At 45.9% G+C, this 254,391-nt stretch overlaps 2 protein-coding genes and 1 long non-coding RNA gene across 4 annotated transcripts; all 3 read right to left on the reverse strand.

Moving 5' to 3' along the window:
* Positions 1–28,312: 28,312 nt before the first annotated feature.
* On the reverse strand, positions 28,313–51,705 carry LOC125641109 (flavin-containing monooxygenase 5-like). The gene is made up of 8 exons (XM_048860557.2): positions 51,573–51,705; positions 47,349–47,537; positions 44,345–44,507; positions 42,954–43,096; positions 41,265–41,464; positions 38,739–39,094; positions 36,910–36,982; positions 28,313–31,184 (listed from the first exon to the last, which is right to left on the reverse strand). The coding sequence occupies exons 1-8, from the start codon at positions 51,702–51,704 to the stop codon at positions 30,830–30,832; spliced, it is 1,611 nt and encodes a 536-aa protein (XP_048716514.1). The 5' UTR covers position 51,705; the 3' UTR covers positions 28,313–30,829.
* A 44,887-nt stretch (positions 51,706–96,592) lies between these two features.
* LOC142072993 (uncharacterized) lies at positions 96,593–154,561 on the reverse strand. The gene is made up of 3 exons (XR_012669636.1): positions 154,185–154,561; positions 97,959–98,045; positions 96,593–97,174 (listed from the first exon to the last, which is right to left on the reverse strand). It is a non-coding gene; the product is annotated as an uncharacterized LOC142072993 (long non-coding RNA).
* An 86-nt stretch (positions 154,562–154,647) lies between these two features.
* On the reverse strand, positions 154,648–237,164 carry PRRX1 (paired related homeobox 1). Of its 2 annotated transcripts, XM_048860664.2 has the most exons (5): positions 236,447–237,164; positions 169,214–169,389; positions 164,385–164,566; positions 162,003–162,071; positions 155,512–155,638 (listed from the first exon to the last, which is right to left on the reverse strand). In XM_048860664.2, exons 1-4 carry the CDS (start codon positions 236,685–236,687, stop codon positions 162,017–162,019), a joined length of 654 nt encoding a protein of 217 aa, XP_048716621.1. In that variant the 5' UTR covers positions 236,688–237,164; the 3' UTR covers positions 155,512–155,638; positions 162,003–162,016. The 2 variants fall into 2 exon arrangements, with proteins under 2 accessions (XP_048716619.1, XP_048716621.1); XM_048860662.2 differs by lacking the exon at positions 162,003–162,071 and having other exon boundaries at positions 154,648–155,638.
* Positions 237,165–254,391: the final 17,227 nt, after the last annotated feature.

Here is a 254,391-nt window from a genome sequence, read left to right on the forward strand (position 1 = left end):
TTCATGGGGGCCAGTCAGGAAGATCTATGGGACCTCATCCAGAAAGAGAGCAGAGAACCAGGGTGCGGCTGGTGGGACAGAGTGTGCCATGGAGGGGAGAAAAATCGTTAGGTGTCATCAGGGACCACTGGTCCCAAACCCTGGTCCACAGGGCTCTGAGACAGCTGGTCAGAACTTATTGGCTCCTAGAGACCTGGTAACAGTTGCCACAATGAGAAGCTCAACCCTGACAGAGGACTCCAATCCGAGGTTCTCATTGGTGGAACTCCAGGAGTCCCGATTTGTTCCCTGCTCCTATTGAAACCAAGCAGAGGACCAGGAAATTGTCTGTGTAATTGGGTTTCTCCTGCTCAGGGCTGCATCCACTGTGCTACCTGTCTCCACTGCCTGACATTGATCTGGTATCCAACCCAGCCTGGCTTCTTGCTCGTGACTCACCTCTGACCACTGGGTCAGCCTGCCCACATCCCAGTCATGACAGCTATGGAAAAGAGGGCAGAGTAAAGCACATGGATGCATGTTGCCCAGATGGCCTATTACATATTTGTATTACAGCAGCACCTGGAGCCTCAGAAGAGTTTGGGGTTCAGTTGTGCTAGGCACTGTACATATACTGGGGGTACATCTACACTGTGTGCTTCTTTCAGTGGTGTGTAATGCACATACATGCATAGCCCCCAGCAGGAAAAGCCTCCGGCAGCAGGGATGGAGCCTTTTCCTGCTGCTTCCCTCTGCCAGAGCCTTTCATTGACACTTGTAGCTACATACTATAGCATGGATGAAACCTGTTTTTCACCGTGGTGCATAGCTACACATACCTTACACACCACCGCCAGTGGTGCGTAGTGAAGACATGGCCACAGTTAGGCAGTCCATATCCCAAATAGCTTACAGTCTTAGATAGGACAAAGGGTGTGGGGAGAAACTGAGTCACAGAGAAGCAAAGTGATTTGCCCCAGGTCAAATAGCCAAGCAGTGGCAGAGATGGGAATGTTGTTTAACCCCACAGTTTGAAGTGCTGCTACATAACCCTCACTCATCTCCACCTTGGAATATAAAGGTGCAGTTTCCAAAAGGGTGTGATCTTGGGTTGTGAAAGATGGGTGGTGCATCTAACTAAATGCGTCCATTGCTTTTGGATTCTGGTCACAAGCTGGCAGCGTAGAGCAAAAGAGTCACCACTAACTGCTTCCATGCGTGTGGGACACGGACTAGCTGACTTCTGGTTGGCCCTTCCAGCCCCACATTTCTGTGCCAGGGTCTGGCCCACATACAAGACAGGGTCAAACACCGCATACAAGAAAGAAGAATCAAACACAACCAGAAAAGGGGGACTAAGGAGCTGCAGTGGGAAATCATACCCAAGAGAAGGATGTGGCAGTCAGAATGAACAACACACTGATTAGGCCCCATTTTATAGATCATTTTAAATTCCATACACTAATGAAACAATTCAATTAGTTTAACTGGCATGTTGACAATAAACTGAAAGGTTTTTAATCCTTTTAACTGAGTTCATTAGCTTATTCAGGTTGAAGCAAATAAAGGCGATCTTTGCAATCGGTTGATTACAGGGATTCCTACGTTTGGTTTTGTCACGATTTTCAGCGTGAGTTGGTTGTCCAATTTCTTCTGCCCTACTAGGAAGGGCTCAATATTATTCCAAGTGGGCAGAAAGATAACTCCAAAAATAGTGGCATCACTGCTTGTCATCTGGCCTTTGGATCTAGCTTCACTGTTAATCTGGAACAACATGGGTTTCTTGACTATCTATTCACTAACTTCCCTATTAGTAGAGGACCCAGCCAAGATTGGGACCCCACTGTGTTAGATGCTGTACAAACCCACAGTGAGAGACAGCGTCTTCCCCAAAGAGCTTCCAGTCTCTGCAGATAAGAAAGACAAAGGGCAGGAGGAGAAACAGAAGCACAGGTAAGGGAAACGTTTTGCCCAAGGTCACATGGCACACTTAGGGGGATATTTGTTGGGATGGCTTTTTCTACTGCCTGGTTTTGCTGCAGAATGGGATTCTCAGGCATCGGATCATGACCACAGATCCCCTCTTCATTCCTATGTCTGTCTCCCTCTTCATTATAAGAACATAAGAAGAGCCATACTGGGTCAGACCAAAGCTCCATCTAGCCCAGTATCCTGTCTTCCGACAGTGGCCAATGCCAGGTGCCCCAGAGGGAATGTACAGACCAGGTAATCATCAAGGATCCATCCCCTGTCGCCCATTCCCAGCTTCCGGCAAGCAGAGGCTAGGGACACCATCTCTGCCCACCCTGGCTAATAGCCATTGATGGACCTAGCCTCCATGAATGTATCTAGTTCTTTTTTGAACCCCGTTATAGTCTTGGCCTTCACAAAATCCTCTGGCAAAGAGTTCCATGGGTTGTTTGTGTATTGTGTAAAGAAGTACTTCCTTATGCTTGTTTTAAACCATCCCCAAACTTCTACCTAATTCACCACAACTGTGCACATTTTCCTTACTGAAGATAGTGGATCATATGGTTTCCTCTTGCGAGCTTCCCTTCAAGTACCAGAACTAGCCAGTACTAGAGTACTGACAAGTACTAGAACAACCCTTCCATGGGCTGTAGGTTTCATGCCTGGACTTCCCTGGTCAATTCTGGCTGACTTCTCTCCATGTTCATCATAAAGAGTTTGAGTCCATAGATCCCTACAGTTAATGAATAAAAAAACCCTTTGGTTCAAATCTGAAGCAAGGACAGCCATCCAGATGTGCAGCCAAGACAAGTACTAACCCCACCCCATTCACGTCAAGCTACGTGATGAATTCAGTCTGTAACCTTGTGCCATAGACAGTTAGCAGCCGGATCCAGAACAAGTCTGAAGTCACTGGAGATGTCACTGGCAGGGAAATAGAATTACGTGCTCATGTTTCAAGGATGAAGATGGGAGGGAAGAACTGAAATCCCCCAAACCAAAAAAGCTGGGGAGAAATTTCAGCATTTTTAAAATTTTCCCACACAGGAAAAGAAAAAAACAAACATGTTTTTGACCAGCCGTACAAAATAGGAGGCCAGCTAGAAAGCATGGTGGCGCAGGGCCAGAAACCCAGGTCAATGGGAAGACCTCTCTACTACTCCATTCCACAATGCTACTCTGTAGCTAGGACAGTATGGTCAGTGACCTTGGCTAGTCAGCAAAGAGGCCACTGACACACAGGTTCACGGCCCCCTCAACTCCAGCACGAGGCATGCCTGTAGTGCTCATGATGTTAATATCTGACACGGAGCGGAGTTACAGAACGGTTGCAACAGGGCTATACGATGTTATGCAAGCATTGCTACAGCATGCCAATTGCACAAGTTGTAACTGCCTCTGGTTTCATTGTGATAAGGTGGTAGCCAGGCCCGAGTTTTAATTGAGCTAATACTAGAGCTGTGGAAAATGGGTCTTTGTGCAAGTGTGTTGTACACAGAGACGGGGAGGGTTTGTCCTTTGGGGTTTTTTTTGGTGGCAGTAATCTTGAAATCTGGTGCTAATATGGTGGCCTCCATATTGACCAACGCAGCAGGGACTGAAGTAGGGACCTACAGACCTAGACGCAGGTACTGCTACAGCTGACACTAAAGCTCCCTCACGAGGGCTGTAAGACTCATCCTCTGTGGATCAGCCGCAGAGGGGGACCTGAAGCACTCACTGGCGGGGTCCACTGACACCCCCTCAGGCATTTTTTCTGTTTACCCAACTCAGACACATCAAAGGCTTCCGATTAGCAGAGTCGAAAAGGAATTTCCTGCACCAAGAAATACTATAACTAGAACCACCACAAGAGGGCAGTCAAAACACTAGGGGGGGGTCACTTCAACAGGCACAGCAATATGCCCAGGGAGCATATTACTGAATGGATTCCCAAGAGTGTCCCTCCATCTCCCCCCAGGCTAGATGTAGCAGTGTCATAAGGCGAGCCCTACTTAGAGCGTCCTCCTTCAGCAGGTCAGGGCACAACTAGTGAACCTGCCTCAGTTTCCCTCTGTCAGGGGATTCAATAACTTTGCTTCTGGCTCTCTGGATACAATGGCCTCCTTGGGGCTGGCTTATTATAAAAACTTGTGCAAAACAGTCCATAACAAAAGTTCTAAACATACAGTCCATTTCTCACCCCAGTGCAAGCACTCATTAAAACTCAAGACACCTTGTCCCGAAAGGCCCCACACACCAGCCCCTTAACCATGCCCAGACTCTGTCAGGACTATTGTATTAATTTAGCTGGAATATCTGGGCCAAAGCTGTTAGCGTAATCAATTCACTGTCCAACATTAAACAGTGTTATACAAGGCCCAAGTTTTGGTGTACAGAGACCTTAGCCTGCTTAGCACCATGGCAAAGACACCATTAAAAATCCTTTAACTTTGTATTACAGATACAGAAAAGACAGAAAAATAGTTGTTAAAGCTTTTGAAATGTAGAGTATTAAGTAAGCCTTGCATTTTAACAACCAGCCTTGTTCCCTGTCCAGGGATGGCATGGTATCCTTTCTCTTCAGCTGGAGACAGTTTATAGAAGGAAAACCCCCCTTGTTTAACAGTCTCTCGGACAGTATTACAGATAATGACCATCCTTTTTAAGGAAAAGAGAAGAAATTAGTTGCGATGGGCTGGAGCTGTTGTCATTAAAGTCCAATCCTGTTTCCTAGAAGCCAAATGCACACAAAGGGGAGAGGAAAGAACAGCAAAGATAGAAAATGCAACTTCTGTCTCTGGTGTTGACTCTCACTTGCAACGTTACTGCATTAGGGCTTTTTGGGGTATTGCTTTTAGCTGCCTCTTTCTGGTCACAGGATCACTAGCAGTGTTGCAAAATGTATAGTCTTGGCCGACTAAGCCAGACTCTTATTAGAGAGAAGGAAAAAGGAGAGAGAGAGACAGAGAGAGGAAAGAGGCGAAATAAGATAGGGAAAGAAAAAGACACATGGGTGAGGAGTGGGGACAAAGTCTCACATGCCAATGATGGTAGGGATTTAGCTGAAGCTGGTATGGGTGGAGATGTCATCTGGGTCCCTCTCTCTGGCCTGGCCTGGTCAGGACACTTCTCAGAATGAGGATGAAGACCTGAGGTCCCCCAGGAGATGGTGAGGGTGGCAGCCATGATGATGAAACTCCCTCCCGTGGTCAATTTTTCTCCCAAAGTCTCTTTCTTTAAGGTCCCCAAAGGGAGTGATGGATGGAATTGCCCATCCTTTCATTATATTGTCCATCAATTAGGCCTAACTTCTGATATGCCAAATTTAGTCCATCAGTGTCCCGTTCTTGTTCACCAGGCATGATTTTAACACCGCCCTTGAGTTATATCAGTTGGCCTTTTAGATTGGACTAATTCCTTTTGTCTGCCTCCCTTTTGCACATTTTCCTATTGTCATGTGAGCAGGACACACCTAGCGGTTAGAACTGGAGTCAGGCCCAGTGGCTAGAGCTGGAGTCGCTTGCCAGAAAGAGGAGGCCAGGGCCAAAGTTTGAAGTCAGAGCCCAGAGTCAGGACCAGATTACCTAGAGTGAAGCAAGGTAGGAGCAGGGCTGGATCCAAGGCTGGGGACAAGCAGGCAGAGGAGCTACACCACAGCCATGGGCGAATGTTTTAAGGGACTGTCCCTTAAAAGAACATAAGAACGGCCGTGCTGGGTCAGACCAATGGTCCATCTAGCCCAGTATCCTGTCTTCAAACAGTGACCAATGCCAGATGCTTCCGAAAGAATGAAGAGAACAGGGCAATTATCGAGAGATCCACCTCCTGTTGTCCAGTCCCAGCATCTGGCAGTCAGAGACTTAGGTACACCCAGAGCATGGGGTTGCATATAAAGGTACATATAGATCATAATGACACAATTTGGGGTTCAAAATTTCAGCTACAGTTTTAGGGGCTGGGTTTTGTTAGTTAAAGATTTAATTCTATTGTTAATAAGAGGTCAGTTAACCAGGCTTAATCAACTCATTAATCAAACATTATTATTAAAGAGTAATCAGCATGATACAGAAAGGCAAATATATCACCAATCTAGGGAAGCAGTCCTGCTCAATTTCAACTATCTTTCAGAAATTCACTTCTTTCTATATCATGCTTATTTATGAAAAAAAAGAAAGAAAATTCCATTCTCATGGTCTGCCAACATGTAGAGTTCCTTTCATGACATCTCCATTTACATAACTGATAAGCTAACATCTGCCTACAAGTAATTAGCTCATCAATTATAGAAAACATCTGGAGTAAAAAGTATCCCCTTTCTTGGTTTCCTGGACACCCTTTCTAAAGGTCAAAGGATGAGAACAAGAGGTAACACACAGTCTATTATTTGACAACACACTGAGATTCCCTGGGTACAAAGGATTATAGATGCAAAGCATTATGGAACTTTGGTTCATCCACAGAGGATCATGGGAATCGGGTCCATTTGGTTTCCCCCCAACCAGTCTTTGTTGACTTGATTAAATGCATGGCAGTACTAAACTACTTGGTTAGGTGTTTATGTGAGGCTACAGTTAACACATTCATGTGGAATTTATACTGTTTTACCAAAATGCACAAGCAATAATACCAAATTAATACAAATAAACCTAACACTATTTGTAAAACAATTAAGGCTTTAATAGTAACTTTATCCAGGTATTGGCGATAGGGTGTTCAAAATCACTGTCACGTTTAAATCTTCTAAAGCACCTTCTATTTTATGCATGTCATTGCTGATTCAAATAAGATGGGTATATTCTTGACCTAGTAATGATTTGTCCTGGCAATCATTTCTCTACCTGCCATTATTTCGAAAGGGGTGGGGTTTGTTGCACTAGCAGGAGTAGCCCTGTTTGGCATGTGGCCTAACGGAATGAAGATGTCACAGTTTTTCCCATTCATAGAGACATATTTTCAGGATCAATTAAATGGTTCTGCCCATCCTTCCCACGTGCCCTGAGGACAGAGGCTGGCAAGGAATGTGGAACTTTTGTTTTACTCCTAGTGCCAGCAAATAGTTTTGTAAGATTTTTCCCTTGATCTGATTCCCCCATTCGGTTAGTATGGCCCAACAGGAGAATACCTGCTCTGCCAACACATAAGCCATTGCTAAACCCATGTTAGTTCACACTGGGAAAGCCTTTGTCCATTTCAGGAGTGGGTCTACTATCGCCAACGGATTGGCATTTCTATTTTTTACTTGTAGGTAATGGTCCCACAAAGTCAATCTGCACAGTGGACCATGGTCCTGCATTTCACGGAGGTTGAAAATGGGTGTTATTCTTATTACTTGTAGGATTATTTTGCACACAGGTTAAGCAATTGTCCCAATTCTGTTTCACATCATCCCTCATACCTAGCCACCAACCTAAAGTCTCCTGGCTTTGCATTATTTTATCACTTCCTTGATGCCATCCTGAGGACACATCATGTACCAAATAAATCAAAATCTTTCCCAAGTTCCCCTGGCACTACCTATGCTAGAGTTTCATTTCCTTTGTACATGAGCAAACAGCTCTCTGTTGCTAAGATAATTGTGGTTTGTAAGGTTTTAAAGGTGAGTCTTATGGCAATTTCTTCCCTACCTGCACCTGTCTTACTGTTTCTGGCAACACGGCATTTCTGTTGTGTCTGAAAAGCAGGTTCAGTTTTAGTGCTGACGGCTAGAACAGGAGTGCTCACAATTTTATGTGAGAAAGTCTATCTCTCCTCCCTTTGAGTGCCCTGTTCTGCAAGAGAATCAGCTACAGAATTTTCTTCGTGAAATGGAGCTGTACTATGGTGACTTTTAACTTTCAAAAGAAAGGGAGGGGAGAGGAGAGGCAAGAGAATCAATATAGGACACTAGGGAGGCATAAGCCAGTGGGAAGCCATCAGAAGAAGCAGAATTATGGGAATGCAAGAACAGAAAGAATTTCAAAAGGGCATTACAAACCCAGAGAGAGAGAGAGAGAGAGAGAGACAGCAAGGTTAGCACAGAAGAAGTGAAGTGTTTTAGTGCGCAAACCACACCAGCAAGTTGAGCATACTGAGCTGAGTGAGGCGTGCAAGGGAAAGAAAGGGAGAGGGGAGGGGTGGACAAAGAAAGAACAGAGGCCAAAAGCAGTAAATGGTCTGGCATCCTTGCAGAACCTGGAACGGTCCATAAAAATGCCCAGGAAGGGAGATAAGGCTGAAAAACCTGAGGTAAATGAGGAAGGAGGGGAGGCAAAAGACACTCATGAGGGCTGCCATCTTACAAAGGGAGAGACAAGGGGTAGGTGAAGGGCGGACGGTTATGTCTTTCTCCTTTAGTAGCAGTGACCAGTGGGTCAGTCAAATGCTGGAAACCCATCTGTCCTTGTTCCAGAGAGGAGGAACTGGGTGGGTGGGCGTGACATGTGTAGGCTGGTGGCAGAGAGGCCAGTGAAATGTTTGACGCCCGCTAAGTGCCTAGTGAGCTATGTTCACACACAGAGCACTCAAATTCAGTTGGTGAGAGCGATCTGAAGGCATAAACAATGGGCCTTTTAACGTCCTGGCTGCCTTCTGCAGCAACCACCAAATAAAAAGGTAGGGCAGGGCCTGGTGTGGCCAAGGTTGGAGCAGAAGCCACAGCCTGCTTCAAGGCAGAAACTGCGTGTGCTCCTCTGTCCCATCCCACAGCACCTCCTGCTTTAGAAGGTGGCATGGGGAGTGGTAATACAGCCAAATTCAGGTATAAGATATCTGTGATGACCCATAAGGCCTCAAAATAACCTCAGTGCAGAAACAATAGGTAACAGTTAAACAGTAATCCAATCTACTGTCAGGGCCGGACTGTGGGTGGCCAGTGGGTCCTGGGCAGCAGTCAGGAGACAAGTAGGGGGGCGTTAAGGTTCCCTCCCCACTCTGAACTTTAGGGTACAGATGTGGGGATGCGCTTGAAAGAACCCCTAAACTTATTTCTACCAGCTTAGGTTAAAACTTCCCCGAGGCACAATTTTTTTGCCCTTGGACGGTACGCTGCCACCACCAAGTGATTTAACAAAGAATCTGGGAAAGGACCACTTGGAGTTCCTATTTCCCCGAAATATCCCCCCAAGCCCTTATACCCCCTTTCCTGGGGAGGCTTGAGAATAATATCCTGACCATTTGGTTACAAAGTGATCACAGACCCAAACCCCTGGGTCTTAGGACAATAGAGAAATCAGTCAAGTTTTTAAAAGAAGGATTTTATTTAAAAAAAAGGTAAAAAATCACCTCTGTAAAATCAAGATGGAAAATAACTTTACAGGGTAACAAAAGATTAAAAAACACAGCAGAACTTCCTCTAGGCTTAGTTTCAAAGTTACAAAAAACAGGAATAAACCTCCCTCCAGCAAAGGAAAAATTCACAAGCAGAACAAAAGATAATCTGACACGCTTTGTCTGGCTTTTACTTACAATTTGTAATATGAGAGACTTTTAGGATGGTTTATAGGAGAAGGAGTTTTCTGACCTGATGCTCCTCTCCTTCCCAAAAGAACACACACACAAAAGAGCCTTCCCCCCGCCCAAGATTTGAAAGTATCTTCTTTCCCCATTGGTCCTTTTGGTTAGGTGCCAATCAGGTTATTTGAGCTTTTGAATTAGCCAGATTTGAAGCTGATGAGAGACAAAAAGAACATGATAGACGGATGAAGGCAAAAAAGGCTGCCCATGAGAGACCTATGGAGGCCCAGCGGGAGGCCTGGAAGCATGCTCAGGAGGAGAGGGAAAGAGAGAGGAAGCATGAACTGGAAAATAAAAAAAAGAGAAAGAAAGCATAAACTGGAGGATAAAGAAAGAAAAAGGAAGCATGAACTTGAGTTAGAGACAAAACACTTAGAGATGGCAAGGGCTAAGCAGAATATACCAGACAACCCTAACAATCCTTCTCCAGGTACCGCTTCCCATCCCAGAAAGTTCCCCACCGAGGCCTTCTTAGAAAATTTCGAAAGGGCCTGCCTTGGTACAGCATCTCTGCAGACCAGTACATGGTGGAGCTGAGGCCGCAGCTCAGTGAAACTTTAGCAGGGGTGGCGGCTAAAATGCCTAAGGAACACATGAACAGTTATGAACTTTTTTTTTTTAAAAAAAAAGCCTTCCTCCCCACCTCGCAAGATTTGAAAGTATCTTCTTTCCCCATTGGTCCTTTTGGTCAGGTGTCAATCAGGTTATTTGAGCTTCTTAACGCCTTACAGGTAAGGACGAATTCTAGGCTAACCTTAGCTGTATGGTTACGACAGGGGGTCGGGGTGAGCTGGGTCAGATGCCAGGGAAGTCAGGGTCAGGCACCAAGCTGTAGGCGAATAGCAGAATCAGGGTCCAGCTGGCCCAGGATACCAGGAAGTCGGGGGACAGGCACCCGGTTATAGAAAGCAAGAAAATAGCAAAATGGAGGACAAACCAGGGTGAGAAGCTGAAGTCTAGGGTCTATAGCAAGCTGAATATGGAGCAGAAGCAGGTAAACAGTCTGAATTGTTGCTTAGACTACTGCCCATCATGACTTCCTGGTTTAAATATTAGCAGCAGTCAATCAGTGGGCTGTAAGGGGCTGATACTCAGGCCTTGCTGGGTGGTACTTCCTGCTGAGCCTCACTTCACAGGGTGTCCAGCAGAACCCTAGCCGAAGCTCCCAGTGGTGATGCAGACACTTCAGTTACCCCAGATCCCTATGGTTCTAGGTTCTAGTCCTGTAACTTCTGTTGAGAGTGTGTCCCTCTGTCTTTGGACAGAGTAATCCCTAAAAAGTCAACTGTGTTAGCAAGCATGTCTCGGTTGGGGTTGCGCTTTAGACCAGCTTACTTAAGTAGCTCATCCAGGATCCTAAGGGTCTCTTCCTGGGTAGCAAGACAAGGGTCATCATCATACTTGAGAGAAAAAAAGAGAAGATGGTTTAGAACACAGAAACCATGTGTGCTTCATTTGCCCATGACAGATAGGAGAGTTATGAAAACCCTGTTGGAGGCAAATCCATGTATACTGTTGTCCCTCAAAGGGACAAGCAAACTTATACTGACATTCCGGATCTAACAGAACAAAGCAAAAGCCATTCAATATCCAGGGTAGAGAGCTATGGCCACTGTGGATGAACATGCAGAGCTCATGCTGTTCACTGTGAAAGCAGCAGGTCTGCGGCTCAGCACCAGATTGATTGTTGCATTTTCTGGCCTTTTGGTACACCTGCCACAGTTCCTTCCCCTTCCTATAGCACTGCTTCTGGTCCCTGTTGTACCCCATTTCCTGCATCCTCTGTGCAATCTTTTTGGGGAGGTCCATGTTTCTACTGCTGGTCTACAGCTGGGCTTCCCATAGGTCCAGGAGATTCAATACCTCCTGTCTGCTCCAGGCAGGAGAGTGTCCAGAGCGTGGAGCTGGCATGGTCAGTTGCACACAGTGAAGAGCTGCTAGGTGTGCTCGCCAAGCTGGGCAATCAGGAAAAGGCCTTGCAAAAATATGCTGGCTGTTTTTAAGGATGGGGATGGGTGGTGTCTGGTCTCTGACTTGACCTCTGGGCAGTGAGTAGAGTTCACAATTATGACCAGAGTGGACGCTGATGCAGGACATCGGGCATTGTGGGACAGCTGCTGGAGGACTGTTAAGGTCAACGTAGATCACAGAGTGTCTATACTCACACTGCATTGACCTAAGTAGATTGACCATGGCTCAACGCCATTCAGGGAGGTGGTTTTACTGCATTGCTGTAATGGGCACTTATGTCGGCTGGAGACAAATTTGAGTGTAGGCATGTGCATAAATAGATCGACACAAGGCAGTTTATGTCATCCTAACTTTCTAGTGTAGGCAGGCCTCGGAGTTAGCCTGGATACAAAGGATTATAGATTCAAAGCACTGTGCAAAACTTTGGTTCATCTGCAGAGGATCTTGGGAATCTGGTTCATCTGCTAACGGTTTCAACTTCTCTATGAAGCCTATATTTCAATGCCATCCCTTTGTAACTTTCCAGAATTCACTCTCCCTGTTCCTCCCCAGAACTTCTAGAATAATCTGCTGGCCTGTAACTAATCCCCTCCTTCCCTGCTTTGCTTCTTTCCAGTTTCAGACATCTGATTGTTCTCCAGCTCACACACAGTATTAACCTATCTACACTCATTTTGGGGGGCTCTAGTTAATCAAATGACCAACCACAAATTAGTATCAGGGCAGAAGTATTTACAGTCTCTATTCCTGAAGCAGGAGATATTCATGCACCTTGGCTGAATCTGTTCTTTAGCATATGTAGACTACGGCTGCAACCTGATTTGGAACCTTTGCTTGGTTTCCACTGTAATGGAAATTTACAGTATGTTAATGCTACCTAGGGGCCTCTGCTAACTTGACAAAATGTAGGGTCCTTAAAACAACTGAGAATCACAATGTTACTGGCTCATGGAGCCCATTTGTCACCCATCTTCATCCTTGAAACTTATTGGGTCCCCCCTCAGTCTTCATTTCTTAAAACTAAATATGCCCACGTTTTTTTTAGCCTTTCCTCATAGGTCAGGTTTTCTAAAACTTTTATCATTTTTGTTCCTCTCCTCTGGACTTTTTCCAACATGTCCATATCTTTCCTGAAGTGTGGCGCCCAGAACTGGACACAGTACTCCAGCTGAGACCTCATCAGTGCCGAGTAGAGTGAGACAATTACCTCTCATGTCTTACACACAACGCTCCCGTTAACCCTCCCCCCCCAATAATACTAGCCTGTTTTGCAGCTGCATCACATTGCTGACTCATACTGAATTTCTGATCCACTATAACCCTCTATTCTTTTTCAGCAATATGATCACCTAGCCAGTTATTTTCCATTTTGTAGTTGTGCATTTGATTTTTCCTAAGTGAAGAACTTTGCACTTGTCTTTATTGAATTTCATCAAGTTTAATTCAGACCGGTTCTCCCATTTGTCAAGACCATTCTGAATTCTAATTCAGGCTCCAAAGTGCTTGCAATCCCACCCCACTCAGTCTCAAATTGTATAAGAACACTCTCCATCCCACTATCCAAGTCATTAATGAAAATATTGACTAGTATCAGACCCAGGACTGAACCCTGCAGAGCCCCACTAGATATACCCTTCCAGTTTGTCAACTAGCAATTGATAACTACTCTTTGAGAGTGGTCTTTCAACTAAATTGTGCACCCACCTTATAATAATTTCTCTCACGTTTCTGTACTTTGCCTAGAAGGCTTGCTTGCTCTTTCTTCTGAGGAGTGCTGGGTGAAGCCAAGATAGGGAGGAGCTCCCAGGTCCTAACCAAGTACTGCAGGCCTGGGTCAGGGCCTAATGATCCAACTGCACTTTCAGTTGGAGGTATGTGATAAACTGGCTATTTTATTCTGGCGTTGAAAGGCTGAGGTGGCCAACTCTTGAGTTGAACTTTAAAGTGCAAGGAGCTCACTGCATGAAATCCCTTGCTCCGGGCAAGCTGTGCCACCATCACACAGGCCAAACTCATCAAGGAACTTGACCTTAGACATCCAAATTGGAAAGTTTTGACCATAGCCTTTTACCTTTTGGATACCAGTTTATGTCCACTCCAGAGGATTAGTGCCATCTGACAGCCATTCAGCAGCTAATGTGATGTCAGTTGGTGGGTCTCAGTTGAGTTCTTGGTGAACATAGTCTCAGCATTTAAAACAAACAAAACCACAAATGAAATAAAAATCCTATCAGCGCTGGCCTCCTTGTTGGCAGTATCAACAGAGAGGCCAAGAACTAAATGGACCCAGAGACCCCTTTTTCTTTCACCACTAGAATAGATTCTTACAGTGCACTGCTAATACATATTAGTGAGGTGCTGTTGGGAAGCTATGGATGGTCATGCTGTTTCTTTATGGGAGTGATTACCAGAGAAGAGTAAATAATTGATTTTTAAGTTCAGTGACCAAACTGAAAAATCCTACCCCACCATCCCAAAAAGTCATTTCAAGTTGAACTGAAATTGAAAATTCAAGTTTCATTTAGAGCTGAAACAATTTTTCTTCTGTGTTTTTTTTTTTGTTTTGATTCAGCTGTTTCCAGTTTTGTTGTTTTAAAAATCGGCCGCATTGGAAAATGAAAGGCAGTTTTGAAACCAAAACTTTAAATGAAATGTGTCACCATTTTCTTTTTAAAAAAGTCATTTTTTTCAGTCAAAACTATACGTTGAATTTGACTCCACTTCACAAATAGTTTCAGAGCCCCCCAAAATGCATTTTTGGTGAAAAAATCTACTCACCAACCCTCCCATAAAGCCCAACAAACCAAAATTCACCTTTAGTTTCAGGCCTGACCTGGGGTTGGTTCCATCTAGTTGTCTATTTAATCCTGGGGCTCTCTGATGAGACTGTCAATAAGGAAGCCAGTTGCTGCTAGGTGTGGGATGGTGAGGTGGACACCTGGTCACTAAGAACTGGACTGAGTTCCCCCATCTTATTTCACATCCGTCACAACTGTGGCCTGGGTCAGCTTTGTCCTGGCCATCTGGAGAGGAGAGGCTCAAGTTCACTGCCTGCCCCCTCACCCATCCATTCTGCCTTTTTTTAAGGGGGAAATGATGCTGGGCAGATAAGTCACTGATAAGGCAGACAACAGTGGAACAGAGACTGATTCATTACAGGCTGTGAGGAGTCCATGGAGTTAGCATAGACCCACGCGTGTTCCTTGCATGTGAGCATGTTGAGATGCTTTGGGAGAATGGCAAGGATGGGCTGGGGGAGGATGGAACTGATTCTATGCAGATACGTCAGCAAGCCCTTCTCCCCAGCAGCTACTGCAACCCAGAATGAAAGTCATAACTTCAGAGTAGTGTGTCTCCCCAGGCTGTTGGGGGAAGAGTCTTCCTCCCTTGACCCCCTTAGACCTCCCCAATGCACAGCCCAGTTACTCAGGCTGTGAGAAATGGGAGGAGATGTATGTAGACTTAGTGCTTATGGAAGATGCTGACTTGACAGCATTGGACACTTAAGTTCTCTTCCCACCTCATAGGTCACACATGCCATGGACAGCTTCTCCTGCACTGGCTCACAATCTTCCTCAACACTGCAGGGCCTCCTGTATGCATGAGAGGGGAGTCCTGTCCTTGGCAGATCTGCGAAGACAGCCAACAACTGGCCCAGTTGGCCTGGAGGTTGTTTTCCAAAAGCACATTACTCTTCTGTGTTTCAGGGCCAGAAACCCTCTGTGATCCTTGCAAAAACATGCCTTGCATTTCTTTAGAGGCCACAATAAATGCTGGTGGATGGCATGGTAACTACTGAAACGGGAGAGCTGTATTCACCCTTTCTAGTGGAAGAGTGCAATAATCTACTGCTAGGGTTACATGCATTGGGTTTCGCCAGGGACACCTCAGCCTTCAGGCAAACATACAGATTGCTGCTTGCTGAGTGGGTTTGATATGTAATTTTTCAGGGAGGGACAGTATGGTTAGTGGATCACAGCTGAGCATGGGTCTCCTTTTAGGTAACACATTAACTCTTACAAGACTGTCACGAAAACTTGCCAGCCCATACACAAATGCTACTTGCCCCCCTTTGCCATGACAATTATGGTGGGAAGTAATAGTAAAAATGTGTATGTTACTCATGGTAGAAAAGTGGCCTCAATGTTGGCATGCCCCCTAGTGGCAGGGGGTGATGTAGCAGGCTTGTCATCTGGAGCCCTCTGCAGTAGTTGGTCTCTTCTTGTCACTCAGCCCTCTGGCCAGCTCACTTAGGGCGTGTCTACACTGCATACTTCTTTTGGCGACCTGTAGTGTACATACCTTTGTAGCCCCCCTAGCATGGGTATAAACAGCAGTGTAGACAGTGCGGCATGGCTTAGGTGAGTAAAAGACTCACCTGAAGGGTATGGATATGTACCCAAATATATACCTGCACAGCTCTCTACTTGTCCAAGTTGTGCCTCCCCATCTACACTGCCATTTTTGACTTCCCTCTGCTGGAGCTTTTCACCCTAGAGCCTTTCCCCACTGCCTCGGCCTTTCACTGACACATGTAGCTACACAGCGCAGTGGGGACGTGGTGTGTTTTTCACTGTGGCATTATGTATGCTTACATGCCACCACCAGTGGTCTGTAGGGTAGATGTAGCTTTATAGTCCCCCCCCTTCTTGGGTAACAGGGAGTCCAACAAAGAAAAGTCCAGTGTCCTTACATCAGGTCTTTGGCCCCTGATTCTAGGCCAGTGGTCCCTATACACCCTTGTCTCAGGGCTTTCAAAAGTCCTTATCTCCTTATATCAAGGAGCCTCACACCACATTCCCAGGCGGCTGGTTGGAGAACCCAGGCCCTCCCTCTCCTCTGGATTCCAGCCCAGGGATCCTGCAGTGAGCAGATAAGTTCTGTTTATCAGACCCACTCCATGTTTCCTCCCTGGGCTTCTTCCTACCTCAGCCTGTAGCAGGCCTTTCCCATAGCCCACTGTGCAGTTGTATTCCCAGGTTCCATGACCAGTCTAGGTTCTCTCTTCTTTCAGGACAGAGCTCACAGGGCTCCCCCCGGAGTCCTCCAGGAAATTCTAACTGAAAAGAGAAACTCACACTAACTTCTGTCCTCCGGAGGCAGGACCTTTCACCCTCTTCAGTTACCCCTGCTCCATTCCTCGACTGAACACCTCCCATGGCGCTCTCCCTGGACATCCAGACCTGCCCTTATATCAGGGCTCACCACCAAAGCTTGCTCCACCCCAGTGGCTGCTCTGTGTCTCTCCTGACCCTTCACCAGAGATTCTTCTCAGGGCAGAATCCCAAGGCTCCCTTCTGCCCCCTCCTGCCCGGAAGTCCTTCCTTTGCAGGACCCACCCAGTTCCTCTCCAGCTGGGCTTCATCCTTCATTGGGCCTGGCCCACACTCCAAGTGCAACCAGGTCCCCTCATTGAGCTTCCCCTAACCCTTTTAGTGTCAGCGTCGGATTTACACCCCATCACATTCACCTGCCTGTCTAAAATATGGACACTTTGGGCAAGTGGATGATTCGAGTTTTTCACGCCTGCATTTACTCTATGCAGACCATGCATCTGCCCGGTGTCATTGTGTGATGTTACCATTAGCACATCCAGGCCAATTTCCCTTCACTATAGGATGGTAGAGCACTGGACTGGGACTCAGGAGACCTGGATTCTATTCCCACCTCTGCCACTGGCCTGCTGCATGACCATAGGCAACTACCTTTAACTTCCCTGGGCCTCAATCCCCCTCATCTGTAAAATGGGGATAAGGATACTGATCTCCTTTATGAAGTGCTTTGAGATCTACTAGTGAAAAGTGAACGCTATTATTATTGGTATAGAGCTCCCTTTGGAAAATCACCCTTTTCAAAGCTATGCATGTGTTGGTAGACCTGGATTGTCTTCTACTGGACCTACCTTGGAAAGAAATGTAGGAAATGGGGGGGTATCAGCTCAAAGCCACAAGACATCAATAAGTGGACAGACCCAGAAGAGCTGGACTTGCTCACCATGCATTTTTCTAACACACACCAGGGCAAACTCATCCCGAGGAGAATTCCACTGAAGTCAACCTACCTACGCACAGGATGAGTTTGCTCCATTTTACCTAAGTAACTTGGGTTTCTTGGAGGGCCCCTGTCCAAGTGCGTGTATGCTCCATAGGAGATTTACTCTGGAAACCTGAAACTTGTCCCAGGAGGCCAAGCATCTCCTGTTCTGACCGATCTCCTGCACCTGGTGCACCTGCATGCCTCCTGCTGCGAAGGTGATCCGGTTCTGCAAAGCACAAGATTATGTAAGTGTTTGCTAAGGTCTTAAAGAAAGAAAAACCACCAGTCAAAATAACACGCCCACAAAACAATAGAGAGGATCCACACACAAATGAAACACTGGTCCTGACTCGCCTAGCCACCAAGGAAAGGGGCAGCCATTCCAACAGAAGATGCTGCAGGACTGTGATTTGTCATACCAGACTGTGGATCCATCTAGTCTTATGTTCTTTCTCCAGCAGAGGCCAAAAGCTGGAGCTTCCTAGGAAACCAGGGCCCCACGCTCCATAACGAACAGAAGCTCTACGCTACATACTACGAATGGGGGCCATTTCCCTCCTGACCCCTACGGGGGCTGGGTTTGTGTCTGAAGCATGAGATTCGTCATTACTGCATTGCAGCTTGCATGGCTACAAATATTACTGGGGAAGAAACTATCTAGTCCCCTTTAAAGCGTAATCTGACCCCTCCCTGGGTGATGTGGCTCTGCATCAAGTCTGGAGCCTGTCTACAGGTCGCAGGCTCTGTGAGAGATGACAGTCCCCTGCCCCTCCACATGTATGTGGTTGAACCCGCTGCACATGGATCATGTCTGATATAAAGAGAATCTAAGGGCTTATCGTTCTATGAGTCGGACTATTCTGTGGGACCTGTGCTTCAATCCATCCCATGTGCTCCAGCTGGACAGGTGCCCCTCCAAGTCACCCTCAATGCAAGGCTGTCCCTTCATTACTCCCCCTGCTTACTGCAGGCCTGAATTTCAGCTCCATCCTGTGGCTATTTCTCATCCCTCCCATTCCCCATTTTCCATCAGACTAAACACAGCCCAACTAAGCACGCAGGAGACAGGCTATCCTGCAGTGACCCAAGCGCTGTGATCTGGTCTGCTCTGCGGGAGGGACAAAGCTGGAAACCTTCAACTACCAGATTGGTGTTTTTTTGGTTTTTGTTTTTTAAGAATCCCTTATCCCAGTTCCAAATCAGTCTAATTGCCAAATGAGGCCCTGAACGCAGCTGGGCAGCAAGACTGAATTATGGGTGTTTAAAGAATTCTGTTATGAAATCAAGTGGGATTCCCCCCCCAAAAGCAAACGAAGTGTAGTATTTACCCTGGCCTGCCCTCTGCCCAAGACAGAAATCAGCAAGGTCAGTGACAGGCAGCTCACCCTCAGGCCCAGATATGCATCTGTGTCAGAGGGCTCAGTTACAACACAGTTAAAGCAACGTTCTGGTTTGTAATAGGGGGGACATTAGCGGAGTCCTGAACTTCAGTAACTCCTCGATTAGTTCAGGCATTACAGAGGGCCAGATCTGCAGCTGATGCAGACTGGTGTAGCCCGATTGAAGTCAGCTGAAGATCTGGCCCAGAAAGTTTTAAAACAAATCCTAAGTGATACACATTGTGATCTAGTGGGTAGGGCGCTGGACTGGGATTCCTGCAGGCATGGATCCTACTCACAGCTCTTCCACTGACCTGCTGTATGACCTCAACTCTCTGTGCCTCTGTTTCCCTTCCTACACACTGTCTGTGTTGTCTATTTAGACTGTAAGCAGTTATGTGTATGTATTAGATCTGGTACAATGGGGCATCAATCTTGCCTGGAGTTCCTACATGCTACTTTAATACCATTTTGGGAGAACATAATTTAAGTTGATCAACTACAGTTCTTTTTCAGTTAGGTGTTTTAAAAAATGTGACGGAGCAAGAGGGTATTGCTCAGTGAGCAACTAAGAGCAGAATATTTTTGTTTAAATGGGACACACCGTCCGCTTGACTTCTAGTACATGAACAAGTTAAAGTAATGTCTGGTACCAAACTTGTCCTGGACTCCCGCCCTTCCTCCCTCCAGCAGGTTTTGTGGTTTAACAAATCACAATTTCCTGTTTTATAAACATGTTTCTCTCTCTCTGCCTTGGGAAAGATGTGCTCAAACCAGCAGAGGAAACAGACCAATTTAGATGACTCTACAGAGGAAAGAGTGAAACTGACTAAACATAAAGGCCCAGATCCTCAAGGTATTTACATGCCTAACTCCCACTGAAATCAGTGGGAGTTCGATGCCTGAACACCTTTCTGGATCTGGGCCAAAGTGCTATCAAATGCACAAAGCAAACCTACAAAAAAAGAGATGACACAGCCTTAGCATGGATATGTTGACCATGTCCTTTTAACCTGTGATTTGGAACATGATGTTGCATGTCAGATTAGGTGGGCAGATGCACATACAAAAATGCTCTTTTCCTAGCTGCTTTCACGGGGAAATTTTCAAAGGCACATCAAGGATTTAGCAGCACAAGTCTCATTGCTGTTTGGTGGGACTTGCCCTCTTAAAAACTCTTAAGCTGTTTGAAAATCGCCTCTTTATTTATTAAGAAAATAAACCCATTTTTTAATGGCCTGGCTCTTTGCTCAGTGCTTCACATGCATTATTTAGAAATGAGGCACGCTTCCTTTCTCAATGGACACATGTTAGCATTGGCATGAGCCTCTTCTGTCTGAGCGACAAGAACGAGCCCTAGTATCCCAAGGGCTGTAGCAGACTCATAAACCTGTACATAGTCTAGCCACCACAGGGAAACAGAGCCACACGTACGTGCTTATACCTGTACCGCCCATTAGCCTTCCATGTTTTTTTCAATGATGAAGATGTACCAGATTCTGTGTGGGTTTATTAGTTAGTTTTGGGCAGCCTTGTTGAAGTTACTTGGAATGTGAGTTGGGTTCTCTCCTTGGCATAAGCATGGGGTCAGGATGCCGGGCAGTCACGTCGCAGGGCATGGCGTTTTCAGCAAAAGGAAAGGTCACATCTTCCAAAATTTGTATTTACTGGTTATGTCATGACTCGGCATAAAAGTCTGTGGCCGGAGTCCAAGAGCCGTTTGCTTCCTTGGACAATGCAAACTTACCGTAGCTGATCCAAACAGCAGATGGGGCCCTGTCTATTTTGAAAGCTCTCCGGGGAACCATAAGGGGTCTGAAGTTGGGCACCCAATATCAGAGGCCGAAAATGTGGCTGCTTTCTTGGCTGTTTCCTCCTACCCTTCAGATGACCCATTTGGACCTACCTTCCAGAGCTGCTTTTTGCTCACTTCCACCTGTTTTAGGCATGTACAGGTCCCCCGCCATCATAGTAGGTGAGCACCTCTCAGGCATTAATGTATTTATTCCCACAACACCCCAGGAGGCAGGGAAATGCTCAGGTTTACACCTGGGAAAGTGAGATACGGCCTTGGCAGCTCAAAGGACTTGGAAGGCAAATTCTTTGGGGGAGGGCCCGTCTATTCGTTCTGTGTTTGGGGAGTGTCCAGTGCAATGGGGTCTTGATCCCTGATGGGGGTCCCTATGCATCAGCACTATAGAAATAATCACCACTAAGCATCAGGCACAGCTCTGTGCCTGAAGCCCAGGGTGGTTTGCAGAGTCAGGGTACAGACGGGCTTTTCTCCTTTGGAGACACTCATGCATGAGGCCACATTGCCTTTGTGTGGGGGTGTGGGGACAGAGGAGCCTTCCCCCAATTCCAATGCACTCCAGAAAGAGGCAAGGCCAATCAGTCTCTTTCTTAACTGAGAGGAGTTGAGGGGTGGTTCCCTCCAGGCATCCCCAAGGAGAAGCCGGGGCCACAGCCGTGCCCTACACCCTGCAGTGACTCAGACTGCTAGGGGAAGCAGACTCCATAGTGCAGTGTCTGCACTAGGAAGCTGGAGGAAGGATGTGCTGCCTGTGGGGGCTCCCTGGTGCGGGGAGTGCAATTTTGCATCATGCCCACACCCTGCTCCACCCCAGAGCAAGCCAGGCAGCAAAATATCCAATCTGGCCCGTAATATTTATCTGCCTTACAGCTCAGCTACCCATGAATTATCAAGCCCTTATAAACATGATCTCAAGTTCTCTCTTATTAGACGTGAATACTTTTTCTGTGCAGCAGAGAGTAAAGTTACCCCACTATGGGAGTTAATCACCCATTATTACAGATTTGGTTGAATCAGATACTGTCTTTACTCCAGGGGGGATTACCCGGTGCTGAGAACACACCCAGGGAATTGTTTCCAGGTGCTATCTGAATGGAGGCTGCAAAGAAAAGAGTTTGAAAACAGTGGCTGTTTCATAGAATGACAAACAAAGCTCTGGAACAGGGATTTTTAGCTATAGACCTATCCACCCTGCCTTCTGGTAGCTGAACAGCGTTGAGTCTGTTGTACACATGGCCCTGGAAAGAGCTGCTGTCTAATGCCAGAGATCTCGCTACGTAAATCAACCAAGTGTCATCCAAGTAGGTCTAATCTGCATTCCAGAGGTACAAGATTCCTAGCAGGAGATAATTGGATTGGAAAGAAGAAAACTTTAGCAGAGGGGCAGCGGAGCACGGAGAGAACTCGTGGAAGTAGAGATCTTTGGTTGGCAGATGTACATGAGCACATGATAGGATTGAGATTTGTACAGTTGGACTGTTGATTTTCCCCTTTCTGCAGGACTGGGTAGGCTCAGGGGACTGGTGAGAGAATAAGGCACTTTTACATCTAGGCAGCCAGTTTGAGAGTGAGATAACTGGCTCTGCGGTTATGGGGAAAGCGGTGGACGTGATATATCTTGACTTTAGCAAAGCTTTTGATACGGTCTCCCACAGTATCCTTTCCAGCAACTTAAAGAAGTATGGATTGGATGAATGAACTATAAGGTGGATATTTGAAAGATGGGTAGATCATAGGACTTAATGGGTAGTGATCAATGGCTCAATGTTTAGTTGGCAGTCAGTATCAAGCAGAGTGCTCCAGGGGTCAGTCCTGGGGCCTATTTTGTTCAACATCTTCATTAATGATCTGGATGATGGGATGGATTGCATCCTCAGCAAGTTCGCGGATGACACTAAGCTGGGGGGAGAGGTAGATATGCTGGAGGGTAGGGATAGGGTCCAGAGTGACCTAGACAAATTGGAGGATTGGGCCAAAAGAAATTTGATGAGGTTCAACAAGGACAAGTGCAGAGTCCTGCACTTAGGACAGAAAAGTCCCATGCACTGCTACAGGCTGGGGACTGACTGGCTAAGCGGTGGTTCTGCAGAAAATGACCTGGGGATTACAGTGGATGAGAAGCTGGATATAAGTCATCAGTGTGCCCTTGTTGCCAGGAAGGCTAATGGCATATTGGGCTGTATTAGTAGGAGCATTGCCAGCAGATCGAGGGAAGTGATTATTCCCCTCTATTTGGCACTGGTGAGGCCACATCTGGAGTATTGCATCCAGTTTTGGCCCCCCCCCCCCACTACAGAAAGGATGTGGACAAATTGGAGACAATCAAATGGAGGGCAACAAAAATGATTAGGGGGCTGGAGCACATGACTTACGAGGAGAGGCTGAGGGAACTGGGCTTATTTAGTCTGCAGAAGAGAAGAGTGAGGGGGGGATTTGATAGCAGCCTTCAACTACCTGAAGGGGGGTTGCAAAGAGGATGGAGCTAGGCTGTTCTCAGTGGTGGCAGATGACAGAACAAGGAGCAATGGCCTCAAGTTGCAGTGTGGGAGGTTTAGGTTGGATATTAGGAACAATTATTTCACTAGGAGGGTGGTGAAGCACTGGAATGGGTTAGTTAGGGAGGTGATGGAATCTCCATCCTTAGAGGTTTTTAAGATCACGCTTGACAAAGCCCTGGCTGGGATGATTTAGTTGGGGATTGGTCCTGCTTTGAGCAGGGGGTTGGACTAGATGGCCTCCTGAGGTCCCTTCCAACCCTGAGATTCTCTGATTCTAACTGGAGCAAGTGAACTATTCCAGCCTGCTCCCCACTGAACACTGCAGGGGTGAGGCGAAGGGATTATGCTACTCATTTGAAACAGAATTATCATTGGCTGAAGGCTGCAGTGCAGATGGATCCAAAGGAACAAATAAAACATCACAAGGGATTCACATTGTAAAAACAACAGGGCAGTTCCCCGGCCTGAGTAAATTTGGTGTCAAATGTGTTGCTTTAAGATCCAACACCTTCAGGAACAGCTGCAGGGGTTCCAGCTCACCGCACCACAGGGACACTCAGCATTTCTAGAGCACCTGGGGACGCCGCTGCTATATTTCGTGGCCTATTTTTGCACTGCGCTCCCATTCTGACTCTCTAAGGCATTCTATGACCCTGCAATTCATTCGCTCATTACAAAGAAATTGCTGGCTCTCTTACCAAGAAACAGAGCCATCTTCAGACATGTGCTGGAAACAATTAGTATTAAATGAAGCATCCTGAGTACAGACCCACTGTGAGTGACTTGCGGTTACTGGAATCTGGAAGAGAACAGACCATCTTTTCCTGCGGGGCATCATCGCCACCTAGTGGATGAAGTTGTTTAGTGGCATCTTCCTGTTGTGGAAAGGTGATGCAGACAGGGCTGATACTTTTACCGGCTGACAGGTGAGACTTGTAGGTTCTCCTTTAGTAGCCATCTCAATGTAGAGAGATACATAAAGCTAGGCAAATGTGCAGCCCTGATCCAGACCATAGCGCAGAAGTTTAACAGAATGCACTGGAGGGCCCAGCCCCCTCCTTGCTCCATTTCTGGAGGGTGGAATCTCTGGCCTCTTCTTTGGGAAGGGGGAGGGAAATAAATCCTGGCCTTCCAGCGCAATTTGTAGGAAACTAGAGCATTGGACTGGGACTCAGAAGACCTAAATTATATTCCTGGTGCTGCCACTGACCTGATCTGTGACCTTGGGCACGTCACTTCACCTCTGTTTCATTATCTCCACCTTCACCTGTCTTGTTTATGTAGCTTGTAAACTCTTCAGACCAGGGGCTTGCTCTTTAGTACGTGCCAGTCTCAGAAGGCCCAGGGACTCCCAAGATACACATAAAGAGTCAAATAATAGAGCTTCCTCTAAGTAGGGGTTAGACATGAGACAGAATGGGGCCCTCTGAGCATAATCGACTCCTAGAAATAAACCGTTTTCAGCAACGATTTCTTTTTGATTTTGGGGACTTCAAAAAGCCACTCACATTTAGTGACCTCTGCTTATTAGTCATCTTGCTCTTACACACATTTTTAAGACGTTGCTAAAAGTAATTACTTTTTTTTGGTATGCTTGACTGGCCCTAACATGCGCCCGTCTCCCTGCACTGGGAAACGCCTCCCAGCTGCAGCCTAGCCTGAGGCTCAGAAACGACAAGGCAGAGCTGCTGGACTGCAGCTTTCTGAAGTGCCAGAGCGTAGCGCCATCCTGGATTTCAGGTGACACTCCAGGCTGCTCTGACAGCACTACACACCAGTGTACAAGAGGCAGTGCTGTGTGTTATGAGCATGTGCGATAGCCACCTAGGGGTAAATAGTTAATAGATAAACGTGGCAGTAGATGGTGCTCAAGAAAAGGTAGCTTAGTTCCTGGGTTTTATAGGCATGATGAAATCTGGAGCTCTTGTAAATTGCTTCCTCTGTGCAGCTCTGTACAATGGCGCCCAGCACTGTATGCAGTATAGGGCTGCTTCCCCTTGTTGGCTAGGTTGTGAATCAGGAGTCTCCCATGAAGTCAATGGAGTGACACTGGAGTAAGTCAGATCAGAAGCAGGCTGTGTACGTCCGAAAATCAATAGCCAGGCCCCAGGGCTTTGGAAAGTTACCATAGGCCACAGCATATTCAGATTTCTTCCTAGGTGATCATAAATAGGTGTCTGCATAGCCTCCGCCTTCTCTTTCCTAGTATATTGATGGGCTGAGGGAAATCCTTATCCTGTTAGCACTTTGAAATCTAATGTCACTCATGGACAATAAAGGCCTAACTCTGATATTGTGCAAAGTTATAGGGTTCTACCTGGGTGATGACAAAGAATAGTATTATTGAGACACACAATATGGCTGGGCAGGTCCATCTGCCGGGATTGAACCTGGGAACGTGTGGATCTGAAAACAAAAGCCTCTACTCCTTGAGCTAAAGGACCACCTGCCTCAGCCCAGAGGCAGCAGCAAACTCAAACCTCTTTAGGTAGTCCAGCCCCTAGGGGGAGACAGATGCTTGGTCAGTGTATTACACAAAGCAGCAGAGGTTTGGTCTACGACCATTGTCCACACTGGTCAACCTTTTATAAGTCTGTATAATAGTCTCCATCTTCTTGCAATGTTGGTGATCATGACAGCTGCTGGAGGTAACTTAACCAGACCCGAGCAGTGAGAATATTTTGTATTCACATGGAATGATTCTTTGGGGCTCTCAAAGCATTTTGCAGTTGCTAATGAGTGACGCTTCAGAATACTCTGGTGGATATTTTTACATGTGCTTTACAGCTGAGAAAAACAAGCAGAGAGTAGTTAAGTGACCGTCTCATGGTCACACAGCAAAGCAGTGGCATAGCTGTCCCTAGACTGAGCTTTCTATAACCTGAACAAGAAGACGAACCACAGATTCCATGGAGTCGACTAGGAACCATGCTACCGCCCATCTATTTTAGGTGATGGGTGGCTGCACAAAAATATAAGGTAGACAGGCAGATTTGGGAAAAAAAGCCAGGGATCCTGACTTCCATTTTGCTGCTCTGCTCACAAGACCATACGTCCCTTCTAATAGGGCACCGCTGAACAAGAAAATTTTCCCCATGTCACAAGACTGGGAAGCTTTTTGTTTGTTTCCTTCTTTCCGCCACATAGCTCAGCTCAGGTGCATTATCTGCTTTATAACGTGATTCCTTCTTTACATTTTGAAACTGCTCCAGACCAATGCAGGGGCAGATGGCAAGTGGCTTATATCTGCCTCATTTGGGAGGTGCTGAGACCCTAGCAACTCTATATCAATGGCTTTAGCAGGGGTGGAGAAATCCCAGGGTATGAAAATGACCTGGACATGCCTCCTCCTGCCCCTGATGTGCTCAGAGCCTGCCAAGACAGTAGCTCAGCTACAGCCCCATCTTCCTACCCAATTCATATAGCAGAGAGGTATCCTGTATATGGTGTGCAGGGGATATTTTTGTGGCTGACGTGATATATTCAGGTTGCTTGAATCTCAACTTTAACTACAAAATAAAAAGTAAGTTTCTAATCCTTGTGGATGCACAGATACTTTCCAACCATAACCTGAGTATCTGCCTGAGTCTGCAGGCAGGTGGACCAATGGCTTAGAGGAGTGGATGCCCCTCTCCCCTAATGATCTCATTGTCACATCAGCTCTAAAGCCCAATGGTGACCCCACACTGCTGCTCATTTTAGGAACTAGCCTGAGCAAAAGGGGCTGGGTGAGAAGCCAAGCAGGGTGGGGCTTGGGATTTGCTTCAAGGAAGGACATGCAGAGGGAAGAACAGAGGAGAAATGGGGAAAGGAAAGAACCAGCTAAAGGAAGATGAGGAAGGAAGAGGAACAATAGGCAGGAGTAGCAGTGGCCTAGCGGGACTCAGATTGTTCCCTGAGTGATGAATGTGCTGCCGATAAGGGGCTGGAAGTTAACTGAATGTTTGTTACTTTGTAGCGGTCATATTCAGCCCTAGATCAGCTGGCCCCTGAGTGACATGCTGGGGCATTCTGCTGCAGATGGTGGGCAGTGTGCACTAATATGATAGTTCGAATACAGCACTTATCCGTCAATCTCAAAGCACTTTACACTGGTCACTCTCATTAACCCCTTTGACAGATGGGGCAAGTGCGGCAGAGGGGGGCAAAGTGATTTGCCCAGGGTCAGCCAGTGGTGAGTGGGAACAGAACACACTTCACTTCAGTCCCAGACTAGTGCCCTAGCCCCTAGGTCACACTGCCTTTCTTGTAGCTCCTCCTCCCCAACTGAAACCATGGCCTGTAGGTCACTATCACACATGGAACCTGTCCCTCTCCTCCCAATCAGCCAGACACCTGTTCTCTAGCACCTGCATTTGGTCTGTTCTATGCAGGTTCTCAGGCTGTGCTTGTCACTGTAGTATCCAAGGTGCTCAGAAATGTCCCGATTGCTGCTGGGAAATGTTAGCAGAACAGAAGTTTCTGATGTCCATTTCCCTTCCTCTTAGTACGTGTCTACACTGTGGTTGGGAGCAAGCCTCCCAGCCTGGGCAGACAGACTCGAACTAGCAGGTTAAAAATGTCAGTAAGGTTTCTCCTGACCTGATCAGTAGGGGCTCAGGTGGGCTCGAGACCCAGAGTGCCCATAGTACTATTCTAATGCACTACGTCAGCACCACTGTCTACCTGATCTGGGAGACTCACTCCCTGCTGCACTGTAGACAGACCCTTAAAGACCCTGGTTGGCCCAGCGAGCTTCAAGCTCTGAGATGGGCAGGATGGCTCCCAGTGGCTGGAGGAGGCCAGTCATAGCCAGTGCAGGCTAGCTAGATGTGGAGGAAAGATGAACCGATACAGGGGGACCTGGCTGTTGTTGCTTTGCACAGAGGGGGACCCAATCTCGAGGCCCCTAGACACTACTGTGATATAAAGAAAGAAGCTGAAATGCATACAGCTTCCTTTTCTCTAAGTTGGGACTAGCTGACATACAGAAGAGTGGGGCCCGCCAAGCAAAATAGAATCATATTAATAAATCATTTGCAGCAAAGACTTGTGTGTCGTTTTGAGGGCTTAAAAAAGGCACCCAGATTTAGTGACTTCTCTGCTTATTATTCATGTTGCACTTACTTAGGATTTTAAAATAATTGCTAAAAAAGTAAGTATTCCTTTCGGGAGATATTTATTTTCAGAAATACAATGTGAGCCTGCTGGCATGCTGCTGGCTTAATACAGATAGTCTTTGTAGGTTGGTACGGATGGCACAGGAAGTCAATAATGTTGGTCACACACGGTTTTGTAAGCTATTCACAATAGCCAGCTCAAAATGAAACTACTCAGTATTTGCTTTCATTATCTTTTAAATGCTGATTCCCTGCCTGGGACATCGTACATCAGATTTCAGACAGGAATACATGCAGCTGACTTATAAAGAACTGAGCTTTTTACTTATGATAACAAAAGTGCATAGAGACACTTAAACAGCTACAGAGGCCATATGGAAAACTTGGAAAAAATAATCAGTTTGGAAACAATGTGCTTGTTAGCTATGGCGTCCTATTTTACAAGAGTTAAATCAAGTTTGGATGTTTAAATTATGCTCTAGTTCAAGTTATGCTCTGAGAATTATATCAGGGAAGTTCTCTGGTCTGTGTTATGCAGGAGCTCATATTAGATGATCACAGTGGTCCATTCTGGCTTTTCAATCTCAATCTACAAGGCAGGAGAACAGATACTTGCATAAAAACAGGTGGCAAAGTTCTGCCCCCAGATGATCACCGCCTTGACATCAATAGGGTTACATGCTGGTAAATGGAAGCAGAATATTTGTAAGAATCCAGCCGGTACTGCTGCCTATTCTCCATCTAATGTTATGATCTTTTGTGACATCACAATAGTTTCCTAGGCAACAGCAAGGACCCAATCAGAGTTATAGAGTTGTAGGCCAGAAGGGACCACCAGATCATTCAGTCTGACCTCCTGTGTTTTACAGGCCATCGATATCACCCAACACCCTCACTTTAAGCCCAACAACTGAAATTAGACTCCCGTATTACAGCCCACATCTGGCACTTTTTACCCACACCAAACTGCCACCAAAGCCAATGGAAGTGCTGTCCAAGTAAAGAATGGCAGTCTGGGATCCAAGTGCAGCCATAGGTGCTGGAACTGGAGGTGCTGGGGGTGCTGTTGCACCCCCTGGCTTGAAGTGGTTTCCATCATATCCAGGGTTTACAGTTTGGTTCAATAGCTCCCAGCACCCCCACTATACTAATTGTTCCAGCCCCCCCGGGTGCAGCAGATTAACTGTCTTTGAAACCAAGGCGATAGTCTCACGCCAACATCCTCACCAATAGGCCGAAGAGAAAACATTTCAAACAAATATTTTGCAGGGTTGAGATCGAATTAGGCCACTAGGCAGAAAAATGGGCTCCTTCTTTCATAAGCTCCCTTTAGCTCATAAAAACCCAAAGCAGAGGGTCCTTAATTCTCCATTTGCAGACAGATTTAGTTGGTTGACTGAGGGGGTGGGGGTGGTTAGAGAATTCCACAGCCCTCCAAACTAAGGGAACAAGGGAGTAGAATTTAAAGCCCAGAGTCCTGTCACAGCTATTTGTCTGATGTGTTCTCTAAGGAACTTTTATTTTTCAAGGGACTTTTTGTTAGCCTGAGGGCAGATCCTGCCACTATTTTATGAAAGGCAGCACAACCCCTTGGCTTAAGGGGAAAAGATAGCTGCTTCTAGTGGAGTACATGATCTCCCTTGATTTTGCAACGAGACCATCATTATTAGAGAGGCAAGGTCAGCAAGCTCGTATCTTTTACTGGATTGCCTCACCTATCTTTGTTTTGGCGAGACTCTGGGACCAACATGGCTACAACACTGCAATCAGTCATTCTTGTTGCTCACACTGGCGTAGCACCTAGAGCAGTGGTGTCTAGCCAGAGGGCTGAACAGTTTATTTCAAGAAGGTGAAGGAGCCACAATCAATACTTTCGGGCAGATTCTTTGCCTGCTCTGCTCCCTTTGAACCACCCCAGCATGGAAAGTGAGTGGAAACCACCCACTCAAGTCTCTTGCTGAGGGGTTCTCCTGGCATTGGGGAATCTAGAGTGCATGGAGAACCTGCATAGCCAGCCCCTATATCCTCCTCTCCTCAGTGGGCATGCTAGGGATGGATGGAAAGCATAATGTTAAAGCTACCTGCATGCTCTGGGAGGATCCTACCAGACCTGACTTGCAGTGGGCACAGCTGGTGGATCAGTGTGGATCCAGTTGCTAAGTCCACCTGTGGAGGAGGGAAGGACCTGGGCTACTGTGACCCCCAAGGACTCCACTGAGCACAGCCCATTGCACTGAGATCAGGATTTGGGTCTTTGCCTCCTCTTCAGCAGCTACAGTGCAGAGGAGAGAAGGTAGCAACGACCATTTCCAAAGTCCAGGTGTACAGAGAACAAGAGCAGGTTAGTATGGCGCACAGTGGTGAGGTGGTTAGTCCAGCACTCTCTGGTTCCCAAAGATGGATCCAGTGACTCTTGCAAAGCTCCTATTTGTAGCGTACTCACATCTGACATTACCATGACACCTCCAGGCTAGGTAGCTTTGAGCAGGAAGCAAACAATAAGCCATGGAGAGCGAGCACGATAGCGATGCAAAGCAAATGCCAGTTTAACATTACAGCTCTTCTCACTCTGCAGCTGCACAGTGGTCTTGGAGACCAACACATGGATGCTTACAAATAAGCAAAAATGGCAGCAATAAGAACAAACAGGCCCATTATTTTAATGCACAGAGAGGAGACAAGGCAGGTGTCGTTATCAGAGCAGGTTTTCAGAGCCCGAGTTTTTGTGGCCTTTAAGATGCGCTGTCTCTGTGTCAGGATGCTCTTTCTAGCACCATCCCACTTCCCCGGTCCAGTCAGACGGAACTGGACTGGTGTGCACGGGCCAAACAGCACTTCCAGGGCCAGCTTCGGATCCGTCAGGAAGAGAAACAGCAGGTTGGGTTTCACGCCCAATAGGCAGGCGAGTTCGTCCACACAATCGATGTACTGCACCTGCAGGGTAATGTGCTGGCTCGGGATGTACCTTAGGACAAAGGAGAAAAGCCATATGGACCGGCATCGGTTTGAGGCTGAATGTTTACTCAGACACGTCTGAGACTACTAGGATGAGATCCAGCTCTGACCTTCCCCAAAGGTAAAGATGTTGAGATCTGTGGCATATTGAAAACTATGATCTACTATTTTAAATCAAAGTTAGTCTGCAAATAGCTGGATGAGAACAAGGTGGGTGAGTTGTACCTCTCTGCCTTTGGGAGCAGCCTGCTTTGTGTCGCTCTGCTTTTGGGTTTGTGTGTTATGGTCCTAGATTCTTTAAAATAAAAGTTTTGTTACATTGCTGCCTTCCAACAAGAATATTTGATGTTTTTATCTAACTTCTCTGTGTGCTGTGAAACTTAACAAGATCCAGAACTGGTTTACTTCTTCTGTAGTTCCAATCAAAATTGGACACTGAAATTAATGGAAATATATACATACACTGACTTTAATGGGATTTGGATCAGAACCTATAGTACAGGAAATCTCAGTCAACGAGCCTTTACAGAGACACATGTAGCTCATCAGTCCTAAAAGAGACCACCAGCCACTTGTTTCAGTTGGTGAGCTCATGTACACTTGCTATGTTTCTTCACTCTGTGTAGCTTCTCTGAGCAGGCATGGTATTCAATGTGAATCCTTTGCAGGATCAGGTCCTAACTGCCTATGCAATGGAAGCAGTAAAACTGACAGACATATCATGATGTGAAATGCAAAAACCGAAAAACAAACTAGTTTTCTCTCCTCTCTTTCACCACTGCTCTGAGGTGTTACATGTAAGAATGGGTATAAATACGTGGCTAGATGTGTCATTTTCGAGTTAATTGTGTTCCTTTAATTGAAGACAATCAAATCCTTAGCAAAAACAGTACTAAACAGTTGAGTTACTTTGAACAACCAACTTCTAAACAATTAGCCAACCCATAGAGCAGGTATCTTCCAGCGTACATCACATAAGCAAGGCCTAATCTGTTATCCTTTCTAAAATAAGCACATTGGTCCATACTTACACCTCCTGGAAAGGGTGAGACTGCATTGACCTTTAGTTGCTTCTCAATTAACATTTAAGGAGGCAAAATAGGACTGCCCCAGTTCATGTCTGTACAGGACCCCCAAGTTGATACCCCTATTGTTGTGAAAAACGCCATGTTATTTTAACAACTACAGATGGGCAGGACCTCAGTTTTACATCTCAGCCCAAATGTGGATGTCACAGACATACTAACAAGTAAGCTGTTAACTAAGTAACTAGCGAGAAAGACCAAACTGCCTACTGCTGAGCATTTTCTTTTTAATGAGCTTGGTTATCTAATGTAGTTATGAGGAGGAGGGAAAAGCTACTTTATTAAACCTTGGGATGCTTGCTTTTCCAGACCACTGAATGGACAGGAGGAAGTGTTGCTTGATTGAGAGTTGTGTGATAGCCGTATACACGTGAATAGTAGGGCTGGCCAGAAAACAAAATTTTCTTCTTATGCAAAAAAAATCAGAGTTTTTGTTCTGCAATAGAATGAAAAACTAGTCCTTTCTACGAAAAAACGAGAACTCTCATTCCCCACTCCAGAATAGCCAGTAGCCCAGGGGTGAGAACATTTGCTTGGAATGTGGGAGATTCTGGTTCAGATCTCTGGATGGAGAATAATACTGATAGGGAAACAAGGCCTCAGTGAAATGAATGAAAATGGTGAAGTGTTTGCTGATTTTGTGGAATGAATGACCTGCTTGTCAGAGGAACTATTTTCCTTACTAATCATAGAATAACTTGTTAAACAGATCGCAATACAGTTCAGTACAAATGAGGAAGAGCTTTAGAGGATGTTATAGCAGGCATGGGAATGGACCATGTATCAGTGGTACCTAACTGGAGAATAAAAGTAACAAAAAAAGAGAACCAAACAGAGATTCCCACGTTGTAACATCACTAATTTGAAATAGACGGCAGCACAAAAGTTTAGATTTGTGCTAGCAAACAGATACCAGGCACTTGAAAACGAAGATGATGGAACAGTAGAAGGCACATGGGAACATGTAAAGGAAACCTTCACCAAACCCACGATTCAGGAAGAAACTCTACAATGAATAGCGGTTTGAGGAGACATGGCAAAAAATAGAAGAAAGATGTCAAATTAAACAAACTAAATCAAGCAAGAACACTGAAAAAGCCACTCTGGGAGGAACATGCCATGAAGAACAAAGAAATCAAAAAGAGTGCCAAGAACGACAAACAAGATTTTAGAGACAAGATGACAACAGTAGCACAAAGTAACACGCAGACACTGTACGATATCACTAGACCAGTTGTTCTCAAACTTTTTTTTTGCAGACCACTTGAAAATTGCTGAGGGTCTTGGTGGACCACTTAGTGATCTTTCCAAATATCTGTACCATTAGCTAACTATTGTAAAGCACTTTGGATAAAAGCGCTATTTAAAAAAACCTTAATAATCATCATCAACATTTGTTTGTTCTACAAACAAAAACACACAACTCACATTTTAATATCAGTAGTCTCACCTTTCTAATGCGATGGATGTGCCCTCTCTCTTCCGCTGTGGCATCCCCTCTTCTCACCCCACTGCCCCCTCCCACCTACTCCCTATTCCCCCCAAGGCCACCACCTCACCTTACATGTGCATTTTCTCCAGGGTCCAGGCACCTAATTAGTGGAGCCACGCCTGAATGGCTCCACTAATTAGGTGGGTGGCCCTTCATTGTCTCATTTGCGGCCGCCCAGGCACGCACTTTAGAGGGAACTATCTGCGGACCACCTGAATGGAGTTTGCAGACCACTGGTGGTCCATGGACCACAGTTTGAGAATCTCTGCACTAGACATTGTCAGGCAGAAAAAACAGATACCAACTGACTAGTCCAAGACAATGAGGGTAACTTAACTACAAACAGCAGAACAATTCAATATATGGAGGTGGTACTTAGGTGAATTACTGAATGGCGAGCCAATGGTTAACCCCACAGATGTAGACGAACATCTGAATGAGGACCTATTACTAGAATAGAATCATAAAATCGTAGGACTGGAAGGGACCTCGAGCGGACATCTAGTCCACTCCCCTGCACTCATGGCAGGACTAAGTATTATCTAGACCAGCCCTGACAGGTGTTTATCGAATCCCCTCTTAAAAATCTCCAATGATGGAGATTCCACAACCTCCCTGGGCAATTTATTCCAGTGCTTAACCTCCCTAACAGTTAGGGTTAGAAGTATAGACAGCAGACAATTGGTTAAAAAGTGGAAAGGCACCAGGTCCAGAAAAAAATCCCAGCAGGGATCTTTAAGGCAGACTTAAAGAACACACTAGACAATTTGATAGGCCTCTTATAAAAGATATGGGAAGAAGAAAAATTACCAAATGAGTGTAAAAGTGATCATATAGTCAAGTTGCCAAAGAAAGGAGACCTCAGTCAGTCCAAAAACTGGAGAGACATTCAGCTGCTGTCCAACCCAAGTAAATCCTTACACACATTATCCTAGACAGGCTAAAGAAAGCAATAGAGTCAGGTAGGGTTCGGACAGGAGAAATCATGCATAGATCGAATAGTAATCCTATGGCTCATCATACAACTGCTGATTGAATGGCAGTCACCACTTTATGTGAGTTTAATAGATTTCCAAAAAAAGTCTTTGACACAGTGGACAGAACAGTCTTCGAGAAGTTGCTATGCCCCTATGGAGTCCCCCAGCAAACTGAATATCAATGCTTCGATGAGAATATGACATGTCCGGTAATATACAACAGCAAATTGGCCATTCAAAGTAACTGCCAGCATTAGACAAGGATGTCTTATGTCACCCATGACCTTTCTGCTGATAACGGATTGGGTAGTAAGAAAGAAAACAGAACCACCAATGAATACACTATGGACTTTCACCTAGAAGACCTCGATTTTTGCAGGCAATATCAACCTGTGGTCCCACGTCCACAGAGATATGCAAGCTTAAACACATGTTCTTCAGCCTATGTGTAGTCAGTAGGACTGAAAATCAACACAGAGAAAATGAAAACCACAAGAATCAATACACAACAGCAATAACACTTTCTGGGATTGAGAGTGGAGGTCCAACACTTCACATATCTTGGCAGTATTGTAAGCAAAACAGGTGGAATAGATAAGGACATTAAACCATTAAAGCTGAAACAGCAAAAGCTAGTCATGCCTTCACAACCCTAAAGCTGATCTTTAGAAACAGAAACCTCCCAACTAAACTCTGAATATTTAACACCACTGTAAAGCCTGTCTTAGTGTATTGTGCTGAAACTTGGAGACTTATCAAGACCCTGCTAGCTAAATTCCAAATGTTTATAAACAGCTGCCTTAAACAAAACCTTAATATCAGATGGCCAGAAAAAAAAATTAACAAATGAAGAGCTTTGGAGGAGGATGAAACAGAGACTGATAGGACAGGAAATTATGGTACAAAATGGAGCTAGCTAGGACACACATGGAGGAAAGGACTGAATAAAATAACAAGATAGGCACTGGACTGAGATCTCCAGGCAAGAAGCAAAGAGGTATCCAAGGCCAACTTGGAAACACAACAGGAGCAGAACTGAAAATCATCAAAATGGCATAGGAAGAGACTAAGAAGGCAGTGGTGAAGGCCCTATGTTCCGCATGGAATAAAGAGGTTATAGTAAGCCATGTTCAACTCCCTGCTCCAAATCAGACAGGGCAGGTGTTTGAATCTGAGTCTCCTGCATCTCAGGTTAGGAGATCACTGGGCTAGTGGCTATCCTGGGCTCTCTTCACTGTAAGTGCCACCTTGGAGCCGAGAAAACTTCCAGATGAACTTTTCATTGAAACTTACATTTTGGCAAAGTTTCAGTTTTGATGAATCTGAATTTTCAGATGAAAATCTGTTTTGTCAAAATATTTCCGGCCAACTCTAATAAATAGTCAGTTAATAGATGAGGTGCCACTCAAGAATATCTAGCATAGCTCCTGTGTTTTGTAGGCTCAATAAAAGATACTGAGCACTGGAAATGGCTTCCTTTGTGCATCTCTGTAGATCAGCACTTAATGCTTAACAGATTGGGCCTGATTTGCTTCTCGTTTTCTCTGGTGTGAATTGGGAGTAACCCCACTGAGGTCAATGGAGTAACACTGGAGTAAAAGCAGCGTAAGCAAGATGAGAATCAGGCTCTAAACCTCTATCAACCAGTCTCTAGGCCCTGAGTCCTCAGAAGGTTAACATACGCCACCACAGCATATCCAAATTTCCTGCCTGGGACACACAGAAATAGAGATCTGGGTATCTTCCTCCTCCTCCTTTTTTTCCCTAGTGTATGACCAAGCTGAAGCAAATTTTGTATTTGTTTGGCACTTGATAGCTAGTAATAGCACCAGTCAGTCAGTCATGGGCAATACAAAACCCAAATTCTGACACTGTGCGGAAGTTGTAGGGATTCTGCGCGGGTGCTGGAAAAGAGCAGCACTAGTGAGAGACACACAACACGTGTGGGCAGGTCCATCTGTAGGGATTGAACTAGGGAACCTAAAACAAAAGGCTCTACTACTTGAGCCAAAGGACACATGCCTTAGCTTGGAGGCGGGAAGAAACTCAAACCTCTTTAGACAGTCCAGCCACTAGGGGGAGGCAGACACACAGCTGCATTACACAAAGAAGCAATGGTTGCCTTGGTCACCATTGCTCACCATGATCAACCTTTTATCATTCTATATAATAGTCTCCTACCGTTTCTCATTCTCTTTTATCTTCTTGGCAATGTCGGCCATCATGTCATCTAGTGAAGGTAACTTAAGCAGACCTGAGAAAGCAGAATATTTTGTGTTTAGACAGGGTGACCCTTTCTGGATCTCCAAGCATTTTACAACCTCCGACAAGGGATGCTTCCCAACACCATTGTGTTTATTTTTACTTGCCCTTTACAGATGGGTAAAATGAAGTGGAGAGCAGTTAAGTGACTTTCTCAAGGTCACACATTGAAGCAGTGGCACAGTTATCCTTACACTGAGCTTCCTATAACCTGAACAGGGAGATGAATCAGAGATTCCATGGTGTTGACTAGGAACCATGCTATCGCACACCTAGTTTATATAGAAGGTGCTCAGTTACTAGGGTGATGGGTGGCAGCACAAAAAAAATATAAGCAAGACAGACAGGTGAAGCTGGGGAAAAAAGCCAGGGATCCTGACTTCCATTGTACTGCTCTGCTCACAAGACCACACTTCCCTTCTAATAGGGCACCACTGAACAGGACACCTTCCCCCACTTCACAAGACTGGGAAACTTTTTGTTTTCTCCCTTCCTTTCGCCACATAGTTCAGCTCAGGTGCATCATCTGCTTTATAACACGGTTCCTTTGTTAAATTTTGAAACTGCCAGTGCAGAGAGATGGCAAGTGGCTTATATCTGCCCCGTTTGGGAACTGCTGAGACCCTTGCTACTCTGCTTTAGTGGCTTTAGCAGAGTGCACAAATCCCCAGGGTATAAAAATGGCCTGGCCGTGCCTCCTCCTGCCCCCGTTGTACTCAGAGCCTGCCAAGATAGTAGCTTAGCTACAGACCCATCTTCTTATCCAGTTCAGATGGTACCCCTAGGCTAGAGAGTGGCCTGCTAAGTATACGGCCTGTGGCTGGTATTTATGAGGCTGACATGATATATCCAGATTGTTTGAATCTCAACTTCAAACAAAATAAGTTTCTAACCCTGTGACTGCAGAGGTACTTTCCAATCGTAACCTGAATGTAACCAGAGCAGCGATATCTGCAGCTAGCCTGAAAGAATGACTCAGAGGGGTAAACTCCCCTGTTAATCACCTTGTCATGCCAGGTAAAACCCAACAATGACCCTTCAGAGTCAACGTTAACTATTGTGTGGCTGCCCATTTGAGGAAATGGAAGGGGCAAAAGGCGGCGAGAAACCAAGCAGGGTGGGAATTGCGATTTGCTCCAGGGAAGGACATGCATAGGGAAGAACAGAAGAGAGACAGGAAAGGGGAGAGGAATAGCTAACGAAGGATGAGGAAGGAAGAGAAACAAGGAGCACGGGTAGCAGTGGCTTACCAGGAAGTAGATTGACCAAGTGATGAACATGGCAATAAGGCACTGAGAATATAACTGAACGTTAAGTTAGTAAGTAAAGGCTGTATTCACCCCTCAGTGACCCCTCACTGATATCTGTAACAACAATAGCTCTTACACAGCACTTTTCATTGTTACATTTTGCAAAGGGGGAAACTCCGCCCCAGAGAGATGAAATGACATGCCCCAGGTCACTGACAGGGCTGGAATGGAATCCAGCATTCCTGAGTCCCTGACCACCACTCTAGCCAGGCCACATTGCCTCTCTTGATCTGATACCCTGCCCACTGGGCACTATCAAGCATGGATTTCAGCCTTCTCCTTCAAATCAGCTTCACATTGTGTCTATGCTGGTCTATATAGGTTCTCAGACTGGGCTTGTCACTGTAAGTATGGGAGATGCTGAGAAATGTATGGAATGCTGCTGGGAAGTGTCAGCAGAGTGACAAGTGGAGAACCTCTGGTGCCCATTTTCCTTACCCTTAAAGACCCTGGTGGCCCAGCGAGTTTGAAGCTCTGCAATGGGCATGATGGCCCCCAGTGGCTGGAGGAGGCCGATGATAGCCAGCGTGGGCTTCTCCAGGCGTGGAGGGAAGACAAACTTATACAGGGGGACACGGTTGTTGTTGACTTTGAGAATGTTCTCCTCCAAGAAGGGAAAGGAGAAGTTGTATCCTGTGGCAAAGAGCACGATGTCGATGTTCTCCTCCCGGCTCCCGTCCTCAAAAATCACAGCCGTGTCAGTGAACTCCTTCACGTTGGGCTTCATCAGCACCCGGCCAGAAACGATGGCATTGGGCAGGTCGTCCCCCACAATCGGGTACTTGCTGAGAAACCTGTAAGGTCAGGAAGGAGGAGAGAACTGAGTGTGAATAGGCTGTGCTGGGTTAGAACGGTGGAGACTCAAGAGAAGGTCTGATTGCAGTGTGAGTAGCTATACCTGTTCTACCTGTTTGGTAGATCTAAGCTGCAGTTGAGATGTGGGATTGCAGGACTCGTAGAGATACCTGAGCTAGCTTTGCTCTAGCAAACTCAAAGCTCACTAATGTAATAATACTGGGGTAGCTTCAGCAATGCGGGGTAGCAGTACCGGCAACCCACTCAAATATGTACCTGGGGTGGGGGTTGTACTCAGAAGGCTAGTCCCTTCACTGCCCCCACTGCCATGGCAACATTGCTATTGCTACCCGTCCTCTTCCCACATTCTTCCCTTCCATTGCTTGCAATGATCTAACTAGAGCAAAGCTATCTCAGATCTGCCTGCCTGAGCTGCAATCACACCTCCCGATGGCAGTGTAGACACAGCACAAGTAACAACAGCAATGAAAGCAGGGTGACACAGGATTGCACTCTTACTTATTTTGGGTGCTTACTCAGGTTGCTAGCTAGCCTGTCCTGAAGACTTTTCTGCCATATCTTCACTACCGTCGTTACATCTGCGTGCTAGATTAAAGCTAGCGTGGGTATGCCTACCTGGGCTACAGCCACACCTGTGCTTGCAGTGTAGGCATATGCTAAGGCTAGAATGGTCAGAGGTACTAGATTTATTAGGCACCCTGTCGCAAGGTGCAGCTGTCCCTGAGCACCATCTGCTGGTTGAGGGTCCCGACACTTACTACTCCGACACCATTTTAGCACAGAAAGCACCTATGTGTAGGTTTATTTACTAGTCTTTCAAATAACGGCCCACAATCTTCAAGCAAACCTTAATGTCCCACTTCTCTGCACTGAGTTCTTCAGGGACTCAACTCCCTCTTCCAGGGCAAAGACCCTCATTGTTCCTTTGCAAGTGAAAGTCAACTAAAATGATAGCCTCCTATCCCAGGATAATCACAGTCTTTCCCAGTCCGTATCTGCCACTCCGTGGTGCTACCTTCTTTCCAACGGGTTCCAAGCAGCTTCCTCCTGTTACTTCTGGTTCTTTACTTCTGGAGACACAAGCCATGGGCCACCTCCCAGGAGCCTGGCCTTGCCCCAGGGCCTATCCTAGCTCCTTTCTGGAGCTGCCCATTTGCCACATTCTTCCCTCCCTGCAGCTTTCTTCTTGCTCTTAACTCCAGCGTCATCCTGCCCCTCATTTGGGCCCAGGCTCAGTCTTCAAGGGAGTGGACCCACTTCACTTACAGTGGCTGGCCACCCTGTGCCATACCCTGTGCCCAAGAGGTAGAGTGCCTAACCCCCTTGGGGGGCTTTGAACTTCTCTGCCCAAGTTCTTGTAGACATGCTAGTTGTCTAGTGCTTAGTGCAGGGAATTTAGAGAGAGGACTCCGGATTTCTGCTCCTGGCTCAGCCAGTGTCTTGCTTTCTGACCTTGGGCAAGAAACTTAAAAGTCTGTGAGGGATGGACTTGAGCTGCAAAGTTCAGCCCTTGATCCAGAGTCTGTGAGCATTCCTGTCCCGGGCTATGGATCTTCACCCTGTGGGCATCATTTTACCAGCCTGTGAAATGGGAACAGCACCACTCACCTCCCTCACAGGAAGTTTGTGAGGCCTCATTCAACCATGCCGAGTACAAGAACAAGACACTATGCACATGCTCACGTGACCAGCCCCTCCCACTGCTGAGGTGACACTATTTTTAGTGTGGTAATTTGACCAGAGCTAGCGCGGGTACCTCTACTTGAGCTGGGAATTAGCTCCCCAGCTTGAAGTGCAAAGTCACATGTTACAGTGTGGCCAGGTCTTGTGATTTTATTGTGAGTCTCATGATATTAGAGGTTTTTCTACAAGCTCAAGCTGCAGGAGTTAAGTGATCAGGCGGGCACCTCAGCTTTTCTTAAGAAAAAGTAAGTCTCTAGCCCTCATGGTTGTGAGGAAAAGCTGGAAAACGTGATCCAAATGCACCCTAAAACCTAAAATCCCATTGACTTTCAGTGAGACTTTGGCTCTAAAGTTCCTAAGTCACTTTTGAAAATGGGACTTAAGAAACTAAGTCACTTAGTAGTTTTGGAAAATTTTACCCATAAAATGCCCATGGCTGGGAGAGTCCTGAAACAGAGGCATTACCTGAATTGAGGTTTCAGTCCATAGTTTTCATGGTTAAACCTCGCATTCAGTTTGTTCTCCCCCCACCGGTTCATCAGGTACAAAGGGATGATGTGGCGCAACAGATTTTTAAAGCGTGTGAAGTGTACCACGTCGAGGGGGAAGCCGTTGTCAGAGACGCGATTCACCACCCAGGCGCCTGTCCTGGTGCTGAGAAATACCTGCCGGAAGAGATGCAGAAATGCAACAGGTCAGGGCTTTTGGTCTTTGTTCTGTGCTTGCACCTTTCTGCTTGTGAGGTACATGCTACTTGGGGTTAGTTTCATTGCTAAGCAAGTAGTATCATTTGGGGATATCATGGTGCAATGGCCTGGCCTCTCTTTGTATGTGAATAAAAATAAGTATGTTTTACACACACACACACAAAAAGACAAAATGGATCCAATCTTACAGTCCTTCTTCAGGCAAAAATCCCACTGAATTAATTTATTATCATCATTTGTATTCCAGTGCTGCCTTGGGGCCCAACTCAAGGATCTGGGCTCTCTTGTGCTAGGTACTGTACAAACAAAGGTGATGAGGACAGTTTTCACTCCAGAGAGCTTGCAGTTTAGCATGAGGACAACACATGACCAGTGAATGAAAGAGACACATGGAAAGGGAGGGAGATGCGATACGGTAACAGTAAGATGAACAGGTTTTGCATATCAGACAGTAATTTCTGCTTGCCACTTGCTTAGGGAAAACTCTCATTGAGATGGCTAAGTAAAGATTAGGACACTGCAGGATTGGGCCCATTTTAAAAGACTAAGGACAAAATTCTTCTCTCAGATTCACCCAGTAATTCTGACTGTAGATCTCCTACAGAATTAGGGTGAGCACAGCAGCAGAGAGGAGATCCACTGAGTGGACCCAACAGTAGAATTTTGCTCCAATTTGTTACTCCCTCTTTTAAATCAGTTTTCCCAAATAAATGCCCAGGAATTCCTTAGGAGCTATGCTTCTCTTTCCCAGTATGGGGGAACCCTAGCGAATGTCTGTGGTAGTTCTGGGAATCAAACAAGGGGACAATAAGCCATACTGAATATCTGAAATCACTTTGGTTTAGAACACTGCACCTTTTCTTTTACTTACAGCTTCCTGGACGTAAATTGCAATCTGAAGACCTTAAGAGGTCATTTGGTATCCTACAGCAATGGTTCAAAACACTGCCTCTTACAGTAGACCCTGATCCGAAGTTCACTGAAGTCAGTGGGAGCCTTTCCACTGACTTCAGTGGGACTCAGGTTGGGTCCAAGCTGTGTTACGCACTAAAGTGACTTTAAGGCTAAGATGTATTTGTAAAGTTAGACCAGTTACAATTTCTGCCTTCTTACCATTTGCATGGCAGTGGGTACATAATGAGTTGCACGCATTGTTAGCATGGGGCTGGGCTGGGCACACGGTGTACATCGGGAATAAATTTAGCTCTACAGTTTGCAATTATATTATTGGGCCACTACTGTATAATACTGTCCTTACATGATGCAAGATGAAGATTCACTGCGAATGGAACTTGTGCAGTCATATCAGAGGCAGAATAGGAAGAAAAGTCTTGAGCAGAGACTCGGATAAGAACAAGTCTTATTCATACCCAGTAGCTAAATAAAACACCTCAGCACCATCCAACCTGTGAGGCTAAAACTGTTGGCTATCACCTTCCAGCAATACCTGTTTGGTTGTGTGACTGAGATCCAAACTAATGTCTACTCCAGAATTTCCCAAGCCAACCACAACTATTCTCTTGTCCCGAAATTCTTCTGGATACTTGTATTCCCGGCTGTGCATTATTTTTCCTTTAAACTTCTCTACACCTGCAAGGGGAGAAGAAACCAGAAGGTGAAACCTCAGCCAGGAAGTTGAAAAAAGAGCACTTCTACACCTGGCCAAGATGCATCTCCAGTGCCTGGAGAGGGTGTGAGAAAGTCCATGGAGAGGCTCTGGATAAGGGAATATCTCCATGCCGGACAACAGTATCTCTAGGGTCATTACGAGGGTATGTGTATGGTTTTTAGATCCACACACAGCAGGTCTACATGCCCGGAGGGAGGAGAGCAGCAGGCCATAACCAAAACTTCTCTCAGACCTAACTATAGCTGGATGTTGCCCAGAGACGTGGGCACCCAAAACTTTGTTTCTGGTTCAAAGGCTTGGAATCCATCTCTCCCACCCCAGCTCCCTCAGTTTCCAGGAACAGAGCCCTTCTAACTGGATGTTGATTTGGGTTAAGGATTCAAAGATTTTTGCCCTTGGCACAAAATGGGACAAGTCCTAGGGAAGGACAATATACATGAGCAGGGTGTGCTTCTACTGACCCTGCCTCCCTCTATAGTTTGACTTGGCTCAAAATGAGGTGAAGATTTCTAACCATCTGAAGAGTGAAGTTCTGGAACAGCCTCCCAAAGGGAGCAGTGGGGGCAAAAGACTTAACTGGCTTCAAGATTGAGCTTGATAAGTGTATGGAGGGATGATATGATATGAGCTTACAATGGCATCTGGCTCATTGGTAGCAAAAATCCCCAACTGCTGGAGATGGGACACTAGATGGGGAGGACTCTGAGTTACTACAAAGAATTCTTTCCCAGGTATCTTCCTGGTGGGTCTTGCCCACATGCTCAGGGTCTAACTGATCACCATATTTGGGGTCGGGATTCGCAGAGACCCTGGGGGGAGGGGGTTCGCCTTCCTCTGCAGCGTGGGGCATGGGTCACTTGCAGGTTTAAACTAGTGTAAATGGTGAATTCTCTGTAACTTGAAGTCTTTACTTCATGATTTGAGGACTTCAGTGACTCAGCCAGAGGTTAGGGGTCTATTACAAGAGTGGGTGGGTGAGGTTTTGTAGCCTGCAATGTGCAGGAGGTCAGACAGGAGGATCAAGATGGTCCCTTCTAGCCTTAAAGTCTGAGTCCATGAGCTGAATTCCTTTCAAAAGATTCACAAGCTCTAGGGCTGCGCAGCCACCTAAATAGCCCCCTTATCTCAACCACTGCAGCCCGTTCATTCCCAGTTAGAGCAGGTCACATCCCAATCACCACAAGACTTGATACTTAGTATCCACTGACCTGGGAAGCATTCCAGGGGTAAGTAAGGATCTATGTGGTGGCCAGTGCAAACCAAAATGGCATCGAAGATGGCCGAATTCTGCTTCCCGACTGTCTCTGTGATAACATCCCACTGGCCAGTGGTGGAAAAATCGGAGCATTTTCTTACACTGAGCACACTCGTCTAGAAGAAAAGCAGACAGCCCCTTACTTTGGTTTGGCTTTATTTTGTTCCTCTATTCATGCTGAAGCATGCGGTATGAGAAAGCCAAGATACCACATACTCAAAGGAGAAGCCACATACCCAAAGCCCGTCAGGCAAAGGAGAACTGTCTGAATGACAGCTTACGCAGGCGTAGCTGGAGGCATGGAGAAAAGTACAGGGAAACCAGTATACGTGTACTAATATACCGGGTACCAGCCATCACAGTTTTGGGGTAACTGAACCTCTGACACCCCCCTTCATGGGCTGCTCAAGGAATACCCCATGTCACCTCCATCTGGGAAGAGACCCGCGTCCTTCCTAAAAAACCATGAACAGCCCGTCTGCACTTCCCTGTGTCTCTCTCTCCGCAGGTCTGACTAAAGTCCAGCCCTTGTGCTTTGCTCCCTCTCCAGGGTCTATGACCAGCATATGCCAGCGGTTATCAGTAACTGGAGAGCGCTTTCAAAGCAGAGTACATTTATTTTAGGGTACACGCATTACAGAGTAAATATAAAATAACTAAAAGAGTCTAAATGCATATTTAAGCTTGCCAGTTTCCCCATCAGTCCTGGCAGATTCCAGTCCTTTCTATGGGGTTGGTCCCCCCTTGTACATAAGGTCACATCCGTTTGTTGGATTAAAATGAAGTCTTCTCTATCAAGTCAAGCTGGCCCTCTATATCCCAAGCTCTGATTCCTGGCTCTCTTGAGCCTGACTTGAACCAGTGTATGAAAACCACCCGAGCGGCTGGTTCTTTGCTGGAGCTATTTACAGCTCCTGGGACTTCATAATTACCCACCCACTCCTGGATTCTAGGTCCTGGACAGAGTTTGGTAGACCTGCCCAACCAGCCAGATGACAGTCCTTGGCTCACAGAAATCTAGATAACATGTACAGGTAACATTCAGGAAGTTAATACAACAGTCCCCCAAGATGCTGCATGTGGTTGTAAATATCTGTCATACAAGCCCTGAAAAATGGGGGCTTACGTGGAGAAGTAGTACATCTGGAGGGTGTGCAACCCCAAAGCTATGTCAAGGCTGAGGTTTCTTTGTAGAACATGGTCAGTTGCAATTTCTGCAGCCTCATCATTTGCATGGGCAGTGGGAGACTCACACTCAGCGTGCAAGGCTGGATAGGTCATTACTACTAATCATACCACTACTAAGTGCTTCACCAACATTAAAATTGCAGGATCCCCTTCACCCCCTGCCGAAGCACACCCTGTTGGGGGGTGAAATGCAGCAACTATCTAACATTGCACAAGCAAACAATGAGGCAACAGCACAAGAAGTGAAGGAAGTAAGTGCATCCAATTAAAACGGCAATTAAGGGAGGGTAAGGAGAATGTGAGTAATTCAGGACATCAGAGCTAACAACTTGCTCTTGGGGACTGTATCATGGAATTGTTGATGACCGCAGTTGATCTGGGGCTTGGTTTTCACTTCTCATCAGAAAAGTTATTTGTCATTGAAGTTTTTTTGGGGGGTGTGACGCTGGCAGACCAGGTGCCTGCTCAGGCCAAGGCCCCAAGGCCAACTGAACACTGACAGATGCATAGCTGGAAACCAGTCTGGCTCACCCGTGTGTTAGTATTGTGAAAATAGGTATTCGAGTTACAAGAATGTGTTTAGTGCTTGGATTTTATTGAAAGCTTGCAAGTTGCTGCCTGCATTCATCTCACTTATAACATCTGTATTCCATGTCATAAGGTAATATTTAGTGTTTGCTCTGTAACTGTAAATCACCAGACAGGAGGGAACTATTAATGAGACTGAAATACAAATTTCCAACAGGAGGTGTTATGCGCTGCCCATCAAACGAAGACCCATCAACACCAGAAAAACCATTGTGGAACATCAGAGGACAAAAGACTGTGTTAATTACTCTCCCTAGTGAAGAGCTGTGCAATTGAATTCCTTCCAACAGCTGAATCTGCAACTCAACACAGAAGAGGGAAGGAATAAAAAGCCCTAACAAGGAGGAACTGTCTTTTATGCTTCTTGGTCTCTGAAGGGCAAGGATTACTACGCATGAGCAAAAGATCCCCAGGCCTGGCTTAGCTCTAAAGGGTATATCAAGTTTGTTTATCATAAAAGCTTCTATTACTTTTTGAAACTTATTTGTGTGTCTATGTTTACCTGCTTCAACCTTGTAAATAACTATTTCCTTTTCCTAGTTAATAAATCTTTAGATAGTTTGTTATAGGATTGGCTACAAATGTTGGCTTTGGTATGAGATCGAAGGTGCAACTGACCTGGGGTAAGTGACTGATCCAGGGAGTTACGTGAATATTGTTCTGATTTTTGGTGGAAGGCAAAAGGCAAGCTTGCCTAGGTGGCAAGATAGATCGGAGTACCCAAGGGGACTGTCTGTGGCTCCATGTTAAGGCTGTTAAAATGCCTGAGGAGTTTACACTTGATACATGGTTGATGAAATCTAAGTATAGACCTCACAGCCAGTTTGGGGCTTGTGCCCTGCTACTTAACAGTTGTTCTGAGGTTGGTACTCATGCTCATGAACCACTGCAGGACAACTTGACAGAGGAGCAGGGCAGGAAAATCTTTTCGAGTAGCTCTAGACGTGCTATCTATTACTACTATCCAGCCTTCCAGGAGAGCTGATGTAATTAAGCTTTGCTGAAATATCACCACACAAGACCTTGTTTGGTGACCGTGTCACATAATGCCATGTGTGATAATATCGCAGCATCCCCTGCAAGGTCATCAAATGGGTGGTATTTTACTGGGATTAGGGGGAGCAGTTAGCCCCCAGAGCTGCACTTGACTTCCACACCCCCAAAGAGAGGTCATTTCTTACCTGAAAGCGTATGTATCGGAGAAGATCAAAATGCTCGGCGTACATTCTGAAGTAGTCCATGACTTTGCTGTTGTGCATGTAGTTGGGGTAGTCCTCTGGGATGGGGAAATCGCTGTAACCCATCATTTCCTTGGACGTGTTAATGGTCACAGATTTATAAATACTGGCTTTCCAATCCGTATCACACTCCTGCAGGAAACAACAAAACCAGGACAGGAGTTTCAAATAACTAGTCCGGAGGCAATACAAAAACGGTTCACCATTCAAGTTTGCTTGACATAAAAACATCCCAAAGTTGAGATGCTTAACTCAACCTGTTTCACGAATCTGAAAATCTAGGCTGCAAATTTTATGAGGACAGATATGCTTACAACATTTCACCACTTCCAATTCCAGGCCCAGCTGGGACCCAGAAGGGAAGAAGCAATGCAAAAAAGAATGAGCAAACATTTCTAAACCTGTCTGGCTTGGATGTGATGTGTGTGATGTTTTAGAGGGAATGGGAGTTTTGTTTCAATGGACGCTGTTCACCTTTCGCTGTGAATACTACCCTTGGAAATGGAGCGAAACCTGAAGATTTCAGTCAAGATTGTGGGCACCATATGTTTACAACAGAGGGAAAAACTGGAGTCATTGGGAGAATTTGTCAATAGCTGAACAGGAATTTATGTCGTCCCCCACCCCCTCCATTATATAAGAATTCTGAAAACTCCTTATATCATTCTTGACAAAAATAGTCATTCAACCCCCCTTCCCCCAATCCAATCTTACAGGGGTAGTACTCAACAGGACTTAAACCACTACAGGTGAAGGTCAGGAATTTTCAAGCTCACATGTATCCTGTGGGATTTGAAATTCCCCTCAAAACTATGCCTTCCTGAAAGTAAAGACCAATATTGTTCACTAGGGCTTCCAGCCGATAGATACTAAATATTCCAAACAATTTGGCTGTGCTGCATTACTGTCTCAGAAATCTTATTCAATCAGGTGGTAGCTACTGTATCTCACATAGAATATACTTAAAACGATCACCTTTAGAATGAAATCAAGACAGATGTTTTGTTTTAGCTAGAGTTTTCTAGATTGTAAAAGTCATTTGCAGCTCTCCAAAGCACAGGAAAACAGAGAAAGGGCCCATTACGTAGTGGAAACCAATATCTCTGGATATAAACAACATGCCTAGTTATTGTTCATGTTTTAAGAGGTGAACTGACCTCCATGTTTAGAAGGAATGTCCCCCGGGGCATACTGACAGGACATGGATATTTGCGACTTTTCACTTTCATTCAAGGATCTCAGTATTGCATGACCATTAAAAAATAAAACCTCATATCACTCCTGGAAGGTAGGGAAATATTATCCTCACTGTTAAAGAGGAGTACAAAAGAATAGCACAAGCATGAAGGGACAAAATCAGAAAAGGCACAAAATGAGTTACATATAGCAAGGGACATAAAAGGCAATAAAAGAGGTTCTTTAAATACACTAGGAGCAAGAGAAAGATGAAGGAAAATGTAGGTTCTCTACTTAGTGAGAAAAGATTGCTAATAACTGATGACATCGAAATGGTTGAGGTGTCCAATGCCTATTTTGCTTCAGTCTTTGCTAAAAAGGTTAATGGTGACCAGATATTCAGAACGATTATCATCATCAAGGGGGAAGGAATTCAAGCTGAAACAGGGAAAGAACGGGATAAAGCATATTTCAATAAAGTTACATGTTGTCTAGTCAGCAGGACCTAATGGAATTCATTCAAGGGTACTTAAGGAACTAGCTGAAGCAATCTCAGAACCATTAGCAATTATCTTTCAGAACTCATGGAGGACAGGTCAGGTCCCAGAGGACTGGAGAAGGGCAAATGTAGTACCTATCTTTAAAAAGGGAAACAAAGATGACCGTGGGAATTATAGACTGGTCAGCCTACCTTTGATATCAAGAAAGATAGTGGAACAAATGTTTAAACAATCAATTTGTAAGCATCTAGAGGATAATAGGGTTATAAGGAATAACCAGCATGGATTTGTCAAGAACAAATCATACCAAACCAACTTAAAATTTTCATCTTTAACATGATTATTGGCTTAGCAGATAGGGGGCAAGCATAGTCATGATATATCTTGATTTTAGTAAGGCTTTTGACTCAGTGCCACATGACATTCTCATAAGCAACCTAGGGAAATGTGATCGAAATTAAATTGCTATGAAGTGGGTGCTCAACTGGTTGAAGGACCACACTCAAAGAGAAGTTATCAATGGTGTGCTGTCAAACTGGGAGGGTCTATCTAGTGGGATCTTTCAAGGGTCGGTCCTGGCTCTGGTATTATTCAATATTTTCATTAATGACTAGAATAACAGAGTGGATAGTATGCTTATAAAATTTGCAGATGTCATCAAACTGGGAGGGGTGAAAGCACTTTGAAGGACATGAGTAGAATTCAACACGATCTTGACAAACTGGAGAATTGGTCTGAAATTAACAAGATGAAATTCAATAAAGACAAGTACAAGGTACTTCATTTAGGAAGGAAATACCAAATGGCAAACTATAAAGTGGAGAATAACTGGCTAGGTGGTAATACTGCTGAAAAGGATCTAGGGTTCACAAATTGAATATGAGTCAACAATGTGATGCAGCTGTGAAAAAAAATCTAATATTCTGGGATGTATTAACAGGAGTGCCATAAGTAAGTAAGTCTTACTGTACTTGGCATTGGTGAGGCCTCAGTTGGAGTAGTGTGTCCAATTCTGGGCACCACACATTAGGAAAAATATGCCCAAATTGGGGAGAATCCATTGGAGAGGAAACAAAAATGATCAATGGTTTAGAAAACCTGACCTGTGAGGAAAGATTTAAAAAACTGGTCATGTTTAGTCTTGAGAAAAGACGACTGAGCAGGGGACCTAATAACAGCCTTCAAATATGTTAACGGCTGTTATAAAGAAGACATGGAGCAATTGTTCTCCATGTCCACTGAAGGTAGGACAAGTTGTAATGGACTTAGATCTGCTGAAAGGGAAATTTAGGTTAGATAGTAGGAAAAACTTTCTAACTATAAGCATACTTAAGCGCTGGAATAGGCTTTCCATGGAGGTTGTGGAATCCCTATCGTTAGAGTTTTTAAGAATGTGTTGGACAAACACCTGTCGGGGACGGTCTAGGTTTACTTGATCCTGCCTCAGCAAAAGGGGCTGGACTTGATGATCTCTTAAGGTCCCTTCCAACCCGACATGTCTATGATTCTATTATTGTAACTGGTGGGGAAATGGAGACAAAGCATGATCACACAGGAAATGTGCGGGAGAGCAGGGATCAAAACTCCAACATCCTGACTCCCATGCCTATGCTCTAGCCACATGTCCCTCCTAGGTTCATGCCAATAAGGTATGCATTAGAGTTTGCTGGAAAGTGCTTTTTCTCCTCCCTGCTTCCCACGACAAATCATTTAATGAATGTGATGGGGTGAAGCGCCTAGAAAGCAAGGAGTGAGGGAAAGAGCTGATTGGCTGGATGGGCTGTCAATCACCCAGAGAGACCAGGTGGAGACATCCCCATTGCCTGAAAAGGATTCTGGGTGGTGAAGCCCTCTGTAAAACTCCTTGTCTTCCAGCTGGTAGTCAGAGTTGCAGGGGGAAGTGTCATCTGGAGGAAGCTGGGCCTGCTGGAGTTGTGTTATGGAAGGTATTCCTGGTGGTGCTCCCTCCCCCTGCCCTTTTTAATTTAAAATCAACCTTGGTATTTTTTTTAAATCCCTTTGAACGCCATCTCACTGCTTCATCCTTGCCGTTGATCACCACCACAGTCAACCCCCCAATTTTCCTTTGAAAAACCATATTGATAGAAAATGTTTGACCAGCCCTAGTAGGCATACCTTACTCAATTCACTTCCCATAATAGCATGGTTCTTGGGCATTGGTGGATCTCACTTATCCCCAGAGTCCTCTCTTCCCTTCTTCATTTATGACATTAAAAAGGTATACGCCGAGAAAAGTCATGCAGCAAGTAGTCTCCTTTGTATGGGAAGCCCACTCTGATTTGAGGAACAACACTGCTGTGTGTATTGCCCCATGGAGAATAGGCATTTTTCAGTGTAGTCAGCAATCTCGCTGCTCACTTCTATTTCAGAAGGGACATGTCTAGTTGTGCAGGAAGAACTGGAGTATTCCAAACCCCTTGGCTTACTATGCTGTCTATAATGCAAGACCCTGGAGACAAACTCAACTTACCTGGAACCGCCACAGTCCCCCGATGTCTTCACTTCTCTCAAAGCATGTTGGTTGGAGTCCTTCATCTAAACAACATTTAAGGGCTGTTAGGCCGCTGGCCCCTGCTCCAATAACTGCAACTCTTTTTGCCATAGACTTCTGTGTTGGGGAGGATAAAGCAGAGTCAATCCATCCCTGAGTAGTTCAGCTTCCATTCTCATCATCCAAGCCCAGTCTTCACACTGCCTTACCTGAGTTTGCCAAGGGAGGGCTGTAGCAACAACAGGCTTTTGAGGACTTCAGTCAAATATTTTAAATAATATTTAATTAAAGTCCCTTTGATTAAGGTTGTTTTTACCTCATCGCCACTTGAGCAGAGAAAACCAATTTGGGGTAGTTTAAAAACTTTTATTCAAGAGCATAAACAACTAGAAGGTTAACTCATTTCATAGGCTTCCCTGAAGTACTAAACAACATGAGAATTAGATTGAAATTACAATGTTCAATCTGGTATTTAGCTGCAACACTCTGAGCACCTTTTCCAGACCTGAAGAAGAGCTCAGTGTAGCTTGAAAGCTTCTCTCTCTCAGCCAACAGAAGTTGGTCCAATAAAGGATATTACCTCACCCACCTTGTCTCCCTAATATAAATCAAGCTAGCCAATTCAAGGAGTTAACAACAACACAAAGCACAAGTGGTTAACTAAAGGGAGACTAACAGGAGAACAGCAACTGGTCAAACATGAGTACAATCAGTGCATGAGTACAATCAGTAATCAAATGGCAAAGTTAACTTACACCAGTGATTGAAATGGCTTACCTGGTCTTTCTATCTATACTTTCCCTTGCTGGAAAAAATCAGTTAAGGTTTGGAGCTTTCCATATCATGAAAAGTCATCCCAGGGTCGGTGGCAGGAGTCTCAAACATGTGGCCTCCGGGGCTATTTTCTGCGGCCTGCCAGCTCCCCACGGCCCCCAGCATTTACCTAGAGCGGCTCGGCGAGCACCGGGGACAGGACAGGCTCCCTCCTTCCCTCCCCTGCGCCGCTCCAGGAAGCTGCCGGGGAGTGGGGGGGCACAGGGGTCTGTGTGTTGCCCTGGCCGCTCCTCTAGGTATCTCTCCCAAAGCTCCCATTGGCCGGGAATGGGGAACTGCGGCCAATGGAAGCTTCGGGGGAGTGGCGCGGGGGCAGGGCAGGCAGGCTGGGAGCCTGCCCTGCCCCCAGTGCGCACTGGGCCGGACCCGCCCCCCGAACGCCTCCTGCAGCCGCACCCCCTGCCCTGAGCCCCCTGCTGCACCCCACAACCCTCCTGCACCCCGACCCCCTGCCGCACCCCTCCTGTACCCCAACCCCCTGCCCTGAGCCGCCTGCCGCACCCTGACCCCTTGCCCCACCCCATACCCCGACCCCCTTCTCTAAGCCCCCTGCCACACTCCGCACACCTCCTGCACCCAACCCCCTGCCCTGAGCCCTCTGCTGCACCCCGCACCCCTCCTGCACCCCAACCTCCTGCCCTGAGCCGCCTGCCGCACCGTGCACCCTGACCTCCTGCTGCACCCTGCACCCCTCCTGCACCCCCTGGGGGCAGGGAGGGGACAGAGTTGGGGTGGGGATTTCAGGGAAAGGGTTGGAATGGGGGCAGGGAAGGGATGGGAAAAGGCAGGACAGGGGTGGGGCCTCATGGAAGGGGTGGAGTGGGGGCAGGGCCGGGGCAGCACGGGGGCTGGTTACTGGTGCGGCCCTCGGGCCAATGTACTAGTCCTCATGCGGCCCTCGTGGTCATTTGAGTTTGAGACCCCTGGTCTGTGGCAAGGTTTGCTTTGAACCTAGGGCAGGGGTTCTCAGGACAAATTTTTTGGTAGCCTCAGAGCGCAGCCACCAACTCTTGCTGGTGGCCGCTCTCACACTTTTTCCTAAAATACTTAATTAGCTTTAGGAAAAACAAATAAATATACATGTGCAATTCACTGTAATTTATTTATTGCTAGCTAGTAAATCTGTTGTAAAAAGTGATATTAACAAACATAAAAGTATCACTTTTCACCAAAGACTTACTGATCCCCGGCAAATCTGGGGGCAAATTAATTAAGCCCTGGATGGGGGAGTGAGGGTAGGCAGTAGGGGCCAGGGGCAATGGAATTGGGGGGGGGCACATAGTGGGGGACTAGAGTCTGAAGCCCTGTAGCCAGGGGACAGGGATGGAGCCTGAAGCCAGGCAGCCAGAGTCTGTCGCCCCATCACTCCGGGGTGAAGCCCAAAGCCTGAGCCCCACCACCCCTGGGAAGTTGGGGAACTTACCAGCTGCCTACTCCTCTAGCATTTTGCCCCAGCTGTCTCCAAAAGGGGGCAAGGCCCAACCCCTGCTTGCAGTCCCAGCAGCCAACATCAAGGCGGTGCATCCAGGAGCAACAGGGAGGGGGAGGGGCTGCTGCTTTGTCACCCACCCCCAGTGCTGCAAGAAAAGCCGCTGGTGGAGGCATGTGGCCAAGGTGGCGGCATTTGAGAAACGCTGACCTAGGGTAACTTATACTATGGGCTTATGTGCACATGCTCTTACTGTTAACAAAGAGTCTGTCTTATGCAGGTGGAATCGGTACAGAAAACAAGGTTGTTAAAATGACTTGCAACAAATTGTAGCAGAATCAGAACTCCAGCCATCTCTGCATGCTGACTGGTCTGTTGGTCCAACATGTAGTGCCCTGATTTGCCCAGAGTAGGCCTACTCCTGAAACTGGTTTACCACCAGGCTGGTATGAACAGCCATCTATATAAGCCAGGGGGTACTTCTCACACATTCCTTATCCTAATAGAAGTGTCTGGTCCATGTTGCAGGCAGTTCTGACATGAGGGTTACTTCCTCTCCTCTGAGGGTCTGCTCTGCAGCCATGAACTTCAGCTCACCCCTGTGCAATTAGCAGTTTCTTGCTTCTGGTGCAGTACCTCTCTCAGGGCATTCCCTACAGAGATAACGTCCAGGTTACAACTCAAGTTCTGGAAACCGTTCCACTCTATCTTACCACTAACCAGAAATCTAGTGGACTGGTGGAAAGTTGCTAACACAGCTCTTTCTCCACCAACGTGTTCCTGAAAATTTTGGACAGCGCAGACAGTAGCAAGCAAAGCTGCATCAGGATCTGATTACTTCCTCTTACTTCACTGAAGTTTTTCCTGGCTTAAACTGTCACTCTGTCATCAATATCATGCTTTTGGTGCAGTACAGCTCTGTCACGCTAGTCAGTGGGACTCACTTCAATGTTTCCCCTCTCTCAGGATAAGCTAGGCATGGAGCCTGGGATATCCTTTTCTTGAACTCCTTCAACTGCTTCTTCCTATTCTCGCCCCCAAGTCCACAGTGTATCTCACTGGTTCTCAAACTTTTTTTTTCGCGGACCACTTGAAAATTGCTGAGGGTCTAGGCGGACCACTTAGTGATCTTTCTAATGTTGTTTGTACTATTAGCTAACTATTGTAAAGCGCTTTGGATAAAAGCACTATATAAAAAAACTTACTAGTAATAATTAACGGGTTTTTTTGTTTTACAGATAAAAGACCACAACTCATATTTTAATATCAGTAGTCTTACCTTTCTAATGCAACCGTTCTAAGTCTTACCTTTCTAACCTGCCATGGCAGCCCCGGGGCTGGGAAGGAGGGGGGGTCTCTCCTTCTCTCTCCCACCGCAGCAGCCCCCGAGCTGGGGCTGGGAAGAAGGGAGGTCTCTCCCCTGCCACAGAGCCACAGAACTGGGGCTGGGAAGGAGGGGGGTCTCTCCCCTGCCACAGAGCCACAGAGCTGGGGCTGGGAAGGAGGGGGGTCTCTCCCCTGCCACAGAGCTGGGGCTGGGAAGGAGGGGGTCTCTCCCCTGCCATAGAGCCACAGAGCTGGGGCTGGGAAGGAGAGGGTCTCTCCCCTGCCACAGAGCTGGGGCTGGGAAGGAGGGCCGTCTCTCCCCAGAGCCGCAGCCCTGGAGCTGGGGAAAGTCGCCTCTTTCTCTGGCCACCGCAGCCCTGCCCATCCCAAATTCCCCCCACCTCCTCTTCTCACCCCACTGCACCCTCCTACCTGCCCCTTATTCCCCCCAAGGCCACCACCTCCCCTTATATGTGCGTCTTCTCCAGGGTCCACGCCTGCACGGCTCTGCTAATTAGGTGGGTGGCCCTTCATTGTCTCGTGTGCAGCCGCCCAGGCACGCACCTTAGAGGGCACTATCGGCGGACCGCCTGAATGGAGCTCGTGAACCACTGGTGGTCCATGGACCACAGTTTGAGAACCTTTGTATCTTTCTGCAACAGGATAAGAAGAGGCTGAACAATTTCCGAGTACTCACTAATCAACTGCCTAGAGTAATTAAGGACGCCCAGAAAACTTTAACTCTATGAAAGTTGCTGGGGATTTTATTTCCTGAATTGCCTGTACCCTGTTGACTTGTGGCCTAATATCTTCCAGACTTAACTCTATTCTTAGGTATCACACCCTTTTCCTGCATCAATGCCCTCTAGGCAACAAAATCTTAGCTCCACCCTATCCTGAAACAACATATATCTTCTTTCTTTGCAATGTTTTTTCCAGGAAAGGGTCTTGAGCAGCATGCCATCTACATATATCATATGGCATAGCTTTGTGCAGAAGCAAGTTATATTTTTCGTGGGCATTAGAGTACCCGAAGATGTATCTTTTCCAGGTGAACTCTTGGTGACAGAATGAAAAGACCTACTTATATTGATCACCTGGATCTGTTTTTAGCGTCCAAAACCCATTTGCTATATCCAGAGCAGAGAAGATTTTTGCCTCAGACACAAGAGCTTTCCTCTGAACTGTGTATCCCATTGGTCACTGGGATAATGGTACTCATTTATTAAGCTGTCTAGAGTCTACCATGAGCTGCCAGTCCCACTAGGTTTTACAATAGGCCAGACTGGGCTATTAAAGATGGAATTACACTCTTAGAAAGGAAAATAACATATGTGTGTATCTAATGTCTTTTGCATAGACTCATAAATGGCCAATGTATTCTATACTGCCTTATGAAAACAGGGGGCCCTCATGGTTCTGTGGCGATCTTAACTTCCTGTAGGCTAGTTTCTCCAGTCACAAGAGTCCTTTGCAGAGATTTCACAGAATTCTGTCGATAGCTGTGTCAACTCTTCCCTCTGCCAATCATTCTCTAGAGCATATGCCAATTGTACCTTTCCCTCTACTTATTGTTCAAAGGCCAAGGGTGGGTGACTGCGCTCTTTTTCCATTGCACTGATTTTCAGAAGCGTGTGTGTGTGTGTGTGTGTGTGGAGGGGGGGTTGATTAAGAAATATTTTCCTGAAAGCATCATGCCATCCCTCCCCACATCACGACTTGTTACTTTATGGTAGTATCTTCCTAAAGGGGTTTCAGAGGAATGGGATCATGGAGGGGTAAGTCTGCACTGTCTCTCTTAGGTTTCTCCCCTGTAACATCACTTCTGGCAGCACCCCAGTTATAGGAATGTTAAGCTCAAAAACAACAATTAGATGCCCAGTTTCACTGTGAGCAGAGAGATGTATCTCTGTAGGGTGAAACTCGTCACCAGGAGGTAACAGCCCCAGACTGAATTTCCAGGAAGGGATATCCTCAGGGTCTCAACCCAGTGAAAGCAATTGCCAAGAGGGATTAAAGCAAACCTGTTCACTCCCTGGCCTCTGTTCATTTCGGCAAATCAGAGGTCTTTTCTCTGCCTTTCTGGGCCATGCCTCTTGTCACCTACACCTTCTGTGCTAGCATGACAATTTGCCTCATGGTGGTTTTATCTGGCTCTATAATCTACTCTATTCTTTCTCTGATATAGGCTGGTAACTATTCCAGATATAAAATTGTCTCAGATGGGAGTGCTGGTCCAGATCCACAGCACCACTACATTTGAAACAAACCCATTTCATCACTGGATAAAAGGACTTGGGGGTGCCATCCTTATGCAACCTAGGCTTGTAAACCAAAGTGGTGGGGCGCATCACCTGTGCATAATAATTGGTGAGCTCAAGGCATGATTTTTCAAAATTTTGGTTGATGTCTGGGGATAATGTTTCCAATCAGACTCTGGGGTTTGTAGTTCAAGTCCTCTTTAGAAATCTCATTATATCATTTTCTGAAACGCCTTCAACATTTGCTAGGAAAGTGTTAACTATAGTGATACACTCATGAAGTCGAGCTCCCTTCATATGGGGGCAAGATTCTCAAAGTCTGTTTAGCATCTTCAAACAATTCCTATTTATCTGGACCTTAAGGTCCGGGAGGACCATCCCCAGAAAGAGTTCTCTCTACCTCAGGAACCTCTGGGGCACTGGGGAGTCTAGGTGCTGCCAAGAATCTTCCTAACCTCCACTTAAGAGTAACCCTTTCTGCAAATAACTCATGATTTTTATCACCCACTCCCTCTGAGAACCTTGACCACTTTATCTATTTCTACCTATAGGCTGTCTACATCTTTCGCTAGGCCTCGAGCTTTTTTCTTCTCAGAGTTTAGCATCTCTCTTTCCTTTGACAAATTCTCCAACTCTCTGTTCAGTAGGGTGGAACCACAAGCAATATACAAGGATCTATCTTCCTAGGATACAATGCCTGCCACTGCATCTTTCAGGATTTGGCTGAGGGTCTCTTGCAAACTGATTGAAATCTTGTCTTTCCCATTGTGACTTGCTAACCTCGCTCCCTAGCTAGATAGTCTAGAAGGTAGGAAGCTACCTCGGCTTCATGTTTCATATGAATTGGTGGACTCACCTTTAGGGACTGGAATTAATTCACTTTATCACAATGTGGTGTTGGATGTAGGACACTAGGTGGAAGAACAACTGAAAAACTTAGCTCACCATTTGATTCTTCCAGGTGTGGTGACCAGAGTCCTTCTTCTGGCGTGGCTTTGGGTGACAGGTCTTCCACTGAGAGGACGGGGAGAAAGTTCAGCTTCTCCAAAATCTGAAACAAAGCTTTCCTGCAGGCGAATGTAAAAAACACAAAGGGAAGTTTTTCATCTCACAACTTTATCAAAACTTGTAGGGAATCTTCTATTCCAGATTTCTGTGTCTGGTTTGATTGAACCGTGTGCCCCTGCCCCCCCTCCCACTTTCAGCACTCTTACCAGGGAGTTTCACTTCCTTACAGGGTGAGCTTTAGGAACACAGTGATCAGAAGGCAACTTCTTCTTTTCTCACTCACTGACCAACTTTCAGCTTGGAGCTTATTAACTCTTTACCAAACTGTTTATCTTAGAGAGAGGGGTCACAGGTACACTGATCAAAGACACCTTTACGCACCTTGAAAGGATGTCTCTCCTAATGACTGATACAGTATCCTGTCAATGATGCCAATTTGTAATAATAGGGTTTTCGCAACTTGAGTCAAATGTTTTATTCATATTTAATTAAAAGTTCCTTTAACTAAAGTGGTTTTTGCCTCATCACCATTTGAACAGAGAAATCTAATTTGGGGTGGTTTGATAACTTATTTGAGAACATAAACAACTAGAAGGTTAGCTAATTTCTTAGACTTCCCTGAAGTACTAAATAATATGAAAATTAGATTGAAATTACAATATAAATCAAGTTAGTCAAATCAAGGCATTCATTATACAAATTAGAACTGGTTAACTAAAAAGAAAACAGTTTGACACCAGCAACTGGTCAAATCATTGCATGAGTGGAGATCTGGAGCTCCACTGGGGAGTGGAAGAGGGGACATATGCCACCCCCCAATGATCTCATAAGGCCCCAAATTATTGTCAGAAAGGCCAAAAGGCGGACACTATGTGCATCCTTTACATAAATTATAAATCACAGCAAAATACTGACTTTTTAAAAACTCTTACAATCCAAGACTTTCCAGGGGTCTAACTAGTCCATGGACACTTGGAAGGTTGTTTATTTTTTAAATGGCGACATCCAGGGCCCCCAGAATACCCACTTGCTCTCCAAATAATGGGCCCCTAGAGTCAGCCCCTGAGCACACTCAATAATTAAATCACAAAGTTAACATGCACCAGTGATAGAATGATTAATTAGGCCTTGTGCAAACTTTCAGTGGCATGTAGGATACATGCAGCTACATGCTGCAGTGAAAGGCTCCAGCAGTGGGGAAAAGCTCCAGCAGCAGGGAAAGGCTCCGGCAGTGGGGAGGCAGCAGGACACTACACTGCTAAAAGTAGCCATGTAGATGTGGGTGGCACTGTTTGGGCATGTAGAAAGCCATGTAGGGTACATACCCTAGGATTTTGGCATATCTCTGCTCTACTCACCAAAGCAGTGACTCATTGTCTACACTGCTATGTATACCTATGCAGGGGAGGGTGGGCGTGCACTGTCTGTACTCTACATGCCACTGTCAGTGCGGACCTACACTCAGTCTTTCTACCTCTATGCAGGTTTCAGAGTGGTAGCCGTGTTAGTCTGTATCAGCAGAAAGAAGAGGAGTACTTGTGGCACCTTAGAGACTAACCAATTTATTGGCGCATAAGCTTTCGTGGACTAAGCTTTCGTGGACTAAAGCCCACTGATGAAGTGGGCTTTAGTCCACGAAAGCTTATGCTCCAATAAATTGGTTAGTCTCTAAGGTGCCACAAGTCCTCCTCGTTCTTTCTGCTGATACAGACTAACACGGCTACCACTCTGAAACCTGCATAGAGATAGAAAGACTGAGTGTAGGTCCGCACTTACAGTGGCATGTATCTGATAAAGTGGGCTTTAGCCCACAAAAGCTTATCTCTATGCAGTTTACTTATCTACTTCTACTTTTCCTTGTGGAAACAATAGGTTAAGGTTTGGATCTTTACGATCCCCCAGTGAAATTTAGTGATCTGTGGCAAGGTTTGCATTGAACCTAGGTTAATTAATGCACAGTGGCAACTTATACTATGGGCTTATGTGCATGTGCTATTTCTGCCCACCCGCCTACCCACCTTATGAAGGCTCAGACAAGTCTTTCCTCTCAGGTATCTCTACACAGGAATTTAAATAACCTGCTAAGAAAACCAAAAGAAGAAATTTACTTAGAAAGAGAAAATGGATCGGCTTTTCAGCTTGCTTGGTCTGTGGAGCCTCAGAGTCGGTCAGGAACTGCAGTGTAGGAACCGAGTGATGTCTTCTGCCTGAGGTACCGTCACACAAGTGGGTGTTGTCCTCTGGTCAACCGGCTAGTCTGCGATGTCTTTGTCTCTACTTTCCCTGAGAGAGAAGTAGGCGTATCAACAACCTGGCTGTTGTCGTGGTGACCTCGGGAGAAGCACACTTTCTTCCTCATTTGACTGGTCTTTTATTGATGAAACTCAGACTGGTATCATCCCACAATACCCCTCTGGTGATCTGCTCATCGAATCAGGGGCACACAGGTTTCACACTCGAACTGCGTCGTCCAATCCTGATCAAGTGATGTCAGTCTGACTTTTGGTCCACTCTTGGGACCCCCCTTCCTAGTGTACTAGTTCTTTGTCACATCCACAATCCATGTGTTTTTGTCAAGCAAGCAATATTAGGGGAATAAGAGGAGGTCATGACTCCACCAAAGTAACCTCTTCCGCATGGCTTCTTGACTGTTAGGGTCTGATGCTTTCCTGGTCATAAACTTATGACCCATTGTCCTTTTACTTAGAAAGGTTGTTCCCTATCCATTCACACATCTCACATTCACATTTCCTCAAGGCCTGTGAGACTTCATGGCCAGAGTAACAAATTACGGAACTGTCACCCTGTCTGGAAAACTGTGGGAACTGCATGAAAAGTTCTTTCACTCTATCACAGCTCAAAGTCAAGTAGCTTCAAAACTTCTTGTTAAATCTATTAACATAAACTTATTAAAATGTGGCAAAATTTATATTTAATGTCTATATTACCATAGGCCAGTAAAAAGAATAAAGAATCCAGTAAAGAATCAGGATGGCAGCATCAGCCCAAGTCTACAGGGCCAGTTGCCTGTGCAATTGGTCAGCTAGATTATTTCCTAGTGCCACAGGATCCTGCTCCTTAGAATGACCTTTCCCAGTAATTGTTAGGTTTGCTTCTTGCATTAAACCTCTATTAACAAAATGTGCATAATTTCCTTACCATGAGCCCTTTTCATGTCACACTTTTTCCATTCAGTTAATTATGCTAAAAATGTCTCATGGAGGTGGAACTGGAACAGACAACTAGCCTGTTAAGGAAGTGACTTGCAACAAACTGTAGTGGAATCAGAACGCCAGCCATCTCTGCATGCTGACTGGTCTGTCGGCCCAGCGTGTACTGAGTGTCAGGGACTGTGCCCTGCAGGGCCGGCTCCAGGCACCAGTGAACCAAGCAGGTGCTTGGGGGAGCAAATGTAAAGGAGTGGCAGGACGTCGGACTCTGAGGTGGTAATCTGCCCTTGGTGGTGGCGGGAATTCAGCGGCCGCACTTTCACTCCACCTCTGTGTTCGGCGGGCAGGGTTCCGCCTCCCTGTTCGGCGGCAAGTTGTTGGGGTTTTTTTTGCTGCTTGGGGCGGCAAAAATGCCGGAGCCGGCCCTGGTGCCCTGATTCGCCCATACCAAGCCTACTCCTACAACTGGCTTACCACCAGGCTGGTATGAACAACTGTCAATATAAGCTATAGGACATTTTTCATAGATTCCTTATCATAATAGAAGTGTCTGGTCAACGTTGCAGGCAGATCAGACATGAGGGTTACTTCCTCTCCTCCGAGGGTCTGCTCTGCAGCCATAAACTTCAGTTAACCCCGTGACGTTAGCAATCAAACTTCAGCTAACCCTATGCCACTAGTTGTTTCTTGCTTCTGGTGAAGTGGATCTCTAAGGGCTAACAGGTTCCAATACAACTTCTGGAAACCTTTCCCCTCTATTTTATCACTAACCAGAATACTCGTAGGCTAGTGACAGGTTTCTACTACAACTCTTTCTCCTCCAACATATTCAGAGGCATCATTTGCTATGGGATGGGGGTGGGGGTTAGTTGCCCTCCCCCCAGACCTTGGTTTGCCTCCCCCAGACTTTCATAGCTCCTTGCCAGCTGGTTCTGAATGGTCTCCCCAGGGCTGCAAAGCCAGGGCTCCTAACTGTTGCATTGTCAGTGCAGTGCCCCTATCCCTGCCAGCCAGCCGGGGATCAGCGGTCGCAGCTTGGGCTGGAGCTGAGTCTGGAGTAAGCCAGGCCCCAATCTCAGATCTCTACCAGCCATCAATGAGAGATGCACATGCGTGGCCCTCCATCCCCCACTTCCCAGAAAAGGACTGACCTGCCACTTCCCCAGCTCTCCTCTGGGATGGGCCTGGCCTGCTAACCTGCCATGAGCAGCTACAGCCTCACTGGAGATGCAGAAGTGGAGAAGCCGATGCATCTTTGCCCCTTCTCCCCTGAATTTTTCTGAATCACAGAATCAGAGAATCAGAGAATATCGGGGTTGGAAGGGACCTCAGGAGGTCATCTAGTCCAACCCCCTGCTCAAAGCAGGACCAATCCCCAACTAAATCATCCCTGACCTTAAAAACTTCTAAGGAAGGAGATTCCACCATATCCCTAGATAACGCATTCCAGTGTTTCACCACCCTCCTAGTGAAAAAGTTTTTCCTAATATCCAACCTAAATCTCCCCCACTGCAACTTGAGACCATTACTCCTCGTTCTGTCATCTGCTACCACTGAGAACAGTCTAGATCCATCCCCTTTGGAAGCCCCTTTCAGGTAGTTGAAAGCAGCTATCAAATCCCCCCTCATTCTTCTCTTCCGCAGACTAAACAATCCCAGTTCCCTCAGCCTCTCCTCATAAGTCATGTGTTCCAGTCCCCTAATCATTTCTGTTGCCCTCCGCTGGAAATTTTCCAATTTTTCCACATCCTTCTTGTAGTGTGGGGCCCAAAACTGGACACAGTACCCCAAATGAGGCCTCACCAATGTCGAATAGAGGGGAATGATCACGTCCCTCGATCTGCTGGCTATGCCCCTACTTATACATCCCAAAATGCCATTGGTCTTCTTGGCAACAAGGGCACACTGCTGACTCATATCCAGCTTCTCGTCCACTGTCACCCCTAGGTCCTTTTCTGCAGAACTGCTGCAGAGCCATTTGCTCCCTAGTCTGTAGCGGTGCATGGGATTCTTCCGTCCTAAGTGCAGGACTCTGCACTTGTCCTCGTTGAACCTCATCAGATTTCTTTTGGCCCAATCTTCTAATTTGTCTAGGGCCCTCTGTATCCTATCCCTACCCTCCAGAGTATCTACCTGTCCTCCAGTTTAGTGTCATCTGCAAACTTGCTGAGGGTGCAATCCACACCATTCTCCAGATCATTAATGAAGATATTTGAACAAAACCGGCCCGAGGACCAACTCTTGGGGCACTCCACTTGATACTGGCTGCCAACTAGACATGGAGCCATTGATCACTACCTGTTGAGCCCGACAATCTAGCCAGCTTTCTATCCACCTTATAGTGCGTTCATCCAGCCCATACTTCTTTAACTTGCTGGCAAGAATACTGTGGGAGACCGTGTCAAAAGCTTTGCTAAAGTCAAGGAATAACACATCCACTGCTTTCCCCTCATCCACAGAGCCAGTTATCTCATCATAGAAGGCAATTAGATTAGATTAGAAATGATGCCCTTGAAAATATCCCTGAAAAAGTTGGACAGCCCAGGCAGCAGCAAACATCTCATAATCCAAATACTTCCTCTCGACTACACGGATGTTCTTGCTGGCGTAAGCAATCACTTTCTCTTCAGTTTCATGCTTTAGGTACAATATAGCACTGACACAGCAGTTGGTGTGATCCACTTCAGTAAGAAAGGGTTTCCCTCTCTTGGGACATGGCAGGCAAATCTGGGATATGCTTTTCTTTTAAACTCCTTCCCTGCTTCTTCCTTTTCTTCCCCCAACTCCATGGCGTATTTTTCTGCAACGAGCTAGGAAGTAGCTGAACAATTTCTAAGAACTAACTAAGAGACTCCCAGAGAACTTCTCAGCGCTTTTAAAGTTTTGGGGCATTTTATTTCCTGTAGTTCATCCTCTGCAATCATCATCAGTGCCCACTCTTCATATCGCCTTACGCAAGATTACAAGGGTCTGTAATAGTAATAAGGTTTTCAGGACTTGAGTCAAATGTTTTATTATTATCTAATTAAAAAGTCCCTTTAATTAAGATTGTTTTTACCTTGTCGTCATTTGAATGGAGAAAACCAATTTGGGCTATTTTTATAACTTTTATTCAAGAGCATAAACAACTAGAAGGTTAACTAATTTCTTACATTTCCCTGAAGTGCTAAACAAGATGAAAATTCAATTGAAATTACAATGTAAATCAAGCTTCTCAATTCAAGGAGTTAACAATAATACAAATTAGAATTGGTTAGCTACAAGGAGAACCATTTGAGACCAACAATTTGTCAAACCATTGTATGAGCAGTATCAGTAATCAAATCACAAATGATTGAATGGCTTACTTAGTCTTTCTATCTCTATGCACCTTACTTAGCAGCTTATACTTTCCCTTGTGGAAATGAGGGGTTAAGAATTGGACCTTTAGTGAGCTGTGGCAAGGTTTGCTTAGAACCTAGGTTAATGACAACTAGCAACCTATATTTGGACTTATGTGCAGATGATATTATTGGTACCACACACACGCACGTACATCCCCTCCCCACAAAAGGCTAGGACAAGTCTTTCCTGATCAGCATCCCTACACAGGTATGCAAATATCCCGTCAAGGAAACAAAAAGAAGTTAATTAAAAGAGAAAAAGGATCTGTCTTCAGCTTGCTTGGTCTTTGGAACCTCAGAGTTGGTCAGGAACTGCATTCTAGGGAACCAGGTGATGTCTTCTGGCTGAGGTATCATCACGCTAGAGGGCATCATCCTCCAGTCAACTGGCCAGTCTACGATGTCTTTGACTTTACTTTCTGTGGGAGGGAAAGTAGGAGTATCAGCCATCTGGCTGTAGTCCAGGTGACCTCGGGCAGAGCACACTTTCTTCCTCGTTTACCTGGTCTTTTATGGATGAAACTCAGGCTGGTATCATTCCACAAGACCTCCCTGGTAATCTTCTCACCGAATCAGGAGATCGCAGGTTCCGCACCCCAACTGCATCATCCAATCCTGATCAAGTGAGGTCAGTCTGACTTTTGGTCCACTCATAGGGCCCTCCTTCCTAGGGTACTGGTTCTTTGTCACGTTCACGAGTCCATGATTTTTTCCCAAGCAAGCAATATTAGGGGAGTAACAGCTCATGACTCCACCAGAACAATCTTAACTCTCCTTATTTGGGTGAACAGTCAAGGCTCCTAAATGGCTTCTTGACTACTAGGACCTGGTACTTTTCCAGGTCATAATTTATGACCCATTGTCCTGTGACTTAGAAAGATTGTTCCCTACCCATTTACACTTTTCATGTTCACGCTTTCTCAAGGTCTACAAAACCTCATGACTACAGTTAGAAATTACAGAACCGTCACCCTGTCTGGAAAATTGGGGAAGTGCATGAAAGGTTCTTTCACTCTATCAAAACTCAGACCCAAGCTGTTTCCAAACTACTTGTTAAATCCATTAACAAACTTATTTAAATATGGCAAATTAAAGTTTGTATGTGATGTCTACATTACTATTGGCCCATATGGCCTACAGGTCTCCATTACAGCTACTTATACAATCCTCTTTCTTATGACAGGGACAATTCACCATTAGGAACTGGAGAGAGATTCATATCACCTAGACCTCCATACAGCACTCAACATTCAGCTTTGGGTATCAACCTGGGTCGGATTCAGACAGGTGTATAAGAGAGAACTGTTGTCTGGCTTTTACTACTTGCTTTCAGCCTTGATCACATACAGCATCTGTGTTGCTTTAACAAGTTTTACATCACACAACAAAAGCAAATCCTTTTAGTGGTTCAAACCTCTCAATTTAAAATATTTCTGACACTTGGCCCTTATTTTAAGCCTTTTTGGCAATGTATTTCCACTAAAGTACATAAATTGTAAGATATTCTTGCTATGTGTTATACAATCTAAATCAAAGAGCTGTATGCCGTTGCTTTCTGGGGCTGCACATACTACACAGAACCATAATGGGTCAGATCCGTAGCTGGTGTCAATTTGCATAGCTCCATTGATTTCATAGGAGCCAAGTCATTTAACTAGCTGAGGATATGGCCAAATGGAGTAAATAACTGAAGTTGCCCCATGTAACCAACAGCAGAATTTGGCCCCATATTTCCATTATTAAAGTTCTCTGGATTGTGATCGATGTCTGTATATAGATGTAAATAGTTAATGGACAAAGTATGAGCAGGATGGTGTGCAAGAATATGTAGTATTGTCCTGGTTTTGTAGGACCAATAAAACTTGGTCTGATGAATGGCTAATGGCTTCCTCTGCATCTCTGTACCTCAGCTCTTACCAGGGGAAGTGGTGGCAGTGGGAGGAGGTGTGGGATATTACTGTGCTCCTGATATTCCCAGCAGTCAGACAGCTGTTAGCAGGAAAGTATTTTAGGTTCTCCATTGCAGCTGTGGCTCCCTGATTCTTAGGCTGAGAGCTGCTCTGACTTAATGTCTTGATCATCTCACAATTGTAGGCCACCTCTCACACTTGTCCAGCCATCAAAAACCCAACAGTCCCTAGCTGCCAAGACCTCCTTGTCACAGCCGGCACTTGTAATTAATGTAGGTCCAGCTCCCCTGGGCCAGGCCCAGGCCCAGAACAATTGGCCTAGCTGGGATACCTATAGGGGTGGGGCTGTAACCAGGGCTTTAAAGGGTCAGAGAGCCCAGGGAGAGGGAACTGGCAGAGAGCTAGGAAGCTGCGGGAAGCCAGATTGCAAGAGTCTCCTGGGAGGGGAGACAGTGAAAATCTAGAATGTAAAGGGTGAGCAGAGGAACTGTTTGTGCTCATTTAAGTTTGGGCAGTAAACCTGCCTATAAGAGACTGTAGGCTTGGCCATGAGTCCTTAGCAAGCTGAGGAGAAGCCCTGCCTTGTGCCACGTGGTGGCAAATGTGGGCATAACGGCCAGCTGCTGATGCAAAGGGAGACTGAGGAGAATCATTGGTGCCAAGGAAAAAGAACATTAAAGCCCAAATATTGACTGACCTCACCAAGGTCAAGGGATTAAGAGAGATGGAGGAGGTGATCTGCCCATTGGCAAGGATGCAGCAGCAGCAGACGCTCACGTAGCAGGAGACTGCTTCTATTCCTGCCACCGCTGTAACAAAGCTACAGAGCCAGACTATGTTCCTGCAGTTGATGGAGAGCCATAATGGGCACAATTCTCTACTCAACGGTGGTGGCTAGAGGCCCCCTTCCAGCAGCTGGTGGGGTTGCAGAAGTGGTTGGGCCAATGGCCTCAGTGGAAAATAGCTGGTGATGGAGAGGGAAGCCCAAGCAGGCTAGTCCCTGGCCTGGTGTGGCCTTCCTTCATACCTTCAAGATAGTGGTATGAGCAGTAGCGTGGGAGGAATCTACTTGGGTGGCCCGCATACCGCTGTTTCTGATGGAGAGACACATGTCTACCCCACGGCAGAGGTTGAGCTGGGAGTCCGAGGTCAGAGAACTCAGCTGCACGCTGGGGTAGTCAAGAATCTGCCACGGCCAGTGATCTTGGGGAGAGACTGGCTGGGTTTCCAAGCCCTGATGCAGGGAAGAGTAGAACAGCTGCCTAAGGCAGGAGAGGACCAATGGACAATTGGAAAAGGAATGGAAGGAGCTGAAAGACTTCAACCATCTTCAGAGCTTATGGGATCAGCTAAAAGGTATCAACAAGAGCTAGAGGACATAAGCTCCTCCCAGCAGAAGAGAATCAACTGATGGATAGGATGGGAATAAGAATTAACACTGGTTAAGGTGCAGGCAGAGTGGAAAACAGCAGTGCTTAATGTTGGCGTGAGCCAACAGTCTGAAAGAGCTCTCACCTGCTGTCTATTGATAAACTGGGAGGAAAGACCTCAGGGTCAGGCTATTTGCAGAGACACACCTTCTTCGCCTAGATGATCAGCAGACAGACGTGCTTTGCTAAAGTGATAGATTTTGGCTGTTTTGGGTTAAAATTCACTTAAGTCCCAGATGCAGGGGTAATGAATGTTATCACCTCATTGTATGACTGCAGAGCACTTGGCCTGGTTTTAATATGCCCAGACTGAAAGTGTGTAACCCAGCTGGCACTGTGATCCCTTGGATTCACCAAAAGAATGTCATGTAACATCTCTGCTGAAAGCCTGTGTCAGACTGATCAACATAGAACTTGTGAGCTGTATGTAAAGAAACTTTGTGAGGAGTTGTGTATATATACATATTAAGAGCTATGTTGTCTAGTCTAGGGCATATCGTTAAAGACAGGTCACTCAAAGGCAGCATATTTTGGGACTAACTTCTCCAAACACGAGGTGGGAGACACTTAATGTCCTGGTGGACCATTGTGTGTCTTGCAATAGAAGTCTATTAGCATTCCGAGTCAAATGCTAAGAAAGAGCTTGCAACGATTTCAGAAGGAAATGAACTGGAAGAGATAAACAGTAAGCAGGGAACATAATTTTCAGTTGAGCATCAAAGGGCTAGTCTGGTACATCTGGAGTGCAGCAGAACCCCTCAGGTATCATTCAATCTGTGGGGACAAGCTACCAGTGGGTTGGAATTTACAAAGAAATCTTTGCCAGTCTGGTTGAAAATACTGGGAGAAGGACTTGGGTAAGCAAGCCTGTAGGAGACAGGGAAATGTCTTGTGAGCTGAGTTAAGGATCTAGCAAGCATATTATGATTTTTTATATGCAGCCATTTGTCTCCAATATTCTTACTTATTTGAATCTCTGTTCTTTGAGAACAAACATTGTTTTCACTGTACCTAGAAGTACTGCAGACTAAGTGGAGCAGCGATCCCAAGCTGAATCCGGTAAGCTGGTGTGTGTGCTGTTTCTTTGGGAACAGAGGATCTGAGAGCTCTGGGAGTGTTCAATGGATCAGGATCTGGGCACTCCTGATAATGCTTGGAGGACTCGGGTTGGCTAGCCTGTATGGAGAGCGCAAGGCCTGGCAGACTTGTGTTGCCAGAGGATGGTGGTTTCAGGGAGCTGACCCGCAGCAGGCACAGACAAAATTCCCTCACACTCAGTGCAGACGGTGTCAAGGTGCCCCACAGCCCTGGGAGGTATCACAGGCTGTCACCCCAAGTTTAACCTCACTTGTCAAACAGGGCTAGTGAGGCTAAAGACAGTCAGATGCGTGAGGACAGTTGTTCCTATGTGGTGGTGTGGACTGTATTTAGAGGATCTTAGATGCAATTTGACCTGTGTGATACTTTTTTGGGGGGGGGGTGTATCACCTGCGGTGTCCGGGGGTGAGTTGCCACCCCCTGCTGGCCATGGGAGGAGCCCTGTGAGCCTACCTGGTGAAACTCTCCCCAGCCACCAGCTGCTTGGCAACACAGCCTCTGCTCCGGGCTCTAAGGCCACCTAGTAATGAGCAAACCCCATTTTGTTACACTCAACCAGTCCCCTCTCTTCTGGGCATCCACAATGCACACCAAGCTGCTGCCTCTGTGGAGATAATGCAGCCCAGTTCACCGGCTGCACCACAAGGCATCACGCTCCTTAGCGCCAGGTACTGCGTCAGGTTTATAGTAAAATGGAATTGAAGTTTATTTAACAGAGAGTGAGGTAAAGATTTAAATCAAAGCAAGTAGAAGGATGTGGAAACATCAGGTTACAGGTAAAAAAAGTATCAGACAACCTACAACCTTTGCTTTTCTAGTCAGGTATTTTCCAGAGGTTTCTTGTGGTAGGATCCACTTTTCATGAGACTCCCCTGCTGACGAAGTCCCCTGAACAGATAAGTCACTCAGGCCAACCTTTTGTAAACAATCCCCTGCTATTGTTTCTTGGCCCAGAGGCCCCTTCTTCCAAGAACACTCATGGGGTCCTTTTGTCCTTGTAAGTCTCCAGTCTGCATTTACTCCAGCCAGTAAACCAAGGCTGTCTCCACAGGCATTTGTTGTTGTTCTCACGTTGATTGGGTCAGTGATCTGGCTCCTGCTCCTCATGTGGTAGGTTTCCCTCCCAACAATTCTGGAATCCAATGTCCTCCTAAATGCTACTAACATCTCACAATAGCCATCGCAATCAGCTAGACTGTAGCTTTTGCACAACCCCCTTCGGAGGAATACTGAAAAAGCGGTTGGACACGGATATCCCTGCCAAGGCATGTCTGTGTCGCACCCTTCTCGTACAGTGTTTAAAGGCAGGTGATTGGTCTCGACTGGGAGTCCTTGTTTCTGCTCAGCCATCAGCAGAGCTAAAGTCACTGATAAGCTGGTCTAGGAGGCTAGGCCTTACAGCAGTTCGGGGGACAGTCCTCTGGGAATAGATAATACAGAAGAAGTGGCAGCAGGGAGGTTCCCCACTCCCCAGTGAAATCGCTAAGTGCTGGAACCGCAGAACACGGCATTGCAACTAAAGGTGGCAGCGGTGAGCAGCAGAAGAGGCATCACCCCGCCCTAAGGGCAGGAGGAGAACCCATCTGAACACTCCCCTGGACTCTGATGACCGGTGACAATCCACCATGTCTGGGGTGCAGTAGAGCGAAAAGGGCACTTTCACACTGCAAGGTAGGAAACTGAGGCAAAAGACTACCGCCTAGGATACCGGGGCGGGGGGGGGGGAGGCATTTTACTTGATGTACGTTTGAGTCATGGCTGTGGTGTTTTCCCAAATTAATGTTGTGTCTACTTTCCTCTTAAGAAAAGCTCTCTTGTTATACACAGGCTTACCACTTGTGAGTGGGCTTTAGTTTCCCCAGATTTCTGGCAGAGGGTGTGAGCCGCTTCTGTTTCTTATTGTTAAGAGGAACCCCTAGATATTGAACCTCACCTTTCACTGTGACACCACCCGGCAGAAGAGTTATGCTGGAGCAGGATTTGGCCCAGCTCCAGGTAGAGAAAGGGGCCAGGGACCAGAGACTGATGGCAGAGTCAGATCAAAGTACAGTGGTGACCCAGACACGACTTCACCGGTAAGCCTGAGCCCAGATAAGAGGTGAGGGGCAAAAGCAGCGGTCCTCTGTGGGAGGAGAGATGAAGGACACCTGTTTCATAGGTTCTGTTATGAAGACTGGAGAACTGCCAGAGTGACTAGCTGCCGCAGAATGCAAGATATAGCTGATTCAGTGAGAAAAAAGGGATCTGGCTGTGGAACACGAGGCCACACAGGAAGAGAGGGTGACCGATCCTCTGGTCAGCAAATGTGAGGGAGAACTAGAGACTCTGCTTGCAGAGACCTTGAGCCGTGGAAAGGAGGAAGTTAGGTGGACTGTGCCCTGGGGAGGGTGTGAGTTTTGAAGCTGGCTGTAGGGACGGAGGGGTCACCGCCGTGCATGAGTTTCTATGTAGATGCTTATGTGGTGTTTTGGTTTGGGGGTGAGGTGAGAGCAGCCCGCCATGGGGCAGAAAGAGCCTGCCTGTGAAAGAGGTGGGGGAGGTATGTCACAGCGGGACTGGGCCCTGCAACTGACATAGGTCCAGCTCCCATGTGTTGGAACAGAAGCTGCCAGTTGGACCAATTAAGGGGGTGAGGCTTGTACCTGGGCCTATAAAGGGTCAGAGACACCCCCACTGAGAGGGAACTGGCTGGGAGAGAGCTAGAAAGCCGGACTGCCAGAGAGTCCCCTGGGAGGGGAGGCAGTGAGACACTAAATGACATCTGAGCAGAGAAACTTTTTAAGTTTGGACAAGAAGCCTGCCTAAAAGAGACCCTGCGTATGGCTGAGAGCATGTGGCAAGCTCGGAGAGCCCAACCTCATGACACTACCTTTCCCCTGACATCTTCTGTAATACAATGAGTGCAACAGTTTGTGGCTCAATGAAAAATATGGGGACACTATGAAACAAATTGAATGTAATACTAAAGGTCTCTAAGCCAGGCTACTGCACTAATAGTCATTTTCAGATGTAGTTCATTAAACCCCTCTTTTTTTAACCTAAGGATGCCGATGGTGCAGAGTTTGTTTGCTGCAGAATCTAGATCCAGTGAGCTGTGCAGCACATGAGCCCCTGACAATTGCTAGCGCTACACAAATTGTGTCTGTGCTCTTACATCACCCTATACTTTTTGTAGGGAAAGAACAGCTGGAAAAGCCGAGCAAAAGAGACATTGAGCTTGTCTAGACTAGGAAAGCCTCCCAGAAGTTAACCCATTTTAAGACTAGCTTCACTAAAATCATGGAAACTGTCTGGAACACTGTTGTAGGCAAGAGAAAGCCACTTGGACCCTCTAAGTAACTGAGCTGATTGTTAAAATAAACAACTGCTCCAGCCCTGGGGATATTGCTCCAAAGCAGATAAGGCCAGTATATGCAGGGCTTGTGCAAGGAAAAGGGCTAAGAGTACAGTTGGCCAAAAAAAAAAAAAAAACCCAAAGCAAAACAAAAAACCAACACAGTAAATACACATTAAGCAGATTGTCTCAAATTTTGAAAAAAATATTTTAGTTTTGAAATTAAAAGAAACATTCTGACAGGCTCTGTTGCTGGTTGATTAAGCATGAAGTGGGGGTTGGATGCTCGGTTTTTCTGATTTTACTGAGGTGCCAGTTAGATTTAAAAGCTGAAATCTAGCAAAGTTGGTTTGTCAATTGGGTAAGGGTTACAGCTAATACTGAATGGAATCTAATAGGAAACCCTGAGTCCAGGAGCATTAACTTGGTAATTTTCATGTTGGATGCTTTTCAGGTCAACTTAACTTGTCATGATTTGAGAAACACTGTTCATTTGCTTATTCTTAATCAACCATTTATTAATTTACCCAGAACCATACTGGTGATTAATTAGTGCACAATTAACAGTTCACCACTCGAGTGTAAACACAACCAGTGTTCTAGATGTTTACTACACACACACTCCAGTTCTGTAAGAAATTATCACAGACTAGAGTGGAGGTTCAGCAGTTATGCCAAAGAAAAATGCAAATTGCTAAGTTAATTTACTTATGATAATTAATTTTTAATTCTTTTGTAACTAGCATTTAAGCACACTAAGAATGCACGTGTCTCTAAGGGACTTTTTAAGAGTGTGGTTACTACTGTATGAATGGATTTCTTATGCCAATTTATTTGGACTTAGAGTTAAAATCTAAAATATAGTTCTTTGATGTCTCACTAGACAATGCAGCCTTATTAAGATAATTTAGTTATTTCTATTAAAGAGCAGAAAGGGAAATACAATCACTGAAACCAAATCTCAGCACTTCTTATCCTCTTAACCCTGGGATGGGGGAAGAGTCCTTTCCACGTGGCTGGTCACCCTTGACCTGTGTCACCGTGCCTCAGTGGGTCACAACTGAGAATACCAAATTCAGGACAAGCTGCTGGGAAAAAGGGCTGACACACCCCAAAACTGGTGGTTATTCTTCCATGAGATATATCAAACCAGCAACAAAAGTAAACATCTGTCTCACCGCACGGGCTAACAACAAGTCAGAAATGCAGTCTCCTTAAGAATTCCAGTCCTGGATGCAACACTGAGACACTAGACTCAATTATGAATGATTATTTAGAACCAGTTTAATCAAACAAAGTGTTGTTCTGATCCCAAAGGACCAGCCGCATACCCACGTCAATATATAACTCAGATCTTACCCAATAATCATGCAGTTGCCAATCCTTTAGTATCTAAAGGTTTATTTATAAAAAGAAAGAAAGGCAAGAGTTAAAATTGGTTAAAGGAATCAAATATATACAATAAATGCAAAGTTCTTGGATCAGCCTTGTAGCCATGATGGAATAAACTGCTGGCTTAAGTCTATGGTTGCTTCCAAATCATTGGAAGTTCCTCCGTCCCTTGGTTAGAATGCTCCCATTTGTATAAGTCCATAGTCAAGGGGTTTGAGCACGAAAGAGGCAAAATGGAGATGTTTCCAGGGCTTTTTTTTGGCTTCTGCCAAGTGAAGGGAAACTCATTATTCTCACTGTGGAAAATTACAGATAACTAATAACAAGATGGTGTTTGGAATCACATGGGCGAGTCACAGGTCCATGCAGACTTCCCTTAGTCATAGTAGAAGCCATCACCCATACTCCAGTTAGAACATTCACAGGAAAGTCCATTAAGTATAGATAGGTGTCTCCCATGGTCCATTGTGAGTCAAGTGTTCTTTTATGGGCCATTCAACTTGAATAGTTCCTTCACAACGTGTTGGGTAAATACCTTGTGGGTGCTACCCAGAAGCAAACACATTTGAAATACAGGTACATATTTAATATTTATAACTTCAGATTCAAAAATGAAACATGCATACAAATAGCATAATCATATTCAGCAAATCATAACTTTTCCATAGACCCTTATTTGACATACTTTGGACTAGATTTGTAGTAATGATATAACAGTGGTAGCAACAATGATCTACATGGTCATATTTTAATCAGATAATGTCACAACCTGCCACTGCTTGTTGGGTACAGTCAACTCTCCAGTTGCACCTGGTGACCTCAGTTTTATATACTTTAACTTCAGTGCTCACTGGAGAACTTGACACATGCTGAATGAGTACTCAGATTTCAGCTTCCATCAGCATCTAGTAGACAGCATTGCTGCCTAACAAAGAAGGGAGAGAAGCGGGAACGTGGCATGCTCAGGGGAGGAGGCGGGGCTGCGGCATGGATCTGGGGAAAGAGTTGGAATAGGGGCAGGGAGGGAGTGGAGTTGGGGTGGGGACTTTGGGAAAGGGGTTGGAATGGGTGTGGGCAGGAGTGGGACCTCACGGAAAGGGTGGAGTGAGGGCGGGGCAGGGGGTAGAGGGGGTCGAGCAACAATGGGAAAGAGGGAAAGTCGGCGCCTATGGTTGGGATCCCCAATATATTAAAGGGATTTCTCCTAGTATAAACCAGTGTATAACTTTGGGATCGCTTTCTACATTTCTCCTTCCTTGTGCCAGACAATTCCTACTACTTCTAGAGGGAAAGAGTTATTTACAATGAAAAGCCTCAAAATCCCTTACAATCTTCTAAATCTGGAGGACATACTGCATACATTCTTTGATTGTACACAAGCATTTCATGTTATTTAGGACTAATAATAATGGACAAGAGAGATTATCCATGTACAGAAAGCAGTATATGTGACTCAAGGCAAACAAATGTGCAGATTCTAATTTGCAATGAAAGATTACAGTTTATAATTTGGAGTGAAAATGTGGTTTGGATTTCTAGGGGTAAAAGATAGTTTGCCCCATTTGACTTCCCATCTTACAGCCAGTGATTTCTAGTTTGACTAACTTGCAGCTTGCTCACCCATCTCTTGATCCACTCACAACCCCCCTTTTCCTTTTGTCCGGTGCTCAGCCAAAAGCCTTATTGCTCTAATTACAGCTGCTGTTTCTACTTCCTCCAGGGCAACTTTTCATTTTCACACTCCTAAAAAGTTTCAAATGGAGCTGGAGACCCCTTTGGAAATCTTAGACAGTCTGGGGAACCCCAGGGGTCCATGGACCACAGGTTTAAAACCACTGCTCTAGGGCTGATATTGAAGGTGGCAGTATGGTGACTGCAAACAAGTAGCTGCTATTTTAGCACACTGGAGGGAGTGCCGGAAGTTGTTAACCATGCGCAGTAGCTGTTTTGAAGTTGGTGTGAAAGGCTTCATTAAGGGCAGACACTCCTCCATGGGCACATCCCCCCTTAGTTAGAAGCTGGATGCTCCTGACTAGTCAATCGGGGGCTCTATTGGGGTCCAAAACTGGTGTGGTGGCTGTATTGAGCACCACTCCGACTCAGATCCAGTCCTGCAGGGATAAGGTAGAGCTGCCGGGGGTAACCCAGACCGGATCTGTGGACTGGATCTCAATACTGGTAATTTTACAGAAGTCAGTGGGATGGAGAGTGGGAAAACACCACAGAGGAGGAATCATCGACTGGAGGGAGGCCAAACATCTTTTTGGGAGTTTTATTAACTCAGTAAGCCAAAGGCACTGTACAAGCTTAACAGCCACAGTCACTGAAAGTTTCTCATATTTGAAGTTGAGTATGTACTCTATATTGTGGACACTGAAATAATTGGTTATGCTATACAACTCAGTGTTTTATTGCCAATACCAAGGGTGAAGTTAGGTGAAAGCAGATCGTCAGAAGTCCCCCTCCCTGCACTTATTTTGTGAGATTTCAATATGTATATTAGGCCCTGTATTATATTCTTTGTTTCAAGGGAAAAACAACAACTCCTTAGTTAGTGATGTTAATTTAGCTAGAGCATGTTGTAATGGTTCACCTTTGGAGTGTTAGTCAGTGAAAAGAATTTTCAAACTTCAAGTTGTGTGCATGTGTAAGTAACTGTTGTATGGTAAAGACTGGTGCTGGATTCCTAAGAAAAGAAAGCAAATGATATTATGACTTCCACTTTTTAATCTTTAGAGGGTTCCTGTAGAAAATCCAGCAGTAGTCTCTTGGGGTGGGAGGAGGGGGGAGAATATGAATTCATGGTCTGTGCTAGTCAGATAAATGTCTTCTGTAGAACACAATTGGTAAGAACTCAATTTACCTCCCCTCCCTGCAGGTTACATAATGGGCTATTTTGCGTAGGAAACAGGGCCGGCTCCAGTGTTTTTGCTGCCCCAAGCAGCAAAGGGAAAACCAAAACCCAAGCCTGGTTGAGCTGCCGCCAAAGGGGATGAGAGGGACTGAAAGGCCCACCTTCGAATTGCTGCCGAAGACCCAGACATGCCTCCCTGATGACTGACGGAGTGCCGCCCCTTTCTATTGGCCGCCCCAGGCACCTGCTTCCTTCGCTGGTGCTTGGAGCCAGCCCCGATAGGAAAGCAGGCCGTCGCCCTTGCTTGCTAACTTGGGATATGCCTACACTGGTTTAAAACACACAACAGCAAATCTCTGAGTCTGTGGATCCACACTCTGGCTACAGCACTGAAAGCAGTGGCTCAGACATTGGGCTTGGGCTGGCTCGCAGGCTCTGAAATCCAGGAAGGGAGCTGGCTTTCAGATGCTGAGCAACAATGTCTACACTGCTGTTCTTAGCGCCATAGCATAAGCCCGAATCTGTAGACCTGGGCTCTGAGACGTGCTGCCACAGCTTTTAAATTGCAGCATAGACTCTCGCCTAGATAGATAACAATACTCATTTAGCCATTTTAGTTTCTATTCTCAGGGAGAGGAACTCCCGACAGTGGCTGATCTGTGGGTCCTTAAGGTGACTCATATGATGGGAACTATTTTCCTATTGTCTTTACTTCCTAGGTAGATCTTATTTGTGAATAAAACAGGGGGATGGCTTTTCTAACCTTAACAGTGCCTTAAAGACAAGTGTATCCTTGGAAGTGCAGGGGTGAAAGTAAGCTGGTACAGGCCAGTCCGGTGTACCAGTAAAAAGTGGCCGCCGGTACCGGCCCGTACTTGGCCAGCGTTAAAGCACCAGAGCCCCAGGCCCTTTAAATCACCGCTGGAGCTCTGGGCAATGCGGGCAAGGCAGTGCAGCCGAGGGACGCGGACCCCCCAGCCCCACCATTTCAGCGCGAGGTGCCGGCCCCCATACCGGTAAACGCTGACTGTTACTTTCACCCCTGTGGAAATGTGATAAATTTTAGGTACTAAAGAAGTGGGACTTGATGGTCAGAAGTGGCATCTGAGCCCATTCGTCACAGGGTCCACTCACCGTAGATGGCACCTCCTCCTGGCTGCTCTGTGGAAATCAGCAATTTCCAGGTCCTAAAGCTCCTTCTGCTGCTCACTGCACGCCCTACTCCTGTGCTGTCAGTCCCAGTCAGGATGCTTCTTCTTCATGACTTGACCCTCCAGTCAGGTAACTGTGTGTTTTCCCCCTTCCAGGGAATCAAAATCTTTTTTCATCAGCAGCTGTAGACAGTCTTCTCATTCACTGCCTCACTTCCCCAGTGGCTGGCAGGGGAACCAAGCCCCACTCTCTACACTGGGTTCTACCTCCGGGACCCTCTAATCAGCAGCCAAAGTCTGCATCACCCTGAATCTTGCTGCCTTTTCTCTGAGCCTTTCCAGCACACTCCCGCCCCCCCCCCCCTCTATCTTTGCCAGCCCAAACTCCCGCCTCCCAGGGAGTAACTGAGGACTAATTTCTTGAGCCCCAAACACACTTCCCTTCCCCCAGAGAGTCACTGAAAACTGCTTCCCTGCAGCCCTATTCTACTATCAGCTCCCTGGCTTTATAGAAACCCCACTTGTTCCTGCACAGGTAAGCTTCCCCTAATTGGGGCTTTCCTCTCAGTTTTAATTTCCCCAGCTTGCAGACTAATAGTTTAATTGGCCCTTCTGACCTCCATTAACCCCTTCAGGGTGAGCCTGGGGAACATACCGTATCACCCCTTTTAAACAGATTCAACACCACCAGGTAGGAGCGCCTCCCCCAACCCACTCTGTGACATACTAGGGCACAATCGAGACTTGTGGGGGGCTGCGTCACCCTGCCATGCAACCTTGGATGCCTCAGAATGCTTTGTGTAGTAACTCCCCCCTAGGCTGCTCACAAATTATCTTACAGTAGTTGGTGATGGACAGGGGAGCTTGAGCTGGGTTGTCCTTGGCGTGGTGTGGCCTTCCTCAAAACCTTCAAGATAATCATTAGAACAGCAGGGTGGGAGGAATGCACTTGGGTGGCCTGCATAGCAGTGCTCCTGATGAGGAGACACACGTCTGCCCCATAGCAGAGGCTGAACTGGGAGTCCAAGGCCAGAGAACTCAGCTACTCTCTGGGGTAGTCAAGAATCTGCCACGGCCAGTGATCTTGGGGAGGGACTGGCTGGGGGTTTAAAAGCCCTGATTCAGGGAAGTGTGGAACAGCTCTGTAAGGCAAATGAGGACCAATGGCCGATTGGAAAAGGAATTGAAGGAGCTGAAAACCCTCGACCATTTTCAGAGCTTATGGGATCAGCTAAAAATCTAAAGCGCTGGAGGACATTAGCACTTCCCAGCAGAGAATTATCAACCTATTGATAGGACTGGAACAAGAATTAACATGGATTAAGGTACAGAGGGAGAGTGGAAAACAGCAGTACTTAATGTTGGTGTGAGCCAACAGTCTGAAAGAGCTCTCACCTGCTGTCTACTGATAAACTGGGAGGAAAGACCTCAGGGTCAGGCTATTTGCAGAGACACACCTACTTTGCGTAGATGATCAGCAGACAGACCCGCTTTGCCAAAGTGATCAATTTTGGCTGGTTTGGGTTAAAATTCACTTAAGTCCCGGATGCAGGGGTAATGAATGTTATCACAACATTGTATGACTACAGAGCAGCTGACCTGTATTTAATATGCCCTGACTGATGGGGTGTGACCCCCAGACCTCTTGATGTCAACTGGCACCCCAGGTTTAAACTCACTTGCCAAATGGGGGTAGCAAGGCTAAATTCAAGTGACAGTCAGATGGGTGAGGACAGTTGTTCCTATGTGGTGGTGTGGACTGTGTTTAAAGTATCTTAGACGTGATCTGACCCACTGAAATACTTTTTTTTGGGGGGGGGGGGTCACCTGAGGTGTCCAGGAGTGAGTTGCTACCCCCTGCTGGCCATGGGAGGGAGCCCTGTGTGCCCACCTGGTGAAACTCTCCCCAGCCACCAGCTGCTTGGCAACACAGCCTCTGCTCCGGGCTCTAAGGCCACCTAGTAATGAGCACACCCCATTTTGTTACACTCAGCCAGTCCTCTCTCTTCTGGGCATCCACAATGCACACCAAGCTGCTGCCTCTGTGAAGATAATGCAGCCCAGTTCACTGGCTGCACCACAAGGCATCACACTCCTTAGCGCCAGGCACTGCATCAGGTTTATAGTAAAATGGAATTGAAGTTTATTTAACAGAGAGTGAGGTAAAGATTTAAATCAAAGCAAGTAGAAGGATGTGGAAACATCAGGATACAGGTTAAAAAAAAAAGCATCAGACAACCTACAACCTTTGCTTTGTCTAGTCAGGTATTTTCCAGAGGTTTCTTGTGGTAGGATCCACTTTTCATGAGACACCCCTGCTGACAAAGTCCCCTTAACAAATAAGTCACTCAGGCCAACCTTTTGTATACAATCCCCCGCTATTGTTTCTTGGCCCAGAGGCCCCTTCTTCCAAGAACACTCATGGGGTCCTTTTGTCCTTGTAAGTCTCCAGTCTGCATTTACTCCAGCCAGTAAACCAAGGCTGTCTCCACAGGCATTTGTTGTTGTTCTCACGTTGATTGGGTCAGTGATCTGGCTCCCACTCCTCATGTGGTAGGTTTCACTCCCAACAGTTCTGGAATCCAATGTCCTCCTAAATGCTACTAACATCTCACAATAGCCATCACAATCAGCTAGACTGTAGCTTTTGCACAACCCCCTTCGGAGGAATACTGAAAAAGCGGTTGGACACGGATATCCCTGCCAAGGCATGTCTGTGTCGCACCCTTCTCGTACAGTGTTTAAAGGCAGGTGATTGGTCTCGACTGGGAGTCCTTGTTTCTGCTCAGCCACCAGCAGAGCTAAAGTCACTGATAAGCTGGTCTGGGGGCTAGACCTTACAGCAGTTCGGGGGACAGTCCTCTGGCAATAGACAATGCAGAAGAAGTGGCAGCAGGGAGGTTCCCCACTCCCCAGTGAAATCACTAAGTGCTGGAACCTCAGAACACGGCATTGCAACTAAAGGTGGCAGCGGTGAGCAGCAGAAGAGGCATCACCCAGCCATCCCGCCCTAAGGGCAGGAGGAGAACCCATCTGAACACTCCCCTGGACTCTGATGACTGGTGACAATCCACCATGTCTGGGGTCCAGTAGAGTGAAAAGGGGAGTGACATGTTATGGGCACTTTCACACTGCAAGGTAGGAAACTGAGGCAAAAGACTACCGCCTAGGATACCGGGGCGGGGGGGGAGGCATTTTACTTGATGTACGTTTGAGTCATGGCTGTGGTGTTTTCCCAAATTAATGTTGTGTCTACTTTCCTCTTAAGAAAAGCTCTCTTGTTATACACAGGCTTACCACTTGTGAGTGGGCTTTAGTTTCCCCAGATTTCTGGCAGAGGGTGTGAGCCGCTTCTGTTTCTTATTGTTAAGAGGAACCCCTAGATATTGAACCTCACCTTTCACTGTGACACCACCCGGCAGAAGAGTTATGCTGGAGCAGGATTTGGCCCAGCTCCAGGTAGAGAAAGGGGCCAGGGACCAGAGACTGATGGCAGAGTCAGATCAAAGTACAGTGGTGACCCAGACACGACTTCACCGGTAAGCCTGAGCCCAGATAAGAGGTGAGGGGCAAAAGCAGTGTTCCTCTGTGGGAGGAGAGATGAAGGACACCTGTTTCATAGGTTCTGTTATGAAGACTGGAGAACTGCCAGAGTGACTGGCTGCCGCAGAATGCAAGATATAGCTGATTCAGTGAGAAAAAAGGGATCTGGCTGTGGAACATGAGGCCACACAGGAAGAGAGGGTGACCGATCCTCTGGTCAGCAAATGTGAGGGAGAACTAGAGACTCTGCTTGCAGAGACCTCGAGCCCTGGAAAGGAGGAAGTTAGGTGGACTGTGCCCTGGGGAGGGTGTGAGTTTTAAAGCTGGCTGTAAGGACGGAGGTGTCACCGCCGTGCATGAGTTTCTATGTAGATGCTTATGTGGTGTTTTGGTTTGGGGGTGAGGTGAGAGCAGCCCGCCATGGGGCAGAAAGAGCCTGCTTGTGAAAGAGGTGGGGGAGGTATGTCACAGCGGGACTGGGCCCTGCAACTGACATAGGTCCAGCTCCCATGTGTCAGAACAGAAGCTGCCAGTTGGACCAATTAAGGGGGTGAAGCTTGTACCTGGGCCTATAAAGGGTCAGAGACACCCCCACTGAGAGGGAACTGGCTGGGAGAGAGCTAGAAAGCCGGACTGCCAGAGAGTCCCCTGGGAGGGGAGGCAGTGAGACACTAAATGACATCTGAGCAGAGAAACTTTTTAAGTTTGGACAAGAAGCCTGCCTAAAAGAGACCCTGCGTATGGCTGAGAGCATGTGGCAAGCTCGGAGAGCCCAACCTCATGACACTACCTTTCCCCTGACATCTTCTGTAATACAATGAGTGCAACAGTTTGTGGCTCAGTGAAAAATATGGGGACACTATGAAACAAATTGAATGTAATACTAAAGGTCTCTGAGCAAGAAATTATCACAGACTAGAGTGGAGGTTCAGCAGTTATGCCAAAGAAAAATGCAAATTGCCAAGTTACATTTACTTATGATTTTTTAATTCTTTAGTAGCCAGCATTTAAGCACACTAAGAATGCACTTGTCTTTAAGGGACTTTTAAGAGTGTGGTTACTACTGTATGAATGGATTTCTTACGCCAATTTATTTGGACTTAAAGTTAGAATCTAAAATATGGTTCCGTGATGTCTTACTAGACGGTGCAGACTTATTAAGATAATCTAGATAATTCTTTTAAGGAACAGAAAGGGAAATACAATCATTGAAACCAAATCTCAGCACTTCTTATCCTCTTAATCCTGGTATGGGGGAGAATCCTTTCCTTGTGGCTGGTCCAGGTGTCAGTCACCCTTGACCTGCCACTACTTGTTGGGTACAGTCAACTCTCCAGTTCCACCTGATGACCTCAGTTTTATATACTCTAACTTCAGTGCTCACTGGAGCTCTGGACACATTTCTACTGGACACATGCCAAATGAGTACTAGATGCTGACGGAAGCTGAAATCTGAGTAGACAGCATTGCTGCGTAACTAATTATTCAGTCCATATCTTATTGGAAGTTTATGTTTGATTCATTTCTAGGATTGTATTTCGCCAATCTCTGCTATCAGTTGGGATCACCCCTTTAAGGGATTTCTCCTAATATAAACCAGGGCATAACTTTGGGATCTCTTTCTACATTTTTCCTTCCTTGTGCCAGACAATTCCCACAACTTTTAGAGGGCAAGAATTATTTACAATGTAAACCAACAAAATCCCTTATACTCTTTTAAATCTGGAGGACGTACTGGGTACATTCTTTGATTGTACATAAGCATTTCATGTTACTCAGGATTAGTAATAGAACAAGAGACATTATCCACATACAGAAAGCAGTATATGTGACTCAGGCTAACAAATGTGCAGATTCTAATTTGGGTGAAAGATTACCGTTAATAATTTGGAGTGAAAACATGGTTTGAATTTGTCGGGGTAAAAGGCAGTTTGCCCCTTTGACTTTCAGTCTTACAGCCAGTCATTTCTAGCTTGACTAACTTGCAGCTTGCCCACCCATCTCTTGATCGACTCACAATGTGCAATTGCTACACCCCTTTTCTTTTTGACTGGGGCTCAACCAAAAGCCTTATTGTTCAAATTAGAGCTGCTGTTTCTACTTCCTCCAGGGCAACTTTTCATTTTCAGACTCCAAAAAAGTTTCAAATGGAGGTGGAGACCCCTTTGGAAATCTTAGACAGTCTGGGGAACCCTGGGGTGGTCCATGGAGCACAGGTTTAAAACCACTGCTCTAGGGTTGATATAGAAGGTGGCAGTGGGATGGAGAGTGGAGAACACCATAGAGGAAGAATCGTAGACTGGAGGCCAAAGGCACTGTGTAAGCTTAACAGCCACAGTCATTGTCAGTTTCTCATATTTGAAGTTGAGTACGTACTCTATGTTGTGGACACTGAAGTAATTGGTTATGCTATACAACTCAATGTTTTATTGCCAATACCAAGTGTGAACTTAGGTGAAAGTAGAAGGTCTCCGACTGTCAGAAGTCCCCCTTCCTGCACTTATTTTGTGAGATTTAAATATGTATTTAAGGCCCTGTATTATATTCTTTGTTTCAAGGGAAAACAACAACTCCTTAGTTAGTGATGTTAATTTAGCTAGAGCATGTTGTAATGGTTCGCCTTTGGAGTGTTAGTCAGTGAAAAGAATGTTCAAACTGCAAGTTGCGTGCATGTGTAAGTAACTGTTGTATGGTAAAGACTGGTGCTGGATTCCCAAGAAAAGAAACAATCATATTATAACTTCCACTTTTTAATCTTTAGAGGGTTCCAGTAGAAAATCCAGCAGTAGCCTCTCGGGCAGATATGAATTCATGGTCTGTGCTAGTCAGAGAAACGTCTTCTGTAACACACAATTGGTAAATAAAATTAATTTACCTCCCCTCTATGCAGATTACATAATGGACTATTTTGCATAGGAAAGCAGGCTGTCGCCCTTGCTTGCTAACTTGGGATATGCCTACACTGGTTTAAAACCCACAGCAGGAAATCTCTGAGTCTGTAGATCCACACTCTGGCTACCGCACTGAAAACAGCTGCTCAGACATTGGGCTTGGGCTGGCTCGCAGGCTCTGAAATCCAGGAAGAGAGATGGGTTTCTGACACTGAGCAGCAACGTTTACACTGCTATTTTTAGCACCATAGCATGAGCCGGCGTCTTTAGACCTGGGCTCTGAGACGCGCTACCACAGCTTTTAAAATGCAGATAGTTAACAATACTCATTTAGCCATTTTAGTTTCTATTCTCCGGGGGAGGAACTCCCGACTGTGGCTGATGTGTGGGTCCTTTAAGTGATTCACATGATGGGAACTATTTTCCTATTGTCTTTACTTCCTAGGTAGATCCTATTTGTGGATAAAACAGGGGGATGTTTTAAAATCTTAATCTTAAAAGTGCCTTAAAGACAAGTATATCCTTGCAAGTGCAATAAATGTTAGGTACTAAAGAAGTGGTAATTGATGGTCAGAAGTGGCATCTGAGACCCTTCGTCACAGTGTCCACTCACCCTAGGTGGCACCTCCTCCTGGCTGCTCCATGGAAATCAGCTCTTTTCAGGTCCGAGGACTCCTTCTGCTGCTCATTGCACGCCCTGCTCCTATGCTCTCAGTCTGAGACTCAGAGTGCTCCTTCTTCATGACTTGGCCCTCCAGTCAGGTCACTATGTGTGTTTCCCCCTTGCAGGAGATGGAAGTCTTTCTTTAACAGCTGTCTTAGACAGTCTTTTCATTCACTGTCTCACTTCCCCAATGACTGATAGGGGAACTAAGCCCCACTCTGTACTCTGGGTTCCAGCTCTGGAACCCTGTAATTAGTAGCCAAGGTCTGCACCCCCTGAACCTTACTGCCTTTTCACTGAGCCTTTTCTTCTCTTTTAGCTCCCTACACCCTACTTTGCCTGCCCAAACTCCCACCTCCCAGGGAGTAACTGGGGACTAATTTCTCAAACCCCAAACACACTTCCTTTCCCCCAGGGAATCACTGAAAACTGCTTCCCTACAACCCCTTTGTGCTATCAGCTTCCTGGCTTTATAGAAGCCCCACTTGTCCCCGCATTGGTGAGCTTCCCCTAATTGGGACTTTCCTCTCAGCCTTAATTTCCCCAGCTTGCAGACTAATAGTTTAATTGGCCCCTCTGGCCTCCATTAACCCCTTCAGGGTGAGTCTTGGGAACATACCCTATTACTCCTTTTAAACAGAGTCAACACCTACCCCCACCCTGTGACATACTAGAGCACAATCCAGACTCGTGGGGGGCTGTCACCTCTACCCTGCAACCTTGGGTGCCTTACAATGCCTTGCTGTAGTAAGTCCCCCCCTCTTACAGCACACAAGCCACACTGAGTGTCTGTGTGTAACTGCAGACTGCCAGCTACACCCTGGCTCTCACCAGCCCTGGCTGTACTGCAGGGTGACTCCCAATACAGCCCCAGTCCCAGATCTTCCCCCAGAAATGTATGTCCTACACTGCCCAGTCCTCTCCTGGACAGTACAAATATATCTATTAAGTCACGTATTCCTTTAAGGGAATAATATGCCAGTTTATTTTAACTAGAGTACCCAGGCATTCCAATTTATAAAACCACTGGATTAGATAAAACATGTTTATTAACTACAAAGAGATACATTGGGGGTATAAGTAATGAGGCTTAAGAGTCAGAAATGGTTATCAGAAAAACAAATGCTTAATACCTACTTAAGAAACTCTCTCTCACCCCAGGCTCCAGCAGATTACTGACCAAATTCTTCTGGTCAAGACCCCTCCCCCAAAGTCCAAAAGCTGTTTCCTTTGCCTTTTCAGGTGCAGAGAATGTGAGGCACCGCAGGGGAAGGGGGTTGAGAAGAGAGTGTCTTGGGGTGTTTCAGTCCCCACTCTCGAAAAACATTTCCAGCTGAGATCCAGGAGACAAACTATGTGGAAGGATATTCCCTGTTGGGGTTTTTTTTTCCCACCTGTTAGAATTTCCTGTGTTTTCCCTCCCTGCTTGTTGACTGCTGCTTACATCCAAATTAAGGCCGGCACACATTCCTTCCTCTGTTTAGGACACACCTGCTTTCTGTCTGGGCAGGGTTGTGAGTTTTGGAATATGCATTAACATCATCATACAGGGGAATCGTATAACTGCACATACTATGTTACCACACATTTTATAAGGACAATACTGACCAACAAGTTATGAGTTTTCAAATGATACCTTAAAAAGCATACCTTGTACAAAAATTACTATGATAACATATAAGATGCAAATATAAGGATGTACTCCATCACACCACCCCTCTGATTTTCACTTGGATTTGGCATCACTATGCCCTGCTTAGCAAGTGAGGTTAAAATTAGAGTGAAACCCCTCACCACCAAGATATATTGAGTAGTTTGGCTACAATAAAGATACCATTGAATTATCCCTGCATCCAAGACTAGAGTGAATTTTGACCCCAAACTGATCACTTTAGCAAAGTCTGCTGATCACTTAGGCAAAATAGATGTGTCTGTATTTGCACCGTCTATTCCTGAGGTCTCTTTCCCCAGTTCATCAATAGATGGCAGGAGAGAGCTCATTCAGACCTCTGGCTTAGGAGACAAATAGATCATTCCTGATATGGTTGCCTGTTGAAGAGACTAAACTATTTCACAGAGAATGCAACCAGCTGAGTCTGTGGTAAGGACAAGAGTTCAGCTTGGTTATGTGCTGGCAGACTCTGGCCAAAAGGACACAGGATGGGGTGGTGGTGGTGGTCTGGGCATTGATTACTTGCTTTTGATCTTTTTATTAAAGTGTTTGTAAAATAGGGATGATGTATCATGATCTCAGAGGGTCCCTGTTCCATGGAGGGTTTGATAGGACACCAGGAAAAAAAAAAGATAGGGAATATGGAGAGTTAGGCTAAAAGGAACTCAGCCACAGGGCCAGAGCAGTGTGCAGGGTTTAACAGAGTCCCACTTGTTCAACTTAACCTGCATTCAGCATCTCTCTTGACAAATGAAACAGGGCTTTGCTCATTCATGTTATGTTCACAGCATGCACAGAAGTTAAAGACAGTCAAATATTCTTGCTAGAAGGTAGAAATCTAACACTACTTTGTTTGTTATAATCCAGAAGAATAACACAATAACAAAAAAGAGAGAGGCAAAGCCAGCTGCTCTTTAAGGCTAAGAGGCACAACTCACATCACCTTGTTCTAGGCTGATTCTTTCCAGACTGATCACTTCTAGGCCCAGACCACACACTTCCCTACAGAGACCCTTAGTCTGCAAGCAGGACCAGGAACACCCCAAGTGATAACTTGCAATTCTAGCCCAGTCCTCAATACATCACAGCTAGCTAATTCAGGTCCTCTATGCCCTCCAGCTAGCTCATCCCCTGCTAGCCCCCTTTTACCTTAACCCTTTTCTTCCTGCATAGCGAGAGCCTAGTAGGCAACAACCTTCCTCTAGTAGCATCTTCCTGTTCTGAGGGAAGAGGCCGAATATATACAGACTTCTTTCCCAGAGCTTGTTCTGGTTGGCTAGGAAAGAGGGGAGCATTTCCCCACCCCCTCTACAAGACTCCTGGTCCTGGGCTCTTAAATACAGACTTCCCCAGGAATATTCCATTTCTCCTCCTATCTGCATCTGCTATTTTCCTAGACCCTTAGAGACCTCAAAACTCCCCAAACCTTACCATGTCCATGCTATGGAACAGGGGTTGGCTGACTCTCCTGGCCCTGGTACCCTTATGGGATCAGACCACCCCAATACAATTGCCCAGATTAACTGAGGGGAGCAGTCAGAGGTTGGGAGATTGGAGGCTGATATCATCTGAATGGTTCAGAGATGCTTTCCACAGAGAAGCAAGTCCCATGACTTTAGTTAGTGGAAATAATAAAAGAGCCAGTATCTGAGCCTTGACATGTACACTGTTAGAGTAAAAATGTGCAGAGGAAGAATGGTCTGGGGCACTGGACAAGGAGGCTGGGAGACCTGGGTTCAGTGCCTGACTCTGCCATGGACTTCCTGTGTGACCTTGGGCAACACTTAACCTCTCCATGCCTCAGTTCCCCAACTGTACAATTAGGGTAATACAGTGCTCTGCCTCACAAGGGGGTGGGGTGTCACTACTTGCCCTGTAACCTTGGGTGCCTCACAATGCTTTGCTGTTGTAGCTCCCAGCCTGGGCCATTCAGAACCAGCCTACGAGCACGCAGATCACTCCCTGAGTGTCTGTGGGCTATCCAACCATGGTTCAGCCGTTCTGACCTCAGCAGCCTGTATACAGCCCCACAGCTCCACTCTGGCTCCCACCAGCCTTGGTCACTAGTTGCAGGGTGACCCCAACACACTCCCAGTACCAAATTTTCCCCAAACCACGTGGTCCAGCCCTCTCCTGGGCAGCTCAGAGAAATAATGTTTGTTTCTTCCTCTAAAGACACAAAAACACAGCGTATTAACTTAACTGGGTGTAAATACACCCTTCCCTTAATATCATATGTATATTATCAAAATATACAAGTTGCAAGTCAAACCAAACAAAATATGCTTCTAAAAGTCTAAAACTTAATCTAGCAAGACACAGGCTTTTGTTCAGGATAGTTTCTCTCATCAGTATACCTTCTTCCCAGCAATGGCTGATTTTCCTTCAGTACAAGGTGCCCGCTTCCCTTGTATTCTTAGGTGAAAGATCTTTGCCTAAGCAGGTTTCTTCCCCATTCTCAGTTCCAGAGATCTCAACCCTCGTACTGGTTGAAGGACCCATCTTTCTCATTTTGCATCTCTTGTGTCTGTCTAGTGATGCCAGAGATGGCTTTCCATCTTTACTTATATCTTCCAAAGTTCAAACAACTTGCTTCAAGAGGCAGGATGACTTCGTGATGTTCTTCCCTTCCCATGGGCTTCCTGTTCCCTGTATGGAAATGGGGCTTCCATTGTTTTGATTCTAGCATGCTTGCTTTGCATAGGAGACTGGTAGATAACCATGACATTCCCTCCTGTCTGGGCAGACTCTATCAATGAGTACCCATAATTCCTTACATAGTGTTAATACATACACTTCCCAAGGATATTAATTACCAGTGTGTCATTAGCTGTCAGAAAAGACCTCTTACTCTACACACTCTTATAATACAATAATATTCTGTACAACCAGTTGATTCAATTGCTTATCTCTGGAGGTTCAACCCCGCACTGTCTTTATAGCTCAGTAAACATTTGAAATGGATTCTTCTCAAAAGTAAAACCCAGACCAAGTTTTTCTCTCTTGCTGGGTGCAGATGCCAGGCTACCTTCTCCCCCACTTGTTAATGTGAGCTTTGCCTCCACCCCTTGTTATCTTGATGGGCTGGTTTACAGCTTATAGGGGAATTGAGGGATACATGCATTCCTTTGTTTAGGACAGATCTGTTTAACACCTGCCCCAACACGCCTGGTTTGAACACATTTTAGTTATCATTTCAGCATATGCCCGTAACTCTTAATACCCACCACGTATATACATGATACAAGATTATTAATGACCAGTGAGTCATTAGTTTTCAAATGATACCTCACAAGGCATATTTTGTACAAAGATTCCTACACCAGGCTCTGGGGTGTGAACACAGGGGCACTTAGTGTCGCAGCTCAGCACTGCAGGCCATTGTTTCGTCTGTTGCTAAGCTTGGCATAAGAGTGAATGCAGCTGGCTTCTGCCCTCTGGAGCTGCATTCACTTGTGGGAAGGCTGGAGAAGGGCAAGGCTTCTACAGCCCCTCCCTCAGGGGGCCCAGCTCCCTTGGGAAGTGTGGAGGGGACGTGGCCATATCTCCAAGCTCAACCCCTTTGGGGAAGCTAGCACTACTCTGGGCTCTAATCTCACATAGTTCACACGGCACCTGAAGAAGAGACTTTGAGTCTTTGTTGTCCTCTACCCATTGTAGTGTCTCCATCTGGGCCGGTCTGGACTTGAACGGGCCCTACGACGGGAAATAAATCTTAAAAGGAGATTTATGTAATGATTAAAGCTAATTGGCGTGAACGATGCCTCGGAAGGGAAATGTTTTCTTATTTCAGTCCCAATCTCCTTGGGCACAAGCCTGTTTTTCATAAGGTCAGTAATTGCAAACAGACCGCACAGGATAGAATGAAAGAAGTATGTGCTGGCATTTCAAAGCCCTGTTTTCAATTATGGCCATTTGCAGAGTATTAAGGGGAAATATTTTATACAAGACCACTGCAAAAATAGATTTTGTTTGTCATTAACTTTGAAACAATGTTTGACTTAAGGGCTGAAATTTCCATCGGCCAGGTCTGGCTTTCACAGCACTGTCCTGATTGGTGGGGAAGGAAGTGGGTCAATATGGCAATGTACTTAAGAGCAGATCTTCCTATATAAGGATTTATTTTCATGCGGGAAATACCCTACTTTTTCCCTGGCCAGATTTCTCTGTGCGTCAGCTTGGAATTGAATCATGGGTTTGTCTCAGACATGAGAAACCCACCCAAAGCAGCTTGTTTTTTATAGAAATCTGGGCATCTCTGTCTTCAGTTGCCATCTGCTCCAGAAGTGCTATAATATCAGTGTACATGTGGACATGCATCTATGTACATCAGTGGTCACCAAACTTTTTACCTTGCACCCCACCATACCCTTGTCCATGCCACCCCCTGAGCCAGAAACAGGACTGTGGCTCCAGGAGGGGGAGGACACAGACAGGAGTAAGGGGGCCGAGGCTGGTGGTGGGGGCCGAGGCTGGCAGCTGGGACTTTGGGGACGAGAGCAGGGCCCTGGGCATGGGGCTGGTAGCTAGGGCACTGGGTGCAGGGCACGGGGCCGGCAGCTGGGGCCAGGCCCAGGAGCGGTGTTGGGTGGCACTTCCTCCCCACCCCCAATGGGGGCTGGCCTGAGTCCCAGCCATGCTCCTCCAAATGTTCCGCCATACCCCCTGTGATAAATGAAGAGGTGGGAGGTTGCTCCCTTTTATGGACACCCAGCCAGACAGTTAGCTATAAAATCCCTCTTGGTTGCTGTTCTCTACTTGCTTTACCTGTAAAGGGTTAAAAAGTCTGACTGCATGCATAGGTAAAGGGAAGTGAGTGGACACCTGGCCAAAAGAGCCAATGGGAAGGCTAGAACTCTTTAAAATTGAAACAAGACTCCCCTTTTGTCTGTGTGTGGTTGTTCTCCCGGAAAGCAGGGACAGGGCTGGACTATGCTGTAAGAGCTTGCGCCGGGTATGGAAAATCATTAAATCATACCTAGAAACTACTCATTTGAAACCCCTGATATGTAAGTAGATCAGGAAATGTCTAGGAAGACATGATTAGGTTTATCCCTTTTATTTCTTTATGTCTTGTGGACTTCTCTGTGCTAACCCCCAAATGCTTTTGTTTTGCTTGTAACCATTAAGCTGGACCTCAAGAAAACAATTATTGATGTTTAATTATTATATTTGCTCTTTTTAAATCTAACAGTAGTCTAAGTTCCAGATGTATTTTCTTTCTTTTTGTTTTTAGTAAAATTTACCTTTTTTAAGAACAGGATTAGGAGTTTTGTGTCCTAAGAGGTTTGTGCATGTTGTTTCATTAGGTGGTGGCAACAACTGATTTCCTTTGTTTTTCTTTCTCAGCTCTTCCCTGGAGGGGGAGGGGGTGAAAGGGCTTGAGAGTATCCCACAGGGAGGAATTCCCACATGTGCCTTCCTGGTTGTTGGGTTTTTTTGCACTTGGGTGGTGGCAGCATCTACCCATCCAAGGTCAGAGAGAAGCTGTAACCTTGAGAGTTTAATACAAGCCTGGAGTGGCCAGTATTAATGTTTAGAATCCTTGCGGGCCCCCACCTTCTGCACTCAAAGTCCCAGAGTGGGGAATCAGCCTTGACACCCCCTAAGGGGTGTGCCCCACAGTTTGGGGACCTCTGATGTAAATGGATGCACACAGAATCATAGAATCGTAGGACTGGAAGGGACCTTGAGAGGTCTTCTAGTCCAGTCCCATACACTCAAGGCAGAACTAAGTATTATCTAGGCCAGGGATCCCCCAACGTGGTGCCTGCAGGTGCTATGGTGCCCGCTGGGGCATTTTTGTGCACCCGCAGGATATACCACCACCGAAATGCCACTGAGAAGCGTTGCCGTTTCCCAGCGGCATTTCGGCGGCGGCGCTTATTGCCGCTGCTGCTTTTCAGCGGCGGCATTTCAGCGGCGGGGTGTGTGGCGCCCGCCACAGTCTTCTGGGAATAGCAATATGCTATTCCACAAGAAAGGTTGGGGACCACTGATCTAGACCATCCCTAACAGATGTTTGTGTAACCTGCTCTTAAAAACCTCCAATGATGGAGATTCCACAGCCTCCCTAGGCACTGTATTCCAGTGCTTACCTACCCTCATGGGTATGTATACTTGTGCGTCTGTGGATATGTACATATGTGGGCACATCTGTTCAACCCAGATCCTTTTCCTTCTCTGTCTCTTCTAGTTTCTGTCTTTTTAAGGTCTCATCCCATTATTCCTTTTGTAGCCCTCACCCATTTCTCAATTACGTGAGCCATTTGTCAGCACCATTGTGCCAGGACCCTTTAATCCAGCTCATCCCCTCATGGGCCACTCAGTTGCATGTCTTCTGCACATTGCTACACATTTCCCCACCTGCAGGCAACTAATGGACAGTGTGAACAAGATGAGGCCCAGCACCAATCTCTGTGGCTTTGCACCTTTCTCCTGCCTGATCCATCGCCAGTTGCTTTCTGGCCTTCTGTTACCTGCCACATCTCTCAGCCCAATCTGCACCTGCCCATTTCTTCATGCTGAGTTTCTCATCAGGGGAAGAATTGCAGTGGGCTGCCATGCAGGACGGTCTGGGGTGAGGCCTCAGTTGAGACCTTCATTCACCACTGAACTAATAGCTCCTTTCTACCTCCAGTGCTTACATTTGATGAATTAGCATTGGCTGTTCATTGCAGCGGATGTGCACTCAAGCAAAGCCTCACACCACTATCTCTTAGCCCCTTGCTTGTGGATGAGTGGAGTGGCATCCACAGACTCCATCTAGCCCCACCTACGGTAGAAACAACTCAAGTCCTGGGAGGGAGCATATGTGTCCTAATAGAAAAGTCCTAGAGCAGCGAATAGCGATGAAACCAATAGGGTCCTACAAAAATTACTCTAAATACCTATAGAACTGAATAGTGAACAAGAGAGTCTTGCCACAGTTTTTTTCAGCTATCCTATAAGAATTCTGTAGTGGGGATATATTTCTCCAATCAATTCTATAGGATGATTTAGAACAAAAACCAACGCAGTGGAAAAATTAAGGCTTTCTATGGAAATCAGTAGAGCTTTCCCACAGGGATATGCTTTATGAAAAGGGAATTTCGTAAGGCCCAAGTGTTCAAAAGCAACTCTTGATTTTGGGTGCCCAACATGAGCCACTCCAAAGAAGCCTGATTTTCAGAAGGTGGGTGCTCAGCACTTTCTTAAAATCCGGCCCCTTTGAGGTGTCTCAGATTGGGCACCTATAATCACTAGTGACTTGGAGAACCTGGGCCATTCATGATTCCGGGATGTGAAGGAGCACACTGGAGGTCGGGGGAAGGAAATGGAAGGTGCCAAGCAGCAAAGAAAGATGCACAGAGTCCAAGTTTCCATTTAAAGTGGCTGGAGAGACCCAGGCCAATGGTGTAAGATGCTTCTGTTTTGTCCCTAAGCCCTTGTCCCGCTGAGCAGTTGAGATGGAAAAAACACCCACGCCCTAGGTTTCAGCCAGACAATTTAGTGACAAAGCCAGGGAGTGACAGCTCACGGGATGTTTTGTGCAGCGGGAGGAGGGAATAAGGGATGAGGCCCTCTGCAAGAGCAGAGTGCTCTTGCCTCAGAAAAGCGGGACAGTGTGAATGAAATGGAGTCCAAGAGCATAGAGCATCTTCGGGATCTGGCACACAGAGCACAGATAGCCTCTCCAGGCCATGGCTGGAGAACATTGGTAGGGGGGTGATGAGAGAGCTTGCAGTACCCAAGTTGCACCAGACTGTTGATACATAAAGGAGACTGGTCCCTAATATCTGTAAATGCAACATTTTTCACCAGGGCTAAATTCACTCGTGATCACAGTCAGGGTCTTCTTGCCAGTATCGCAAAGGGACAAGAACAAGGCAGCCCCATTGCCATCATATTCAGGAGAAATTAAGCATGAGAATGTTTGGGGTGCATTCTGCCTTCATTTAACCCTGTGCACCTTCCCCTGTAGTCAGGGGAGCTGCACAGCCATCTGTAGCTTAGGGCAGTCCATATATCTGTGTAAAAATAAATCTCCTGGTGCCAGCGGTGCATGCTCTTCTCCCTTGAGTGACAAGAGTTCTTGAGCAAGAGACAATCATCGTGGGAGGAAGGATAGGGTAGAGGTTAAGGACCTACTCAGGGCCTCCTGTTGCTGCTATAGACTTTGCACATAACCTTGTGCATGACAGGTGGAGTGAGATTTTTCAAAGCACCTAAGTGAGTTAGAAGCACATTGACTTTCTAGGGGACTTGTGCTCCTAAACCTTCTAAGGATTCCACCGCTAGTCTCTCTGTGCCCCAATTCCCCAGTTGTAAAGCTAAGATGATAAACATTCCTTTGGCTGTTTGGACTGTGAACCCTTTGCGGAAGATTGTCTCTTAGTGTATTATTACCCTGCTATGATGCAAAAGGGGTCTTGAGCGTTGTTCCAGGTTGAAGAAGAAATTAGTGTTGGAGGCCAGTGTTTCTATTGATACAGTTCTGTTTATTTGCAAATATGCACAAAGTCCTGTTTTCCTGAACACAGGAAGAATAAAACAACAAGAGACAGTATCTTTGCACACAGTTCCAAGCCCCTTTCCAGTCAGCACTTAGCCCAAAAGCTCTCTCTCTTAGCTTTTCTCAGGGCCACATTCCCAGTGCGTGTCCTTGGCTTTTTTGGCTGTTTCAATCTCTGCTCTGGTGCTTCTGCCTCTGTCTCACACACAGCTGCCCTGATCACTGCATTTATAATCAGCCTCCATGGAAATCCCTTAGCCAGCATGGCCCAGCCACTGGTTTCAGCTACCACTAACATAGGGGCATTTAATGGTTCTGTCATTTAGCCTGAATGGGAGATTCTTAGTACACCCATTGATCCCATAGCTCTGTAATCTATGCAGCCATCAGCACCTCTCAGCATAACAATATGTGCAGCACCTGGCACAACAGAGCTCTGATTTCAGGGAGGGCCTTTAAGTCTTATCCTAGCATTAATGACAACATGGGAATGAACTGCTCTATGCCGTAGTTTGAAGAGTGATTCTCCACTAATGTCCGGCTTACAAGCCCGCTAGGCTTCAGTGGTGGACGTCACCAGTTCTAACCAGAAGACCACGAGAAAAGATTTCTTTGTGCTGTTTACAAAAGCCAAGGACATATTTTCCTTTTGGAAATACCACAAAAAGGATGTTTCTCATGGATATTCAGAAGGATGTGTCCGCCTTTGGGAGTAGCAGAGCACTGGGGGGCGAAGCTGGGAGCTATAATGCAAGACACGAAGGACCAAGCATGACCAGCTGTTTTTTTTTGGCAGCTTCACATCTCAGAGTGAGGGAGCCACAGCACCAGCTCAGACTTTGCTAGATAAAGCCAAAGAGCTACATTTGTAGTAGTCCCTGTGGATTGTAGGCCTCTGAAAGGCACGTGTGTGTAGCCAATACAATGTGAAGACCCAGATAGCTTTCCAGAAAACCACTTCTCTCTGAATACGTGGAAGAGCTATAAGTGGAGTAGCTTCCCTTATATGCACCATGCTAAACATTATCATCAGCAAGTGCTCACTCAGTTATGTGGAATGGGTGAAGAATTGCAGCTGATAGAGCAGGAAGAAGCTATCACCTACAACATAGGCTCCCCCCCCCCGCCCCCCCGAAACAACAGTTTTTAGGAGAGGAAGTGAAGAATACACTAGCCATTGGCAACTACCAAGGAATATAATTACACAAGCTAGAATTTGGAGAGGACTCCCCTGTGTCTTGTGAAAGATGCCATGGGGTCTTCAGTGATGGCAGCTTTGATCCAGATCTCCATGTTACCTCTTACCCTCCAGCACCATGGGCCTGTATGCTGGGGCAGTGGTTCACCACTGATGGAGAAGGAAGACTGTCATTCGTTGAGTCGCCAGCACCTCTTCAGCCATCCCTGAGGTAAACAAAGGGCAAAAAGGCAAATCCCCATCCAGCAGGGCAGACTCTTGCATTCTGAGCATACCCCTGGTGCAGTGCGATGCACAGTGGATCTGAGCTTCAGGTTTGGCATGGGTGCTTCTGGGAGCTTGGGGATAGGTGACACATTTCCATTCCTGGCTTCACATCTGGGGCCTGCCCATTCCTCAGTGACCCTCCAATAGTCAGACCTTAACAGCTAGGCTGCGACACGGAGTCACAAAGAGGAGAGCACTGGGGTGCACTTCATTCATGGCCTCAGGAAACAGCAGCAGCATCTTCCCTCTATGAAGCCAGCTTTGGAGATCTGCTGAGAAACAGAGATAACATGTCTCCACAGCTTCCCCAGAAACAGGGCTGGTGCCCCATCACTGTGGGTCCAATCCTGAGGTCCTTCCACTGCCAAAATTCCCTTTGGGAGTCAGCAAAGGGTTTATACCAGACTGCAGAATCAGGCCCCAAGAGTTTTGCCCACTGCTGCTCAATAAGCTTTCTGCTGAGAGGCTTTGCCTGCCAAACCCCACTGACAGCTAGCAGGGGACATGCTGCTGATTGTCAGAACACTGGAGAGAATGAGGCCACGGGGCTTGGGCTGGGAAATATTCCTCCTTGTCCTCAGTTCTGTGCAAGCAGCACATTCCAGCCTTCTTGCCACACCAGCAAGCCATGGCTGGTTGGGATTTGGCAAGGACTTTCCTGGGTCAGCTTCCATTCTGCACAGAGCCCACATGCGAGAGTTGTCAAATTCAGGTCTGCCTGGGAGAATGGAACTGACAGTCTTGCGGTGTGGGGGAGCAACATGGGAACACAGGAGGTGTTTTTGGATTCAGGGTCTGGGACCTGCTGCACCAGTTCTGGGGAAATGCATTCATAGGTCAAGGCAAGGGCCATTGGAGTTGGAGATGGCAATGAGGTGGTGGCAAGGGAGCATTCACCTGTCCCTTTCCTTTCCCTCTTCTCTTCCCCTCTCTCTCTTACCTATTTCCCTTCCCCTTAGCAACTTCTCCTTTCTTCCCGTCCATCCCTCACCCAAACCTTTTACACTTTCCTGACCCACCTCTGCTCTTCCTCCTTTTGACAGGGGCTGGGCTTACCGGTGGTTAGGTCACTGGGTCCCACTTTTCTCCCGGCTCTGGTCTTGCCAACAGTCACTCCAATGGTGGATCACCAGCTGGGTTCTTCTGGAGTAACAGAGTCCAACAAAATAGATATAGTCTAAGGTCCCATGACAGAAAGGGTCTTCAGCCCACCTTCAGACCCTGGCATGCCCCTGACCGAGGGCTCACAATGTCTCTACCCTCTCCTGATCTCCAAGGGGAGAATGAAGGGGATTTATGTCTCTCTACAAAATGGGTGGTTGGTAGGTACCCCTGGCCCTCCTTCTCCACCCGGCTCTGACCCAGGGCCCTACAAGAGGCAACGTCAACTGCTCTGGAGTGTTCTGAGTCTGCTGCCCTGGGTCACTTCCTGCCACTTGTTTGCATACAAGGCCTCAAAGTCCTTCTCTTAAAACCCAACAGAAAATAGCAAAAGCAACTGTATCTTCAGCCCAGCGGGGCTCAGCATCTGGCCTTCTTCTTTGCTCACGAGCCCCAGCTTCCCACTGGCTCAAGTTCGTGGCTTGCACTCCCCATGCCTAGTGGCTGCCACGCACGGTCCTCCCCAGGGTTTCAGTCAGGCAGGCTACAGAGACAGAGCAGTCCATATCCAGTCAGGCTCCCAGCTCAGCCCTCAGCCCAAGAGAAACCTCGCTGGCACCTCTCAACTGGGTGTCCTCCCTGAGGCCTAGGTTGGTTCCACTTGCAGGCCTCTCCTTTTCAGTAAGGACTCCAGCTGGGCCGTTGCTCGGGAGCTCTCAAGAGAGGCCTGTTCCCCTCTCCAGCTGCCCCCCTTTGGAGCTGGAGGGCTCCCTTTTAAATCCCTCCCTCAACTGGAGCAGGCCCTGTAAGTGTAGCAGGATGGAGTCACAAGAGCCCAGAACCCCATTAGTCACAGAGTGGGGTTTATACACCCCACTCCGCCCATATTTTCCCCTTTGTCCTCTCTTCCTTTCCCTGCCCTGTTTCTTCACCATCCTTTTGCCCCTCCCTTTCTACTTTTCTACAGCCCTCTTCCTTTCCCTTTGACCTCTTTCCCTCACCAGTCTTCCTGCTCTCCCACAGTTCTTCCATCTTCTTTGCAGGTCAGGTTGTGCCCCCCTCTACCACCTCTGCCCCTCCACCAAAATAGAACAATGGAGAGAAAAGTTTGGCTCAGAAGCTCCTAACCCTAATTCTTACTCTACCCAGACCTTCACGTTAACCTTGGCCCCCTCTCTCTTCCGTCATCTTCTTCTCCTTTCCTGTTCTCTTCTCATTCTCTTTCCTTTACCTTCTTTTTGCTGCCCTCTTCTTTCTTTTGTTTTAAGAATTGTTGTTCTTTGACTTTAAGAACCCAGCTCTGCACCATTACACCTGTGTTCCCTCCATAGGCACATAGCAGTCACCACACGAATCAGATTCATGGTCCATCCAGTCTAGTTTCCTCTCTCCAACAGTGACCAGTACCAGATATTTCTGAGGAAGGTGCAAGAAGCTCCAGAACAGGCCATTAATGGACTGGTCTACCCATTGAGGAAGTTTCTTCCTCTTCTCCTTGCTGGTTTAAGTCGCAGAGGATGAGGGCTAATCATCTTGCCTAATCTAACATGGCTATTCTCATGACTACGGCGACAATTTAATCACAGGAATTTTTGGTAAAAGTCATGGACAGGTCACGGGCAATAAAAAAATTCATGGCCTGTGACCTGTCCATGACTTTTACCAAAATTTCCCTGACTAAATCTCTTCTTCTGTGGCCCCTGCTGCTCAGGTGCTCCCCGGAGCCAGCTACACTGGCCGCTGTTCTGGCGGTCCCTGGAGCCCGCTGCCTGGGGCTGCCCGAGCAGCAGCAGGTGCAGCTGGCCCTGGGGCATCCCCCAGGACCGCTGCTCAGATGCTCGCCGGGGCTGCCCCCAGAACTGCTGCTTTCATGGTCCCTGGAGCCAGCCACACTGGCCTCTGCTTGCACAGTCCCTGGAGCCATCAGCACCGGCCTCTGCTGTGTGGTCCCCAGCACCAGCTGCCCGGGGCTGCCCGAGCAGTGGCTGGTGCAGCTGGCTCAGAGGTGGCTCCCAGGACCACTGTTCAGCAGTCCACTGGACCAGCTGCACCAGATGCTGCTCGGGCGGTCCCCAGACCCAGCTGGCCCCGGGCCTCCTGAACAGCAGCTGGTGCGACTGGTCCTGGAGCAGCTGGCCCTGGGTCTCTCCAGCAGCAGACTGTGTGGCTGGCCCTGGGGTACCTGAGCAACTGGCAACTCAGGTAGAATATTCAGACTAGTTTTAATTCAGACTAATTTGGCTGTTGATTCATGGAGCAAACTACTTATCTCTGTGCCTCAGTTTCCCCAATTGGTAGAGTGGGGACCATAAGACTTTTTGAAATGTTATGAGGTGTTCAAATTAAAGGCACTAAGTGCAAGCCAGCATCCATTCCCTCAGCCTCAGGTTAATATTATTTATGAGCAACGCATATCTCATTTCTGTGCACTCTAGCCCTCAGGGCCAACTGTTCGGGTAGCCCTGAAGTCAGCTGCACTAGCCGCTGCAGAAGTCATGGAAGTCGTGGAAAGTCATGGAATCCATGACTTCCACGACCTCTGTGAAAGAATCACAGCCTTACTCATGACTCATATACATGTCCAGTCTTTTTTTGAATCCTACTAAGCTGTTGGCCTCACGGACATCTGGTGGCAGCAAGTTCCTCCTGCTAATTATGCTTGGCATAAAAAGGGATTCTTTAGAGCAGTTTTAACACTTGCTACCTTCCAATTCTATCAAATATGTCCTTATTCTTCTGTTATGAAAATAGATAAATAGGAGTGTTCAAGGTGCCTTCTCTCTACTGTGCTTTATGTTTCTATATGTTTATCGTGTCCCCTCTTCTCTGACTCCTCTCTGAGGTAAACAGTGACAATATTTTTTGGTCTTTCTTTGTATGGAAGACTCTCCAGGACCAGGGTCCTAATCATTCTCGTCACTCTTTGCTGAACTCCTCTAGTTCTGTTCTGGAGACCCAAACACAGCACCTTCGGTAATGCCTTTCATTATTGTTGTTTTGTTTGGCATTATGTCTAGTTCTAAGTGCCACATTTCAGGAAAGATGTGGACAAATTGAAGAAAGTCCAGAAAAGAGCAACAACAATGATTAAAGTCCTAGAAAATATGACCTATGAGGGAAGATTGAAAAAATTTGATTTGTTTAGTCTGGAAAAGAGAAGACTGAGAGGAGACATGACAACAGTTTTCAAGTACTTAAAAGGTTGTTACAAGGAGGAGTGAGAAAAATTGTTCTCATTAACCTCTGAGGATAGGACAAGAAGCAATGGGCGTAAATTGCAGCAAGGCCAGTTTAGGTTGGAGATTAGGAGAAACTTCCTAGCTGTCAGGGTGGTTAAACAGAGGAATACATTGCCCAGCAAGGTTGTGGAATTTCCATCATTGTCTAACCTGCTCTTAAAAATCTCCAAATGCCTGTCAGGGATGGTCTAGATAATACTTAGCCCTGCCATGAGCCCTTCCACTCCTACGATTCTATTCTAGGATTATTTCTCCTTTGAGCATTGTGCTTTCTTCAGCTCATTTTTCTTTCTTCTTCCATCCTTCCCATTTGTTTCCAGGACCTTTTTCCTTTAGCTAAATTTTCCCTTCAAGTGATTTTTTTACAATTTCACTGTACTTTCTTCAAATATCATTTATTCAATATTCATTGAATAAATGAATATTCAGACTAGTTTTAATTCAGACTAATTAGCAGTCTAATTCTAGAGAAGGAGTCTGAGACTTTGGTCAGAATTTGGCTGTTGATTCATGGAGCAAACTACTTAGCTCTGTGCCTCAGTTTCCCCAATTGGTGGAGACTTTTTGAAATGTTATGAGGTGTTCAAATTAAAGGCACTAAGTGCAAGCCAGTATCCATTCCCTCAGCCTCTGGTTAATATTATTTATGAGCAACGCTTATCTCATTTCTGTGCACTCTAGCCCCCAGTTGGTTTTTGTATCTCTCATCACACCTTTTCCCTCTGTTGTGAGGCCAGATCCTCAGCTGGGGTCAACAGAGCTACATCGACTGATTTTGGTGGCTAGGGGCTTGGAAACTGGACCCTTGTGCCTCCTCTAGGGTGACCAGATAGCAAGTGTAAAAAAAAATCGGTACGGGGTGGGGGGAATAGGTGCCTATATAAGAAAAAGGCCCCAAAATCGGGACTGTCCCTATAAAATGGGGACATCTGGTCCCCTAGGCTCCTCCCTCCCCGGGCTTCCTGGTTGTCATGTTTCTTCCTTCGGTTTATTGTGTTCTTGTCCACAAGGTGGCACTGGGGTCTCCTTAATGCCTTTGCACAATGGCCATGTCAGAAATGAATTCTTTCTGACTGTTCTAGCTTAGGTACTTATATGGCCCCCATTGCTGCAGTCTCTGAGCCCCTCACAGTCGAATGCATTTATGCTCACAAACCCCCTGTGAGCTAGGGCAGTGCTGCTAGCCCCATTAAAGAAGAGGAACTGAGGGTATGCCCCAAATCTCTTTGTTCTGAACACCAAGTACCCAGGGTGTGAAGGCACCTCCTAGGTTTGTACCAGGAAGGAACTTTCATATTTCTTGTCCTTTTCCTTTGGGACATTCCAGGATTAGCCTGTGAGAGTAACTCCCTACCTGTTGCTATGGTAAAACATTCCTAGGTCCTGCTCCTGACAGTTTTCCTATCCACTTAAGCCAAAGCTTACTTCAGCTAATCCCAGGTGTTCTGGGATACTTGCAGTGCTGAATTTGTGCCAGGGCTGAGCCCTGGAACCTCTAGACTTGGCAGTTCATAGTCTTGGCACCTCTGGTGCTTGCTGCATCAGTTATGAATGTAAAAAAATATTGCTTATGCCCCAGCACCTAATTGCTTGAGTCCCGGCACCTCTTTCCTTACAAATGAAGCACTGGATACTTGATGTGGGTGGACAGAACTTTGGGGAGAGTCTGGAAGACTCAGTTAACATAACTTCCCAATGCTTTTATTAATACTATGCCTAACATATGTATTGGCTAACATTCCCATTCACTACATAAGAACAGCCAGACTGGGTCAGACCAAAGGTCCATCTAGCCCAGTATTCTCTCTTCCAACAGTGGCCAAGTGCCCCAGAGGGAATGAACAGAACAGGGAATCAAGTGATCCATCCCCTGTCACCCATCCCCAGCTACTGGCAAACAGAGGCTAGGGACACCATCCCTGCCCATCCTGGCTAATAGTCATTGATGGACTTATCCTCCATGAACTTATCTAGTTCTTTTTTGAACCCTGTTATAGTCTTGGCCTTCACAACATCCTCTGGCAAGGAGTTCCACAGGTTGACTCATGTTGTGTGAAAAAATATTTCCTTTTGTTTGTTTTAAACCTGCTGCCTATTAATTTCATTTGGTGACCCCTAGTTCTTGTGTTATGAGAAGGAGTAAATAACACTTCCTTATTTACTTTCTCCACACTAGTCATGATTTTATAGACCTCTATTATATCCCCCCTTAGTCGTCTCTTTTCCAAGCTGAAAAGTCCCAGTTTTATTAATCTCTCCTTATATGGCAGCCGTTCTATTCCCCTAATCATTTTTGTTGCCCTTTTCTGAACCTTTTCCAGTTCCAGCATAGTATTCCACTAGTATTCTATGAGTGTGAGTGAGAGAGCACACACATTTTCTCTCCACACTAGTCTGGTGGGGCTTTAGCACACACAGTTGTATATCTTGAGGCTCCCCTGCCTGACTATTTTTAAGCTTTTTGGATAATACCCAGTACCTTTTTGGATACTACTACAAATCAATAAAGAGCAGTTCTTGATATCACCCAAATTAAGGTCAGTCCTGGCTGGTGTGGAGTACTCTGGCCCAGATCCAGCAGAACACTTAAGCACATACTTAACTTTAAGAATATGAGTGCTCCCATTAAAATCAGTGGGCTTACCCACATGCTTAAATTTAAGAATGTGGCGAAGGCACTTTCCTGGATCAGTCCATAGTAAGTCAGAGAGATATGCCAGGGAAGCCTTAGAAATATGCTTTTTGATTAATCCACTTTTAAAAAAAATATGTTCAGCCAAACACCAGGTGTTTCTACCAGTTTGAAAGACATCTCCTGTAGGCTGAAGTTTTCCAAGTAACCCAAGGCATTTGGATGTCCAGTATCTATTGAAAATCAAGGGATTTGGACTTTTAGAACAATTAAAGTGGCTTTTACAATCTCAGCCATTATGGGGTATATACCATTAGGAGCAGTAAAAATGTCAAGCTGGTTCAAACTTTTAAAGTGAACCCATTTCTGTTTGCCAGAGATGGAATGCAAAGGCTTAATCAGACAAGACAACTCTACTTTGGAAGTCATTGTAGATTGTGTTGTACTAGTATAATAAAGTCTGGTCTTGATTACTGTCTCATATGTAATCATTGGATTAAATACTAGCTAGCTATTCATCGCTTGCCCATAGTATTAACTATCAGGCAAGCATCCATTTCATAATTTTTAAAACTATGCACATTTCCTGAAAGCATGTAAATGAACTGGAAGTGCGTTCCCTTGAAAGTTTGCCCACAACTCATGAAGCTGGACACATCCAAGATCTGATCTTCAGCCTCAGCGATTCCCATAGGAGTGGAACACTTGACTAGTTTCCAGAATATCACAGAGGGACACACAGCCCAGGCAACCGATCAGGGTGCTGATGGATTTGTGAGAAAATACAGACACCACTATCTAGTTATCAATGCACTATTTCTTGAAGTTCCTGAAAGACCTTCAAGGATTGCTGTGCTTCCTACATAACCTGCACCAGAAGAGGCATAAAAGAAATAGGTTAGAGTGTTGACGGAGCAAAATGAGAGCCAACCTTGATAGGTTGGTGAGCAGAATCCAATGCCATGGTCACAGGGGAGGCAAAGTCTCCTCACGTCTGCTGTAGAGACTGGAAATTCACAGCAGGCTGAACTATTCTGAGTGGGAAACAATCTGTCAACCCAGTCTGTCTACACTCAAAACCGTTGCACTTGACAGATCCGATCACCTGGACGTGAGACAATCTCTGGATCCCAGAAACGACAGAATTCAGAGCATGCACACAGCCAGAACAACTGGCTGAAGCCACATCACACTCCGCCGTGGGGTTTTGTCCTGCTGTTGTCTGGGTGACACAGTCTAGGCCAGGGGTAGGCACGTGTGCCAAAGGCGGCACGCGAGCTGATTTTCAGTGGCACTCACGCTGCTCGGGTCCTGGCCACCAGTCCGGGGGCTCTGCATTTTAATTTAAATTTTAAATGAAGCTTCTTAAACATTTTAAAAACCTTATTTACTTTACAGACAACAATAGTTTAGTTATATATTATAGACATGGAAAGAGACCTTCTAAAAACATTAAAATGTATTAATGGCAGGCGAAACCTTAAATTAGAGTGAATAAATGAAGACTCGGCACACCACTTCTGAGAGGGTGCCAACCCCTGCTCTAGGCATTTTTTGGACACTTCACTACTCCTGGACATCCAAATGGCATCAGTGGTCAGAAATGGCCCCTCTGGATCATCTTTGACGAGCCAGGACCTGGCCTGCATCCTTGTTAGATGAGGATGATTTATAGCATCCAGAAGTGTACTATAAATATGGATGATTCAGTGACATAAGAGAGAGAGACACAGCTGAGCCAGGCGGAGCAGCACAAACCAGGACCTATGATCAGACCCCTACTCTTTCCTGATCCAAGTGTTACTGCAGATTTTATCTCCTTTTGTGGGCTCTGATTTTACAGACCTACTCTGCTCTGGCAATACGATTACATTAGAAAAAACCCCCAACATGTTTCCAGTTTATGTAAATAACCCCAATCTCTCTGCGGAGAACAGCAGTGTTCCTAACCTTGGGTCACTTATACACTTGGAAATCCTGTCTTTAACAGGAGTTGAGACATGAATTTGAAATATGTGGGGATCTTCTCATGCTGATCCCTGGGGCATCCCAATGAAAGACAAAACATCCTCTCTCTGGCAGGCAAAGTTTCCATTCCTCGCTGCGCTTCACCTCGTGACACCAAAAATCTCACAGTCCTCTCTCCCAGGCGTTGATTCTGCCTCTCTCTTTTGACTGCTGCATGTGTGTAACACCCCCCTCCATCTCTCTGCTTTGCCAAGGGCAACTCTCAGGGGAGTCAGAGCAGCAGCTAAGTCCCCAAATCTTGCATTAGTGGTTAAAACCACTCAGCTTGGCAGAAATAAATATTTACCTCTGCTGTAGCTCGGGGTGTCTCTAGGTGGCAGGAGGGACAGAAGTATTTTAAATAGGAACTGGCCACAAAGTAGGGATATTGAGGCAGGCTGATTTCACCCATGCAATACTCGTACGCTGAGCTCATGTATTCCAAGTATTGGCAGCAGCAGTCCTTGGATAAGCCATCAGCCTTTCCCAGTGGATCTCAGTACACTTCCATTCCATGTGCTTGGCTTCAGAATCATTGATCTGTTCTGGAGACATTATAGACCACTGAGCAAAGCATGCTTTTCTTGCCAGGACTCCTGATGGGGGCCCCATCAGCAGGGTTAATGATTTTGGCTGAAGGAAACAGAGGTGCCGTGGGCTTGGCCGAGGATCCTAGACATTAGAGGACCTCAGGGTTTGAGCTATCAGGTATCCCAGTTCAAGAATGTGAATACACCAATGACAAGTGTCTTTTACCAAGAAGGTTCAGACCTTGGTGCCTTGTGTCTGAAGAAGAGGACCACTCTTTCTGTGATCAGTGGAGGTCTATGTACTTGTGTTGCCCACCATTCAGGATACACACCTTCAGAGAGGGGTACAGAGCAGGGGATCATTAGGGATTGTGCCTCTCGAAGCCTAGTTACTGACCTGGTGCCAGACCTACAACTGGTATAAATCCATGTAGTGCAATGGCACACCACTGATTTATACCAGAGAAGATCTGGCCAGACAGTGTGAAAAAGAGCAATACACCTTTGATCTGCAGATGTGAAGAAAAGGTTATTTCAAGCAAAAAGAGCACAGGTTGGAGGCTTAGAAAGGGACTGGCTTTTCCACTCATATCATGCCAGCCCCAGCATAGGAATTCCAAAGGCCTGTTTAGGCATATAAGAAGCAGCTCTGACCATCCTCCCTGCCACAAATTCAGGGCAGTGAGGCAATCCGATTTTACAATTAGCATAATAAATTCTTCTGTAAATTAACAGAGATCTGCAAAATGAAGGTCTGGCATTGGAACACCCCATTATTTAGGCCTGGGGTTTTGGTTTATGGGGACAGGGCAACTTTCAGATCAGGATCCAAGTTCATATTTTGGATAACTCCAAAGTTGGAGAGTGTTTGGAGTCAGGTTTTTGGCTCAGGCCCATCTTTAGCCATTACTGGTCCTCTGAATCATCAAGTCCCTGCAGGCATTTATTATTCAAACCCTATGCTCACAGAATCCAGGCCAGCATCATTCAGCTCTGCCTACTCACCACAATGGTGCCTCCTGCTGGCCATCCTGGGGTTAGCTCTGCCAGTTGGTGCACCCTCTTCAGGTGGTGTCTCTCCCATTGTCCTCTCACCCTGCAGGTCCACTTTGCTCCAGAAACTGCACCATCCTCTTCATGACTCGGCCATCCAGCTGGGTCACCATCTGTGTTTCCCCCATCTGGGGTTACTCCATTGTTTTTCTCTGCAAAGAGTCCCAGGCCGTCTTCTTCTGTGCTGCCCTGATGGTACCACTTCCCCAGTGGCCAGTAGGAAAACCCAAGGCCTCTCTCTCTACTCCGGGTTCCAGTCCAGGGACTCTCAGGTCAGCAGTTCTGGGTTTCCTCTTGCTCTGCCCTCGTTCCTCCTTCACTGGACTGCTTCCTACTCTCTCCCCCTTCTCTGGGGGTACCAGTTCCAAACCCTCTTCTCTCTTCCTAGGGAATGACTGCTGCCTGCTTTCCCAGCTGCCCTGGCTGGTCTCAACACCTGGCTTTATAGGCCCCACCTACCTGCCCAGCTGAGCCTCCTTTAATCAGCTCCCTGCTCCCCGGCTACTCCTCCAGGTGCAGCCCGGGCAGTTAATTGGCCTACCTGGCCACCTTAATCCCTTCTAATCCCGTGTGGGGTGAGTGCCTCATCACAATAACACTTTTAGCTTCCAAAGGCATTTATAAGCATTAACTGTGGTGACTAATCTCCATTACACACCTGCTATTCCCATTTTACAGATAGGGGAGACAGGAGATGGCGACAGAGAGGTGGTGCTAACGTGATAGCATTTTGACAGACAAGAGACCTCTGGATTGGATTAAAGAAAGCTTGTACTATAGCATCACTGCTAAATCAGGCATGGGGGATTATTAGCCCTTCCTTATATTATTCATACCCAGCCTTCACTCTCTGGCTCACACACTGCTGTGCATATACCATAGTCCTCTCGATAACTTCTCATTGGTCCCCCACAAATGCATCAAGGGCCTGGTCTTTTAGGGAAAGATTCTCCTTGTCTTCAATGGACTTTGGATCAGGCTGCATGTATGGAGATGTGACCAAAGGAATTCTGGGGTGCCGAGCCCTTGAAAGTACATCATGGCCACAAGGCAGAAAGGAGCAGCGAGGAGTCCCCACATGGGCTTGTATTACCAGAATGCGAGCAGCCCAGCATTCCGGCCAGGCGTCTCTTTCTAGAGACACCCTGGTGTGTGGCATTTACCCACTGGCGATTTCACAAGTTCCTCTACAGTCACTTAATATCATCTCACAGGGGACTGCACTGTCTTGACATGGCACCATGAGTCCCATTATAAAAGTCTACCCAACATATTGTCCTGGTACTCAGTGGCATGATTTCTATAGGGAGCCACTTCTTTCTGTTTGAGGTCAGGCTGGAGGTAGCTTGGCAGAGCTGGGCAGTGGCCTAGGCCTGCAGTAAGAAGGTCAGGCTGAACTCTGGAGATGCTTTAGCAGAGTCGCACAGACGGCGGCAGGAGGGCCTTGCAGTTCAGGAGTGAGGTGTATTGACTGGAGAATATGGGGGGCCATGTTGGGCCCCCTAGGCTTGAGAGCCCAAGCTCCAGCCTGAGTCTCAATGTCTAAGCAATGTTTACACCACTATTTTTGGAGCACTAGAGCCAGCCTCGCTAACACAAGTCTGCCCACCCTGGCTGGTAGACATACCTTATGAGACCAACACATTCATGTAGAAAAGAGAAACATTCCCTCCTTGGCAGGCCAGTTTCAAGCTTCAGTTCTTCTTTTGCTAAAATCACTGTATTATCCCCCGCGGGCTGTCCCTTTCAGTTGCTCACAGTTTTTTCATAGATTCAAAGGCCAGAAAGGTCCACTATGATCATCTAGTCTGACCTGTTGCTTAACAAAGACGAGATAATTTCACCCAGCAGTTCCTGCATCAAGCCTGTAACTTCTAGCAAAGCCGAAAGACTGCAGTGCCTCTTTCAGAGGCTTTATAGGGCCATCAGGGAGCATCCTGTGTAGAATGAAATTAGAAGATGTTAAACAGCAGAGGAAAATAGGCTTTGGCTCAGTTCAGGATTGGTCCCTGGAGATGGAAAAATAGTGTTCAGAATAGGGTGACCAGATGCCCTGATTTTATAGGGACAGGCCCAATATTTGGGGCTTTGTCTAATATAGGCGCCTATTCCCCGCCCCTCACCCTCATCCCAATTTTTCACACTTGCTGTCTGGTCACCCGAGTTCAGAAGGCGACGAGAAATTAGACACAGGTTATTTTTAACATCAGCCCTTAGTAAAAGGTTGAGTTCACGGGGTAAAACAGAACAGGATGATAGGACATCAGCACAATGTCAAGACAGAGGAGACCTCATTTGTTAGTTTGTTGACACTCCCTCTGTTTTTTGTTTTGCTTTTCTAGTTTGGGACACACTCTAGTACTTGTGAAATAAGCAAGTGTTTATCAAGCTAGAGCTACACACAAAGGACTCTCTCTTCTGCTCTTCCATTCCTGAGCCTCCCTCTAGGAAAAGACCACTAATCTTGCTATGGCTTGTGGGAAACAAAGAGGTTTACATCTAGATGTAACCCAGCCTTGTAACACTGACATGAACATTTTTCATCCAGGACACAAAAGCTACTTGCCACAAAAGTAAAACGGGGGAGGGGGGGAATGGACTTGCCTATCAAATAAAATACCTCAGCCCAGGTGACTAGGGAAGTAGAAGGCTGGTGTGAGCTGGTTAGTGATAATGGGATGTCATTCTCTCATTCTTTCCAGAGCATGCTTTAAAGACAGTAGAGCAATACAGATCAGTGCCCTCTAACTGAGTAAGGTTAGGCAAACAATGTCAGTGTCCAGTTTATATTAACACTGATGTTAGCAGGTACATTGAAAGATTAAATTGTTTATGGGCATTATGTGCCATGATTTTACATTTGTGAGCTGACCACCTTTCGAAAGCATTTACTGATCAGTACATCCAGCACCAGTCATGTATCTAAATCATTCTGTTCCAGTAAGTGGCAGATAATGGGTATTGTCACTGCTTCTTGCTGTGGTCATTCTAGGGGTCTCAACTTCCCCTAACTGATCCTCCTCAGTTTTTTCTCAACCAGATCAGTTCATGGATCCCTGCCTCAACTTGAGTCTACCAGCCCTTCCATTTAGGGCTTGCAGGCTCCTTCAGGCTCCTGGTGGTTGTCTCAGGGGCCATCTGGTGCAGAGGTCTATCTCAGGCCTCTCTGCCTGCTTCTACCTCTATGGTCCCTCCTCTTTATAGCAGGCCTTGTTTTCTCTGTGGGTTGCAGCTGTGGGTGCCTGTCTCCATGATTGGCAGTGCTGGCAACTGCATAGGGGTGTGATCAACCTGCTTGCCTGCAATTAGGAGAGACTCTCCTTTCCTCTCATCCTGCGCTTGTAAATCCCGGGACAGGCAAACAGCAAACACCCAAACAAACTCACGGCAACTAGTCGCAGAGCCCAAATAGCAGTGTAGATATCCCTGCATGGGCTGGAGTCTGAGATTCTCCTGCTCTCCAGGTTGGCAGAGCCTGGGCTCTAGGCCGAGCAGGAACATCCACATTGTTATTTTTAGCCTCACCAGACTCACTCGGCTGACCTGGGCTCTGCGACTTGCAGGGGTGGGTAGTTTTTTGCTGTACAGATGTACCCCCGCGCACTTAGGAGCTCAAGGCATAAATTGTCAAGTGCCTAGGACCCAGACCCTCAAGCATAGACACCTAACTTCCATCCTGTTTATTGCCATGGGAGTTAGGCGCCTAAATACCAACCTGCCAATCTGACCTGGGGGGAAATTCCTTCCCAACCCCACACGTGGCCATCAGTGAGACCCTGAGTCTGTGAGCAAGAACCAGCCAGCCAAGTGCCTCAGACAGAGAATGCTCGGGGCCACCTCAGAGCCCTGCCCTCCCTGCCCAGTGTCCTCCCTGCCATGGCAGCCCTGATACTTCAGAGGAAGGAGATAAAAAAAATACCCTGGAAAACATTGGCTGTGGGCAGGAATCCCTTCCTGACCCCCACAGCTGCTGGCTGAAACCCTGAAGCAAGAGCTATAGCAATATAAGACATGAACTAGCAGTGAGCCCCAGGGCTGTTGTGTCCTGCGCCCTCCCATCACAACCAACCCCGTCTGTTTTTCAGTGAGTCTCAGGCACCTAAATATCATTGAGGATCTGGACCTAGGCGACTGTTTCCAAAAATGACATAGGTACTTTGGAGCCTAACTCCCATTGGGTGGCAGGTGCCTAAATACCTGTGGAATCTGGCTCCTAAGTCATTGGGTGGTTTTAAAAATGTTGCCCATTGTTAAAATTCTTTATGTAACAGATTGAAAATTGGTTGGAGACTGTGTGAAAATGGATTGTTCCTACGCAGATGGGGGGCTGAAGCAAAGGAGGAGGAACAACCCAGAAAGAGAGAGAGACACAAACACAGAAGGCCGCATTCTATCCCAGCTCCACTGAAATCAGAATTTGGTCCAGATCCCATATAATTTACATTTCAGGTTCTCATCTCAGTCATGCCAGCATAGATGGCCTGTGATGAGGAGGTCAGATTAGATGTTTTAATGGTCTCTTCCACACTTAAAAGCTAGGAAAGAGGAGTAGCTCCACTGATGTCAAGGGGGTTACACTCCTGGAAAGCTGGGGTATGTGAGATCAAAATTGTGCCCCGGGCTTCAAGGCACAGTTGGATTTGGCATGTAGGTAAGTAGAAGATCAGGAGTTTTAAATGATGAAAAGAAAAATGATAGGGCTAGAACTAGATTCTCCATTCTGGCCTAGCTGTGCTCAAGTGAAGGAGCAGGGTGGAGGGGACAAAAGGTGTTTTTTTAACCATTACTGTACCTCCCCATATACTGAGGCTGCCTGGAGCCTTTAGGCACAGGGCTGCTAGAGACAACTAAGGGGTGGGGGGGATAGAGGTCTATAAAATCATGACTGGTGTGGAGCAAGTAAATAAGGAAGTGTTATTTACTCCTTCTCATAACACAAGAACTAGGGGTCACCAAATGAAATTAATAGGCAGCAGGTTTAAAATCAACAACAGGAAGTATTTCTTCACACAGTGCACAGTCAACCTGTGGAACTCCTTGCCAGAGGTTGTTGTGAAGGCCAAGACTATAATAGGGTTCAAAAAGGAACTAGAGAAGCTCATGGAGGATAAGTCCATCAGCAGCTATTAGCCAGGATGGGCAGGGATGGTGTCCCTACCCTCTGTTTGCCAGAAGCTGGGAACGGGCAACAGGAGATGGGTCATTTGGTGACTACCTGTTCTGTTCATTCTCTCTGGGGCGCCTGGCATTGGCCACTGTCGGAAGACAGAATACTGGGCTAGATGGCTCTTTGGTCTGACCCAGTATAGCTGTTCTTATGTTAGACTCAGTTTCCCTGCTCTCAGTATGGCACTGAGCCTGGTTGGAACTATGGAACTACTGGTATCTGACTGGACAGCCCTCAGGGACAGCAGCCGCTGCAACTCCCCTACCCTTGGTCTCCCTTATTCTTTGGTGTGGCTGACTTTGAGGCAGAGAGCGCTTTAAAAGGGCCATGCCTCATGCTGCATTTTCTGCTCCAGCCATAAGCTGGCAGAGGGACAAAGCAAACTGAAGTGAAATCTCCCTGTTACAAATAGAGACATCAGATAAAAACAGAAATCCTCTTGCTGGAAGGTAACCATGTAACACAACTTTAGTTCTTAGAATTCTAAATGACAGCATAGAGAGAGACAAAGCAGGCTGCTCCCTAAAAAGAGAGGCACAACTCTAGGCTGGATGTTTGCAAACTGATTGCTGCTGGCTTCCCTACAGAGCCCCCTACCCTGCCAGCAGGACCAGGAAACCACTAAAGTGATAGCTCTATAATTTTAACAGTTTTCCAGCCACCACACTCCCCACCAACTTGAGTCAAGAATCCTTCCTGGTAACTTGGGATACTTATACATAACACTTCTCCAATGGGGACTAACTACATTTTGGGGACTGGAGGGGAAGAAACCATTCCTGGCCCTTGAAGCTAGCTGAAAAATGAACAATTTTTTTTTAAGTTTAAAAGTTGTTTTTGTGTCAGTGTGTGAAATGGACCTCTTTTTTGGAAAAATGTTCTCAATCATTATCATTCCTCCCCCAGCAAATATTTATTATAAACTATATCTAGATGGTTCCCAGACACCCACTAACAATTTCAATAACATTTTTAAATAACCATTTCTGAAAAAAGGCACAACGTGTCTATCGCAGAAAGAAACGTTGCCTCAGCGTCAGCTGTGAAACTGTTAATTTTGGAAAAATGGCCCATTTGGGGTATCTCCCCCTGCAGCCCCAGGGCTGGAGGAGCTGTCATCTCCCACCCTGGCCCAGGACTGGAGGAGCTCACTCTACCTGCCCCGACCCCAGAGGAGGTTTGTGCCCCCACTGATTGGGGGGCCATGCTCCTGTTTTCCCCCCCTTGCGCATGGTGAGAGACACAAGCTTTCAAGCTACACAGAGCTCTCCTTTAGAAGTTGGTCCAATAGAAGATGTTACCTCACTCACCTTGTCTCTCCAATATCCTGGGACCAACACAGCTACAACAACAGGGTCATACCTGGCGGGATCATTGATGCCCATGTGGATGAGCAGCACTGGGGGTTAGTCAGAGGGACAGATGAGCCTCATCAACCTTTCTGTAATGTCTCAGACATGGGCTCCAGGCAGGCAGCACACCTCCTGGGACATCAGGTCAGATCAGGATGCCTCCATTCCCCTCAGATGGGAGTCCCGAACACCAACACCCTAGCCTCTGCCTCCTGGGTGTGGTGGCCGTCTGTCTCCCATCTCTGGGGGCAGGTGGCTCCTCCTCCTCAGCCATTGGGGTCTGCTCCTGACCTCCTGTTGCCAGCACAGGATACAGGCCCTTGACTGAAAAGGACAGGAGATCTGGGTGGTGAGAGTGGAGCACTGTCTGCTGCCCGAGGTGGCCAGCAGTCAGCCTCCTCCCTGTAGAACAACTGGCTCCCCTTCCTCCTCTGGTGCCACTGTAGTCATCCCTTGGAGTCTTTTAGTCAGGGTTTGATGCCTTTTGTAGCTCAACCAGAAGATATGGGCCTGATGCAGGAATCACTGGGGGACAGCCTCTGGCCTGGGTAATACAGGAGGTCAGAGCAGATGATCATAATGGTCCCTTCTGGCCATAAAACAGATCAATCTATGAATCTGTAAGAGGCGGGGAAAACTCATTTGGATGGGCTCCCTGCCCCTTGCTCCAGACAATCCTGCACTCTCCACCCATACAGTGGGACAGATTTGTGCCATGTTTTTTAAGTTACTGTCCGCACCATTGGTACATAAAAGCCTGGTCCTCAGGCTCAGCTGGGCCATTGTGGTAGTTGATTGCACGAATAAGGAGTTTAACACCCTTAACTTCCACCAGAGCCATGGGCATTTCACCCACAAACCTGCTTAGCTGGAGCCGACGCATGAACTTCGGAACAAATTGGTGTAGAGAAAAAGGACATCTGAAAATAAGGAATGGTGGAAAATCACCAAGTTGGGCGTCTGCAGTGACCTTTGTGTTCCCATAACCAGTTCTTTTTGTTTCCCATGAGTTTGGGAGCAGCCCATTTCGCTAGCTCTTATTGTCATAAAATTCCAGGCACTAATGAAATTCTAGTTCTTCTTGCCCACCACCCAGTACTCCCCACTGGAGCTGCAGAAGCTGCTTGGGGATAATGCCCTGAGGTCTAAAACACTGGTCAGGCTTGAGCCAAGGGCATCAGGCTGGAGGCCTAAAAATATCACGGCCCGTAATCCATCCATAGAGCCCAGGATACATGAGGGACGCTATTAGAACTCGGAATCGGGGGAACTTTAAAAAGAACTGACCTGAACTTTCACCCAGTACTAAAACTGAATGCAGACTAAACCTCTGAATCCCTTGTGAAGATTAGGGGTTCAGATATAAACAGATAGATAGATAACTTTTTCACTGTACTTCCAGTGTGAGTTGAAAGAGAAAATATCAGAAGCCTCATGAGAACCTATTCTTGGGAGATTTACAGCTCAATTCTGCAGGCATAAGGGATTCTTGGAGTTTAGATAAACTTTGGGTAAGATCCAAACATTTGGGGGCTTACTTCAGTTCCCAGCCATCTAAGGACACCCCCCCGCCCCATCACTAAATTAAGACACACTCCGAAGACTGCCAATATTTCTTACTGTCAATGAGTGAATCAGTTGTCAGGACTGAGTTCCAACTCAGAGATGTAGTACAGTAGAGCAAAGGAGTTTTAAATCTCTCCCACTCCCCCAACAAAATAGAGCATAATCAGATTGTTCCAGTTGGCTAGGACAATGAGTTAGAGCCTGTCTGGGAAATGCACTCTGATTGGCCAGTTTCACAGGGAGGCTTCTCCTTTTTGTCTGGAGAAGAGCGTGTTCCAAGGAGACGTGATCTAGAAACACCTGCAAGGTGGTATTCAGAGTGGTAGCCGTGTTAGTCTGTATCAGCAGAAAGAACGAGGAGTACTTGTGGCACCTTAGAGACTAACCAATTTATTTGAGCATAAGCTTTCGTGAGCTACAGCTCACTTCATCGGATGCATACTGTGGAAAATACAGAAGATGTTTTTATACACTCAAACCATGAAAAAATGGGTGTTTATCACTACAAAAGGTTTTCTTTCCCGGGTAGTGATAAACACCCATTTTTTCATGGTTTGAGTGGATAAAAACATCTTCTGTATTTTCCACAGTATGCATCCGATGAAGTGAGCTGTAGCTCATGAAAGCTTATGCTCAAATAAATTGGTTAGTCTCTAAGGTGCCACAAGTACTTCTTTTCTTTTTGCGAATACAGACTAACACGCCTGTTACTCTGAAACCTGTACAAAGGAAGGCAGGTCCGGAGATGGTAGGACATGGGACAATGGCCTGGAGCTAAAGAAAGAAAGGTTTAAACTAGGAAAAACTAGGCACCATGGCTGCCGATGTTCAAGAAGAGGTGACATAGATTCATAGATACTAAGGTCAGAAGGGACCATTATGATCATCTCGTCTGACCTCCTGTACAACACAGGCCACAGAATTTCACCCACCCACTCCTGCGAAAAACCTCTCACCTATGTCTGAGCTATTGAAGTCCTCAAATCATGGTTTAAAGACTTCAAGGAGCAGAGAATCCTCCAGCATGAGGCAGTAGTGGGAACAGGATGCTATAAAACCTGTTTATTATGGAAGCATCAGTCACAACTCCATAGACTGAGGGTAGCTTCCATTCTAAGCTCTGTTATTAACCCCCCTTCCTTTGGCTTTGGACTGTGGGAACTGATTTGTTTGCAAATTGGGAGGCCTAAACCATGGTATGGGAAGAAGTCTTGCAGAGAATTTGGAAGTGCTGGATTACAGATGACTGTTTGCTACCTAATCAAAAATTACATGTGGCGGGAAAGTTTTCCACTGAGTCGCACGATTTTGGGGCCCACGTGTTCTCAGAGCTCCCAAAGTCACGCACATCTCCTTATGTTGGTCACTGGACCATTCTGCCTTCTCATTGGGAAGGCAAAAATTGCATTACAGTGGCACTCGGCAGAGGCAGGACTGGCAGCTGAAAATTGGGGTGCATATTGGAACGACGCCTACAAAGTTCCCTCTTCCTGGCCAACATCTGAAGCGACTCTATTCCCTGAAACCCAAAGCAGAGCCAAGAGCCATCGCCTAATTGTGCAAATGTGATAAACAGCTGTTCCAATTCCATCTCATGTACATGCTACTCGTGTGCTTCTTGTCTACTTTTAATAAGCTGATGTTCGGGACTAGTTAAAGTAGCTGTCTTGACTTGTTTAACTCGACAGCCGCAGACATTTCACTGAGCTGATGTGGGATTTATGTCTCACTAATGCAATAATGTTTGGTAAGCAGCGTGGTTCAGCAAGATTTATGTCTGCTCAGCAATCCGAGAACAATTTATACAGCCCGTCAGAGGTAGAGTTACAGGAGACGCTGCCTGAGAGACAATGTGAGAACAGTTTGTTATTGCTGGCCTATTGTCCTCTGGGAGGACCGAGGGCTGGAGCATTTTAGCTCGCTAACATATTGCTCCTGCTAATGTTTTTCATTAATAAAAATAAATACAAGGGCTGAAATAGTGGCTTGGCTTTGTAATGTGCTCCCATCACTCACGTTTCTAGTTAGCCTTTTTGTTAATGAGCAGAAAGAGAAGGAGAAGGGGTTGGGGAGAACCCACCGTGCTCCAAATTTACTTGGATGGAGTGCCGTGGTCTTGTTCAGCTTCCCTCGTGGTAAAAGCAGGGGTTGCAGAGTAGCCGTTTTGTCTGTCGGGTTTGGCGCACGCTTGGAGTAAAGGTGTCTCTTCTAACTTCATGTCAGGGCTGATTTGTGGCGAGGAGATAGGATTTTTTCCTTTTTGAGCCCTGCCAATTTCTCTTGGCACCAAATACTGGTTCCAGGCCATAGTCCAAGTGAGTGGGCAAAGGATTCCCACTGCTGCTAGGGGAAAGACATCCTCTCCCTGCTAGGGGTGGGGTGCCCCAAGGTGCAGAGCATTGTGGCCCCAATCCAGCAAAGCACTTCAGCATGTGCTTTAAACAGATGCATGGTCTTATTAACGTCAGTGGGACTGCACATAGGCTCAAGGCCAAGGCCAAGGCCAAAATGAGGAGCAGTGGCTCAGCTGCATCATGGATGTCACTACAGCTTCTGGGCTGCAGCAGTGCCTATAAGGCATTTGGACAGCAGAGCTAAATAGTTGCAGATCTGCTGGTCCCAACTCTGACCAGCCCCCAAACACCTCCACCTTCTTTGTGGCATGGGGCAGGTGAAGCTCTGCTCTGTAGTACACAGTGGGAGGTGCTGTGCCTCTCACTGTGTACTGCCCTTCCCAATTCTTCCCTTGACATCTGAAGATCATACTGCATTTGGGGCCTTGTGCAGGCCGCAGGGAGGTAGAGGGGGGACAGGATTTCTCTCTCTGTGGATTTCTCCTACCACCTCTCTTTTTTTGCTTGAGCCATAAGGGACCCTGAACTGCAATGTTTCAGCACCAGGTGATGTTTGGCTTTCTGGGAACACCCATAAGCAGCAGCTGCACCTAAAAAAATCTGTAATGGCACCATCAGATCACTCCCAATCAGGTTACAACCCCTTCCTCTAGAAGGAAAAGAAAACATATCTCATTCACTCTCACCTGAGACTCCCTTGAAACGTTGCTCTAAACCAAACATTCCAGAACATGGCAATTTAATTTCAAACCAGATCAGTTCAATATGAGCGTCATAACAAATGTTTATCACTTTAGTCTTGCAGGTAGTTTTACAACACAGCCCAGCGCTGGCAAGAGAGTCATGGGTTTGTCGTTTGATTTCTCTAAGGATTCTGGCCACAAAACTTTTAAAGTGTGTTCACATTCCTCCTTTCCCAGAAGTTCATTGGATCCTTCCATCTTCCACAACAGGTTCTTTGAGCATCTACATTTCCAAGAGTTTGAATGATGTCTTTACAGTCCTAGACAATTCTTGCAATTTCCCTGCCTGAGACTTCCCCCTAGAAATTGAGCCAAAGAAATTCCTAAAGCTATAATGAACAGAAGGGGAATTGTATTTAGTTTGGGAAACCCTGCAAAACTCCCTCTAGGCTCCTCCACACATGGCTGAAGCAATCCCCAACCCAGGAACACACTAAAGCAGTGGCTTTCAACCTGTGGTCCATGGACTCCTGGGGGTCCACAGATGTCAAAGATTTCCAAAGGAGTCCACACCTCCAGTTGAAATTTTTTAGGGGTCCGCAAATGAAAAAAGGTTGAAAACCACAGCAGCAAAGTGTTATGGCCATCCATATCAAGCATCATACTTCAAGCAGAATTCCAACATCCATTCTACTTCCCTATTCTTCAGTTGTTTGTAACTTTCAGCCAGATTTCCTTTGGATAGAAATTTTCCACTCTTGGTCTCAGCCTAGGGGTAAATAATCATCAAGCTGATACATATTTTATTTCAATTTTGAGCAAAATTGGTTCACCTGGCTTGATTTTTGTAAGACACGGGGAAAACAGATTCCAAAGGCAAATGTTTTTATGGTAATCTAACTCAAATGCCATTGAAGCTAGAAGGGGCAAATCTGAAGTGCTTTATAGTCTTCGCTGAGATTGAAAAGAACAATCAAAGTTGCAGGGAAATTGGTTCAACAGTTATGAATAGTTATAACTGGATATTTCATTCATGATGTCAGAAGAAGAATGAGCTAGGCCTTTACTTCCACAGACCTGGCTGAGTTGAGCACTATTTCTCCTTTCACAACGACATGTACTTCAAACATCATGTTTTGTCCACATTGATTAAAGGGGGAAATCAGATACTCACCTGCCTTCAGTAGACCCTTCAGTGTAACATGTTGCACATGCAAGATTATTCAGCTATTGAACCACTTTTTCATAGCAGAGACACTGTTGTATCAACAGAACCCCTGTGAGTTGTCAGAAAATGTTCTTAATTGTAGAAGAAAAAACTATGTATGTTGTATGAACACAGGTCAGATCCCCAGCTGGTGTAAGTCAGAGCTATGCTTAACATCAGCTGAGGATCTGGCCCAAAGTATGAAAAATGAAGCGTATCAATAGGATAACGTCCCAGGGGCCTCAAGCCATTTTGCCAGACTAGCACCTGGTCCAGTATCCTCTGTAGTCAAGGAAAAGACTTGGAAATTGAATCTGGTCCTCTTTAACCTGGCGTTAATGCGTGGATTCCATGCTTTGAAAAGTAGTAGAACTTGGCCAATTTCAGATGACTGCTTCTGTTGTTAACATGACAACTGAATGGGGACAATATTAATCACACAGTGCTGTGTATGTTTCCATGTTACTAATTAACAGGGTGAGATGAATGATGGCACTTTGATGGTGCCCAGCCTCTGAGGATCTCAAAGAAGCATTTACCTAATGACACATAATTACAAGATACACTGACATGAATGAGCATAAGTACAAATTTGCTGAATATTGAATGAAACTGATGATTAGAGCAGGTGGAAAAAATGTATGTGTAGTTAATGAAAAAAAGGGGGATTTTTTTCCATTTCTTTTCAAGTTTTCATTTTTCGCACTGAAAGATTTCAATTTGTGTGTGTGGGGAGGAAACTCATTCACTCTCGCTTTTTCAAATTGTTTTCCTTTGGAAAAAGGGGAGAAGCTGAATTAAAAAAGTGAGAGGAAGTGGTTTTCCTCCCCCCCCAAAATGAACATTTTGATTAAAGAAAGAAAATTTTCCATCAAAATGAAAATTATTGAAGAAAACATTAATGGGATCAAAAAGGCATTGTCCATCAAGGAAAAGGATCATTCCGAATTTTTCAGCCAGCTCTATAGGTGGTCCCACTTCAAATCCAACACAAAATTACTCTCTTTTACAATACCCTTCTCAACCAACACACCAACTCATGGCCTCATCTCTCCATACATTCCCCACTCTCTCCCTCTGCTCTGCCAATATAGGTGTACTTTCCATCCTCACCCCCTTCTCTCCTCATTTGGAGTCTGATCCTTTGCTGTTCCTGTACCGGCAGGATTTCGATTTTCCTCCTCCCTTAAAAAAATGCAACTCCAAGACAGCCTCTTATATATCTCCTACAACTGGAGCTGGACAGATACTGCAAAAAGAATTCCCATGGATATATGCTTACATTTTTTAAAAGATTCACACTCCTTTTGTCTTTCTTTTCTATGAGTTTATTGACAGGGACATTTGCCAAAGCAACAAGTGTTGAGCAGATTTGCAGAAAGAGAACTACAAATATATACAACTATCTATTCATTAGTGTCTGTGCAACTCCCACTTACCCAGTGTGATGGTCTGGCCCCACCTAGTGGCTGAGTTAGAGAGGTGGGCTAATGGGCCAGTGACTTTTAGGTCAGGCAGAGGAGGCTCATGCTTTTAGATTTAGAGGTCCTAGGTTCAATCCCTGTTTCTTGTAAGGAATATATGGGCTGATCTGCCTTGACTGATTAATAACTAATGAGTCCTTTTTGCCCTCAAAGCAATCCCACTTCTCTTGATCCCAAAATAGGCTTCACCTATGAAGACAATAAGAAAATGGTTCATATCATGTGAGACACTTTGTCTAAGGACTCACAGATTGGCCAAGGTTGGGCATTCCCCTCCTCAAAGATAGAAACTAAAATGGCTAAATGAGGGTATTGTTAATAGCCTAGACAAGAATCTCTCATTATTTGCCTATGTATAAACCTCTTTCTCCCTCCCAACCTAGCTAAAAAATTCCAAGTTACCAAACAAGAGTCACACCCTGCTTTGCTTTGCTTTGCACGGTGGCCCATTGCATGTTGAGTAGTTCAAGAAAAGATGGGTGGGGAAGCTGCAAGTTTAACAAACTAGAAATGTGCCTGTAAGATTGATGGTCAAATTGGGCAAACTGTTACCCAGAAGTCCAAGCCACATGTTTTCACCCCAGTGGTCCATGTTTTCAGACCAATGGCCCGTCTAGCCCAGGATTCTGTCTTCTGACAGTGGCTAGTGCCAGCTGCTTCAGAGGGAATGAACAGAACAGGGCAATTATGGGGTGATCCATGCCCTGTCATCCATTCCCAGTATCTGGCACTCAGAGCCTTATGGACATCCAGAGCATTGGGAAGTGGTATCCCTGACCATCTTGGCTAATAGCCATTGGTGGACCTTTCCTCCATGAACTTATCTAATTCTTTTTTTAACCCAGTGATAGTTTTTGCCTTCAAACATCCCCTGGCAACAAGTTCCACTGTGAACCATCCATCTTTCACTCCAGATTAGAATCTGCACATTTGTTTGCCTTGTGAGTTAGATTTACCTGTGGGAAATGTCTCTTGTTCTATTCTAAGTCCTAAATAATGTGAAATGCTTATGTACAATCAGAGAATGCATGGAGTATGTCCTCCAATTTAGAAGGTTGAGGATTTTGTTGGCGTTCATTGTAAATAATCGTTGCACTCTAGAAGTCATAGGAATTGTCTGGGACAAGGAAGGAGAAATGGTGAAAGATATAAACCAGGTTATAACTTTGGGATATTAAGAGAAGTTACTTAAAAGGGGGATCCTAATTGATAGTAGGGGCAAATAACAAAATACAATCCTTGAAATTAATCAAATTTTAAAAGACTCCAATAAGAAAATGATCCCTTCAGAGGTGCAGATCCATTATTTGCACAGCTAGGTGCAGCTACCCTCTAGCAGCACCTAGCTGTGCAAATAATGGATTTTTTGGCTTGCTAGCAATTCCCAAAAAACTGAGGGCAGGGGGAATCATTTTGGGTCAAACCATAAAGCAATTTAAAAAAATAATTCAGTGACTCAAAAATAAAAAATAATTTGGGGCTGAATGAATCATTTTGTTTTGACAAAATCTAGATGTGTCATTTTGGTTTTGTCCATTTGGAAACATTTTTGATTGTTTTAATAAAATTAAATGAAATTTTGAAACAAAAAGTTATCTCAAAGCAAAAAGTAACTAAAATATTTTGATTTTCTCTGATTTTTTCTGGAGGTATTTTTTTTCCAATCAAAATAATTTGGTGAAACCAACATGAATTCATGAAATGTTTGGTGTTGCTGAATCTACATTTTTCAGCCAAAAAAGTTTTGGATGAAAAATTTTCCTAACTCTACTGCTAAGTACCCAAGTCACTTTTGAAAATGGGACTTAGGTGCTTTTGAAACTTTTATCCATTTTTGCATAACTAGAGATGTATACAACTAAACTGAGTTGTATTACTTTGTTCTTACTCTTGCACTTACAAAATAAGGCCACAATGCAGGAAAGCACTTAAGCACATGTGCAATATTAATATGCTAAGATATTTTCTTTTAATTAAAAAAATAATCACGTTGCTGACTTTTCTATTCCACAGTGGGTCTCGGCCTCTATTGTAACTGAATGGTATGCTGACCCACAGTCGAATGCTAATGACTCTTGATGGGAAATATTTGGTTTCATAACAGTGGCTGAAGCCAGTGTAACACATGAGAACATTTTTTCAGGCACATGAAAGTTGCTATTTTTAACTGTTCTCCCCTATATTTCTGGTATTTGAAGGACCCTGGGGAAATGATGTGGCAGTTTAAACACATTGGAGCAACTTATTACATTCAATTCTTTAGTTTGCATGGATGGGTTTGCTAAACATCAGTTGTTATTTGGGTATTGAACAAGCTCTTTGTATTATGCTATGTTACCACTCCATTGCAGTGATACTTGTGAAGCAATTTTCCTTGTTATCTATCTTCTTTGACTGAGTCTGTTCCCATGAGTACCATTTTCAGTATCCTAGATCCATTATTGATGATCTACAATTATGTTGTTGTAGCCGTGTTGGTCTCAAGATATTAGAGAGACAAGGTGGGGGAGGTACTACCTTTTATTAGACCAACTTCTGTTGGTGAGAGAGAGACAAACTTCTGAGCTTACCCAGACCTGAAGAAAAGCTCTGTGTAGCTCAAAAGTGTGTCTCTCCCACCAACAGAAGTTGGTCCAGTAGAAGATATTACCTCCCCGACCTTGTCTCTCTAATTATGTTTTACATCAGTAGTAGTCCTAAGTGCATCTTTTTTCTTGTGTCTGAGTAAGACTGGCAGTAGTAATGCAGCAGGTGACCCGAGATCAAACCAGACATGTAAAACAAAACTACAGAAAGAATCATTCATGGCTGGATGAAATCTGTATTTGCGCTAGTCGCCAACCCCAGGGGATGAAAACATTGCATTGATGCACACTGCAGACATGACCTGGGGTAGCAGGAATATCACTAGAGCTCTCGTTATTATTTATGTTACAATAGCCGAGGGCCCCGTTGTGCCAGGCACTGTACACACACAGTAAGAGACTGTCCCTTAAGAACGTACAGGTTAAGTAGACTAGACAGACAAAGGAAGGATTATTAGCCCCATTATACAGATGGGAAACTGAAGCCTGGAGAGATGAAAGGCTGGGATCACACAAAGCACTGAGCACTCTGGACCCAACCCAGTAAAGCACCGACACTCATGAGCAGTTCTTTCAACTGGGATGCTGTTACTCATGTACTTAAAGTTACGCCTGTGCTTTGCTGGCTTGGGGCCAGAGCACTCAGCAGGACCAGCCCGTCTGAGATTTGCTCAAGGCATGCAGGGAATCACCACAGAGCCAGAAATTGACCTCCTGGTCTCCTGCATATTAGCCCAGTGCTGTCCCCGCCCTTCATTCTCCCCCAGAACAAGCAGAACCCTGCACGCATCTCCACACTGCCCTGCCAGTATGCTAGAACCCTGACCTGGCAGACCCATCGCTAAAGGGGAGAGTGGAGCTGATGCTGTGAGCCACAACTTTCTGTACACCATCTACCTCCACACACTCCCATTTCAGGAGCACCCAAGGGGTACTGGAGTTGTGCCAAAGGGAATTCTGGGCTGTTACTAGAGTAGCACTGGAGAAATTAAAAACCCAAGAGCATTAACACTGTCAAAGATGTGTTTAGAAGTGAATGAGCAAGGAGTGGATTGAAATCATGCTCCTTTGAGTCCAACAAAAATACATTCTTAATAGGCATTAAGCTAAGTGGAGTCGCACAGCATTAGGATTGCCTTTCAGCAGATAGTTCATCTTTGCTGTCACTTTCGCTTACGCCATGATTAAAACAATAAACCTCAGCAGAACCACCCTGCTCCCAATCAGCAGCTGCTTCTCCTCCAGAGCTTTGGAAATGGGTCAATTTGTCGCTTAAAAAAACAACAACAAGGAAAATTAAAGACAGACTCTTCTTCTATTTGAAGCTGCCATGTTTGGAGACTGGCAAGACAAGAGAGTGAAAATTATGGTTCCCCCATAAAGCAGCAGGTTTGCCAACCCAGGGGCGACAGGGAGTGGGGATGAGTCATAGCTCAGAGCTTCATGGATAATAGAATCTATATACAAGGGCACACGCTATTAGAAGATTTAACAGTGTTGCCAGTCCCCAGGCATTCATGAGTCAGGGTTGCCTCCCCACCCCCAAAGATCATAAAATTGGTTTAAAAATCCTAGATTTCCACAAAATAGTAATTCACTGAATTCTTTTTATTTGCTTTCTTGTTTCTAATTCTGTAGGGGTCACATTTTCACACTTTTCGTCACAACTGTCAGGATGGTGACCAAACTGAATGAATTCAGGTTTCTGTACCAGGGAAGTTAAGACAAACTAAGCAATGAAAACACAAGCCGAGATTTTTCAAAGCAGCCCAGAGGATTTGTGCACCCAGCTGCCACTGATTTTAAAGGGAATTGGGCACTTTGATGCCCATAGGCAACTTTGAAACTCTCATCCATAATGAGAGGGTTGTGTGCCTTTATTTTATTTATAACTTGTCATTTATGTTTGAAAGGTAACATGCATAGGGGGAAAAAAGGGGGCTAGCCTTCTTTACCAGGTATAAAGAAGGCCTAAAAGGTGTGAAACTTGGTTTTGTTTTATAATTTAGTGGTCCTTTACTTTTGAAATATCAGGGACATCAAGTCTGATCCTCCCTAATTTTGGTGGCGATCTCGTTGGAGAGGTTGATCAGACCCCAACGGAGCCTTGCTTCATTGTGCAAAATCTCTTCATGTGTGCAAATGCTCAGAATTGCACACTCAGTGAAGCTAAGTTCCAAGGAAGCCATGGCTTGACAGGGTGACCATCTTGTGCAGGACAGGGCTACCTACTGCGGCCAAGCCAATCGCTCCCCATGATGGAATTCCATGATTTCCCCCCTGTTTAAAAGACAACCTTGGAAAGTTCATTCAAAAACAAACCCTGTGTTAAAAGGACCCTGTGGTTGCACAGTTAAGGACTCATAACTAACTAACTAAATAAAATATTCCACACCAAGTATGTACACAAGAGAAGCGCCAAAGATAGGACAGGTATTTAGAAATGTGCTCACCCTTTTAAACTCCTCAGAGGAGGAGGGTTCCCAAGCCAGCAAGCCAGAATCTTTAGCCAGGTTCTTTGAATATTAACCTCATTCTGAATAAGTAATAAACAAAGTAGTATGTTAATATCTTATTGTAACTTTGCCTTAAAAAAAGTTTCTATAAATAAATAAATAAATAAATAAGGAAATGTCAAAGTTAAAGATGCCTCTACAACCATAACTCTGCCCCCTTTTGCATATATATTACAGTACAGTATAGTCATAAGTTAGGTGATGTCAGGTGGTTTATCCTCACAGCCCCTGTCTCATTCAGGTGGCAAGTGAGGCAGCAGTGCAGGAGACAGTAAATGGCTGGATCAGCAATAAAGTTGTTCTTTGAAGCTCCACTTACATGTGTGCAATTAATTTAGAGACTGTAAATAATTTTCCTGGGGCAGGGACTGTCTTTCACTCAGAGCCGTCTGTTGGGTAGGGCAAATCGGGGCGACTGCCCCAGGCCCGCGCTTTGGGGGGCCCGCTTCAATAAAATCGTGACTGTCCCAATATTTAGCCCTTTGTCCCCCGACCCGACCGATGTACGATCGGGATGCCGTTTGTCCCGATATTCAGGCGAGGAGGTGGGTGGGAAGGCGAGGCCGGAGGCGGGCAGGAGGGAAGGGGGTGAGGAGGCAGGTGGGCACGCGGGATGGACTGCAAGGAGACTAGAGGGGAAGCGAGCGGCAAGCGGGAGGGCGGGCGGGGGGTTGAGGATGCAAGTGGGGTCGGGGAGGGGGGTGAGGAGGCAAGCGGCAGCCGGGCAGGACACACCAGGCGTACGGCGAGAAGCGGGAGGCTGATTTGTCCTCGGCCCTGCACCTTCCCTAGGGACGGCCCTGCTTTCGCTATATGTATGTACAGAACCCGGGTCTCAGCTGAAGCCTCGAGGCATTACTACAATAATAAAAAATAATAATTATGTGAATCTTGAGCGTATGTGACTATGTGCCTTCCCTTAAGTGTATCTCTCCCTTTATTAAAAACAATGCTTAGGTTGTTTTGAATTGTAATTTTCCCTGATACACACATTGGAGCAATTTTAACATGAGGTAACAAAGTATTTTATCCATTAATCTCCTTGTTTGCTTAAAAAAATAAACATACCTATTGCTTATGTCATTTCACAGAAAATGCTGACATTTTGACTTTGACAAATTTTATAATCTTGGAATCTTCCATTGGACAGAAACTCAATTTTCTGACCAGCTCTGGGATGTGCATTGCTACAGCCGTGGCCACAGGACAGAATCCTTCCGTCTTCAACTGGTCAGGAGAACTACGTGCCCTTGTGTCAGATGGGGACATTGTCATCTCCCCACCTCAGACTACTGCAGGCATCTCAGTCGAAGGGTGAATGAAATAATCAGAAACAGGCTGATGTTGCCCATAGCGCCCCTCATAGGAGACAAAGGCAAGTGTGAACACATCATCCCTGGGCTCTGCAAATTCTAGGGGCTCCCTCTTCATTTCAGAAATGAATCAATATATCATCTCAATGTACGAAAACCTTTAGCAGACGTAGAGCCAGCTACCTCAGAAAATCTCTCATTGGCCATGAAAACTCCAGGATAGCTACACTCTACAGGGGTTCTGCAGCTGGAAAGACCCTGGTTTAGGTAATGAGGCATTCAAGGTAGCACGGCTGCAGTGGCATGATCTCAGCTTCTGCTAGAATGAATCAACCTGAGCCGCAGCCTGGCTGGGTTTCAGTCCAAAGGCAAGCTAACTTGGTTTGAGAAGGATGTCTCCAGATATGGCACCTGTACACAACCAACACCAACGCCTTACCCCAAGAAGAGGGATGGTTTCGCAGTGAAGGGGCCAGACTAAGGCTCTGTCTTCAATTTACCATTAACCTGGGTGATCAGCCCCTGGGTTAGCTTAGCCCAGGTCTGAGCATTCCCACAGCAAATCCCTACCTTTGTTACCATGTCCTCACTCTTTCTGCACTTGCCCTTGTGTGTCAGGAGCACATCCCATGGTTCTTTGCGCTGAGAAGCTCTAGGATCCTTTCCTGGTCAGTTGTGGGAGAATTTGTCTGTCCTTTGAGCGGAATTGTGGGAAAGCACTGGAGGACTACCAGCACTTGAGTGATTTCACCTGAATCCTTACTGCAGCGTGGGCGGGTTCCAGCCCAAATTGAAGTAGAGGCTGGGTTCTAGCCCAGCTAACCCTGGCTTAAAGGTCTTCTGTGAGGATGGTAGGGTAGGTTGGGTTAAAACCCAGGTTAAGTGTTCAATGAATACATACCGTCGGACTCAGGAGTTCAAGGTTAAATTCATAGCTTTACCACAAACTTCCTATGTACGTTTGTACAAACCCTTCATCTCACTGTACCTCAGCTCCCCCCCTGCGAAATGAAGATGACAATCCCACCCTCTGCCTGGCTTGTCTCTTTAGATTTAGCTCTTTGGGACAGGGACTGTCTCTCACTATGTGTTCATACAGTGCCGAGCAGAATGGTACCCAGACCCCTGTTGAAGTTTCTACGTGCTACTGGAATATCAACAACACAAAAAACAATAAAATATACACATTGGTCATCTAACCACTGTACAAAATTAAGACTCACTAACAAAAACGGTGTGAAGACTAGTGTCTGAGAAATACCTAAGGTTTGGGGAAAAGAAAGATTTGTCTATGTAGTGATGAGTACAGCTAGTCTTCATTACTTTTAATTTGATTTGATCCACACAAACAAACTCTTACCTACAACATGCGGTTGCTTTTTGTTCTTTTCATTCTTTACTAACTGGACTAAACCAATTCCCATTTCTAGATTTGACTAGATGCTCATAATGATGCCTTCTGGCCCTAAGAACTTATGAAGCTTGCACTATGGGTATGTTTCAGGACACTATATAATACCTTTTTCATGGTACCTTCCATTCCAAATGATTGCTTCTCCTGGAAAGCAGCTGCTGTGAGACAGCATTTGGCAACACTATATTACAGACTAGGGCAAGAAGTGAAGGAAAACACTGCATCAGTTTGAAATATTTGAGGGATTATAGTCGGACAAAAAGTAGAATTTGGACAAGCCATTGTAAATAGTAACCCCAGCCTTACAAAAATGACATGGGAGCCTAGAGAACTTTGGTTGCCATTCCCCACCCCCCGTTAGATATGATATGAACTCCAACAACACAGGGCCCCCTACCACCAAATGGCGGCACTGGGCCTGTAAAACCATGATCCTACATAACTGAAATCAGTTGGAGCTTTGATACTGACTTCAGTGGCCACCAATTGCACCATCAACAGTACTCTCTGCTATCCCATGGATTTTGCCCACAGGTCTTCTGTCCAAATAATGACCTGATCTAACCCTGCTAGGGCCCGGATCCTTCAAACACATACATAACTTTATGCACTCAACTTGTCCCCTGCGTGTTTTCAAGAATGGGACCTTTGCAGGTCAGAGCTGATGGCCCAGATCTTGAATGTATTTGATAGTTCATAGCTAACTCTATAATTACCCACATATTGGTATAAAATAATTATATTCTGGATTCCCGAAAGGGGACCATTTTTACATTCTTCTGCTGCTGTTCCTATTTAATGTGGGATTTGCAGATGACATCCTTGCACTTGCTGAACATCCAGAACCTGTGGAGAGGAATGCACAAGAACTCTGTATGGCAAATACGGAATGCATAACTAAGAAGAGATGTGTTAGAAGAAGATGAAGAGGTAAGGAATGTTTGAGGGCAAAAGAAACCTTTCACGAACAGGAAAGAATTAAAGTGAATTGAAGAATTCCTTCCTGCCATCCTCACAACAAGGGAAACTGTCGCTTCCAAACAGCTGGCCCAGAAGGTCTGCTCACTCTAGGAGTCCATCTTCAGATTTCAGGGAGGAGGTTGGGTTTTAGCAAACATGCAAAACCCAAATGTCTCCAGGTTCATATCCCCCTACAAAATGCATGCTCTGTGTTAGTGTGGTTTTAGGTTATGTGGCTTGGGTCCTAGCTATTTATCAGAGAGGTGGGTGAATTTTTTTTTTTTTGGGACACTAGTATATTTGCTGAAAAATGCATTTTTCGGGGCACCAAAACGATTCACAAATTTGACAAATAGTTTTGACCAAAAAAAAATTGCATTTTTTTAGTGAAGTAAAAAGTTTGTTTGAGCCATTTCAAAATGAAACATTTTGACCTTTCATTTTGGAAAGGCATTCCATTTCAAAACTTAGCTAATTTTAAAAAGGGGAGGAACATCTAAAAAGGACCCCAAATTGAAAACCAAAAAGTTTTGGTTGAACATAATATTTTGATCAGAGACTATCTTAGGAACTTACATGGCCCCGATTAACATAGTATCTCAAGGCCTTTAAGAACCAACAAAATTCAGCTTTGGTTTGAAATGAACTGATTTGTTTTCTTATTATTTTTCTGTCCAGCCCCTGAATCACCAAAAGCAATTACTTGCTCAGCTCTAAGCAATCTATCTCTTTCCTATAGAGCAGCAGTTTTCAAGCTGTGGGTCGGGACCCCAAAGTGGGACACGAATGGGGTCGCCAAGTCTGGCATTAGACTTGCTGGGGCCACGGGCTGAAGCTGAAGTCCAAGCCCCACCACCCAGCCCCAGGTAGTGGGGCTCAGGCTTCGGCTTCAGCCCTGGGTGGCAGGGCTCACAGGTGGCAGGGCTTGGGCAGGCTCAGGCTTTGGTCCCCCTCCTGGAGTCATGTAGTACATTTTGTTGTCAGAAGTGGGGTCACAGTACAAGGCAGTTTGAGAACCGCTGCTATAGAGCCATCATAATAATGTCGAAGCCCCAAGAAATCAATTCCTGATATCTTTCAGGAGACTGGCAGGATGCTAACAAGAGAATTATTTGGTCAAGGCCACTGGAAGAAACATGTCAGGAAGGCAGACACAGTGCGACAAAATCTGCGGGTGAAGTCAGTGGGGCTGTACAGGTGTAACTGAGGGCACAATATGGCCCACTAATTGGGGATGTGAGGTTGTGATGTCTATCACTCACATCATTCCTACATAAGGGAATCCAAGGATAACAGTGCACTCTAACCCGGAATCAGACTCCACTCGAATCAGTGTTCCAGTGGGTATTGGTTTGCAAATCAAGGGTCTGAATTCCATACATGGGCTGTACTTTGCACGACTTTCTCCAGTGTCCAACACAAATGGGCTCTTCCAACGCATTCCAGAGAGGGCCCTGATGAAGGATGGAGCCTGCAATCCAGCTTATTCACTTCCCTTTTTCAAACAAGCCCCTTTCATGCTCCAGCCTCTCTCTGGAGAAACAAAACCATTCTGTTTTGTACAGTCCTGGGCGGGCATGTGAGCTGAATGCTTTCGGATTCACAGCCACTGGAAAAAAATACCAGTTGCTGCAAACTTCTCTGCCTGCTAATGACAGGACAGACAAATCCAGGGCACCTCTAGAAAGGAAGGATGGTTCCAGTGGTTAAGGTGCTAGGCTAGGACTTGGAAGACCTGCGGTCATGTCACCAAGCCTCACTGTGCCTCAGTTCCCCACTCTGCGGAATGGGGAGAACAGCTGTGTCCTACCTCCTAGGGGTGTTGGGAGAATAAAGACAGTGAAGATGGTGAGGTGCTCATATACTCTGATTCTGGGGGCTAGACAAGGATCTAAGAGTCTGACAGTAATGATGCCAAGTGAGACCGGGAAAACTGATCAAGCCCTAAAAAGACAAGGAAAGACACAGCCCAAAGAAGGGAGTGACCTCCTTCAGGTCCGGAAAGATACACAAGGCATTGCCCCAGCTTTGGTGCAATACAAAATGCTATCAAAGACTTGGCACTTGCTCACTGTGCTGGTGGCTTCCAAATGGGACTGGCATGTGTTGGCAAGAGCTCTTACAGCTGGGGTGATTTCCCATCGAGCTGACTCCTGGGCAATGGAGTTTTACAGTCAGGGCAATTCTTCACTGACCAGCGCCGTGTGGGACAGCAGCAGAATTGTTTACACTGGCGCAGCTACATTAGCAATGGAAAAGCACCTACATTGCCTCTCCATTGCTGGAATTCCCACCGCTGCAGGGCTGCCCCAGTACGAAAAGCAAGGCAACGATATTGATTTAACTACAGAGATCTATCAAAGGGCAGCAGATGTGTGTGGGTTTATAGACATAAGCCCGCACCCTGAAATATGGAGAGCTACGTCAATCTGACTTGTGTGCAGACCAGGCCACAGAGCTGGAGATGGAGCAAAGATAAGCAGATGAGATGTGAAAGGGATATGATCTGCAGTATCTGGATGGTCAAAGACTTCAGCCCTTTGGAAACTCCTGAAATCATACACCGTGGAGCAGGAGACTGAGGATTTGCTCATTTTCCTGCTTTTCTGGTCTTGCATCCATGCTCTGTGGCTGCTGTTCCATGCAGACTGAGGGTCAGTTCTTGGTCCAGATATTGAAGGAGTCCCTGGTGCATGGCAAGAAAGCCTAGTATGGATTGTTCCAGAGGCCTCTGAAGTTCCTTTGGGCAAGCTGGTCATCATCTGATTATTAAACACCTTCCTGCAGTGCATCATTCCCATTCTTCAGGGCTAATTTTCAGCATGAGGGCAGGGAGCTGACACTCAAACCCTGCCAACTGGTATCCTCGTTGCACTGGAACTGGGGTGGGATAAGAACTGGGACTGCATTTCCTTTTCCAGCACGTAGGGGCCTGCATCCTTTCAGCACAAGGAGCTGCATACGGGCCAAGGGGAGGCTTACTGGTTGAACAATGTGGGGGAACCTTGTTCTGCTTCCCATGCTGTACCTGGTCCATGGGTAAAGAGAGGACGTCAGTCTAGCATCTCTCACCCTGCAATTGTGGGACTGTGCTCCTCACCCTAGTTCATGTACACATTCAGGCCAAGTTCCATGGAGCAGCATCTCCTGACTCTCTTAACATCATCTCGGAGCAGTGGTTGCTGTCCAGGGGCTATGCTCAGTGTCGCTCACTGGTTCCCTTTTAGTATCCCTGGCCTCAGTCCATGCATTTTTGGATTAGTTCCCCATGTTCTGCTGACCCAGGTCCTTTTTTGGCAACTCCCCTGTGGCTGAGGGGGTAGGCCATTGTGTCCATCGGTGAGGCTTCCTTCAGAGGCCGTGTCTGTCAAAATGGAGATCAAATAGGTCATCACTTTTCACCAGTGCCTACTCTCTCTCTTTCTCCACACACACACTTCCTGTTAAAAGAAGTTGGCAATACAAGGCGGACACATTAAATCCACCTACCCGATTACTGCTGTGAAATCCAAGCTGCTCAGCGAGTCAGTAAGGAAGTAACTTTGGCAACAGTTGCCCACTGTCCCTTGTCACACTTACGAAGGTTATCAAAATAGGGGAGGAAATGAGAAAAAAGGAAGAGAGCCAGAGTAGACAAGGGTGAAAGAGCCAAATGGGAAAGTGTTGGTAAGTGAATATCTGGGGGTGGAAATGAGGAAAAGCTGCCCACAAAAGAAAATAGGGAACAGCTAAAATTTCCAAAAGCACCTATCTGACTTAGGAACCTAAGTCCTATATAAAGTGACTTAGACACCTAGAATACATCTACACTGCAATAAAATCCCCCCAGCACCAAGTCTCAGAGCTCATGTCAATTGACTCAGGCTGCGGGGCTAAAAATTGCAGTGTAGACATTAGGGCTTGGACTGGATCCTGGGCTCTGAGATCCTCCCTCCTCGTGGGGTTGCAGTGCCAGGGCTCCAGCCTGAGCCCAAATGTCTACACTGCAATTTTTTAACCCCACAGCCCGAGCTCAAGTCAGCTGACCCAGGCTAGCTGTGTGTCTTTTATTGCGGTGTAGATGTACCCTTGGGAGCCGGTAGCAGCACCACCTACCTGCTCTGCATCAGGCTAGGCACTGCGCCATCTTCCCCTCACTCAAGCTGGCTCTCCCAACCTGGCTTGGTAGCGGCAGAGACTTGCTGCAGGGATGTGACTCTCCGCCCAAGTCATTAAAGAGAAAGTCCAGCCCTTCTGGGTATCCGTGTCCAAAACAAACACAGAAGAGTCCAAGGTTGACCTCGCCCCTCACTCCTGAGAACCTGGAAGAGTTCTCTTCTCCTCTTCTCAGCTCTCCATTCAGCAGCAGCTCTCAGGGCTTCCAGCCAGCAGTTTCCCTTTGCTCTCCACAAGCTTCTGCCTTACCTCCCGCCCCAAAAGACTTGGTTTAGCCAAATGACCTCCCTGTCATGTGTCTTGGCTCATTTTCTCCACCTGGGGAGGTGAGCTAGGTGTCCCACATGTGGGGCTGACCCCATGTCCCCTGAGCAGCCCAGCCACCCTGTGATAGATGCTAAGTCACTTTCGAAAATGGAACTTGGGCCCTGAAGTCACTCGGGTGCTTTTGAAAGATTTTGTCTAAAACTCGAAGGCAAGGTACACAGTAAGGGATGAGGTCCAGACTCAGCTCACTGTGTACACTGTGTACTTTGGAACGATGTTGCACAGTAAAGTGCTCTATTTGTGGAACGATTACCAGTAACTGATCTGTAGAGACAAATCCCCCTGATGCTGGCTGTGGATCTGTGCACATGAATCTGAGTTCAAATCCTGCAGAGTTTGCGGAAAACTCCTTCTGAAACCCAAGCCCAGGCAGACGCCTCTTTCATGTCCCACAGCAGAGCTGTCTCGCTCCCCTGCAGATAATATGGCAGAGCAGTCTGCTACCTCAACTCAACAGACAGCATCCTAGCTAAGTCTAACAGTCAAGCTACATTGGGCATGTTTGCTTAGTATTTTCCTAAGATAATAGAACTTTATAGCTACTTGATGGTTATTTTCAGAGTGCTGCACTTTCCCACCAGCACTGAGTCAATGTAGAGGGTAGGGATTCAGGCCAGCCACTGGGCTACAAAAAAACAACCACCATCCCAAATCTCAACGCACACTCCAAACCTCCTCTGAGTTTGGAAAGGTTATGTTCCCATTTTCCCCATGCCTTCCAGTCTTAAGATGAGGCCAGAAGCAGCAGCAGCCGCCGTCTTACATCCACACAGCCAGATCAGAGCCTAGATCACAAACACACGCTTAATTTGCCAGCCAGAATGCCATTCCCAGCTGTCAAGGTTCCTCCCCCACTCTGAACTCTAGGGTACAGATGTGGGGACCTGCATGAAAAACCTCCTAAGCTTATCTTTACCAGCTTAGGTCAAAACTTCCCCAAGGTACAAAATATTCCACCCGTTGTCCTTGGACTGGCCGCTACCACCACCAAACTAATACTGGTTACTGGGGAAGAGCTGTTTGGACGCGTCCTTCCCCCCAAAATACTTCCCAAAACCTTGCACCCCACTTCCTGGACAAGGTTTGGTAAAAAGCCTCACCAATTTGCCTAGGTGACTACAGACCCAGACCCTTGGATCTTAAGAACAATGAACAATCCTCCCAACACTTGCACCCCCCCTTTCCTGGGAAATGTTGGATAAAAAGCCTCACCAATTTGCATAGGTGACCACAGACCCAAACCCTTGGATCTGAGAACAATGAAAAAGCATTCAGTTTTTTACAAGAAGACTTTTAATAAAAAATAGAAGTAAATAGAAATAAAGAAATCCCCCCTGTAAAATCAGGATGGTAGATATCTTACAGGGTAATTAGATTCAAAAACATAGAGAACCCCTCTAGGCAAAACCTTAAGTTACAAAAAAGATACACAGACAGAAATAGTTATTCTATTCAGCACAATTCTTTTCTCAACCATTTAAAGAAATCATAATCTAACACATACCTAGCTAGATTACTTACTAAAAGTTCTAAGACTCCATTCCTGGTCTATCCCCGGCAAAGACCCAGCATACAGACAGACACAGACCCTTTGTTTCTCTCCCTCCTCCCAGCTTTTGAAAGTATCTTGTCTCCTCATTGGTCATCTTGGTCAGGTGCCAGCGAGGTTACCTTTAGCTTCTTAACCCTTTACAGGTGAGAGGAGCTTTCCCCTGGCCAGGAGGGGTTTCAAAGGGGTTTACCCTTCCCTTTATATTTATGACACGCCCCCCAAATCTCAGCTAGGGTGAAACACTGGCTGGGATTTCTTCCTGGAGCTCTAGGAAAAACAGAGTTAATAAGACACATGCATCTCTAAATATACTACCAAGTACATAAAGACTAACAATATTTTCCACATCTCAAGGACGATTTTAACCAGTTGATTCTGGGAAACTTTCACGGGAGAGTGCATCAGCCACTTTGTTAGAAGCTCCTGAGATGTGTTGGATGTGGAAATCAAAATCTTGGAGAGCTAAACTCCACCGAAGAAGTTTTTTTGTTAGTTTCCTTGACGGTGTGAAGCCACTTCAGTGCAGCATGGTCGGTTTGCAGGTGGAAACGCCGTCCCCAAACATATGGGCGTAGCTTTTCCAGAGCATAGACAATGGCGTAACATTCTTTTTCAGTGACTGACCAGTTGCTTTCCCTCTCAGACAGTTTTTTGCTGAGAAACACTACAGGGTGGAATTCTTGATCAGGTCCTTTCTGCATTAAAACTGCTCCCACACCACGCTCGGACGCATCTGTGGTTACTAGGAACGGTTTGTCAAAGTCTGGGGCCCTTAGTACAGGGTCAGACATGAGTGTCGCTTTAAGCTTGTTAAAGGCCTTCTGACACTTTTCGGTCCACTGAACAGCATTTGGCTGTTTCTTTTTGGTTAGGTCTGTCAGTGGGGCAGCGATTTGGCTGTAGTGCGGTACAAATCGTCTGTAATAACCGGCCAAGCCTAAGAAGGATTGAACCTGTTTCTTTGACTTTGGGACAGGCCACTTTTGGATAGCATCCACTTTGGCCTGTAGGGGGCTGATAGTTCCTTGACCCACCTGGTGTCCAAGGTAAGTCACTCTGTTTAGGCCTATTTGACACTTCTTAGCCTTAACAGTTAGTCCTGCCTCCCTTATGCGCTCAAGGACTTTTTGTAGATGTTCCAGGTGGTCTGCCCAGGAATCCGAAAATATGGCCACGTCGTCAAGGTAGGCGACTGCATATTCTCCTAATCCCACTAGGAGACCATCTACAAGTCTTTGGAAAGTGGCGGGTGCATTTCGCAGCCCGAAAGGGAGTACATTAAATTCATACAGCCCGAGATGTGTGATGAAGGCTGACCTTTCCTTGGCAGATTCATCTAGCGGTACCTGCCAGTACCCCTTGGTTAAGTCCAAGGTAGAGATGAACTGGGCCCGTCCCAGTTTCTCTAATAGTTCATCTGTGCGTGGCATTGGATAGTTGTCTGGGCGAGTTACAGCATTTAGCTTACGGTAGTCCACGCAAAAACGTATTTCCCCATCTGGTTTGGGGACTAGAACCACTGGAGATGCCCATGCACTTTCAGAGGGGCGGATTACACCCATCTGTAACATATCCTGGATCTCCCGTTCTATAGCAGTTTTAGCTTGAGGAGACACCCGGTAAGGTTGGACCCTAATTGGGTGAGCATTACCTGTGTCAATGGAGTGGTATGCCCGTTCAGTCAGTCCTGGGGTGGCTGAGAACGCTGGCGCGTAGCTAGTACACAGCTCCTGGATCTGCTGTCGCTGCATACGCCCAAGGGTCATGGAGAGGTTCACCTCTTCCACACCACCACCACATTTCCCTTCGTAGTAGACACCTTCGGGCCACTCAGCATCGTCTCCTCCCTGGGCTGTAAACTGACAAACCTTTAATTCTCTGGAATAAAAGGGCTTTAGAGAATTAATATGGTACACCTTAGGCTTTCGGTTGGAGGTGGGGAATGCTATGAGATAATTAACAGCTCCCAGGCGCTCCTGGACCGTGAATGGCCCTTCCCACGATGCTTCCATTTTATGGGCTTGGAGCGCCTTTAAGACCATGACCTGGTCTCCTACTTTGAAGGAACGCTCTCTGGCATGTTTATCATACCAGGCTTTTTGCTCTTTTTGAGCATCCTGTAAGTTTTCTCTAGCAAGGGCTAAAGAGGTTCGGAGGGTGTTTTGTAGGTTGGTTACAAAGTCCAGAATGTTAGTTCCTGGAGACGGTGTAAATCCCTCCCATTGCTGCTTCACCAACTGCAATGGCCCCTTAACCTCACGGCCATATACAAGTTCAAATGGGGAAAACCCTAAACTGGGATGTGGTACAGCTCTGTAGGCAAAGAGCAACTGCTGCAATACTAGGTCCCAATCATTGGAGTGCTCATTTACGAATTTACGTATCATGGCCCCCAAAGTTCCATTAAACTTCTCCACCATGCCATTTGTTTGATGATGGTAAGGAGTGGCAACCAAGTGATTTACCCCATGAGCTTCCCAAAGGTTTTTCATAGTTCCTGCCAGGAAATTAGTCCCTGCATCTGTGAGGATGTCGGAGGGCCAACCTACCCTGGCAAAAATGTCTGCTAGTGCCTGGCACACACTTTTAGCCCTGGTGTTGCTTAGAGCTACTGCTTCCGGCCATCGGGTGGCAAAATCCATGAAAGTCAGTATGTACTGCTTTCCTCTGGGTGTCTTTTTCGGAAAAGGACCCAGAATATCCACAGCTACTCGCTGAAATGGAACTTCAATGATGGGGAGTGGCTGGAGAGGGGCTTTGACCTGGTCTTGGGGTTTTCCCACTCTTTGGCACACCTCACAAGACTGGACATAGGTAGAAACATCCTTGCCCATTCCCTCCCAGTGGAATGATCCCCCCAAACGGTCTTTGGTCCTGTTCACCCCAGCATGGCCACTAGGGTGATCATGGGCTAAGCTCAAGAGCTTGGCCCGGTATTTAGTTGGAACTACCAACTGTCTCTGAGGATGCCAGTCTTCCTGGTGTCCACCAGAAAGAGTTTCCTTGTATAAAAGTCCTCTTTCTACAACAAACCTGGATCGATTAGAAGAGCTGAGAGGCGGTGGGTTGCTCTGTGCCGCCGTCCAAGCTCTCTGGAGGCTTTCATCTGCTTCCTGTTCGGTCTGGAACTGTTCCCTTGATGCTGGGGACATCAGTTCCTCATGGGATTGTGGACCTAGGCTTGGTCCCTCTGGAAGCGATATAGGGGATGGAGCTGTTTCTGTTGACTGTGAACCGCTCTCCGCTGGTGCACTATGTTGGGATTCAGGCTCCGGCTGAGCCTCTTGTGTAGGGTTATCGGCTGCTGCCAGTTCAGGTTCGGTGGGGCCCTCTGGTGTTGAGGTTGCAAGTACTGGATTCAGTGCTGACACGGGGTCTGGTGTTGGTTGTTCGGCTGGTTCCGGTTCTGGGACTGGTTCCGTCTGGGTCTCTGGGACTGGATCCACTACTGCTGTTGCAGACATTGGCCTGGGGTCCAGGTCCATCACCTCTGACCGAGTCCTGATAGAAGTTTCCGGAACAGAGCTAGGCCTCACGGCTTGTTTAGCCTGGCTGCGGGTGACCATTCCCACCCTCTTGGCCTGCTTCACATGCTTGGCCAAGTCTTCCCCCAACAGCATGGGGATGGGATAATCATCATAGACTGCAAAAGTCCACATTCCTGACCAGCCCTTGTACTGGACAGGCAACTTGGCTGTAGGCAAATTGAAAGAGTTGGACTTGAAGGGTTGAATTGTCACTTGGATCTGGGTTGATTAAATTGGGGTCCACTAAGGAAGCATGGATAGCTGACACTTGTGCTCCGGTGTCCCTCCACGCGGTGACCTTCTTCCCGCCCACACTCACAGTTTCCCTCCGCTCCAAGGGTATCTGGGAGGTATCTGGGCCTGTGGACCTCTGGTGTGATTCCGGTGCAATGAACTGTAATCTGTTGGGGTTCTTGGGGCAGTTGGCCTTTACATGCCCCAGCTCGTTACATTTAAAACATCGTCCAGCTGACGGGTCACTGGGGCGAGGAGGGTTGCTGGAGAACGGGGTGGTGGGACGATAAGGGGTCTGGAGGGTTCTTTGGGAGGTAGATGGGGCTTTGGGCGGCCCCCGGTAATAGGGTGTGGTCTGGGGTGGTCCCTTCTGGTCTCCCCTCCAACTGCGACCAGTTTTCTTCTTCTCTGCCACCTCCACCCATCTGGCTCCAATCTCTCCTGCCTCGATTACAGTTTTGGGTTTCCCATCTAGGATGTATCTTTCTATTTCCTCAGGAACACCCTCTAAGAATTGTTCCATTTGCATTAGGAAGGGCAAATCTACTGGAGAGTCAACACTTGCTCCTGATATCCAGGCATCCCAATGTTTCACAATGTGGTAGGCATGTCGGGTAAATGACATGTCTGGTTTCCACCTTAGGGCTCTGAACCTCCGACGAGACTGCTCGGGTGTTATCCCCATTCTGACTCTCGCCTTGGATTTAAACAGTTCATACTTGTTCATGTGTTCTTTAGGCATTTCAGCTGCCACCTCAGCTAAGGGTCCACTGAGCTGCAGCCTCAGCTCTACCATGTATTGGTCAGTAGAGATGTTGTACCCAAGGCAGGCCCTTTCGAAGTTTTCTAAGAAGGCCTCAGTATCATCACCTGCTTTGTAGGTGGGGAACTTTCTGGGATGGGAAGTGGTACTTGGAGAAGGATTGCTAGGGTTTGTTGGGATATTCCGCTGAGCCTTTATCTTCTCCACCTCCTCCACATGCTTCCTCTCTTTTTCCTTCTCCTCCAGTTCTTTGGCCCTTGCTTCCATTTCTTTGTCCCTTGCTTCCATTTTCAGCCGCATGAGTTCTATCTGTCTTTCATGTTCCCTTTGTTTTTCCGTAGCCTGAAATCTGGCTAGTTCTAGCTTTTGTCGAGCCGTGGATTTGGTCATTCTAACCTCTCTGTTTTTAACTAACTTTACACCCAAGGTTTAGAAATAAACAAACAAAACTTGGCTGTAAAATTTTGCTGTGCTGGAATAGAATACCAATTCTCTGATAGTGATTGTCAGCCTACAGAAAAAGACAATTCCCTTGTCTCTGCTCTGGGCCCAAATCAAAGCAAAAAACCTCCAACTACTTGGAAACCTGCTTACCAGCAGCCCAAAGGAAAAAAAAAATTCCTTTTCAAACCTGTGCTCCTTGTAAAACAAAAAAATCAAAATCCTAAAAAAAAAACCCCTGCCACTTTTGTCTCCAGGCAAATGGGTAGAACACACACCCCCTATTTACTTTTAGGAAGAAAAGAGAAAAAAAAAACTCTGGGTTGGAAGACTGTGAATTTCCCTGCAGGAGTTAAGAACCCTGCCTCCAGGCAAAGAAAACCTGCAATTCACAAAGATAATCCCCTTTTGTCTCTGCTTGGCCACAAAGCAGAGAAAAACCAAGCTGCTTTCAGTTTCAGCTGCTTTCTGGACTTCCTTTCCAAAGGAAAAAAAAAATTCCTTTTTAAAATCTGTATTTCTAGTTCAAAAAATCTCAACTGGATCTCAAAATGATTTCAGGTTAATCCCACCACTATGCCACCACGTCAAGGTTCCTCCCCCACTCTGAACTCTAGGGTACAGATGTGGGGACCTGCATGAAAAACCTCCTAAGCTTATCTTTACCAGCTTAGGTCAAAACTTCCCCAAGGTACAAAATATTCCACCCGTTGTCCTTGGACTGGCCGCTACCACCACCAAACTAATACTGGTTACTGGGGAAGAGCTGTTTGGACGCGTCCTTCCCCCCAAAATACTTCCCAAAACCTTGCACCCCACTTCCTGGACAAGGTTTGGTAAAAAGCCTCACCAATTTGCCTAGGTGACTACAGACCCAGACCCTTGGATCTTAAGAACAATGAACAATCCTCCCAACACTTGCACCTCCCCTTTCCTGGGAAATGTTGGATAAAAAGCCTCACCAATTTGCATAGGTGACCACAGACCCAAACCCTTGGATCTGAGAACAATGAAAAAGCATTCAGTTTTTTACAAGAAGACTTTTAATAAAAAATAGAAGTAAATAGAAATAAAGAAATCCCCCCTGTAAAATCAGGATGGTAGATATCTTACAGGGTAATTAGATTCAAAAACATAGAGAACCCCTCTAGGCAAAACCTTAAGTTACAAAAAAGATACACAGACAGAAATAGTTATTCTATTCAGCACAATTCTTTTCTCAACCATTTAAAGAAATCATAATCTAACACATACCTAGCTAGATTACTTACTAAAAGTTCTAAGACTCCATTCCTGGTCTATCCCCGGCAAAGACCCAGCATACAGACAGACACAGACCCTTTGTTTCTCTCCCTCCTCCCAGCTTTTGAAAGTATCTTGTCTCCTCATTGGTCATCTTGGTCAGGTGCCAGCAAGGTTACCTTTAGCTTCTTAACCCTTTACAGGTGAGAGGAGCTTTCCCCTGGCCAGGAGGGGTTTCAAAGGGGTTTACCCTTCCCTTTATATTTATGACACCAGCTCTGTTCACATGATCTTCTCTGAAGCTGACTCCAGCCCAATGGGCCACTTACATCGCCTGCTTCTCCCTTGGAGAGGTACATTTTGGTGTCACCTTCTGGTTTCCTGGGTGGTTGGAGATGGTGTTAAGAAAGGGCCCCTTTCTCCACACTCCCCATTTAAGGGAAGACCAGGATGGGTCTGTATCCCTTCTCTCTCCCCCGAAAGGCAAAGGTGCCTCTTTGCTTGAATCTCCACCTGGAGGGAGAAAAGTGAAGCAGGAGAAGCCAGAGGAGACATCCTCTTGGCCTCCCCTTCTCTTTCCAGGGCACGTGTAAGTGGGAGGGAAATTCTAGCTGTAGCCCAGTGCAGGATTCTCTTGGGATACCAAGAGACAGTGATACCAGGCAGATGTTCATAAGCACCCAGGTGAATAAGGAGAACAAATCTGACTTTCAAGCACTTTTGAAAATGCCACCCACAGCCTTCGTGAACCTGGCAGGTGACTAGTTCTGGGAAAGAAAGGCCAGTCTCTTCCCAGCACTCCTGTGTGCCGCGCCTTGAGTACCGGGATCAGCGGAAATCATCATCTATGGCAGAGATGGAACAAATGAAGCCTCCTAAAAGAAAGGAGCTGGCAGAGAACGCAGCTGCAGCACTTCAAAGCTTTCCTGGAAGCCAGTGGTACTGCAGGGAAATCCAAAAGGGTGACATTCTCCCCACTGCTACATATGGCCAGCCCAGAAGCACCAGAGATCTCAAATACATTCCAGTGGACTGCAAAGCGCTAGACAAGTCATACCAACGTTTGAAGGACAGGGTGATCCAGATATGGACTTCCCTTGGGAAAGGCTCCTGGGGCCAAGTTGTCTGCTAGAGAAAAGCCACTGAGGCCAGTGGAATTATACTAGCAAGTAACATGGCCTCTTGGCTTTCTAAAAGGTGATCTGTCAGGTGAGGCCATTGACCATAACAATAGACCTATGTCACAAAGCTAAGTCATGTAACACATGGATTAATTAGTTTCCTTAGCTTTTTTCCCCTTTCCAGGAGGAGCCAAAGGTTCTAGGGGATGCGGACGGAGGAGCATGCTTATTGAAATGCCTCGTCTTGGGGCAGAGTGCCATTCAGGGCTGTTGTGTAGCATCTGTCCTTTGTGTTCTGATTCCCTCTGCACTTTATGCTGCGTAGTTTTTATCTGTATAATCAGAATACGTTGCCATGGGATGAGATTCCATTTTTATTAGGCTAATTGTGAGTCTCTTTTTAGTATTTCCGGGACTTTGGGATTTTCTTACTGAGCGGAGACCTCATAATGAAGAAGCCTCATGTTGTTGCCTCCCTGTACATGTGCACATGTGTTTCCCATTAAAGCTTTCCCATTGAAAACAAATCCGACGCCTGTTAAGGCTGGAGTTAAAGGTCTGGATTTATTCCTGCGTGAGCCTGAGAAAATGTTACACCACCAGATTAACTCTGTACTCACTGAAAGCATCTCCTAGGCATTGGACTTGTCTTTCCACACTTGATTTTCTTGGTCTAAGGCTTTTCAAAGTCGCCTAAGGAACTTAGAGACCCACTCTACGCCAATCAGATTTGAGCACCTAACTCCCATGGGCTTCTTTCACAATTGCAGATCAGGAGAGGACGGTGATGAATGTAAAAGAAAGTACTTTATAAATCATGTTCCATTTGTGTAAAGCAGGTTAACATTTTTTGACAGCACGCAGGAGGAAGAGATAGCTCAGTGGTTTGAGCACTGGCCTGCTAAACCCAGGGTTGTGAGCTCAATCCTTGAGGGGGCCACTTAGGGATCTGGGGCAAAAATTGGGGATTAGTCCTGCTTTAAGCAGAGGGTTGGACTAGATGACCTCCTGAGGCCCCTTCCAATCCTGATGTGCTATGACTAAAAAAAAAAAAAAAACTTTCCTAACAAATGACAGAGTTTCCTAGAAATTGATATTTTTCACAGGGAAATGTTGATTATTGTGACAAAAAGAAAATCTGATTTTTCAATTGGAAAATGATAACCATGAACACTAATTATAAAATGTTTCCCTTTGACATTTTGAAAATATCAAAACTGTCAACACTTCAAATGTGAGACAAGGTGGGTGAGGCATCATCTTCCAATGGGTTACCCTCTGTTGATGAAAGAGACAAGCTTTCATGGAACTAAAGAAGAGCTCAAAAGCTTGTCTCTTTCACTGACAGAAGTTTAAATCTACATTTCAAAAGGTTTCAGTTCCCTGCCCTCTTCCTACCAACATTGAAAATGACAACTTTTTCCTTTTTGATATTTCCAAATAGAAATATTTTGGAATTTTTTTAACCCCATGGAAATTTTCAATTATTTTGACCTTTTGTTTCATTTTGGGACAAACCCAACTGCGAAATATCATCATTCCGAGTGGGATGGAAAGTCCATATTCAAAACAACACTATTCCTGAGAGAGAGACACATGCAGACAGAGACAGAGACATTCAATCTAGTAGTAAAAGACAGAGTCAGAGATGGGCAACTGTCAAAATGTTCCGGAGCCAAAAGTTTGGATGAGTTTCTGAGACTCATTCCAACTCATTCCTAAGCACTTCGGTCTTAGTATCAACTTAGACATTTTCTGAGATCAGTTGGCAATATTCATTCCACTTCTTTTGGCTCGCTAATCATTGCATTTAAATACAGTTTTTCATCTACAAAGGAGTAGATGACTAATTCTCACAAGGTGGGGCTGAGTTAGACTTAAACCACAGAGACAAGTGAAAATGTAAGAAAATAAATATGTTACCCTAACTGTTTCAAGAGTCACAACATTTTAGGTCATGTTTTTGGGAGTAATTTGCAGATCTTATTTTATCCAAACCGAGAGAGAGAGTACAGAAAACAATTTAGCATTCGGGTCAGTCAAAAGGAGCATGTTTCTGTCTGTCTCTTTCTCATCTGTGGGTTTTGATTGTGTTGCGTTTTGCTACAGAATAATTCTATCCATTTGCACCTCTGCGCCACATGGATCCAGCCCTTCTGGCACTGAGTTAATAATCCAGAAGGATTGACAGTATTTTGGATTTTACTGGGTTTGGTTTTATTAACACAGAAATTTCCCCATCAAAAACATAATCCTGACAAGAAAGGCCCAGCCAGGCTTGGCCCACCTGCTCCCTCCCCTCTTTTATAACAAGTTCTTAAGAAACCAGCTGCAGCAATGAGTCATCACCCTCTTTACCCTTTCTAGCTAGCTCACTCCCAGGGAATGAGGTGGGTGTGTGAGGCAAACCTGCCTGCCTGTTTCTGGCTGAGGGGTCCTGTTCTCTGTACCTACAAGCTCTGTTTTAGACTGTGTTCCTGTCATCTAATAAATAGTGCCCTCCTCTTGAGTGCCTTTGTTTTCCCATCTAGATTATCGGCCCTCATGCCTGTCTGACCGTGCTGCCCACAGATCCATTCTCTCCCCCGCCTCATCTGCGGAGTGCCCCATACTGTTTCCTCCCACCTGCTGGTTCCTCCCCTCCCTGATGTCTCCCCAAAACTCCAGTGAGCTCCCCCACCCACCTTCTTCCACCTGCTGGTATCTTTCCTTTCCCCTCTCGAGAAGGCCCTATTTACTTTTCCTGTCAGCCACTTCCTCTCAATCTCTAAATTACTGCCCCTACCCAACAGGGAGTCAAAAAACATAAATGGAGGGATCCAGGCGCTAAACCCACAGGAATGTTCTGGGCTGGCCTGTCCATAGACCCACCCCTTTCCCCACTTAGAGAAAAATCTACGTGTTTTATTTGCATTGATGCCAAGAAATTCCATTTGAAGAGCTACAGCTAGCAGCTCTGGGTGAGACACGGGTGAGCTTACAGTCCATTTTCCTGCCCTCTTCCTACCCACATTGGGACATAGTTAGCTGCATTTTTAGAGTTGTGCAGAAGGATAGTTGTAGGGCAGGTGGGAATCTTTAGAATTAGAAAAAGGGGCTGGGTTTTTTTGGAAAATGAATTTTTTTTCTTCAGAAAAATTATTGACATTGTAGAAATGTTTCATCTTCTGTGAAAAATATCATGACTATTGCATCAACATTTCCCCCAGAATTTTAATAAAAAAAATTGTTGACATGCTTCTCATGGGTTTTTGGTAAATGAAAAATGTCAAGACCCATTTCATTAATATTTTTAATAAAAAAATTTGGAGTAAAAACATCACATTTTAAAAAATATCTAAAAACGGATCCCTTTGACATTAAAACCTTAAAACGGCAACATTTCTCCTGAAAATATGCTTTTATTTTTTTACCAACTCTAGAAATTAGGGTGTGCATCTATTATAGACTCTAATCCAGTACCCAGTGAGGTCTGAGCCAGTGCCCCTGGAAGTGATTAGAAAGACCCAGTGAAGTCAGTGGAAGTAACAACCCAGGGCTGTTGGTGTTACAAGCGGTGGCCTGTACTGGGGACCCTCTGAAGCTCCCGGCTGCTCTTTCCAGGCCAGGGGAGAATGTAAGCCAGGCAGGCCTGCTCAGTGTGACACTCTGTCCGTCTCTAGTGGTGGCCAGGCCAAGTGGAGATCAATGATCGTGCTACAATCTTGGCTAACAGACCACTTCTAACCCCAACACTCCTAGATGTGTTGTTGACAGGGGGAAATCAAACCTGGGACCCCTGGATCTTAAAACATGAGCCTCTGCTCTCTGAGTTAAGAGACGCAGCTCTCTTAACCAAGGCTGTAGCAGGCTCATCAGTCTCTAGTTGGACTAGTTACCAGTAGAGGAGGACAGAGTCCCATGCTGAGCCAGTTTGGCTGGCACCTGGACTTGTTAGGGGCTACTGCACGTCAAATGACGCTCACCCGATAATCCACCCTGTACTGTAGAAGGAATACAGTCCCCTTCGTTAATGTGTCCTACCTCCCATCCTTTTTTAACCAACTTACAACCGTCTTGAGAGGAAGGCTGGTGAGGTGATTACGGGTCTCTGGAGCTCTCAAATTTCTGTCTCTGCCCCAGGCTCCCTGAGTGAACTCACTTGATGACCGTGGGCAGGTCACTTAGAGCAGGCTTTTCCGAAGTGCCCAGTGTTGGCCTAACTCCGCTCCTCCTGAAGTCCGTGGTAAAACTGTTGACTTCAATGAGAGCAGAGACAGGCCAAGACTGAACACTGTGTCAATCCCCCACTTAATCTCTTTGTGTCTCAGTTGTGAAATACCTGTGAAATTGGAATAAAAACACTTCCTTTCTCCCATCCTTTGTCTGTCTGATCTGTTTAGACCATAAGCTCTTCAGGGCAGGATCTGCCTCTCACTGTGTGTATGTGCCACATCTAACACCATGGGGCTCTGATCTCAACTGGAGCCCCTAGGCACTTCTGTGGTATAAACCATACTAGTAAGGCCATGTCTGCACCACAACAGCACAGCTGCAGCATGGCACCTGTAGTGCAGGAATGGAAACACATGTCCTCACCTCTAGGGTGCCCCCTTTTGCCTGGGCATGGCATTTAAGGGGACTTCACTTCTTGTTCTCCCCTTTGTGGCCACTTCCTTGGCCATGATGTAGGGTTGCCAACTTTCTACTTGCACAAAACTGAATACCCTTGCCCCACCCTGTGCCCCGCCACTCCTCCAAGGCCCCACCCTTTCTCTGAGGCCACACACCCCATTCACTACATCCCCCCTCCATCCCCTCACTCGCTCATTTTCACTGGGCTGGCTCAGGGAGTTGGTGGTGTAGGAGGGGGTGGGGGTTCTGGTTGGGAGTGCAGGCTCTGGGGAGGGGGCCAGAAATTAGGAGTTCAGGGTGCGGGAGGGGGATCCAGGCTAAGGCAGTGGGTAGGGATGACGAAGGGGGTGAGGGCTTTGGCTGGGGGTGTGGACTCCGGTGTGGGGACTCCGATGAGGGATTGAAGTGTAGGAGGGGGCTTTGGGTTTTGGAGTGTGGGAGGGACTCCAGGTAGGGGGTTGGAGTCTGGACTGTGTGTGAAGGCTCTGGCTGGGGGTGAAGACTCTGGGGTGGGGCTGGGAATGAAGGGTTTGGGATGTAGAAGGGTGTTCTGGACTGGGACCGAGGGGTTTGGAGAGAGGGAGGGGGATCAGGGTTGGGGCATGATTGGGGATGAGGGCTCTAGTGTGGGGCAGGGATGAGGGGTTTGGGGTGCAGGAGGGTGCTCCAGGCTTGGACTGAGGGGTTCAGAGGGTGGGAGGTGGATCAGGGCTGGGGCAGGGAGTTGGGGCACAGGGGTGCAGGCTCTTGGCAGTGCTTATCTCAAGCAGCTCCCAGAAGCAGTGGCATATCCCCACTCCGGCTCCTATGCGGAGGCACGGCCAGGTGGTTCTGTGTCCTGCCCCATCTGCGGGTGCCACCGCCGTAGCTCCCATTGGCCATGGTTCCTGGCCAATGGGAGCTGTGGAGCCAGTCTTATGGCAGGGGCAATGTCCTGAGCCCCCTGGCTTCCCCTACACGTAGGAGCCAGAGGCGGGACTTGCTGATGCTTCCAGGAGCTTCACAGAGCCACGGCAGGCAGGGAACCTGCCTTAGCCCCGCTGCACTGCCGACTGGACTTTTAACGGCCTGGTCAGCAGTGCTGACCGGAGCCACCAGGGTCCCTTTCTGACTGGGCATTCTCGTTGAAAGCCAGACACCTGGCCACCTTACCATGATGGACAGTCGCAGCTGATGTCTTCTCCCATCTCCCTCTCTGGACTCTCTGTGGCTCTGCCCTCTGGCCAAGTCACGCAACAGTTCACTCCCTTTCTGGGGTAACAAAGGTCCAACTTAAGAGTCCAAATCACATGCCTAAACTAATAGTGCTTCTGTCCCTCTCAGGCACCATTGATGCCCTCTGCTTCTCAGCCCTGGCAGAGCATCTCTTGTCTTGCTTCTTCCCCAGCAGGATTCCCTGGCTGCTTCCCTTCACCAGGGACTCTAGTAGTTTGCCTGTGGGGATCTCCCAGCTCCTGTCACAGGCCCTAACTCAGGGCTCCCCCCACAGAAGCCTGCTGTGCTCCCTGTGGGTCTCTTTCTCCTGTGCTCTGAGAGGGTGACTCACCCTGACTTCCTCAGGCTCCTCCAGAGGGAGCTCCCCTTGTTCCTCCCTCCAGGGACTCCCCCTCTACTGACTTCCCAGCTCTGTTTAAGTAGCACTCTCCCTGCTGCACCACCACAGCTGCGGGTCAGTCTTTCTAACTAGGCCTCATCACACTTGGCTAAGGTCATTAATTAGCCCTTACTCTCCAGCTTCTCACTGAGGCTGAGGGCTAGATGCTAAGTCGGGGCAAGGCTGAGCACAGCTTGCCTCCAAGGGCTGGCCAGCCAGTGACAAGATGCTTCCTACGTTGACAGAAGGTGTTTTTTCTGTTGATTCAGTTAATCCACCCCTCTAAGAGGTGATAGCTAGGTTCACAGAAGTTTTTCTATTGACCTAGCCATGTCTACACCAGCGGTTAGGCATGAATTTTTTCACAGCCCTGACCAACGTAGATAGGTCAAACTAGTTTTGAAATGTAGACCAGGCCTCAGTCTCCAGGAGCAGACCCTGGGAAGAAAAGTGACACTGGGCTCTGGTTCGACTGCCATTCCTCCAGTGCCCTGCCCTGGTGCTCTCTCCAGGCTAGCACAGCAGACAAAAATGCATGATAACAAATGGAAAGGGTGGCAGGGGCTCCATTTATTGAAAATGATCATTTCTATTCTAGTGCAAACATAGTATATTTTACATCACAAAGCAGGATATAATTTACAGAATATATTTTCACAAGATCTCAAAACCCCTCAGTGGTGTTTGCATCCAGTCCATCATCTTCCCAGTGTTTTTATTTCCCACCACCACTTAAAATTCCATACAGTCCATCACCACCTTGTTTCTGGACAGACCAAGGATGGAGAGTTGCTCATCAGTATTTGTTCATGAGTGTCAGAGGGGGATATGTCTCATGAACATGTTCTACCGTATGGGTCCCCAAACTTTGTGACACTAAGGGTTAACTAGGTAGCATCTAAGGAGCCCAGACAGAATGCACCTGGAGCTTCCACTAAAGCTATGGAGAGTTTCATGCCTTCACAATCAGGCCCCTAATTTGCTTGTATATTGATACAGTTTTATAAAATACAGAGTAAACACATGTGATCACACTATTGTGCTTTTGCTGGATAGATGAATAGAAAATTGTTTGTTGGTTGAAGTCATCAGCAATGAAAACCTGCAGTTGATCAACTTTGTCCGTGGACTATATTTACAAAAGCTGGTGGGTGCTGAGTGCATTTTTGGATGTGGTGGTTTTGCATCTGGCCCTTGTCGGGATACTCCCACTCTGACCTGGTGAAAGTTTACCAATGGGAGGGTGAGAATCCAGCAGAAGGGACAACTTCACCAAAAATAAAATCCTTCCCGCCTGAATAATAAGGCAAAACCTGGAGACATTTCTATGGCTCCACTGCTGCATATACTTATGCATGCGCATAACTTTACTCATATACAGTGAATGCGATTACTGTCATAAATGAAGTTAAGCATGTGCATAAGTGTTTTCAGGATAGGGCCTTAGTTAAGTCCTGGTATTTACAGGCATATCTCAGTTTAAGAGTGACAACAATTCAGGGAACACAAATTCGGCAACTTTGGTCCCTGGAGTTTGTACATTTGTCCCACCAGCATGAGAAATGGATTCCTTTGCTGAGACTCAAGGTGATTTCTGCCTGCAGAAGATGCCTCATGGTGTATCAAACAGTGGAGAAGGGCTAGGGAACCACAAAAATGCAGCATTCATTGATTGAAAACTTTGGCCCAGATTCTCAGCTAGCATCTGTCCTCCATTGACTTCATCAAAGCCATGCCAATACATACCCACTGAAGATATGGCTCTTGATTTTAATTTGGATGTGAGTCCCCTCCCCCAAGCTCTGCTTGGCGCAGGATTGGGTGAGCTGAAAGTATCTCAAGTGTCAATTTAAAAGCTGAGAAAGAAAGGAAAGCGGAAGCTCTTTGGGCCATTTCCTAGAACAAGGGTCAGTAACCTTTCAGAAGTGGTGTGCTGAGTCTTCATTTATTCACTCTAATTTAAGGTTTCACGTGCCAGTAATACATTTTAACGTTTTTAGAAAGTCTCTTTCTATAAGTCATTAATATATAACTAAACTATTGTTGTCTGTGAAGTAAATAAGGTTTTTAAAATGTTTAAGAAGCTTCATTTAAAATTAAATTAAAATGCAGAGCCCCCCCAGACCAGTGGCCAGGACCCGGGCAGTGTGAGTGCCACTGAAAATCAGCTCGAGTGCTGCCTTTGGCATGCGTGCCATACCCCTGTCCTAGAAGTTCACTATGGTGATTGGACCGCTCCACACAGCATCTAATCTCAGGAGTTCTGTGAAGATGAACCATCACCCTCCTTAACCCCAACACAGAAACACAGTTATCCAAAAGAAGACAATTTCTCGCTGCTGGGAAAACTCAGCTCCGAATTCATAGTTTAAGACACCACATAGTATTTTGTGCTGAGCTATTTCCTTTCATCTGAACATCTCCATAAATGAAGCCTCACAACACTCCTGTGCGGTAGGTAAGTACTAGTCTCCCCATATTGCAGACTAGGAGAGCCAGGCACAAGAGGTGAAATAACTTGGCCAGTGTCACACAGTGAGTCGGCAGTGGACACAGCAGCTCAACCCGGGAGTCATGACTCCTAGTGCCCTGCTAGATAATACAATGCACCTCAGAAAATGGGAGATAACATTAAATGCTTTCCAATATTTACACTTTCTTGTAAATGTATTCCTATCCCCTTCCAGAATGTATCTGTAGGCTGGTGCTGGAAATAGTGGATAATTAAAGGGTCTCTTTGTTCTGGCACATATCTAAGTCCCATTGGTTGTGTCTACACAAACATTTTTCATTTAAATTTCTCCCTATTGCACTTCCGTCCACTGATGGTAACAGCAGACGGAGGTTGAGTGTGGGCCAGTCACAGCCATTTTAACCACTGTGTTGGCTCAGTTTGCTCTGGGGGCTATGCCCCACAGTGATTTGAACACCAGTAATTGTTGATTGCTGTGCCACCAGCAGAATGGCACTTTTGGTAGTGTAACAATAGTGTCATCCCCCAGGTAATCAAAAATCATGAGTCAGCCACCCCCAATAAATCGTAAGATCGACTTAAAAATAATAATTCATAGAAATGTAAAACTGGAAGAGACCCCAAGAAGTCATCTGGCTTGTCCCCCCGCCCACACACATGAGGGCATTGGGTCCTGTAAATATTGGGTCCTTTTTCTTTACTGTCTAACTTTTGAGCCTTTAGGTGACACTTGGGTCACCCTGTCTCGCTTTTCTCCACAACCACAAGGGTTAGAATTTTGGGGGGGTGCAGTAGGGGGATGCTAAATAAAAGCTGAGATTTTCTTGCAATCATGTGACTCCAGGACCTGTGGCTTTAGGAACCCGTCAAATATCCAAATAGGGTCATGAGGGTCAGCAGCCTTTATGCAATGGTGGGAAGTCTGAAGCAGAATGCTTGTGCCGACTAGACAGTGGCTGGCTGTACAGAACTCTTAGGGACATCTACAACTGTACATGACCCTGCTAGCTAGAGCTCAGAAGCTAAGCAGAGTTAGATAGAGAACTAGAGGGGTAGGACAATCTGCTTAAAAATCTGAACTGTTTTGAAGGGCAAATTCTACTCAAGTCGGAGGGAGGGACGGCAAGTCTATCTGACCGGCATGGCATGTGGACTCCTAAATGGACTGTCCTGTAAGGTTGGGCAGCACAGTTGCACCCTGGTGTTGGTGACTCAGCAGGAGGCACTCATCCCTTGGATTCAGTCCTGAACCAATCCACACCAGAACACATGGAGGCGCCGTCTTTTAGATACAACCAAAATCCCGGCTGCATGGGGGATTAGCTCCTCACCTCATGCAAACCAGCCTAGCACTGCAGTCAGCGGAGCGACACTGTTTACACCAGCTAAGGATCTGGCTCTTGGTTCATATGCTTTTTGCAAGTGTTAAGCCTGATGCTCAGGCTAAATTCTAATTGATATTCTGCCTACATAACATTTCACCTTCATTTTAAATGGCTGTGCGTGGTTTTAGAATGGTGGGGCCCATTGCTAGACCAAAGCCACATTCCAGCCAAAAGGTGCCTGCTTCAGCACCTAGATATAGATCTACGGTACTGTTTGGGAAATGCTCTGTGTAGATATAATCATCAGATCAGTGCCCAATGCTTACTCACATCGAGTAATACCTTGAACGGTCCATTGACTTCAGTGGGGCCATTCAAGGAGCAAAGTTCTACTCAGTGTGAGCAAAGGTCTCAGAACCTGTCCCTCAATGGCTCTCCTTCTGTACATAAGTGTTACTCGGCATGAGAAAGGCTGGCAGAAGCAGGTCCTCAGGTTTCACTCAGGCATACTCCCACTGGCAGCAGCAAAAACACAAGGGGATCATCTTTCCCTCAGAACATATGCATGGGGGGAAACTTTCCAGGCACACATCCAAGACAGCTCCATAATGTTGTCCCTCCTCTCTCTAGACCCAGACAAGGTGGGGGGGAAGTACAGAAGGGCATTTGATAGGAATCTCATTCCTGTCTGAGTCTCACAAGAGGCAGGGTGTTTCAGGGGGAAAAGCACTGCTGGCTCCTGCTGTCTTACCTTAGTGTGGAATCCCTCCATGGTTGGAGAACCCCCTCTATCACCTGGTACGGTGCCTAGTGGATAGTCCTGTGTCTTCGGTGGATTTCCCAAGATCTGGCTGGATCTGAAGTGCTGGAAGGCCAGAGTCCTCACTTCTCTGGAGGAGCAAACCCTACTCACTCCACAAAGGGAACCTCACAATATGTCTTTCCCCAGAGCCTTGTTGGATGGGTTTTCCCAGAGGAAGAGATGATCTAGCCCTGAATATTGACCTCCTGATTTGGATCAACTGGACCCTGAGTTTTGCCTGACTAAAGACACAGGGATTTGGCCGATAGCTTGTAATGTGCTGTGGCCTTCTGTGAGATGAAATGTTCTAAGCATAAGCTATTTATTATTACTATGATCGTGAGCAGCATACGACCATAAATGGGAACCTGGCACTCCGTCTCTATAGAAACTTGGCTGGAGCACACACATCTTGAACGTTTTCAATGTATTTTTATTTTGTTTAATAAAAAACACCAACCAAGCTTGCATGTATATCTTATATATATAAATATATACAGTATATATAAAACAAATGCGTTTGGACAACACTTTTACCTGTGGCACAAAACATAAGGCATAGAAAGAAGCATAAGGCAAAGTCCTAATCTTTGAGCTCCTGAGCAATCTCCCCTATGCAGACACGCACTCTGGCTTGAGAAGGATCTTCTCTTCTTTGGCTTTGCAAAGAGGCTGGGCCAGAAATAATCAGAAAGAGGCGAATAAGTTCTAAACTCAAGATGGCTGTGAATGAAACAATGAACATTCCAGACAACTGGACTAGAGGAACTCACCGCGTTGCTCAAAAAGCCTCCTCAGAGGCTAATGATAACGACTTTGCAGCTGCAGCCTTGCTCTGGAGTGATGGAAGGATACTTCGATCTCATGCGGATACAACGGAGAGGGCTTTGGCTTCGGAATTCCCTTTTCTAGAGTGAGCTGGGGCATAGGAAGTGAGGGACACGGTGCTGAACCTCAGGAAAGTCTAGGGGAGAAGTTCAAAGGCTGGATCGATAGGGTTTCTTTTGCAGTCACGTATAAAATAAACAAGAAGGATGGAATTGTCCTTAACTGAAGAAGCTCATAGTATACTGAGCAGAAGCGATAAACCTGACACAAAGTGGTAACATTATCCCACAAGGAAAGAGGAACACCATAACTAATTTGCAGTTCATTTTTCTCCTGCTTTTGTCCCAATAGTCAGTTCAGGGTTTATTTTTCAGCATGAGCAAACTGCTAAGCAGGACGGGTGTCATTTTGTTTTACTCTTTCTTTGAGACAGTGTTTAATTGACTGTCGGTACTTGGTTCCTCTGTAAACTATATTCCTTTGCTTTCAGTCTCAGGTTGGCAATGCTGTTGGCCATGTTCATGCCCTGGGCAGGGCTAGCATTGGTACACGTAGCAGAATAGGTAGCCATGGCGCTGTTGGGGTGGAGAGAAGAGGAGAAAAGAAAGAAAAACAAAATCAGAATCCAGCTGCAAATCAGGGCTGCATTGAACTCGGAAATCAGTCGCTAGGAGAGCGGGTGCTGGCGTGGGCATATATCATGATGTATAATGTTTCAGTTATTGGGTGCAACATTCCTTACCATGACTGGACATTTTAGTAACTTGTCTTTTAGCGCACTGATGGATCACCCTGTTTAACCGCATTTCCCAGGCTACAGCCAGCTGAAGTCAAAGGGTTTTGAACCAGGCCCACAATGATCAGTTTATGCGACCAAAGTACACAAGAATGTACTACAAATAGTCACCAGATGCAAAGTTCACATCTAGAGCCAACCTTTGTCAAAGTTCAGGGGAGCTCAGGTCTGAGGTCCTGGTTCTAGAATATACCGGAAGGAACACACCTGCATTAGCAGGAAGATAGACTAGACACAGCCCTTTTCCACTTCTGACTTCTATGATTGGAGAGTCTTTCTAATGGCAGGTTTACCTTGGGAAAATTTGGGGGTTTACTACAGGTATGGGAGCAACGGTTTTGCCAGTGCGGTGCACATATTCCAAATTGCTGGTGATATTTCTAAGTGGCCGCACAAGTCAGAGCTGGACCCTTAGAATTTTACATGCAGTTCAGTTATATTTGCTGCTCGAGACAGAAACTTTCAGATGATCCAGAAGAGACCCTATTCCAGACCCATTTCACAGGAAAATAAACTCAGGAAAGTCCATTTTGCCACAAAGACCCGGATGGACTGTGCCGCCACTTCCTGTATGGAATGGCAAGCAGTTTTATGTCATCTGTGTTCGAGCCAAGTTTAGTCAGTCACTAGCGTTCATTGTTACATCACCTGAGTGGCCTGGCCAAGGAGTGAAAACTGAGCTTCATACCAAATGCCACCGAGAAACATAAAGAACAGATCATGAACACTCACATTTCTTACTGCCCAGCCTAGACACGGGCACGGTAGCAGTGCCATGCTTTAGCTTTAGGGAACACCATCTCCTAGACTACAGGAACTATTTGACTCAGCACATCCATTCGGACATTTTTTTTCTAAACACTTCCTTTGCATTTTTGGTGGGGCTGTGGGATAAGATGGACCTTTATCACCGGATAAAACCTCAGCGGCATTCCTATCGGGACACTTTACTCCCACGGCCCTGCTCCATTTTCTCTGTTGTCCCTTTTCCTGTTTAACTGCTGATTGGTAACTGTGAACACGGATGTGGCATATCCCTTTACAGCCACCGTACGGCTGTAACCTGAGATGTCTAGCACCAATTGGAGAACGAATGCACAAGGTGTTACAGAGTGTGACGGTAACTACCACTAAGGATCATGAGACTGCAGGTGCACCTGGGCAGCCCATACATGATCTAACAGTCATCTCCCATAAGGCCTGACCCAAAACCTACTGTAACCAAGGGAATTCTTTGCCCTGACTTCCCAATAGCCTTTGGATCAGGTCTGTCAGCCAAACTGGCTTTATTACAAATGCTCAAACTGATTTCAACTCATATTAACTTTGTGGATGTAAAAGATACTCAGCCTGACGCAGGGAAATAATGGGGGAAAGAGGTCAAAACAGCATTAAGGATGAACAGCTTTGAATAAAATACAAACCCACCTGTACCTTTGTCCTGTATTGTAAATTTAAACCTTCAACCCTGAAGTTTTCCTGAAGTTCAATAACGTTTGGTTAAATTTATTATTAATATTTATTGGTATTGTGGTAACACCTAAGAACTGCAGTCATGGAGCAGGACCCCCTTTTGCTAGGTGCTGTACAAACACAGAAAAAAAGGATGGTCTCTATCCCACAGGGCTTGCAATCTAAGGGTATGTCTACACTCCTCAAGCCGACGTACCCACGCTAGCTTGAATCTGGCTAGCTCGGGTCTCAGAACAGGGAAACTGTGGTATCAGCATATCTGATCCTGCCTGGAACCCGGGGTAATCACTTCCAGGGCTAGCCCGTGCTGCCACAGCTTCACTGCTCCAATACCTGAGCTAGAAAGATTAAGGCAGACTTGGATATGTCAGCTTGAGCTGCAGTCGTACCCCATGATTGCAGTCTCGACATACCCTGTGCAAACTATGTTTAACTTTAATGCTACATCTACCTTTCCAGAACAAAAGTAGAAATTACTTGTTCCCGAGAAATTCCCTGAGCAGTTTTTCAGGAACAATAGGTGTGGGTCATTCAGATAAAAGCCCGATCTGAACTGAGGAACTTGCAATGATTGCCTGATGCTGGTTTAAAGACCCCAAGGAAATAAAGTGCACTGAATGAGTGACACAATTTTAGAAAGAATCCTGAGAGTTTGATAGGCTACATTTCTCACGTGTACTGCAGACAATTGAGGAGTATCAGGAAATCAGTTCAGTTTGGGATTTTGTCAAGGCTATTCCCAGTTTTCTGTGATTTTTAGCTGTATCTAAATATCATAATGTAATTTATGCTAATAGGCTGGCATACACCCCTGCACAAAAGGCCATACACCACTTAAGTCCTTAAAATACATTTTGTATGAGACTCAAGTCGTATCTGGGCCAGGGGGTGGGCGAAAACCTGGGGGTGGGCGGTGTTGGGGGGCCTAACACCCCTGCAATAGAAATACGCTGGGAGTTCTGCTCCCATGTAAACTTGTGCACAGCTGGGGGAGTGATGAAGGGGACCTGGAGAAGCCGGAGTGGCACCCAGGACTGGGCTGGGGAGCAGAGAGTGGGACCTGGAGGGTCTGGAATGGGCCCGGGAGCAGGTAGGATCCCCCAGGATCCTCCTTCCCAGCCTAGAGCCAGCTCCCGTTCCCTCCTGCCCCAGGCTGAGTCTCAATATCTCCCCTTTCTCTCTCCTACCCTTCTACCCTGCACCCCAGCCTGCCTGGTCCTTGTGCTGGCCCTCTGCCCAGAGGTGAATGTCATCCTCAGAGTTTTGAAAGCCCTCTAATGTATGGAAACCTATTTTCATTATACTGGTGTAGAGCACTCAGCACAACAGGGCCCAGATCTTTTACTGTGGCCTGGAGGAACTCCCATGATACAGATAGTGAATAATAATTACACTACCCAGAATCCCAAACAGGAAGAGTCTGCTTGGAGAGTGGAAAAATACTGTAGTGTTTAGTAGCACAACTCAAGGTTTCTGTTTTTCATTCAGTTAAAAATCCCAGCAACCTCATCTGCACGACTATATCACAGATCTGGCTAAATTTCATCTCCCCTCACCAGCAAATGGGTAGACATAAATCCATAATAGGTGCCCAGTTCAATGGGATTTGGGCATCTAATTCCTTTAAACTCCTTTTTCCAAGCTCCGTCTACACGACAGAGGCACGGCAACGGTGCTACAGCAGTGCCACTGGACCGTCGATGCTTCCTACACCAACAGGAGGGGTTTCCCCATCGATGTCCATAATCCGCCTCTCTGAGATGTGGATTGACGGAAGAGTTCTTCCGTCAGCTTTGCTGCACTTACTGTGTGGGTTGGGGGCCATGACATTTTTCTCAGCCCTGAACGATGTAGCTAGTTTGACATAAGTTTTAGGTGTAGGCCAGGCCTCAGTCTTTTTGTTACAGTGGCTCCCGATAGAGGCTGGTTTGGCTTCAGTGCTAACCGTCCTGCCTGCACCATGAATTATAATAACCAGGTGGTCAAAGGTCTCTCAACAATAACTTAGGATAGGAGAATTGGAGGAGACACTAAATTTTCCACTCTCAACACGTTCTACCTCAACAGCAGTCGTCATACAAAAGAACAAACACCTGTCAGGGATGGACTAGGTATATTTGGTCTTGACTCAGCATAGGGGTCTGGACTAGATGAGCTCTCATGGTCCCGTCCAGCGATACATTTCTATGATTCTGTGCAATGCAGCATAGAGCTGTGCGAATAAAAAAATTGTCAGTTTACCGGCAAGTCAAAAAAAAAATAATTAAAAATTTCATTTCGAGTCTACCCAGAACATTTTTCAAAATTTTCAGAGAATTGAAAAGTAAAAGAAAAAAAAAGTTTCCTTCAACCCGAAATGTTTCATTTCGGTTTCAAGCATTTTCAATTGTTTTTTTCATTAAATGAAAGGACATTTTGAGGCAAAAAAGTTGTTTCAAGCTAAAAAAAACCATCGATTTTGAGGGGAATATTTTGTTAGGGTTTTTTGCAAAATATTTTGATGTTGCCAAATCTGCATTCTTCACTGAAAAAAAGATTCCGCTGAAATTCACCAGCTCTAATGCTACAGGCCTCTACAACGTTCCCAGACACAACAGCTAACAACAGCGTCCTTGCAGCATCTTCGGCCATTATTGGAGAATACTAGGGGAGTCATGGAAAGGGGTTATTATACAGCTTGGGAGCCTGGAGCTGGATCTCTCTTTCACTTACTTACATTGTACTATAGCGACCCCAGCCCAGTGAACTACTCCATAGTCTGCTTCATAGTTTGTGTGATTCTATTCCAGTGCATTTCTTAATCAACTCCAGAATATGTCCAGCAACTGACTGAATTTTGAGGGGTGCAGAGAACAGAGTACACACAGGAGAGCAATTGGCCTATAAAAGATCAATAGTTGAATACCCCCACTGCTGTCTTCTTTTGGTTCCAACATAGGGGTGTTACATTTAACTCCCACCAACACTAAGAAGCTTTGTTTGCATACATTGTAAGATGGTGCAAAGAGGCCAGGATACAGGATTTGAAGCAAATACCTCCTTACTTCTAATTTTGACTCTGCTACTGTGTTTCTATGAGGCCTTGACCAAGTCACTTGCTTGCAGTGGAATTTAGGGGCCAAAATACTTTTGAGGATCTGGGCCTTAATCTCTCTGCTTCACTTTGCCCATCTTCTAAATGGGAATAATACATCCCGAGCTAACAGGGGTGCTGTGAGACGTGGTGAGCTAATGGTTGCAAAGCACCTCAAAGATCAGCGGTATGTGGTTTGGTTAAGCACAATGAAATGTATAAGCTCCTGGGTCTTGCCTTTCTCAATTACAGGGATGGCACAAGAGTTGACAGCAGCCCATTAACTTATTTTTCAGACTAGGATAGCAACAAGGGTGTATAAAACTCACTCAGGTGTTTCCAAGACCCACTGAAGTCATTGCACAAATGCATCTTTCCTGTGTCTCCCAATAGCAAGGCAGATCTGGCAGAGATGCTGGGGGGGGGGGGCCCTAGGTGACAAGAGTTTTTCCCTCCCCCCCAGAAGCAAGCCCCCTGTAGACCTTCTTGTGATCACCCCAGCCTCTGTCTTGTCGGCTCTGCTGCTGGTAAAGGGCAGGGACGGTGTGGAAAGAAAGCATTAGCACGGGAAAGCAAAGGCAGAGCCATTTATTTCCCAGCCACCTACCTCAGGCAAAGCAGATCATCTCTGTGGATCTCCTGCCTTTGCTCGCCTGACATCTGCCCATGGCCACTGCCTGCAGGTGTGAGCAGCAGAGACCACGAGTTTCCCCTGCTCTGCCATCCTGCCTTGGGCCTGCACTTCCCCCAGCAGAGCTCTCATGCCTGCAGAAGGGATGGCCCCAGAGCACAGAGGGGTGTGCTAACTAAGACACCTGGGCTTCAGTAGCCCAAGTAGCCCACAGAGGAGTTTGTCACTGGGGGCACGGAGAAGGGGAGGATCAGTGATCGGGGGTGGAGGGGGCGTTGGAACAGGGCTGCTTGTCTTTGAAAGATGAACTTGGGAGCCCAACTCTCCATGTCACAGCAAACTAGGGGGTCGCAACAGGAAGCTGGAGGATGTAGGTGTGTGCTGGGAATGGATGCTGACAGAGCCGGATCCCAAAATCACTGAGCCCTCTGCAGGCCACACGCTTGCCATGTATTTCTGGGCCAGCCATAAGACTTTGTGTACAAACTGCATCCCTGAAGGGGAGAGGGCAGCCCTATGAACTGTGTTACCCTGAAAGGGAAGGGGTAGCCCTATCAACTGTAATGTGGTGGGAGGGGGAACCACTATGAGCTTGACTCAGGGCAGGGGAACCCTTATAAATGGCCTGGAAGGGACAGAACACCCCTAAACACTGTGACCTGGATTGGGCAGCACACCCATCCACACGGACCTGGACTAGCATGGGGCACCCCTCTAAACACTGCATCTGGCCTAGGCCCACCCATCTAATCCGTGAGCCTGTCAGTTTCTTCCTGCTGCCGTCCCTTCTGTGCTCACTGCCCAGGGCCTGGCGTGGCTCGCGTTCGAGCCCACTTCAGTCCCTGCTCTCCACAGCAGCCCAGACCAGCCTAGCCAGCTGGCAGTCTCCTCCTTGCCTTTCCAGTGACCATGCTGCCTCCACCCCATACAGCCCATACAGAATGCCCCCTGCCCCCTGGAAGTTACCTTTGCAGTGTCTTCTAGAATCCGTTATGAAGCCCCTCGTGTAAACAACATCTTGGGAGGGACGAGGATCTATTTTTAAAAGTGTGAGAGGTAGAAATGAGCCACGCGAGTTCAGCAGGTCCCTGGTACTGTGACCATAACAGCCATAGGGGGTGGGAAGGGAGCGGACATCTGCACTCATCTCTCCTGGACCATCTCACCACCCCACTCCTCCCCAGCAAGCAACACTGCGGGCAAAGCCCCCAGGCTGGGATGCATGCTGGGAGCTAACCCCCATGGGAAGGGGCTTTGCCAGCCAGGCAGGTAAAAAACAGAGGGCAAGTCTGGCCCCAGTGTACAGGGCAAAAAAGTGGGTTCATTGAGGTCATCTAGTGTCACGACCACACTCCTTGTCTGTACAGAGGGGGGGCGTCCTCAACCCCTCTTTATTCTGTGAGGTGGCAGTGTGGACATGGTTGAGGACCACTGAGCGAAGGTACCAATAGACAGGAGATGCCACATGGTGAGTGATTGTTTGTTGCATGAGTGCTGCTAGAAATAGGCCCGACTGACTTTGGACAGCAGAGACCTTTGATTGGGTACTTTTCTCTAGGGCCAGCACAGGGGGATGTGGCTTAGCTGGGCTGACATTGGGCTGTATCAGGAGGGAACAACAGCCAAAGGCCTCGAGCCTTTCATTTAAATTCAAGCCACAGTGCTAAAAACATCCTCCAGCCACCTATCCCTCCCCACAAGCCAGCACAAGCTGAGTTCTCTCCTTCCCCCAGAGAGCAGGCCCCAGCTGGCTAGGGACTGCCCAGAGAAGAGAGGTGAGGGCTGTGAATTGTATGAAGTGCAAATGCTAAGGAGATTTTTCCCCTTCTGATTTTACGCTGGCAGCATCTCTCATGGCCCAGTAACTCCCAAAACATGATATCAGGCCGGCTCCCACTCCTGGAGGGGAAAGCACACCCCTCCTCCTTTTAGCAACCGTATTTATCACTTCCTCCCTCCACCGCTCCAGAAAGCTCCCTCTGCTTCACGGTTCAGCGGAGAGGGAAGCCAGGCCCCTGTTTTGCTACCCTGTTTGTATATTTCCAATACTGGCAAGTCACCTACAGTGTGAGTGGGAGCAACCAGACCTACCAGAGCAACAACGCCAGTGCCAGGAAAAACACTTTCCATGGCTGCAATGAACCTCGCCTGCTCACGTTTTTCCCTTGGCTGAGTCTTGTCCTTGTTAAAAATAAAAGACCTGAGACTTTTAGAGCTTGTCAGCTTGCAAGCCCCAGAACTGAGCAAGTTCAGGCTGGTGCTCTGGGGCCCAACAGCTGAGTCTTGTTGTCTCCTTACCCAGCCCTGTCCCTGCGCCCTAAAGCTGACCAGACAATGCTGGTTCAACCCAGGTGAGCCTATTGCTAGACCATGGCACAGGAAGTTCCCAGAACTTTCCCAACCTGTCTAGAGATGGAAGAGTCACGTCAGTTGTTGGCCTCTCTGTCGGGACTGCCAACAAGTTGATGCCTGTGCACTAGGAACGAGAAAGAGGAATCACTCACTAATCTCATATTTGCCACCAGAAGACAGCTTCTTTCAGAGGCTGGTGGCACCCACACCTGCGTTCAAACAAGCATCCCCTAGAGGAAAGACACGGAATTCCCTCTCTGCTCCTGTCAGCCACCCCAGGGCCCAGTGGTTCTAGTTTTTTAACAACAAAAATGGCCAGCTCCTTAAAAGTGCTCAACAAAGGCTACCATTGTATCAGCGTTCCCTTACCAACATGGGTGTTGTTTTGGCGACCCCACTTAATCTAGATGCTGTATTTCAAATGAAGCAAGCCAGAAATTAGTCACGTTAAATTCGATTCTTTATTTAAGCAAGCTCACAAAATGTAATGGCTCCGCCTTTCCCTTCTCCCTCCATTCTTTCTTTAAGCTGTCTGAACTGCGTAAAGGGGCCACAAAGGGAGAAGAAACAGCCCCCTAGAGAATCTCCTGTTGCAAGGGGGTTCCTTGCCTGGCACAAGGCTGACATAAATGTTCTATGCTGGCCCCACTTGCAGCCCCAGGCATAGGGGGTGTGTTGAGGATGGACCAGGGGCAGGAGAGGTTTGGCCAGAATGCTGTGTGCTCCAGCTGTGCAATGCCTATAGCAGTGCAAATTAGAGCAGTGCTGGGGTTGCTCTAAATTGTGCCAGGAAGCCTCCCAGGTCAGAATTAGGGAGGCACAAAGGTGGCTTAAAGCCTGTGTGTGGGAAAGGAGCAACAGGAAATCCGTCCCAAGATGTGGCTCTCACAGGGTGCTCCCGGTGAGCGTCACTGTCAGATGAAGAAGGAGCTCTGAAGGTGGTGGCTGGACAAGGCCAGAGGAGGCTGATCACCTAGAGATGGGATATGCATTCACCTGTAAGGCGAGGCTGTTCCCCAGGAGAGATAGTCAGTGGGTCTTGGAGCTGGGCGAGGTACTATTGGCTGCTCCACCGCAGTCACGTCCCCTGAATAGGATTTGAGAAGGGAGGCGTTCTTGTTGGCCAGCATGGCTCTCTCGTTCCTGCGGAACTTTGCTCTTCGGTTCTGAAACCATACCTAGGAGGAGGGGGAAAGACAGACAGGCCAGAGATTATAACCTGCTCCACTGATGCTCTGCTTCTCTCCCTGCATTATCAGATACTTGGTGGCCCAGGCACCCTAGTTTGATGGTGGCCTGGAGAGCCAGAACCCCGTTGTGAGGAAAGGACCAGCAGTGGACGGGTGCAATGTGTTTGCAGAAGGAGCTTCCATTATGCCTGAGCAGCTAATCATCTTCCCTACCCGAGGTGAAGCGGCAGCATGTGGGAGGTCAAGCTGGGACCCACAGGGGTGATGCTCATGAGCTGGACCTCTCCTGCTTCTGGATATTCCAGGACCCAGGATGATGCTGGTGGCTTCATGTCTCCACCCCAGTGCCTGAGCACCAAGGATCCTCTCAGTGAAGATGCGGATGTCCTATCTGGTCTTTAAGATCACTGCTGCTCTGGGACGGGCTGCTGGCTGCTTGAACCTCATTCCTGAATGACAGGGATTCTTGAGAAACTGCTGCTGGTCCATTGCCCTGAGCTGTAGAAACGGCTGCTTTTATGTTAGGATTTGCCCTGCTGTCTGAATGCGTGGTGATCCCTTTCCCTGATTATGCCTGGCACTCATGCCCTGCCCTAAAATACAACACACATACCTTTGCTGCTAGCCCGTGAATACGCACACATAAGTTTTCACACACACAAACACTCACGCACATGTGCACAAGTTATTCGGCTCAGTACAGGGGTACTACGTGAATTTGAATGGCCTGTGTGGTGCAGGACATCAGACTAGACGATCTAACAGTCCCTTCTGGCTTTAATCTCTCTGAATCCATCAATGAACAAACATACGCACATGCACATAGGTGTTCTCTCTCTCACACAGGCATGCACGCACACACCCATAAGCTCTTTCCCTTCAGTCCAAGAAACCATCAGAATTTAAAAGGCTGATTTCATTCATTCTCTGACCCATCCCACTCTTGTGCTCTCAAACTCAAACTGCTCAAGGGATTTACTCTCACCCTCTGCACATCTTGGGGAAACCCCGCTCAGCTGAACTAGCAAAATGTAAGAACAAGAGAGAGTTTATGCTGTTATAACTCTGGTGATAACCGATGTGAACAGAGGTTTGGGAGGTGGACTGTATCCTGCAATGTCACTCTAGGCCTGGATGCTCACTGGGCAGTGGGTTCATCTGTTCTGGTTAAATAAATCTAACTCAAACCTTCATCAGAACCTCTGGTGGAACCCAAGTCTCCTGACACTTGGATAAGGCTGTGAGCAATTTGTTTCCTTGTAACTTTCAGTTTCATACAGCTCTGTGTTTCTGGGCTCTGGCAAGGATCGAGAAAGGTCAAGAACAGCTAGCCAAAAACTCAAAAGGTAATAACAAAATGTTTTTTAAGTACATCAGAAGTAGGAAGCCTGCTAAACAACCAGTGAGGCCCCTGGACGATTGAGATACAAAAGGAGCACTTAAAGACGATAAAGTCTTCACAGAGAAACTAAATGAATTCTTTGCTTCAGTCTTCACGGTTGAGAATGTTAGGGAGATTCCCAAACCTGAGCTGTCTTTTGTAGGTGACAAATCTGAGGAATTGTCACAGATTGAAGTGTCACTAGAGGAGGTTTTGGAAGTAAATGAGAAACTTAACAGTAACCAGTCACCGGGACCAGATGGCATTCACCCAAGAGTTCTCAAAGAACTCAAAAGTGAAATTGCGGAACTATTAACGATGGTTTGTAACCTGGCCTTTAAATCAGCTACTGTACCCAATGACTGGAAGATAGCTAATGTAACGCCAATATTTAAGAAGGGCTCTAGAGGTGATCCTAGCAATTACAGACCAGTAAGTCTAACATCAGTACTGGGCAAATTAGTTGAAACAATAGTAAAGAATAAAATTGTCAGACACGTAGAAGAACATAAATTGTTGCGCAAAAGTCAACATGGCTTCTGTAAAGGGAGATCATGTCTTACTGATCTATTAGAGTTCATTGAAGGGGTCAACAAACATGTGGACAAGGGGGATCCAGTGGACATAGTGTACTTAGATTTCCAGAAAGCCTTTGACAAGGTCCCTAACAAAAGGCTCTTACATAAATTAAGTTGTCATGGGATAAGAGGGAAGATCCTTTCATGGATTGAGAACTAGTTAAAAGAACAAAGGGTAGGAATAAATGGTAAATTTTGAGAATGGAGAGGGGTAACTAGTGGTGCTCCCCAAGGGTCAGTCCTAGGACCAATCCTATTCAACTTATTCATAAATGATCTGGAAAAAGGGTAAACAGTGAGGTGGCAAAGTTTGCAGATGATACTGAACAGCTCAAGATAGTTAAGACCAAGAACTTCAAAAAGATCTCACCAAACTAAGTGATTGGGCAACAAAATGGCAAATGAAATTTAATGTGGATAAATGTAAAGTAATGCACATTGGAAAAAATAACCCCAACTATACATACAATATGATGGGGGGCTAATTTAGCTACAGCTAATCAGGAGAAAGATCTTGGAGTCATCATGGAAAGTTCTCTGAAGATGTCCACGCAGTGTGCAGTGGCAGTCAAAAAAGCAAACTGGATGTTAGGAATTATTAAAAAAGGGATAGAGAATAAGACGGAGAATATCTTATTGCCCTCATATAAATCCATGGTACGCCCACATCTTGAATACTGTGTACAAATGTGGTCTCTTCATCTCAAAAAAGATATACTGGCATTAGAAAAGGTTCAGAAAAGGGGAACTAAAATGATTAGGGGTTCGGAACAGGTCCCATATGAGGAGAAATTAAAGAGGCTAGGACTTTTCAGCTTAGAAAAGAGGAGACTAAGGGGGGACATGATAGAGGTATATAAAATCATGAGTGGTGTGGAGAAAGTGAATAAGGAAAAGTTATTTACTTGTTCCCATAATATAAGAACTAGGGGCCACCAAATGAAATTAATGGGCAGCAGGTTTAAAACAAATAAAAGGAAGTTCTTCTTCACTCTGCGCACTGTCAACCTGTGGAACTCCTTGCCTGAGGAAGTTGTGAAGGCTAGGACTATAACAGGATTTAAAAGAGAACTGGATAAATTCATGGAGGTTAAGTCCATTAATGGCTGTTAGCCAGGATGGGTAAGGAATGGTGTCCCTAGCCTCTGTTTGTCAGAGGGTAGAGATGGATGGCAGGAAAGAGATCACTTGATCCTTACCTGTTAGGTTCACTCCTTTTGGGGCACCTGGCATTGGCCACTGTAGGTAGACAGGATACTGGGCTGAATGGACCTTTGGTCTGACCCAGTATGGCCATTCTTATGTTCTTATGTCACTCTCAGGGTGTTTCCAGCCTGAGCAGAAGCAGAAAGCCTTGGCAACCCCATGAAGAACCCTATCCTCTTGTGATTCCCCACCCAATCTTGAAATCTCTTGAGGTTCAGAACAAGTCAAGGGGATCTTTAGCTCTGATATGGACCATTCGTGGCAGTCTGGTGGTGTGATGAGACTCCCTGAGTGCACAAAGCTGGGATAACCAGCTCTCTCTGCTTCCCTCTCCCCAGGATCTCTAAGCAATGGTACATGGTTAGAGTGATGCTGCACTCCATCAACTCCCATCCAACATAATAGCCCCTTGGGGCCTGTTACTGCTGCCACAAGTCCTGAGGCTGCTTCAGCTTGCACAGGGGCACAAGGGGGGTTCAAACCCACGTTTGCTTGCCATACTGGGTCTACATGGAGTGCAGCTTAGCCAGACCAGAAAGCTAAAGCCAAGATGCACAACCGAACTTTGGGATCTCAGCTGAACATCTCAACCTTTTGAGGTTTCCCTCATCATGATCCAGAACCTCTTCTCTACCCCCAAAAGTAGCATAGCTTTGCCACTATAATTAAATATTGGGTGTAATGCCTCCATAGGAAGTTCAGTCTACAGTGTATAACCCACACAGCTCACTTTGGAGAAGGCTTCTTGACTTGGCATTTTTGCCTGTGTCGTCAATCTGATTACAAAAATGGACACCACTTCCAAGCCCCTGCTGAGTTGTCTCTGATTGCCAAAGCAGATTTGCACTTGCGTTTCTTTCCTGACACATTCCTACAGAACTTAGCAAATTCTCTCCCTGCTATAGAATTCCATTATCTGGCTGAAAAATTCTACAGAAAGGATCCTATTCTCTATTCAATTCTTTGGATTTTTCAGATATATTTGGGGCAGGGACTGAGGATGAAATTTTTAAGAGTACCTAAGTGGCATAGGAGCTCCCATTTTCAAAAGTAACACGCACCCAGGATCCTAAGTCCCATTGACTTTCAGTGAGACTTTTGAAAATAGGCTTCTAAGTCACTTCTGAAAATTGTGGCCCTTGTCTTTGTATGGATTTGTACAACACCTAATGCTATGGGGCCTCGATCCCAATCTGGGGCTCCAGGGCTCTACTGCAATAAAATTATTGTTATTGTCCTGTTTGATTTCTATAAAACCCTAATGTTTCACTCTATTCAATATGATAGAGCTTTTCAGAAGGATCTCTATGGCATTTATATGTTTGAGAGCTTTACTGACAGTAAGGCCCATGTTCTTTAACAATCCTCTATCTCTGCAGCCATCGTGCTGGCTGGGTGAAGGCTAAAGCCATGGCTTGCTGACAGTACCTGGATGAGATGGGTGGAAGATTGACTTCTGGCATTACTTACCTGAACTCTGGCTTCAGTGAGGTTGACTCTGCGTGCGAGGTCTTCTCGTACAAAGGCATCAGGGTAATGTGTCCTCTCAAAGACTCTCTCCAGCGCCTGGAGCTGGCTGCTGTTGAAGGTGGTCCTGTTTCTTCTCTGCTTTCTTTTCTTCTTCTCTTCCGAGTTCAGCTGATCATCTAGAATGGGAGAGAATCAGACAGATGAAGTGCTGGAACTAGATTACTAGTGTTTCTGAAGCATCAACAATTACCTTTAAAAAAAATTTAGATCTCTGCATCATTAATTTAGATCTCTGCATCATTTGGATAAGAGATAAAAAACAAGATCCTGGCCACTTGGATTAAAGTTGAGACACACATTTTTCATAGATTCATATAAATGAATATATTTGGATGCCAGAATAAATCATCCTTATCATCTAGTCTGACTGCCCCTGGAACACTGGCCAGAGAACTTCCCCCAGTGATTCTTGTATCAAAACCCATAACTTCTGGCTGAGCTAGAACAGACCTTTTAAAAGAGATTAAACATCAATTTTGGAAGTCTGGGCCTATGGCTTCATGTCCCTTTCTTCACCAATTGGTCCTGGGACTGGGACTTTTCAGCTTGGAAAAGAGATGGCTAAGGGGAGATATGACTGAGGTCTATAAAATCATGACTGGTGTAGAGAAAGTAGATAAGGAAGTGTTGTTTACTCCTTCTCATAATACAAGAACTAGGGGTCACCAAATGAAATTAATAGGCAGCTGGTTTAAAACAAACAAAAGGAAGTATTTCTGCACACAGTGCACAGTCAACCTGTGGACTTCCTTGCCAGAGGATGTTGTGAAGGCCAAGACCATAACAGGGTTAAAAAAAGAACTAAATAAGTTCATGGAGGACAGGTCCATCAATGGCTATTAGCCAGGAATGGCAGGAATGGTGTCCCTAGTCTCTGTTTGCCAGAATCTGGGAATGAACGACGGGGAATGGATCACTTGATGATTACCTGTTCTGTTCATTCCCTCTGTGGCACCTGGCATTGGCTGCTGTCGGAAAACAGGATACCGAGCTAGATGGACCTTTGGTCTGACCTAGTAGGGTCATTCTTATGTTCTTTCTTGAAGCTGTCTTTCTAATACAAATGTTTCCCTCTGTTCCACATTGCAGAGGGTAGCAAACCGACAAAAATCTTCCAAAGTTTGGATAGGAAACATGTGGAGGGAAGTGAAGACTAGACTGAATGCTTCCCTCTGCCCAATGTTGGTAGAAGCCCTTCTGTGCAGACAACTTAATGCAGACATAGGGTCAGAGCTTCATCTAGTATACACTGGCATAGCTCCACTGAAGTCAATGGACCAGATCCCCATCTGGTGTAAATCAGCAAATCTCCACTGAAATCAATTTTAGGAAAAGAAAATAGGAACTCTGGACCTATTCAGCTTGAGGAGCTCACCATCAGTGTGTAGGGCCCTTGATGTGGAGAAATTACGCTGCTAGAGTAGATGTCGAAGGTCCATCAGGTCTGGGCTGGGATTCCTCAAACCCTTCAAACTCTACTGGATTTAGAAGGCCATCCTCCTTGCTTCTTCTACTCTAACATTAATTCATCTTTCCGCCCCATTAGACTATGATCAAGGGACTTTTCTGTGAAGGTAGGGCAGCCTTGGGATGAAGGCACTGGCATAGCATTTAGGAGACCTGATCTGCCATGGATTTTCTCTGTGACTTTGGGCAAGCCCACTTTACATCTGAGGCCTGCAGAGGTTAAGTAGGGATAACATCTCCTTCCTCCCACCTTCTCCCTGTCTGTTCATTTACAGAGTGAGCTCTTTGAGTCAGGAATTGTCTCTTACTGTGTGTTTGTACAGTGACTAACATAATTGGGCTCTCATCTCAGTTGGGACTGCTAGAAGCTATCCTAATACACGTTATCATTGGATGGTTTTTGTATTCGGTTTTTCTCTTGGCACATTTTTTGCGATGAAGAAGATAATGTTGTTCTCCATCACTAGCTGTTGCGGTCAATGCATGCTTCTGAGGTCTCCCTAATTTCCAGCTGCTTTGCTTTTTTGCAGCTGAAATTCTTTGACTGGCTACCTTCTTCTGCTCCAAAACTTTGCCAGTGAGACCTACCATAAGTAGCGGCTGCTGCATATTCCCCCTCCTCCATCCCTTTACCACCAGAGGTGATTGGTTCACATGGCTGAGCAAAGGACCAGCTGTTCTAGTACCACTCATTTCAAGTATTGAACTGAGGATTTAGAACCACCAAGACAAAAACCATGCCCACTGCATTAATAGGGAAATGCAAAGACAATCCTATTCCCATGTGCACAGATGTGCCAGGATACTGAACGAACAGCACAGTGGTCAGATACAATGGTAATCGATCCGCTTACCCATTGTCCTGCCACGACGCAGCTAGTTATGGGTATGCCCAACCTCTGCTGTTTTGTGATAGTGACCTGGATCTGGATGAAAAATTCACCACCTAATTATTTTTTGATTTAGCCCCTTGCTGCGAATGGTCCACAGACAGGTGGCGATTTTTACGTATTTGTTTGCTCGTCAGCACTGCTTGGTTCACGCTCAGAGCTCATCCATTTCAGCTTAGGCCTTATTCACAAAGTGTCTGCTGCCAGTATGCATTGTTCCCGAGTCACTGGTTGCCCTACATGATTAGTCACCTAACTCACATGGTTGGTTGGGTTTCCATTTTCTGCAGTTTGGAAGAACTATACTTTATAAACAGGAAGACTACTCGAAGAACTCATTGATTGGTTGCTTCTCTCAAGAAAGCACCGGAAGATCATTTTCGGGGAGAGAAAGAGGAAGAGAGTGTGCTAGCAGGAACTCAGCAGGGGCTGGGAGTTTTTCAATTTTTCTTTCTCCTCTTCTGCAAAGGAAAAACCATTGCATTTGCCTGTGTGCCTGAGCCTTGGGTTTTTAACAAGCTAGATTCCTTCGTGATTGACAGAGAAGACAGATTTATTTGCTGGCTAGGAGGCCCAATATTCAGCGTTCTCTTGTCATAGTCAAGAAAAAGCAATTGAATGTATCCGTATTTGCTCAGTCCCAGCTGCAAAGGTTACAGAAAAATCCTTGTCTGGGTCATTTAATTGCCTTTATGCCAGGGCTCTGGCTGGGGGTAGGGAGGGGAAATTCACTGTGCATGTCCCTATTCCCTATATAACGTCACACACTATTTCACAAATCTGAAGCAGGCAATGACTTCCACTGGTCTTCATTTTGTGTTGCACAGTTGTTCACTAATGGCTCATCACGGTCATGAAGCACAGAGCTACTGCAAAATGTGCTTCACATGCCCCATTTGCTTGTGGTGAGTGTATTAGTGACAGGTCTCTCCCCTGGCTCCAAGGAGCACTGCCGTCATCCTGCATTAAGTGCTGTGCATCTATTGATTTTCCCACGTTTGGCCGTTAGGGAGCACGCTCACTGCCAGTCTTCAACAATTTAGCGTGCTCCCATTGGCATAAGCTGCACTGAACTAGCTTGCTGCTCCATTTGATTCGTTGCCTCAGTGCAAGCAGCCAAACCTAGGAGTTGCTGTATTCTCCCCCTTCCCAACCACCACACTATTTCCTATATCTGCCATGAGCACGGATTGAAGGTACTGATCTCCATTTTCTGTCATACATCAACTGCTCGCTGCAACCATTAACTGCATGGACAGGCAGTAGTTGTGAGCAGTGGGGTCACCAGTCTATATTGCGTATGATTGATTGCTAGGCCTCTGGCTCAGGGGCAGGATGGATTTAGATCTGTAACTCCTACACTTGCTCTAAATAGGAAGGATGGGCTAGTAGAAAGGGCACTGGGTTAGGTTGCAGAAGATCTGCCATCAGCTACAGACTTCATGGGTGACCTTGGACAAGTTGCTTGACTTACCTTGTGCCTCTGTTTCCCCATCTGTAAAATGGAGTAATAATTCCCTATTTCATAAGATTGTTACAAAGCTAAATTCTAACTCTAATGGATTGATTTCTAAGGATGCCACCCAACTGGGCACAGCACAACCTTTCCAGGTGACTTTTAGAGGCAGCAACTCTCACCAGGGCAATTCTTATCAACTATAACAACTTGCACTAGGGTCCCAAGACTGCATTTTGAAGACCTCTGTGCTAAGATAATTGGATCGTGACTTTTGTGTTCTGGACAAAAGTCCATCATATACTACAGTAAGGCCACCAACCTTACATTCACTTTTGACCCTAGGCTGCTCATGCTCTCCATGCTGTAGGTCAAAGGCCAATGCACTGACCCATTTACCATTCATCCCCATGGTAATATTTGTAATACCCTTGCATAACGTAACGGAACTTGCAAACCTGGATGTCTGGGTGACAGCAGATTGCTTTTCATGTACCAGCATTTCTCAAAGGGCTGTATGTACAGATGATAAGCTATGAGGAGATACAGAATATACATCAGAGATTCCAGCTATTCAACTTAAGGGGGTGGGGGAGTTCTCTGGCCGTGCTATGCAGGCCAGATGATCACAATGGTCCCTTCTGGCCTTGGAATCTATGAATCTATGAATGAATCTGTCTATAAAACAAAACCTTTTCTTGAGCCAGGAACAACACTGAGGACCAAAGCTTATTGGACATGTGCAGCCACCATTATCGGTGTATCTGGATTCATAAAAGAACAAGGATATCAGGGCCTGATCCAACACCAATTTAAGTGCATGGGAGTCTTTCCTTTGACTTCAGTGGAGTATGGATCAGGCCCTTAGTGTGCAAACAGTGTTTGCTATTAAGTATTTGCTATTTGGCATTGGTTATTCTCCTGTTTAAAATGGTTTCAATCATCCAATCAGGAGCAAAAACAAAACTATGGGACTTGGGTGACCCATCACACAGAGTTTATGAATAAACAGTCTTGGATTCATGCATGATCCACGGGTATTTAGTTGCTTGGTCAATAATTCAACAGATAGTGATCAAATAATGATACAATGTAATTATAAACAAATTTAGGAAAACTGTTCACAGGTAGTCTAGGAACAGGTAGTCATGGGTTCACAGGTAGTCTAGGAACAGAAAAAAGGGGTTCAATCCATAGACTAAATCCAGCCCTAGTGAGCAGAGACCAAGTAAGATCTCTTTCCCCGTCACAATCCCAGGACAGTCTGCTGTTGTTCTATGTTAGTTTTACATTGTCTACTCATATTCAGTGGATCCTTACTCACTTCAACCCCCAGATTACCCACAAAAGATAAGGAACCAAAGAAAGACATCAAAGGGGATGAAATAGAAAAATATCTAGCAAGACATTGATATGGAATGAGCTGGGGCCCAGCCAGTTTCTCTGCTACTTGAGTGTATTTTCTGCATAAACATACTAGGGGAAAAATCAACCCTTAAAAGGTTAAAAATAAGAAGAGCCATGCAAATAAAAAGCAAAGTCTGCTCTGGTCAACATCCTGCATGGTGGAAGTTCATAACAGAAAGGCTTCCCGGAGCAGAAGAGACAGCTTGAATATTGGCCCTTCAGTTTACATGGGGTGTCTGCCTTTCCTCACCAATCACTTGAATTGTGAGCCCTTTGTTTACCTTTGCTAACATTGGAGACCACAATGCTGTCGTGGCACTTAAACAAGTGCTAGAGTGAACGCAAACATCACTGGTAAAGTTGACAGGTGTCCTATAGTGAATGTCTCCAATGAGCAATTGTATCAGAGACTAGCATAGAAAGAATAGAGGTTTGCTTATTATCCCGCTCACCAGGTCCCAGTGCAAACCAGTGCAAAGGCATCCTAGGCAAAGGTGAAGTTTGGTTCCTCCCATTACTCCCTGCTCCACCTTATGCAAACTAGCTCGCTCGGAAAACCATCCATCCCTTCGTTCCATCATTACTTCTTCCATAACAGCATTACTGTTCCTGCTTCGTCAGAGACCACAGAGCCCTTTAGTTCCACCAGAACCTTAGCATTTGATGCAGCAGTGTGGCAGTGTGGCTCCAGATGTCCCGCAAAACATTTAGGGAGCTAAATTTTTATATACTGAGTAGTCAAACCTTTGGCCAGCTAGGTAGGGAACTATCCAAGAGTTTGCTGGAGCAATAAGACCATGTAGAACATGGTCCGAGATGCCTTGCTCTTCTCAGTAGCTTTGTTTCTTCTGAACTGATCTTAATGAAAACACTGGGGAGTTATTTTCTCCTCTTTATCTCACTCACTGGCCTTATAATGAGGCTTACATCCACCATGCAACAGGATTGATTCTCTGCCTATTTACATTGGTTTTATGCCAGGGGAACTTCACTAATGTCAGTAGAATTGCACATGCATGAACATGGTGTCCCAGAGTAGGGAATCAGACCCATAATAGTTTGACACAGCTGCTTCTTGTAATCTGTACCCTGCCCAGCTTCATATTATTCAACTCTAAGGGTGTATGTACACTGAAAAAAGAAAAAGAAAAAAAAAACAGCAGCAGCGAGCCGCAGAGCCCAGGTCAACTGATTCAGCTCATGAGGTTCCCACTACAGCGCTAAAAGCAGCAGTGTAGACATTCCTGCTCTGGCTAGAGCCCAGGCTCTGAGAAGCCACCCCCGCACAAGATTTCAGAGCCTGGGCTCCAGCCTGAGCAGGAATGTCTACACTGCTGTTTTGAGCCCCGTTGTGTGAGCCCCGCAACCCACAGTCAGTTGACCTGGGTTCTGAGACTTATTGCTGTGGGCTTCCCCCGCCCAGTGTAGACATATCCTGCACTGGAACTTTCAGAGGTGTCTTGGCAGTTGGGCGCCTAACTGCCATGTAATTCCAAAGGGAACTAAGGTCCTAATTCCCTTAGGTCTTTGAAAATTCCAGTCTAAAACTTTTTCTGATGTATGGTCATGTGGACAATGCCATGTCAAGTGAGCAGGTGTATTAATAACAACAATTTGCACTGACAGCATCTTCTCTCTGAGGAGTTCAAACATGCATGAATAGCTTCACAGCATCCCTGTCTGTCAGGTCAGCATCTGTTTCCATGCTGTAGGGGGGAAGGAGAGAGCGAGGAAGGGATCTGGGTCCAGCAAAGTACTGAAGCATGTGCTTAACTTTAAGCATGCAAATAGTCTCACTGAAATCAATGGGGCTTCTCATGTGATTAAAGTTAAGCATCTACTTAAGTATGTTGCTGGATTGGGACCTTAACGTTCTTAAATATAACAGACCAGATCTTCGGCTAATGTATATCAGTGTGGGCCCATTGAAGTCGAAGGAGATACATCAGCTATAACCATCTGAAGATCTGGCCCAATAGATTTAGAATAAAATAAAGCACTATGCCTCACCTCTCCCATAGTGATACTGCCTTCTTCCCTAGTGTCGCTGGGAAAGGGTGCAGTCCCAAGACAGGAAAGTTTTTATTAAGAACATGAAATCCAAAATGTGTTGTTTTTCTGAGCACCTGTTTGGGATGCTTTTTGCTGTCCATCTGGTAACAGTTACTGCGCCTGAATACCTAAAGTCCATACAATTGGGAACAAAGGGACATTCCACTTCAACTGAAATGCGGTTTTCAGATTCCAAAAGATTTACCGCTCCCATATCTTCACCTCCCCTCACTAGACAGTCAATCCCCAGACAGATTCCTTTCCAGTCTGGGAATGCCTGGATACAAACATGCCCATGATTTCCTTGTATCTGAGAGGAAGTGTTTGGAGATTAGCTTTAAACAGGAGTTTTGAATCTTTAAGCCGAGATGGAATGTGTTAGAAAAGCAAGTGTGTTTAGGAATTTTGGAGCAGTAAAGTATGGCCACACGGGGTAACAGCAGGTCATCCTGATTAGGCTACATGAAGATGAGTGGGGGAAAGAGTGGGACACAGTTTAATTAATACTTGTGCTGAGTGTAGTGTTGGCATTTCTGGTTATGCTTTTTGTGGGTTTATTTCAGCCAGTGATGGGGTTGATATACGAAGGAGGTGATACTCTACTGCCTTCCACCTTGTGTAGTCACCGAAACCTGTGCAGAGGGAGAGAACTCAGCCAGTGATGTGAGTTCTGACAGGGTAGCATTTTACACTCACAGTGCAAGGCAGGGGAGAATCAGTCTCATGGTAGTTGCCTTGTGGTGTTTCAGTTCCTCGGACAGTGGAAATACCGCAAGACTGGCTGCTGTGGTTTGTGGGCTCCACAAATGGTTTCTGGAGGCATTAAAAAAATCCATGAAAATTGTAAGTGCCAATACAAAGTCAGAGATTTGGCTTTTGGGGGAGGTGTCCACCTATGGCTTCCTCTGGAATCCAAATGAAGGTTTCTATTAATACAGGTTCAGCGGAGGATAAGAGGGTCAGATCAGGGAGTCTTTCCATTCACTTCAGTGGGCACTGGATTGGACCTGAAGTAAGGGCAATGCAACAGAGGCATAAACTCCACAGAGGAACCCTAGTGAAACAATAACAAATGATGGGCAACCCTCATAAGGGCTGGAGGTTCAGTGTAAGTTGTCTGTGAAGGGTCGGGTTGGGTTTTTTTCCCCAGTATGTCTGTGGGAACCAGGCAGCTGTTTCCAATCAGCAGCGCTGCGGATAGGTAGTTGGGTCAATGTTCAAATAATACCACTTCACTCTTCAAGTGGAAAACCCAAGTGCCTGAGGCCTGAGCTGGACTCTTTTGTGTAGGGAGTTTGGGAAGGATTCTGAACCCCGCCCGGCTGAACCACATGTGTTGTGTGATCCCCTCCACCCCAAACTGGCCCAAGTTGTTATGAGTTTGGCAGGCATAGCTTCACCACAACTTCATGACATTTGGATCACAACATCCACTGGGCTACATTGCTGCAAACAATCACACTGTGCTGATAGCCCAGCATGTCGTGCGCATTAAGCACCCAGAAGAGGGAGAGTTCTGAGTTTGAGCTCAGATTCTAGCTCATTGACCTTTATGACCAGAATCTGGGGTTTGCTAACTCCTAGGGATGGAGGAAGAATAAAAGGGACCCAAATCTACACATACTTCAACCTAGCATCCCTGCCACCTGAGGATCTCTCTCTCCACATACCCCAGATGGACTCTGGTCTTCTTTCCGCCTCTTAGTGCTTGATCTTCCTCCTAGAGTGGAACAGCTCAGCCCAGCACACCAAGGGGCTTGTTCTGCTATCTGTTACCCTACCTCCGATTCATTGCTCCATCTGGGACCCTACGGACTAGAGAAGTGCATTATAGGCTTTTCACTTTCCTCTGAAGAATCAATGTTTGGCCAGTCCTGGAGGCAGGATACAGAATTAAATGGTCCATTGGTCCAATGCCATAAAGTAGATTGTTTGTTCCCGTGATACCATAGTGAAGGGTCACCTTATTTCTATCTTGGTTGTCATTTCTAGACACAATGGACCTGGTTCTCTCCCACTTATAGGAGTTTTACATTAGTGTGCCTTCATTGACTTTACTGGAAATATTTCCAATTTACACCAGCATAGATGAGTGGAGAAACCATTGGTTTCTCTTAATATTCATGAGAAGATGGGTTAGCTAGAAACATGGCTGAGATTCAATTAATATAAACCCTAGTGGGGGCCTTCTTAAACTGGGTTAGCTCTTACATTGTGCTTCTCATCATAGATCTCAAAGTGCTCTACAAGGAGTGTCAGTATCATTATCCCCATTTTACAGATGGGGAAACTGAGGCACAGAGGTGACATGACCTGCCAAAGATCACCCAGCAGACCAGTGGCAGAGCTGGGAATGGAACCCAACCCAAGTCTCCTGCATGCCAGCCCAGGACTCTATCCACCAAGCCACACTACCTCTCTTAATCAGATTCAAGAGCTTCTAAGGAGGTCACAAATCAGAGCCCAAACTGCATATAGACCAGTCCTAGGATGCTGAACATACTGATTTCAATGGGAGTTAGGCATTTAAGTATCTTGAAGAACTGGATCATTGGATCACTGCTTTCTCATTTCCCAAATATTTCTCAGAAAGGAGTTAGCCCCTCAGGGCTCTCTTGGGGTTTCATACCTCATCTTCTGAAACATCTAGTACTGGCCACTATCAGAAACAGGATGTTGGACTAGGTAGACAGTGGGTCTGATCCAGTCTGGCAATTGCTACATTCCTGTGTGACTGTTACACACTAGGAGCGACGAGCTCAATGCTGTGGGGAGTGGATGAACAAAGGAGAAGGCCTGAAAAATGCTAAATGTGCATCCTGTCAACAGCCCCAAAAGCATCATCGCAATTTGCTTGGTTCTTACGGGCATGAAGGGAGATGCCAGTGATTCACAGCTCGCTCATTACAGATGGGATCCAAAAAATAAAAGGTCAATAAAAGGCGACTTTGTGCAGCCACTGAATGGAAAATTATGAGCAATCGTTATATTCCAGTGACTCATGTGAAGGTCACCCCTGGCCAATTCACCTCTGCCATCAATTGGCATGGAGCGTGGACATTACTCACCCCATTACGGGAAGTATCTGGACACAGATTGCTAGGCAGCTAAGCCCAGTGGTGGTTTCCCTTGACCACCAGCTTGGGTTAATTACAGGGACAGAGACTACTTAGAGGGTGTAGCCACAAAACCCCCAGTAATGTCAATGAGCGGCTAAGTCATCCCTTAGGCAGCTTTGAAAAAATCTCAACCACCCTCAGCACCTTGATTTCTATTCCCCTCCCACCACTGTCACCATTTCATTGCCTGGAACACCCTTTTCTTTTCTTCTTCATCTTTTCCTGTATTTGCTGAATAGCAGAAAAGGGTCAAAACCAGCATCTGAATGCTGCTCTCTGGTAGTTCAAACACAGGAAATGTATCATGGCTCAGACTGGTTCACATCCTCCACGGCCCGACCCCCTTGCATGCCCATACCTATCCCAGCCTATTAAGCGCCTATCCCACACCCGCCCCATCTCTGGACTGGACCCATGACATCCCTCCAGAGGGCGAGGGGAGAACGTTACAGGGTAGACACCTGCCCAGATCTAAACGGCAGTACAGGGCATATAGCACTTTGCTGTCCAGGTTACTCAGCAAGAAGGACCATCCATTGGTTAGAGCACTAGCCTAGGACTTGGCTTGAACTCCCTGTTCTGCCATATGCTTCCTGTGTGGCCTGGGGCAGATCATGTATTTTCTATAAGCATCAGTTCCCCAGTAGAGATAATAGCAGTGCCCTGCCTTGCAGGGGTGGTGGAAGGTGCTCAGATATTGTGGCGATAGGGGCTGTATAAATACCATAGAGAGAGCCTGAGATGAGGAAATAGAAAGAGGAGAAATAGGAGAGAGAAATACTATAACAGGACACAATATTTGTGTGTCAACAGTTGCTGTTATTTAGATTGTAAGTAGAAGGATTGGCAAGCCTGGAGGCCTATCACGCAACCAACACCCCCACACTGCCACCCGGAGGCAGCTGCAACCCAGACACTCCCTGTGAGCCACAAACCACAGAGGCTGACTGACAGTTGTCTTTAGCGACTGCTGATTGGCTCCTTGACCTTACATAAGCCCATGGGGCGTACCGGGAAGTGTCCAGGCAACAATATGGATTCCCAGCTAACTGCCATCACAACCCTGCTTCTCTGCCTTTGAACTCCCGGTACTGACCTTGGCTCTGATTTGGATCCTGATTCCTGACTGACTCCCTCAACCCCAACATTGAGATTCCGATATGTTGTACTGATCCCTGGCCCAATCCTGACTCAACCTTGGCTCCTGACTTAGACTCTGGCTTTGACCCTCAACTTGACTCCGACACCAGTTCTGATCCCTGGAATCAGTTCCTGATTCCCAAGACCTTGCCACTAGTCCTACCTGCCGTTGCCTGGGATCCTGACAATAAGCTCTTTGAGGCAGGGGTTGCCTCTGACTATATGTTTGTACAGCACCATGCACAATGGGCTCCTGTCCTCTGTAGGGTGCTCCAGCCACTGCAATTATAATGTCAGAAATTGAGGCAAAAGAGGAATAATTTAGACACAGCTACTGATTATTATAAACACGATAATCAAATCCACATTGAAACTAAACAGTTTGATTTAATCCAAGAAGGGAATGAGGCTTTTTCAACCCGAGACATTTAACCACAAAGCATAGGATACGCCAGGAAAGATTTTTTCACATCAGTTGTGTAAGCTGGAAGCGCAATGACTTAATTCCAGAAAGAAAGCAAGAGCATTGAAATATATTCCTAGGCCTCTGACTCACAAGATTTGGTAGGAAAATGAATGGGGTTTGTTTAGTGGAAAATGTTGACTTTTGGCAGAAAAAAGTAAAACTGAGTTTTCTGCCAAAAGCCAACAAAAAATTCAGGTTTGGTGTTTGCCAATAGAAAAAAGCAACACTTTTTTGAGAAAAATAGATACTTGCTGTGAAAATTTTCATTTAATCAAAATCCAAATTTTCCAGACCAAGAAAAATGGTTTGATAGGAAATTTTTGAGCAATCTACTTCCAGGAGTTCCAGGAGATTCCTTGCCGTAGTCAAACCTTGTGTGTGGCCATAACTCTTTACCCAATTGGATCCTTGCTTGGCCCTAGTGACATTTCCTTTTATATTTGAAACACCCTCCACCCCACCACATTGTGCACAAGTTTTACACACTACAGAACAGGGAACTTAGAGGGGGAAAAGGGCTGAGAAAAGGAATTCAAAACTAGCATTGGGTTTGTTCACAGAAAGAAATTAACAAAGACATAATGAAAGCAGTCGTTACAGCATGATCACAATCTATCCAACTCCAAATTATGAACAGAAGTTACTTTTCCCATTACAAGTTGCTGGAGGCAAAAACAATTAACACAGACAAATTCTGGAAAGGCAGCGCCAGTCTGGGGAGCAGAGTGCATATGTTTCTGAGCTGCTCTGTGAGTCAGTGAAACTGGAAAAAAAATCCTCATGTGAATGTATATTATATTCTCCCAAAGAGCCACTTTAAGAGATCATCTTCAAACATTCAGTGGTTAGAAAATGCCAATAGTAAGATTTCAATTGCAACCTTAAAGAGACTGTGTCAATCTGAAGATCACTTTTTCCCCTTAAAATTTCTATTTATTATTGCTAGCAGTAACCCTGAAGACCGCTACCGTGGAAAGAGAGTTGAGAGAAAAATTCTCTCTATTTTTCTTCAATTTATTTTGTGCCTTGGACAGCATTTGGTGTACGGTCAATTTCATCACTCCCTTATTGAGGGTCATTTGCACTTGGTATCTCATACTGCCATCACTCTCATGCACTCCTCACACTCTGCATGAGACTATTTACCAGGAGCAGCAGTAGTAAAGTTGAAACTCGAAAGGCAGCAGGCAGGTTTGAGCACAGAGAGAAAAAGGGGGAGAAGAGACCCAAACATGTAAGGGTTTGCTCTCAAACCAGGGCTCCAGGTCAGATGGTTCCCATAATATAGTAAGTCCTGTATGGCTCTCAGACTCCAAGGCATGTGTTTGGAATTCCTTGTCTGTTTCATACTTTATTTTACATATTGTAATTTTTATGTGACTTATCATGTTGGTCCTTGGGAAATGAATCAAAAACAAACACATTATAGAAAGGCTTGCCAGTGGCAAATTATAGAGGTCAGGCTAATGACCACAGAGGTCCCCTGCTCTATAAACTATGAATCTACGGCATGTCTACGCTGCAATCAGATGTGTGATTGCAGCTCCAGTGGATGTATTTGCACTAGGTTTACATGCACTAGTACAGCTAAAAATAGCAGTGTAGGTGTGACTGGGTACACTTCAGCACCAGATGTATAAGTCCACCAGGTACCTTGGGCATGTGCTTGCATTGCAGAAGCTGGAAGCCCTGCATCTACAGTGCTCTTTTTAGGCATGCTACCACAGGTATTTCTACCTAAGCTGCAATCTCACCTTCGACTGCACTATAGACCTACCCTATGTGTGGTTGTAACTGGTCAACACAGCCCAATCTACGGGTCCATGTCATCATATCTCTTAAAGAACACACAGCGACATAAAACTATGCAAAACACTCCCCAAGCCAGCACTAGTACTATGAAGTCAGTAGACATCCTCCCCTCCCTGATATATCAAAACATTGGGTTCCATCACCCACCTCACAGTCACAAGACCCCGACCCTGCCAAAACTTGCGCACACGTTTAACAGGCAAGTCTATAGCACTACTCAAGAGTGAAAATGTAAGCCTGGGTATAAATCTTTGCTGGCTTCAAAGCCAGGTTTACAACATCTGCATCTCCGGCCATCTGTTCCTCATCCCCTCAGTCATGTCTCCCGATGTCTCCTGCTACCCAGAAACCCTTCATAAGGTTTAGTGCAACTGTTTGAAATCAAATATTGTATAACACAGTTTTAAAAGTGCCTACACTCCTTTTTCACTTCCTCCTGCAGTGTGTCTGCCTGTCTGCTTTCCGTTTCTGTCACCGTCTCATTTCTCTGCAAAACAACTTTTCCTTTTTCCCCTCTAAAAAACCTCTCTCTATATTCATTCATTGTGAAAATTCCTGGATCATCAATGGGTTACTGTCGTATTCCTTCCTGACCCCAATGAGTGATCATCTAATCTGGTATCTCGTTTCCAATGGTGGCCAGTAACAGATACTTCAGAAGAAGGAGCAAAATACCATGGAAAAGGCAATGAGGAAATATCCCACTCATAAGCAAAGTGTACTAATCAATTTGCCTCATTAGTATCCAGAGGCAGTAAGTGCCACAAGGTAATTGTAAAAGGCATCAACAAAAAGTATTTCCATATATCTCTTTTACAGTTGCTGCCCCTTTAATTTTAGCTGGGGCCCTCTATTTCCAGTACTTGTACACCTTTCCCCTTGCATTGGGCAAGAGTAAGGAGTGCCTGACTGATCACTTTAATTGGACAAAACCCACAAACATCTTGCAGCTGTGCACAGGTTTATAGCCACATGAGACTCCCGTAAGTCATAGTGTGAAAAGAAATCAGCAGAGAAACACAAAGTATTCCTAAGGATCCCCTGGCATTTCAGGGACCAAACTGCTGGTTGTATTTTTTTTATTTTTTTATTTTGGACCGCTGGAAGAATAAAACTCTAGTAAAACCAACTCTGGGGATATTCTTTCCTACCTGTTATCCTGGCAGAGTGCTCCAGCCCTCACTTGATCTCACACACTTTGGTGGAGGAGCTGTGATAGGTGGCAAAGTCTCCCAGAATTCCTGGAGTCATCGTAAAACAGGATGGAATTCACAGCATCCCTCTGGCTTGGTGAATCCTTAGCAATCTCATTCTCCTTATTAAAAGCCTATGATGTATATGACTTATGAGGGAGGAGAGTACCCAATACCTGTCTGGTTTTAACTTGTACCCTGGGGAAAACCAGCAAAAAAACCCATCAGTCCATACTCCTGCCCTCTTAAATCTTCAGTGACCCCGTTGAAGTTAACAGATTGCACGTGGTGCATATTAAGGCAGAATTTAACCCATCATCCTTGGACCATATTCATAAAAAGCAGAACACCTGGAGGGTATTCCTCATCATTTACATTTTTCCAATATGACAAAATATAGTGTGTTTGTTTTCACAGATTATTATGCAAGATCCTCAGCCCTGTTCTGGTCCCTGTGCATCACATAAAAGTGCTGGAGCAATGTGAAGGGTTTGTTAAAGCCCCATATCTTCCCAGGGCATAGGCATTGCAGGAGAGATTGGAATGCTGCTGTCAGAGGACCCTCTTGCAAGCCCTGGTGTAGGAGCAAGCTGAGGATGGGGCTGGGGGTGAGAGGGGGGTGTCAGAGGTAGGACTGGAACATGCAGCACTGTGGAGACTCCAGGTAGCACTACAGTCAACAGGGCAATCCTTTAGGGTAGGGGGCGCTCTCGAGAGCAGCTCAGGATTTGGCAGGCACAAAGGTGGCTTAAATCCAGCTCCCTGGGCTGTGAGTTCTGTGGTGCACATGTAATACAGACAGACTGCGGTCGTCAGCAGGCAGGGTCAAACCTGGGACCTCTGGAGCTTAGTGCATGAGCCTCTACTGCATGAGCTAAAAGCCATATGCCTGTTAGCTAAGGCTCTAGAGCAGACTCATCAAGCTCTCTCTAAGTGGTCTCAGTGCCACTAGATGGGACAGACCACCACACCAGGAGGTGTGTGGGTTCACACAGAATCTCACCTGTTATTATTATTATTCATTTATATTGCGGTACTGGCTAGAGGCCAACGAGGTCGCTGCCCATTGTGCCTTCCAGCCTCTCTCTCAAACAGGCCAATCTGTGGCCGGGAACATATGCGACTTCACTTGTTTTTACTTTGTACTCAGAAAACTGCAAAAATCCATGTGGGTTTCAATTGGGAAGAATGGAAAAAGGAAAGACATTTTGTACAGGGCAACTAAAAATATTTTTGCAAGGAGAATTAAAAAAAAAAAAAGATTGCAAACCAATTGTTTGGCATTTTGTGCATTCCTAATGGCCTTTTCCAAACTCTGCAGGAACTACAATGCTCTACAAAGCCACCCAGAACTCCCTATGGCCTGCACTGGCAAAGATTTACTCATTCCTACTTGATTCATTAATATCTTTGCTTGTTTGGGTCCCACTACGAGCTAGCTTTGCTGCTGGGAAGTGTCATTACTACATAGCCTTGTCCCACCTGTATCTGGAAATTCACTTTGACATGTTATTTTGTATGTATGGCCCATGTGGGCCCACAGTCAATGGCCTGTATGATAGGAATGCCAGCTGGCCTCCCCAGTAAACAAGAATGGTATTTACAATAGATATTTCATCTGTTTATAATTTTAACACGCAGACCTCAGACAGCTAGCGAATGTCAGCTAAAGATCACCTAGTGTGCCAAATTCTGTTCTTGTTACCAAGGACTGGATCAATGGTGCTGTAATTCATGGCATTGACAGGATGTTATAGGAAAACATAAGATGCAAATGAACGTGAAAAAGAACATTATGGTCAGATCTCTGAAAAGGTCATTTTCCTTTCATTAATATCCAAATGTATTTTGACCCAGCTAGATGATTTCCCCCAAGTAATGCATGCATCTTGGAACCATTAGCAGATTTTCATTTAGAAATCCTGATATAAACCACTAATGCATTTTATGGGTCCCTCCTGATCAGGCCTGGAAAAATGATGGCATAGGAGATCCAGTAACAACAGAACTTGAGCCTGGTTATTAGCTTCCAGGCTACATGCCTCCTCCAAGAATGGAACATCCGAAGAGGCACTGTGTTCCATGGATGCTGAATAAAGATCTTTTTATCTAACATCGTTAGAGTACGGAGTCTGTGGGATTAGAGAGTTTAAAGCTATTTAAAAAACTAACTTTGTTTCTCATTCTTTTCACTGAAACTGGTAGCCTGCTATTAGCAGGTTCTAGCTGAAAGATGATAGGACTGGAGAAAGGAAGAATCTGTGTTTTCTTAAAAAGAAAAGGAGTACTTGTGGCACCTTAGAGACTAACCAATTTATTTGAGCATGAGCTTTCGTGAGCTACAGCTCACTTCATCAGATGTTATACCGTGGAAGTCTGCTGCAGTTTCCACGGTATAACATCTGATGAAGTGAGCTGTAGCTCACGAAAGCTCATGCTCAAATAAACTGGTTAGTCTCTAAGGTGCCACAAGTACTCCTTTTCTTTTTGCGAATACAGACTAACACGGCTGTTCCTCTGAAACCTGTGTTTTCTTAGGTACAACTTGCAGCTCATATAAGATAACAAGATTCTGCAGAATTAGCAAAACTATGGGCCAGATTCAGAGTTGGTCTAGAATGGTGTAAATCCAGAGTGACTCTGTTGACTTCTTTGGAATTATTTAGATTTACAACAGTGTAAACAGTGATCAGAATCTGACCTAACTTGTATACTTAGCCTATTACATACACTGAATGCATTTCACATTAGCTAATAAATTGCTCCATCTTATGTCTCTTAACCTTTTGAAATGATTAATATTTGGAATGTATTTTGAATGGTCCTCTGCCAAAGTCTAACAGCTATCTAGAGATTTGAAATCAAAAGGATGAGAAATGGAAACCTATAAATTCCCACTAGAAGAGGCAGGGTAATTATTATCAGAGCTTTTGAGAATTGGGGGAAATGAGTGATATGTTGGAATCTACACTGTCCGATATTACAAAATGATCTTCACTTCTATGTGATGAATATATTATCAAATAATTCTCCATTAGTACCCTTAATCAGTCATAACTAGCTGACACCCCAACCTAGAAATCTGGATGATTCAAGGGATTGGCAAATGAACTACAGAACATTGCACCCTAGAATACTGCTTTAAATTTGGTTCAGAGCAGTAATAGCACTTCACCCTTCTGTTGCATTTTAATCTAAGGATCTCAAAGCACTTTAAAGACATACAATTTACCACACTCCTATTAGGTGCATGTTATCATCACCCCCATTTTATGGGTGAGTAAATTGAAGCAAAGAGATTTAATGACTCACTCAAAGTCACACAGCTAGAAGAACAAGGGATGGAAGCCCCAGCCCCCCCTACTCTAACCACTAGGCCATGCTGTCTCGGTGAACAAAAGTCATGTGAATACTGTTTCATGGTCTATCTGCAGTCAGTCAATTAGCTCAGCCACTAATCCGGATCTTGGATACAAAGCCACCATCACAGTAGATGATGACATCACTTCGTATGCTCGTCTCATCAGAGAGGCCAACACTTGAATGGGCCAAAGAGGAAGCTACGCTCTCACCTTTGGCTATGGACTGTCTAGACATATTGGCAGGGCAGTGCTGAGGGATTTATATTGCCATTTCCCTGCTTCCTGTGTTCTGCTGAAAGAGAATTTCTGCTTCCAGGGCTGGCAATACGGCATCTTGGATAAATTTCACAGAGTTGGCCAAAATAAGCCAATAATTCTTGTAAGGGAAGATTTTAAAATTCATTTGTTTTGTTTTTCCAAAATTCCTTCTGAAATTTTTTTTCATGAAAAGGCAAAAAATGAAAAAAAATTAGCTATTTTTGGTTTTTAAAAAAATCAGTATTTGAATCCCAAAAAATGACAACGTTAACAACAATTGCAACAGAAACCTGAAATATTTTAACACCCAATAAAATTTTACCAACATTTTCTCTCTCTGGAGATAAACATTTCAATGCCCCATGTGTCAACTTTCATACGACCACTGAGCATCTCTTGTGGATGGCCAGTACATCAAAGCAGGATCATTTTATTAGAGATATGGAAACCAGCAGATCTGTATGTTTCCCACACCCGTTCAGTTCACAAATCACTCCTAGCAGACTTCCAGCCATACGTTTGAATGTCTAGAGTAGGGGCAAGAAACAGAAGCTAAAATCAAATGTATTTAAATCTCAGATTGTTGTATCTATGCAAGGCAACAAAAGGGAATAAACAGAAGAAGTCCTTGTGCTACCTAGAGACTGAAACATGTCACTGAACTGCCCAAAGATAATCTAGTGCCCTGGCCTCACTTATATCCACCAAAAGCCAGTGTGGCGGGGTAGTCTGCCCCTTGAAGGCACTACTGGCTAATGGTACATCCATCCTGCCATCTGGCATGGCTCTTTACAAGTTGAAAGGTCTGATTGTAGACACAAGGACCTGGGAGATATTGGAAGAGAGGAAGCAGTCTTGCAAGTAAGAAGTGTTTGGGAGGAAATCCCATTACTGCTTCTTTAAGAGTTGGAGTCTTGCAGAAGAGGCAGAGCAAAACTCTACTCTCACCCAACCAATTAGGGATGAGCTGGGAGAAGGGGACCAGCATAAATATTGCAGAAGACTGCTAAATCCTCTGAGCTTAGGACCAAGTGGGGCTGGCTGAGGGAGAAGCTGGCTACTACCCAACTCCAGTAAGGAGAGGAACAATAATTGCTTGAATGACCCAGCTCCAGGAGGAGGGCTGGGGCTTCTGCCATAAGGAGAAGTCATGGAGACTGAGAAATGACCCTGAAGGGATTGGGAACAGAGCTTACAGGGCAGGCTTCAGGGGAACCCTAAAAGCCAGAAGCACCTTTTGTTTATTTTGGACTTTTTGTTATGGACCCTTTTGTATGAGGTTTTACAATAAGCCAGCCCCCCAGGAGGGTATTTATTGAGTCAAGCATCAAGATGGCATCAAGTAGATTTATTGGCTTCCTGAGAAGGGAAACGGAGGCAGGGAGTAGCTGCATCGCCACACTAACTCAGCAGGAGGCACTACAGGGAGGGAATGCCCTATGACAGGCAGGGTCTTTTCTGTGTTTAGTACCTTAACCAAACGCACATCAGGCAGACACAGCAAATCAGAGATCTAGACCGAGATGAACACAGAAGGCAAGTTACCTCTCTGTGCAACATCAATAGAGTTACTCCAGGCATGAATTTCATCCAGTGGGGGAAACTCAGCAGTGACATAAATGATGGGCTAAGGGCCCCAGGCTGGGTATAGGATGGTTAGAAACTAGGTGTCAGTGACAGTGTTGGCTTGTACCAGCTCAGCATTCAGGGGGTGCACAAAATGAGTGCCACTGAAATGCTCACTTAGTGAAAAGGTTACCAAATACCTCCATTTAACCTGTGCAACAGGCCCAGGTGGGCATGCCATTCATCTTTTAAGATTACCAAACAGCAGGAGGTCCCTTGAGGACCTGATGGCTAGAGCATCCGCACACCATATTTGTGAATTGGATGCGGATACAAACTTTGTATCCACGCTGGGCTCTCCTGGTTGCTGACAGCCATTATTGTCACTGCCCAGAGGGAGCGCAGCGTTTGTGTTGTCAAGGCCTTTGCCAGCTGGGCTCAGAACTAACCTGGTTTCTCATTGTTAGCCTTTGGGACTACACAACCAGTAACACCCTAAGCCTCATCTTTGGGTTGATCATAGACAGAGCGTATTTCCCTCTTCTGTCCTGTGCAGGTCACCAGCTCATTCAGGTGGAAGGCAGAGCAGTTCCTGTCTCTAGGCAAGATGCAACCACTGTGGTGATCTGCTCATGAAAGCACATCATGGGCCCTTTTTCTTTCCCAAATGTTCTTAGGAAAACCCTACCCAGCCAATAGGCCCAGGGGGACAGAAGAACCAGTCAGCAACTACTATCACTGTAGGATGGACACTCCTTCCTCTCACGGCAACCTCCAAAGCTCTCATATGACCCAATCAGAGAAGTGGGAAGGGGCATCCGCACAGGCATAAATAGGCTTTGCCAGAAGGGATTCTTACAAGTCGACATTCCTGCTGTGGAGGAGACAAAGAGATCTTATCCTCCACTGTCACTCACTGAGTCACACCCCACAGAACTAACCCAAACTGAAAATCAAGTCTTAACCAGCAATGTTTGTCCTGAACTCCAGAAGAACCCAGCCCCTCTGTTGTGAGGAGCTACCAGCCCACTTCCCTGAGATCACTCACACCTGAGATGGCCTCTCTGGACATCAGGGGCAGCAACCCAAGCCAAGCCAAGCCTGGGCCCAGTAACCTCCTCCCTCCACGGATCTGGTCCATTCATGCTTAGGAAGCACCAATAGAAATCTGAGCCATGACCTACCACTCCTGGCTAGTGAAAGAGGTTAGAGAATTTGGGACCCTTAGTAACTGGGATCACCAGCCTTTCCTCTGAAGAAGGAAATCTGCCTCCTGCCCTGAAACCTACGCTGAACAGAACTTAAGAAACCATTACTTAAAGTAGTTGACTCACAAATGACTGCTCGGTGTCCCTCCCATTTCTGAGCAAGCTAAGCAAGAAGCTAGCAGAGAATCACGTCTACCTCTCTTCTGCCAATAGGTAGAGCCCTGCATAGATACAAAATTTGTATCCACATCTGATCCGCAAACATGGTCTGCGGAGATCCACAGATTTGCAGGGCTCTCTCTGTATAAAATCTGGATCCGCATCCATCCACGAACCACAATCATGGTCCATGGATATCTGCAGGGCTCTACTATTGGGAACCCTATGAGACAGCTTCAGCCTTTTCCATCTTGCCTTTCCTATCCTTCTTCTCTGACTTTCTCTGTGAATTTGGGCAAGTTACGGTGCTGCTCTGTGCCTTAGTTTCCCCACCTGTAGACTGGGTATATAATACTTGCTTCACAGGGGCGTTGTGGGGATTAATTGACTTTTGGACAGTTCCTTGAACATGCAAAGTCCTGTGTAAATGCTAGGTGGTAGTATTTAAAAAACTGGAGAGCTGATGGGCCTTAAATCCAGTCAGGAAAGGACCCTTAATACAGAATTGGCCATCTGATCCTGAAATAGGGTTTTTAAATGCAGCTCGTTACGTGTGGGCTGGAAAAACAGAAAAGCATTTTCCACACAGAAGAGGACATCCAAGAAAAGCCCTTTTGGACTGAAGTTGGCAAGGGGCTGCCGAGCATTTATCTTTGGCATAGAATGTGCTCTGTCAGGGGGTTGTAACTAACAATACATTGAAAAACATGCCACAGACTTCCACTGTATTTTATTTGGCATGGAAGGATTATTCCTCAGCACAAAGTATTTGCAACTGGCATCAGTTAAATGAGAAATTACAACCTTTAAAAGATCTATTTATCATCGGCTGCAAAGTATGGAATTTGCCGTGCAGATTATGCACCATAAACAGCGCACTCACATACTCTGCTACAAGGCGTTTGGCAGCAAGCAGCTAATTTATGATGGACAGTTAAGAAGTTGATGTTTAGTGCCCCTTCTTCAGAGATTTTGTAATAAATTACTCTCCTCAACCCCATGCCTTCGGTTAGTGTGGCTGACAAATTCAGAGCATTTGGATCAAGCTACAATCAGGCTGATATGCTTTTTAATTTTTCCTTTTAGAATAGCCTGTCAGAGGTAATCAGCAATCTGACAACCAATTTTTGCCACTGGCTCCAGCCAGGCTGCGAAGAAACCCCCTAGCGACAAAGCAACATTAAGCTAGTTTAAGGGGTACATTATTTAAAATGCTGAATACATTGGGTTCTGATTTCAGTTCCAACAGTGGAAATCCAGAGTAACTCCAATGCAGTCTGTGGGCTAGATTCTCACCTAATGTGAATCAAAGTCAATGGAGCTATGTCAGTTTACCCCAGCTGAAAGACTGCCTCTGTATGTTTCGGATTGAAGTCAATAGAGTTGCTTGCTCTGGATTTACACTGCATAAGGGAGAAAAGTTTTGCCTTTACACATCTTCATACTGGCACAAATGAACTTAAACCACCTGACTACCCAACTGCACTGGAAGTCTCACAAGAAAGGTCTATTTCAGGGTATTCCATAGAGCAAGGCGAGGGCAGAACATAAGAACAGCCATACTGGGTCAGACCAAAGGTTCATCTAGCCCAGCATCCTGTCTTCTGACAGTAGCCAATGCCAGTGCTTCAGAGGGAATGAACAGAACAGGCAATCATCAAGTGATCCATCCCCATCATCTAGTCCCAACTTCTGGCAAACAGAGGCTAGGGACACCATCCCTGCCCATCCTGGCTAGTAGCCATTGATGGACCTATCCTCCAGGAATTTTTCTAGTTCTTTTTTTAACCTTATTATAGTCTTGGCCTTCACAACATCCTCTGGCAAAGAGTTCCACAGGTTGACTGTGCGTTGTGTGAAGAAATACTTCCTTTTGTTTGTTTTAAACCTGCTGCCCATTCATTTCATTTGGTGCCCCCTAGTTCTTGTGTTATCAGAAGGAGTAAATAACACTTCCTTATTTACTTTCTCCACACCAGTCATGATTTTATAGACCTCTATCATATCCCCCATTAGTCATCTCTTTTCCAAACTGAAAAGTCCTAATCTTATTAATCTCTCCTCATATGGCAGCTGTTCCATACCCCTAATAATTTTTGTTGCCCTTTTCTGAACCTTTTCCAGTTCCAATATATCTTTTTTGAGATGGGGAGACCCCATCTGTATTCAGTAGTCAAGATATGGGCGTACCATGGATTTATGCACTCTGACAACCTCAGACTGTGTGGCACAAGACTAAAGGACAAGCATCTTCAATCACTAGAGAAGGGCAAGGAGCTGTATTTTTTAAAATGAGAATTACCCTGTCTGCAAGGTTGTACGTGTGCATGTGTCTCTGTTCCTGTAGCCTGGCCCATCCCCCGTCAATCTGCGTCCCAAGGGAATCCTCTGAGAAGAATGTTTCCTCCACAGCATCCTCTCCCTACCTGGTCCCTCCGGTGGGGCACATGGAGCTCCATGAGGAGGTTGAGGATAACATGCCATGGAGCAGAGGAAGTGCTGCATTCCATCCCCTGCTGTGGGCCTAGGTTTTCATGAGGCAACTACCTTCCTCTGGGTCATTTCTGTGGCTGCTACTGAACAACCCCTGAAGGATCTACCCATCTGCAACATAGATCCTGCAAAAATCAAATCAGCCATGGAGAGGGGGACAGCTAAGAGGCAGATGTCCCTGCAGGAGAGCTCCTGCCTCTTTGCAGAAGGGTGGCCCCTTTTCCACTGAGATCTGTGGGGCAGGGAGAAAGTGCGCCCTCCCCACCCCCGCAACTCTTACCATTAGAGGTTATGCTGCTGAGAGCTCCACAAAGAAAAACCTCAAGGTTCTTTTAAAACACTTCTGATATTTCCGGGCGGGGGAAAGGGGGTAGGTAGTTAAGTGTGTGTGTGAGTGAATCAATGACCTGTTACTTGGTGCTATCCTTTCCCAAGAATCACACAACTCTGGATATCTCTAATTTTGTTAAATTAAAAGAGGGACCCAAGCCAATTCTCAGTCCAAAAATAATCTCTTTCCATTGCCTCTCGGAATGAACTCACAAGAAGTGAGCCTGAGCTAAACTAAAGCTTTCATCCAGCAAACCCCAGGCCCTTTTCCTGAGTGGTAAATGTTCTCTCTCTCTCTGTGAGAACTTTTCTGTTTCCTTCCTCTGGTGGCGAGCACTCTCTGATTCAGAGAAAGCAGCTCATAACAACCTGTAAAGACCAGTTTTAATTGACAAAGACCCTTAGTTTAAGATGCTGGGGTGGGATATTTAAATGAGTAGAGGGTTTTCCAAACAGAAAAAAAAAAGTTTGGGGGCAGGAAGATTAAAACGATTTTAAAGGGCAGCTCATCTACCCCCACAAGGGGAACATGCGCTAAAGCAGCATTTCTGCTGGAAGCACTCCTGGAAATTTGTAGGATTACAAAGAAAATAAAAAAGGACCTTGTGTTATTTGGTCCTGTTTGAAACAGATTTGAACATTCTAGCACATTCCACATGGCACCTGAATTAGCCCCTGACTTACCCATGGGTTTAACTTTAAGCAAGTGCATTGTCTCATTGGCATGAAATGTAAGCACATGTGAAAGTTCTTGCAGGATCAGGGTGAGAGAGATTAGCTGTGCTGCATCATGGCTATAATAATTCATTGCATTTTAGGCATTAATTAAGGGCACAGATCCTCAGCTGGGGTAAATCGCTAAATTAGACCAGCTGAGAATCTGAGTTTAGGGCCCTAATCCTGCAAACATGTGGCTCTGATTACAGGATGAAGGACATAGGAAGAAGAAATATTTATCGGTCTAGGGCTCTTCTTGATGTGGCTGTGTAATTCTCCATAGGGCCTATTCCCTCCTTGATAGGTTGCATAAGTCCAATTCTTATTATGATTTATTACTGGTAACATGGTAGAACTATTGCTAACCCCAAGCATTCAAAAATCATGAGTCAAGCTCCCAAAATCATAAGATAGGCTTAAAAATCATGAGATGTTTTTAAAAATAATACATTGAAGGTTCTTTGTATTGACCTCTTGCTTGGTTGGGTTTTTTTGGGGGGGGGGGTTCTTCTTTTAGGCTGCATTTGGATCACATTTTCAAGCATTACTCCTCAGCTATTACAGCTAGAGACTGATGGGTTTTTTAAAAAAAATTAAATCCAAGATTCTCACTTATTCACATGGCTCCAGGAGCTGGGGCTTGAAAAAGAATCACCAACCACTGCAAGACTCACAATAAAACAACAAGAATTGGCAACTCAGACCAGGGCCCAGTTGCACCAGGCACTGTGCATACACGTAATAAGAGAGAGTCTGTGCCCTAAAGAGTTTACAGTCTATATAAGCAAGCCACACAAAGAGTGGGATCCCATTAATAACAGTCAGTGGTTAGCTAGTTTAGCCAAATTTTAATTTTCAGTACCTAAAGTACACCACCTAAATCCATATTTAGAAACCTGAAGCCAATGGAAGTACAGCACCTCTGAAAATCAGTTCATTTATAGTTAGGTGCCTAAATATGGATTTAGATTACTAGCTTTAGTCATTTGAAAATGTTGGCCAAATACATAGCATTTTTACTCAGGCAAATCCTGGAGTCCTTTCTCAGTTCTTATTCAGGTAAAGAGTCCATTGAAGTAGATTTTTAAGTTCATTCTGCTACCCATCAGTGAAGAGACTCGTGGTCACCATCAGAGTGGGCCCAATAACACCAACAGTCATTTGAGACTATTTTTTCCAACAATTGATGTAAAAAATGTACCAGAACGTTATTCACCTAATCAAACCATCAATCAAAATTGATCAAATAATTAAAGATATATTTGCAAATGATCTAGGCACCAGTTCAGAAAGATGCTTACACACAAGCTTAACTTTAAGCATGTGTTTATGTGCCCTTTCTGAACAGGAATGCTTCCCTGAATCAGGTCTTAGTTAAGGAAAAATTCATCACATAAATTATTCCCAACAAATATTTTGACCAACTCTACTCACAATATTAGAATCCCGGGAGCTGGAGAGGAAAAGCTCCTATTAAATTATAGACTTCATCTATTCCCTAATAAAGGAATTAACATTTAGGAAAACTGATATTACATTTAATTTTAGCTAATGGGATTGGCAGTTCTGTGAATACATTAAGAGACGCAAAAATACTCCTGGTGACTATCACTTAATTGCAGATAATGTACAAGTTGTATGATACAGTTATAGAATATAAAGGTTTCCCAATAAATCTATTTTTATTAAAATTATGACAGACCAAATGTTTCCTCTTAAGTTTGTATTTCACTAACCTTGGTAGTTTTATTATAGAAACAATAACTATAGATAGGCTTGGAAGGATTTGATGTGTATTGGTAAATGTCAGTAAATGTCACCGTACACACACAAACTGATGAAAAAATATTTCCATTGATAATAATCAAAATGTACAGACAGGCAAAGTAAGAAAATTGCTGCTGGAGAACTTAACCTTTGATTTAATCATATTTACTGTGAACATTGTGACATGTGATTTTGACAATTTGCGTTTTAACAATTATAAAGCAGTATGAATACGTAAGATAGTGATTCTAGATGCCCCATATGTTGACTGCCCAACTTGAGACACGTTAGCCTATTTTTGAGAGAGCAGATGCTCAGGACCTTTAAGCTGCCTTAAGTTGGACACCCCAAGTCACTAGACCCATCTGAAAATTGTGGCCAGAACACTTTTGATCCCAGCTTTACTCTGGTGGGATAAATGCCATCTGTACAGAGCTAGCTCTGCTGCTGCTTCCCATGGGAGAACTTCCATTGTACTCAGAGCTCTACACTGTGACAATTTGATGGGTAATGCCACACCCCACAGTAACTCTGTTCTTTTAGCTAGATTGATAGGGAGGTGTGCAGACCTGTTGTAGGTCAAGTCCAGCTAGGGATAGTGAAACAGCGCAGATTAAATAAAACAATCTGGATTCCCTGGAGTTTCATTCCTTGCTTGAACTAAACCTAAAACCCACTTAAAAAGTTTGAATAACAACTTTTGCTGTTGTTTTTCTGTCCTGTTGCTGCCTCTGGGTATGCGAGCTGTAGTTCAGAAAAGCATCAGATGCTGCCAGGGAGCTGTTTTCCTGGGATTTTCAGCTCAGTGCTGTGGAAGCAACTGATCAAAGCAGCATCTGATTTATAGGGTACCTAACGAATTCCCCAAATACAAGAAAACTGCACCATGCAAAATACCCAGAATCAGAAAACATTATTGCCTCAAGATCCAAAGAAAACAGGCTACATAAGCTAACCTAGCAGAGTCACTGACCCCTGTGCTACTCCAAACACAACTTCCTCACCTCCACTTCTTGTGACTAGTTATGAGCCAATAGTCCAAACCACACTCACTGTAACTCCACTCAACTCTGAATGAATTCTACCTCTCACCAGTTTGTTCACAAGTACCTACCTAAGGAATTTAGGGTGTGAGCTGAAGCGAGTGGAGAGACTCCCATTCATTTCAAAGGGCTTTGGATCAGGCTCTGAGCACCCCTGAATGCATACACAGTGCATCCTTTCTTCAGGAAATTTCTCCATGGTACATACATGGGTCCCCCCATTGCCATAGGACCTGACACCTCACAATCAGTAATGTAAATACACGCGCAGCACCTCTGTGAAGTAGGGAAGTGCTATTATCCCCATTTCACAGATGGGAAACTGAGGCATGGAGAAACAAAGTGACTTGCCCAATTCACAAAGGAAGTCTGTGAAACCACTGGACCATCCTTCTTCCTCCATAATGAATGAAACTAGCCAAAAATACTACTATGTTTTCAAATGGTCGTGACTGGGGCATATGAAAACCAGTTTCCTCCAAGGCCATGCTCTGCTCCTCGGAGAGGACTGTTTCCATGACAACTTGCAACTTTCCAAGTTGAGCCATTTCAGCTTTTTGATCCCCTCAGGAGAAAGTGTATTTTTTCCACCTTCCTCTCACTCAAAAGTCCTTCAACTGTTTTGGCTTGAACTTTTCCAAACTATTCATCTGGGGAGGAGAACAAACCTGGCAAATTTCAGCTTCAAATACGAATGCTTCAGCAAGTTATGAGTTATCGAAAACTGGGGGACAGAAAGGAAAAATCTTTGCAACCTTAGCTATACGGGAGTGTATGTACAGTGCAAGTCCAGTTATCTGAAAATCCTAGTTATCTGAAGCCAGGGTGTCCCCCATGTAACCCTAGTTAGTTAACAGCACTACTATTTATCCAAACATCCAGTTATCCAAAAGTTTCCAATATCCTCCTAGCTATTCGGATAAACAGGAGTGTACTGTATCTGTGTCAATGACCCCTTTGGGTTTCTCTGTACTGCACCTTTAAACTGCAGCAACATGAGATCTACACTTAATAACATACCAGGAGAGTGGGAAGAAAATTTTAAAAGCACCAAAGTAACTAAACATTTCTTCCCCTTTCTTCCTGGGCTCTGCACTCAGGACAGTTGGCATCTGGCTCTCTACACAGCCTGCCATATTGCAGTGGCAGGAGTTGAAAATGTACCTGGGACTTTCAAAGCAGCCCCAACAGAAGGTCTTTTCTCCCTGGAGAAACACCGTGTGGGACTGTCTGGAATCATGGACAAAATCAGGGCAATAGGGACTGCATTCCAGAGGAGACCGAGAAATGGAGAGAATCCAAGAGCCATAACTCCCATTGGCTTCAGTGGTAGTTGGGTATGTGCAGGAGGAGCAGAATTTACCCAATGGTGATTTGCCCAATGAAATTCTATTGAGTTGGGTGTCTAACTCTCTTAGGCTCTCTTGAGAATTCTGGCCTAAATTCTTAAGTTTTCCCTCTTCCATCCCACTTCTTTATGCCTCAGTACTCTCGCCCCTATTCCCACCACCATCCCTAGAGAGCTGCACTCCCTGGGGCTCCTGTCCTTTCACCATCAGATAGCTGCTTACATCCTGCAGCTGGAGAATCAAGCTCTGGCAGACTAACAAACAATCCGCCCACCGTAAGACTACAGCACTGCAGGAATACAGGGAGAAATTCTGGCTCCATTGAAGTCAATGGCAAAACTCCCATTGACCTCCCTAGGGCCAGGATTTCACTCTTAGGGTATGTCTATACTACAGCTGGGGTGGTGTGATTGCAGCACATGTAGACGTAACTGAGCTAGCTTTGATCTAGCTAGATCGGAGCTAACTCAAGTAACAACAGCAGTGAAACCAACACAGCATGGGGACGTGCATGGATTAACCCTGCCCGCCCAGGACTCCGGGTACGTACTCAAACAGCTGTGGCTTCATTGCTAGTGTTACTTGCACTAGCTAGATCCAAGCTAGCTTTAATCACCCCTCTGACATACCATGGGAGCATGTCTACACTACAGTGGAACTGCTTTGGCTATGCAGCTGTGTCGCTGGAACACCAGAGTGTAGATGCTTCCTGCATCGTCAGAAGGGGGTTTTCTGTTGATGGAGTTAATCCATCTCTCTGAGAGGCCACAGCTGGAAAAATTCATGACACTGTTCAGGGCATGAAAGTGACATAGCAAGGCAGGTCTAATTTTTAAGCATAGACCAGGCTGCTGTCTTTGTACGTGCTCAGGGATTTACATATTTATCCACTTCTCTCCAAAAAAAACTATATGGCCTCCTCTATCCAGAGCCATATAGTCTGAGTCCAGCTTGGTTTTCACCTTAAGTTAAAAGCAAGGAGCCCTCTTTGTTGCCCTCAGTTCTGCAGTGTGGGATTTCCACACCGATCTGCCTATTAGTTATTCAGCAGCTGTGCCCACAGTATCCATCACTAGTTCCTTACTGATGTTCATTTCAGGGGTGTGGCATGGTGGAATAACTCCCGCTTAATCCAGATCAACATTCCTGCACATCTAGCTAGATACTGAGCATATCGGAGCACCCAATGTCCCTGAACTGTGAAGGTTCTGAGAAAACAGGACCGTGATGCAAACTGTCCCAATTAAACCATCCCTGGTTTCTTGGTTTCCCATTTAAAACCAACCCTGATTTTGCCCATCTCTTCTACAAATCTTGCTAAAGTCCCCTGTATGCTTTTTCCTATGGAAAACACTATGCCGGATCATCAGAGTCACTGATTAAGTGAGGCCTAGTCCAGGTTCGCTTACTCAAAATCCAGCTTTCCCATCCCTTCAGTAAAGGGGTCACACATGTCACAACTATTCTGCCGCGTGACTAGCAGAGGGGTACATCAGGTGTTCCAGTCCCGCTCACACTCTCAGCTGAGTGTACGGTGCAAGGCACCTGGGCTGTTTCAATCCAGCCCCCTAGTCTCAGATGAGTGAGCTTTACAGAGGTCTCTCGTGTTACATTCCTGCTCTGACTCCCATCTTGAAGGAGTGAACAGAACAAGGATCTGTCATGTGGCACTCCCAGCATGCCCTACTCTTGCTTGAGTGCATAGTGCAGATCCTGTGTCTTTTTAAGCACATTCCTGTGCCCATCCCATCCCCATGAGTCCTGGGCAGTATGATCTGCTCCTTGTGACATTCCAAAAGATCTGGAGAAGTGTTTAACCCCGAGGACATTACATTGTCCTGTCCCGAGCATCTCCAATGCAGTTGTGTATCTCCTGGTCACTCTGTAGTTGGTTGCTGTCCTAACGAGCATTGTTCTTCTATCTTTGCATTTATTCCCATTTAACCACTTTGAAATGCGACTCTCCCCTCTGTCATGTTAAACAGTGAGAGGCCACACACAGGTTTGAAGTTGCTACGTCATTTCTGTTCTCTCATCCTAAATGTCCTTTATGATCATTATTAGAGTGGACAACATGGGGCGGGGTTAGTGATCCAAATTTGGGGTCATTTGGCCCAGGGGTTCCGAAGATTTTATATTACAGTGGCACCTAAAAGACCCCAATTAAGGTGAAGGCCACAAAGAGTGTACAGTCTAAACACTCAAGACAGACAAAGGGTGAGAGGGGAAACAGGCCCAGAGTGGGGAAGTGATTTGCTCAGTCACATACAAGGTCAGTGGTAGAGTCAAGAAGAAACCACAAATCTCCTGAGTGCCAGCCCAATGTTCTCTCTGCAAGCCCACATCGCCTCCTGAAAGAGACCTTTACTAGGCATATCTTTACAGTGAGAAGCCTTTACTTTCTGGTTAGGCAAGTACCAATCTTTCTGGCCTCTTTCTTTAATAAGTTGGCTGTCTGCATAGCACAGCCAGCTGGAGAACCCTCTAAAGAAATCAGTCAGTGAGGATAGGTTTTCATAATGCTTGCTTATCTCAGCCTAAATTGTATACAGCTCAGAGTGTGAGAAGACGGATGGTCCTTGGGACCTGGGAGACCAGCTTCCTTGTCTGCCATTGATTTCCTGTGTAACACTTAGCCTCACTGGGTACATCTACACTGCAACTAGACACTGGCCGGTACCAGCTGACTTGGGTTCGCGGGGCTTGGGCTAAGGAGCTGTTTAATTGCTGTGTAGACGTTCAGGCTCAGCCCAAGCTCTGGGACACTCCCTCCTTGCAGGGACCTAGAGCCCGGGGTCCAGCCCCAACCTGAACATCTACACAGCAATTTTTAGCCCCACAGCCCAAGCCCCACGAGCCTGAGTCAGCCTGAACTGAGCCAGCCATGTTGTGGGTCTTTTATTGCAGTGTAGACATTCCCTATATGTCAGGGGTGGGCAAAATATGGTCCACAGGCCAGATCTGGCCCGTCTCACATTTCTGTCTGGCCCACCATGACTAACATTTCTGTCTGGCCTCCTCTGCCCCCTCACGATTTCCGAGTCCAGGCCGTTAAAAGTCCCGTGGCACAGACATGGCCCCACACCACTCCCGGAACTGGCTGGCTGTGGCTGGCATGTCTCTGTGTGCCCCTGGTGGAGGGTGGGGGTAGAGGCAGTTCCACACACTGCCCCTGCCCCCAGCACTGTCCTCGCAGTGGGGGTGGTGCTTGTGGATATGGGCAGCGCACAGAGACCCACTGCCTCCCTCCCCGCAAGGGGCGCACAGAGATGTGCCAGCAGCAGCCAGCCACAGCTGCTTCCAGGAGTGGTGTGGGGCCATGGCATGCAGGCAGCCTGCCTGAGCCCTGCTGTGCCGCCTGCCGGGAGCTGCCTGTGGTAAGAGCCTCCTGGCCAGAGCCTGTACCTCACATTCCCTCCTACATCCCAACCCCCGTCCCAGGTCAGAACCCCCTCCTATACCCAAACTCCCGCCCAGACCCCACACCCACTCCTGAACCCCAATCTCCTGCCCCAGCCCGGAGCCCCCTCCTGCAGCAAACTCCCTCCCAGAGCCCACACCCCCATCCTCTCCTGCATCCCTACACTCGGCACCAGCCCAAAGTTCCCTCCTACATCCAAACTCCCTCCCAGACCCTGCACTCCCTTCATTAATACAGTAGAAATGTGGAGCCCGTGATGACTTACCAACATTCGTGGAGTGGCCCCCCTGCAAAAATTATTGCCCACCCTGCTATATGTTTAGCATTGTGAGGTGCACAGGTACTAGTGTACAGTCATATAGGCACAGAACACAGACAGACCCTTAATATGCAAATCTCACTGTATGTCACTTCCTGTTGTCAGGGTTACATCTCAGGTGAACAAGGGACTTTTGGTTTGCTGACAATTCTGGGGGAAAAAATTATACTTGTTTCCAGCCGAACCAAGAACGTATCCTTTCAACATTCCAGCAAATCAAAAAGTAAAAATTTCAGATTGAACAAACCACTTCATTTTAACAAACTCAGAATGTTGTGTGTCAGTTTTGGCTGGTTCTGATTTTTTTTTTTTTTAAATAAATGTAAAGGACATTTTGAAATAAAAAGTCATTTCAAGCCAAAAAATAAAAAAACAAAAAAAAAATCACAAGATTTTGTCTGATAAAATGTCAAAATGAAACATGTTGATTTTTTTCAGAATTGATTAGGGTTTTTTCCCCTTTCTCAACCAAAACAATGCAACGAAACCGACACAAATTCACAAAATGTTTCAGTGCCGTTGCCACTGCATTTTTCACTGAAAAAGAATGCACCCGATGAAGTGAGCTGTAGCTCACGAAAGTTTATGCTCAAATAAATTGGTTAGTCTCTAAGGTGCCACAAGTTCTCCTTTTCTTTTTGCGGATACAGACTAACATGGCTGCTACTCTGAAGTTTCATACAAGGTATTTTGCCCAGCTCTAGCCATAACTGAGCTCAACCAGTAGATGGCACCAAAGTAATGAACAAAATCGTCTCCCATTTTCCTCCTGTGCTTTCCCCTGTTTAAACATGATGAGCCCATTCTAGCAACCTTCCCTCTTGCTTAACTATCTAAAGGCCGAACAGGAGTCCTTCATCTGGGATGGTATTGAAAAAGTTTTTTCTGAACTCTGCTCAGCATTACATTCACAGCCTCTACTTCTGCATCGAGTCCAGTACTTTTCTACCAAGAAAAGCAAACTTTCATGTGCAATTGTTACACAGGGAGCGATTTAACATAGGAGGGTGTGTTTGCTCATTACCTGTCTGTTGCGGGTCGGGATAAGCTGCAGCCTACATTCAGTCTGTAATAGCATTTAGCTTATTTATGACAGAAGAGTGGAGGAGCACATATGGGCTGGAGTACTTGTGAATAGGAAGCCCGTGACCATAAGGACAGCGGTCTTGATTCAGTATGGTACTTGAGCATGTGCCTAACTTCTACCATGAGAATCATCCCATTTTGTTCACTGCTTAAGTGCCTGACTGAATAGAGGCCCTGACCCAATCCCCACTGAAGTCAGCGGAGTCCTTCTAGTGACTTCAGTCAGCATTGGATCTGGCCCTGTGTACTGCAGCCGTAGGGAGTCAGGGGCAGCTGGCGTGTGTGGGATTTTTTGCAATGTTTATTTACACACAATCCATATTAATTTCTCTGAGCCAAATTCTTCTCTGAGCTACCCTTGTGCAGCTCCATAGCACTAGCTCACCGGTCCTTCTGGGAAGGACGTTGCAAGGTCCAGCACCTTCTGACATTTGGGAAGTCGCTCACGGACATGGGAATGGGATGGGTAGCCTCACTTTTAATCCAAAGATGGGACCAAACTGGCCCACAGCACCCAAACCCTTCTGATCTTTAGATCCAGGGCTGAATCCAAACCTCAACGCTCCGACCCGTCTCTACCCAAAGAATCACCCATCTTCATGTATCACCTTCAGCCACCTATTTACAACAGGAGCTTCCCATACTGACCTATTTGGTGCACACTAGTTATATTACTGGTCTTTCTATCTGTCCTGTTCTCCTGAGCCCAGCTCCACTCCATGATATCATACAGGCCTCTAGCAACATCAATGAACACCTTGTAAGCAGTTGGTGGCTACACCTTGGTAAAGAAGTCCTCAGCCCAGCAGGGCTACCAGGTGTGCTGCATGTATCCTTGCATTGCCCAAGTTTGGCTGGACAGTCTCTTAAAGTAGTTTCCAGAGCCCAGGTCCAATTTGGTCCATTCCCTATCACTGCACGTGGCTTGGGCTTTTGCAGCTGTGCCCAGAGACCATCCATGCAAACCGATGAAACAGAGCAATCCATACCTGGCAGTCATGCCAAAGCAAGCATCTTTTCCCAGAATGACTGGGATGCAAGGCATTTTGAACAGTTCTTCTGTTCACAATGATTGTGAGACACCAACCGGGTGCAGCAGCGCTGAAGAGTTAATACCAAAGGAATGCAGGATAAGCCCAAACCAGAATCCAACATCAACCCCACCCACATCCCCACCCAAAGTCTCTCCCTCACCCTCCATTTTGGGAAAGGCCAGCTCTGGATCTGTTCATTGTGTCTCATACCTATTGCTATAATGGGCCAAAACCAAAATCCTCAGTACAAACACCCTTGAACTTTTGGAAAGTTCTGATTCAAATGTGGAATCCCCCTTCATAGGGGCGATGCCAGACTGGGTAAGACCATAGGAAGTCAAGTATCCTGTGCCCAGCCGCGGACAGTATCCAGTGCTTCACAGGAAGGTGAAAAATACCTCATAATGCCCAGTCTGTTGTACCATGGTGAACACAGTTATCTTTTGGAGCCCTTCTGTGATCAACTGGTGCCCTGAAACAGGAGCTGATTACCTTTATCTTACCCTGTATACTATTTATCATTAGATGATAGCCATTATGAAAGCCTTTAGTAAAGCCAGTCATGGGGGGGACTCACAGGAAAGTGTGCAGGAATTGATGAGAACTCTTGACCTTTTTCTTCAAGTTCAATAAGAGGCTTGAGTCCTTCATACAAGTCTTTTCCTTGCGAGTTCCCACAGCTCTCCAATGAATTGCTCTGTCCTCCCTCTCACAAGACAATTTCACACCCCAAAATATTTTTAGCCCAACACTTAAGAGATTAAGTGATCCCTTTAATTCCTTGAGTCAAGTAACTCTTCCCAGAACACACACACACACACAACTGTATAACTAGCAGTTTAACGCAAAAGGAGCTATTGGGAAACCTGCCTCCCCTTTGTTCCCGAGGGTGAGCTCCTGTTTGCTAATTCCCCTCCTCCTCCGTGACTGTCAGCATGATTATGAAGTGCAGCAGTTGCCAGCTCCAAGTCAGCTGGTGGATTATCATCTCAATAACGCTCATGCAGAATGAGCAGCTGGGGCTGGGCTGAAACAGCTGGAGAAAAGTGACTCACAGCGATTGCAATGCGCACACCTGGTCACTCTGATCTCAACGGGACAATAGGGTTCAGTCTGGTGCGTGAGAGTCATACAAGCCCCGGAAAGGTTTAACAAGCAGCACCAGCCTTGAGAGGCCAGTAGAACCCAGGGGTCTGGTCCTCCACTGGCTTGGCAGTGCTGTGACACCACTGACTTCGCTGGAATTAGTCCTGATTTACACCAGTGGGACCAATGGTCTCAATCCTGCAAGGTGCTGAGCACTCCAGCCCCAATCCAGCAAAGCTTTGCTTTAAACTAGTCCCAAGGACACTGGATGAGTCAGTGGAAAGGGTGGGAATAAGAGTCAGGATTTCAGGCCCCCAGGGTCCAATACTGACCAGCAGACATCATTCCCTCCCTGGTTCAGATCCTGTGTAGAATATTTCTGTCCAGGGAAAAGCAACGCCTTGCTAAACATTTGACAGTCAAGACCAATAAAGTCTCTAGCTAGTGATGTGTCAGGCAAGGAGTCCCTAGTGCTGCGTTCCAGCTTGCAATGGCTGAATGTCAAGGAGGACTCGGCACGAGAGGAGAATGGCCAGCAGCCAGGAGTAGGATTTGCCTGTTTTCTGAAGAAGAGAATTAGAAGATGGCTGGGGAGATGAGCGGGATTTGAAGAGAGGTAGGAGCTAGGAAGGCGAATCAAAACAGTTGGGGGCTCTCCCATGCACTGAGGGAGAGACAAGGCACCCACTGAAGGAAACAGAGGGCTGAGACTTCTTGATGACTGTTGATAAATCCAGGGAAGGCTCCCTTTGACTTAGGCCACAATCTAGTGCCCATTGAAATCAGTGGAAAGATTCCCACAGACATCAGCGAGCATTAACCAGGCCCTTATAGGCTGCTAAGGCACAGGTGGAGGAAGAGAACCACTGGCATACAGAACAAATCTCCATTTATGACAGAACAAAACTGAAATGTATATAATGATGAAGACCCTTTTCAAAAAAAAAACCCATATATTATCCCCTTCAGTCTCGACACAACCCAACCAGTAAGAACAAGCCGAATTCTTCTTACTGGCCACACAGGGTGGTGATGATTATGACGCAGGGTTACCTAACCTAAACCTAGTAATGAGGGCCACATTTTCCTTTCAGAGCCATTAAACTTCACCTGATACTTTGTTCAGCTGTGACACACAGAACTCTGATGGAAACCAACAATGGAAGCTGCAGGCCAGGCCAAGCTGGGATAGCTCCATGGTTAGGACTCTAGCCTGGAAGGTAGAGATCCAGATTCAAGTTCTGCTCTGCCACAGGCTTCCTTGGGAAAGTCACCTAGCCTCTCCGTGCCTCAGTACCCCACATGTACAATAGCACTTCCCTATTACCAGGCCGGGGTAGAAAACCATATTAAAGCTTGTGAGGTGCTCAGATGCCAGGGTAACTGGTACCAGATAAATACCCAAAATATGTACACTGTGAAGAACAGTTATAGTTATTGAGGGCTGTGACTTTTTCAGTCAACATGAGCTAGTTTGGGGTAGTTCTGGGGTGAGTTTGGAGTATGTCTGAACCAAGTTCCAACAAGCACACCCAGGGGGAGTTTGGCATGAGCCTGGGGGTGGGCTTGGAGTACATTCTAGCAAATAATTTATCACAATAATTTATTTGATTATTTTTGCCTTTCCCCCCTCCCTGCTGAGGCAATATATGGGGGGAAAGGGGACATGAGGGTCATATGCCCCCCAGATTTGTTGCTTGTCTTGGACTGAGCATGCTCAGTAACACTGCTGAAGCCAGCTGCCCTCACTCTGCCCCTCTGCCCCACACTATTGGCAAGCACAGTGGTCTCTGCCTTCCTGTTTATGAATTGTCCATAAGAAGATTGCATTTTCTTCAAGTATCGTTATAATTACTTGCAAAATAATTTCTGGGATTTTCCAAAGTGCCTACTGGGGTTAGATGCATTTAAAAATACCACCCTCTGCAAATTATCCTTTGTGTGTAGTGAAAGGTCTTTGTGAAAGTTCTTTGAAGATGAGAACCATGTGGGCAGTTAGTTGTGTGTGATTTAATATCAGGAATTCAAAATTCAACCAGCTTCGACGGGACTGATGTGATTGTTTCTATTACCCAGTGCGATGAAGGGAGATTGTAGGATCAGTTTACCAGTGTGAAACATTCATGATTAGGAATTGAGGATTTGTTTCTGGGAGCAATTTTTCCATTTTCATAGACAATCCTGCTAGTAAACTTTTTTGCTAGGATATTCATGGAAAGTGGATACCAAATGGAGTGCGGACAGCTGAAGAACTGGCTTAAATTTCCAACGGAAAGTTCACAGCAATTGTTCCGGAGTATTATTTTATTATTATATTATTTTATTTGGGTAGACCAAAGGTCCATCTAGTGCAGTATCTTATCTTCTGACAGTGGCTGATGCCAGGTGCCCCAGCGGGAATGAACAGACTAGGTAATCATCAAGTGATCCATCCTCTGTTGCCCATTCCCAGCCTCTGGCAAACAGAGGCTAGGGACACCATCCCTGCCCATCCTGGCTAATAGCCATTCTTTTTTTGAACCCTGTTATAGTCTTGGCCTTCACAACATCCTCTTGGACCAGGACTCCATTGTATTGAACAACCAATCCAGAATTTCACCCAAAATCCACACTCACTACAAATTTGGAACCCTTTCCGAGGCTAGAAAATGTGTAAATAATCTTTTTTCAAGTTCAATAAGATCAAAAACACCACAGTTACCAGAAAGTCAGTTCACATGGAATATTCAGCATGGCCAGAAGCGGAAAATACCAGAAATCTCATGTGAAATCTTGTTCAGCTAAGAATTCCAATTTAGTTTTGTGGACTCTAGGAATCCAGATAGTTCAGAGAAGATGCACAGTGATATCCATTCTTTTGTTGCCTAATAAACCCTACATCTTTAGTGGCTTTCCCAGCATCACCATTAACAGGGTGTGTGAGGTTGTTTTGTTCCGTGAGTATGGAGTCTGGTTTGGGGAGGGATAGCTCAGTGGTTTGAGCATTGGCCTGCCAAACCCAGGGTTGTGAGTTCAACCCTTAAGGGGACCGTTTGGGATCTGGGGCAAAAACTAGGGATTGGTCCTGCTTTGGGCAGGGGGTTGGACTAGATGACCTCTTGAGGTCCCTTCCAACCCTGGTATTCTATTATTCTAATAAGGGAAAGACTGGGATGCCTTCCCCTGCATTATCATCAGAGCTGAGTAAATAGTGCAAAAAAAATGGCTATCTTTTGTTGAAACCTATAAACAAATTTGCACTGAATGTGTTTACTTTCTGCAGCCATTCCAGTGAACAAGTTTACTGGCAGGAGTGTTCCTTGAAACCACAACTTGTAAATGAATGTTGCAAAATGTCCATAGATGTTGTGGCCAAAAAGTTCTCCTAGATCTTCTCATCTGACCTCCTTTGTGACACAGGCCATAGAATTGCATCCAGTTACTCCTGTATTAAGCTCATTAACTTACGTTTGACCAAAGCAGCTCTTCCAGAGAGACAGCCAATCTTGATCTGAACACTTAAGAGATGGAGACTCCACCACTTCCCTTGGTAGTTTGTTAATTGCCCTAACTGTTCACCTTTTGTGCCTTATTTCTAATTTGAATTGGTCTGGCTTTAATTTCTCAGCCATTGATTCTTGCCCCACCTTTCTCCACTAGAGATATTCATGGAAAGCAAATTTCAAATTCAAAATGATAAATATTTGCAAGGGAAACCTGATTCTAAGAGTAACACTCATCCTGTCTGGGAACACAAACATAGCACATGCCAAATGGAAACATTCTCAGTTCAAAGTCTGCGCTCTGGAATACTTGACACACTAGACACATCAAAGAGTTCATGAACAAACCATAAGCTCAGTGCCTCCTATAAGGAAATCATCATCTTCATCTACAGTGAGTGTGAGTCAGAGAACAGTAGCAGTGATCACAACTTCACACATGCCTAGCCATTATCAGTTTTCTGTCTGCTTTCCATCAGAGGTGTCTTGAAAGAGGACAAGGGAGTGGCTCTATGGATTTGGACTGGGAGCTTTTAATACTCGTGCTGGAGAAAGCCTGAAAGTACTTGTCATGGAAGCAGAGTGATCTAGGCTGGCATGGTCAGTGGCGCTAAGACAAGAGGTGATGGGATCAGGCCCCAAATTACACAAACAATACACATCTATGGAGAGAAAGGGGGATTGTGTGGCTAAAGGCACTACACTCAGGATCAGCTCCCATCTCTGCCACAGCCTCCTTGTCTGACCTTGGGCAAATCATTTAACCTCTCTGAGCCTCAATTCCCCACTATGTACAATGGGGATAACAATGCTCTCTGTCTCACTTGGCTATTTCAATGGTAATCTAATGGTAATCTCGTCAAGGTAAGGACAGTCTTTTACTGGGTGTTTGTAGAGCACTCAGCATAATGGGACCTTGATCTCAGCTGAGGCCTCTAGGCACTACAGACAGTAACAAAACCATCTCCCACATACAGCACCAGTCCCAGCAGATCTCAAAGTGGTGTGGGAGATGGAGTTTTCCTTCTTAGCAACTTTGTGTCTGGCAAAATCTTGCAAAATCTCTGCTCTTCCAGATTCATGGTCACACACACACACACAGTTCTGGATCAAACAGTTGTTGTCCAGTTCCCCAGCAGTGATTCAGTCTCAAAGAATTTGTTTTCCATTTTCCCCCCCCCGCCCACATGCTTTGTCTTATTCTGTCATGACATAATGCCTTCCTGGTGCCTCCTGGGCGCCTGACCTCACCCGGCACCGCAACCTTCTGCGTGTGTCCAAAAGGGAAAGAAAAATATCCCATGCTGGGAAAATGGCTCTCCTGTCTTGATGGAGGTAGCAATCGGAGACTGATGCTCGTCAATCTGCCTGCTAAGTGTAATCAGATCATGAGCATCAGGGCACAAACTGATCACCACAGAGATCAGGAAGAAATTCCACCCTCCAACCCCCCACTCATCAACATGAAGCATTTCACAATAGCCAAGTCTCACATCCTCTTTCCCTGCTCAAAGACCAATGGAGCAGGCTTTGCAAAGGGGAGGTGGCCAAAGGGAATATGTCTATGGAGCTCCAGTGTAGGATGTTCATCCAGTCTCCCAGCCCCCTGCACACAGAAGTGTTTAGGCAATGGGTCCATGTTGTCAAGGGACAACTAGTCATTCCTTAAGCACATTAGACGGAATGGAGCAGAGCCCCATAGGATCTTGGAACTTGCCACCATGTTAGCTCAGCGTACTTCTTTTAGGTGACAAATCCGAGGAACTGTCCCAGATTGAGATGTCATTAGAGGAGATTTTGGAACAAATTGATAAACTAAACAGTAATAAGTCAACAGAACCAGATTATATTCGCCCAAGAGTTCTGAAGGAACTCAAATGTGAAACTGCAGAACTACTAACTGTAGTCTGTAACCTATCATTTAAATCAGCTTCTGTACCAAATGACTAGAGGATAACTAATGTGATGCGAATATTTAAAAAGGGCTCCAGAGGTGATCCCGGCAATTATAGGCCAGTAAACCTGACTTCAGTAACAGGCAAACTGGTTGAAACCATAGTAAAGAACAAAATTGTCAGATACATAGATTAACATAATTTGTTGGGGAAGAGTCAAGATGGTTTTTGTAAAAGGGAAATCATGCCTCACCAATCTATTACAATTCTTTGAGGGAGTCAACAAGCATGTGGACAAGGAGGAATCCAGTGGATATAGTGTTCTTAGATTTTCAGAAAGCCTTTGACAAGGTCCCTCACCAAAGGCTCTTAAGCAAAGTAAGCTGTCATGCAATAAGAGGGAAGGTCCTCTCATAGATAGGTAACTGGTTAAAAGATAGGAAACAAAGGGTAGGCATAAATAGTCAGTTTTTCAGAATGTAGACAGGCAAATAGTGATGTTCCCCAGGGGTCTGAACTGGGCTCAGTCCTATTCAACATATTCATAAATGATCTGGAAAAAGGGGTAAACAGTGAGGTGGCAAAATTTGCAGATACAAAATTGCTCAGGATAGTTAAGTCCCAGGCAGACTGCGAAGATCTACAAAAGGATCTCTCAAAACTGGGTGACTGGGCAACAGAATGGCAGATGAAATTCAATGTTGAAAAATGCAAAGTAATGCACATTGGAAAGCATAATCCTAACTATACATATAAAATGATGGGGTCTAAACTGGCTGTTACCACTCAAGAAAAAGATCTTGGAGCCATTGTGGATAGTTCTCTGAAGACAGCCACTCAGTGTGCAGCAGCAGTCAAAAAAGCAAAGAGAATGTTGGGAATCATTAGGAAAGGGATAGATAAGACAGAAAATATCATATTGCCTCTATATAAATCCATGTTACGCTCACATCTTGACTACTGTGTGCAGATGTGGTCGTCCCATCTCAAAAAAGATACATTGGAATTGGAAAAGGTTCAGAAAAGGGCAACAAAAATTATTAGGGGTATGGAACAGCTACCATATGAGGAGAGATTAATAAGACTGGGACTTTTCAGCTTGGAAAAGAGATGACTAAGGGGGGGATATGATAGTGATCTATAAAATCATGACTGGTGTGGAGAAAGTAAATAAGGAAGTGTTATTTACTCCTTCTCATAACACAAGAACTAGGGGTCACCAAATGAAATTAATAGGCAGCAGGTTTAAAACAAACAAAAGGAAGTATTTCTTCACACAACGCACAGTCAACCTGTGGAACTCTTTGCCAGAGGATGTTGTGAAGGCCAAGACTATAATTGGGTTCAAAAAGGTACTAGATAAGTTCATGGAGGATAGGTCCATCAATGGCTACTAGCCAGGATGGGCAGGGATGGTGTCCCTAGCCTCTGTTTGCCAGAAGCTGGGAATGGGCGACAAGGGGTGGGTCACTTGATGATTACCTGTTCTATTCATTCCCTCGAGGGCACCTGGCACTGGCCATTTTCAGAAGACAATACTTAGCTAGATAGATCTTTGGTCTGACCCCCACATGATATTGTTTCTGTTTCCTAATTGGATTTTTCAAACTTTTCTTTTAAAAAGGATACTAAAGTGTAATCAGAAGCAAATTATAAGCAATCAACACTACTGACTAGTGACTACTGTTGTTCATGCACAAATATCCTTGTTCCTATGGGACATGGGAAAACCTACATATACAAACAAACTGTGAACAAAGATCCATTGCCACAAAAATATACATGAAGAGTGACTAGCCATGGGAAAGAACATGGCCAAATCAAAATCCATTGGAAATTCGAATGTTTGTCAGCGACCTGCACTGGATTTACAGCTTCAATGAAGCTACGTTGATTAACAGCAGCTGATTATATGGTTTGCTGGTTTTACAGTAATCTACCAACTTTACAAAGCCAAATCCTCAGTGCCTTCCTCCAGCCCTCTCTGTAACTCTCACTGACTCTGGCCACCGATACCATACCACAGTGTGATATAAGTGACCACATCTAACCAACACAGCTCAAATCCAGAATATCATATAGGAAAGACTGTCGCATATCAATTCATTGGGTAAAAATAAAACTTACCCAACACATACTGAATGAACTCAAATACATTCAAGGAAGTTGCATTCCATGAGCAGAGGAAGAGGGTATGTTTTACAGCAAATTATTTGCTGCAAATTACTCTCTCTCCTCCAGGAGGTCACAGGCTTATTTCTAGCTAAGAAATAACCACCATGACACTGGAAAGTAATGACCGGCTTAGAATAATCAAGGGCCAGAGGAGAAACCAATGAACCTAACTGTGTCACTAATAATACCTGGCTGTTATACAGCACTTTTCATCAGATGTCAAAGCATTTTCCAAAAGGAAGTCAGTTTCATTATGCCTATTTTACAGATGGGGAAACTGAGGCACAAGGTGTGACTGGACAAGCCCAAGGTCACTTAGCAGACCAGTAGTACATATAGGACCCTGGCGCCTAGTTCAACACTATATCCATTAGGCCAGAGGTTCTCAAACTGTGTTCCGTGGACTACCAGTGCTCCACAAGCTCCATACAGGTGGTCTGTGATAATTCCCTTTAAGGTTCACACCTGGGTGGCCACACACAAGAGAATGCAGGGCCACCCACTTACTTAATGGAGCTGTGCAGGCGTGGCTCCACTAATTAGGTGCCTGGACCCTGGAGAAGACACACATGTAAGGTGAGGTGGTAGCCTTGGGGGGGACTAGGTGGGAGGGGGCAGTGGGGTGAGAAGAGGGGGTGGGGGGAATTTGGGATGTGCAGGAGAAAGAGGCAGCGGGAGAAAAAGGCAGCTTTCCCTAGCTCCAGGGCTGTGGCTGCCGGGGAGAGACCCCACTCCTTTCCAGTCCCAGCTCGGGGGCTGCCGCAGTGGGGGAGAGAGGGTACATCCATCGCATTAGAAAGGTAAGACTACTGATATTAAAATTTGAGTTTTGTGCTTTTATTTGTAGAACAAAAAACCATTAATTATTATTAAGGTTTTTTTATATAGTGCTTTTATCCAAAGTGCTTTACAATAGTTAGCTAATGGTACAAACAACATTTGGAAAGATCATTAAGTGGTCCGCCGAGACCCTCAGCAATTTTCAAGTGGTCTGCGAAAAAAAAAGTTTGAGAACCCCTGTAGTAGGCCACACTAAGACAGGCCTTGTCAACTTTTCCTACGCACAAAGGACAAAACATCTTCCTCTAGATTTCCCTTACTAGAGATAAAGAAAACAGCAAAGAAGGAAGGAATACAAAGTCTCCAGGACAGAGAGCACACAGTGGGCCATTCTGCAACATTCTGCATTTGCAATGGAAGACAAAATGGCCACTGTCCCACAGCTACCTCTGCATCAGACACAGGGACTCCTTTCCACCTGAAGGCGCAGTGCACAAGAAACAGAATGGTGAACTCCCCTTTCAGTTACCCAGCTATAGAAATATAATAGACTTGAGCCACACAATTTGGTTCTGGATTTTGAAACCCCTTCAAAGGCCATTGGTTTTGGTTCAGTTCATTATAGAGAAAGGAGCCAACTGTGCTCAAAGTTTGGGGGCACTTTGATTTTGGGTATGGATTTGGCCCGCTCTGAATCTATTCCTTTCTCCAAGTTCTCACAGAGAGGTGCCCACAATCGGCTTTATCCTTGGCAATCATAATGGAGAAGCCAAGGACTGAATGGGAGCCGTGAAGACTGCACTGACCTCTGACCCCTAGCAATGGGCCCTCCCTCCATCTCAGGGTGCAGGCAGTGTAAGGGAAGCTACATACTGTACTTGTTCTGTAGATAAACAGAGTCCTTCACTGTCCGACAATCTCTCTCCCTCTCTTCTACCCTCATGCTATCTAGATTAATTCCACACAAAAGCTCCGGTAAAAGGACACTAAGGTTTCACAGCTGAGCAATTGAAAGCAACGAAAAGCACATGTAACCTTATCTACGCTTCTTTTGTGCCCATGCATTACAACACACCCTTTGCTTGCGTGCTTACATACTATTTCTCAAACAATACAGTGCAGCAGGCCTTTCTTTTCCACAGCCTGCATTTCAATTTTGTGGCTACTTATTTTAAAAGGAAACAAGGAAGAAAAGAAGCGCACCCCCTAACAGGAACCAGGGGGTAGCACTGTGACCCCTATTCTGCCTCCTCACAAAGCTCTCTAAAAGCTCAGCTACTATGGCACTAAGATTTCTACAGTGAAGTTTTCCTCCATGAATGTCCATTACAACCCTCACTTAGGGCTCAGTCCTGCAACCCTGGCACATGGGAATGACCTTAAATAAGTTATAGCGATGGATGGTGCATGCCAGTAGCCCCATACACCTTCACATCTCTCCATCCCTGAAGCACACAAATGCAGTCCCTGGTCCAGTGCCCCAGTGAGGGGCCATTCAATAAGGACAAGGTTGAGATGAAGTCAATGGGGTGACTCTGATTTGCACTCACTGAGGATCTAGCACTCAGTGGTTTGCTAAACATCCCCTGGAAATGCTGCTCCGTGTCCTAACGTTGTCTTTTCAGGGGGAGTCAGTAGCAAGTCCCCACAAATATTTGGGAGCCACAGACCCCATTTTTGCTAACTTTCCGTAACGACTTGCAGTTTAGGAATAATTTGTCCCAAGCTGTGACTTCCCCACTGGGTTTACAGATAAAAAGCAGCAGCTCTTCCCACCTGAATGAGAGGAGAATCCCATATCATTGTTCAGAATGCAGAGTGATAATGGTTAGAACGTTATATTCAGGCCTCCACACAAGAAAGGGCAAGATCGTTATAAAGACCCTTACGAAAATATCCCAGGTTTCAAGTGGGGAAAAGCAACTTGGGGTCTCCCAAGGCAATTGCAGCCATTTCTAAAATGTCAGATCACAAACCTAACAGCAAGAGCTTGCCTTCCCCGCAGAGTTAACTGGTGTGCGAGCTGAAGTGTTATCCCTATATTGAGGCCCATCGCCGCACACAGACCCTGAGCTCTAGTGCAGTGTTATTTTTAAAGGAGTTGTCTGACTCCTTTAGAAGCTAAAACTGGGCTCAGCACAATCTGTCAAACTGATGTGTAATGTTGAGGCAGGCTACTCAAGCCACCGCTAGTCCTCTAGTCCTCCAACACCATCCCACAATTCCCTCTCTGCATCCAGAAAGGACAGAGAAGGTGTCATAAATATAAAGGGAAGGGTAAACACCTTTAAATCCCTCCTGGACAGAGGAAAAACCCTTTCACCTGTAAAGGGTTAAGAAGCTAAGATAATCTTGCTGGCACCTGGCCAAAATGACCAATGAAGAGACAAGATACTTTCAAAGCGGGGGGGCGGAAACAAAGGGTTCTCTCTGTCTGTATGATGCTTTTTCCAGGACCAGAGCAGGAATGCAGATCAGAATTCCTGTAAAGAGTTAGTAAGCAATCTAGTTAGATATGCGTTAGATTCTGTTTTGTTTAAATGGCTGATAAAATAAGTTGTGCTGAATGGAATGTATATTCCTGTTTTTGTGTCTTTTTGTAACTTAAGGTTTTGCCTACAGGGATTCTCTATGTTTTGAATCTGATTACCTTGTAAGGTATTTACCATCCTGATTTTACAGAGGTGATTCTTTTACTTTTTCTTTAATTAAAATTCTTCTTTTAAGAACCTGATTGCTCTTTCATTGTTCTTAAGATCCAAGGGTTTGGGTCTGTGTTCACCTGTGCAAATTGGTGAGGATTTTTATCAAGCCTTCCCCAGGAAAGGGGGTGTAGGGCTTGGGGGGATATTTTGGTGGGGGAGATGTTTCCAAGTGGGCACTTCCCCTGTTGTTATTTAACACTTTGGTGGTGGCAGCTTTTAACCTAAACTGGTAAAAATAAGCTTGGGGGTCTTCCATGCAGGTCCCCATATCTGTACCCTAGAGTTCGGAATGGGGAAGGAACCTTGACAGAAGGTCTCCCACAATTCACTGGGAAATAATTCACAGACCCCACCAGTTTACCACAGTGCAAAGAACCATGAGATAACGTCTTAGCGTCACACCCATGTGAGGCAGCACTAGTGGAGACACAGAGCTGGGGAGTTATTTCCTAGCCTGGCCATTCTCACTCAAGCCAGGCTAACTTGAGAGGAGTAACTCAAGTGTAGATAGCTCAGGTTAACTCTGCAGCGAAGACAGACCCAAAGAAACACTTCAGAAGGCAGCGCAGACTTCCCCTACTCCACACTAGTCCTTTTCCCTCAGAGCATTTGTTCTTTCAAGTTGGCAGGGAAGATAACAGCAGGTGAACCAATGGCCCTTTACAACTCTCACAGCTTTCTTTTGCTAAGACATGGCCTCCTGCTAGGCGGGGATGTTCACCATTCTACATCCCTACCCAGGAGCCAAACCTCCTTTGGGAATTGTGTATCTGGAGGGGAAGGAGAAACACAGCAATTCAACCTCGCCTCAGGTCAGGTCAGACTTTATAGAGGCCAGAGTATATAATATTGTGACACACTGTAAATTACTCATGATGTGCTTAATTATGCAATAAAAAAAACTTTTCGGGAAAATAACCACATAACCCCCAAGGGTATACTTAATATGTGAATCACAAATGATTAAGTATAAAATAAACAAGCAGCATTGAACTACCTGGCTGTAATCCCATCAAGGGGTTCTGGTAATGTCATAAACCAGGGGAGCAAATTTCAAATGGCCAGAAAATCGCAGAATGAATTCTTACCCTGTAATTCAGCACTTGCTTAATCAATATGTGTTTTAAAATCTCGTCTTCTCCCCCTCTTAACTTTTTTTGTTACACCCTTTCTCAGCTCTTCCACTACTCTTCCCTCATGCCCATCCCCTCCACAGACTCTGAAGCACCTCCAACATGACTGATGTAACCATAATTGATGCTGATTGTGGGAAACCTCTGTCAGTTCAGGGCCAATTCTGTTGCCACTCTGAGCTCCAAGCAACTATACAATCTAGGCCCAATTCTGAAGCTGCTACTAACAGGAATAGTTTCATGGTCTTCAGGAGAACCATTCACATGAGTTGGGGGCTGCAGAATCAAGCCTCTGAATACTAAGGAATGAAATATGTAAACTTTGCACTCATTGAGCAGCATTTACTCACATTAGCAGTCCCATTGAAAGCAACTGGTGTAAGTAAAGCTTGCACAAATTAGCCCTAAAATAATATTTTCCCCCATGCAATGCAATCAATCATTGTTTTATGTATCATTAAATGGGACAAATATACTTCCTTGTAGTAGAAACTCAGAAGAACACAGAATGCTGATGGTCATTAAAGGCACTCTGTCAAATACCTCAGAAAGAACATTTTGGTTTTATAATTGATTTCAAAATCTAGTGTTAGAAATGTTTTCACTGAATTAGTTTTTAATTAAAATTCAGTAAAAACCTTTTTAAATTAAAAAATTGGAAACTTTGTGCTGAAGTATCGAAAATACAAACACAGCAGGAGAGCTAGGAAGTGAAACTGACTATAATAATTTGCTCAGTACACAAGAAAACAGACTTTACTTACAGTACTGCAGTCAGAGAACACGCTGCTTTATTCAGCTAATCAGTGACTCTCAACCTTTCCAGACTACTGTACCCCTTTCAGGAGTCTGATCTGTCTTGCATACCCCCAAGTTTCACCTCACTTAAAAACTACTTGCTTACAAAATCAGACATAAAAATACAAAAGTGTCACAGCACACTATTACTGACAAATTGCTGACTTTCTCATTTTTACCATATAATTTTAAAATAAATCAGTAAACTTATCAGAATGTAAATATTGTACTTACATTTCAGTATACAGTATATAGAGCAGTATAAACAAGTCATTGCTTGTATAAAATTTTAATTGGTACTGACTTCGCTAGTGCTTTTTACATAGCCTGTTGTAAAACTAGGCAAATATCTATATGAGTTGAGTACCCCCTGAAAGATCTCTGTGTACCCCTAGGGTTATGCATACCCCCTGGCTGAGACCCACTGAGCTCCATAACAAATGGCGGGTGGGGGGGTGTCAAAACACCCAGTAAGTAAACAGGAAATAAGGGTGGGATGGTGCATGGCTCCAACCTGTTATCCTCTAAGTAATGAACACCTTGATTACCACTTTACTACAAATCAGGAAGTGAAACTGATTATAAACAGAAAAGTTTAGTTTTATTCTCCAAAGTAAGGGCAGTGTTCAAAAATAAATGAATCAAGCTCCAGAAAACCATCAGACTTCTTTTAAAATAATACAGTTTGGAGTCTTTTTCTTTGCCTTCAGGTTGCACTTGGGTCATGTTTTCTAGCTTTTCTCTGCAACCATGAGAGTGAGAAAGTTGCTTTAAAAGAAAGGAAAACTGAGATTCACATTTACTCCAGGAGTTGGGCTTTAAGACAAATACCAAATATTATAAGACTCACAGGACCAACAGTGACACGCAAAAAATGCACAAGCAACATAAATGGAGAAAAGTAAATCAGACTTTTAACAGATTTTTTTTCATTTTTAATTATCTAAGTCTTGCCCTACAACCTTTACTCACATGAGCAATTGTTACTCATGCAAGACATCCCAATTAAGTCAATTGGACTACTCACCTGAACAACGATTACTCAGATGAGTAAAGTCTGTCGGATCTATCACCTGTAGTTATTAAAATGGAGGTAATTAATGTTTTAAAGAAAGAAAAGGAGTACTTGTGGCACCTTAGAGACTAACCAATTTATTTGAGCATAAGCTTTCGTGAGCTACAGCTCACTTCATCGGATGCATAAAGTGGAAAATGCAGTGAGGATGTTTTATACACACAGACCATGTTTTAAAAATAATTTTTGTCTAAACCTAACAAAGTGGAAAGGATTTTTCTCGTTAACTTCAAGAGGAGCAGGATTGGACCCTGAATTTCTATTTTGACAGCATTCCTTTGGGGATGCCCAATTACATTCAAGAGTTAAATGCATTGACCAGTCTGCCTTGTTTACATAGTCTGTAACCTGTTGATATAACCAGCCAACCGCTTCTGTACAATTTCCATTTGCCTACCGATTACAGAAAATAGGAAAAAATACTAACAGCTGCTAGTTCTAGTCAATGTAAAGTTCCTGATTGTTTTCTCCTATTTTTTGTCCATCCCAAGTCCATAAACTCCACATCTCTTGGGAAGAACCCTGAGTTTTGAGAATAAAAGAGGCTAAAATCCAGAATGCTAAAATAAACCTTTCCAAAGAAAGAGCTTGAATGGAATCTCTGGATGATCTTTGCCCCTTATTTTGCATCTGCTGTCTGTGCATCTCACCCAACCCATAATGAAGGTTTTCATTCATATAGCTTTGGAGAGATTGGATGTTTCATACTGGTGGCAGGCTATCACATTTGGGCAGAATGCAATGTTCTGCCTTCTTTTCAAAAGCAAGTTGTTTTAAGGGGGTGTCTATGCAAATAAGAGCACTTAGTAGTACCAGTGGGAGTTAGGCACCTAAATATTTTTGTGAATCCCATCCCACATGTCTATCATGCCATTGATCTGAGAATCTCAAACAACTCTACAAACACCCCTTCATATGGAAGCATTAGCTTAATTTTCAGCCAGCACATAAAATGATCAAAACAGGAGTGGAAGCTCTAGTTGAATCAACAAAAGGGGAAGAGGAGAGCTGTGGGAGAGCCCTGCTTACCAAGCCCAGGAGACGATGGGGAGCAGAGAGCTGTGTTCCTACCTGCTCCCCTTATTTTAGTTCTGGCTTTCATAGAAGTGAACAAAGGTACAGAGAGGTTATGTGACTTGCTGAGATCACACAACAAGACATAGGACAAGCCAGGACTCCTGACTCCCAGTCCTGTGCTTTAACCATTAGCCCATAGACGCAACTGAATCTAACCACTTAGCCTGGGGAAAGACGCCTTAGTCCTAAGACAGTTAAAAGGACTATAATAAATTAAGATGCAAGGGATTTGTATATAAATCAGGTAGAATTGATCAGGAAATTATTTTTCCCCATAAAAAAATTCAGTGAACAGATATTTTCTCATGTTTGTCATCATTTTCCTTCAAAAATTGTACAGGTTTTCATTTTTTTAAAAAGAAAAAAATCAATAGCAAGGGGATTTTTAAAGTTTCAGCCAAAAACCTCTTCATCGGCTCTAAAGCTGAGATCCTGCAGCAGCACTCCGATTCAGGACCTCTAGAGACCCCACCCTGAAGAATCCATGCCACCTCCATTAGGGTGTTCTCCTAAGGAAGGACACAAAGGACTTTCAAAGATAAGTAATGCTGGGTTTTTGCACAAGAGAACTTTCCCAAGGAAGTGTACAGGGAAGAGGGGATAGGAGCTGTGGCTGGTTATCTATAATGGGAGGGGTTGCCCTCTATGGAATGGAGGTCAGGGCCCCCGTTGAAAATCGAAATACAGGTCCACCTCAGCTTTAGCAGGAGACTCATGAAACAGCAGCATCTTAAACTGAACATTGGTTGTGTTTTGTCTTATGTTGTCAGGGGGAACTTGGTCTTTAAAACCCTTCCAGTTCAGCTACAGATGTGGGTCAGTTGGGAATAAATTAAATCGGCTTTTATTCTTTTAGGGTCTGATTTTCAGAGTTGCTGAACATTTGCAACTCCATCTCAAGTCAACAACCCGGAAAATCAGCCTTTTACTATGTTGACAATGTCCTCCTGATAGACATTAAGAGTAAAGTCACTATTTTGTCAGATTCTATACACTATTAGACTGGGTTAAAAAAAAATGAATGAAACATTTACCTATTGGAAAATGATGTTTCATTGAAATTAAAATTTTCAGTGGGAAAAAATCAAATTCAGCTGAAAGGTTTCATTTCAAACAAAATGTCGAAACAAAAATGTTTCACCATTTCTGATTCAAAACTTTCTGTAACTTTTCATTATACAAACAGTTTCAATTCTTTTGGACTAAAATAAACATCAAAATATTGGAATTTCCCACAGGATAGAAAAATCCATTTTTGATCTTTTCTACCCACTACAAAAATTTCTCTGGATGATTCTTACTTTCCTTCCTTAAGCAATGTATACAACAGTGAAGCCAAAATAGATAGATAGATAGATAGATAGATAATTTGATCTGTCCTCTAAAACATATCTGATTTTTTTCAGAGAAGGAGAAAAGATTATACCATTATCTCCAGTATATTTTTCTTGCCTTAAAATAGGGATGTCTGCTGCCCCAGGACCATTATTTTAAGGTCAAATTGATCACCACATTTGGAATCATGAAAAAAATGTCCCTCAACGGGAAAGGAACCAGCTGATATTTTTGGTCCTTTTCCTGCAGGAATCAAACCTTTCTTGCTATTACTGTGAGCTGATTTGGGCGTTAGTGGAGATTAGTTATTCATATCTATACATAGGTGTACAGTTAGGCAACAAAATATGGTTGTCTCAACTTTTTTTTCCAAATGAAAACCGCTTTTTGATGGAAAAGGTAGTCTATGCAAAATGTCCATTTTCATAGAAATATTTGGGGTATTCATCAAAAAATGGAAGTGCAAAAATTTTTCAGTTTTACCCTCCCCCCCAAAAATCTGGTTTGGGTTCTGAAAATTGAAAAATGATTTTTGTGAGACTTGACAAATCCCCTTCCCCCCCACCCTCCCCCCCAAAAAATTCTAAGAAAAATATTTGTTTTTGTTGATTTTTCACTAGGAAAAAAAAATCATTTCCAGTTTAGCCCTAATCAGGAGCAAGCAACTTCCATCCCCACGTAGTTTTTGATTGTCACTTTCCTGTCTGTCTCCCCTAAACAATCCATCCCTAGAGGACTGGGATAATTAAAGGACAGCTGGAATTTCTAACCTTCCCCTTTTTAAAACCTCCTTACAAAATTATAATTGCATTTAAATTTGAAGCAAAAGACCCTTTTGAAACAAAAGTCAAAACATTTCAATTTGAAAAAAAACGGAGAAATAAGGCTTTTTGACTTTGTCAGAACTTGTTTGTTTTTTGACTGAAACAATTTGGCAATTTCAGCACAGATTCGAGAAAGCTGTTGGTCCACCCAGATCTGCATTTTTCTGCAAAAAAGTCATTTCAGCTGAAAAATTATGCCCTGCTCTAGTTGCAGGTCATAAAACAATGTGTATTGCTACAGGGCAATATAAATAATTAGGCGATGCTGGTAGAAATGCTATAGTTAAGGCTATATTTGTTTTTTCAGTTAAAGTGGAGTCTAAGTAATTTTGTTAGGAATGTAAACAGATGTTAATTGTAGGCATAATTAACCCAATCACTTCTAGGGAGATTTCATTTTCTGGATTATTACAAGTAAATCTTTTTAATTATTTAGAAGAGGGAAGGAGTTAAAAATAAGCTTTTCTGAAATATGGTGTTTAACGTTTTTTGGTCTAAATTTAAAAATGGCTTTAGTTTTAAATATTAAACTTTGGATAGATTTCAGTCTAAACAATACCTACCATAGATTGTTGGGTTTGTTTTGTTTTTTAAAGAAAAAGGTTATTTGTATTATTCCTCATAACCATTTCTAGTTCTACTACAAACTCAGATGGAATAAAAATTACCCAAGCAAATGGCAACATTTGCAACTTTTTGTGTTAAATCCCTGGCATATTGGAATTGAGGCTGTGAGCTCTTTTGAGAGGGAAATATGGATAATCCCCATCAATGCGAAACAATGCTGGGTGGTTTGGTTGGGTGGGTGGCTGGGATATGTATTTGCAGGAGGAGCGAGTGTTCTGTTTGTCCTCAGTTGGGGGGAGTGTCTCAGGGAGAAGATGCAAAGACCCAGTGGATCCCTTACATCTGCTTCTCAAGCTGGATCTCCCAGAAGAAGAGAAGCCTATTCCTCTCCACATTCACCCAGACCACCGCTGACACATAGCTCCAGCTTCTCTTTTCCCTTCAGAGAAAGCAGCCCCTCCTGATTTCCACTTCTTGGTAGGCCTGATCCAACTTTCCCTGAAGTCTTTCCATTAACTTAGATGGGAGCTGGTTCAGACTCCAGGGATTTGCCAAAGTTCTAATGGTCTATTCTCCAATGTTTCGTACCTAGGATGAACGTGGCAGCCAGATGTGAGCTAAATCCAGGTGCTCCAGCCCCAGTGAAATGCACAAACCCTCCTCCAGGCCATATCTACAGTACAAACTTTGCTTGACACAAGTTATATCAATGTAAAACCGCCACAGTTAGTACATCGCTTGTGCGCGTGCATACTGGACTACTTGTGTTGGCACTGCATATACTCACCAGAAGTGTTTGTGTCGCTGTGCAGTGTGGTGCACCATGGGTACGTATCAGAGCGTGCAACTCGCCACCATTCAGTGCACTGTCTTTTTGGACATTTTGGCAATGCCTGTTGGAGCATAAAGGAGTCACAAGGGTGTGAACGGGAACAATGGGTCAGCTTCCCAGCATGCAGCTGTCTCCATCCCATTGTCATCTAATTCCCATATCTTTTGCACCTTTTTAAAAACTCCTATGAATCTTCTCAGCACTCCTCTGACAAAAGCATGGCGCCTGCACAGCTCTGCACTATTGTCATAAGCATTGCCAACAGAGGACGCACAATCCTCTGTTATTTGCAGAGCCGTACAAAGAACCAGATCAGCAGGGAACATGATTTCTTGGAGGACAGATTGCCGTGGGACATTCCGAGAACCAATTCAAGGTTGTTGGTGGTGTTCCTGGAGCAGCTGCAGACGGTGGAATGCCACTTCTAGCCCGAGAAACAAGCATTGACTGGCGGGATTGCATTGTAATGTAGGTTTGGGATGATGAGCAGTGGCTGCAGAACTTTTGGATGTGCAAGGCAACATTCCTGGACCTGTGTGCCAAGCTTAGCATAGCCTTCTAACACAGGGACACCAAACTGAGAGCTGCACTGACAGTGGAGAAGTGAATGGTGATCACACTGTGGAAACTTACAATGCCAAATTGCTATCTGTCCTTGGCAAATAATTTTGGAGTTGGAAAATTCACTGTTGAGGTGATTGTCATGCATGTGTATAGAGCCATTAATCATATCCTGCTATGTGGGACTGTGATGCTTGGCAATGTGCAGGACATAGCAGATGGATTTGCAGCAATGGGGTTCCTGAACTGTGGTGTAGCGATAGACAATATGCACATCCCCATTTTGACCCCAGCCCACCTTGCTGCAGAGTACATCAACACAAAGGACTACTTTTTTATGGTTATGCAAGCATTTGTGCATCACAGAGGATGCTTCACTGCCATCAGTGTTGGCTGGTCAGGGAAAGTGCATGATGAGCACATCTTTAAGAACACAGGACTGCTCAGAAAGCTAAAAGCAGGGACTTTCTTTCCTGACCAGCAGCTTTCCATTGGCAATGTTGAAATGCCAACAGTGATCCTGGGGGACTCAGCCTACCCCTTGCTCCCCTGGCTCCTGAAGTCAAACACCAGCTATCTCAACAGCACCAAGGAATGATTCAACTGTCGGTTCAGCAGGTGCAGAATGACAGTTTAATGCACTTTTGGTAGATTGAAGGGATGTTGGTGTTGTTTATTCACAAGATTGAACCTCAGTGAAAAAAATATCCCAGTAGTTATAGCTGCCTGCTGTGTCCTGAATAATATCTGTGAAGCAAAGGGAGAAAAGATGCTGCTGGAGTGGAGGGCGGAGGTTGAGCAGCTATTTGCTGAGTTTGAACAGCTAGACACAAGGGATATTTAAAAAGCTCAGCACAGAGCTATAAAGCTCAGGAAAGTTTTGAACAAGCACTTTAACAGTGAGCCACAGTAATCCATTGTGGTGTACTGTGCTCCACCTTGCCCTGTTGTTTGGGGCCAGTTAGAAACTGTATGGTCCTTGGAGTACATCTATGGATATAACACTGTCAATGCACCTATTAATTTTGCAGTGCTTGCTGTGCATTTACAATAACACTGTGTTTTTCATTGATCCTGTGAGTTGTGTCACTCTGTTCGGTAACAAGTAAGTGGGTGCATTCAGAACTTCTAGGCACTCTGAAGCATATGTTGTGATGAATTATTTTCCAAATAGAATTTTATTCAGTAATAAAACCAGCACAAGGAAAAATCTTTGAAATCTAAAAGCAAAACATTAAAAACTTAATAAATTAATGGAACAGAACAGGAGGAAAAAACATTCACATCCATTTTACCTATGCATACATCAACCGTGGCTCTCACAGGTTGGTGTACGTGAAACTGTGGTTGTCCTTCATGTCCCCTGGGGTGCACGGGTAAAAGTAGGGACGCAGACCCTGATGCCATATGGAATGTTGAGGGGGATATAAGGAGATGCTGCAATGGAATTCTTCATGGATTGCAAAGGGTGGTGAACTTGGGATTGTTGAACTTGTAGGTCTACCAAAGTCTGCAGCATCTGTGTTTGCTTGCAGAGAAGCCCCATTATGTCCTGATAGGTCTCCCTCTCCTTTTCCTGCTGGAACTCCTGGGCCTTTTGCCCTGTCCACTCTTTCCTTCTCCAGGCTGTCTGCAATGTTCACTCTCCAAGACCTTAGTCTGATGCAACCGAGACTTGCAGGATCTCACTGAATATGTCATTCTAAGTCCTCTTCTTTTTCCTCCTTATCTGGCTCAGATGTTTCACGGGGGTGAAGGGAGAGCCCCTCAAGGCCACAACAGCAGTAGCTGCAGATAAAACACACACAGGTACCATTGTCACTATAGTCACCACAGAAAGCAAAAGTTAAGATTCAGAACTCCCCTCCCTTGCTCCCCTAAAGTTTTGAACAGGACATGCTTATTAACACTTCTGCTTTGGAGTGTTTGTGCACGGCACCAATCACTGCACCATGGAGAGTATGGCCCACCAGGGGTGAGTGGAGGTAATTGCTCAGCTGCATGAAACTATGAGCACAGGGAAATGGCACTGAATACTAGCACCAGCCATGGTGATTTTAGCTAATATCTCACTCCTGAGAATAACCAAGGCATAGAGAGCACAGCTGCTACTGGCATTCTGAAGATTCCTGGGCCCATATGCTGCTAGTCTGTTTACTGCAATGGTGTCAGCCAAAGTTATCCCTGACTGGCGTGGGAAAGCGTCCTACCACAGAAGAAGAAATAAGGCTGCCATCACTGGAAGCCTTTGGGAGAGGATGGCAGAGTACCTCCATGGAAGTTTCATCGAGATCTCAAGGGGATTCAAGGGATGTCCCTGTGTACACAAACTGTTCCACATGGTCCATTCCCTCCTCCCCCGCCACACACACACACACACACACACACACACCTAACTCTACAGAGGAATGAAAAGCAGATAGCAACTCCACCTCTCTTTGCTGTACTGCTACCTCTTCTAGTGCAAGTAAATTAATGACAAGGTGGTAGCTGTGTTCTGTTAAATTGGGGGAGCCTTCAGTACATCACTGTAATGGGGAAATACAATTACACACTTACCGGAGGTTCCTTGCCCTGCATTGGACTCGCCCCTGCTCCACTGCCAGGACTGACTGGACTGGAGTCTCAAACAGGTCCTGGCTTCGGACATAGCTGGACCCCCTGGTTGCAAGTCCTCTATCCTCCTCTGTTTCCTCCTCCTCGCTGTTCATGCTGTGATGAGGGCTCCTCAGAAGTATTCACAGTGGTGTGTGGGGTGGTGGTGGAGTCTCTGCCTCTTTGTAAAAACAGCTGGTCTGCAGCTCAGCACCAGACTGACTGTTTGCCTCCCTGGCCTGCCACAATTCCTTTGCTTTCATGCAGTACTGCTGCTGATCCCTGTTCTAGCCCTTTTCCTGTATCCCCCATGCAATCTGCTCAGAGACATCCATGTTTCCACAGCTGTTCTGCACAGCCTCTTCTCCCCACAGGCCCAAGCCAGAGCATGGCTGGAGCACACAATGGAGAGCTGCTAGGTGTGCTCACCAAGCTGGACAATCAGGAAAAGGCATTTCAAAAATTCACAGGGTTTTAAAAGGGAGAGGTCCTTCTGGTCACTGTGACGTTGGGCAGTGGAGTTCACAATTGTGACCAGAGTGGTCAGTGTCAGGCATTGTGGGACAGCTGCTGGAGGACTGTTAGGATAGACAGAAGTAAAGCAGTGGCTACATTCATGCTGCATCAACCTCAGTACATCAATCAGGGCTCAGTGCGGTTCAGGGACATGGTGTTACTGCGTCACCATAATGGGGCACTCACATCACACCAGGGGGAGACTAATTTAAATGCAGACACATGCACAATTAGATTGATGCAAGGTGGCTCTTGTCGACCTAACTTTGTACACCGGGCCTCAGTCTGATTCTAAAATCAGCCAGCAGCATAAGCTCAGATATACTGGACAAGGAGAAAACAGCAGCCCCAGACTCTGGGGAAGCTCAGTTCTCCAGTATCAGCTCAAAATGTCACCCTATCAACTGTGTTAGTTTAACAGCTTCAGCGGAGTTTACTTTGGGTATCAGGGCAAGAAAACCCAAAGGCAGGTTTTCAGTGTTTCCCCAAGTCTCCCTCCCCAAGTCTGGTTTGCCTCAGCAAAACACGTGTGTGTTGGTAACACTGAGACGTAAATAGTCCCTTTTTTCTGTACTTTGAAATCTGCTGATGAGAAGTGCAATCTGAGAGCCAGTTACTAAAGTAAATAATAACAACAACGGCGTTGATTTTGGTGTGGAAGTTCAGACTGAGGGGATCTCTGGGAGATGATTTTTGACTTTCAACTGAAAAATAAGGATAGCATTGTGGCTAAACAACATTTGCAGGTTACACTTGCTGTATTTACCTTCAATCAAACAAAACACAATAACGCGCTAATACTAAATGATTACTGGAGTTTGCCTCTTTGGAGCTGATCGACCCTGAGCAATGTCTCGCTGGAATATTACAACCTCTTCCCCCCTCATCTCAGCGGCTGCTGCTATAACCCCGCGGGAAGCTGCCAAGTCAGGGGCAAATCCAGCTTCATATATTTCTTCCTCAGAAAAAGAAAGTCCCTTTTAAATCGGATTTCAGGCAGAGCCCTGGAGCTCCAAGGAGTCTAGAGAAACTTAAGGCCTGATTCAAAGGTTGTTGACTTTAATAAGATTTTTTTTCCATGCAACTTCGGAGCCAGCCTTCCCAGCAGAGCAGGCAGCCCCCATGCAATGCACACAGGGGATCCTCAGAGGAGTAACCAGCGCGGCAAGTGCATCGCTTACCATTTCAGATTGGGGGCTGACACGATGCAGCTCCCTGAATGGGAAGCGATCTCTGCTAAGCGTCCAGGGAACTGGTGCCGCAGTGGGGAGGGAATTCAGCCAACCCGCGCCCCGCGAGCGAGCTTCACGCCGCAAAGAGACATATTCGCATCAGAGTGCTTTAGCGAGCAGGGCTTTTAGGTCCGTCCTCTGCCCCCCGCCCGCCTCCAGCAAACCTGTAAACGCAGGCGACTGGGGGTTAAGTACAACAGCCCTTTATAAAGTAGCAAGCGCCTGGAAATGCTGTTTTAAAGGAAGGCTTTCTTGTTCGGCAGGGTGCATTAGTCACTGACTTTCAGTTGGGGCTTGAGCGCCTAAATCCCTTAGCGTTTGAAAATCTCCCTCCTCGATTCTTCTTTCCTTAGACACCCCAAAGAGATTGCAGGGCTAAACCCCACATCGCCTTACTCACCGGAGTAAAGGTTGCTCACAAAGGCGTCCCGCGGAAGTCGCTGCGGGTACTTTTGCTGTGGGATCGGGCCCTCCATGGGAATTCAGCTTCTTTCTAAAACGATCTCATTTCACCGGATCGGTAATGACAGGTACAGAACTAACACCGGTGGCCTAAAGGGCCAGTGGCTTTATTCAGATCCAGCCACCTCTAAAATCAAATTCGATTTTTAAAAAAAAATTCCCTGCTCTGTGCTGCTTCGCTGGATAAAACATGAGCCAATCCACGCACCCTGGGTCCGTTTTAGTTGGGTACATTCACTGGCTGGTGTGGTTAAGGCTAAGCAACCCCTTTGTATAGCTTCCAGCCATAGAATTTCAGGAGGAAGAACCCTACCGAGCTAAGGAGATTTTTGGACCACATAGACATTAGGTTACATTAGTATACATACAATTATTTAAAATCAAAGTGTGTCGTTTTTTTAAATGCCAACAATAGCAAACGAAAAGGTAGCAGATTTGGGAAGAAATGACAACTTTAAATATGGAAATGATTGGGACTGTTGGAAGGATAGATAGATAGATAGATAGATAGATAGATAGATAGATAGATAGATAGATAGATAGATAGATAGATAGATAGATAGATATTCTTGTTGTTACTGTAGGTTTGTCTATTTAATGTGTAAACCCTTGCAGGTTAAATAGCAAAGACTAGCTGCTATTCCAAATGGAAAAACTCCTATCGCATGTCACTGGAGCCAGGATCTGGCCCAGATCTCCAGGCCCCGTTGGAGTTCACAGGAGCGTTGGAAGGACTGACTACAAAGATACTAGACTTTTAAAAACTCCAGCGACTTTTTAGCGCTGTCAGAAGCAGGGCTGGCTGGAGGTTCCATTGATCTGGGCCGGGGTGGCTGTTCTGTCTAATCCCTGCCCGCTTTTGTAAATGTTTGGAGACTGGCTGGAGGAGGAAACGCAATCCTTATCCAAACAGCCTTTTAACCTCCAGTCCTCTCTGCCCCGTGAACGCTTTGTATGAGCCTGTCATAAACCTAATTAATGATCCTTGTTACTTAATCTGAAACGGGGCTCCTGGCAAACAGACAAGCCTCTTGCCGCCGCACAGAACGGATTTTGAAAAGCATTTTGGTCCCAACCTAAATTCAGCTCGACGAGTTTCTCTCTCCTGCACCGAGAAGTCACTACGGCGCAGCTGCGTCATTTAACTTGTTGGGCCTCAAGAGGACATGACACGCGCCCCGCTTTCCATGGCTCTCTTTTCTTTTCTTACAGCAAACGAGAAATAAAGTGGAATACACAGAATGCTAGTCGGATGCTGTGGATTTTGTAGCGGTGGTTGAATAGAGGTGTTCGTCTGTAAATCCTATCGGTTTAGGAAACATGTGTAAGAGCTGAAATTCAGATATCAGGGTGGTTATTTGGCACAAGTATCAGAATGAAACTTGGCATTTCATAGTGTATCGTCAATTCTTCTAGGAGGCCAGATTGGGGAATTGTTGGAATAATCCCTGAAATAGACCAGCAGCGATCCATGCGATTCCACTGCTTCTCCCATGCGGAGCCCTCATACAGTCCGGACATTGCAATTGACTTAAGGGGCCGGATTTTGCCAGGGGCTGGGTCCCTTCCGTGTGAGATCGGTGGATCTCTGCAGTCCCAAGCCCAGTCCCAAACCCCCCTCATTCGCCGCGCCCCGGCAATAGAGTTTTGGGCTCCGGGGGAGAGAGATCGGGCTAACGCGCAGAGGTTGGGGACAGCGTTGTGAATCACCCCCCCCCCCCCCCAGCTCTCTTCATGCGGTTCCTTTTCACATGATCTCTAACATTTTCCAGGCTCTGGGTGTATTTGCCGCTGTGTTCGTTCTCCACCCTTCAGTAAAAATTTAACAACTGTAATGATCTCACAGCGCCATACATACGTTTGATAAGCTTGTTTGAGAAATAGGCCTATAAAATGCAACCTCCCAGCAACTAGATGCCACATTTGTGCCTGTCTGTTGTTAATTGCCTCCCTCGGTATGATAGTTAAGCAGATACACTGGGAACGTGCTACATGGTTTCATGCTTTGGTTAGATGGTTAGTGGAAACCAGACAACGTTATTTTATGTTTTTAATTTAACTATCCCTAATAGCGTTTGCAAAGCTGTATGGAGACAGTCAAAGAAAGTATGACACCACACTAAATAAAGTTGCCAGATATAAATATTCCCTCAGGGCCTGAGTTTTCGCTGAAGTCAATGGGAATTTTAGCACAGTCTTCAGCACAAGCAGGATCGAAGCTTTAATAATAGCCGCTAACGGAAATATCCGTTGGGAGATAAATGATGAGCTGTGGCATTAATTACGGCACGCTGGGGGGGGGGGGGGGGATTTTAAAAACGGATTGGGGCTTTGAAATCTGCAGGAAAGTTCTCTGTGTAACCGACCAGACGTGGCGAAACTGGGAGTAGGTCTGCGACATCCGTTTGTGCGTAAGGGAGAATTTCTCGCCACTTTTTGTAGAGGATGGTATTTTAATGTACGCTCTGCTAATGCGAGCCATGTGATCCGAAATTAGAAAAGAGTTTGAACTAGTATGGAGACGAACGACAGATGCATTATAAAGTGGGGGCTACATCGCATTTATAAACCGGATCTGTATGTTGTAGCTGCATCACATCGTATGACAATTTCCTAGAGGAAAATAACGATCTCAGGAATTTTATTCCTAGTTAATAAAGCATTTATCTCGCCGTGCGGACAATAGCTCGTGCGGCTGGATTGGAGCACTCCATGGACTCTGGTTTGCCCAGCCACTTTCTCTGCAAGACTTACGTCTCCAAGCACAAGTCCCGCTCACTGATGCATTTATTCTAGCACATCAAAACGACCCCTGATTTGGGAGAAGTCATTTCACTCAAGGTGTCGGTCCAGGAGACACTCGCTTACGGTTCGTGCCCTCCCTGCGCTCAGATGATTAATATATTCCCTTTAATCCCTTTCTTCATGACTGATAGATTCCCCCTGCCAGCGCTCCGATTTGTTTCCGTGTCTTGGTAGGGGGACAAACAGCCCAGCTCCCACTTCAGCATGGTGTCTCTAATTGACTTCTAGTCTACTTTTTATGGCGACATATGCTTCTCACAAAGCTCTTATTAGGACAAGCTGCTTTCACTAATTGAGAGTTGCAGAATGCGGAAGGCAGGCTGGATTTCACATCCACCAACTCCAGGGGATTCAGGGAAGGAAAGGTTCCCTGCACACTCTGCATCGGGTCCCTAAGATCAGATAACCAAGGCAAAGTAGTCTCCTCCTCAGAAGAGGATACCATTTCTAACCGCCGCTGCGCATCGCAGATCCCAGGGAAGCGCCAAGAAGCACGTGAAAGGCTACCTAGGGAGAGATCCTGTACCAGCCCTTGTGCGCAATGCTAACTCGGCCGAGCAAAGATTACGCAAGTGCAGAAGGGCTGCTGGACTGAGCTGTCGGAGGAGTTATTCCGATCAGCTGGAAAAGCAAGGCACGTGCAAGTGCCAATTAGGAAGCTGATTAATTGTGAGCTGCTAGGTCACATATGATCAGTACCATGAGCTTTACGATTGCAACTCACACAACCGAAAGAAAGAAAGAAAGAAAGAAAGAAAGAAATAGATAGATAGATAGATAGATAGCCCCCTCCCAATTAGAGTAAAAGCAACACAGGGAAAAAATTAACTCACCAACTGTTTAAAGCACCGCCTCAGGGGCAACTAACGCAACCCTTTTAATACCGATACCCACATTTTTTAATAATGTGCAGGAAGATCCCGACGGGAAAGTTATGCACGTGGAGGGCTCGATTGGGGGCGGACAGGACACGTTTAACGACACGTAGCTACACATGGCTCAGCTTTATCGTGTATTTCGCTCGCTCTCTGCCATCTGGCAATGAATTCTCGGACTTAGGGGCGAGTTTGGCATAGAGGGACAAGGCCTAAAGCCCTCACCAGGCAGCTGACTCTAAAAGGATATTTTAAATCTATCTGAGGTGGGCATAAGGAAAGCTGCCCTCAGGCGTAGATGGTCAGTACCTAGCCAGTATATAGTCAATACCTAGCCTCCTTCCCTGCGTTGGTGCGTGTAATTTACTACCAAAGCACCACCGCTAGAATCGCCCACAGTCAAGTCAGCAAATATTAACCTGATCCCCTCCCCGCAGCCTGTCTTAGCCATGAAAGAGCAGACGACTGAGAGGAGCTCAGTATGTCCATTTCTGTTGTGCTTCGCAGAACTTCTGAAAGATCCTGCTTACTGAAAAGAAACAACCACAACTTAAGTCTGGATGGATGGCTAGATCAGTAATGTACGCCTGGTGAAAAAGCAATTGGCTTTTGCAACCCTGTGCCCGAATGAAGTCTTCCGTACTCTTCTTGTTTCCAGTTTTGCACATCAGTCAAATGCAATGTTTGTAAAAGTTGCATTTTTTTTCATTCACTTGCAAACACGTCCCAAAGCGAATGTGGTTTCTCTGGGTGGCGGGCTCACACAGGAGCAAAGCTCCTCAAGCCTGTAGCCCTCAGGCTGGTGGGCAGAAGGGGGAGCCTCGTGCAGGGATGGATGGGGGCTGAGGGATACACCAGTGAATAGCGGAGCCAGCCGGGTACAGGGCGCACTGCTTTTGGGGTTAGCTTTAATCGTGTGGCTGGCTTCAATGCATCTCTCCGCGCGGTGGGTGTTGCTGGGGCCTCTTTCAGCAGGAAAGGTGATCTGTTTGATCCTATCGGAAAGGTGCAGGAGTATTCCTGTGTCCCCTTCCCCAGCAGCCACAGTGGCTCCGTTACAATCAGCGAAATCGCCTGGCTCATCCCCTCAAGCCAGGCACTCGCCGCACTGATCGCTTGTTGGCCTGCCCCAGCTCTGCCGCTGTACAGCGCCTAGCACAACGGGGCGCTAGGGCGCCACTAGGGCTCCTGGGGCGGCCCTACAGTAAATAATGGCCCTACCTGCGTCTGAGCCATTCCCTTTGAAAATAAGAGAGATGGACATTAAGGCAGCGTCAGGACCCTGTGGCTGGGATGCCCCAAGATTTAGTCCATCAGCCCTTAACCCAAAGTCCCCGGGTTAAATCCATGCTCGGTTCCACCCGGGGCCGGTGGGGCGGCTCTGCCGAGCAGATAAAGGAGGCGGTTTTGGGCGTCCAATACAGCAAAGGGGGAGCGCTGATTAAACCGGCTCCACAGCTCCGGCCTGCTCCCCCCCCCCACACACACACACACCCGAGTTGGCCTGTCAGGACCGGAACCGCCCATGTCTCAGTATTAAACCCCTGTCCATTCAATCGGGCAGTGCCGGTAAAACCAGACTGGAGCGAGCGTTTCTGGCCTAGCCGGCTTCGCTCGGGCAGCAACCCCCTCCACCCCCGTAGAGACTGGATTGAAATCCCGATCCTGTTCCCAATGGCAAAGCGCCCCGGAAAGAGCCAGCAAGTAGCAGCTACTCGCGATCTGATCCTGCTCCCACTGGAGTCCAGCAGGGTTCCGGCTCTTAGGTGAGAGCAGAGGACTAGGAAATCCATCCCCACCCTCTGGCTGCCCCTACTCTTCGGGCTGCAAACCCTCTTTGGAAGTGTTTACTCGTGTTTAAAAATAAGATACTTTGTCCTGTATCTAAAGTGCCAGAGACATCCCCTAGCTCCAGATCTTTCTTTTAGCGCCATCCACAGCGCGTTCTGACTGCAGATGACCTGGGACAAAGGTTCTTAAATCAGCAGGAAATAAGCTGAAGAGCTCAGACATTAAGATTGGCCAGTATGGGAGAAGAAATCCGTGTCTCCCACTTGAATGGGGCATCTGCATTTCCAGCTAGTTACTACGTAAAGGAGGAAGGATTTATTTTTCAGAATGTACTAGGACAGTCAGGTTTTACTACTTGAGGGTGGAACGAAAAGCCAATCTCCTCTCGAGTAAAGGGACATGAAGATGAAGAAATCATAGTAAAACTAAGCAGCCTACCAGGGCAAAGTCTGCTGGTTTGTTCCTTTTCATTTCCACTCAAATTTAAATACACATTGGGACCCTAAAATATAGTTCTCTTTTTAGTGAGTGAGAGAAAAAGGCAGGGAAGGACGTTCTTTGGTTTTGCTGTGATATTTTAGCGATGTACTTGTGTGGAGTCGTGGTGCTTGTGTTGAGGTGGATGGGGGGAAGGTATCTGCGACCGGTGGCTCCAGGGGCCTTTTCCCAACCCCCCTCCTGGCCAGTCCCAGAGATTTATTAAAACCCTTCAGGTTCCAATAAGTATTCTTATTTTATAGTTCAATTTACAAGACTTCTTAATTAAAGACCGATTCGGATTGAATCCGAGCTCTGATTACTGATCCCATATCAAGGGCAGTCATTGCCGAGCGTGGAAAGGTGTTAGAAACCCCTGGATGCGGCTTTAGATGCGGATTTCACCCCTCCGCCAGCCCCCCTACACAGCGCGGTGTGTCTGCCCTGCTCCCTGGGTACCTAACTCACACCCGCACCCCTGCTGCAGCCATCCCCTGGGCGATTAACAACCGTGCGTTCCTGGTGAGCACGTCTCCCCAACCTCTCCTGCCAGGCGCACACGGTCCCTCCCCAGCCCAGCCGCCCGATGTCCCGCTTGTGGCGCTGACGCCAGCGCCTGACTTCCCCGGGACCATGTAGCCGTTCCCCACCAGATACTGGCCCCTCTGCCCGATCCAGCAATAACTGCCATTGCTCACTCCCAGCTGGCCATCTCCAAGCCCTTCAGGCGCGCACAGCTCAGACCGAACCCCCAATCCGACTCTCTCTTTCCAGGACAAGGACAGTCGCTTTCAAGCCCAGTCTTCCCCCAGAGTAACGCTCCCTCTGCTAAAGGACACAGCTCGAGCTGTGGGATAGTGTAATTACGGCAGCTCCCCCGCCCCCCCAAAATTAGTTTGATCACAGGCTGTCCCCTGCGCGCTGCCGCCTGCTTTATCTGCGCCCCTGCGTTGCGCGCGGGGGAGCCCAGGTCTCACTTACTGTCCTGCTGCGGGGTGTCGCTGCCGCTGGTTAGCCCCGGGGATTCCAGCAAGCTTCTGCCGGCTTCCCCTACGCTCTCGTCCGCCTGAGCCGCCACCATGTCTCCGGCTTCCTCCAGATCCAACAGGTGACTGACGGAGAAGTTCTTTTTGGCCTGTAAGTTGTCCAGGTTGCTGGGGTTCTCCAAGCGGGTGGCTAGGACGGCCTGTCTCTCCATGATGTGGGCATAGCTGGAAGTCATGGTTTCCTCCAAGTCTTAAAGGGAAAGTGCAGGCAAAAGAGGAGGGAGAGAGGGTGGGGGGGAATACAAGGGACCCTCCCCAAAATCTCAGACGCTGTCCCCGGAGCAGGGGCGCTCCCTGGGCTTCCTTCGGCAGGTTCCAGGGGGCGAATCCGGCCTCCCTCTGCCCAGTTCTCACGCGAAAGTGACACAGAAAGCGAGAGAGAGAGAAGGAGGGAGGGGATGGGGGAGGGGGGGAGAGGAATCGAAACGTGTCTTTCAGGAGAAGCGGCGTATTCCCAGGCAGGCACCAGCAGCAAGAGGCTTGTCCCGGCTTTAAACCATCTCCAAGAGAGCGCGCTGCCCCCTGTGCGCTCCTGGTGAGTCTCAGGAGTAACTGAGGTTTCAGGTCACGGGTGCTGATGTCTTGCAGATGTACTCGCGAGTATTAGCTCTCACCGAAGGGAAGACGAGGGTTTTCAGGAGTCCGAAGGAGCCCCCCCCCTCCCCCGGTCCCGCTCTCAGTTGCTCTCCCCCTCCCCTCTCAGTTGGATCAAGCCGCTCTCTGGCACTTCAAAAGGGCCAGTATGGCACACAGGGGAGACTTTGCAGGGAATACATGAAAATTGGAGACCCAAGGGAGGGCAGCTCGAGACTTAATAGGGGCCTGTAATTACGTGGCAAAGTCTTTGTGCTGTTTCTGACGTTTTACAGACCCCTCTTCTCCAGCGCAAACTCTCCCCCCACCACCAAAAACACACTGATTAAAAACTCCCCTCCCCCCCCCCCCCTTCGCCAACATCTGATGTAGCGAGAGAGCGCGGGGAAGACCCTTTGCTTGTCTTAAATAAAGATCGAATTCTCTCTCTCCCTCCTTGCAATAGGATCTCTGGCAGAAAAGTCAAACTGAAAGCCACAGTCACTTCAAACAGGCTGATTATTTTGCTTCAGCATTAACTCCTCCTGATTTGTTTTAGATCTTGTTGGAGACTCTCATTTGCATGTTTTGATAACAGCTGCAGGGGAAACTTTTGGAAACAGTCCATGTCCATTCCAATCAAGTTTTCTCCTATTTTTTTTAACGTTTCCTGCTGTTCCAACCGTTTGGCTTCAGGCTATTAAGAAAGAAGAGAGGAACCCAAACAAGGGGTTGGATTTAATACACAGATATTTGAACCAGACACTATATTATTAAATACAAGCATCAGCAAGCAACAATTAATGAAAGTTAATGGCTAGGGCGATCTGTTTGAGAGGTGCGATGCATATTTCAGGAGCCTTCTTTCTGCACCAAGTGGAAAGAACAGGTCTCCTTGCTGTTAGAATCTATGGAAATAGGGGGGGTGGAAGAGATTATTTAAACAATTAAAACCCATTCTGTAATTCTGAACGATCTACACTCAGCTCTGGACAGATCAGAAATCATTAAAGCCGGAGAGAGAGTGGGAGAAGGCATTTAACGTGAACCCAGAGCCTTAATTCCTGTCCAGGTGAAACTCCCTTTGCAATCAACAGGGCTTGTGACCAAATAAAGAAATGGGCCCATAGTCTGGGAGAGCTGTGTGGAGCGATAGGAAAACTTCTGATTCGTTCAATTAGCGCTCGGCCAGTTCAGAGGTTTTCGTGAGCCCCGTTTTGCAGAAAGATTTACTCACAAACTTCTGTCCTCGACTTGAAGAGTCGAACCGAGAGAGAGAGAGAGGGGCGTCTGACGTGCCCCCAGGTGTAATGCTGCAGCAGCTTGAATAGCCTCATAAGGGATGAATTACTGCATGGACAGCAGGTAAAATATGACGTGCTTATTTGTAGAGATTGCAGCTCGCTGGCTCTCAAAAAAAATCTGTTCGATTGAAGAGGGGTTAGGGAGGAGAACTAAGAGGGTTGCATGAGTTTTGAGTGAGGGAACTCCCCAGGAGAGAGAAAGACCCATGTGTTTAAATGGCCGGAGCCTGGGCTCCAAGCTGCCATAGCCAGCCCAGAATTTCCAGCCCCCTGATCTGAGAAAAGAACATTTGATGCCATCAAAGGGCTGCTGATTGAAACCAGATGTGCTTTCCTCGGCTCTTTCCATGCATTTAATTAAGGAGCCGGGATAGAAGAGACTTTTTCATCATTAGGTCTCCCCCCCCTCCTCCTCCCCCCCCCAAAGTTTCCCCTTCTCGGCCTGGAGCGCCCAGAGCTGTGCCAGCTCCGGGTTCCTCTTTGCATGGACAAATCTGAGCTAGCTAGAGAACCCGGGGACCTGTGTTTGCGTGATGAAATGCGTGTTTAGGAATCAGTGTGTGCCCTTCGGGGGGAGGGGAGAAGAGGGAGGGTGTCTGGAGGGAGTGCTTGTGGGTATCTTTGTGTGTGTGTGTCCGGAAGCACATGGCGGAGCGTGTCTGTGTGTTGAACACGAGTGCCTGCCTTCCTGAGGGGGCCTGCCTGTGTGCCTAGATTTGTGAGTGGGTGTGTTCGGACGAACGTGGGGCCCTGCCTGTGTCTCGCTGCAGCGTTGTGTTTCTCTGACTCGAGTCAGCCATGGAGCTGGGCACCCCGCAGCCAGCTCCCCAACGCTGAGCCCCCCCCTCCCTCCAGCCTTTTCACCGGCTTGCTACTGCTGCTTTCGCTTTGGATTGGCTCCGCTTTTCCATGCCTGGCCCGGCAGCTGGTGCGCCCGGGTGCCAGGGAGTGGCCGGACAGCCTGGTGGTGCGGGTTTGCACGCGAGGTGCAGAGGGGAGGTGCGTTGCTGTGCCCCGGCTGGCCACGTGGGGCAGCAGAGAGGCCGCGCGTGGGGGAATGCTGGGGGACACGCGGGCCGGGACAGCTGCGGGTGGGGGGCAGTGTCCTGGCTGTGCTAGGTCCAAGCAGCTGGGCCTGGTGCCCCGAGCTCAGGGGTTGAGGCCAGAGAGCTAGGGTGGGTGCTGCGAGAAATGAGAGACCCTTAAAGCACGGAGCTGGAGGAGAGGACACTGCGGATTCCCCGCGCCGGCTCCCTTCGGGGTGAATTTTTGACGCCTCCACCCCATGCCAGGGTGGAGCTCACTCCTTCCTGGGCGCTGGCAGCCGACCCGTGACCAGAGCAGCTGCACAGGACCGGAACGCCGACCCGTCGGCTATAGGCTGCGATCCTCAGCCAGACCTGCAGGGCCAGCCCCAAATGGGAAGGGTCGGGGAGGAGGGCTGGTTTACAGTTGGATCGGAGCGATGGCCTGTCCAGTCCCCGCGCCCTGACCCATGGCTCGCTCCTATGTGTACTGACCGGACCCAGCTCCGGCGCGGGGATTGGGCTGCAGACTGTAAAACCTCCGAGGGCTCCGAACCAGGTGACCTGCTCCCCGCAGCCAGCATGACGCGAGCTGAGATGAGGCCCGCCGCGGAATTAAATCCTCCCCCCCGGAGAGAAACAAGACCATCCTTCGAAATCTCCATTAATCCCTCCAACAGCTGCCTAGGCGAGTTGGGTTTATTTAACCTAGCTCTTGGCACCAAGCAGCCAGTCGGGGGAGAGCCCGCTTTCCCCGGCCTGCCCTTTAAAGCCAGCAGGGCTAGAGACACCCAAATCCCCCCAGGTTTCCCCAGTTTGTGATTAGAGAGGGTGGTAAATAAAAGGAAAGAAATCTAGGCGATGTATCTCCATCAGGTACACACCTAATCTAGGAGAGGGGCGAAGGAATCGCACACGGGCCAAGGGCAGAGACCAGAAATTAATCATAGAATATCAGGGTTGGAAGGAACCTCAGGAGGTCATCTAGTCCAGCCCCCCTGCTCAAAGCAGGACCAATCCCCAGTTTTTGCCCCAGATCCCCAGTGGGCCCCCTCAAGGATTGAATTTACAACCCTGGGTTTAGCAGGCGAATGCTCAAACCACTGAGCTATCCCTCCCCCCCATTAGCTCATTTCAGGTGCCCCAAAACAAGTCCCACAGATATTAGCGGCCAAAGCCTCAGGTGGGGAGCATTGGGCACAGGCCCCTTGACTTTCACAGTGGCAATTCACCCCAGCTGCCCAAGAGGGATGGAGAGTGGGTGTCTGTGCGAAGGAGGGACGATCCCCTTTAGCTGTGCGCGCTGCTGGAGCTAACCGGTGTGAACGGGAGCTGAAACTTCTCTTTCCAGCCCGGTGTGAAATCGGGGCAGGTGGCAGGGAGGATCCCGCCTATGATCTCCACTCCCGGAGCGTGGGCTGCTGCTGGTTGAAAACGCCCAACCGCTGGGTCCGAGGGAGAGGCCAAGTGCCTGCCGCGCTCTAGGGGCGGCTAGCGATGGGAGGCTGCTGCGATCCCTTCTCCTAAGCGGCTATCGCTCCCTTCAGCTCAGCTCCGGACCGCTTCCAGCCCAAGCGCAGCTGGGGAAACCGAACAGCGCCCGCGGCTGCTGAGCACCCCCCGCCCCCAGTAGGCAGGAGCTGGGGTTCCTGCGGCGCAGTGGGCAATGCACATGCTGCGCACCTTACACACAAGCCGCTTGGGCCCGAGCCCCGCGGGGGGGGGGACCTCAGCGGGCCAGCCAGAGATGGGGCGCGCGGGCTGTTGTGGGGAGAACGCGCAAAGGTTTCCCCAGGCTGCCTCTGCCGGGCGCGGCCAAGGAGCGGGGTAAAATGTTTGCACGTTGTTCCCATGAGCCCCAGCCTGCAAAATAAATGTACACGGTGCTATGTCAAATGTATGTTTACCACGGTAAGAACAAGTAAACCAGTTTGCATCGCCCCATGGACATGTATATGGCATGTTGGCTATCAGAGTAACATGCAGCCTGCATACGTGTAGATGTTAAATGTTTGCGTATTGCTATGACACCCTATATACAGTAAACTTGATGTAGCTTAGCGAGTGAAAATGTTTGCATGTTGTTACCATAATATACCACGAGGTAGAACTTTAATTTTAGCGCACGTTGTCAATTATGATAACTCGCAAACCTTTTACCTCATTAAGGTAACATTTATTGCATGTTATGTATTGTACATGTTTTCAGCAGAGCAGCTGACAATGCAAGTAGATGTAGCTACGCGACGTGCTGTTACCATGGCACAGGTACATGCAATAATTAAATGGATATACAATCTGGCAAGGTTGGTTTTTATTCGGGATTTTCTGCCCATATTGCAATAAGCTATTAAGAACTTTGTCTTGCTTTCTACACCAAAAGCTTATTCAATGGGATGAACACCGTTTATTAATTCATATGAATTTAATGTTTGCGTTGCAACAGTGCCCACCAAATTTTTTTTCTTTCAATGTCACTTATATCCTGATTTTTTTTTTCCTTCGCGTGTAACTGACGAAGTTTTTTCAAATCCCTCTGAGCAAGAGAAACAAAAATGAAGCCTTTATAAATGGAAACATGTCATTCCAACTTTGGAGATGTGAAAGGAATATTCCCTCACGAAACGTCCCAAAAGAAGTGTACAAAAATAGGAGTAAATAAATGGAAACCAGCACCCTTCCTAACTAATAAGCGTGCAAAGGAGCGATTTAGGCATCCCCTTCTTTTCACCTGTCTTCTGGTCCCGTTCATGAAAGTAACTCTCAAACCCTTGGCAGCTCACTTGTTTTGGCTTTGGCTTGTTTCTCTCTGCACGCATCACAACGCGGAAGCCAATTCTTTTGCTGCCTGTAATCTAGGTCTATTCCATTCGCCATCCTGCCTTCATTTCTTCTACACCCCAGGCCGGGGATGCTTCAAATCTTGCCAAGAGCTGCCAACTGTAGTGGGACCAGACAAGCACATTTCATCTCTCTACTTGGCTGCTGTGGATTGAGGGGAATATATGGTGGTAATTTTGTAGTCTCAGCCCACAGATCTAATTACAAATGTAATCGGGACCTCTCCAAAAAAGAGCCTGATTTCCTTCCTCTCCCTAAACGTCAGCCATTTCTGCTGCTTTGAGTCAAGGCTAAAGCAAACCCTAGACTAGCTTAACCTGTCTGTTCCGTTTGTGGTGTGGTTGTAACTATGTTGGTCCCAGGATATTAGAAAAGACAAGGTGGGGGAGGGAATATCTTTGATTGTAGTAATAAATCTTTAACATTTTGAATCTCAACATCCGCTGTTATTAAATAATTGGTTCTTCCACTGTCTGACCCCTCCCCGAATTTCCTGCAACTGTGAAAATTTAAATATAGAAAAATAAAACCTGCTTAAAATCCATAATTCCACATAAGTGTGGACATTTTGAATAGATACAAATTGAAAAACATGCTTAAAATAAACATAATTATCCCATAATTATTGAACATTAAAACTGAATTTTGCCAAGACTCTCATAATACATCAGAATAAAGATGCTGGCCAGGCACAAAGCTATCAGCACCTTTTACAAATATTAATTGACACAAGTCCCCTGTGAGCCATACAGGTGGGGGAAACTGAGGCAGGGGGCAGTGACGTGACTTGCCTTCACTAAATGAATGAGCGAATAGCAGAGGTGGGAACAGGACCCAGATTTCTTGACTCCTAAGCTTTAGCAGCAAGGCTATCCTGCCCCGTGTGCTCCCCGGCAGGGTGGATAACATAACAGGATTTACATGGTGTAATTGAACAATGACACCGCAAATGCTGAAATAACATGTTATTTCAACACTTACCGGGTCATGAACCTGTGATTTCAGCACTTACTGACGTATCACTAGCCTGCTTCAAGCTGAACACGTGATTCCCCTCCTTGTGTTCAGCTGCCATCTCTCCCATCTCTAAAGACAGGGGCAGGGCTTTGGCTGTGTGGGGGGGAGGAGCTTTTCAAATGTGATTGACCAAAGGAGGTGTAAGACACTAATCTTCACAGGGGCCGGGCCCCCCTGCCCTGCAAGTACCAGGCAGTGGCAGTTCCTGTCTCAGGGGGCTGTGCCTAGACATTGCCACATGGTACAAAGGGTCATGGTGGTGACCCCATGGGCCATATCGCAAGAACACTCAAATCTGGTCAGGATGGAGAGGCAGCTGGGCGAAACCTGGGTAGCTCCATGACTCTGTTTGGCAGGTCTCAATGCCTGGAGTAGGGAGCCAAGTCTAGCCCCACAGGATACGAACTGCCTCTGTTGGTTGAGTGGTGGGGAGGGGATTACTGTCCAGCTCACCACCCATTCCCGCCACTCCTGGGTTGCAAAATCCGGCTCTCCCACTGTCTAAAACCCTTCCTCCAGTCCTGGCCTTTCCGTTCATTCCTCTCTGGAGTTCCACTTCTCCTCCGCTCATATTTCCCAGAATGCTTCTCTGGTCCTTTGTCTAATGCCTTCATGCACCACTAGCTCAGCACCTGCTGGCCTCGCAAAGCGCAGGTCCTACCTCTTTCTTGGCGCTACCCATCTCCCTATTTTCCTAAGACCTATACTGCTCCTGAACATAAAAGAATTCTTCAGCAAAGACTAAGCACCTGGATTAGTACATCCACTCACACATTTGGGCCTACATCTTACAAGATGTCCTGCAATCCTTGCCCACTCTTGACTCCCAGTGGCTTTGATGCAAGCAGCACAAGATTCCACCCCCTCTGGTCTCACACAGCAGAGATGGAGGCTCCCCCAGATAATTGTTGTTCTGTCTGGAGTCAAATACTGTCTGGCTAATCTGCAGTCATCACTTCTGTGACTAAGAGCTGCAGGATTGGGACTGATCTGATCTTTACCTGGCTTTGAGTGCATCGTTCGGCATCAATTTTGCCTGTTCTCTCTGTTGTCACCAATGAATAGTAAGTAGCCTGGCTCATATTTTTACTAGTACCACTGACCTAAGTTCCCTGTAAGTTGCACGGCCGCACAGCAGCCTATTTAGCACCGCACAGGTGCTCAGAGAATCGGCCTGGGGATCTGCCGCCCCTCCCCCAGACCCAGGCATGGCCGGAGCAGCCTGGCCCAGAGCCAGGCACGGCAGGAGAGGCCCAGTCCGGAGCCAGGTGCGGCCAGGGCACCCCACCCCCAGCCCAAAACCCGCCCCGGCCTGGCCCTGCTGGGGCTGGGAAGAGGTGCCTATCCTGCAGTCTCAGCCCTGGAGCTGCCACAGCAGGGAGAGGCACCTCTCCCCCCAGCCCAGGTGCTGCTGCAGGGAGTGAGAGCTGGGGGGAGTCCTCTCTCCCCTCCGTAGCCCACTCCTACACTCCAAACCCTTCATCCCCGGTCCCACCCCAGAGCCTGCACCCCTAGCTGGAGCCCTCACCCCCTGCTCCCCAGCCCTTTGCCTCAGCCCTGAGCCCCTCACCTTCAGCCCCACCCTAGAGCCCGCACCCCCAGCTACAGACCTCACCCCCTGCACCCAACCCTCTGCCCCAGCCCTGATCCCCCTCCCACACGCCAAACCCCTTGGCTCCACTCCCACCACATGCATTTTTTTATGTGCACCGATATGAAGGTGGGGTGTCACATATCACCACTATATGAATGCACATAAGAAAATTAATTCCGCACATGGGTGGGAAAAATTAGAGCGAACACTGCCACTGGCTACTGCAATTCACTCCTGACTCCCCTTTCCTCCTCCCCCAGGGTGAATTTGAGTCCATCAATAACTAGTGCAAAGAAATGATATATTTAGAGTCACCTTCATGGCCTACCCTGCTTTAAACATAAGGCCGAGATTTCACTTTATAAACTACAGTCTTTTATAGTGCATTATTTGACAGTGTGATCTTAATGAAAAGGAACAAAGTGATATATTATTGCAGAAGATGAGGTCAGAAGGATAACAACATACTCTGCCTTGATTTTGGAACATAGAATTGGAGCTTTCTGATTGGCCATTGGTGATGTCATAGCATGTCTATAATGCCCAGTGACTGGTCTAATTCCTGTATTTTTATAGATATAAATTCCATTTCAAAGCAGCAATAAGATACGCTCCAGGCAGTGCATTTGTCAAGTAGTAAAAATGTGCCCTCCTGTTTTATGACACTACCTGAGGTGTATTATAATCACTCAGAAATGCACTGCTCACTCTTCTTATTGTTTAAATATGTGCTTCTAGGAGATTGTGGCTACACTTGGTTGGGAAAGATTTTTCAGTAACTGCAGACTGTAGCTAAATGACTTTGTGGGTCAGGCAGGCAGGAAAGCAAATACAGAGAGCTTTGGAGACTGACAAATGCACAAAAAAAAAATTACGAGACAGACACTGAACCAAATCACAATCATACAGTTTGAATTCAGTGCACCAGAGTCTGGGCAGAAGCTTACGGCCATGCAACCCCAGAAAGGCTGCCTGGTTTTTGTGGTTCTCTGTGTTTGTGTCCCCTTTTTTTGTTGTTGTTCTTGGGTGTGATCCTGGAGCCCTTGTGTAATTCTACCAACGTCAATGGGACTCACCTCATGTTAAAAGATGCAGTCAAGCCTGTAGTCAATCAGCCATTTTCTAGTAAAGTCCTAAGGCATAAGTCATAATGTCAATGGAACTACTCCAATGCTTAAAGGTAAGCACATGATTACATGCTTTGCTGAATCAGGGCCTTGGGAGTCTCTGGCAGAGCCAGAAAATAAACACAGATCTCGAGTCCCAGGCCAGATCATAGACTATCATCCCTCTCTTGAGCTGATTGCCATAAATATTGTACAACAATGGCACAGCAGTTCTGTTTTACTGTAATTATTCCTGTATTTGAACAGGGAGGGAAACATTTTTTCCCTTTCCTTTTCCAGGTGAAATCCCTTTTTAAAAACTCTATTTTTAAACAGATTTAATGTTGGTGAAGGGTGCTGGACTAACAGGCGTGAGACTGATGTCTTTTGAGACCCTTATCCTCTTAATAGATTGTATTTTAATATCAAATTTCACAGTGCAGTTTTACATACTAGAACATTTCCACTGGCAGACTGCATTTGTGATCTCAGTCTGCTTGCTGTGAATCTGAGACTGATGCTTCAAAAGCTATCTAAATGACACAAAAGACTACAGATTGATTCGACTAGACTCATGCATGGAACATGCTTCAAAAGTCAACCACACCCGGATGTCTCATATGAATAGAGTGAAGACGCTGTAGAAGAAAACTGGAAAAAGTTTAAGACCGGAGTAATATCACCACTATGTTGGTACTGGGAGAGAAAGCATGTGATGTTAAGCAACCCTGGATGACTAACAAAAGTGTAACCCTAATAAATACAAGACAAGAATGCAAAGATAGAAGTGAGGAATACAAAAAGTTACACAAATTCAGAAATAATCGTTGTCCTGTCTGGAGTCAGATACGACGACAACCTAGTTGGCAGCATTTCAACTAGGAAAGAACTTCATAACACACTTGCTGCTGTGAACAATGGCAGCAAGAAATATGGAATAATGATCAATGTTACAAAGACAAAAAGTAGGGTAATAAGTAAACAGAGCAATGCACAAGGTAGGCCACATCTATACCTGGAAGGTCAAGTGCTGGAACAAATGAATAGTTTCCCCTGCTTAGGGAGTCTAATAACATCAGACAGAAGATGCAACGAAGAAATTAAGTGAAGGATACACTTTTTTATAAGTTGTATTTGACAACTTTAAAAGACTTCTGGGTTGTCCCAAAAAATTAAAAGTGTGCAGTGACACTAGATTGCTGAAGTGGTCAGCCCTCCTGTATAGATTTGAGAGTGGGACACTTACAAAGGAATAGAGATGACTCAGTGTTCAAGTTTTGTGTTCTAGAAGAACGTTAAAAATTATCTGTTGTTAGCCAAAACTACAAATGATGAAAAGGATGAATTAGAAAAGACCACAACTACCTGAGACCCTAGGTCAGGGATGGGCAAACTACAGTCCGTGGGGCAGATCTGACCCATCAGGGCTTTGGATCTGGCCTGCAGGATTGCCACCCCTATGGCACTGCGGAGCTATGGCAGGTTCCCTGCCTGCTCTGGACTTATGCTTCTCCTGGAACCAGCTGGCACCACGTCCCTGGGGCCCCGGGGAAGGGAGAGGGGGGCAGAGGGCTCCGTGCGCTGCCCTCGCCTGCAGGCACTGCCCCCCACAGCTCCCATTGGCCAGGAATGGGGAGCCTGCCTTAGCCCCACGGCGTACCACTGCCACCCCAGAGCCACTCAAGGTAAGCAGCGCACCCCAAACCCCTCCTGCACCCTCTCCTGCACCCCAACCCCTTGCCCTGAGCCCCTTCTTGCACACTGCACTCCCCCTCACACCCCAACCCCCTGCCCCAGCCCTACATTCATGGCCCTGCATGCAATTTCCCCACCCAAATGTGGCCCTCGGGCCAAACAGTTTGCTCACCCCTGCCCTAGGTAAAAGACTAACATCCTAGTATGGACACGCAACGCACCAATCACAGAGCCACTCAGTTCCAGCATTCATACTATCCATCCAGATCACAGGCAAACAAGGAAGAAAGAGAGCTAGTTACACTGGAATCACCACCAGACCGTCTGGTATCCCAGGGAGAGCGAAAGTTTTCCACATCTGTCAGGACTGTGAAAGACAGAAGGTGATGGTCGACAACCTCTGCATTGGTGATGTCGCTTGATGATCCTTTTATGGCTATACAAGAATCGGCACAGCTCAGGCAGTGGTAGGGGAAACATCCCACTTTCTCCTGTCAACCTGCCCTGTTATTACAGTAGCACCTCCAGACCCCAACAGAGATCAGGTCCCAGTTGTGCTCTGGGTTGTACAGACACCTAGTGAGATACAGTCCTTGTCCCAAAGCGTTTGCAATCTATATTAATAATAGATGAAAGAGGAAGCAATGGGAAATTGGCTTGCCCGAGGTCGCACTTTCTCACGGGAAAACAAGGGCTAGAACCCAGGTCTTTGTATTTCCTGTCTAGAGCCTGGCCCACTAGACAATGCTGCCTGCGGAAAATGCCACGATGAGGGGGCAGATCATTCTTCATGGCCATGGAATCTTGTTTAAAAGGCTGTAAAATTCTTCTATTCCTCCCCCTACTTAACAAAAATCCTATTACTAGTTTGCACTCTTAGATCTTAACCCTTTGAGGTACTCTGCCTTCTGAGTGGGATCTTCAATCCCCATTGCTTTCCAAGGGCTAGAAAAATACTTTAAAAAATGTCAGCTGAGATTCTCACATAATCACAGGGCTTCAGGAGCTGGGACTTTAACACCCTCCTCCTCACCAATCATCAAAAAGCACAAGAGATGGTGACACTGACTACAGTACCAGTGTGTGAAATGAGTCTGGATGATCTCAGCCCAGCCTCCAGCAAGAAAGCTGCCATTACAGCGGACAGCTAGCTAGCAGCTTCTTCAGCAACCTCAGTGGTGCAGCCAAGAATTGAATGGGCTTGGAATTATCCCTGTAAGAGACTGACTCTGTCAGGTGCCGAGTGCCTTCTGGAAGGTATTATCTTCTACTGAAGAAGTCATCTAGCTTGTGTGGTCTTTAAAAGCAGTCGCTGTGGTTCAGAACTGTGGCATATTGACATGGGGGGATTTGCTGCTCTCTGTGTTATGTCTGTTTTGTGGCTATCCAAAGGGCTTTAGTCTCCAAGGATCTTACACCTGCATTAAAGCAATGTTAAAATAAAATAATGCCTCCTCATTTGTCTCTTCCTCCCAAAGTTAAGGTGGGAGAGCATAATGGATTGTTTCCCAGGGGTTTCAACAAAGGGCTTTTAGTCAGGTATAAAACACACTTGATGCAAAGAAGTAGAACTGCGCAGGGGGAAAAGGGAAACATTGTAGAACTTTTAAAAAAATTCAAAATGGGGTGAATTTCAAAAGATTTGGACCAACTCTATCACTGGCCAAAATATGAGGGCACGGAGTCTTGTGTGAACACTAATTTGAACATTTTCCCCATGTGACTTTCAAATTTTGATATTTGAAGTTGCATTGAAATTTTGAAATTTGCCAAATGTAGATCAGCTCAAGAAAGAAGCAATAAAGAGTAACCACATGTGTATCCTATAACTGAGTTATTGTATTAAAATAACCCACAGTATACAAAACATGGGGATGACGTTGTGAGAAAGGTGAATATCATTCTGGGTGTATTAACAGGAGGTTCCTATGTAATACATGGGATATAATTGTCCTGCTTTACTCTGCAGTGGTTGTCAGGCCTCAGCAGGAGTACTGTACCCAGTCCTGAGTGCCACACATTAAGAAGGATGTGGACAACCTGGACAGAGTCCAGAGGAAAGCAACAAAAAAAGATAAGATTTAGAAAACCTGACCTATAAGGAAAGACTTTTAAAAAAACTGGAGAAAAGATGACTGATAGTCTTCAGATATGTTCAAGGCTGTTACAAACAGGAGGGCGATCAATTGTTCACCATGTCCCCAGAAAGTAGGACAAGTAGTAATGGGCTTAATCTGTAGCAAAGGGGATTTAGGTTAGATATTAGGAAAAAATTCTGGTTAAGCACTGGTATAGGCTCCCGAGGGATGCTGTGGTATCCATGTCACTGGTGGTTTTAAGAATAGGTTGGACAAACGCCGGTCGGAACGATCTAGGTTTACTTGGTCCTGCCTCAGTGCAAGGGATAGATGACCTCTTGAGGTCCCTTTCAGCCCCCCCTTTCTATGATTAATATGTCTGATATGTACAAAATTGATAAAACATGTTCACCATACCCCCTGCTGGCTGGGCATGGTCCAGCAGGCCCTCCTCCTTTTTCACCCACTTCTGACAACCACTCTGGACCTGTGGTGATTACTTACAATCCTGCCCCCTCTGGGGTGAACCAATAGTCCAATGACCTCATGCTGGGCACTCAGGGGATTTCATTTGTCTTACCCTTTGTCAAGGGGTTGCCACTCCTGCATCTCAGCTGGCCAATAGGAGAACCCAGGCCCTCTCTCTCCTCTGGGTCCCAGGCCAGGGACCGTCCAGGTCTGCCTGAGTCAACCCCATGATGCCTCCCTGGTCCACTTTCTACTTTGCCATGTCTGAGGCCTTTCTTGCAGCCTCTTCCCAGCTTACAGTGTATCAGTGCTCCTTGAAACCTCTTCAAGCTCAATGTAGAGCTTCTCAGCATGGGCAGCCACCCGGCTGATTCTGCTGAAGGGGCTTTTTTCCACTCCCCTGGCAAGGCATCCCTGCCCCTTTCCCTCTATCAGTGCCCACAGCCCTGGGCAGATTCCCGCCCCTTCACCACTGCCTTGGGCTCTCTAGGGAAGCTCTGTCTGCCAACAGTCCAGCTCTGCTCCCTAACTCCAGCCAGGTTTGTCTCTTGGAACGAGAGCCAGCCATCTGCTCTCCTCCATGCTCAGCCCCTGCCTGAGCCAGGTTCAGCCCTTTTAACTCCTCCCTTCAGGCTTGACACCTGGGGCAGGTGGATCAAGGAGATATTGAAATGAGCTCACAGGCTCTCTCATTAATCCCTGCTGGTCCACCATGAGGTTGGTACACCCCACCACACATATCCTCCAGTGTTATTTAGATATTTAGTTTTGTGTGATCAGTGTTGTATTGTTTCACTTCCTAACCTGCAATTGATCCATCTATCTATGCCAATATGCACACACACACACGTGCGCGCATCTTAAAGCCTCAACACAGATTGATCTGTCAGTTGGAAAACAACTGTGATGGGATCTCTTATGAAAGAGCCCAAATCCTGAGGACTTGTTGTCCCATTCAGCACTAAGAAATGCCCCGGGTGTGGGGGAGGGAGACACAAAATGCTGCCAGAACAAAGGAGCACAAGTTGGGAGTGGTTACTATAGTAGGTCCAACTCCCATTGAAAACAATGGGACTTGGATGAAACCCGTAACAAGGAAGTGCCAAAACAGAAAATCTGCTTCTTTATGACAACAAGCAGCACAGGGGCCATGAGCACAGCCTCCCTATTGGCCACCGTCTAGCTGCTGGAGCATAGATCAGTGCAAGCTGAGCACCGATCTTGGCCTGAAATGATGGGTCTCTTGATTTGCTATTGATAGTATAGTCAGCTGGCAAAGAGCATCAGAGCCCTGGGGTAGAATACAAGACGACTGTATAAGCACAACCGAAGGGGCTCCAGTACTCAAATTACACAGGAGGCCTGATTCTAGCTCTCATTGAGTGGAACCTTACTAGGGACTTCACTAGGGTGACTTATGCAGTAAGTTACTACTCAGCCTGAGCAAGGAAGGCAAATTCCCACCCTTACTTTATATTTGATTCAGGTGAGCATTGAGCACCTGACTCTGCCAGCCTCACTTGCTCTGAGTCAGACCGGACTCCACAAGGAGTCTCCCTGAAATCAATGGCACAGCGAGGTGCTACTCGGTGTGAGAAAAGGGAGCAGAATTAATCGTGTTCCCGTTTCACTCCAGCTGCTCTGTGCATTCCCTCTGGCTGAGAACTGAAACTGACTTGGAAGCTTTCTGCAGCAGAAACCAGAGTTTGGATAAGCCAGCAATTTAAACAGGTTTTATTACCAGCCAGCATTGCAAAAGCACTCAGGGGTCATCCAGAAACTTTCATCAGCACCAGGGGTCACTGGATAGCACTTGAAGACAGGAGACAGGGGTAGCGGGGAGGGAAACCAAATAAATAAATAAGTGCATTTAAACCCCCGCTTCAAGTAATCTATATATTTAAAGAAATCAGTGTTCTTTACAATCAGAAATGCTAAGAGAGCTGTAATTGCCAGCAGGAACTGCAGACCAACTGCAAATTTAGCCAAGAATTTTATCCACATACATTTCCCCCCCTTTCCCCCCACCCTTCGCAATTGGAGATGAAAGTTTGGCCCTGTGGTGGCTTTCAGGCTGGATATCAGATATCGCTAACCCTGAAGGAAGAAACCTTCCCACCAAACCCCTCTCGCCGACAAAAAATGCATCCCATAATCAGAGCCTGGGCAGACAAATTGGCACCAGTGCTTTTTTTCTTTTTCCAAGCGAGGACTAAGCCCTCAGAGTTTAGTCACAACTTACAAATATTTGGGGGTATTATATTGCAAGGGGGTGGGGGAACAGAGGAAGGTAACTCTTCAAAGCTCAGCTTTCACTCACAGAAAGCGAGTTTATGCTCTCCATAAATCTCCGGTGTAAGTGGCCATTAAAATAGCATCTAATTTAATTAAAAATCTCTTTTAAATGCTCATTTGGATCTTGCAAACCAATGATGTCATTTGCAAGCTATTAATGAATTGACAAGGGAAAAAAGAACTTTTTTTCAGTGCATTTAGAGCTCTTTTAAAAGCAAATATTTAAATACCAGGGCCCTAATCCAGGAAAACACTTCAGCACATGCTTAATGTTAAGCACGTGCTTAAGTGCTTTGTTGGCTCAGAGCCAAATGCATACTTAGATTTTAGGCCCCAATTCTACAAAGACATGAATATGCTCAATTTTACACCTATGTTTAGTGGGACAACTGACATGCTTCAAGTTAAGAAGTACATGGATTAAACATTGTGGATCAGACTCTTAAGATTGCTAACAATTGGCAGACCTGGTTTAAAAAAAGAAGAAGAATTTTGATGAAGTACTTACCACATTGTTTTTTGAAGCAGCTTCGAATGAGACGCAAACACAACTAAATACCAGTCTCAGAGCGGGACGGGTGAAAATCCATCCCACATTTTTCAAACTAATAATTAGGTATGTTTTTAATTAAGAAACTGTTAACTGCTTCAGAACTTGAACGTACATGGTGTGAATTAATGTTAAAGTGGGACTGACGACGTTAACAACGCCCAGTGCTGTGGGTTCATCTTTCAAATAATAAAATGGGAAACAAAAAATGTATTCCAGGCTCTCAGAAATCTAATACATCTTTAGGGCTATGGCTGTAAAGTTTGTTCAGTAATTTATTAGGGGTCCAAATCAACCCTTGCTGAATAGCTTTGTAGTGTAATAAATATCAGCCTTGTTTGTTTTTGTAATGAGAATAAAACCATACCGCTTATATTTCTAAAGTGGATAATTTAATTCCATTGTAATGAACACACTAATTGTCCAGACTGGCCAAGGAAAAGCTTCACAAACTTTGCAGAGAGATTGGAGGAAAAAAAGAGTGCTCAAACACCCAGCATTATTGAAAGGTAGGAATTTGCTCTCTAAGCAAAAATGCTTAACACAGAAGACTACAGCTAGATTATTATTACAGTAGCATCTAGAGATCCCAACCAAGTTTGGGGAGCCATGTTGTGCTAGGTGCTGTATACACACACACTGAGAAACAGGCCCTGCCTCAAAGACCTTACAGTCTAAACTGGCAAGACAGACAAAGGGTGGGAAGGGAAACACAGGGGACAGTGACTTGCCCATCGTCAACCAGCAGGTCAGTGGTACAGCTGGGAACAAACCCCAGGTCTCCTGACTCCGAGTCCAGTGTCCTATCACCCTCTGTCTCCACATCTGCAATTATTTCCCAACAAGATACAAATATCAATTTCCCCCACTGTCAAATGAAAATCCATCATTTCTGTTTATATTAGGTTAATACTGGGCTATCAAATGATTAAAAAAATTAATAGCAATTAATCACAAGATAAAAAATTAATCACAGTTTTAATCACACTTAATAATAGGATACCATTTATTTAAATATTTTGGATGTTTTCTACATTTTCAAATATATTGATTCTAATTACAAAACAGAATACAAAGTGTACAGTGCTCATTTTATATTATTTTTAATTACAAATATTTGCACTGTAAAAAGATATAGTATTTTTCAATTTACTGCATACAAGTGCTGTAGTGAAATCTCTATCGTGAAAGTCAACTTAAAAATGTAGATTTTTTTTTTTACATAACTGCACTCAAAAATAAAACTGACAAATAATGTAAAACTTTAGAGCCTATAAGTCCACTCAGTCCTACTTCTTGTTCAGCCAATCGTAAGAAACACAAGTTTGTTTACA

The sequence above is a fragment of the Caretta caretta genome, chromosome 8 (genome assembly GCF_965140235.1).
Source record: "Caretta caretta isolate rCarCar2 chromosome 8, rCarCar1.hap1, whole genome shotgun sequence".
Taxonomy (NCBI): domain Eukaryota; kingdom Metazoa; phylum Chordata; order Testudines; family Cheloniidae; genus Caretta; species Caretta caretta.

Bases quoted from the DNA above. Each gene is read 5' to 3' on its own strand.
- LOC125641109 (XM_048860557.2), bottom strand. From the start codon at position 51,704: ATGGCAAAAAGAGTTGCAGTTATTGGAGCAGGGGCCAGCGGCCTAACA. The intron at 47,538-51,572 runs GTAAGTTGAGTT...TGTTTCCTGCAG, and splicing joins GGGGACTGTGGCGGTTCCAG to GAGTGTGATACGGATTGGAA. The intron at 44,508-47,348 runs GTAAGAAATGAC...CTTTTCTTCTAG, and splicing joins TCCGATACATACGCTTTCAG to ACGAGTGTGCTCAGTGTAAG.
- PRRX1 (XM_048860662.2), bottom strand. From the start codon at position 236,687: ATGACTTCCAGCTATGCCCACATCATGGAGAGACAGGCCGTCCTAGCC. The intron at 169,390-236,446 runs GTAAGTGAGACC...CTCCCATTCTAG, and splicing joins CGACACCCCGCAGCAGGACA to ATGATCAGCTGAACTCGGAA. The intron at 155,639-164,384 runs GTGAATGCATAT...CCACCCCAACAG, and splicing joins GGAACAGCCTCGCCTTACAG to CGCCATGGCTACCTATTCTG.